The sequence below is a fragment of the Cupressus sempervirens genome, chromosome 10, assembly GCF_028749045.1.
Source record: "Cupressus sempervirens isolate cs-2001-9-10 chromosome 10, ASM2874904v1, whole genome shotgun sequence".
Lineage (NCBI taxonomy): Eukaryota > Viridiplantae > Streptophyta > Pinopsida > Cupressales > Cupressaceae > Cupressus > Cupressus sempervirens.
Window position 1 is genome coordinate 539,216,149 of NC_143127.1, and position 288,358 is coordinate 539,504,506.

Genomic DNA, 288,358 nt, shown 5'->3' on the forward strand with positions numbered 1-288,358 from the left:
AAATTTAGGACTTTTTGGAGCAAAGGACACGAGTGCCCTCTTTGTATGATTTTTAAAATATGACCTACAATTGTTGTGCACTAGCAATACATTGCCTATTACATGTTATTGTGTGCATGATAAGCGGCAAAGTCACCAATTTTCCTGATTTTCTATTGCCAGGGCATTAGATATATTATCTTAAATGAAACCATTCATCCCCAAACACACTACATATTAAAGATTATTGTCATAAGAAAGATAATTCAAGTTATTAACCATTCTTTAATCAAATTTAGAGTCTTCTTAATTGATTTTAACAAAGGTTCTAAAACAAAAAGGAACATGCCAACCATCCATATGAACAATTACGATAAAGTTTACAATTCTTACTCATCTTTCTTGCAAATTAATTCAATATGAGTCCTTCTGAACTAGGGGTTTGAGATCAACTCAGAAGTTGCATTGGAGCGTATGGCTAAACGTTCAAGGATCCAAGATTAGCACTCTGGGGCAAAAACTATGTTTTCTCCATTGTTAATATGGGATCCCACACTTTGTCTTTCTCTTGCTACTCCTTGAATACAAATTTTAGAAATACTTTCTTTGTCTATTTTAAAAAAGTAATACTCGAGTTTGCCAATAATTTGATGAAAGTGTCTTCTGTCAAAATTTTGACAAATGTAGGCAATTTTTTTGTGACACAAATTACCTTTTAAAATTAGACAAATAAAAAACATCCCATAGTTTGTTGAAATTTTTGTCAAAAAATGAACCCAAATGAGTTAGTGTAGCCAACTAGGCTTGGGTATATGAAATGTACAATAAACAATGACTTTATGTTATGCTTCCATAGTTGTTGTGAGAATTGAAGTTATTGCAAACTTATGGATTCACACCTTTATTCTTGTCATCTTTGCATTTATGACGTTGACACCTTGGTAAGGATTATATCAAACAATTTCCACACTAACTATTATGTATTTGATCACATATTTTTACATTTTAGGTTGCTTTGATTTTTCAATATAGAACTTACAATCATACCTTCTAATCATAACTTGAGTCCCTTAAAATCATATTTGAGCTTACAACACACTGAAATCATTGGTCCAAATTTTTTCATTACAACAAGGTGAATTTTCCATTTAGAGTATTTTGTCAAATTCCATGTCCCTATCACATTTAAAAAAAAGATATTTTAAGAATTTTCAAGGAAGTTTTCTTTGTACATATTGAGGAAACATCATTCAAGGGACAACATATAATCATACAAAATAAATTTCTCTTCCTCTTGTAATCTTTAGATTTTTAGATTCATGAGAAATCATCACCTCTTGGTGCTATGTTTACACACCTATTATTAGTACTCACGAATTCTCTTATTTCATTCTTTAACATTGATTGATTTCTATAGTTTTCTGCATTTTTTCATGAGCATGAGAAATACCTAACTTTTATTGAGGTTAATTAACCTCTTTCTTTTCAATCTCTCATATTTTTGGATAAGGTTAATGAATTAACACATTTTACATATTTTTGACTCTTTCATTAACCTCATTAGTTATGGTTTTACTAAGAATAAAAAATAAGGTTAATAAATACTTAGAAAGTATGCATTTTTGGATAATTTATTAACCTCATTTACTTTTGGGGTTAATGAATCAATTTAAAATATGTATTTTGAAGGCATTGATTAACCTTACATAACTTTTGACTATGATATCTGATTTTGGAAATTTAAAATGCAAGATGGAGCTGGAGGCAAACCAAATAAGTTTAACACATAAAAATAATGAAGTTTGGGCAAATGACCAAGAATTTTAAAGGTAAAACTTTAACGTTAAATCTCTTGTCGTAGACTAAAAATGATGATTTTGTTTTGACATTGGATGCATGGAGACCATTAAAAATGAAAGCAACTACATCGAGACATTAAACTCATGGAAAAATTATCCTTGTATAAATTTACTTTCAGTTTTTTTGGCCAAATTGAAAACTAGGGCAACAATAATGCATGGGTCATAAAATAAATGACAAGGAGAAGGAGGAGAGAAAGAGAAAGACAAAGGAGGGGGGTGACCAGAAGGAACTAATATTGGGTTGGGTGACCAACATGAATATAGGGGTGGAGGAAGCATATTACTTATGGATCCGATAATATTTATTTTAGGAGGAGGAGGGGAAGGGGGAGGAGGGAGAAGAAGGAGAGAGAGGAGGAGGAGGAGGAGCCAAAGCAGAGGAGGAAGAGAAAAAGAAAATGATTTCAAGGAGGAGAGAGATATAGAAAGAGAAGAACAAGATATATCTTCTATCGATGTAATCATTGCACCTTCATTAGATACAAATACCAGTATTATAAAAATAATACAATAGAAGATATAAAAAGAAACCCAAACTACTGATTTATATTTGATTATCAGATGTCTTTTAATACAAAGTCTTATTAGTTCCCATCAATAGGAAATAATTCTTATGCATCCATTAAGTGCATAAAAGCTAATTACTTCAACCAATAACATTTTCAAATTAATCCATTTGAGATGTGTGTTAGATATTTAATAACTTTTAAACATTTTTTAAATCAAAACATAACTAATTATCTAGACTTTTATTGGCTTCCACGGAAAAAGGAAAGGAAAAAAATGTAGTTTTCAAATAAACAATAGAAAATAATAGTAATAATTTAACAAAAATGGTAGGCTTTTGCTTTTGCAATTTAATGTCACATCAATGACAACTTTATTTGGATAATGTTCTCTAATTTTTTAAATCATTTTTTTAGCTACCACCATATTCATGACCTCTATGATCTCTCAATTCAAGCCCTTTCTATAACATTATGGAAATGAAATGCTGAATGTAGATTTTTTAGAAAGTTATTGCTATTTCTTCCCTCTAGCTTTTCATTGCACTAGGATGCATATAAAGGCTTGTATCAGATCTTTATTTGAATAGTCAATTTATAGTAGTGAAAAATTCAGGGCACAAGACATTAGCCCTTCCATAAACTGTTATTCCTCGCATAAATTATTATTTTGTGAAAGGGGAGGGTTCTGATATAGTTTTTTTTTGTGGCTAGTAATTTCGTTACAATATTTTTTCCAATATTTTTCCAGCGAGTGGATTTTGTAGTGCATCTCCTACCAAAATTCGTAACTAAAAACAATTGAAGAATGCAATTTTTAAAACATAGGGTTTCACTATTTTTCCCTAAAAACAAAATTTGTAATTCTTTGGAAACTTCAATTCTCCTTTCATAAGGATATTATATTTTTGCAATATTTTAGGGAAAAAATGACACAGAGAGAAGCAAAGTTGGGGTTTTAACGTGTGAAACAAGATGGACTGTATGCTAATTTGAATTTGCACATGTACAAGTTTGGAAAATTGTAGCATTTTTTTAAAATTAAACTTTTGTCAATAGGTATTGCCAAATCCACAATTTTGTAGTGATTGAAAACTTTGCATTCTACTTCATTTACAGATCTTAATAGAGTTTTCCCCCTAATTTCTTGTCTTTTAATTTTCTTTCTCTTAGGGTAAAGCATGATTGTTTCTCTTTTTTATCTGCCTTTGGTTCTTTGAAGACCATAATCAACAGTTATGAGGAATAGTCTACCAATTTCTTTTAAATTATACTAGTTTAATTAAACAACTTTTGCCTCATGTCAATTGTTCTAGTAATTGTTGAAGGTGGTGCCAAGGAATTTCTTTTGTTAAATAGGTTTACTCTAATAGAATTCATTGTCAAACATTGAAGATTGACACTCGAAGATTAATAAGGTACTTTATCTAGATATTATATTAGACCTTTGGAAAAACTCAAGAATCTTCAATTCTCCTTTGTTTCTATGTTTTTATTCAATTTGCAACCAATTCATGCAAAGTAGAAGTAAACTGAAAAATTCTCTAGAGAAGAAACCCTATGATTTTGTAGGCTTGGGATGGAAGTGCATTCTTATTAATGAAGGCATAATTTCCATCTTCCTGTCTTCTTTGTCTCTAAGAACTAAAGGATTGATTTCCTCTATTGCTATGTTCAGAATATTTCCTCCAATATTACCATTTTGTGTTTATATGTGACACTAACATACTCTCTCAGATTTCCATAACCATTTTTGGACATTTTTATTTATCTTTACTGAGAAAGCAACACTAGTGATGAAGAGACCCCAAGAGGTTTCTTGGAAGATGCATGCTTTATAATAGATTTCTTTACTTGTCTTTTAGTTGATAATAAACATTATTACTAAGAAAGCAATGCCAATGATGAAGAGACCCCTAGAGGTTTCCTGGAAGATGCATGCTTTATTATAGATTTATTTACTTGTCTAGAAAAAGAGAGCCTAGAATCTGTGATATCTACTTGAAGCATTATGTCAAACACATACCTGTTTGTCTAAGGAGGGCATGCAATAAGATGGGATCAATATATTATTGCAAAACCATTCTAATCTTGGCCATAGGTGAACCTTGTCTATAGAAGATATCAATGCCTTTGGCATAGGGATTCAAGGAAAGGAATTCAATTAGAGAAACATGACTATACTCCTAATTGAGGAATATCAAACCCAAGCTAGGAATAAGAGACTGACAACACTAAGAAAGGGGTAATGACATTTAAAGGAAGGGATTCACCATCATAAATTTATTGGAGTGCATGAAGTGAATGTTGGTGTGATAGATTGATATGGAAGTGTCGAATCTAAATCTAAATAAAGTTGTCACAAATATTACAGACCATTGGATGAGAATAGGAGTATGAGTGGAATAATGAAGATACAAAACAATAATCACAAAGTCTATCAACATCTATTTTCTCTTTTTTTTGATCGGTAAGAGGCCGAAGCCAAGATTAATTATTATTATGTGTTGTGATTAATTATTATCATTATTTATTTAGCTCAAGTAGATTCAAATTCAAGACCTCCTAGATAAGAGGCTCACAATTTACTATTGTGTTGTGGGCTCTCACCTACAAAGCCTGTCAACATCTTATGCAAGTAATAGACTCAACTATTTTCATACTATGTTCAAAATGAAATAATTGGATATTTTAGGTGTTCTACAAATGTTCCTTAAGCATTTAATGACAAAGATGTTAGTAAAATTATATTGACAGTGCACTAGTTATGGAAGCAACATTACAAATGGAAGCATGTTGCGTTACAATACCACTAGAGATGCCAACAATTCAATGGACAAAATAAAGAAAAGATCGAATTGGCCAAGGAAAAGAAAATGCTAGCAAGGAAAACTCCTTTGAAACAAGAGATGAGATAGAGTTTGGAAAATCCAGAAGTAGTTGAAATGGAAGGTAGTGTTGTGACACCAATGAATTATGGAATTGAGTCTATTGTGCACCCTTATAACACCAACAACAATCTCTAGAATCAAAACCAAATAGACCATTATTCTTTAATGCGCAGATGAAAAGATGTCTATAGTGGAAGAAGATATAAAAGGAATATGGATTGTACTACCAAAATTAAGGCACTTGCAATGGCTGCAATCGATTTAAAAGTAGAAGACACATAAGAATATGTTGCACTTAGAGGTTTAAAAGTGTATATTTTAATAAAAGAAAAATGAACGACGCACAATATGACAAACAAATAATATTATAAAATATAATTAGGCCCAAATTTTGTGAAAACTAGCACCAACATCAATTCATTTGGAAGATAAAAGGAGGACTATAACATGAATCTACGATAACTAGATTGACAAATTCTGAGACATTTCCTAAATAAAATATGATTGAAATGATACAAGAAATACTTTGGATGAATTCAAACGAAGAAAATTCAAAGACTGTCAATCATGAAACAAACTACATGAACTTCAAAAGATGCAAATCTTAGACTGAATGTAATTTTAGATCTATGAAAGATGAAACCTCCTCTTTTTCTTCCTTTGATAGGAAACTGTATGCCAAGAAAACTATTTCCAGATATAAAAAATTGATAAATAAAATGACTTGCAAGAAAATTTTAGGATAAGATATAACTCTACACATAAAAAATAAATTTGACTGAAATACAAATTAGTATTTTTCAATAAACTAAATAAATTCTATTATAAATCTTCAATACACTGAAATAAAACTTGCAAAAAAAAAGTTATAAAAATGAAATTAGAGCAATTTTTCTCCTTGTTTTGATGAGAAGCCTTCCAAAACAAGAGAGAATAAACAAGTATAGATGATAAAGAATGATTCTTTGATAGTAAACCTTCCAAAGAGGGTTAAAAAATAAATAATACTATACAACAAAAGAAAAAAATTCGGAATGAAGCTTTGCTTCTCTTCTCTCAACACAAAATCTCCAATGTGGTAACCATCACACAAACTCAAACAAGGATTAGCTCTAATACCATGAAAGAAGATTAATGAGAAAATTAAATGAAATAATCCAAGAGAGTTTGCTATGAAAACAGTTACCATAAACTTGAAGCCAAGGAGAGCATGAAATAAGCAAAATCCAAGGAACAACCACCAGTGAATCAACAAGAGGAGAAAAATATTTTGAAAGGGGAAAGCAAAGAAAACCCCTTGTGTATAAACGGATGAGGCAAAGCCTAAAGAATGAAAAAGAGAGCAAAAAAAGAGACGAAACTATTGGCTCATTAAAAAAAACTAAACAGTAAGTTTGTGGTGTAGAGAATGAGAGAGGAGCATCTCTTATATAGAAATGAGAAGATGAGTTATTTAGTAACTTCCATGTAAATGATTTCCACATTCATAAGTGTGTGTGTGTACTAAGTGTCATGATCCTCTTAAGGAGGAATAAACTATTTCCTTTAAGAAAAGAATTACATATCCTCACACGTGTAAGAGGACAAACAAGTGACATGTCCTCACACTTGTACTAGAGGACAAACATTACATAAGGGATACCTTGGTCTATCCCAATTAACAAATAAATACAACCAAGGAAAGATTACTAATTTTAACAATTATAATCTACACAAATTCTTTTTACAGTGTAAATCTTCCTCGTTTTCCATTATTGAGAAGGTTAGTTACTAATAAGATCTGGTGAGTTATCACTTCTAGCCTAATACCACCACAACTTAGTTTAGCACTAAGCATTGCACCAATCCATGGTAAATAATTTGGTTTTACCTTACAACTTGCCTCATTTCTTTATTGTTGTTTTGCACATGACTTGAAATTGCATTTCTTTATTGTTGTTCTTAGTAGGAGGAGTTGTAATTGCATTTATACAAATTCTACATTTCACTATGAATCAACAGTTCTCTATGAATCAATAGTTCTTTTCTGTTATGCATCATTAGACTACACTTACTTTTTTTGGATTAAATATTGATCTTCTATAATTTTATTTTTTTCTCTTACATTTATTGATAAAAGTTATTACTTTAATGCACCCATAATGCAAATTTACCTAATCCCATTATTTTCTAATAATTTCCTTCAACTAAAGGTCATATTTTTCTACTCCACCACACTTCTATAAAAGATCTTTTCGAAGGATCGAGACGCCTCAAGGGGGCCATCTTACTTATGCATATTCACAACAAAAAAGACAATGTGGAGAAATCACAACAGACTGACTAAGGGGTTTTATGTGGGTTCCTTAGACTTATAACCTCGTGAACCCCACTAAAAATCTTTGATTTCATTTCATAACCATTAAGCATCAGTGAGGAACTATAAAGCATCACTTGTTATTATCTAATTCTTAAAATAAATAACCAACATGGTTTTCTCCTTAGACATATTCCTTTTTCTATCCACTTGGTTGTACTGCACTCGAACAAACTAAAGTTTGATACGAATGGATAAACATTATTCAGGCTCTATATTGACAAGTTAGAAGAGTGGATAAGCAAGACTAATGGTGAGGGGGTGCAGCTAGCCCACTTCGTGATAAGATTGCTCTTATATGTAAATGATCTCATAATTCTTGCTAGAACAGCTAAAGGTTTGAAAGAGCACTTGAAAGCACTAGAAATTTTTTGTCATGAAGTAGGAATGCAAGTTAATATTAGCAAAACCAAAATTATGATCTTCTCACTAAAGAAGAATAAGGGCATACAAGACAAGTTTCTATTTTAAAATAGCCCCCTTGAGATTGTAGAAGAGTACAAATACTTGGGCATTGATTTTCATAACAAACTCAATTGGGATACTTGCAGATCGAAAAGGATCCAAGGGGGCTGGAAGGCGTTATACTCTTTACAAAACAAATGTAGGAATGTAGAATTATGGGATTGGACGACCATGAAACTCTTTTTGGTTTGTTAGTCACTCTGGTTATTTTATACGGATGTGAAGTGTGGGGCGGTAGTATGTCCGAATAGAAATGGCGGCAAGTAGAAAGAATTCAAAAACACTTCATCACATGCAATCTTAAAGTCAAGACCACAGTTCCGTATGAAATCCTTTTGGCGGAGGTGGGTTCTTTTCCATTAGAAGTCGTCGCATTGATCCGGATGCTAAGCTATTTAAAGAAAACCCAAGGTCTGAAAACACATCGTTGGTCCAAGTTGGTCATAGAGGAAAAACTTGTGAGGCAGAAAAGCACATGGATGAAGTAAAATGACAAATGGATGTGAAAATGGGATATCAACATCCAAATTTGCCCGGATAACATTAAAGAAATCAAAAAGTTTGTCAATGAAAAATTTCGCAATATTCTGTGGACAAGACACATAGGGCGGAATAAATCTTATTACATTAAAAAATTTAATCCCACTTCTAGTCATGATGAAAAGGCCTATATAAGGGTACCTATTAACTGGAAAGCAAAAATGTTGATGGCACAACTTAGAACTAGTTCACATCAGCTGCAATATGAAACTGGTAGATGACAAGTTCCAAAGGAAGAGTGCACAGACAGAACATGTTTATTCTGTAATATGAGAATAGTTGAGACAGAGCAACACTTTGTCAAGGAGTGCCTGGCTTACAACGACATCAGATCTGATTATACAAAAATACTGTAGAACAAGGACTTCAACTATTTATTCGAGGAAGATCAAGTGAAAAGAACAACGAATTTGATTATCAAACTTTAGAGAAAAAGAGACAAGTTAACCAAAACTTTGCAACTGACTAGTTTCACTCTTGACTCGGGAGGGTGATTGCATGGATCCCATAGACTACTTTAGTCTCGTGGACGTCATTAAAATCTATCATATGATATCATATCATATCAATGTCCAGGGACACTTTTCATGAAGGGATGGAGGATGGGTGATCCATAGCCCTTAGAAACAAAATCTGGGCGGCTTTTCCATATACAAAAACCAAATGGAAACAACTGGGGTACGGGATTTTTATATAGCCGATATTTTCGTCCTTAGTCCTTCGTACATTGACACGTGGACACTTAGTTTTAATCTGTCCGGTGTCGTAAAATCCGCTTCTCACTTGGCATCTGTTGGGCTTAGATAACCAACCTTTAATTCCCCCGCTGCCACTCTGCATTAAAACTTTGCCCTACGCCTAGGGTTTCGGAGGAGTTTTCCTAAATACTGCTCTGAATATCATATCCCTTTAATTTGCTTTTGTTGTGAAAACAAATATTGCAGGTTCGTTTTTTTGGACCTTCTTTCTCTAGGCATTTGAATTTGCCTTATTCTGTTGAGCACGCCAAATCAGGTTCATACACCTTTCTTTCACTGCTCCAAATTATTTCTTCTATTTTTAGGAAAGGTTATTTTAAGATCAGTTTCCATGAAGGCACAATGACTGCGGTTATTATGGACAAAGTCTATAATTAACAGGCAATCCATAAATGTCCAATCAAGATTAGTAAATATTGATTTTAATGTGATTTCTCGGTCTCCGTGTACCCTACTTTGGATCTACATCCATCCCACGCACTACTTATCTAAGTAATTTTGCAGATCCTTTACCATTTGTTTCTCCATTCTAATGATTGATGGATTACTCTCTCTCAATGAGTGTGATTCTATATGTTAGATGCAGAAATTCGAGATGGCTTTCTTTCAAAGCTTTAGTATTTAAGATTAGTAAAATTTGTACAACAATATCAGACAAAATTTTACACTTACAACTACTCTCCAAGAAAATGTCCATGATAGCGGTTAACATCATTTTGTCGAGAGTTTTATCACTATTGTTTGCTACAACGTACATGGAAATTGGAATCATCGGCTTCTGCTTCGTTACACGCTGCTTTTTTGCACGACCTGATGTTTGGATTTTGTTGTATGGCTTGAGTTCTTTTTTTTTTTTGCGCGAGTAAGCATCGAATAGTGTTAATTTCCCTCGATGGTGATGTAACCGAAAATAAGTTGACAAACCGCAATACATGACAACTTTAATTTCTTAATACTTTCAATTTACCAGGTGAGCCAGTAGATAATCATTTAAGAAGCTGCAGAATTCTATCACTTTTGACTGCTGCAAACTCTTGGCAGATTGCAGCTACAAAGTGGAATGGAACTACAAAATAGTCTTATGTTAATTTGAAAGATAAAGCGTTTGGCAAAACTACAACAACTTACTTAGCGTGCTGAATAACCCTTCAAATGTTGTAGCCTAGGAATTAACATATGTTAATTTAGTTGCCAATGATCGCATCGTTTGAATGACTGTGCTTTTGGTAAAGCTATGTTTATTTACTTACCGTGCTAAATAACCGTTCAAATGTTGTAGCATAGGAACTAACCGCATATCAATTTAATTGTCAATGATCTCATCATTTTTAAATCATAATTTTAGAAGACCTACTTGGATGCTTTTTCACAGGCTTTTTTAACCTGTTCTATTTGTGTTCACGCTGACTCTTAAATTGTCAAAACTGCTCTATGATTTTTAATGAGGATATTCACTTATTTAAAATTGATAACGTTATCTTTTGGTTTTACTTTTATTAATTTTGTATATTTCATTATAGGGGGAAGAAAGATTGTGCTGTTATTTGTGTCAGGGGCAGTGTTGAATTGCACCTGAGGTTAAAGATATCTCAATCTGACGTTATAACACATGCGAACATGACTGAGGGGTAACACTACGCATCTGTTGCCCTCCCCAAGTCAGTATCCTCACCTGCAAAATTCATATGGCAGCTGCTGATTCACGTGACTCAAGTGCACCCTTGTTGCACCCTCTAGCAGATAGAGATTCTTCAACAGTTGTGCAGAAATACGACTCTCACACAAAGATGGGTGGTTTCCTTGTTAGCCTGCTTGTTCCTCTGCTGTTCTCTTTTATATTCAGGAATAGGAAAAAAGGAAAGCTCCGTGGAGTGCCTGCTGAAGTTGATGGGGATGGTGCTATTGTAATGCGGAGCTATCAGTTTCCTTCCCCAGTGGAAATGCCTTTTGAAGGAGCTTCAACCCTTGCATACCTGTTTGAGAAATCATGTAAAAAACATGGCTATGGGCCTTTACTTGGAACCAGGAAGCTTATTAGCAGAGAAACAGAAGTCAGCCCAGAGGGTAGATCGTTTGAAAAACAGCATTTAGGAAAATATGATTGGATAAATTATGCTCGTGCATTTGAACGTGCATGTAACTTTGCGTCAGGCTTGGTAGAACTTGGCCATGAAAGAGGTGAGCGTGCTGCAATTTTTGCGGAGACTCGAGCAGAATGGCTAATTGCCTTGCATGTGAGTTGGGGATCTTTCCTGTTTAAGTTATAGTATTTCAACTGGGTTTTTCTTATCAAGGCCCATCTTCTCTAAAGAAGTGAATTTGATGTGAAATGCGGGGTTTTAAATCTCTCTCTCTCTCTGCTAGTTGCCATTATGATTTTTGATAGAGAAACTGGATGTCAACATGTTGTCCAGCTATTGATAAGTAATATGAAGCTGAATTCACTTGGAAATTGGTAGATGATTTATTTTTTACTTCCAAAATGATTGAAAGGCAGTGACAATGGAGCTATTGATTTTTAGAACATGAGCATGCTCCTCAGAATGAAATCACTTTTATGCCTGATAAAAACTAGAAATTTGTCTGTTATAAAATGCTTTTATCCTTGATGCCAAGTTTTTTTTCATTACTTATTATAACTTTTGGCAAATTTGGATGTGTGAAATAGGGTTGCTTCCGTCGTAACATTACAGTTGTAACAATCTATGCTTCTTTGGGGGAGGAAGCTCTTGCACACTCATTGAATGAGGTTGGTGAACATCCTTTCCTTTCTTGTTTGTTTTTTGTTCACAATGTTTGATTTGTTTAGTCCAAAAATGCAAATTTCCTAGGCAACTCTTCTGATAACTTTATCTTCTTCTGTAGAAAAATAACATTTGTTATGTCGTTGCCATCTTATTATATTTCAAAATTTAATTTCCCAAGAAGCATTTAAATTCTTATCACAATATTTCTGATAATTTGTCAAAAGCATATGAAGGAATGTGGATAGCTGGATTTCGACTTTGTGTATTAGGATGCATTCAGTTGGTGTTCACGTATATTTAGTAACTAGTTGTAATCCTTACATGTGCTATCAGCTTAAAACTGGTCTACATTTCTTTCAATGTATTGATTTAAGGTAGCAGCACATACCGATTCATCAACTTTCTAACATAATGTTATTAAAACTTCATTCTGTGTTTTACTCATAAACTGCTAACTTGATTTTAGAGGTCATATGATCTACATATAGAGCATAGTGCAAACAATATTGAGTAGACAATTCTTTTTGGTATAGCATGTTTATCTGCATCAAGATCATTTCGTCTTCATTGACTGTTTATTCTTAATATTGTTAGGATAAACCACGGACAGAAATGAAAACTACATGCAAATATAACCAATAACAGAAAAAATAATAGATCACACAGAAATGAACACAAGGCACCAAGATTTAACATGGTTCACCCAATCCCTGGGCTACGTCCACCAAACAGCAAGTCCGATCTTATTACAATCCAATGATTACAACCTGATTACAGTCCGTAATCCCTTACAGCTCAATACCGCCGCAAGAAGGAATTTCGCATCACAACATAATGAAAAATACCTAACCCTAAACCCTTTTATACAAGTATTTTATCCGTTTTAGGGTTACAACATGTCGGCCATATGTCAATATGTCAGCTACAACATCGGCCACAGCCCAAAAATTTTTTTTGGGGCGATGCCCCAAACCCCACTAATTATGAAGTATGTATAGTACTTTCCTGATCAGTCACCATAATCTAACAAATATAAATAAATATTAGTATCAATTGGAATTATTGAACCAAGAATTTATAAATAACTCCCGCAATTCATTGAGCTTTAAGTCATATTCTACCATAATAGGCCACTAACAAATTTAAGGTGTCACTTTATCCATGTATGACTTTATAGCACTAATATCTATAGTTAAATGTTAGTGAGCTATTTGACACCCAAACCTTGCTCTCAATGCTAGTAGCTTTGCAAAAAACATTGCAAATTTCTAACACTATTGCAAAGTGGATCAGACGTTGTGCACTGGGCCTTATGATCTTTGATCATGCTACATAATAATGTAATAATTGTGCGAAGTATATAAGACTGCTTCTCACTTTATACTGGAAGAAGCATATCCCCCAGTTAAGGTTCTAGATTTAATCAATTTATGTTAGACATAGTTCCAATATAATAAGTCTTAATTCAAAATTTTCATGTACTATAAGCATATATGTTTCACCAAGGCTTCTCTGAAAAATAATTGTTGCTAATCTTATGCTCTTATCTTTTGTTTTACTTCTTTAAGAGTCCAAATTAACATAACATGAGTCAAATATTTATGTCATAACATTGATAAAGCCTACATCATAGACATTTTAGAAGCTTAATACATATTGTTAGACTTGATTTGAAATCTCACCCGAAAGTTGTGAAACAAATTAACAAAATTTAAATGCTTTCATTCTCTTAGGTCTACGTGCATACATGTTATAGAAGTATTATAATTAATGTCCAAAGGCTCCAATTTTCAATTATAAAATGACAAAACATAGAAAGCTTGTGACTCTCTATAATCAGCAGATGCACTGACAGGTCTATTTTAAAACTGGCACTTGAGGCTGAGTCATGAGTTTGAGGATTGGGTAGGGATGTTTCCTAGGCATCCCTGAGTCCCATAAAGATCCCCTGCGGAAAGTGGGAGTGCGAAGGCAAGGGATCTGTCCCCAGCGAGCACTAGTCTAAACTAAAATTAAAACACTTGACTATTATAGCTAATGTCTTAATCTAGATTAATATTCAGCACATAGTTCTTTATCTTATTTTTTAGAAGCTTATAATGATTTACAGGATGTTGTTGGCCATGAAAGTGTGGCTGTCAATAAAGCTTTTCAAGGATGATCTTAATGAAGATTTAAGTGCATTGCTAAGTGATAGAAACCGAGGAAATTGTATCCTCCATTTTGACAAGTTTCCTATACACATGTTGGTTAACATGTCAATATATGGGTGAGCTATAGTGAGTGCTTTTGAAAGCAGACACAACGTCCCCTTTTTGGCTAATTCACTACACACACCCACACAGGTATAGATCACTGCTATATATGATATAATGATAATGATTTTGTAATGATCTTTATTTCTAATGCCAAAAGTATTAGGCTTCTCTGTTTTATCAATGTAGAGTATGCATGTGGACTTTGTCTATAATTGCTTCTAGGGTTCAGATTCCTATTTCTGATATGATCCTTGATTGTAAGCAATAATGAACTGAGGTATTGCTTTTAGTAATAATATTGCCATCTCTGATGTGATCTTTCAACACTTGCAATGTCAGATATATCAAAATTGGTTAACAGCGATATAGTTGCTGTCTCAATATTGAATTATAAACTTGCAATGATTACTAGGATGCGGCATCTTATATATACAATCTTTCCCCACAGTCAAAGGTGCCATCTTTGATATATATTCATGTGTTTGCAACCATATAATGCCTAAGAAAGCAATTGCTCAATATGAGCATATCCAAATGGATTGCATATAAAGGGTTATCAATAACTGAAATTGAAGTGAGAATGAGTGCCTTTTTATATCTCTCTTATGGATGGTAAGTTATCATCGATAGACATGTCTCATGTCTTTTTGTAATTGTCTTCTTTCATTATCTCAGCTTTTCATGATTGTAGATTTAACAAATGCTAAATGCTGCACATATATTAACGGCTGCCATTGATACTGCAATTGCATCTTGTTGTCTTTATTAGCAATTGTGGCCTTCTTCATTATCCGACAAGTCTTCTATTATGGCTGGTGACTAATATGTTATAAGTCAAGTCTCTAATTAACTTGTTAATAATGGTATTGATGCTATTGCTTATTATTTCTTGGTTATTGTTTTGTCTCCAAATGGTCGTCATTCTTAACCAGATCATTGTATCTCCAAACATACTTAATGATAATACGTTAAGTATTGATTGTCATTATTAATAATCTCTGCCAAGGAAGACTTGATTCCTTGATTGTTGCCTCTTAGTAACATTTAATAATCACTGCCAAGGAAGACTTGATTCCTTGATTGTATCTCATAGCAATATCAACCAATTGAATTATTATTGGTTTCTTTTTATGGATCAGTACTATACTTCTTCAGGATGTGTGATCCTCGTGCGTTATCTTTCATAAACCAATTATCACGTACTTGTACACGTGGATTCCATGCCATCTCATTTCTGTTGCCTATCTATTATCCTTACTAGTCATTGACTATCCTAATTTTATCAATGTTCCTTCCTTATTCTCAGTTGGTTCTTAGGCAATTCTCCTTTTCTTTTCTTGATTCCTTATAATTATTAATGTTTAGTCCTTAAATATTTCTTTATGACAGCAGTGGATGTCCAAAATGTTTTCAGGATCGCTGAATGACGCAGTTAATGCCCAGGGATAATAGTCTTTAGGTCTAGTAGGAATTTAGTCATGATTGTGTCTGATGTTTATAATATAATTGATAATAATTACCATAATTGTTATTATTCCTCAATCACTGATTGACTAACCGATTCTTTTTACTGCTTAATAGATTACGGTTTCGATAAACTCAGTCAATGCTGACTATAATATCCAGGGTGTTACATCCTTACACTGTTGTTGACTCTTTTGCATGTGATCTCCACGTCATTGTTATATATGAAGGCTATACATCGATGTGGGCCAATAGTATATCTTTGATATCATAGCGGTATTATTATTAATCTTATCCAGATATATTGATGGTTTGTCATGCGGAATGTGGAACAACAAGACAAAATAAGAGAAGTACAAAATTATTTATTTTTAATTAAGTTTAACTATGTATTTAAGTCCTAACAGGTTCCCTTATAGGATTAGCCCTTAAATCCATATTAACAGATTTCACAGAGCTTAAAGATTTAACATGAACTAAGAATAAGATTCACTCAACTTCATGAGAGAGAGAGTGTACTATAACAATTTTCCATTTCTTTTTCAACATGAAATAACTTTAACACATTTGAATTCATAATCTATCAACAATTACATTTTCTATAACATAACTGAAATTTTTTTGTTAACAATAATATCATATCTTGATTTCCTTTCCCATTATTTGCCTAGAGATACCCTTCCCAAATATGTGATTGCTTACAATATATCCTTTACAATACAAGGCCTTGTAGGCTTACATCAAGATGAATATTACCTCACATTTCAAGTATCTTTACGATTCTCTTTACATGATACAAAATACAAAATACAAGGAAAAAATATCTTCAACAGCTTCAGATGCTTCATGAATAGCCAAAATATGAATAGTACCTTGAATGTATTCACCACCCAACCACGTGGATCCACAAAGGTCCACTCCTCCATGCTAGGAGATAGAACCATCATTTAGATAGGGAAACTACTCTAAGGTGGACAACCATCCCAGCAAAACCCAAACTAGAAAACATCACTTTAGGAGCAACAAAGCAACACAAAACAGAAGCACAAGAGAGGAGTTCCCTAGGATGTTGACTAGGAGCATAGTCCTATGTGTTGGGATCCTTCCTACCAGTCATGTATCCTGGCGCCCTCATGCGATCTGCCCTAGTAGCTACAATGTCTTGAGTACTCCAATAGGACCTTTGTGGACCATTATCTAATCTTTTATCTTTTTGAAAGTTTAATTAATCCCTTACCCATGCCAACTAATCTTGAATTATATTAGGTTTTCTTTCCAAACTCACCCAAAGGTTTGTTGGAAGTAATTGCTGTTGCTCCAAAAGCTCGAACTTTTAATACCCCATACAAATGCCAAATTTAATCCAATCCACGACACAGATGTCAAAGGAGGTGCTGACCACCAAGTTAACAATCTCAATAATCTCCCCCTCAAGGCTGACTGAACCTTCAACACCCATTGAAGGGAGACTGGAACCCGTGACCCAAGGCTTTGATCCTTTGTTGGAAGCATTTGTCGTTGCACCAAAAGCTTGAACTGTTAATGCCCAATACAAATGCCATATTTAATCCTATCCATGACACAAATCTCCAAGGAGGTGCTGACCACCAAGTAAACAATCTCAACAAGGTTATACTTTGGACCTCCTTGGTTCAGACTCTGTGGTGAGCCACTCGCCTAGGGCACCTAGGAACCCAACTTAACAAAATGATTTCTTTTCTCTTCTAAGTTGGGATCTTGGATTGGAAAGTTAAAATTATCTATTTGGTGTTCTCTTTGGTCAATACTGCAAACAACATTTATATTAGTTGTCAAACCTTTTGAGTTTAGCTGCTTTTCTCTTGGTGTAGCATCTACCTTAGGTGTCTCATTCTATGCTGTTGGATTTTAGGACCTTATTCAATTCTTTTAACTGTTTTTAGATATTCAATGTGGAATCTGGATTCTTTGGAACATACACATGCACACACACATATGGAGGTACATGCACATTTCTATACACACATACATATTACTTATATATATATATATATATATATATATATATATAGTTTCTTATATATACATATATATACACATACATATATCCAGGCAAGTTAAACAACCTATTGAAACAATGGGGGATGCAGGCTAGAGAAGCAGGAAGGTCAAGGTGCCCGGAGAGAAAGAAGTTACTCAAGGGCTTGCTAACAGATTATAGGAATGCCTGAACCCTTGGTTGGATTGTTCGGCTACAGAGGTAAGGGATCAAGAAGGTAGGTCCTGTCCTCCACCCTTGCCCCTCCAACTTTCTGACCAAGCGGGATCAGGCATCGAGAAATATCTTTGGAATGGCAAGGCCAAAGGTCATGAAAACAAGCATTGCATCGATAGCATGGCACGGGAAGGGATCAGGCTCGAGGGATGGATGCCATGTGTTGCTGATCAGCACCCTACTATTCTATGGCGGAACACATCCATCACCAGAAAGTGACTCCATCCATCACTCACTAGAAATTATGTCTCCGCCCTTAGAATAGTAGGGCCCACTTTAACTAATCAGGGGATTGGGTGCCTTGCATAAGGGAACTATGTTGGGAAAGGTGAGGGGAGAGGTCTTGCGGGTGGGTGGGCACCACAGTTCGTCAATCAATTGCCTAACTCCTAGATCCGCCTCATAGCTGCTGATCCTTCTCTTATCCTTCTCTAATCCGGTGCCATCGCTGCTATAAAAATAGTGAAATGCCCTATAAAATTGTAGGCTGAAGGCCCTAATATTTGGATACCAGCCCCTATAGAATTGTAGGCGGATTAGTGCAAACGGGGTTTTGCCCCTACAATAATAGGCAGTCAATTAGACCTTTTTTCCTTAGAATAGTACGGAGTTGGAGAGATCCTTAAATAACTTCACTTCAATATTCGAAACAGGGAAATCTGCTGCGAGAATTATAGCTTGAATCTCCCGCCCCCTACTATTCTAAATACATAAATATATGTGTGTATATATAAGAAACTATATGTATATATTCATGTATATATATGTCTTTATAAAAACGATCCTGCACATATATATTATTTGCTTTCTTGTTTTGTTTGAGTATATGTGTGTACTTAATAGTTAGGTATTTATTTATGTGTTTTGTTTTGTTTAGTTATTTAAATGTGTGTTTCTTTTATATATATATTGCTTGCATGGATATTTTATAGACATATAGGTCTATATATAAATGAACCTGCATCTATCTATCTATTTATCTATCCATAAATAATTATTAATTCCTTTCTTGATTTGTTGGTGGTTATATGTGTGGTTTACATATTAGTTATTCATTTAATTGTGTGGTCTTTTCATTTATTATTTGTGTTTTTGCTTATATATTAATTTTTATATTTATTTGTGAGTTTTTAGATATGCATCTATTTTTGTGGTTGCTTATATTCCTATATTTAATTTTATATACATATTTGGTGCCATTTTTCTTTTTGTAGTGTGATTGTATATGGTAGTATGTTTCTTGTGTTCCCCAACCTTCTTGGGAATTTATTTATTATTTATTCTTCTTTTTCTCTTGTTCACCTTAGAAGCCTTATTATTTCTTGTTATTCTTTTCAGCATAGTTTTACGTGTTCTGTTCTTTTCTAAAAATCTCGAATCAGGCTTGGTCTACATCTTTCTATTTCAATTCTTGCACTCTCTCTACCTAGTGATGAATGATGGAGTGTGATTTGAAAAGTTGATTCTAAAAACAGAATCGAATCCATAAACAAACTTGCATTTTCTTTGGAACTATCTTTCAATAGAAGTGTCTGCAATAATGGTGAATATAGTTATTTCATAGAGGACACTGTTTCGTTCTTCTGATGTAAACCACTACTAGAAGTTAAAAGTAATGGGTTTTATTCCTTAGGATAGATCATATCTGATTATTAGCCCCGTTGGGAGAAATTATTTTTTTGTCCTTGGCTAGTGCAAAGTAGTATGAAAGAAAACATATCTTTGTTAAAAAATGAATGACGTGAGCCGTTTAAAAAATGCTGGGAGAAAAATGCAATATTGAATTTTGTGATGTAGAAAAGTCCACATGGGAAAAAATGACTATTGCATGAAGTGATGAGGCTAAAAAATGTCACAAAATTGTTATATAAAAATTTGCAAAACACCTCCAACATTTTTCTTAAAAAATTGATTAATTTTTTTTGGAAAAAATTCTATTTAGGAGGCCCTCGAATTTTTGTAAAATTTGTTAAACCTTAATACCCCATTAACTTGCTTTGATACCATGTTATTGTAAATTAATGTGAACAATAGAGATGAAAGGTTCTAAAGGTTCTATTCATAACAGATTACAAGATGATGTTTTTAAATGAAACAATCATAAACTAAAGCCAAAATTAGAAAGTTACGGAACTTTGATGGCCATTTTAGAAACATTAGAATATTTTAATAAATGTGCTGCTTCTTTTAGACACAAATGCAAACAGAAGACTTTGTAAAAAATGCCTCAAATACTTTTGATTTTTGTTGGAAAAAAAAATTTCTTAACAAAAAATACTCTCTTTTCTAACTAAAAACTTCAGTCAAGATAGTGATAGCTTGCTCTGATATCATTTTATTATAAATCAATATTACAAGATGATGTTTCTGAATGGAAAAATTGTGAACTAAAGGCAGAATTAGAAACTAAGGAAACTAAGATGACCATTATAGTAACATTACAATATTTTAATATATATGACAAATAAACTTTTTAATTTATATATATATTTTTTGGTAAGAATGGATGTATGAGTATCACTCTTCTTTATATAATTATAACTTAGAAGTTTAAATGTGTACACAAACACACATGTATGTATGTATTCGTATATCCATGTGTGTGTGTACAAACAAACCCAAATCCGTATCCAAGGGGAAAAGTGGCAGTACTTGTGTACTTGAATATGAATCGGCAACTTAGACTATTGCTTAAGTTTGCAGGTGCATAAACTATTTTGTGCTTGTGATTTTTTAATTGGTATGTGCTTGTCTTAACCTTCATGCGGTTGGGATTTGATTTGGTCTTTGTGATTGTTAATATCTTTTGTGCACAATTGGTCAAGATCTAAGCCTTTGGTCTATTTTCAATTTCAAGCCCTTGGTATCTGGTTTTATAGAGTGATTGTATGGTTGGATTTGTCATACAATATGGTAATGTGGCAGCTACTGTATCCATGGGTTGAATTGTCTAAGCTCAGTTTTATAGGTATTCTACAATAGGATATCTTAGCATCAATTTTTACAGGGCTGTTTTTTCGGTGTATGGTGCCCCTTTTTAAATAAATGACACAGCACATACTATTTGGGATGGCTCATCAAATATTGAAGGACGTAAGGTTGAGCTACCTGTCATTCCCTTAATCTATGTATCACCTTTTTATTGATATTTATACATCTGTAGGTTAGTTTGGTTGGCATTGGCATGGTTGGAATTCATATTTGGTCCATTGTAACAAATTTTGGAACCTTGGCTGGTGTGTGCAAACTAATTCAATCCTTAAGAATTAATATTGAGTTGTTGAATAAACTTAAAAGATGAGTAATAATTAATTATTTAATAAGGGAGACATGAAGTGACTTAAGAGCTCAATAAGTAAATTAATATAAAGTGACTTAAAGGAGCTAAAACGATTACTATTTAAAAATAATATTAAAATATAACCTGTAGAAAATTCCGTAGAGGGTTATAAAGTGGAGGTTGAGGAGACACATTTCATTCATTTTTGGCATTTGATAATTTCTTGAAATTGCAATGATGGAGGTTGAATAGCCATTTGATATTTTCTTGAAGAGATCCTACCCTATCTAATGAGTTAGAAATTTAAAGAATTCAATTTTCATGATGCTCCTAGATGATCCGTCTTCTTGATTACAATTTTTGGTTTCTTAAAAAGGCTTTACATCTAATTTTAGAAGAGTTGTTGGGTGATCAAGTGAAATGTGTCAAAGTTGGGATAGGATGCAGTTACCGTTTCTGTGGAACATGCTAAAGGGTTTGTAAGCATATACCACAAACTGGGGACAGATTTGGAACAATCAGTACAATACTTCTGGGACCAGGTGCTTTTGTAATGCTACTAGCTCTGGGGTTAAGTCTGCTTACCTCATGTTCATATGATTAGTTTTCTGACGTTCAGATGTAATTTTATTCTCAATATTTTCATATGAGATATTGTGCAACATCTGTGGTCTTGAAGAGATCCCACCCTATCTAATGTTTTATAAATTTATTGAATTTCAATGATTATGATGCTGCTAGACAGTCTTGACTTTTTTTGGTTTCTTAAAAAGGCTTTACATCTATTTTTATCCCCTTCCTTTAGTCTTGATTCTTTATGATATCCTACTCAGACATCCCTTTCAATTTTTCCTCAAATAAATTTCAGAATCATAAACACGATTTTATACAATAATAACCATAAAATAACCAGTAAATATTCAGCCACAATAACCAACGAATTCTCCAGAATTTGTTATTGCATTATAAATCAGCAATACAATAAAAATCCAATCGTAAAAACAGTGATAACAATCAAATTGGATAACCAGAAATGAACCTGAAATGCAACTCTGAACAACCACAAATAATGAATCGGGGCTACATCCAATCCACCAAGAACAACTAGAGGGTTTCCTCCAAGATAAATCTGAACCAAATCAATATCCAAGCATGACTGAATGAGCTCCTCGTCCCTCTTTTAAAGACCCAACATGTGACTCTTGAGCTTCCTTCCTCTCCTTTCGTCCTTTTCCTTCTTTGACACCTTTTAACTCCTTTTATAATTTTAAATTGACCCATTTTATAAATTTGCTTTAAACTCTCATAAGCCAAATTTAATATTTTATGAATTTAACTTTGGAATCCCTAATGTCCCAAAAATGGGAAATTACAAGTCCTCCTTCCTCGAGATTGCTTTTTGTAGAGCAATCATGAGTCCACAAACTAATACTAGGTTCCCATATCAATCTTATGGAAGCTGCCCCATCAAGTCATTGCACTACTATGCTACGAATAACATGTCTCTAATTGTGAAGCTGCTCAGTAATTTTCCACCACAATGCACCAGTCATACTAATATCACGATCTTGGATAACTCTGTGTGCATAATCTATCAGTTCAACATGCCCGATGGTGCTATAATATGTGAGAAAAACTGTAATCCAATTGAGAACCTCACTCCAATTAAGATCACAAGCATTGATAAGTAGGAGATAATTTCCACAGCTAGTCAAATTGTGATATGAATATCAGGATTTAACTGTGTGATTTTTGAGTCAAACTCGATGACCCATGTTTCATGAGTAGTGATTCAACATGAATCCATCTCTCATGAGAATAAATGGAACACTTAGCACTCATTGGATCTAGGTGATGCTCACAGGGGTGAAGCACCGGGACTTCCCGGGAGGTCACCCATCCCAGTACTACTCCAGCCTGAGCGCGCTTAACTACGGAGTTTCCTCCATAGTTAAACCCAAAGCTTGCAACCCCATTTGCAAAACCTTCACCAAGTGTTGTGCCTTATGAACCATTCATTAGAAAGCCCCTTAAGCTCATCAATTGATAAGTAGGAGATAATTTCCACAGCTAGTCAAATTGTGATATGAATATCAGGATTTAACTGTGTGATTTTTGAGTCAAACTCGATGACCCATGTTTCATGAGAGATGGATTCAACATGAATCCATCTCTCATGAAACATGGGTCATCGAGTTTGACTCAAAAATCACACAGTTAAATCCTGATATTCATATCACAATCACAAGCATTGTCAAAGTCAAATAGAGATGGGAACTCAACATTATGCCAATTAACTCCTAAAATAATACTGGCCATGTGACTAATCCTCTTGGGTCCCACAAACAAAAAGGCCACCCACCTTCCTAGCTGTTTGGAATATCCTGTCGCTCCATGCTAGAAAAAATTAGAATGCCCAAAATATCCAGCTGGCACAACATTGCTCCTCTAACATGTCTCCTGAAACTGTAATTGTATTGAAGAAGCAAGCTAGATATAGCTTCTGCCTTTATGAAGGGAAGTGTAACAACCAAAGTGCTATCATCTTGCTCAACATTTGTGACGGTAGAGTAACTGTAGTTGTAATCACTTAAAAATTGTCATCTAGAGTATTAGCCCCCTTCTCAGCATTGTGTCTAAATTATTTAAATATTTGCATAGGCCAAATTGCTAAAAATCAATTAATTTTACTTTAACCTATAGTTTTCCTATATTATCTTAGGTCCACATTTGATTAAAAGAACATGTCCCCTTTTATTAAAAAAAAGACCCCATTCTTCTAACCCACTCAGTGTGCACACATAAAGGCCTTTTTCTATTTACAAATTAAAAGAAAAGGCTTTTGTTTCACATGAAAAGTCAACTCCTTTTCATTGGTTGACTTGCTCTTACACATGGATCATGCCAAAAGTTAACCTCCACCCTTGATTGTCCACTTTCTTGATCTTGATCTCAATTGTCCGTCTACCTTTAAAAGAGAGAGCTCTCTCCTTCTCAAAGGATCCATCTTCTTGAGTATTGTTATGCTGCAAGTTTCTCAATAGATCTTCTTAAGAGCTTGTGGAGAACTTCTACTTGTCTAAATTCTCTCATCATCATCCTCATATTAGCTTAGATTTAGTTGCAAGTAGTTTAGTTCATTTTGCAATAGCTTAAATCACCTAGTTTAATTAGCATGGCTTGGTAACATTCTTATATTGTTAGCATAGTTGCATTGTGCATACCATTTTAGCATCAATCATACTTGCATTGCATATTTGAGAGTTCTTTTGGACACTTGCATTTTTGCTCGTCTCAAGAACCTCCCATTGCATGGTTTACTAGCAAGGGTTGTGTCTCTAAGGTGCAGTTGAGAGCTCTTCATAATGGTCAAAAACACACTTTTGCTCTCCATGGATAGGGAGCTCTAAGCCGACATTCAAGCATTCCAATTCATGGAATAACTTGGATAGAAGGGTTTAGAGGAGTGCACATTTCTAGTGTACAGTAGGCACTAGATAAATGAGAAGTGTTATGCCCCTCTGTCAAATGTAATAAATCAGTCACCTCTTGGCTGCAATCAGTTTCAGTCTGTGACTCTTGATCAATATCAAAAGGTGTTCCATCATCAACTCAAATAATGAATTCTCTAGTATCCAATCAGCCTCCATCTCAAAAAGTGAATTACTATTGTTACATCCCAAATTTTGACCTAATTTAAAATCTGGCCATTGAGGTTCACATGAAGTTAGTTGACAGTTTAATTTGTTATAATCTTGCAAAATGGTAAGATGGTTAGTCTTTATAATCTCAAGTGAAGATAACATGCTAGTTGATTATTGATCACGAATTCATGGAATTGAAAAGGCAGTTAGCCGTTATGATTATTTATATCTTGTTATGATAATAAGATTTAATTGTAGAGAATTTCTTTGCAGGAAACACATCGAAGGGGTGGAAGCATTGTCAGAAAAGAATTAGGCAGGAGCATCACCATCAGTGGGTAGATGGGTTGAGGACCTGGCGACTTGAAATAGGATACATCCGTAGAACCCACATGAGCTATTTAAATAAATAATTTGAGAAACATAATTAATTGGGTTAAAATATAAAACATACCTCAAGGGATTTTAATTGATCTTTCTTCATAATATTATAATAAATATTTATATACGTGCATATAAATATAAAAATGAAATGGCACTATTATAGTATAATAACTTAATATACTGATGACACCCCATTGATATATTTACATGAACGTATGCAAGTATATATTATAATAATAATATTCAAGATATAATAACATTTGAATTATAATAATATTCGAACTATAATCTTCTAACTCTATTCTTTCCATTTTAACATTCTTTTCTTTTAATCGATCAACTCTTGGCATGATAAATTGACAATAATTAAATTATAATCTTTCCAACTATTTCTTCCAACCTTTTATTTATCTTTTCCCCTTTTTGTTTTAATCGAATTTAACACTTGGAATTTGAATCGGCTTATAATCTTTTTAAACCGATGGGAGCCAAGAAGTCACGACTTGTTCTTTTTATGGAAGCTGTGAGAGGAGTCGGGGGGAGATAATCGGCATACTGGCTACGATTTTTAATTACCCTCTCTGCCAGTGGTTCTTAGCAACCAATATCCCAACAGTGTTTTACATAATAATGATGGCAGTAAATTCTTTTTCTACGATTTTCCTGTTATTCTAATGATCGGCTGGAAACCGTGAGCCATAATTATGTTGTGAACTGCGTTTTAAGATATCTCCTGTATGATGAGACGGAAGGCAGTGTTATTATTTCATGGCACCTGATTTATGTTGTCATGGCACCTGACCTTTACATTTTTTCTTTTACTTTTGATTTACTTCTGCTGATACCTTGCTAATCGATTGATAAGCTTATTTATGTAGTATGATTTCCATTCCTTGCTATGCAAGTATTTTGGCTGAGAAACAAAGATTTTATGCATTGGAAGTGATGTCTCAAACTGGAGGAAACTGATTTGTTCTGCAAGTTCTTCAAAACAATACGAAATTCTTATTAGGTCATGAGTTACCTTTCTAATGTTTTTAAATACAATTTCTATAGCAGCCGGCTAAGCACAGGAATCTCTTTTCTTTATGACTGTGTTCACATTATTTAACTTGCTGAATAACCCCTGTGAACTATAATGAATTTCCTTCTTATTTTCATGGTATTCGGGTTTATCATAAAAGAATCTGAATAGTATCTCTTTAGGAAGAGTTTCTAAGTGTAATAAGTTGGATGAATGTCGCTAATCTCAAGAACATGTTTTATTTTGCCACAATTTATGATAAAAGATATAAACAATGATAAAGGGCTGAATGCTCATAAACTTCCAAAACACCTGGGATTCACGGGCTATGTAGCCCTAAAAGATGAAGAGGTGGAATGAATATGCAAGAAAGCAGAAGAGAAAATTAGACATGATTAAATAAATTAAATTAAACATACTAAATAACTTATGCAGGATCCTGTTATTGTAAATCCTACTGTCAAGTCAAGTGGTATGGTTTGATACTAGGATGCTTAGTAGATGACAAGATGTTCCAAGTCCGATTCCAGGTAGGGAGGGTCTTTCTTGTTGGAGATTGTGTGGGGAATAAGTTACGGTTTGAGGTTGGGTGGTTAAGCCCCTGCCAATGTTTCACCTCTTTCCAAGTTGTCAGACATACAACAGACAAAGATAAGCTATACATTCAATTGGTTATCGAAAATAGGTATTTTTACTTTTATGATAAAAATGCAAGACTAAGGTAAGATTAATTGAGTTATTTCATTCTAATAGTTATTTTACACCTAGATGCGAGAGATAGATTTATGGATTGTTTTTCATTTATATGAATATCTAATATGGGCATAGCTTCTGATCTTGAGTTAGTGCCATAGTTAAACAATTAAAAGGAAAGGAATGATACAGTGGTATCTGAAGCCCTAATTGATTCAGTGGTATCCGAAGCCCTAAATGAAACAGTGGTATTTGAAACCCTAATTGATTCAGCGGTATCTAAAGCCCTAATTGATATAGTGGTATCTAATGCCCTAAATGATCCAGCGGTAATCGAAGCCCTAAGTGATACAGTGGTATCTGAAGCCCTAAATGATCCAATGGTAATTGATGCCATAATTGATATCGTGGTTTGTGATGCCCTAATTTTATATAATGGTATTTAATAGTAATCGTCATTTGATTTTGATATAGCGGTATTGAATGGTAGTCGTTATATGATTTTGTTATAGTGGTATTTGTGGACTAATTTGGGTGATTGCAAAAGCAAACGTACGATGATTTATTTGTTCAAATTCCATAGTATGTAGATTTAAACTTCCATAGAAAATTCATTTATGGTATTTCAATTCTTAGTTAAGAAATTTTGTTTAACTGATTTTAACCATCATTCTCATTCATATGAACGAAACTGACTTAACTGACTTCTTGTGAAATTGAAGTAATATTTTTACTACTTTGAATATGATAATTGTTAATTTAAGACCCGGAAAAATTGGTTGTTACAACAATGCTTTATCCAATCAGCATTATGCTGGCTGAAAGTATTAACATCATACGAATAATTATCCTTAGGTGTTGCTGCACAAATAGCTGATCCAAAAGATACATCGTCACCCCTATAGTCATCAACCAAGGGACATGGTGGTATAATGGAAGGATAATCTTGAATTCCCAGGTGGCTGCTCCACAATACCATCAGCTCCATCCCTGCTAAGCTGCCCATATGGCCGAGTTTTATCTTCCATTTCATCCCTCTTTGTAGGCTGAAACAATTCTTCTTTCCTTCCTTCCTCCATCTTGCCTCTTATTGCAATTTTATTCAATTATTGCTCACATTGTTTGATAACATTGTTAAGAGAACCACAAGCATCAAGAGAAGCAACGTGTTTAAAAAATAAAATCAGCCAATATGGTAGACATGAAGTTTAGTGAATCATCATCACTCTCTTCAATGATCAAGGACATAATGGATTTCATAAAGGATAACACATTTTGGTTATGGTCCCTTTTAATAGCAATCAAAAATTGATGAAACATATCAACAATTAAGTCTTCACAACGAAGATCCAACATAATCACGACAAGCTCTTAGTTTTGCATCCATTTTTAAAACACTAACTGTTTTACCAAAAGATGGAGTATGAACATCATTCAATCCTTGAAAGCTCTCTACAATAAATTGGAATACCTCTTTCTTCACTTTTTTGTTGTATGGATCATGTGGCACTGTTATCCTCATAGCATGAACAATACATTAACTGCAAGTTTATCTTTCTATCAGGATGTGTCAATAACTGTAGCACATAATATATAATTAGAATTGGTTAAGCTTTGTTGGCATAGGGTAGTTAGGAAGCAAGGGGATGCTCTGTTGGTTTTCCCAACCAATTGACCATTATATAAGATCTTTTGAATATGGATGATGTACTCATGTATTTGGTAATGAATAAAACAATAACATTTCCTCACCATTTTGGTATTATGGTACTAGTAATGAATGTCATGTTGGTACAATTGAATCCATGTTATATTGTTCCGTATATTGTGCATTGATAACCATTCTCCATTTTGGCGCTGTTGCCTAAGTTTGAACTTGGAGGTCGTCAACTAGGCAGGATGGAGTAATGGGAAGACCCTTCCTACCACGTATACAAGTAACAAGCAGTGACAAAAGAAGATCAGGTGACACGAGATTTAGTGGTGGCCTGGGAAGTTTTAGTCGACCAGTACGTGCAAAGGGAAGCTCGAGAGACAACGATTCCAGAGAGTATGGTATGGGACGAGCTTTCGGTACCACTAGCGTTGTACGATCTACTTGGACAAACCCCTTGACTATTGGCAAGAAATTTGGTATGCGTAGAGGAAGAAAGAGCCGAAATAGAAAGAGAATGAAGAAGACAACAAGTCCTCCAATAGTTTGCTGAAAGAAGGACATGAGAACTAGAGGAGCGTAAGAATCCAAGGAAGATAACTAGACACTAAAACATTTCATGCCCTTGCTTCCAAATAAATATCCTAGGCGAATGCCAGAAGAAGAAACCGAGGAGGAAGTTGCCTTGTGAACTGTGCGTTTCCACCAACAAGAGGAGAGATGTCACCACTTAATGGGACTAGTGAACGACTCTCAAATTGCAATTCAAATTGAAGAAAGGTTGATACATAATAGAAGGTATAGTCAACTTGGCTATTTCGGAAGCACTAGGAAGGAAGGGGGAAGAATCCTAAAAAATCCCTACATGAAGAGAGCATCAGGAGGAGGAGGGTCCATCTAAACAGAAGGATAATCACAAGGGGAAGGAGATATTACTAGACCAAGAACCCAAGAATCTAGCCTGACAGGAGGGAGGAGTGGAAGGAGAATGATGTTAGACAAACAAAAACTCGCTAGATTTATTGGGGAAGGATCCGAGGACCCTGCACGTCATTGTAAAATGTGTATAACCATATGGGAAGCCAATGGAGAAAATGATGCGGATAAATGGTTAAAAGTGTTCCTTGCCATGCCAAGAGGTATAGCTATTGATTGGTATACAAACTTAGAGGCTATGAAGAAGACCACATGGAAGGACCTCCGTACTGCCTTTGAAAAGGAATTTAGACTTTTACAGGATGATGACGAGATAGTCACAAAAAACTATAATACACAGCAAGGGAAAAAATGAATCTATCAGAGCATAGAGCAGGAGATTCAAGGAATTGATAGGGAAGCTGGACAACAAACCTATTGACGAACTAAAAAAGAGGCTGTTCATTGAAGGGTTAACTCTGTCTTTAAGAAGAAAAATGAAGATAGTACCACCATTATCATTTGCTGATGCTTACACCTGAGCAATGGATATAGAGAGTGAGAACAAAACTTCCAAAGCCAAGAGACGTGGAAGCGGGATTGAAAGTTCAAAAGTGAGCGGGGACAAATCTAAGACCATCCAAGCCCTGAGGAAAGACACGATGAGGCTAATGAAGGAAGTAATAGGAAGTAAGGAGGAGAAAAGAGGGGAGGGAATTGTGGGGCATAGATTGTGGAAGGACATACAAAATGGACATGCCCGTGCAAAGTGTTCTATGACATTTGTCAAGTCTTGGGCTACACAATTAAGGACTGTCCCTACAATCCGAGGGCACGAAATGCACAAGTATTCTTTACCCAAGGAGAACAATCCACAATGCCTTTCATCCCTCCACGAAATACAAATACGAAAGCCTCACCTGGAGGATATAGAAACAATAGGCGGGGAATCAATAACAATAGCAATAATAACACACCTAGGAGAGCAATTGAGTACAATTCTAAAGGAAGACCCATGATTCAATGTAGGCGATGCAATGAATGGGGGCTATTTGCACGAGACTTCAGAATGGTGGAGGACAAAAAGAAGGAATGTTGTGTAAATGGTGCAGACTGGGTAATTATGAGGATGCCAATTGCCCTAGACAAAAGGGGGCGAACATGCTGGACATTGTAGAACTAGGAAGTGAAGAATTCGCCATCAGGTGAATGCAGCCAGGAAACTCAAATATCTAGATGTAGCTACGGAGAAAGAAAGATTTGAAGAAGCTAGATAGGACATTTGAGGTAACATGACAGAGGAAGGGAAAGCAAGTATGACCAAACTTTCACCTACTCGACTTGTATCGAACATCATAAAACAAGTACTGGAGACCACCATTCTCATGAAAATTGCAAATCTATTAGAATGCTACCTCAACAATGAGGAGAAGAAAGAGGATGCACAAGTAGTAAATGATACTAACACCCTATTCATCATAGGAATGGGGAGGACACCTGCAGTGGTGGAAATGGAGATAATGGGATGTAAACTATCAAATACTTTTGATGTCGGAGGTTCGGGTGTAAACATCCTACTTGAGGAGACTTAGAAGGCACTAGGGAAACCTACACTCTGGCCACCCACATTCCAACTGGTGGGCGTAGACTAGCATGGAATTAAGCCGATAGGTACTCTAATGGGACAAAAGGTAGTAATTGGAACACAACAGTTCTTCTTGGACTTTGTGGTGATTGCCCTGGAGAAGAAGGGGTACGATGCATTATTGGGGAGAGGATGACTAACCTCAACAAAAGATAACCACAATTGGAAGAAAAATACCCTTTCCTTTGAAGTGGATGGTAGGAAGGACACCATTGAACTCAGGAATCAGTCAATAAGTCAAGAACTCGTCTCTAATTCAAAAGTCGAGGAAGAGGATGGTAATGGAATTGAGCCAGACAAAGAATGCATTTTAGGACTGGGAGGATGTTCAGAAGATGAGATGAGTTCCCTTAATGGCTTGTTTCACTGGCAAATGGGCGATTCTAAAGTGTTGCAACCAGAGTGCAATATGTTGCGGATTCAAGAGATGGAACATGACGTAGGTTATCTAGGGTGTTACAAGGATCACATAGAAGGCATGGCCTCAATTGATGATACCCCAACACATATATTCCATAAGGATAAAAGAATAGAGCATGAAGAGGCTAAGCTGGAGGGATGAAAAAGGTAGGAGTCTTCTATTTTTTCCATAGACATTAAAGAAAAAAGCTAGTCGGAAGAAATAAAAGAGGAAATAATCGAGAAGGTAAATGAGGGGAAGATGAAAGGAAGAACTAAAGGGAAAATAATAAAATCAAAATACAACCCTAAATAAAGAAGATATCTTCTACTATTTTTTCCATAAACATAAAAGAAAAAAGCTAGTCGGAAGAAATAAAGGAGGAAATAATAGAGAAGGTAAAGGAGGGGAAGATGAAAGGAAGAACTAAGGGGAAAATAATAAAATCAAAATACAACCCTAAATATAGAAGATGGAGAAATAAAACAATGCGGGGAAAAGAAAATCACGTTCCAAGAAACACCATACGCAGCTTTGGAGTATGAGTATGAAGCTTAGGAGTACACAATGGAATTGTAGTACGAAGGACATTCCTCATACGTAGGAGTGGATTATGGAGGTGCGCTAGAGTACAAAGAACTATTGTACAAAGGCCAATTTGCGTATGCATACAGATGATAAGGTAGTCATATATGGTTGGTCGTACTGGAGATGTCAGTATGAAGGAATGCTGGTACAAAGGAATGCTAGTATGGAGGAATGCTGGTTTAGAGGTTGTTAGTACGGGGGATGTTGGTACGAAGGATGTTAGTATAGAGGATGTTGGTATGAAGGATGTTAGTGCGAAGGATGTTGGTACGAAGGATGTTAGTACAAAGGATGTTGGTATAGAGGATGTTGATACGGGGGTTTTTGGTACAAATGATGGTACAGAGGATGTTGATATGGAGGATTTTGGTATGAAAGATGTTAGTATGAAGGATGCTAGTACAAAGGATGTTGGTAAGGAGGATGCCACGGAGGATGCTTGTACAAAGAATGTTGGTATGGGGGATGTTGGTATAGAGGATGGTACAAAGAATATTGGTGTAGAGGATGGTACAAAGAATATTGGTATAGAGGATGCTGGTACAAAGGATATTATGGATGTTGCAGAGGGAGTTTGTACAGGCAGGAAGGAAGTACGATGCAGATGAATGGGTTCAAGCTATAGGCAAGAAGGAAGTACAAGGTGGGAAGCCCATGGAGGGAGCAAGTAGAGGGATAAAAGTAGCACAAGATGAGGACACACTATTGGCAGAAGCAGATAAATTGTTTTGAAAATTTGAAATGATACTTCTCCCTTCACCAACTCCCTTGGAGATGGAGATAAAAGGCCAAATGGAAACTCATGAGAAGCACTTGGAACCATTAGAAGCAACACTAGTAACACTCTCAATTGAGGAAAAAGCTGAAAAATTCCTTAAAGAGTTACAAGAATGGAACGGGCTACTAAGGCGATCATAATACAGGCTTAGGGGGAAAAGTTGGATGCCACCATTAGAGCAGCAGAGTCACTAGTAACAACTATGAGGACCAATTGCTATACATATTGGAGTTTACTTATGCAAGTGGGGTTGCACATGAGTAGGCATTAGAGATATGGAAGGCTAGAGATATAGTACCCTCGACACTTGAGCAACCACCTCTCATGCACACACTTGCAGAAATGGAGGTATCATTTAGAAAGACATACTTGGAACTTCAGCAGGGAAAGGAATTGACAAGCCAAATGGAAAGAAAAAAAGTTGTTGTAGAGGTAAAATGGAAGATGGAAAAGCTGACCTAGAAGAGAAATTAACAGCAGGAGAAGAGAAGAAGATGGATGCGTTGCGTGTACTCCAAGGAGTTCGTGCCAAGCAGAAGGATGCTGAGTGGGATCTCCTACACCTTTGTGAATGAGCCCCGAGTCCAGTGATGTCTTCACAATCTTCTACTTGAAGTTTGTTTTTCTTTTCTTGGGGGGATAAATGTAGTACGTAATAAATAATTAGAATTGGTTAAGCTTTGTTGGGATAGGGTAGTTTGAAAGCGAGGGGATGCGTCTGTTGGTTTTCCCAACTAGTTATGAATGTCATGTTGGTAGAATTGAATCCATGCTATATTGTTCTATATATTATGCATTGATAACCATTCTACAACAACGCTGGTTTGACCAAGGGAATCACAGCAAGGAGAACGTTCACTTACCTTCAGTGCCTAGTTGTTCAATAGTGGATAAACAACTCTCTATTGAATCCAAATCACCAAGTAGTCTATGCTTTGATTGAGGCAAATCTGCAAGTTTCCTTTCTATATTGAAGAGCTTTTCTTCAAGGACTTGTCCTTGGTAGTGAATTTAGGTAGCTGTCCAAACATGTTTGCTTTACTGCAAGTTCCAAGCTGAAGGAGAAGATTATTGCAACGAGTGCAATAATTTGTTTGAGATACCAATGCCTTGTTGACTCAATTCAATTTTGAGTTCCCTTATCATGAGCACATTTGTTGTTTGTAATTTGCCTCGGATTTGCATGTGTTATTCAAAAGGAAAACTGTTCACAAACTTACTACCAGTGTGACAATAGTTTCTCCATGCTTTCAACACCAAATTTCTGCCTGACCAGGAATTTTTGAACCCCAGAAATGACCCATTCCTTTTTCCAACGAAGTTCTGACCCCCCCCATTCAACAGTTTACTTGCAACTTGTAAAGTGCTTTTTCTTTCAGACCGGATTGGAAATGCATATACAAGTGCAAAAGTTTCAGAGATATTGAATTTATTTACAGACAATGTCCTTGCAATTGGACAGTTTTATAATTGCCTGAACAGTTTATATTATCGAGGAATTACGCCAGTGTAAGTTTAATACCCAGACTGCACAGACCAGTGTTTTTGCTCAGCAGATTGTCTACCAACCATAATGAATTCCCAGCAATGTCTCTGCTGTCGAACGTTGAGAACTGCAACAATTACCTGCTCTGCAAATACCTTATATAGCTCGGCTCCTGATCTTCGAAAAATATGGTGCTAACAACTTACTTTCCTCACAGCAGTGCCTTTAAGTACCTGGAAGTGCTGGGATCTTCGATTATTATGTCCTTGCCAATTATATACCAGTAAAATGTCTTCTTTTCAATGCAGTCCATGCCTCCAACGTCGTGGCTTGATGACTTAGTTTCTATTTCCACAATTCTGGGCTGAAATTGCCATTACAGTCACACCTGTAACTTAGGTTGGTAAGCTTCATATATTGATTTCCATTGGAGATTCACGACACAAGATGTTTCCTATGGGTCAAATATTAATTTTTTTATATCAATGGTGCCTCAACGATCATTTGGAAGCATTCAATATGAACTCATAAATATACTCTAAAATTTGAACGTCTATGTATATCCGCTTCACTGCTCAAACCGGAACAAGTGCAACCTTTTGGAAAGCACGATGCCACAGTAAAGCCACCACACTTGCATTTAAAACTCCTTTCTTGAAAAAAGTCACAGACTGTAAGTGACGAAAATGGCTCTTTGCTTTATCTAACCTTTGAAGCTGACATCTTCCTGGAGCCACGTGGCTAGCATAAACATTGTGGTTACCTTTTCTTTAGAATTGTAAGTTACAGACCCTTCCAGCAATCATTCATATGATGCATTACTTGTTATTAGACAAAGTAATGTTATAATGGGAAGATTATACTACAACAGAAGTGGTGCCCGTTTAAACGTACATCTCCGAATCACTATTTCCCCACTGTAGACCAATTCCAGATTAAACTCCGTATTCCCAGTAGCGCTCCAACAATTGAGAATGGTTGGTATTTGAAGAACTCGGCAATGGAAATCTAAGACCGATATAAGAGTAAAATTCCAAAGGACTTAATCTTTATCTGCTCCGAACTTATTGTTCCATCTCAAATCATCGGTTTGCAGTGACATAAAAATGATTGCCACCTATGTTGTATTTGGCAAAATTCATTTCCTTCAAATGGAAGCTTGATGATCATAGTATTTCCCTTCAAATATTAAATGGCCTTTCTTATTATTTTTGTCGTGGAGGTTATGATAGCCCGTCAATTTATCCATTTCTCAAATACTCTAAAATACTGGCTATAGCATAGGAAATAAAATATAATATCTCTAATATATTTTATTCTTGGCCTCTGATAACAAGTATAGAGACCATGATGGTTAAAGTATTTGTGCGATTAATCCACCACTTAAATTTGTAATGGCAGCTTAAATTTGTATTCCACCACAGTGTTCTGACCTGCCAAAAAAATCTTCCGCTGGCAAATTATTTAATAGAATGAAACAGTCTCAACTTTATCCATGCATCTTGTAAAATTAAAATCCTCTGTAGCTCTTTATTTTTTCGTTTCGGGATTCCTTCAAATAAATTCAATTTTTTTCATGTATCAAGAAATGTCTGTCTGATAGTTTGTTTTCTTTTAGACTTCCTCCATTTCGAACGCCTTCCAAATAATAATGTCCAGGAATTGATAACATTTCTTGAGTATTAATCGGCCAATACTGAGAGAGAATTTAATAAAGGCTTAAGGTCCCATAAATTCATAGAGGTTGTTTTACCGCGTATGAAAGCTCCAAAAATTCATCCTTCAATCCACTGGAAATGAAGAATAAATATTTCATTCACCCGACTGTAGTTTTTCTTCCACAGTGCTAGACCCCCAAGCTAACAATTTGTCAATTATTTAAAAAATAGATCGCCAATAGTAAGAAAATCTTAGCTGGAGGGATATGCCCCTTTGATAGACTTTGACGACAACTCACAGAAATGCTTTAAATAATTTAATCACCCAGCTGAAGGAAAACTTATGCCTGGCCCACACCTTAATAAATCTTATTTGCAATAAGATAGTCGAGCCCAGAAAATTTTGAAATTCACACCTCTAAATATATTCATAGGCCTTCTTTCAATGCAGAAAATGTCTTGAAGATTACGAGTCTCATTACAAACTTCAACAATATAATTAATCTGTTTATATTAAATTCTCTGCCTGAATAAAATGTATCTGTTTCTCCAACCAGATGAAACTTTTTCAGAACTATAACCACACAGGCTGGCAGGATACACGACTCTAATACCACTGTGATATCCTACTCGGATATCCCTTTAAATTTTTCCTCAAATAAATTTCAGAATAATAAACAATATTTTATACAATAATAACCAGCAAATAACCAGTAAATATTCAGTAATAATAACCAGAAAATTCTTCAGAATTTGTTATTGCATTGTAAAACAGCAATGCAATAACAATCCAATCGTAAAAACAGTGATAACAGTCAGATTGGATAACTAGAAATGAACCTGAAATGCAACTGTGAACTCCGTCATGAATTCACCACAAATGATGAATTGGGACAACATCCAATCCACCTAGAACAATCAGAGGGTTTGCATTCGCGGATCCTGAATAGAAGCTGAAGCTTCCTTAATTCCTACAAGAAAAATCTGAACCAAATCAATATCCAAGCATGACTGAATGAGCTCCTCGTCCCTCTTTTAAAGACCCAGCATGTGACTCTTGTGCTTCCTTCCTCTCCTTTCATCCTTTTCCTTCTTTGACACCTTATAACTCCCTCTATAATATTAAATTGACCCTTTTTATAAATTTAATATTTTATGAATTTAACTTTGGAATCCCTAATGCCCCAAAAAGGGGCCATTACACTCTTTTTCCCATTCGAGTAGTTACTGGGCACAATAAGCTCAGTGGTAATACTTTCAATCATTTTATTCTTTGTAGTAAATTTTCATAAACTAACCTGCAACCTGTAAGCATAAGCTTATGAAAAGTAACTTATGCTAAATCTTCAGAGAGCTTCAGTTGTTTGTTATTTTGGACAAAGATTTATCTTCTAGGTACATTACAGGCTATAAAAGCTGTTGAAAATTGCAAATGAATTCATATATGGGTAAATTAATTTGGATTGCATCTTTGTCAGCTTTGGAAGTTGGTTTTGTTGTAAATTTTGCTGTCTAGATATCCTTGTTTAGCAAGACCAGTAATCTAGCACATTGAGTCATAAGTGACAAATTTAGGTTCATTCTTGTGCATAGGTTATAGCTAAGTCACGTGTCCTAGCTCCTGTATTTTTTCTTTGACCATTGAATTGAATCTCTGAGAATGCTGCCGCCTATTGCTTCCAGGGGGTCCAATGTGTAGTTTGATTGTGAATTTCACTTGAATGTCTTCAGGTAATTTTTCTAGAATTTGTAGATTGTAGCTTGGAGCACCTTTATAGTGTCCATATGCTAATGTTGGATTAAGCTGCTTTATGGAACCTTTATTTGCTTTTACCACTTTTAAACATCCCCACTTGAAAGAATAAAAATTCAAAAGATCGCTGTTGCATTTCCAAAAACATTCACTACAAACATTTCATTAGATTTTATTCTGATATTAGAAGGGATATGTTTTAGAAGACTGTCTCTGAAGTAAACTGAAAGTTTTGTCTTAGGGTAATTGCTAGTGCCTGCTATTAGGATGACATTTATTGCTGCTAAATTCTTCCAGCAGAAGATTCTCTATTGTGGCTATCAGATATTAGATGATGAATAACTGTCAGGAGACAAATGATCCTTAGTACAAGATAGTATGGTTTAAGGCTTAAGGTTCAACTTGTTCTTAATACATTGTCTTTCAATCATCATTTATTTACATAATTTTGTTAAACAGAAACTAATAATATTGTGAATTTGGTTAGATCTGGATGTTCTCTAGACCTGAAATTATGTATTGTGATGTTTCTGCTTTGGGAAGATTCTTTTCAAAATATTTCTTTTTTAAATAATTATAACTTTTTAAGGTTCAAATTGGAAATTGTCACACGATGAAAGAAATACTAGCAATGACAACCAGCACTCACTTATGACTCCTTTACTACTTTCTTTTTTCTCAGTTTGCTAAAGAATCAGAACCAACATACTTACCTTGTGAAGAATACTTTCTTTACCTTGTATTAAAAGTTTACATGGTTTTAATTTATTGCTATTCTTATATGACAGACGGAAGTTTCAACAGTGATTTGTGATCGCAAGCAACTAGGAAAGCTGATTGACATTAGCACACAATTGGATACTGTAAAGCGTGTAGTTTACATGGAAGATGAGGGCACTATGTTTGAGCCTTCTTTATCTGGAGGAAGTAGCAGCTGGACAGTATTATCCATGGCCAAAATTGAAAGACTTGGTCAGGAAAGGCCTGTTGATGCTGATTTGCCAGTAGCTGCTGATGTTGCTGTTATTATGTACACAAGTGGTAGCACAGGCTTGCCCAAGGTAGGTATATATTAAATGGGAGATGGTCAGAGTTCTGGAAAACTTTTGTTTTTAGCAAGACCATGGATGGTGAAGTACGGATATGTTTTTGCAAATATTTTGTTTTATGATGTGCAATTTTGTGATTAGAGACAAGAAATGAATCTATATTAGATGAATGAATATAAGAGAACACACTATATTTTGAAAGGAAATAAATGCTGATATTGTAATAGAACTCCCTGGAAAGGCATATAATTTACTTGATTTCAAACCTCTTCTTTTTGAAGTCTCCATGCTATCATGTCAAATGCATAATCATTGCAAGCAACACATAGATATTGATCATTTGCCCTTGAATTTGCAGGTAACATACATATGCAATTCCATATTTATAGGAATTCTGAGTTTTTGAGTTATTTTGTTCTTGGAGAAAAATCTCTATATGCATTGACCTCGTAGTTCTAATTATTCTAGGCAAGAAGAAACTTTGTAAATGTTGGTCCTATTCATTCCATGTGTAGCATTAAAAAAAATGATTCTCTTGACCTTCATTAATCATAATTATTCCTTATTGTAGCATGTATTTGAGGATCATTAGACGGTGTTTATCTATCAGTCGATACTACTAGTGATTTGGAGTCCATGAATATCTAATAGACAACAACCTAAGTTGCTGTGACTTACATGTGTTCAAAGTAGAAGGAATTCATAACAATGATTCTTGTGGAAGGATTATTGTGAAAGTGAGCAGAGGTTGAATGGAAAGAAGATAATTGTGATATATACAGTGGAATAGAAAGTAGACAATAAAAATGTATAGTATGTATTAAAATAAATTCTGCACACATGTAGGGTACATATAGTTACAACTGGGCACAAAGAGCTGTTAATTGTAGGGCAAATCCTCTTGGCCAATGCTCAGAGCTGTCAGTTTGGCTTTTACCATTTTCAGACAGGAAAGGTTTTGTCAAGCTTTGGAGGCCTCTTTTCTTGTATATGGTTGGAGAAATCCCCAGGTCAGTGGGACTGCATTGATTATATTTCATGGGTTGTGTCACTGCGGTAGCACACATGAGGTTGTCCATTATGGTGGCCGCTTAGGAAATTCAATCTGGTTGTTGAGTTTCATATTTGAACATACTCAGAAAAACAAAAGAAAAACAAGTGCATGCATTTCAGGTCTGAGAGTCAACAGCTGGAAATCATAATGTATTCTATCTTGGATGAATTTTGGGGGAGTGCACAATTTCAAAGTCTACAGGCCAAAGGGATGCAGCTGGGCTCCCTTAACTTGAACTCTGAGGTGTATTCTAGGAAAAGCAACCAAGACACAACCAAGAAGCGACCAAGAGACAATAATCATCAGTTACAACTAAAAACACGAGCTTTCATAAAATTCTCCTTATTGCTCATAGGAGGTACTTGCAGACAAATCATTGTGCTTTCTAAATATTTGAGAGTTGCAGATAAGAGATGCCTTTACTATGTAGTTGGTTACACAATTTCGGAGATATGGGAACTTGAAATGTGAGCACACTTGTGCATGCCTCATTAGAAGAGTCAGACCTTTGTGGATATTGTTTTTATATATATTGTTACTAAATCTACTTTGTGGAGTCAGTGGCACAAGTGTCATCCAATTTTGTTTTGGAAAATGCATCAAACAGTCTAGTAGTAAGAATCTGCTGGTTGGCCATTACTTTTCTACATAAACAGCCCAATATTTACGATCCGGTAGTTGGTCATTAATTTGTCCTTCCCCAATAAATAATATCTGCATGGGAACAACAGGTGTTGCATAAGATGCCATCTGCATGGAAAGCTTATGTGTGTGCTTTGTTTAGTATGGCAGTTTTAATTATCTAGTAGGGACTATATAAACAATTGTTATTCATTGTACTAATACTCTCATTTAAGCGAATATCCAATTTGTGGTCTAGAATGTATTGTGATCAGAAAGGGGCCATCTGCCAGCCTTATTTATAGATTTATACTTTGGACTCTGGACTCAAGAATATTCCAATATATATATATATATATATTTATACATGATACAGGTACCAGGAGTGACTGGGGGAGAGCACACTCAATCAAATCTAAATCTATTACAGATGAAAGAAATATTACACGGTATAAAATGTTTAATAAATGAGAGAATTTTTAACATAGAGAAGGTACTATGTAAGGACAAGAAATTGCAAGACTATATCATGCAAAAGTCTTGCTTAGAGTTTAGGAGACTGGATGTCTATTTGCCATCAGTTTTCATGATTCTGTGAAGAATATTCATAGTATATCAATGTGCTGTAATAGAGGAGGAAGGGATGTCTTGGCACTTAGAAGAAATGCAATCATTTGTCTTTAGTTGAGTCATAATTTTTATATTGTCATTTTCTGGAAACACTGCAAAACTGCATAGGACAAGGTTAATGTCATTGGAGTTGTGAGGCAAAAACAGAGATGGCTTAGGATGCCATATTATGTCATGTGTTCTAGGAGACATCCTGAAGGTGATGGAAAAGATGGGATATTGTGTGTAAAGTACACTGTTGCAGCACAAATCGATAACAAACACAAGGTCCTATATTTGTTACCATCCCCTGAGAAGAAATGGCCCCCATTGTCGCAAGTTGCAGAAGATGTGGAAAGCTGTAGCTTGAACATTTGCGAACTATTTGCCTTTAGAAGATGCTTGACATACCTCTGTGTTCTGATGGGGGGGGGGGGGGGGGGATGTCACCTTATTAACATTGTTTTAACTCTTGTTTCAATCATTTGATCATGTTCTGTTGGAGTGCTGCAATCAAGATCAGTTTCTGCTAGTTGAAGTTCTTCTGCAACATTTAGCATGTCCAACAAAAGTGAAGTATAGTTTTCTTAAAAAAAGCAGAAAATAAAAATAGGTTGGAAGGTTCAATAGTTAAACTCGAAAGACTTGTCTCCAACTTTCTTAGTTATAATGAATGGGACCATACAGAAGAGAGTGGCAGATCATATTACAAGGCCTTGCAAGTTTTTCCTTTTACAAAGTGTGGCGTTTGATGCTGGTCATGGTTTTGCTTGTATTTGGCATTATAATTCTGTAGACTGTTTTTCACCTATACTGAATATGCTCAATGAATTTGGCAGCTTAAACTTTCGTAAGAGTTGGAGTTGATGGAGCATGATGGTTTACACAAATGGATGCCAAATGTTGGAAACACAAGCTAACCAAAATATGGCTCTGTTGCTCTATAGTAGTCATTTTTAATGGATGAAAGACACTCATCTTAAGGGTGATTCAAGAGGATTTGGGCCATTCACATTGGGTGTTGCATGGCAGACTGTAGTTTTATCAACAAATTTCTCATCCTAGTCAGCAGTCTTGGTTCAATCTGTGTGTCACAACTCTGCATTAGCAGTGCCATATAGCTCAAGTTGTCCTGGCTATTACGAGTGGCTGTGGCAGGTTTAATGGGAATAAGTGTCACTATTCAATTAAATGCCCTATTTCCCTCTTGTTAGGATTCTTTGTAAGGCTAGGTGTAGAAAGATATATGGTTGTTTCTTGAACAAGGAGATAATCTGGTAAACACTATATTTGATCTCATAGATCAGTTACAAAACTAAGCACAAAACAATCTTGCTGTTACAGTTCTAATTGTCTTTTCTCTATTTTTGTTCAACCTTTGTTTGCATATTTTTAAAAATATATAAATTATCTTCACTTAAACCTGATTGAATCTCTTTGATTGGGCTGTCCACTAGGCTTTACACTTGGGCTCTTGATCTTTCCTATTTGGTGTTAGAGTACTCCAGCTTCATGTCAATTGGAAGTGACATTGGGTTGAATAACTTAATAAGCATCTCTGTTTGTATCTCCACTCACATGTGGTTTCAATATAGGAAGTTTGGGCTCCAATCACAAACCCATCTGTTCCTTCATGTTCTCAAATGGGAGAGAAACATCAGCATCATGGACCCCATAGAAAGATGATAGATGATTCTTTGCAAAGACATTGAGAAGAACTGAAAGAATGCCATGTCCATGAAAGAATGGGCATTGTTGATCAATTCACAACTTGTTAGAGGAGTTGAAAACTTTACCAATTTTCAACAACCATTTGGTGGTCATACACCAACAAGTCAATCTACACATTGCTATTTTTAAAGGATAGATTAATGCAAGTATCCTAGATAACTGTCTTTACTATCTTTTCTTGTATTCTACAAACCAATTTTCTGATCAAGAGAATCTCATTTTCTCTTCAAAAAGTGCCCCTTAATGAAAAAGTGGTGAATTAACCGTAGTTACCGATTCGGGATACGAATCCGATTCGGGCACGTGAATCAGATCTGTGGATTCGCGATTTTTTTTTCCCAATTAGGATTCTTGAAATATATATATATATATATATATATATATATATATATATATATATATATATTGTAAGAATTTGGCTTAGGCCAGAATTCACCCAAGAACAAAAGAACTCAACAATAGCACACAGTAGACCAAAATAGGCAGAGTATGATCAGAATGATGATATTCATTCAATAATGGATAAAATCAACATATTCTGAGTACACTAGGAGTGCCTGAATATAAAGGCCTCAGGAGAGCTTCTAGAATGCCTAGAAGTTAGCACCATGACATGTCATACAACCAGGCACATGTCCACCAGATATGGATTATCATCCATTAAGCACGGGATTAAGTGCGATGATGTGAGGATAAGACTACAATGGTGTAGCGCGAAAATCAGTGGAGTAGACAACATGTGCTAAATGAGGAGTGCGGAAAACTGTGTTGTCACCATGACAACAAGTGAATGATGCATACTCTTGTGTTGTAGACACCATGTGCCTAATTAGAGTTGCGTAACTCAATGAGAGTTCACAAACTCCTAAGTGTCTCACCTAAAATAATAATAAAATAATGCATTAACCTAAGTAAAACTTAAGTAAGTGTAATAAGTAAATACTTATTTACAGCAACACCCCCCCTTAAGTGCAAGTTAGGGAAATGCCCTTAAGCTTACGCAATCTAGGATGAAATGCAAGATGGGTCCCGACTACTAGGCCATGTTAGGTACCCATGTACATAATGATATGCAATCTCCCATAAAGCAGGGAAAGAGGGAAAACCTCATGGGAAAAACCCTCCCCCAAAAAGAGAGATAGATAGGATGCATGGATGGATGGAGTAATCAAAACCCCCCCATTATGACATACATCCAATATATACATAAGAGAATGATGAGAAGAGGTAGAGAGACAGAATGGGCTCCCCCCCCCCCAAAGAAGAATGCCGAACAGTGAATGCTCCAATGAAGAAGCTGATCCAAGACTGCAGAATGGTGTTCCTCCCCTTAGGAAGAAACAATGCCAAGGGTACAAATGAGACGCTTCCGCTGTGTGTGGAAAGAATCCCATGGATAAGTGATGTCTCTGAAACTTGATCATCTGGCTGAAGAACCTGTCCCAAAGAACTGTTTGTCCCTGCAACTGATGAAGAACCCTGCTGCAACTGCTGATCATAAGTATCCACATTCACTTCAACCTGTAAGGATCGATCATGTAGAGAATGAACAAGAGAGTTTGAAACTCTCATGACAACTGAAGAAGGTAATTCTGCATCAAGAAGAAGAGGCAGATCATGAATACTGTCCCCCAAATCTGTCACTGAACCTGTATTTGGAAGACTGAATGTACCCTGCTGTTTTGGACCTATCACTGTGGCGATGTATGCATGCGGACTGAACTGATGAAGTGACCGCTCACTGTATCTGTCGACAGAACTCCACGTTTCTGAAGCTGTTGAAGCACTATCGCTGGTGCCACTATCAGTATCCACACTGTATGATGTGCGAAGAGGAGTAGAGAACAAGCTCGAAGAACTTTCCTCAAAATGTACATCCTTCTCCACAAAAATCTGATGTGTCTCAGGATCAAGAAGTCTATATGCCTTCACACTGTCTTCATAACCAATGAAAGTACAAGGCCGAGATGTCTGTGCCTTGCGACCCCTGGAAGATCTGTTTGCCCAAGCAGGACAACCGAAGACTCTGAAGTGTGTCACAATAGGTTTTCTACCACACCATGCCTCAAAAGGAGTTTTGCCATCTAAGGCGGGATGAGGAGAACGATTAAGAATGTGAGTGGCACTTGAGATTGCTTCGACTTCTAATGATGGATCTAGAGACTTGGCATGAATCATGCAACTTGCCATAGACTTAAGAGTTCGGATCCTCAAAGCTGCAACATCTGTCTTATGCGAATTGAATGCTGAAGGAATCTGAAGATCAATGCCCTCATGTCTACAAAAATCCTTAAGTCTTCTGTTCACATCCATGTTTCCATTGTCCATGCGGAGTACTTTGATGGCCTTTTTGGATTGTCGTTCTACATGAGCCTTGAAGTCTAGAAATGTGTCCAAAACTTCACCCTTACTATGCAGAAAGTAGACCCAAGTGAACCTTGAAAAGTCATCAACTAAGGTAAGTATGTAGCGACCCTGGTTGAATGCAAAAGGACCTGCTAATACCATGTGAACCATTTGAAGAACACTTGTTGCTCTAGAAGACTTCCCTCTTTGTAACTTCCCCTCTGGATGCATATCCACTGAATCTGATGAACACTTACCCTTAGAAAAGTTGATTTGAGGTAGACCTTTGACCATTTGGTATGTGCAAAGTTGCTGAAGAGAGCGATAGTCAAGATGACCATACCGCTCATGCCATAATTGCATGTTTGAATGTGATTGTGATAACAAGGCCTTTGAAGGAGTCTTGGATACAAAATGCGAGAAAGAGTACAACCTCTTGTGATCATTCACTTTCCCTACTGCAACCAAGGAATTATCTTTAAGACTGTGCACTTGAACTGAGTCAGGAAGGAACTCAACTCTATGTCCATCTCCGAGGTGTGTAATTTGGTAGATTGAAAGGAGATTCGAACTTAGGTTTGGAACATAGAGAACCTCTTGAAACTCTCCATTTTCCATTTCCACATTTCCTCTTCCTTCAACTTCCATTTTGCTATCATCCCCATGAAGATATGTGGTACCCTTGAGCTATTCAATGAAGAAAAATCCCCCTTTGAAGAACCCATATGATATGAGGCACCTGAGTCAAATATCCATTCCCTTGAAGAGTTTGCATTTGCCATGAGTGCTTGCCCTTTGTTCTTTGATTCTGAAGAAGATCGCTTCTCCTTGTAAGCATTAGGCAATGGAACATTATGTTTCTTCATGATGTTGGTCAATTCATCAATCTTTTTAAGATAGCAATCATGCTCTTCATGACCCGTTTTCTTGCAATAAGCACACTTCTTCTTCTCCTTATTATTGTTGTCCCCTTTCTTGTTGGAATTCGAGGACTTGCCTTGTTGATTAGATTGAGGTGTTGTCTTTTCTGCATCCTCAGATTTGCTCTTCCATTTCTTCTTACCCTTTCCTTTGTTTGAAGATTGTCCAGCTGAATGTTGAGAACCCTCATTGGCCACCAATGCTTTGGTCTGAGGTGATTTGAGAATCCCCATTGTTTTCAACTTCTTTTCTTCATCATCCAACAGTTTAGCATATTCATCAAAAGTTACTTTCTTGTAGGCAGACCCTAAGGTAGTCTTTGAGGTGTTAAAAGAAGATACAAATGTGGAATATTCGGATGGCAGCTTGTTGTGAATAAGATAGATCAGTTTGTCATCTTTGATAGAATTCCCACAATCAGTAAACTTTGTCCTTAATTCATTCACCTTGATGATGAAGTCCCGTATTGAGTCATACGACTTAGGATCTAAGGAAACTAGCTCATCTTCTATTTTGAACACATCTTCTTCAAACACTTTACCATAAAGGTTTTCGAGGGTATCCCAAGCTTCCTTGGATGTAGTACATTTTATGATTTGATACATGATCTTATCATCTACCCCCAAACATATATCACCTAGGGCTTTCCTATCCATGGCTACCCATTCAGAAATTTCACTTGTTGATACATTATCACCTGCTGGTTTAGGAAGAGTACCATCTACATATTGTGAAACTCCATTATGCATTAAGTGATACAACATTTTGATAGACCACGTAGCATAGTTATGAGGAGTTAACTTAGGAAACTTAAAGTTGCCCATGATGCAGAAAAATGAAAGAAATTTGCAGAAAAGAGAGAACACAACACCAAGAATACCCCCCCTTTTCACTAAATCAAGAAACCCCCCCAAAATAGATGCTTTGGGCACTTTATCAGTAGTGCGATTACAATGGGCCACTTGCCAATTTTGGCCTTTGTGGACTTTTGATTTTGCTTGTTACAACTGCTCAATAGAGTATAAATCTGAAACTTTACAATGTGCTACAGAACTGAAGCAATACAAAGCAAAGAAAGGCCCTATTCTGAAAGTAACAAATTTGTCTACACAACACTACAATTTGATGCCAGATCTGAAAAGTAGACGAAAAAATACGCACTTTCAAAAAAAACGGAACACGTTTTCGACTCCAGATGTGCCCGTACGGAGCATTTGAAGTTGCAAAATGCAAGATTATTCAGGTACAGTCGCCAAAAAACGCAAATTCTGAAAAATCCGTGCACCAAAACCAAAAATTAGCTGCACCACTGAAAAATTTAGAAAATTTTACCCAATTTCAAAAAAAATGGCACCTGATTTGGAGTCCGGATGTGCGAGTTATGGCCTCTTGAAGTCAGACTGCCAAAACCAAAATCAATTTGGTGAGGGGTTGCACCAGCAGAAGACGGGGTTAAATTTGACGATCATACGGCCGTCGCAGCAGATAAAAAACGGCCTGCGATGACGTCCAAACGGGCGTCAATTTTCAGGTCATAAAATGATGACATCAGCAGAAATTTGGACCCACTGGCTGACGTGGCAGTCGCGGCACTGCTGGCGGAGCCTGCGCAGTGGAATTGTTGGTGACGTCTCGGACCCTGATTAGTTGGTGTGGGCGATTGTTTAAGCGCTGTGTGGCGCGGGCGGATTCGGCCGTGTGGCGGGGTCTACAGGCGTGACGAGGGCAGAAGCAGTGGCAACCGGATGTCACGTTGCGGCCAGAATATACGCCGCAGATGAATTACTGTCGCCGGAAGTTGCTTTGGCGATGCTGGAACCAGAAGTCTCTGCAAATAGTCCCACATGCATGGGTTGAATGCGCAATGCGTAGTTTAAAAAAAAACTCCCGCAGACTCAAACCAAACAGCGGGTCACCGGATGTTGGTGGCCGGGCTGGTTATAATGCGATGCAAATGCCGAAAAATTGAATTCGGCTGCCGGTGGGTACGGGCCGTAGATTATAGTAGCGCCTGTAGATTTAAATAAAGCCTGCGAAATAATAATTCCACCAAATAATAACAGAGCCGAGCTGGGGTGTCACTGCCCGGTTCGGCAAAAATTTCTTTTTCTCTGTTGGGCCAATTAAATCAAAAATAATTCCGAAAATTACAGAGAATTTAATAGATCCGAAAATGCAAATCAGATAAAAAAAAGATCATACCCAATTGCAAATCGGTGCCTTCGGGTGCCGGTTTGCAAAAAAAATTTTGCCTCACGATCAACTTTCACCCAATATAGGCGAGTTTATAGTCAATCTTCACCGATTCAGCGCTCCGGACGCAATGGAGAGGTCAGATCTGGCTCTAGACGCTCCCAATTTCTGCGGTTCCTCCGGAATTGATGTGCTGAAGCATGAAAGGTCTCAAACAGCTACGTGATGAGAATCCTCCTCAGCTCTGATACCATGTAAGAATTTGGCTTAGGCCAGAATTCACCCAAGAACAAAAGAACTCAACAATAGCACACAGTAGACCAAAATAGGCAGAGTATGATCAGAATGATGATATTCATTCAATAATGGATAAAACCAACATATTCTGAGTACACTAGGAGTGCCTGAATATAAAGGCCTCAGGAGAGCTTCTAGAATGCCTAGAAGTTAGCACCATGACATGTCATACAACCAGGCACATGTCCACCAGATATGGATTATCCTCCATTAAGCACGGGATTAAGTGCGATGATGTGAGGATAAGACTACAATGGTGTAGCGCGAAAATCAGTGGAGTAGACAACATGTGCTAAATGAGGAGTGCGGAAAACTGTGTTGTCACCATGACAACAAGTGAATGATGCATACTCCTGTGTTGTAGACACCATGTGCCTAATTAGAGTTGCGTAACTCAATGAGAGTTCACAAACTCCTAAGTGTCTCACCTAAAATAATAATAAAATAATGCATTAACCTAAGTAAAACTTAAGTAAGTGTAATAAGTAAATACTTATTTACACCAATATATATATATATATATATATATATTAGTAACTGATCTTGCCCAAGCCCCAACTAGGAACAGATGTTAATCTATATATATATATATTTCTCTCAGTTTTTAGTATGTATAATGCATAAAAGGGTCATTTTAGCACTAGAAAGCAAATTTTTTTTTAAAAAAAGGTCATATTAAATAACTTAGACTCACTTAAACCTGTCGATCCTTGAGGATTCACGCTGGATCCTTGAGGATTCGTGCCTGGATTCGTGCAGATCCGGGCAGGATCTGCATGAATCCAGGCACGAATCCGGATCCGGATCGGACCCGAATCCAGATCTGGCCTCTAGGGCACGAATCTGGTAACTAAGGAATTAACTGTTCCACAACTTACAGGGGTGATGTAGATGTATCTATAGACACATAGAATGGTTTCATTGCAGCCCTCAATGAAACTTGGAAGTGTCTACTAAGCCAACCAACACTTAAACCGTACCAAGGAGACACTTAGATTATACTTTTAAAACTTTCCTTTATGTTTTACATTTTAGTTAGTTGGAGAGCTGTGTTTATGAAAATTTGTACTCTATAGAAACATATGATGATTTGTATGTCAATTTGTTTGAGTTCAATCAAGGCTGCGATTAAACAATGCAAGAACGCAAATGTAATATCCCTCAAACTTCAATAAAAGTAACTTAATGAAATTAATTGGTTAAGTTGTCCAAAAGTTAACTTTATTTCCTAAGGATGATTTTTATTAATTAATTTAATCATTAAAGATAGTGAAAATAATAAAATAATAATTTCAGTCACTTTATTAAATAGAATTCTCTAATTATTAGAGTCAGTTTTATCTTCTAGATGTTTCTTCACCTTCTTTATAAAAAAATGTTGCAATGTATTTGTCATGTTCAAATGATTTAATGAAATAAATATATGATTTATTTCTTTTAAGGAGTGAATTGCTGAGGACAAAAAATCTTGGAGTTGATGGTGCAGACAAAAGCCCATTCCTTCCTTTTGAGTGTTAGCAAGGCAGCAGGTTCTATTGAGCAAATTTGTGAAGTCTCCTTTGGAAACAAATTTGGTGATCAAGTCAGAAATAAATATAAAGGTTTTAACTTTTACTAGGTTCGAGCAAGGGTTCATGAGACCTTGTATTTCAGGTCTGAAACTAGAAAATTAGAAATTAATTCCCAAAATGGGGAAGGTTTGTGTGTAACCAGATTCTGGAAGAGGTGGAAATTTATTGAAGGGTTTTAGCATTATATTGGAGCTGGCTTAATTATGCAGAGTTCGCATATGCAATTTGACAGCTAGGGTTTGGAACATCAAATTAAATGATTTGAATTAAATCTCAAATTTGGTTTGGAGGTCTTGATGAAAACTTTATGCAGGTTGCCTAAGATTTTATTGCTCATCATTTCTCATTATTTTGGCATCATTTTGTGAAAGAAAAAGAAAGATAAAGGTGGCTGATCAGTTTCAAGATTTTCTGTGTCTGTGTGAATAGTCTATATTTATCCTGCTAGATCCTAGTTGTGGCATCTGTAGAGGATTACCATTTTTGGAGAAGGATCACTGCACTTTCAGGAGGGTTATTAACTTATTATTACATCTTGACAAGCATTGACCTAGGAATTTACAGACATCATCAGTTAGAGCTGGATCACATTCTATTGGAGGCCTTTTGATTCCGTCTTGCATTAGGCATTGCCCTAATCGGAGTGTGCACCTAAGAGGAGCAATTTGGCAGTATTGTAGATGTTTTTTTTCAATGTCTAGGGTTTCTTTAAGACTAATTCATAACAGCGTTTGGAGTAGATCTGAGTGCCATATTTGGAACAGCATTCTTGGTGGTTTGTGTTCACTTTGCATTAGGGTTTCTGCCCTAAACTTGGCCCCACTCCTTGGAGGACGGGTTCACCATCTTTTGTTCAAAATGGCATGATTTGGCATGTATTAGCCAGTTTTCAAAATCTATGAACAACAATAACTGAGGAAGGCAAAATGAGCAGAAAACAAATGGTCAAAGTGAGCAATGAACAACTGGCCAAAATGAACAAGAAGGAAGTCAAACATCTAGGGTAGCAAGTAGAACAACTACTATGCCATTAATGCTACATTTTTGGCAGAATCACCTAGAGGAACAATGCAGCAGGAGGAAGGTGGTGAGACTTTTGAAGACTATCTGTGGGAGAATGAAGCACTTGGTAATGAATTTCACGGAAAATGCATTTAGCAGATTTGTACCATCAAATACAGGATCATGCCCAGGAATGAGAGAAGGCAAGGCAATAGAAAGGATTTGCAGTGTTAGATGGCCAAATTGTCTATTCCGAACATTGTTGGATTTGACCAATTCATAAGTTGGATACATACTTTCAGCTAAATCCTATGATGGAGATGGGAGCTATTAAGTATGAAACCCATTTTTTAGATGGTGAATTATGAGTGGTGTTACCATATGGATTTTTTACCATAGGACATGCTAGCATCACTTCATACTCTGGCTTCACATAATGGTTGAATGACGGGTTTTATAAGAAAGATCCCGAATTACATTTTTTTTGAGCTGGCTAATTTGAAGATAGCAGGTTCAGTAGATGCATGTCTTTCTGTCATGCTCTGCGATATTTCATCGCATAGTTTGTATTAGAGTAAAATCTCTCTAACTTTGTTTCTCTCTCTTTTGTAAACATGGTTCCACAACTTTCAGATACTCTTAAGTATCAGCCGTGTACAGTAAGAGGAGTGGCCAACACATAGTAAGTGACATGTTTGGTGAATAGTGGTGCAACTCACAATTTGATGAGTGATAGCTTGATAGGAAAGAGGAGAATCGCCATTGGAGGATTTTGTAGGATTTCATATTATGATGGATGATGATTTTAAAAGGAGATGCAAAAGGATGATATTGCCAATGAAAATTGAGTTTGAGGACTACACTAGCACCGATGATTTCTATGTGCCTGAGATTACTGATTTTGATATCATATTATGAATTCCATGGCCATATTCTCTTGGATGATACATTCTGGATTTCCGGTAGATAGAGATAGAGTTCATGGAGGATGAGAAAAAGATTATACTCAAGGCTTTGGTGGATGGAGCACCAATGTTAGCATCAGCCAGAATGATGACATCAATGAACAATCATGATGTGAATGAGTGGCAATCTCACTAGTTGATTTTTCAAGGAGTTGCTATGACATTCATGCAAGAGATTTTCCAGGCATGACATTTCTTGATGAGCTTCCTATGCCTTTTGCATCTATGGCAGGCAGTTTGGAGTTTGTAGAATGGATGAGTGTACAACACTCAGTATGCAATACATCACTGATCAAATTTTAATTTACATAATGAGTATGGAGTTGTGGGAAGGTGATGAAGCATTGTTGGTTGAAGAAAAGATAAGTCACAGTTACCATTTTCTCTCAAGGAATTGTGAGAGTTGCAAGTTTTGGGATCTCATAATCAACATCATGGAAAGAATACTTCAGCAAGAAAGAGTTGCAGGTTTTAATAATGATGATTGCATCAAAGTGGAGCAGCAGAATGATGTAGTGGTCTTCATACATGTAGTTTTGCATTCTGGTGGTGCAGCAGAGAACTGCTTGAGGGCATGTAATACTTGGATCAAGGATTGTAATGTACCCAATGTTTTATAAAAGTCAGTTAAATGTATTGATTAAGCTGTCCAAAAATTAATTTCATTTCTTAAGAATGACTTTAATTAACTAATTTAGTCATACAATTAAGTGAAAATAATAAAATAAGTCACCTCATCCATAAATTCTCCAATTATTGAAGTTGGCCTAATCGTTTTGCTCACTAGCTATTGCTTCATCTTGATGATGGATCATTTAGTGTGATCCAAAATGTTGATGATGAAAGATTACACACAGTTTAGTCCAGAAATGCTTGATTCTAATGCTAGATGTTTCTCGGGGTTCTTTGTAAGGAAGGGTTTGCGATGCATTTGCCATATTCAAATTGAAAACGCCTGGATATGAAGGAGTGAACTCTTGAGGAGTGTTTGCAAGGTACAATGTACTGTTGAGCAAGTTCGTCAAGTCCCTTAGAGACAGATATGATGATCAATTAAAAAATGAATATGGAGGCTTTACCAAGTTTGAGCAAGGGTTTGAGGGGCCTTTTATTGCAAGTCTGCAACTAGGTTTTTAATTTGCACCATTGGGAAGATTTGTGAGAAACCAGATTTTGGAAGAGGCTGAAATTTATTGCAGGTTTTTGGCACTATTTTGGAGCTGGCTTGAAGATCAATTTTGCAGGGTCCATGTCTGTACATGGACAGCTAGGGTTTGGAACATCAAATTAAAGGTTTTGAGTTAAATCACAATTTGGGTTTGGAGGTTTTGATGTAACTTTTGCAGGTCATGTAGGGTTTTATTGTTCATCATTTGTCATCATTTTGTGAAGGAAAATGAAAGATAAGGTGGCTGATCAGATTTATGATTTTCTGGGTCTGTGTGAAAAGTATATATTTATCTGGCTGTATCCTAACATTGCATTGGTGGAGGATTGCCATTTTTGGAGAATGATTGTTGCTTTTTTGGAAGGTTATTATCATATCTTGACAAGCATTGGCGTTTTTGCAGATGATTTCTTCATTGTCTAGGGCTTTTTTAACCCTAGTTTGTACCAACCTTTGGAGCAGATTTAGGTGCTACATCTTGAGCGGCATTCTTGGTGGTTTGTGTTCACTTTGCATTAGGATTTCATGCCCAAAACTCGGTGCCACTTGATGGAGCCCAAATTTTTGCAAAATTCAGGGCCTCCATTTATGATCTGATGCTGGAGATAATGGAAAGATTATTGTTTCTATCATTTATATTTGAGAACACTTGCAGAAGACCAATAAAAGACCGGTAAGGACCTGAAGTTGTAATATCAAACATAAACAAACATACATGAAAGGCTATGAAGGTCATTTATAAGTTCATTGACCCTACAGTTGTATGAGCATGTTAATGCCAAAACATTTGATGGAGTGGCATTATATGATAACACCTGGCGCTGCAATTTTCTTGAAAGGAAGGCTTTTTGTGATGCATATAGGATCCATGTTTGTGAGCATTGTGGCTCGATTGCTATCACAAATTTGAAGAAAAACTCTTATTGTAGAAGCTGCAAGAACAAAACAGACATTATTCAGTGGAGTTGCTGGTGGTATGTGGCATTCCCCTTGCCAAAAGAGTGTTCAGATCATGGAGTTGGGTGGCTAGACATTACTCCTATTGCTGTATTAAAGCATTAACCTGTAAAACGAAGGTGCTTAGTTTCTGCATATGGACTGTGTGGTATCAGACAATAGATGTTAACTGGGACAGAACATGAGGCGAATGATAGTGTTTCTGAGCACTGTAATACAACTTTCAGATTGTAACCGGCGCAAGGATTCAATAGAGACAACTAGTACATGGTAACCTTTATTAGAAACTTCATCAGATTTTACTATGTTGAAAATAAGTATCTCTGTAATGAACATATTACAATTGTTTTAAGTTTAAATGTTTGGGCTTCACATAACACATACAAAGTGCAGAATAAAAAATGGACAAGGAGATATAAAAAAGCAATCAGTAAAAGACTTGTTGTCAGCACTTTCACATTACCCGTGATAAAAGCTACTGAAGGAAACAATGAACCCTCTTGCAAAATAGGAGTACTGGGCAGATTCAATCATCATATCAGGTTCAGTGCTGTGTATAACGTCTGAGTTATTCTGGATTGATATTAAGGAGTGTATAAAATTCAAGTATCATTTTGAAGTGCCCAAGTGAAGAAGATGCCGGTATTTTGTAATCTTTGGTGTAACTATTTGTGCCCGTAAATATTATATTGATTTGGAAAATCCTTTCAAAGTATCATATATATTGGACATACACATATGTTCCAAGCCTTGTATTGATACAAGGCTCACACAGCAAACAGGTCTATTGCTAATTGTGTGAAAGATGCAACAACATGAAAGCATATAACAATATCATTATGGGCCAGCTTAGTGAGCATGAACTAACAACCATCACAAAATAAATCATATTGGTAAACATTTCAATGTTCACGGTGAAAGCCTGATGAGATGTCGCAAAAGTAAAACTATGATTGTGGTTGTTATTCCGGCATCCAATATTATCATCAATGTTGGTTCTTGGAGAATTGGTTTTCTAATTTATACAGGTCTGCAAATGATAGTCTACCAAACTGGAATGGTGATTGCACAAACCATTACCTGTGCATATTATGGTTATCGTGGCTGTAGGAAAGATTGAAGAGCGATGAAGAAAGCAATCCTGGGATTAAAAAAACTATCTGGAATAATTAGCGTTTCATGATGGTTGTCAACAATGAATCTGTGACCATGTTCCAGCAATACTCCATTCAGTACAAATCAGTGACAGAGGAAAGAAGTGATTACAATTTCATACTAAGTCAGTGAATGGCCTGTGAACTGAATTGATAAAATGATAGAGAAAAACAATGACCACGTATATGTGTGACTTTATAGGCAACAGTGATGGAAGGTCAAACTAAGACAAACACCTGCGATAGAACAGGGGTAACCTGTACAAGAAATCATCAGACACGTGACAACTGAAGAAGTCACCTCTCAGGTTCCATCAAGAATAAATCAATTTTCCCTAAATGTCAACACAGGAGTGTCGCCTGAAATAATACTCGTGAGAATGAAAATACGAAACTATATAAATGAAAGCCCAAATGGAAACAAATTTGGCACAAAGGGATATGTGATGATAATATTCAAAGGGAAATATTAATCTAAAGCTGTGATGAATTCATAGGAGACGATCATGGATAACAAAGCCTTTCACGGGAGCTTGTTGATTTTAATTTAATTAAAATAGTTTATAAGTTATATTACCGAAGGGGTGTTATTATCATAAGAAAGAGTATATATTATTATTGAAGTGACATAACATTCTCATTTTGAAATGTCACATTCTTTTATATTATTAAATTTAAAAGGAGATGAATCATTTGAGAAGATGAAAAAGAGAGATTCGATTATGAGACATTCAACATTCATATATTTACTTGTTTGGAGGAATAAGGAGCATAATATGACTTTGTACTATATTCTAATATTATATTTCAATGATTTATAAAGGCATGTTGCTTTTTGAATATTTAAATGGCAAGGAGAATTAAATTGCAGTTGATTGATCCTTTATAATCATTTTTCTAATTTTGTAAACAATTTATGTCAGATAAGTGGATGAGGTCATCTATGGCATTTTTAACTCGATCATTGCAGATATTGTGAAATATTTAATTGTTTCCAAATTTGTTTCTACTTTGACTCCCCGACCTTAGGAGTTAAAGTGCAATCTGGACTAGTTTAGAATTGCGTATATATATTTGTTCCATCGTGTCTTGATTATTAAACTGTTTATAGTTTATGTGCATAGAACATTATAAAGTTGTACGTTATAATTTTAATTGTAGTTGACTTTGTTGCTCGAATATGCTAGAGCATTGGTCTTTTTATCATTGAAGTATTTGATTTATATTTGAAGTCAGAAAATCTATAACTTCCTTCTTACAAACCTCAAATCCATTGTTAAAAAACCCTATACAAAACATTCAGTTCAAACTATCACATAACTCCATATTAATCGAGTTCAATGAACTTGTTAGCCGGAGAACTCCAAAGCTTAAATTCGCTATAAAAAAGCCTTGATCCAAGCAGTCAACATTTGAGGTGAAGGTCTACCCGCTTGGGTGTAGCGGAGCCTAAAGTGTAGGGAATCAAGGTGATTCTCATGCCTTGGCCAAAACTGATTGTGGAATCCTGTTGGAGAAGTGGCAAGCTCTTGGATTTCCAATCTGCGGTTTTGGGAACCAACACCACTTCTAGGTGGACACGTTCATTGTTTGTCATGGTTTGGTATGTGCAAACTTTATCTGATTTTGATTTGCAGCATTATTGACATGTTTCTGCCCTATGTTTGGATGCACTTTGACTTCTATATGCTGATTTGCAATAGCAGAGTTATCTCCGAAGTTTCAGTCTTTTTGTGTGCATTGTTCATATATTGTGTATCTCATGTTCGTTTCATCTCTAATATTGGGTGAACCTTTTGGCATATTAATTTTATGTGTTTTGATATTATATATTGGCTGTTAGAATTATCTGACCAGTCTGAAAATAATAAATCAGAAATAATGGTTTAAACAGAATTTGAAAATGAGAAGTCAAGGTATAAATCAGAATTTAAAAAAAAATCCTATTAGGAAATATTCCAACAGACATTTTATATTATAGGGATCAAATTGAATATGCAAGTTTCAGAATAGAATATTATTTAAGGTACCGGTCAGACTGAAAGCGCCTTTTTTCAATCTGATATGGGTTTCTGGCATATCTCTTCAGTGGAGACTTCTGTAAGTTTTCTTGCAAATTTGAAACGAAGGTAAAGTTTAAGAGCAGGGCAGAAGATTTGAGTTGCAATTGAAGCATTTAAAGAAAAATTTAACAAGCCATGGAATGGTCATCAATGTCATCCCTAGAAGAAGCAACCACTTGATCAGAGCACTAAGCAGTCCCAGACTGGCAAGTGATGCACAACTCACAATTCTAGCACTCTTTCCAATAGAAGACTGTTTTACTAGAAAGTCTCTACTTGCAGAGTATGAGACAATAGATACCAATACATAGGATAGAGGTAAATAAATTGGTGAGGCTTAGCCTAGTGCTATGGTAGTACCATTGTTGGAAAATTCTCAATCAGAAACAACTCACCATGGTCCAAAAAAAAATTGGGAAAAACTTGGTCAGTTTTCGAAAAAAACTCTGGAACCTAAAAAACAACTTAAATTTAATTAAAAATACATTTTTTTTACAAAATTCAATGAGAAGATGCATCTAATGAGTTAATTAAAGAGAACACAAAAGAAACAAGTAGAGTTTATATATATATGTATGTATGTATGTATAGTGGGTACAAAATTGCATTCTCTTGCGAAATGTTGATGGCGGGAAGCAAAATAGTAAATAGTTATATATATATATATAGTGGGTACAAAGTCGCATTCTCATGCGAAATGTTGATGGTGGGAAGCAAGATAGTAAATAGTTTTTCTCAGACTAGAAGTAAATACATTATTACAATCACATCTTCCTCTTCCCAACTCAACTAGTAGAAAAGGGAGAGGGTCTAGACCTAAAAGAAGAACCATGTTGGGCGTGACTCTTAATTCTGTCACTGTGCCTCCTCGCTCGACATCCCTATCGACTCGCTTTTTCTCCTTGATGTATCTCATCTTGCCTGTGGCATTGGTCGTGACTCCTCGTTTGATTCCTCCTCCTCCTCCTCCTCCTCCTCCTCCTCCTCAATGTCATCCAATTTGAAATCCAATCTAGCCCCCTCCATGGCATACCTCTCCAAATCAAGGATGTTATTTGCTGAAAATGATGGACCTAGTTCTTGTGCCCTCCAATCAGAGTAAGGATATATATCATCTAGATCAAGTGGACGAGGTTCTGAACATTGTTCCTTTTTCTTGCGCAACCTAAGATTATATTGCACATAGACAAGGTCATTGAGCCATTTTTTAGTCAATTTGCTTCTTTTCTTTGTGTGGAGGGACTTAAATAAGCTCCAATTGTGCTTGCAATGGGATGTGCTGTAAGGATGGCACAAGATTTTGAGAGCAACTCGCTTTAAATTGGGGGTATTGCCACCCCAAGTGTGCCATCAGGCATTTGCAAAATAAAATCTATTAAGTTATAAAGCAATGAAAATAGAGAAACATAACTTCTCAAATTGCAAATGTTTTAAACTTTTACGATTTACCTGGGTTTTGCGTGCCTCTTGCTCTCTTTGTTAGCTTTGAAGAGAACGAATTACCCTTTTATTCTACATAGACTTGTTCGGTCACAACAGGGTTTCTCTGCACAACATTCAATATCATCCTCCCAATGCATACAAAGACGCCCTCCATGACCTCTCCATTAGGATCTAAAAAGAAATCATCATGCCTAAAACAAATAGAAAGTAAAATCAAGCCTTAGTTCACAACCTAAAATAATAAAGTAAAATGAAGTCTTAAGAAAATCTCAAGAAGAATCATAGTACCTGAAATGGGGGTTAAGGAAGTAACTTGCTATAGGAATGGGTTGGTGGAGCATATTGCTTGACCTATCAATTATTTCCCAAATTGGATAAAATTTGAGCCTGTCCCCACGGTAGAAATTTCTAATAGACTCTTTGGGCCTATCCATGGCCTCATAAAGACATCCCATTGGGGATTCTTGCCCATCAACTAAGCATAGGACTCTAACCAGGGGCTTAGACATCTACAATTGAAATTTGAAAAATACAATTTGGTTTACAAAAAGACTATTTAATGAAGTTACTTACATAGTAAGTCACAAATTAATAATGAGACATATAAACTTCCAAGAACAATTCAAAATTTTTGTTTTGAAGTTACCTTCACAATCTTCATAACCTTTTCCAAAAAAAATTGGTCAAAGACTGTTTGTGCCACAATTCTCCTTCTACACTCTGAGTAAGGTGAAGGAACCCAATCGGGACACACAAACATTTGTTTCAAAGGCAACATTGCGGTGATAATACTTTGCAATGTTAAGAAAACTTTTGCAAACCTTGTGACATCGGGTCTCACCAAATCTTTGTCTCTAGTCGTGTATTGTTCATGTTTATGGAATATCATTCATTTTGATCATGTTTGTTATATACAATTCAAATGCAATAATTTATGAATAACATTTTAACAACCTTTATTATGAAATTTTGATGCAATGTTTAATTTGAAATGCTATCATATATGTCTAATTTGAAATAATCTTATGGTTCACCCGCCCAAAGCTTTCTCATCAAATTTAGAACCCATGGGTGATTATAGATAAATTTGGTGACTCGCTTTGCATCTTCCACAATTGGAGTCATCCAATCAAGTTTTCCTATGTCCTCCAAAAGAAGGTCAAGGACATGTGCTAAACAAGGTGACCAAAATAGTTTGGGTGCCTCTCTTCGAGGATTATACTTGGCATATTAGTAAAAAATCAATAATTAGTTGCCAAATTTCCATATTTTATTAGATATATTATTCATATGCAACATAAAAAATAAATTTTACCAGCTACCACATATGCTGCCACATTATCTATGATGATTTGCACCACATTCTCCATTCCCACCACCATGACAACATTCTCCAACATTAATGCCAATGTGTGTGCATTTTTCACTTTATTGGAGACATCAATAGATTTCCAAAACACCACATCATCTTTGCAAGCAACCAAAAAATTAATAATGGTTCTATTTTTTCCATTTATCCACCCATCAGACAAAATGCTGCAGCCATATTTCTTCCACGTTCTTTTGCTGTTTCCATATCAACCGGATTGTTAAGCAACCTACAATATTAAAGTGAAATCAAGTGTTAGTAATATAAGGAAATAACAGTGAAAATCTAAAATATAAAAATGAACTCAAGTGGATTTCAATTAGTTACTAACCTTCCACTCAAATCCTTGTGAGAAGGGGCCTTGTTACCTTTACTTGAAATTGTCAATGCGGTCACCAAATTCAGCCAATATGCAATATCAACCACACTCATTGAGATATTGTTGAAATGCCAAAAATCAGCACATGCGATATCAATTTGTTCATGCACCTCCTTGTTCCATCCGGTGCCCTCTGATGAGATATAAATACAATATCTACCATAGTTTCTAGATAGTTTCTAGTGACATTATTCTGAGTGACTTCGTGATGAGCACTTGTGCACATGTCCACACATGGGAGTAGCCATGGTGGATGTCATGTTGAGTGACTCCTTGAGGTTGTCATATTGAGAGATTCTGTGATAAACTCTTTCCCACAAGTGGTTGTTGCCATTTTGTGTCATGTTGAGAGAATCTATGGCACAAATATAAAGAAAAATACCTCCTTGACTTAGAGTGAGTGTTGATGTTGTAGCGTTAGGAAATCCCGTTCTCTCCTAAATTCGTATTATATTAATTATCTTGCATTATTGGGGTAGGATTACTTAATATCGTCATCTCCCTTTCTATTGTAGCAGTAGAAGTTTACATAAAGATATGGCAAAATTTCATTATGACGCTTCATCTTTTATTGAAGCGGAATCAACACTGAAAATTGCCTCACTTTGTAGTGTCAAGACAATCAAGGGTCAAGACAAGGTAATCTTTGTTAGAGAAAAAGGATAATTTAATTTCATTTATTAAATTACCTTTTCTCCCTTCTTAAGATTTCGCTTTATGCATTTTTTAGCTTTCTCTATTTAATAATTATTTAATAATTATTAAATAGCTTTCACTTTTAGGTTACCCTTTTTGGGTTTCGATCTCCTTTTATAAGGATTGATCTCTTTGTAATTATCATTTGTTGGATAATCTATTCTTCTTTTGAATATACAATTTTCGTGTTTTCAGATCAAACCCTTGCCTCTTCTTGTCTTTTTCTTCTCCGTGACAAGTTTTTTGCATGCAGTTATTGTTGGGCTTCATGGATTTGATTTGCATATTTGCTCAAATCGTACATGGTGTCAGAGCCAGATCTGCTGTAGCTTGTTCAGTATTTGGAGAAAAAGGGAGAACAAGGGTTTGGCGGATCAGATCTGGTGTTTTTGGGGTATTTCTTGAGAAAACAGGAGGTCATCAATTTTTATAGCAGTTTGAGGCCAAACGAACTTCATGGATGGATCTAGAAAGCGTCAAAATCCCCATTTCCGTATAAAATTTGTCCGGTTTGGACAATGTTGATCCGGGAGGCAAATTTTTTTGCTAGGCAGGGCCGTATGACCTCTGCATGCACTCCGAGGTGGCGAAAATAAAGAAAATCGCAAAAAAAGTTAAAAGAAGTAGTTTTTTTACTGCCATAGTTAGGAAAATCGCTGGCGGTCACAGAAACCGCTAGCGGCTGCGGCAAACCGCCGGTGGTCTTGCAGACCGCTACGGCTCCATCGCCGCCTCTCGCGAGCCGCTGCCGCTACGGTGCCAACCACTCGCCACCATCACCAGTGGCTTTGCCGCTCACCTCCACTCCGCCTTTGCCCCACGGGTGGCGCTTTTTTTGTGATTTTTAAAATTATTTAACAAAAAAAAATAATTTTTTTTAATGCATTTCTAGAGGCCCTGTTTGGTTTTTTGCCGTAATTGGAGCATATAGATGTATTTTTTCAATCCAAAAAATACGTCGTAAAGCTGGTTCCGAGACGGACACATTGGTGCAGGTGTTTTTTTGGTTTTGATGCAGTTTGGTTCCTGTTTTGGTAGTGAAAGCTAGATGTTCTGTTTTCACTCCGAAGGGCATATCTTAAGTGTCCCATCTCCGTTTTTCGAAAACATTATATTTTTGGAAAGCTGGTTCTGTCTACTTTTCGGATCTACTGTAATTTCTTCTAGATTCTGCTCCATGCTCTTTTTATCATGTTTTTGGCTTTTTCGCTCTATGGTGGATATCTTGGCTGTTTCAGGTCCGGGGATTGTTTTCATGGCATGGAATCTCTTCTTTTGGGCTGTACTATCTGTTGCATCAGCTCTTTGCCTTTTCTTGATCTTTGTTGATATCATTTGTAAGCATTCTTATGCAAATGCATTGAGATAAAGTGCCACTCCATGCGTTTTGGGATCCTTTTCATCATTGTGATTTATTGTACTCGCACTATATTATAAATTGCCATGTGGGGATAGTTGATTGCCATTTTGGGCCCTCTTCCTTTGTCAAGTGAGTGTCCCTTCCATGACGTTAGCCCCATGATGTGTCAGTGAGACGTGCATTTATAGGTGTCTATACCTCACTCTCGATGTGCCTGGTTCTTCCTGTGTTGCAGGAGTGTTTTGGCCGACTTTCTTAGCTGCCTGTCACCTCAACCCTGTTTGCATTAAAGGGGGGGGTGGGGGTTCTTCTGTTGTTTCTAATGCTTCCTTGGTTCGTTGGAGTGAGCTATGTATTTAGTATTTGATCCTATGTACTAGGCGATTGCAGTGGCTGGATACCTATGCATTTCGGTGAGATGGATCATCTACCATATAGACACTCTTCTTTTCATTCCTACTTTGAGGTTCTATAGATTAGCAGTTTCTTTTTGACAGAGTTTGCGGCTTCTTCATGCTTCAATGGTTTTCTTCATGATCACTCTTTGTTCCTATTTTCTGGAACATTCCTCTAGTTGGAGGCTTCTGCAGTCCTTCACTAGATTTTCTACTATCTCTTTTTGGAGTAGAGTTTTTCCTACTAGGTTTTCTCTATTTCTCTGTTTCACAGAGATTTTGTTGTGATTGGCATTCAAATGATATACATATAGACTAATATATATGTCTGCTTGATGGAGATTTGATTTATAGGAGAATTTGAGTATTTTGTCTATATGCTCACATTAAGAAAAGTGCTAATATCATTGCTTTAGTTTGGTCTAGTGTTGGACAAATTGTAAATCAGACTTCTTCCCTTTCATTATGTATATATAATATATATTATTTGTGGGTGGGTTTTTCACTCAAGTTGGAGGGTTTTCCCATGATAATTTGCTGTGTGTTAGTGTTCATTATTTTTCCTTTGCTTCTTATCTTCATTTCTGATATAAACATTAACACCTCCTGCATATTATGCACAATAAGGCAGTAAGCAAACTGGTTATAGATTTGTTTGAGTTGTCCAAATGCTTGTGGACATGTGAATGCATGGTCAAGATTGTATTCTTTTGACAAGGATTATTTTTCAAAAATCTGTTACAAATTTCTTTGCAATGAATGAGTTCAAGATCTGTACTTGGACGACATACTTCTCTACCACATTGACAACATGCATGTTCTACATGAGGTAGAAAGACACATTTTAATTTAGTAGGCTCAATTAGCAAGGTTGTAGGACACTTTAGTCTGGAGAATTTCTCGTTGGTCTTCTAAAAGTACTTTTGGCCACATCTTAGGTCAAATGTCAACTAGAATACTAGATCATGTATTCATGTGCAATTGCCAAGTTGTTATAGCTAACTCACCTGTATTTTCAAAATGTTTAGTTCCCATATGGAATTTAAAAATTTGTCATTTAAAATAGAGATACAAAGCTTTTAAGCAATTTTTGGAAAGCACTGAGCAAATCCATAATGTTTTATAATCGATGGATAATGGAGGATTGTTAAGATGATGATAATGCATCTTTGCAAGGTTTACAATTTGAAGATGTTGGCATGAACAAGGTGTTTTACCTAATTGGTTTACCATATAGGTCCTATTTACACATGTTCACATGTTTAGTTAGGGGTTTGAGAATCATTCTGAAGTATCTAGTACAATTAATGTGATGCCCCTTTCATGTTCATTCCAACATTCTTAACTCCAAAGTTTTCCTTAAAAGTGTCAACTTTTTTGAAATAAATTCTGCAAATTGCAATAAGTTGTTGGAGCCAAGACGTTTAATAGTACTTGTCCATGCAAATTTGAGATTCTAGGAGCAGTCATAATTTCTTGGAGAAATCTGTCGTTCCTGGGTAGTGCCAACTTTCCATGGGCTAAAGTCCTATTCACTTAAGGAGTTTTTTTTGGGATTATCATGGTAATTTAGTTGGTTTATTAATAATTATTCATAGGACCTTGGACTGATTTGAAAGACAATTAATTAAATATTAGAGGTGTTGAAAACAAGTAAAATAAAATGACAGCCTATATCTAATTATTTAAAAGGGCGTTATAAGCGTGTAGATAAAGTGTCATTAGGCTCAAGATGTTGAAAAGTGAACATAAGGACATGGTGTTCTTTTATTACGAGAGAAAAGATGCTTTTCCTAAAAGTAATGACAAAAACCCCCAAAGAACTCTTTTTTTGAAGAGCAACTAAAAAAGTAAAAAGTATTTTTGTTGAAAAAGCAACAAATAAGAATAAACACATTCTTCTAAAATAGCTCTAAAAAATTTAATAATTTATAAAAGCAGGATTTTCAGAAAAAGACTTTACATTCTCTTTGGAGTTGTTTCATTTCCTAACAATGAATGCACATTCATCTTTTCCATATCTCAAGGATAAAAATCATATGGAAATTTGAAAGCCTTGCGGTTGAAAACCATTCTAGTTTCTATGGTATTTCCATTTAGGGATTCCAACATGCAACAGAGATTGGGTTGGGTGCGAAAATCCTAATTCCATTTCAAGGTGTTTCCATCACTAATAATCACAGCGTTGAAAGTTGTAGATAGAGTTTTAGATTCAATGGGTATTTGGTTGTGGCTTGTGTTTTTTAGTATTTTTTGATTTGCAGAGATTTTTGGGGTTTTGTGTAAATTCACTGTTTGGTGTGGTTTATATATTGCAGAAAATAAAAAAATAATAGTGTAGTGTCCGAATTTGATTAGTGTAATGGTATTTTTTTGCAAGAATTAATGTTTCAGTTTTTTTCAGTTTGGGACTGATCACTAAAGGTGATAAAAAAGGTTGTTTTTGTCATCACTAGAGCAGCACAAACTTCAAAACTCTACATTTTGTTATGAAATTAACAAATGTAGAAAATTACGGTAAAGAGCAGACACACATAACACAAAATTCCACGAGGGAATTCTAGTAAAATCATACCAGTAAAAAATCACAGGCAAATATCTTTCAATATATCTCTCAGGAATTTTCATAGTTACAACAATGTTCAAATCGTAGGAACAAACGTTAGTTTGAGTTGCACATGTAACAACTGAGGTGCAGAATCATAATTACTGAACACTTACTAAATTCAGTAAGCAGGACTCGTACAAATACATGTATAACACTTATCAAAATTACTAATTTTTGTCAAGTCATCAAAATGACTTACTAGTTATAGTAAGTCAACTCATTACACCTTTCTATTTATGGTAAGTTCACAAAAAACTTTCCACCTTTGGCAGACAGCTTTGCCATGGTCAATTCAGGACTTAATTAAATGAGGTGGTTCTCAATGATGAATCAAGCAAAGCTAGTAGTTCTCCATGATAAATTTACCAAAGCTTGCCATGGTCAATTCAGGACTTAATTAAATGAGGTGGTTCTCCATGATGAATCAAGCAAAGCTAGTAGTTCTCCATGATAAATTTACCAAAGCTAGCAGTTCTCGATGATAACTTTACATTCCAAACACATTTTTAAGTGTGCCAATCAAACTTTTAGTACAAAGATTGTAAGTTTTCGAACCAGAATACTATCAGATATCTAAGATCACGAATACAGATTGACACAATTATTTACCTTAGGAAAACCGTCCTACTCAAGGGGAAGACCCGGCCACACCCAAAATATAGTTCCTTTATTAAGAACAGGAGATTCAATACAAAGCTTCGCAAGCTTATTTGGAAGAACGACTTCTTCAACAATCTGTTATCTCATAACAGATGCTAATAGAATGTCCTTATCAGATTTGATATCTACAGCATGTACGCTTCTCTTTTGAATCACAAATCACACACATAAAACTGATGATGTAGCAATGCTGAGAAATACACATCAAACTCTCTGAGACTCACATAGTCCTTTAACTTGCTCAACATAGCAATAACACACCAGATGTTAATAAATTAAATTACTGAACAAAGTTCCTTAAGCTGTCTTGGACTGTGAAGCATGAAGCGAACACAATAATCTCGCTCCCTCTGCCACTATAATGGTATATATGATGCACTCTTCAATCTCTTCCCATTATCTGATACCGCATGGAATGAAATATATATGAACAAAGTAGTCAAGGAGACTCCTGTATTAATCGCATGTCATGGTAATGAAAAACTAAATTGCGTCCCATGTTACCCCCATGGATTCTCCCACAAGCCGATACATCATAAAGTTTTGACTGCTGTTGCACATCATTTTGTATTCCTCGAATGATACAAACCATTCGTTCACTAAGGAACCACTGACTTCTGAATTTCCAGCGGCGATGATTATAAATGGGGATTGCACCATCTTCAATATCATGTTACCAACGAAAATGCCAGAATACTTGATATTAAATAGACATCAAAACGATCAATATATTAAAAAGGAGAATCGAATAGAATAGAAACATTCTATTCTAGACTACACCTAAATATTAGAAACATTCTAATATTTACAATAAGCTATAAGAGTGAGCATTAAAGATTATTCTAATACCCCCCCTTAATGGTCAATCTATTTACTACACCAATAGATCCCCTGAATTTAACAAACTTGTTAGGACCAAGGGGTTTTGTGAAAATATCTGCTGGTTGCTTTGAGGTAGGGACATAGAGTAACTGAATAGATCCATCTTCTACTAACTGTCGGATATAATGGCAATGAAGCTCGATCTGCTTGGTTCATTCATGAAACATTGGGTTTTTGGCAAGTTTGAGTACTGCTTGATTGTCTATAAACAAAGAAGTTGGTCCTGCTTGAGAAATATGCATATTTGCAAGCATCTGGCAGAGCCAAACTGCTTCACAAGCTGCCTTGACAGCTCCTCTATATTCTACTTCTGTAGAGGAGAGTGTATGTGCCTATTGCTTCTTACTGGTCCAGGTAACTGCTGCAAATCCGATACTGAACACAACCAGATGTAGATTTCCTGTCATCAACTGAGCCGGCCCAATCGGAATCGGTGAATCCACTGAGCTGAGGAGTAGTACTTCTTGTGTAAAGAAGACCATAATCTGGAGTACCATGTACATAGCGTAACACATTTCGCTGCAATCCAATGATTAGTCTTGGGGTTCGTCATGAATCGTGAGATGTAGCTGATTGCAAAACTGAGATTAGGTCTAGTAGTAGTGAGGTAGATGAGACTACCTACTAGCTGCCTGAAGAGTGTTTCATCTATAGGAGGAGAATCAGATTGTGCGGACAATTTCAGATCAGTCTCCATAGGAGTGGAGGCAAGTTTGCAATCCTGCATTCGAAACCTATCAAGCAAATTTCTGGCATACTTGGACTGAGAGAAAAAAATACTGTTGCCAATCTGCCAAACCTCAATACCTAAACAATAATGAAGCAATCCAAGATCGGTCATATCAAAAGTTCTGCATAGATCCTGTTTGATATCTGAAATCAAATGTGCTGAACTCCTAGTAATGATCAGATCATTCACATAGACAACAAGCAAAAGAATATCATTACCAGAGTCTTTAATATGCAGATTACTATTTGACGGGCTGCGCTGAAATCCCTGATTAACCAAGTACTGATCAATCTTTATGTACCAAGCCCTAGGAGCCTGTTTAAGACCATAGATGGCCTTCTGGAGTCTACATACTTTTGGTTTTGAACCGGCAACCTTAAAACTTGGGGGCTGTGTCATGTAGACTTCTTCCTGTAATTCACCATTGAGAAAGACACTCTTCACATCCATCTGATGAACTTTCCAACCATACTGAGCTGCAATGGCAAGAAGAATGCGAATAGTGCTCATCTTGGCTGTCGGAGCAAATGTCTCCTCATAGTCAATGCCTTCGCGTTGGATGAATCCTCGAGCAACAAGTCTGGCTTTGTATTTGTCCAAGGTACCATCTGCATGGTACTTGACCTTATAGACCCATTTACAGCTAATGGGTTTCTTCCCAGGAGGGAGATCTGAAAGAACCCAGGTGTGGTTCTTTTGAAGACTCTGAAGCTTAGCATCCATTGCTTGTTTCCATTCTGGAATTCCGTTGGCCTCTGCATATGTCTAGGGCTCAGGGATACTGTGGATGTTGGCCATAAGAGCTATATTAACTGTGTTGTGTTGAGTGCTCTTATTTTTGGAGGTTCTACCCTCAATGAGTTCATTAGGACGAAGATCACTAATCGTTTGAGCCCACCATTTTGGCCGAAGAGTTGAGGAGCCAATATCAGATGCAGTCGGAATAGCTGGATGAGGAGCAGGAGCAGGAGCTGTATTATCTGGAAGTGGCTGAGGTGGTGTATTAGTAGCATCAGATGACTCATATAAAATAAAAGAACCCAAGTCAGAGATTGCTGAAGATTGAATCTCAGAATGCGGTGGGTAGTCAAAGAGTAGAAATGGTCGGAGTTCCTCATCAAACACAACATCATGACTGAAGATTAAACGATCAGTATTTACATCAATCAGTCTGCAGGCCTTATGTGTGTGACTGTATCCTGTAAACATAAGTTTTTGGCTTTTGGAATCTAACTTAGTGTGTTTGGCATCAGGAATCCATACATATGCCAGAGAGCCAAAAACTTTCAAATGGTTGGTCCTAGGTTTGCGACCAGACCAGGCTTCCTCAGGAGTCTTATGATTAACTGCAAGGGTGGGTGACCGGTTAAGCAGGTAGACAGCTGTGGATACTGCTTCTATCCAATATTTTCTGGAAACATTTCTATGTTCTAGCATAGCCCTAGCCATTTCTGTGATGGTACGGGGACGCTCTACAACACTGTTTTGTTGAGGGGTGTGAGGTGTGGTGAACTGACGTCTAATGCCATGAGTAGTACAGAAGGCAGAGAAAGCAGAAGAACAGAATTCCCCCCCATTATTGGTCCTAAGAGTACGGATGGAGGAACCAGACTCTTTTTCTACTAGAGCTTTAAATTGCTGAAATATAGGAAAAGCATCTAATTTTTGCTTAAGAAAATATACCCACATTTTGTGACTGAAATCATCCACAAAGAGTAAAAAATACCTATTCCCAGTAATAGAAGGAGTATTCATAGGACCACATACATCAGCGTGGACCAGCTGGAGCACTCTAGGTGCTCGCCATGATTCACCATTCTTAAATGGTGTCCTATGTTGCTTCCCTGCTTGACAAGCTCCGCAAACGCTATGGTTCTGGGTTTGAATATTAGATATGCCATGGACTAAATTATCCCGAGCAAGTTGTGCTAGATACTGAATGTTCAGATGACTGTATTGCTGATGCCAGAGACTGCTGAGAGTGGATGATTCAACAATGAAAGCATGCTCAAGGGAATCACCTAAATCTACAAGTCTATAAATACCATGATCCTCAAGACCAACAGCAAGGGCAGTGCGAGAAGCACGATCAATAATCGAACACTTATTTCCACTGAAAATGACATCCAACTAAGGAGAGTGCTTCATAATTTGACTAACAGCCAAAAGATTATGTTTCATGCCAGGAACATAACATACATTGAGGAACATGAGTTTTCTTCCTCCAAACTGAATCTGAATATTTCCCTTGCGGACAATATTGTATTCTTCGCCGCCTCCAAAGATTACTGAGTCAGAATAGGGAGTGAATTCAACAAACCAATCACGCTTATGAGTGAAATGTCGGGAGGCACCATAATCGATGTACCAGGCAGAAGATTTCACATGATTTGCAGGTATGCTAACCATAAAGGCATGGTAGATAGATTCTTTCTGCTCTGAGTGTTGGGCAGCATGGGCTTGCTATTTAATTGAGTATGACTTTTGATGTTGCTGACACAAATGCTCAAATGGCACAAACTTCGAGGTGAGAAAATGAAAGACCCAGAAAAGAGCTCAAAAAACCTAGAAGTAAAATGTTGTCGGAATCAAGATCCGCTGGCTCAAAAATCGAAGCACAAAAAAGAGACACCTAGAAAAATTTGACAACCCATTTGAGATCTCGAAAAACCCATCAAGAATTTGCAATTAAAAAAAATTTCCGACCCCAAAAATTAGGGTTTCGGGCAAAACCCTTGCCGGCGGATTGGAGAGTCGATTTTGCAAAAAAATGGCAATTTCTTGGAAAGAAATGGCCGATTTTTGTCTCAGAGTTTTGGCACAGAGCGGGATTTGTAGGTAGAGATTAGTTTGGCCTTCGAAATCATCCAAAATCCGTTAAAAAAGACGTGCGAATGGGGGCAAAAATTGCTGTAAGAATAGACCCGCATGTAGACGTGTTTGGCTATTTTTATCAGATGAGCTGCACCAAATATTGCAGAGTGAGGACACGTATTTGACCAATCGAGAGTGTTAGCAGAAGACCAGTTTCTGGACACTATTTGCAACGGATTTGCCTAGAAATCGGGATGTTTCAAACGATTTGCAAAAGATTTTCGTCAACCCTAGGCAAAAAATGTGATTTTGAAGAAAACCCGCAATTTTACAAGGACCAGAGATGTGCTGCGGACTTCAAAGTCGAACCCGTGATTTGCAGAACCAGATGCAACAAAAGAAATCGTGATTTTTAGAGAGGAATTTTGGAAAAAACAAAACAGATAATTTCAATAAAAAAATTTCGAAAAATTACTCTAGCTCTGATACCAGGTTACAAACGAAAATGCCAGAATACTTGATATTAAACAGAGATCAAAACGATCAATATATACAAAAGGAGAATCGAATAGAATAGAAACATTCTATTCTAGACTACACCTAAATATTAGAAACATTCTAATATTTACAATAAGCTACAAGAGTGAGCATTAAAGATTATTCTAATATATCATTCACATTATTTAAGTCAAATACTAAATGCAGAGAATAGAAGATACGATGACATGGCAGTTGTGAACGGTTACTAATCACCATTGCACAACAAATATGTTCCTTAAAGAATAGCATACAGTCAGCATGTATCAAAGAGACATGAAGACAATATAATATGCACAAAAGATGAGCTGGAGACAATAATATAGCTCCAAAATAAAAAGCACAAATTCAACTATCGCAAGTAGTGATGATTTTTTCTGAAGCTATAAATAGTAACAAAGATAGGGGCGCATCATGCAGATCTGAGCATGTATTTAATTTTAATTATCATATCAAAGTCTAACAAGAAGAAGGAGCCAGTATATTATAATTAGACTATTCGACCCAACTACGAGATTTGATCATCACTTAACTCAATTTGGATAAATATTTTGTGTTTCAATTTGCTGGCTAAATTGTTTGAGGAAATGCTCTTAAATTTTGAATGATATGTAGATGTTCGAGAAAATGTCTGAATGTGATTGTTGAAGGAAAATATTTTTCTTACCTTTTCTCATTGTATTACTGGAAGGTAGTACCTGATGGAGCCCAGAATTTTGGCCTCCATTCTTGATTATGCAAAGAAACATATCCCATTATTGTGGAAATGTCCATGCAACTTAAACTCAATCAACCTATACAACATGCAATGAGAAAAGATGGAATCTGCAAGGAAGTACCTATAACAAAGGATGAGCTAATGTTGATTATCAGGAGTACATACTATTAGAACACAACCAGAGATCTGTAGAGAGTGTATACAGAGCAATAGAAAACTGTAGACCTCAGCCCTTAGGTGATCCCAGTGGAGGGAGTAACGGGAAAGAATAAATATCAATATACATCAATTCTTGTGACATGTTTAGTAAAGAATATGGCAGTAACAAAGAAGTTCCAAGACACACAGATAATTTCCAGTCTCATTTTGATATAAGCCTCATACAGTGAACAGGTCTATGTCTAATCATGTGAAAGTTGTGTATTCATCATATAGAAAAACAAGTATGAATGTTCATCATACATGTACAGAAACACATGAAGGCATCGAAAGAAGATTCTTTGAAACTTTGAATTAACCAGAACATAGCAAACAGAAAGAGGGCAGAATAATCATGTGCAATAATATATATGATAAAGATAATTAGCAGAAGATGGAGCAGAAAAATAAGATAGAATCTGACAATTACAAAGATGGTGTCTTCAGCAAATATAAATTCAAAATCTAGTTATCGTCAGAGAGTATGAAAGCAAATCCATCGAATATATGGAAGTCTTCGAGGGCAATATTTGATTGTGATAAAATACATATGGAAATAGTTATTTAATGTGTTCAGATTGGAGAATAAGTTTGTATCTAAGGGAAGGAAAGAAGATTGCTACGAAAGTATGAACGAGAGTAGCACTAGAAATTAAAAAGAGACATCAAAGAGGAGATTATATGCAAGATAGAAGTTCCTGCAAATCGCTATGATCTACCATGCCTTGATGGACCTCAGTTAGTGTGTGAGACAGTATCAACATTGGAAATTGAAGCTGTGAATGAAGAAAGGTGTGACGGGAGATTTGATGTCAAACACAAAGTGCCAGTGTAATTGTTAGACATCAGCGATAGCAAAAAACAGTCTTAAATAGTGATGAGAGAAAATCATCAGCACATTAAGGAATTTCCAGATTCTCATTCCGCTTCAAAAAGATTTCTTCCAAAAACCATACCGAGCATTACTGGCATAGTTAAAGACAATACAGTGGTGATTATTAGACATCACTTAGAGCACATACACCATCACAAGTTACAGGAATATTAAAGTATCAAAGGCCAAAGGATTTGAAGATTCTGTACACGCAAAGTTTCTCTAGTCGTAGGGCAAATAAATGCTAAAGTGAAAGAGCCCGATAACTTTAGTAAAAGATAATAATATTTTCAAAACCATTGATAGAATTAAAATTACAATTATCGGGTGCTATATGCTTTGGAAAAGGAAAATACTTGAACAAACCTTATATTATACACCAAGGCATTGTGAGTTTTATTTATCGGGTGGGGCATGTATGCCGCCGATAAGCTCCATGGAGAGATGATATTTTGATTATTCACATATGAGTTTTGACCACCGATAGGACAATCAAAAGGTGTGATTAATATGTGAAAGGCTATAAGTTTTAAATTGAAAAGTCATGTCTATGAATAAGAGATGCTATATAGGTCAAAAAAAAGAAACAAGACATATTCGACAAAAGCATTTGAATAAGAAATATTTTATTTTTACTTTTAAGGAGGAATAAGGAGTGAAAAAATGATTTTTTAATGTTATTATATTTTATTAATTTTAATGATAAATAAAAGCCTTTTTTGCTTTTTGTTTATTTCAAAGGCATGGAGATTTAAATTGCAGTTGATTTGTCCTTTATAATCATCTTTAAATTTTGTAAGAAGTTTAAATGTCAGATAAGTGGACACAGTTATTTAGCATCTTAAATGCGATCATCATAGATATAGTGAAATGAATTGTTTCCATATTTGTGTCCAATTTGTCTCCCTACAATAGGAGTTAAAGCTCAATTTGGACTAATTTAAGATTGCATATATATTTGATCTGTCACATCTTGATTATTAAATTGTTGATAGTATAAGAGCATAGAACTTAATAAAATTGTACGTGAAAATCTTCATTGTAGTTGACTCTTTTGCCCAAATAAGCAAAGGCACTGGTTTTTTGAATCATTGAATTATTATTATTGGGTTTATATTTGAAGTCATAAAATCTTTATCTTCCTTCTTACAAGCATCAAACCAATTGTTAAGAACACCATATACAAAACATTCAATTATCTCAAGCAAGCATTCAACTTTATTTTGATCAAGTTCAAGGATCCTGCTAGCTGAAGAACTCACAAAGCTTAAATTCACTATAGAAAAACCTTGAACCAAGCAGTTAGTGTTTGAGGTGAAGGTTTACCCGCCTAGGTGTAGCAAAGCCTAAAGTGCAGGGGAATCAAGGTGATTCTCGTTCGCTGGCTGGAACTGATTGTGGAATCCTGTTGGAGAATTGGAAGCTCTTGGATTTCCAATCTCTGGTTTTGCTAACCAATAGGATAACCAGTAATTGTTTTTTCATTGTAATAGATCCCTGTGGTTGTACTGTATGATCCCATTATAATTGTAGACTGAAAGCATAACACTGTTGTTTGTTACTATAGATACTCCTCATCCTCATTGCAAATCTAGAATTCTGTTGTGTGAAATTGATTAGATTTGAGAAGGCGATCACTCTCTAAAATGACGGGGGCTCTGTTTGAAAGTTTAAACAATATTTTCAGTGCTTTCATTTGAAGAGTGCCAAATTATGCTTTACAATTTTTAATGATGACTATTAGTATCGAATCAAAGTCAGACAGCACATAGATAGCAGCCTATGAGAGTCAATTATATTTTGATTAGAGATAGTCTATTATACCAATATAGTCATATTTTGTAGTTTTTGATGAGTGATACAATTTATGAAATGTGAACCATAATCTTATCTGGAAGTGTTTATTTCCCTTGTTCAACTTATAAATTCTACTAGTAGACTCTTCACTGAGTAATTTTATTCCAAGAAAAATTGTTTAACAGGCCATATATATCATTGATTTTCAAATACATAAATAAAATATATAACCCTATAAGGCTATAAGTAGGCATGGTATAAAATTAAATAATAAATGCCTGAGAAATAAAGACTGTTGCACTGGTCAATTTCTTATTGTCTGTTTGTGCTGGAGTGTTGAAGTTACATTGCATCTGAATAATATGTGTTTGTTGTTGGCTTTTTTAATGCTAGATTCAATACTTGATAATTAATTATTAAGTATTTTGCTAGAATTTTGTTTTGCTTTAGCCATGTCAAAATTCCCCCAGTGACTAAAATCTAGAAGTCGTTCATGTTTGTTTAAACAAAGGTCTTACAAAGCTTGACTAGATAATTCATGTCAGTTGTTTCATTGTTAACTTTTTCTAATCCAATGTTGTTTATGGATTTCAAATATTACATATTGCCTTATTTTTTGTTGAAATAATTTAAAAGAGAAATTCCAGCAACTGTGTTCTGTTTTTTATGTTTTTCTTTAGGCAAGAAGATATTCCTTGCCATTGTAGCTTCATTCTTTAGTAACTTTTTGTTCTTTTGTATTTGGATATTTCTCCTTGCAGTGAAATAATTATAAAGTGATTTCAACTTTGCAGGGAGTCATGATGACTCATGGAAATGTTGTTGCAACAGTTGCCGCTGTAATAAAAATTGTTCCAGGTCTTGGCAATAAAGACATTTATCTGGCTTACTTGCCATTAGCTCATATTCTTGAACTTGCAGCTGAGGTAGAGTACCCGATCATATTCAGTTTGTACTGAATGAGAATGTATGCAAATGTGAAATCTTATGTTGTCCATGTTTTTGGTGGTGCATTTGTCCCAGTTATTAAACAAGTATTTACTTGTTGCAGGCTGTAATGGTTGCTGTAGGATGTGCCATCGGTTATGGCTCCCCTTTGACACTAACTGATACATCACCCAAGATTAAGAAGGGAACGAAAGGTGATGCTTCTATGCTGGGTCCTACTTTAATGACTGCTGTTCCAGCTATTTTAGATCGTGTTCGTGATGGTGTGCGGAAAAAGGCATGCATTATGTATTTCTTATTGCATGGATTTGATTTGATAATTTCTTCTTGTTTAGGCTTGGTGAATAATGTTTTTGGTCATAAAACAATGACCTTTTCTACCTTAACATTGAGGATTTTGCTAATGCAGGTTGATGCAACAGGTGGGATATCAAAAAGATTGTTTGATATTGCATATAACCGCAGATTAGCTGCTATAGAAGGAAGCTGGCTTGGAGCCTGGGGTCTAGAAAAGGTTCTTTGGGATGTACTAGTTTTTAGGAAGATACGTGCAGTTCTTGGAGGTCATATCCGTGGCTTGCTTTCGGGTGGAGCTCCTCTCTCTGGAGATACACAAAGATTCATTAATATATGCCTTGGGTGCGAATTTACTGCTATACTGTTTTCATCACTTCCGAGTTTTTCAATTTTATGATATACATATTGTGTCTATGGTGTACATGCTTAAAATCCTTTGACAATGGAGATGTATATGAGAGTGTGATGGTTGATGATACATCTCAACAAAGTACCTCAAACCTTCCACCTTGATCTCAATAAATGTGTGAGGATATGTTAGAGAGAGAGAGAGAGAGAGAGAGAGAGAGAGAGAGAGAGAGATGTATATGAGAGTGTGAAGGCTGATAATACATGTCAATAAAGCTTACCTCAAACCTTCCACCTTGATCTCAAAAAATTTGTGAGCGTATGCTTAAGGACATTAATGGATGGGCAAGCATTGCATTGGAAAAGTGTTCATAAATCAAGACTAAGGTGTATGTTCATATAGAGATTCTATATGTGTGTGTTTAGAAGAGTGTGTGTATATATATATCTATGACTACGCATAGTTACATATACTTTTTAATAGGTTTTCAAAAACTTTAACATCAACCCAGACTTGCATTTTTGAAAATCTTACCAAACTCCATTTATTATTTTACTCTATGTTACTCGGGGACGCGTTTCCGGCAAAAATTGACCCCGTCCCCACGTTCCCTTGTCCTGGAAACTCGGAAACTCCAGAAACCTTTCCCTTGGCTGTCCCATAAAATTAATGTTTCAGTTTTGATAATTTGTTTGATTTCCACTCTCATGTTAACTCTAAAGTTAAATTATTTAACACAAACATTATATGTTAAGTTTCTATAATTTATATAAGCATGTGTTATCCATGTTTTAATATGAATATTTAAAATTTCCCTGTATATTTTAAATTTTCCCTACTTTTTATATAGCTGTTCCCACTGCCGTCCCTTGCCGTTCCCTGCTCTGAAAAAAAAAAAATCCATCCCAGAAACCTGTTTCCCCGTCCCCACGTTCCACTGTCCCAGAAACCTGGGGTAACATAGATTTTACTAGAAAACTGAGAATGAAACAAGCCAATGACAGGGAAGCTGTTAAAGGCAAACTTGGGTACAAACATGGTAAGCTAAAAAGCCTAGACACAGGAAAAACAAACCATTAGACAGATGTATCTAACTACTTGTACCAGAAATATACAGATCATAAAAGCCGGATAGAGCAGAGAAATCGTAAGATCCCCAAATACATGGAAATGCCAAGCTTTTACCTAGAGAAATCAATCCTATGGTGCAACAGTCACAAATGGAAGCATTTAGAAACATTAATAGGAAATAGATATTGAAGAGATTAAAAAGTGAATTTTGAGAAGAATCAATATGCAACTGTAAGCTTGGATGTAGGATACAGTAAATCCAATCTACAAAAGTATCCCCATAACACCACACAAAGCTCTCTCCATTTGAAATCCTAGCAACTTCTTTGTTTCCCTTATTTCTCTTATCATTAAAAGCTAAGTTGTCGATTCAGATGCGGATTGGAAGCAGATTCAGGAAGTGGATATGGGAGGAAGCATATATATATATATATATATATATATATATATATATATATATATATATATATATATATATATATATATATATATATATATATGTATGCAAAGAAATGCAAGAATATACAAAAGCAAATGATTTGATAGTATGACTATGATACTTCACCCTTTATCAAATTTCAAGATATTTCAAAACTCATATCAATATGTGCTTGTTCAACATCAGAGTTTGCTTGTTCAACATCAGAGTTTAGACAATAAGTTATAACCAATTGGTGACCAAATGAGAAGTAGCTGCAAACAAAGTTACAAAATGACTCGTGAATGCTTCAACATTCACCTTTAGAGTTGTTTTAGGGTTTCCTTCCAAAAAAAGATTAAAAAATCTTGTTAAGCACATGCAAATTAATAATTTAAGTTGTTTGATGCTTTTTTTTTTACTTTTCTGGGCGTTGGCTCCGCGAGTGCCATGAAATGCGACTGAAGCACTATGGAGGCTTTTCGGAAGCCATCCACATGCTCCCAGATGCACTAGGCATCCACGCGTACCAGCTTCCACATCCAAAGTGGGCGATGAATCAATATCTGAGATTAAAAGTTGTGGTAGGATAAAAGTGAATGATGACCAAACCCCACATAATTATTAATATTTATATTATTCTTCTCATTTTGATTTTTTTTTGCTAAATTGATAACTGGATAGGGCTAGCCCCCCATTATATTAATAATGGAAAAAGTGCAAAGTAGATACCAAAAAAAGGCTGTCAAAGACAACTGGCAAAAAACTATCACCATTTACTGTTTAGATTCCTAGCTAACCAAAACAATACAAGATGCATCCCTATCATGCAGACATTATACTGATTAACTACCAAAGATTGTTGGTAAAGTATACATATACCAACGAAAGCTACCAACAATACAAACAATATATACACCATTAGTTAACTAGACACAGAATACTATACATAAGTTTGTTATTGCTTAATTCTAGTATTTCTTTTGTAAGTATTACACATCCCAAGCTATCTCTAGTTGTTATTGTTTAATTGTAACATTTCTTTTGTAGGTATCACTCATCCCAAGCTATTTCTAGTTATAGGGACATTACTAAAAACTATAAACCTAAACTAATTTTATTAAAGGGAAAAAATCATTAAAAGTTAAATCCCAGTAATTCTTTTTTAAAGGGAAAAACTGGGATTTAAGGAGAACATTTTTAATAAAATTAAAAGTTAAAGGATGAAAGAAAGGCCCAACATTAAGAAATCTAGTTGAAGGAAGAACACAAACAACATGAGAGATCTAGTTCAAGGTGTTCAAATTCCAGAATTCTAGTTCTAGTTGAACTGTCTCAAGGCATTCAAGGTTCAAGATCTCAAAGATTAAAGTTCAATTACAAATGTAGAAGGAAGAATGTAACATCTTGAATTTCTTTTGGAAATATAAGACCATAGTCAGGCATTTTTGTGGCAGTCCAACCCACTTCAATAACGTAATATCCCCAACAACTATATGGAAGGAAGAAAATGATCAAGGAGAGCTAGTTTCAGAAAAGTTGGAACCTTGGTCACAAAATGTTCCAGTTAAATTTTTTTTTCCTGTGATGAGTTACAAATTTATATGGCAGTCAACATACTGACATGGATCCCAATCATCTTTACTAATCAATCTAAGGTATTCAAGTTAACATGCCTATATCTGCTGCATTTAGAGGAAGGAATCAAGCATAGGCTATTTTGAGCAAAAGAATGCTGAGGTATCTGTACTTACAGAAGGCACTCTATAAAAGGCTATCTATGTACTTGGGAAAATAAAATATTGGTTTCATTGAAGATACAATGGATTTGTGTTTATTTCAACATGTTGTATGGTGCTCTTCCAATTTCTCAATTGTTAGATAAAATGCTTTGATTTCAATAGAAAATGTTATAGTGTTTGATGAATTTCTATTACTTTTTGCATCTTGTTGATGATAAGTTGTGTTGGCTAAATGTTTTGTAAGTCAAGACTGTAACTTTAGGCAACCTCAAGTGAGATTACTCTCTCCTCTTAGCAATTGGGAAGGCTCCCTTCTTACCGTAGGTGGCTCCAACTTGGACTTAACTGGATCTTAAAAATAGGGTGGTTCTCTTATTCTATTCCTTTTTATTTGGGGAATGATAAGGCAAACAACATTTGAATAACGCTATAACTTCAACAAAAAGTACCTATTGCTATGATAATATCAATGACTTCTAAGTTGACATAAAAACAGCACATAATACACCAATCTACTTCTATATAGGTGGAATAGTCGCAAAAACCCAAAGTCTTCTACACTTATCACGAATGATGATTTAATAACTTGATTAAATGGTAAGGCATAAAGTCTCTTATCAAATACTCGCTAAATTCAATGGAATTTAACTATATCAGTTTGCCCTTATGCAGCACAAAGTCTCCAATAACTCGAATCTAATTATAACTTTGAATGCAATATGCAACTCAAAGTTTGCAAGATTAAATTCAAATCCCTCTTGAACAAAGCATAAAACTCATGATTAGTATTCAAAAAATTTCATCACATAACACCTTGAATCAACTCAAAGTTTGAAAACAAGTTGCCTCTTTTATTGAAAGCAATTTAATCTACATTCAAGCACAAAGTCTTAGAGTGCATATACAAATTGGTAGAGTTTTCTTGTGTTGCCAAAAGATGAAAATTACAATGAGCCCCCTCTATTGATAGGTGAGGGGCTAAGAGAGAGGTGGGAGAAACCCAACAAACTTTGACTTATTCAAATTGCAAGTCCTAATGTACTTGACTTGTAATTAGATAACATTCAATGATTTACATGTGAAAAGATCACTTGCAATTACAAGTTATTTCACAATTATATGGAATATGTCAATTACAAAATGCAAAATGATAATAAGCTAAGTGCCTGAATATATACGACTCCTATTGCATCATCCTTTGTTGGTCTTCATATTGATTTGTGATTGAAGTGTTTAAATTTGGTGGGAGCATCTTGAATTGGAATAGGAACCTACATATTTGATTATTCTGCATCATAATGGTTGTTACTGGAAAAACATCCTTTCAACGTATCTTTCCATCTGTCTTGAAAGTATTCTACACCCACAATTATTCCATCGCTCATCTTTTCCTTGTATCCATCATGTGATTGTTCTCGTCTTGCGTCTCCCTCTAATCTTGGAATTTGTTTGCAATAATAAGACCAATGCCATGTTGATTGGGTAGATCATACAGGCAAATAGGAGAAGCCTTGGATCTTTCTTCCAAGCTTGAACTTTGCAAATCTGGAGCTATGCATGTCGGACAATCAAACCTTGAGGAAAAATGGAAGGATTCAGCTTTCAAAATTGGAGGAAAAATGAAATATTGGGTTTTTCTAGAAGACTGCAGGTGGATAAAATGCAAGCATTTTATGTCAAAATGATGCACAAATGCATATATTTACAAGTGGGGCTACTTATTTATTATTGGGTTTTAAAAATCCAATTACAAGTCATTTGAGAAGGTTTTCTGCCTGCAAACGGGTTTTCAAAACCCATTTGCAGGTTGGAAAGAGACTTCATCTTGTGCTTGGAAGACACTTGCAAGTGGTGCTTGGATGTCCACTTTCAGGTAAGGGAAAAACTAAGCTCTTTTTGGCAAAATAAAATCACAAACGGGTTTTCTAATTCCATTTGAAAGTGGGATAAATATGCATTTTTGAAGCTCTTTCTTTGGGGGAAAATCGTGCATTTCAACCTGCATCATTTTGGGGAAGAACTTGTATTGCTATAAGAACAATACACAAACTTTCGAAGCCAAAAATCCTTTTTTGAATCAATAACAAAACAAAAACAACTTGCACAAACTTAAAAGAAAACAACAAAATTGCTTCTCCAAAACTGGGAAAAGATCTTCAAAACATGGTTATATGAAGGTATTCACACTTGTGATCCTAGGCTACATGCGCTTATGTTTATTTTGACTAAAGGGCCACCGCTAGCTTCTTGTCACCTCCTTAAGTAAATATTAAGTCTAGCCTGTTATGATCCCCTATCTGGCCATGCATTTTTGAATGCAAAGGTGCATGTGCAAAAGGAAAACATTTCAGAGCCATGAGATTACTCCAAACAAATTTGGGTTAAGTCTGTTTTATACAGGATATAGCATTGGACTATGAGTTGCAGAAGGTAGGAGGTTCTTAACTTTGCAGCTTGTAGAAAATTACATAACAAGACGAAATACCACATAAAGTGCCTCTAGGTTAGTACAAACCAAGACCCTAAGCATGGCATTGTCCCTATTCTGCATACATTTTTTGATTTGGAGCTATGAGTGCAAACTAAATTACTCCAAAAAGTTGCAAATCACATGATCATAGCTTTTTTCCTACCTTCCAGATAAGCAATGCTTTAACTTTGCAGTAGCTCTTTTACCAAGGAATTGGATATTATGCTCCTGTGGTTTCTTTCCTTTTCCTACCTTTGGGATAATCTGCGGTTCATCTAGGCATTGCCTCCTTTGCCATTGAATTGAATATGAGCCTCTTGTGGCATTTTTCCTACCTCTGTGGATAGGCTATGGTATAATTATCCATGCATTGTCTCTCTTAAAATTGAAATATGATACAATCTTCTTTTAAACTTCACAAATAATAATTAATGAGTTCTACAGATAAAATTCATGAAAATGGAAACAAACAGAAAAGATACCAAGCTTGAAATTGGGTGTACTGGTGACAATTGATCTTCTTGGCAATGACATCTAATCTTGAACCATCAACTATAATAATGATTAATTAACTGTGAGGCTTTCATCATTTGATTTTTTTCCTAATCTGGTGGTCTTTTATGTTATCCTTTCAAAGCTCTTCTCTTAGTCAAGAATGTCCTAGCTTTTACTTCTTTGGTTATGTTATGCATCCTGCTTCGATCCTTCCTGTCATTTATATTTACAGTGCTTCTTTGTGTTTATTTGATTTGAATTGTTCATCAATTTATAAGGTATCTATTAATATGCATTCTATCATCTGAAGTCAAGCATGCCCATCCTCAACATTATCTATGTGAAGGTGTTCACTACACTCCCAAACATTAACATCAGTTTTTTTTTTGATATTAGGAATGTTATTTAGAAATTATAATAAACTCATTGATCCATTGCACTCAAGAGTGGTGTTTAGCGTAGTTGTACTATCCCGAATACATATTTTCCACAATTTTTCCCTTAGAGAAATTTTCAGAGCATAAACAGAGATTTAATGCAAAATAAGTCAGCAAATGAACCAGTAGATGCTTGATAACGTATGCAGTTTAAAACAACTTTAGATTTTCTATTGTATTATAATAACCAGCAATACAATATCATGACCAGCACCATATAAATGCTTCAGAAATATGTTATTGCATTATACGTCAGCAATACAATAACAAACACCAAATATCCAATCTTAAGAACAGTATTACAGTCAGTTTGTAAACACAGAGAAAAGAACTTATAACTCCAATGTGAACTCTCATGTGAATTCACCACCAACACTGAACTGGGTTGGCATCAGATCCGGCAAGAAGACCCAGAAGATTTCTATCCTCAGATTGTAGAACTGAAAGGCAAAGCTTCCCTTGTCTTCAAGAGAAATCTGAAACAACTCCAAAATCCAAGCATATCCTAATGAGTGGAGCTCATTTACTGCTCAAAGTTGTGACCCTTCAACTCCTTTCTCTTGTCTTTTCTTCTTCTTCCCCTTTCGTGACCTAGTGACCTCCTTTATAACATTTAAATGACTTAAAATGATCAGCCTTAAGCTCCATTTAATTCACTTCAAAAAAGCGATTTATGCATTTGGCTTAAATTCTTTAATGTCCAAGAAGGGGACATATACAACAGTTTTAATATCTCAGGAAAACTTGGAAAGAGCGAGTTTCTCAGCTTTCATGTGGGAGTACTGGGAAGTTTCAATTGATGGTGGTGTTTTTGGAAGCCTCCTCTACTAACATGTCTTCTCTAATGCTGCTATACTAGATTTTGTGTTATGTGTATCTCTGCAAAAATAGTCACTGAAAAGCTCTTTTCCAGTTTGTTTTTCAATCTATGGTGGTGACTGGTGAGAATGGCTTGTTAAGAACTTAAAATTTATGGAGACTTCCTCCTCTACAACCATGGCCACTAGAGCGCTCCCATACTGAATTTTTGTCTATGTTTATATAATTATATTTACTGAGTTTCTTAAAGGTTTTGTCCACATTTCTTTTGGAAGGTCCACCTTGATCTGCAAACTGTCCATTTTACTGCTGAAAATCGAATATTTATAACTATATATGCTCAAAGATGCATACTTAAAAGGTTTTCTTATTTGTCTACAAGCTTTGCTTGTTTGGTGAAATTAAAGATCATTTTTCTGTGGCAAGCTTTATAGAGAAGTTTTGTTCACATGGTTTATGAATATATGGACAGAATATAGTATATATAAAAAGGTAGACATTCAGAAAAATTGTCTTGACATACTTTATTTTTTGATTCAGGGCACCAATTGGGCAAGGGTATGGTCTTACTGAAACTTGTGCTGGAGGCACGTTTTCAGAATGGGATGATACAACTGTTGGTCGTGTTGGTCCTCCACTTCCATGTTCATATGTGAAGGTAAAACAATTGAAAAGATGACACGGTTATATCAAAAATTCTAACAATTTTTAGGCACATGGATATGCTCACCCTTTATTGCAGTGGTATAATTAATGTAAGGTATAATTTAGTTACCTTTTATATAAGGTGATATTAGTTATAAACTTATATATCTTGCATTCTATTTGACAAAAATCTCTCTGTAAAAATTTTAAATGTTGGGATAGAATGCTATAACTGATAAGTAGTAGTTCTAAATGCTACGACTGATAATTAGTAGTTCTAACTGCAACGAAGACAGACTTGATATGAACATATCAATTTGACCATTAGGCTGGTAATGATTACTTTACTCATCATGATGGATTCAACAGATGTCAACCATTACACAGATTATGGAGATAAAATCTGAAGATCTGTCCGTTGAAAAATACAAAATATATACAAAAAATGATTGCAGAGTAAAGTCATTCAACACAAGATATCTCAGTGTGAACAGATTGTTTTGGTCAGCAATTTGAAAAAGAACAACATTGAATGAAACTCATTCTGTATGCCTGACATGAGAAGAGGAAACTGCTACAATAACTCCCAGTCTAATAACTTGTGTATTTAAAATGCCAACTGTGTATGAATATGTTTGTTCGGTCTGCAACTTTTTGACATCAATGATAAGTTTGCGAACAACTGCAGCCAGCAAAAAAGAAATAACTGTTTTCTGTTTTGTAAAATTAAAAAGAATAAATACCCATCCACCACATGTAGAAGTCATGCTGCAACTATCAAAATAAGTGTATTATGCTCATTCGAATGATCTGTCATATGCTTATATACATAATAAATAAAGTCTCCAGCTACAAAGTAAAAATGACTGTTCTTGAGGTGGAACATATTGTATCACAACAGAAACCTGCCAGAGTAAAATAAAAATGGATGGGTATATGAAAAAATACGTAAAATAATATGAAAATTAGATCTACATGTGGAAATATGAAAAATTGTTAATCAGGCTTCTCAATGCTTGTATACCATTGCATTTGATTCTACGCATGAGCTGGTTACCAATCTAACGAGTATAGAAGAGAGGTTTATTCCACAGCCTATGAAGACATTTAGGAGTATTCATGGATTCAATTGTGTATGTTTTCTGTATCAATGTTTTGGTTCACACTCTTGAGTACTGTTCATCATCATTAAGGCGAGTGAGAATATTATGGATCCTCTAGTGTGATCTGAAACATTGATGGAAAAAACATATATCATTGAATTAAAAAACTCTGGTAAAAGTTAATGACATTGAATTGAGGTTGGCAAGGGATAATGACGATGTAAGTGAGCCAAGATTTGGGAATAAAGTTTTATTTCTTCCATGCACTTATTGCAGGTGAGCCTTTCCTCATTGAAAATACTATCTTTAATGATTCTTGCAGGCAGTTGATAAAATCTTCAGTTGCTGGGGACCTTTTCCCTTAAAACTAGATGATCCAAAAGTCAACCTTGGATGCAAGACTTTTGATTGTTAGAACAGTTATTTCTGCCGACTGCATGGAATTCAGGATTTTGGGAGCTCAATGTGTAATGGACACCCTAGAGATGCCCACAAACTAAACAACTGCTGATAGGAATTTTGTCAAACAGTTTGCATCCAACTCCTTATTCCTCCGTTTACTAATTTAAGCCCTTATGACTTTGGAAATGAGACATTTATATTGTTTGCTTGCATGGAATTGAAAGTCACTCAACATGAACAAAAAGGAAGTACAATAATATGCAGATTGGAAATTGTATTACTGCTGATATGATGCTATTTGCAGAATTTAATAAAATTAAATACGGGCAGATTATCAACTCACTAATTGCTCCAATATTCTTGACACAATGTGCCAGCAAATGTTATTTAAAGCTGCTTCAATGACATGAATAGTGCTGTGTGAATAGTGCCACAGGAATAGTGCCACATGAACAGTGTTGCTACAGTATTTTGTCTTTCAAACTGTCCAATATCTTCATAAAATCATTCCCTCAAAGTAGCATAAGCGTCAGATGAGAAATGAAGAAGACATGAGCAAAACATCAAATCTACCTATAGCTAGAAATGCACCCAATCTGCCTGATAATGAAGCTGATAACAATGGATTCCAAAGGCCAAACTCCAAGGGAATGATGTTTAGAATGTCACAAGAGAGGATAGACGTCTTCTAATGCCAAGAACGGATCTGCAACTCACACATCAATTTTCTTCACATATTCAACCTGCTGAATGAAGCCACTAATGCTCCCTTTTATTCTTTCTCCAAGGGTCGATTCCACTCTCATGAGCAATGTGGGATAAAAGATGTGCAATATAAAACATATTAAAATAATCACTTATGTCTCCCTTAGGCGCCCCTTTTGATTTGCACACATTCCCATAAAATTTAATATTAAAGTAACACTTTAATATTTTACAACCAAATTAAATGTTACTTTACTAATATTTCAAGCATAAAAACATATTAGCTATCGGATTTTGAACAACACAAGTGATAGCATGTCGGAAAGCTTTCACCGAAGAGTATCAAATCCAATCACCAAAACTAGCTTCCCCTTTGTCCTACTGACTTACTAAAAATAGTAAGTATGCCTGAGACTGAGTAAATCCACTCTGTTTTGGCCCAACTGGAGATGACTAGGCCAAAACACTCTAAGATCCCTTCAAACCCTTTGTTAGTCCTCAGGACCATGTAGAACTAGGCTAATGCACACACACTTGGTCAACTACTAAAGTGGGGACATTACACAATGTTGGAGCATTAGCTGATTTTGTGGTAGCCAACTTTTGGTTTTTGGCAGAGCTAAAAGGCTTTAATTGGCATGTTGGAGGCTTCCATTTCTGGGAGATGGAGCTTGACAAATCACTTTTTAGGCAGCAGGTTATGTTGCAGATGTTTAACTTCTTATGGTCCAATCACAATTTGTTTTTGCTATGTTATCACCCTTGCATGATGAAATTAGATTGACATCCAAAAAAGAGGTGAATCTTGCAAAGGGTTTATGGGTTTCCCTTTGATAGCTGTGCTGGCCTTAGAAGATCTGTTATTTAATTATCTTTTGGGAGTAAATGAAATAAATCGTTTAGAATTAATGCTATGAAATCCCGTTTCATTTCTTTTATTGTTATTTAATTTCTTCTCATGAATCAGCTACATTGAAAACCTCTGCATAATTTAATTGGAAGATTTTACTTGATCTGCATAAATTTTGATGTTTTTTGCCTTCACATTCCCAAAAGTTCCTTAATTGGATTGGGGGTTGATGTTGGCAAGGAAGTGGTGTTACAGGTCTTAAATAAGCTCCTGTAATTTGTATGAACTCATCCAATGACATTTAAAGAAAAATGTTTTGATTGCTATCTAGTAAACAACATTGAAAAGAAAAATAGGGAATTAATCAGTAAATGCCACGCAAAACAAATTTTTTTTTTTTCCTTTTCACCATCTAAGGACATGAACCTAGTTGTAGAAGACGAGACAGAATACAATGAAAACAGTTCGAAATTTGCTCTCTCTCTCTCTCTCTCTCTCTCTCTCTCTCGGTTAAGCAATACTTAACAATTGGATTGTGTGTTCCATATATGACAGAAGATAGACTTGTGAATTCCTTTATTCACAAAACCTTTGATGCTGCAGAATTAGTCAAAGGAAGTATTTAGTTCTTGGCCAAGCTTATGCATGACAGTCCATTGGCTAAGCAGCAAACATAAATGCTGTTGTCTAAGAAAATTATAATCTAGCAAACATGCTGTTTAAGAAAATTATAATCTGTATGTGAATTGAAATAAGAGATCACATTCTGGTGTAAAAATCAGTCATTATGGAGTGAGCTTGTTGAGATGCTGGGATGAATGATATTGAATGATACAGAAGATCGCACCTTTTAGACCTGTAAATTACAACACCTTTGATATGAATGATTAATGTTTGTAAGATATAATCTCTCACTGAATTGTATCCTTCTCAGAGCTTGATTTAGTAGCCTCTTTGTGCTTATTGGAGACCTAGCCATCCAAAAATGGATTGATTTGGAATCACCTGATTTTATATAATAAGCAAGAGTTTACAAGAACAATGCCAGTACAGATACATTGACAAATCATCGTCATTCTGTGTGGTTCCTGGGTATAAATATACTGGGTTGCTGTGAAGTTGTTCTGTCAAAAGAATAATATTCTATTCCCACGCAAGAACAGAATACTAATGTGATTCATATCTCATGGCTAAAGCTTGATTTAATAACAATTTATTGCACTTCTGGTATATTTGGCCTATGTTTTTAACTACTTTGTTTCTCATGGGCCTAGCTACATGTTTGGTTCCCTATGATCCTGCATATATTGACAATGTAGATGGAAAGACATTTGGTTCCTTACATATTCAAATTGAATTTCTCCCAAGGATTTTAATGTTGTTATAAAATATCATCTAAGTATCTGGTTCAGATTCTAGTATGGATGTGGGTTCAAGATTTGGGTTCAGAATTTGTCCAATTTTTTCTTGGGTTCAAATTTGTTGTGGGTTCGTCCATACAAGATTTAAAAAAATAAAATGTATATATAGGCAGCAGCAAACAAGTTCATACACCACTATGCTAATATTGAAGCAACATAGCAAAATACACCATATACGTTAATGTTTTAGTCCAAATGACGTGAAGAAATACCAAAATACACCACCATATCAATGTGTTAGTTCAAAATTTAAAAACAATAAGAGGATTAAGGAGTTTGTCTCTGACTGTCTAATGACAAGAATAAAAGAAATGGTCAGAGTTACATTTGGATTATGATCATGACATAGATACATGCATTGATGATGAATAATGCATAATTTAATGGACGAACCAACTAAGTCACAAGTTCGAGTTCAAGTTGGAGTTTGACAACAATAAAATTCAGAAGTTCGGCAAGGGTAAAAAATTTGGAAAAAAAATTTCAACATTAAATTTACCTTTATTAATTTAAATTTGAAATTAAATATGTAAATTTTAAATCCATTAAGTTGTTCAAATACTTTTAATGATACTAAATAATTTTTTTTTAGTATTATAGATTGTTTACAAACCTTGTACTTATTTGAGCAATTACAAGCTTATTCGAGCTCCTTATAAGCAACCACACTAAAAGCAACAATTGGAAGATCAAGAGTCACAACGTAGAATCCAACTGTTACCATGAGACAAATACAACCAATGGAAGATCAAGAATCCCAACTTAGAATTCCACAAAGATATCCCTCTTGGTATTTGAGCCAGGGTTCCACAATGAGAACTTATTCTTCCACCAAGCTAAACCCCTTGGACAATTCTAAATAAATTTGAAATTAAGTTATATTTAAAATAAAATCTAAGTTACCATGGTTTCTCCCTACACCCCCTAGACTTGCAGAAGTTCAAACTGGTTCAAGGTTCGGGTTTAGTTCGGGTAGGGTTCCAGTTTTTGCCTGATGATTCGATTTGGTTCGAACCTAGGTGAACTAGGCCAAAAAAATTGAACCAAGTTCGAACCACATGCTTTCTAGGCCCCATGAACAGCAATAAAGTGCTTCTTTTGCAAAATTAATTGAGTTTTTGGCGTCCACAATCCTAAAAGGTTGTTATGAAATGCTTTTGGTGGCCTCTCATTATCACTTTTTGAAGAATTTGATGCCAATAGCTTTGTTGTTGCTGCTGATCTCATTGGCCTTAGCTCTATTGCTGAGTCAACTAATGGTAGAGAAGAAGAAAATGAAGAAGTAGAAGAAGATGAATGTGAAGAAGAAGATAAAGATTGAAGAACTTAGAATATTAGCAGATTCTTATTCCATTAGCTGAACCATAGTTCAAAATCTCGTTCTCTGCCAGTTATCGGTGAGGCAAAAAATAAAGTTCTTGGCAAATATCGGAGATAAATCAGCAACTTCTCGAGAAAATATAGGGAATTTAAAAAATGACTTCAATTTAATTAGTAATGCATTTTTTTGCAAAATTCAACAAGGATATGCATTTAATGATTTAGTAATGAGCAAACAAACCAAACGAGCTGATCTATATATATATATATATATATATATATATGCAATATGTAACAAAATTGCATCCTCATGTGGAATGTCGATGGTTGACAACCATATTCAAAGACTCTAAACTCTAAGGCCTTGTTTGGTTGCAAGAATTGCTGAACGCCGAATTCAATTATGCTGGAATAAGCACTCTTTAGGAATTCGTGCATTCTTAAAACAAGTTCTGGAATATCATTTTGACCTGTTTGGTTGTCCTGGAAGAGGAGTCGGCAGATGCATATTCTGTGTTTGGTTGCAACAACTGAAATATTAATTGGAATAAGTTTTTTTTAATCTTAATAATTTAAACTTAGTCTGATAATATTTTAATAATTTTTAAAATAGAAAAATTATTTTAAGTTTCTTCTTTCTTGTTTAATTAACTTTATCACAACCTCGTAATTGTAATTAAACATTAAATACAATTATAAATTTGATTACGAACAAGAGCTAAGAGCTAAGGACTTTAGAATATCCCTCCGAAAACATGATCCCCAAGCACATTCCTTTTAATATCAAAGTCTTACACTTAACCGAACTTATTTATTAGAAACAAATTTCACCATTTCAAGATTATTGCTTACAACTTTATTTTATCCAAACAATTACAAATTCTGCTACACCAATTAAAACGTCCGTGCAATCTACTATCCCAAAAGTATCATAAAAATAGATTTACTATTGCAATGTTGAGTTGAAAGGCAAGAGAACTGGTGGTCACCGTGGGACAAATCTATGTAATTATGCTTCTATCCTCTTGTTGTCTGGACCACCTTTGCAGTGGTAGAGTCTGCGATTCATTTTGGCACTCACTTAGTTTCCCCAACTTCTCCACAGTTAAAATCTGCCTAAATCAAAATGTTATCTACTAGCTTTCTACCCAAAAACTAGTTGGGCTTTGTCGACGCAGATGATGATTTAGCATGAATGACAAAAAAAAACAAAAACCATCAGATTTAACAATGAATGGCCCCTCATTTGCCGCAGCTAATCGTGAGAGTCAATTAATAATGTTTACGTTTAGTTAATAATAGTGAGTTGAGAGAAGTAATATAAGTACAGATATATCAGCACAGAGATGCCCGCATTTCAATGATGTTGCTTAAGAAACTACCCCTCTTCTAACCCCAATTGTTTTAGTCCAAAAAATTAATGTTCAGGAATTTTGTCAAACAGATTGCGTGCATGAATAAAACTCCTACGACTCCGGTTGGCAACATGCAAATACCTCCATGAGAAGAAACCTCTGCAAATGTTTGACAGTGATGAATGTTAAAAACTCCAAAGTGCATCAAATGGCAAAAGAAGGAAAAATCTGGCTCTGCCTTTCTTTTTCATGGACCCGACAAGACATTCAATTGACTTATTCAAAATTTGGAATAAGCATAGGTTATTCTTATTCCATGTTTTTTAAGGAATCCTGCTCTTCCCAATTTGAGGTCAAATGAGGAGAGTCGAATTCTAATTCTAATTTGGTGGATTGAAAACAAACGTGATATTGGTGAATGCATGAATTGGGAATTTCTTATTCCACCCCAATTCCGGCAACCAAACGGGGCCTAAAGTACAAAGACAGCAAATACAAATGTCAAATAAAATATGAAACTAATCTACATCTTCCTTTTCCCCTTCCCACTAAATAAAATGAATTTAGAAAACTTACTTATGAATCCGGATTTTCTTTAAAAATCTCTTTGAATCTTTTTCAGATCCACTTCAAATCTACTTGTGATCGATATACAAGGCTGCCAAAAACTATTTCTCTCCGGCAAAACCCTTCTCTTCTCTAAAAACTCAAAATTGCAAAATAAACAATGAATGAGAAAGTCGCTTGGTGTCCCAATTTTATTGGTGCCGCCCAAGAGAAGTAGTTATCACAAGAAGTTCACGATTTATTACAGAGAAGTGGCCAACTTATTGGCGAGAATTTGAGGCTGCCTCGGCGTCAATTTCTCGCTAGAATACCTTAAGTTTTCTTGATTTGCAAAAGTTCTTGTGAGAAGTAGAGATATCTACCACTTCTCGGAGAGATTTTAATCTATGAGATGAACAATGAATGTGAAACAATGATACTTGAACTTGATGCTACGATTTGTTTTTAATGTTTTGAATCTTTGATGTTGAACTATATGATGGTATGAGCACTATGACTATATGATGGTAAGATCACTATGATTACAAGTTTATGGTATTTTTGTTATTTAAATGTGTTTATGCCACTATGCTACATTCTAATTTTAACTCATGCTTCATAAATATGTATATATACATATATATTTTTTATAATTTTAAAATGTTTTTGTACTAACAAACCCAAACCCTGTTCCAAAATTTCGACAGACTTGTGAACTGGTTTTGAAACTTCAAACTTGGAACCAAACTCAAACCAACAACTTAGAATAAAATAGTTAAATATGCTGTTTATTAAAATCAGTATAACACCGGGGCTTGGGTATGTTGGGGTGCCGAGACGGGGGGACAAAGGGCCTCAATTTTGGGATGACAAAGGGACAATAGGGGAATGGCGGTGGGGTATAGAGGGGTATGCTGTATATTATACATATAGAACTTGAAATGCTAGTTATGAGATGATTTTTAAGTAACACATACTAAATTAAAATACTTGAACATATCAAAATTGCAATAGGAAGCAAAACCATTGAACATTTAACATAGCAACATAATACATACCCTAAAGTAACATTCAAAAATCAAAATTCAAATAAAAACCCAAGTACCCGTCTTGTCGGGGGCATGGTTGTGGAATTGTGGAGGTGGGGGTAACTCAGGTACTCCAAGTACATGGTGCAGTGATGTCTAGGGGGCAGGTGCTTTGAAGCAGTGTTATGGGACTTGGACTCGCCTCTGATTCGGATAGTCAAAATCCGACTCGGACTCGAACTCGAACTCAGCAAGGACTCGAAAAATCATACAAGTATAATAACGAACTTTTGAAAGAAAAAATTGAATAACATCATATACAGTTGAAGATTTAAGATTTAAGATCAATCCTTAATAGATTCTTGACATGCCACATCATTTTCAGAATTCATATGCATTGTAAAAAAACATCTTCCGGAAATCTCTATCTTTTTAAATTAAAAATAAAAAAAATAAAAAAAATAAAAATAAATTAGAGTCCTAGGCTTTGGACTCGCCCAAGACTCGGTAGAGTCCTTGGACTCGGCGAGTCCATGTGGACTCTGCCAGGACTCGGCCGAGTCCGAGTCCAGAGGCAGATTGCCTCGGAAACATGGACTCTGCCTCGGACTCGCAGAGTCCTGGCATGACTCGGCGAGTCCCGTAACACTGCTTTGAAGTTTTCTTCACTGATTAAAATAGAACAATATTATATAAATAATAAAATTTAAAATTAATATAATCATTTTACACGTAAAATTGAAATTATTCAAAACACAACAATGTTATTAGATTCAATACATTATAAAATTTTTAAATATTTTTTAATAAATATATCAAATTTTTTAATTTTAATTAGTCAAGATATAAATAACATGTTAAGGTTTATAATAGCTCTCAACTATTTTTTAGACTGATTTCATTTCTGTTGCAGAGCATGATGAACTTCTGCAGGGCGGTTATGGACATTTAAGCATGATGGTCATGGCACGATGGACATCATTTCCATTGATATTTATAACACAGTCAGGTCTCTTCTATAAAGAAACAATATACAGTGATCCATATAGATAGACGGGGCAATCACAACAGAACATTCTTGTCCACATAAGGAGTCAAACTTGACTTGTCTATCTTCAGGACATGTTTGAATGGCAAATAATTTAAGTCTATTATTTCTTGGAGATTCAGTTCCAATTTGTATATTCGTCCCAAATTCTGTAAAAATTCATTCCAGGCTTGTGCAGCTGTTTGCAAATTCTAACAATTCACTTTAAATTATTGCTGGGTCCCTCTGGGCGAATGTTAAGTGAATTTCTCAGATTGGTAGCAACTTTTGAGCGAATGTGGTAGTGTAGATTATAATCTAAAAGTCTCTTTCCTTACCATACATAGAGACCCGTAGATAATCATCTACTGTATAATGCAAAATTTCTGGAGATAATATTCGTATGATATTCTCTGCTGCTCTTTTTTTGTTTCCATATGTTAACTAGTTTCTTACATCCATCTCATAGATAATGCAAAATTTTATGAGCTTGAAGCTTGTAGAAATTATCTGTGGTTTGTTTACATTTCCCAAGATAATTAGATTCCGTCATCATTTCTGTATTTTTTTCTTTGATTCATATAATTTTATTTCATTCCCTCGGAAACAGCTATTTTGATTTTATAGTTTTAAATTTTTAATAGTGTTTATTGCTTCTCCAGCTGGTTGATTGGGAGGAAGGTGGATACTTAACGAGAGATTCACCAATGCCTCGAGGAGAGATTGCTATTGGCGGTCCCAATGTTACGCTAGGATATTTCAAGAACAAAGCAAAAACTGAAGAGGTGTACAAGGTGATTGAATGCTGGAACTCAACTTATTCATTTTGATGACAAGTTGATTGCCACTTTAGATTTAATTCTAATATGGTGCTCTTTGGAGAAGGTGGATGAACGAGGAATGCGATGGTTTTATACTGGAGATGTTGGCAGATTTCATCCTGATGGCTGCCTTGAGATTATTGACCGTAAAAAGGACATAGTTAAACTACAGCATGGAGAATATGTGTCCTTGGGCAAGGTATAAGGAATAATTTTTCTGAATATAAATTCTTCAATTTCTTTACCTTTTGATCAACTTTTCTTCTTGTGGTATGGTTTATATTTTATGCAGGTGGAGGCAACTTTGTCCACAAGTAATTATGTGGACAATATCATGGTTCATGCTGATCCATTCCACAGTCATTGTGTGGCTTTGATCACTCCATCTTCCCAAGCTCTTGAAAGTTGGGCTGAAAAGCAAGGAGTTGTTTATAAGGATTTTGCAGATTTGTGTGAGAAAGCTGAAGCAATTAAAGAAGTTCAGAGCTCAATTTTAAAGGTTTGTATATTAAATATATGTCAATATTGTGATTGTCAGTTTCAATTTTTGACTATAATGTAACTATTAGATCCTAGAATTTCCACTGGTTGTTGTGGCATTATGCTTTATTTTGGTTTACTTCATTTGGCTATGATCCATGATAGGGACCTTGACCTGAAAAATATTCTGTGTTCAACTATAAATCTGCCATAACTATTGCAAGTCCTACAGAAAAACCTGGGAACTGAAATATTGCCACATGGCCCCAATTTAGAATTATGTGGATTACATAGAATAGAAGAGTACTTTATCTAGTGATGTCTGTTGATGTTATAATTCAGTCAGATAAATTAAACTATAGCTTAAACATTTGATATCTATTATCATGGAGAACTGTTACTGTTGATAATTAATTATTAAGTGTATATATATCTCTGTATGTATGTATGTATGTGTGTGTGTGTGTGTGTGTGTGTGTGTATGTATGAGATTATATATAATTATGGTAATACATTGAGAAAATATTATTTCTGATATATGTTAAAACAAAAACTAATGTGAGTTAATATATTAACAAGAGCTCTGAGGAGCTAGAGTCCCTACCTTTTGTGGGGAGTAGAATATGGATTTACATTTTATAGAAGATAAAATATGTTCTTTTCTTATCAGAACATTTTGATCTTGAGGCAATTTTTCTTTGTTTGTATCATTTGTATCTTGCTATTATGATTTGTAGGCCACATCTAGCTATTTTGATTTAAAGTGATCCTTTTTTGTTGTTTGTAGCATCTGCATATCTTGTTATTTTCAAGATGGTTGTGTAGATTTAGATATAGATTTTGAAACTTATGAGAGGCAGGTGATAATGATTTCAAAGAATATTAAAAACATGAGAAAATTATAAAGATATGAATGTTGAAAGATTTTTAAAAATTATTTAAAGAATGAACTTTTTATTAGTTCTAAATTTTCTTATCTGTTTAATAACAAAGAAATAAAAGAATATAATTATCATTTTTTCATTTTTAAATTTTGAAATTGGATAAAATGTAGATTTAGAAATAGATTTATAAGGTATGGAAGGTAGCTGGTAAAGAATTGTTTGTAGCATCTGCATATCTTGTTATTTTCAAGATTGTTGTGTAGATTTAGAAATAGATTTTGAAACTTATGAGAGGCAGGTGATAAAGATTTCAAAGAATATTAAAAACATGAGAAAATTATAAAGATATGAATGTTGAAGGATTTTTTAAAATTATTTAAAGAACAAACTTTTTATTAGTTTTAAAAAAAAATCTATTTATTTAATAACAAAGAAATAATAATTATTTTTTCAATTTAAAATTTGAAATTGAATAAAATGTAGATTTATAAGGTATGGAAGGTAGTTGGTAAAGATTTTAAAAAATATTAAAAATGGAAAAAGTGTAAAGATATGAATGAACGTTTAAAGATTTTTTTAAATTAGAGTGAACTTTTTATTAGTATTTTTTCAACACGTATTTATTTAATAATAAAGAAATAAAAGAATACTGTTATTATTATTTTTTCAATTAAAATTTTAAAATTGAATGATATGATATTATTTTAATATTCTATAATAAGATAAAGAATTATTTAATTTATTTATAGCTTAATGATAAAATGACACATGTGAATAATTATTTTTTTCTACTGTGATATAAAAATGGTTAAGTCTTTGCCCGTTAGTCCATAGTTTATTAAATTTTGTATAAGAAATTACATATTTAATCATTGAAAACATACAACTTCAAAACAGCTCAAAAAATAATTTTTATTCTGATCTGCACATAATAGAAGAGCAACGATCAAAATCCTCAGGGATGAAAAAATTGATAAAAAATGTATTAACCTTCGGCTCTCTGAATTCAACTTAATGCTTGACTTTTCCATATTATTAGATAACAGAACCAAAGTTAAGGAAGTTAAAATCTCTAGAAAGTGAGGTTGATCGGGCCCTGCCATTGTTGAGTCAGATGTAATTGTTCCCCATCTGCCAGACTTCTTACTTTCTGTTTCTTGTTTAGGATAATCTGGGTTGTGTGAGAGTTGAATTCTACTAAATTGTTGAGCTTGAGGACAGGGAAGCAAAGTAACAGAGTCGTCTGGCTTTCAAAAAGAGGTAGCAATATATCCAGAGCAAAAGCAAAAAGGACAGAGTGCATAGCATACCTGTTTCCGTCATCATGAAAGGGTATTTTTTTGCCTGTAGCAGACTGCCTTTGTAACAACCCACGCTGCCCATGTGTCTCTCGCTTATCCCGCTCTGTATGGACCTCCACAGCAGAGAGTAGTGACAGAAAGAACTGTGTAGGAAAACCCCACAAGGTTACAGATGTTGTAGAATACAAACTGATGTTTACATTCTCAGATATTTGAAAGCAGACTTACAAAAAATATGTATAAACCCTGCAAATTTCTAGAGAACACATCACAAAAACTTTGAAAGGAGAGATGCAAAAAAATATGTATAAGCCCTTGAAATTTCATGGAGTCCTATAGATCCTTATTGCAGGAGCGCATAACAGAAATTGTTTTTGAAGGGAAGCCCCATTTTACTAAGGGCTTTGTCAGCAGAATGCTCAATGACTTTTATACCACAGATTTGAGCTTTGTCAGCGGATTCAGTGGCCTACCCAAGCCGTTTGCCATGTCAGATGGAGTTCACATACAACTATGGAGATTAAATGAAATCTCATATCCAAGTCGCCCAGGAGAAGAAGCAACCTCGGATTCCAATCTTAAGGCATGATAAAATGGTATAACTAACTAAAATCTGACATTCGACTACATAGGCGCCTCTTGAACAGAAAATGAACAGCATTTATTCTTTAAAATAATGACAACTTATTTTGGGGATTATTGTGCACAGGATCCATGAAAGATGTGGAATTTTGGGAACAGAAATGCCCAGATTTCGAATTAGATTCATTTGCAGAATTGGGCTTGTCTAGTAAAAAACCATTGCACACAGAACCAATGAGCAATTGCTTACGGGAAAAATAATCAATTATTCTAAAATAGAAATGCAGAGTTATTTCCATGAATGGCAAACATAAAAGTGGTAATCTTTTATCTTTCTGAAACTTAGGGTTTTGAAAAGGGGAAAAAACTTTGGTTTGTGATCACGGACTCTCAGCCTGTGTTCAAGCATTCAACATAATCAGATTATTCCATGTGGGAAGGAATAAGATTGAATGAAGGTCACTGGGTTGAACTCTTCTCCTTTCCCGAACAAAGAAGGCTTGCCCTATAAATTCTATGGAGAATGGAGGGATTGATGGGAGAGGGGATGGGAGAGATAAATTGATGTGCCAGGTAGCCACCGACTATTGCTATGTGCATTTAACTTGTTCTTATCTTTTCGCTGTCTGCCTGCCAAAAGTTTTTAGGCATCTACAGTTGTCTTGGATGATATTTTTCCTTTTTTTAATTTCAATTATTAATGCCTAAAACCCTAGGGAAATTCCCATCAACCAATAAAAAATTAAGAAAAAAGCAAGAAAAATAATTATTAAATAATTCCAGCTCAAACTTTAAGATTTGAGAATTAGATCAATTCAAAAAATTAATGGAAGTGGGAATCCGGGAACATTAGTTCCCTGCCTTATAGATAAGGCAGGGACTAACAAGAGACATGCCTTTTTATATCACATATATCTTCATTGGAATAGTAACTTAAAACATACAAAGTATAATAGTGCTATTACAAGTTACAACAAATGACATAACGATCCTACCTTAACAATGTTGATGCAGACTTGAGTGAAATACATATCAAGAGCATTATGGTTGTTGCAGTTGGCCCATATGTTCAGTAAACCTGTGCACAAAAAAATTTACCAAACGGGACCTGCTTCTATGGTCAATGGGAATATTAAGAAAGATTACCTTAGGAGACCATGGTTAAAGCCCTTTGGAAAAGATAATTCGCTCTTAATGTAAACCTCCATTAACCTAGATTGTTGACCCTAAGTTACTGATCCTGGTATGAGAACAGACATGCGTATGGGATTTGAGTACCAACTAGATTTAGACACAGCCATCACTTGGCAGATTGAAAAACCATGAAATATAGAGATTTTAAGGATTTAAAAGTTGTATTGTGTAACCTTCAATATATGGAGTTTAACAACTCATTAAACTATAGAAGTAGAAGCTACTTTGAGCTTATACACAACTATACATTGATTATATGAGTATAAGAGTTAAAACAGATTTTAACTAAATGTAAAATCATTTTCAGATATGAATATTTAATGCCGTCAAATGTATGCTAAATTCATGGATTATGAAATCCATTGCATTGAAACTATAATTATAGGTCTACGGGTCAGAGGGCCTTGCATCGATCTTTACATCCATAGCTTTATGTAAAGTCCTACACGGGCATTTGAGATAGGTAAGTGATGACACACCACACTATCGTCCTATGTATTAATGACACTAACATGCAAGGTTTCTGCTCATGCTTAATCCTCATTCACCATGGCCACTACCTTTGTCTCTATATTTAACTGATCAACCCATGGAAGTTTCTTGATGATCCAATTGGATTGTGGATCAATTTTCTCTGGAGTGTTGGGAGATAAGTCCATACTATATCATTCAATCTTTGCATTAACAACTTGTTGCGCTTTTTGGAGTTTACGTGTATAAACGTACTCTAATTACATTTGCTTCCTAAAATGTTGTGTGGTCTGGTCAAGCCATGAAATGCCATCCGTTGAAGATTTGAGAGTTTAACACTGAACCTTTTCCACCATGCACAACTGAAATGAGGGGAAAAAAATCTTAATGTCATTGTCTTACAGATTTTTTATTTTATTTTTTTATTTTAAAATATGCCCTACTTGACTACAATATAATTTGAGTTACTTTGCATATGTTTCATGTGAAGAGGCTCCCTTATGGAAGTTTGTAGATCTCAATCTTTAGATACTACCTTTGTTTGAATTTGAGGATCAGTTATCATCTCTATACAACTGTGTAGAGCCCACTTAGAGCCAACTCATCTGCCATGAATTTATGCAAAGTTTTAATGTTGCATTTAAGACATAGGGAGTTGCATATGGGCTTGTGAAGCTGAAGGTGCCATGGTTGATCGATGATGTGCCATATGGGACAATACTTTTCCTTAATCCTACATAATTTGATTTAGTGGCATCCTTAGCCATATATATATATACCTTCATATATAAATTAACAACTTTAAGGAGAATAACTGAATTTGATGTTAATTGCAGTTATTATTAAACACTAAGTGTGAAAAAAATGGATAAATAGAAAGGAATTATGAACAACAGTGTATTGTAAATATTATTTTATTTAACTTCGATCTCCTTCGTTGAAAGTTAAAAGCTACACCCATCAATAAAATAAAAAAACATCAACTCTTGCATTAGTCTTAGTGTATGATGATGCAGATCATTCTTCAATAACAACTATATGCCTCAAAGTTTCCTTTCAATGAAGCAAAGATTGCAAGGTGATAAAGATTGTTGCAAGGTGCACTATTCGAGAATGAGCTAACTTCTTCTTTGTATGTGTATTTTTAAATGTTCTGCTATGCTCCACACATGCTTTGATCCTTGGGATTTTGTCAAGATGCTCTAAGTAATGTCAAGACAATGACCAGCAAAAGGAGTCAAGAATAAGGATGAGTGCCCAACCATGAGAGGCATATCTACAACATAGTTTGCTGCAGTATCTATATTTATTTGCACAATATTTGCCAAGACTCCTTCCATAATCTCTCAAAGGAATTTATTGATTTTTGTGTTTCCTAAAGAATCAATGGATTCCAGGAAACTATGCCACAAGAAAGAAAATATGAAATTTGAAATGCTAATATTAATTATCAAAGTATAAATTATAAATTTATATTATTAAATCAATGGGTTTCAAATTTTAGGGAGAACAACCACTTGAGCAATAAACAAGGAAATCCAACAATTTACTATTTCTCCTCTTCTGCAACCATTGGTATGATCATACATCCTTTTCTCTTTTTTCTTAGTCTCAGGTTCATCAATTGTGACACTGATGTCAACCACCTTTTGAGTCATAAGGAGCCCTTTATCTTTACATCATCAGGGGCTCAAACATGAATGACATCTATCACTTTCTGCCAATAAGGCAACTTAAAACATATAAAACAAACAAAATAAGGATTATAAAATTTTGAACATAAATTCTTATAACCCTAAATTTGAAAAGTCAAGAGACAAAAATCACACAATAAAGCAGAACTAATAATCAAGCTGGTGGCAATTGACACCATAATCACCTTGTAAACCTGTATCCGCATGACACCTCCGTGACATATAAGTAAGCAACCCATTCGGATACAGATCACTATAGTGAAAAACCAACTGCCCCTCCTATAAGTAATCTCTTATCACCACCTGATTCAAATACTTGTAGTCTCTAATACAATCTTCCGAATATGGCAGACCTTCATCCCAAAATGGATGATACAATCTCTAAGTTAACCCACACCCACGCCTTGTCAAATCCTCCACATGTGGATCAAATAAAAAGTGACGAGCACTCCTAATTGTATAGTCACACACTGCATAACCTCAACGTCAATCAATGGCTCATCATACATTACAATCTACTAGCTACAAGTGGACGAATCCGACTCAACCTGATCAGCCTTCACACTATCATCATAGACAACCTAACCTGATCAACCCTTGCACTATCGTCATAGACAACCTCCTCAACAGTCATATCTGAATGTTGGGCCAAAATAGAGCATGCTAAATCTAATTTCTGATTTAACTCAATCTGATTTTCTGCTTCATGAAATGCCACTAAAGTAGCCTCAAGGGTGTCCTTGGCATTCATGAGCTGATATGTACATGCATCTACTTATGCCAACTTCTTCATTAGTGCATTTGAGTAAATTTGTGCAAGGTCAAAGAGATGATCATGATCTGCAAGGTGTAGGTAATCTGGTTTAATAGTTTCCAGCCCTTCTTGTATTATTAATTGCTGTGGAAATTCCTCTTTAACTTCCCTTTGTCTTCCCTCCATCTGTTCTTTACAAAAGTGTTTTTCAAACATCCCATGAATGTCATCAAAGTGTGATAAAGCTGCAATAATCTTATGTTCCGTTACTTTCATTTGACTCTCCAAATGTGGTGAATTAGTAGGTGTATGAGATAAATCAAATGCATATGAGGTGGGAGAAAGTGTTTCATTAGATACATTCACATCATCCATGTCATCCTTCACACCCAGCTACAAAAATGAATTAGGGACGACATTATTATTACAATTAAATTCATCATAAGAAGAATCCATACCATATGTGGAGACCCTTAGTCTGAACCAAAATCCACAGCAGCACTCTCAAAAGATGCTGAGTCCTATCATGGGCTGCTTGATTAGTCTCCTCCAATTTACTATCAATATGCACATCAAGAGCATTAGTGTTGGCAGCCCTGCACAAAACCTCTACCTCAATATAACCCATTACCAGATCTGTACCATGTTTAATGTATTCTACGTGATCACTAGAAGGCTGAAAATTAGTGGTAGTTGGCTGCTCATCTTTTTGCAGACCACCTGTAAGCCGATTTGGTCTGCTGAAAACTTCTTATACAAATTTTTGTACCTGTCTTTTGCAACAAGATCCGGAGCCAGTTCATAATACTTTTTTGCCATATCAGTCGTGCTCTGTAGCTTTGTATGAAAGTCCACATAATCAATGAAAGGTAGATCATTTTGAACCTGTGGAGGACATTTGTTATACTCATCATACATATGTAGTGTTTCTGCTCTTATATCAGATTGGAAATTCAGAGCTATCTGCTGCTGTAGCTTAACAATATCTTTCCTGATTTTTTCCAAGCCATGTACTTTCCCCATGACAGCACTCTCTTCCTTTCAAGAAGTCTCTACAAGTCCTTCCCCACCAAGATAACTTTGTAAACAGTCTGTTAATTGTTTGCAGATGGCATTTGTCAAAACCTTCTGCTAATCTGAGTTTCTTTATGACAGACAGATCACCACAGTAATGGCTCAGTCCTTTTTTCCTGCAGCTCTACTCTCAATTGAATTGCAATGTCTGACTATGGTTCCTTGTTGAGCTTCCTTTTACTAATTTTTCTTTTTTTGCAAATATCACTAGGTATGCTTTCTTTCTGTCTGTCGAGGTTATTGTAAGTTCTCGTTCACTATAGTTGCAGAATCCTGGTTCCAGAATGTAATTAAAATGGTTGGGTTGTTAATTGATGAGATTCTTGTAGCTGGAATAATCAGCTACTATCTTTTGGCTAGACGTCTCATGCTATAGGAAACTCTTACCTCTGTTGAAGTATTGCTGTTAGAGTTTGCCAGGGGAAAATGGTAACATTGCTCTACCTACTGTCCTTGATCAGATGTCTTTTACACTTCCGTGAATGATTATCTTCACAACACAAGAACATTTTAACAATATTCAGATGTCTGCAACTATTGAAGTCCTGTCACAGTTTAAACTGCAAAAATATTTAACTTCTCCAACTCCAACTATAGAGATGATTAATAATATTATCGCTGTCTGTTAACTCCCATAGCTTCTTTGCACTGTATTCTCATGGTCACAAGGATCATATATGGCACCAGCAAGAAGCACAAAGGCACCTACTGAATTATATTTGCCAAAATAAATGCTCCAGCACCAAAATTTATTGTTCATGCGATAATATTAACTTCAGCAATTCCTGTCATAGCAAGAAATGTCATTACAGGCTTCTGCAGTAATTTTGTTGGCAGCTTGAAACGAACAATCCTCTAATCACTTCTGTCAGGTGGGATCACAACAGCAGTTTCCAGTCGGGACTCTCAGAGAAAATGACTTTCCCTTTTGGTCAACATTCCTGCATTTTTCTGTCACATTCTGCCAAGGCAATCATTGTCTTTGCCCAAAAATGAACGCCTGTGCTGACAGCACAGTAATCTCAAAAAAATCAAACAAATTTCTAAACTGCCCTAATTATTGTGACTTGTCCCACAATTTTAATCTTCAACAAATATTTTATATTCTACGGCAATATTATGGTTCAAATTCCACATTAAACGACAGTCCGCAATGCAATAAAGTGGAATAAAATATTACTCCAAACTTCCAACTGGGATATTAATCTTTGCTGAAGCTTGAGAAATATTAATACTCAACAAAATGTTTTGGCAAAATATTTGTTGTCTTATATACCAACTGAAATAATATTATCATAAAATAAAGGTTGCCTGCTCCTGCTTGAAGAAATATGGTTTGTGCAATGAGATACAAAAAACATTTCAATTTGAATACTTAAGTTTCTACCAACATTATATCTCTCCATTTCTTTATAAAACTTCTAAAGTAGAAGAATGGATTGTCATCTATGTTCCCCCGAATTTTTGGGACAGGGACAGTGGGATGGGTTTCCAAGATGGCAATTTTTTTTTGGCGATTTTAAGGATGGGGTGGGGGAGGTGGAGGGAAGAAAACAAGCATGGCTATATATAGGGAAAATTTTAAAATATATACTGAAATTTGCAAATATACATGTCATTCATATGAAACTAAGCACAAAGCATGCCATTTAAATATTATAGAACTTTAACATACACCATTTGAATGCCATCTAGGAAATGATAACCGATTTTAGTACCCAATTGTCAATATGTATATCAATATGTGAACAAAAATATTTAAATATAAGTTTAGCAGTGAACAATATTATAAAAATCTGAAAATCTAAATATGCCCAAACTTCAAAGGCTAGAGGGCTGCCATAAAGTATCATCATAATATTCAAGTTCAACATAGAAAAAAAATATAGAAAAATGAAGTAGACTACTGCTCCTATTCTGCCTTTGCCACCATGGCATCAAAATCAAAGTCCTGCTCACTATCATCCTCCACAGGAAGCGTAGTCTCATCTAATGGAATCCCAACCAATCCTGGTGCTGTCTCATCCTCATCTATCTAGGCCACATCCTCAAGCTCAACATCCCACCGCAAAGTTGGTGTCTGCCTATACTTTGGAGTCTGACATTTCACAAGTCAAAGAGCATGGTGCATTGTCACTAGCTTCTCCGTTCATTTAGAGGTAAGTCTATTCCTTTTGACAGAGTGGATAAATGAATATGTGGACCAATTCCTCGCTGCAATTGAGGAACCAACAACCTGTGCAAGGAGGCAAGTGACAAATGCTTTTAACTCAGGTGTATCTCTCCCTTGCCATGTCCACCATCCAATAGGATCTCTTTGCCCACCATCCAATAAGATCTCTCTGTGCCAAAACTACTCCATCCAACCTTGCTTGTGCTTACCCAAGTTTGGGCCACGAAGGTTGGTGAAGTCAAGGAACTGTGCACGAAGACTAGACGCCTCTTGAACTGAATACATCTTATCAATGGCTTTTGTGAAGCCATCTACTACCTTGGGATCATCACATGGGAGGCTCCTTCCACCCAACTGTGCATACCATTTGAGATTTAGAGAAAAGGCTGCTATATGAAGTAGGGTATTCATTATGTTCCACCTCCATGTCACAATAGGCCTAACATGCTTCTCATATAACCCCAACGTAGGATCCTTTGCTGCAAAAAATTCATCTTCCCCAACATGCTGTCAATAGTCTCATATATCTTTCTTAAAATAGGAGTGTTAGAGACATCTAGAATGGGTGCTATTGCAGAGCAAATATATTTACAAGGTGCAAACAAAAATTAAAATAAGAATTAGAAATGTAAATTTTATAAGACTATTAGTATTAAAATCAGTAAGTGAAAGACTAACATTAAATTTAGAAATCAACAGCTTACCTCATTGTGGACCACCAACTCTCATCGAGGATCTTTTGCTTCACTGTTTTTCCTTCAAAGGACTTAGAATTGGACCATTGTCCCCACTTTGGATTCACCACCATCAATTAGAGGGCCTCATACACCTCAATCATCCTCTCCATCAATGAAGTATGTGCAATACCTATAGAGACAATTATAAATTAAAATAAAGTTAAACATTAATGATTAAAAACATCACATGTAAGTTTGTAACAACTATAAATAAAAATAAACTTAAAGAAAACTAAAATTAAATTATACTTAAAATTAACACACCTTGTCTTAGTTGGCTTGAGGAGCTCTTTTATGGAGGACCTGAATAGAGCAACTGAAGTGTGGTGGTTGCATATAAACATTTGCACTTCCATAGATTCTAACACCTCCCGTTTCACCCATTCAATCTTCCCTATGTTCTTCAATGCATTGTTCAAGGCATGAACAAAACAAGGGGTACAAAAGCTATGCCTATAAGCACCCTCTATCATCAAATTGACTGATTTGCATACAGGTGTAGAATCTATGATAACCTATACTATACTAGCCGACCCAACCTCCTCTATGGCATCTCTCAAAATGGTGAACTGGAATTCTACATCCTTGTTCTTTCCTGAGAAATCTATGGCTTTAAAAAAATAAGAGTCGGCGGGGGATGTGACAATGATATTGATGAGTGGCTGATGTCTAGCCTTGGTCCACCCATCCATCATAATAGAGCAAGCCATCTCAACCCAAGTACGTTTCATATCCTCAAACAACAAAGAAACACTAGAGTACTCTTTCTCTAGGATAGTGGTTCGTATCTTATGCTCACTTCGGGGTACAAATGAGGGATTCATATTCAATATATCTTTGACCATTTGTTTAAAATAAGTGGAACGGGCTGCATGCTATGGGATACCATTAGCAACAAAGAATCTACCAATGAATGCCTCACACTTTTCCTTTGTCTGTGTATTAAACATACTTTCCAACGTGCCCTTTTCACCACAACTTATCTTCCTCTTCCCTCTAGACTTAGTAGGGCTATCACTTGTAACAATGGCAGATCACATGCCTAAATGATTGTGACTGAATAGATGGTGATGTCGCTATCAAATCTTTGACATTCTAATCTCTATTCATCTGTCAAGTTAGGACAAGCTTTGACTCCATGGCACGCAATCCCACATCCTAAAAACATGGCAATCCCACATCCTAGTTCCTCCTGCATTTTTTTGTATCTTTTGGCCTAGGTGTGACAAGTTGGAGAAGAGGTTTTTTCCTATTGAAAGGACGTTTTGGAAAATCCTTCATGATGGTGGAAGGGCATTTAAACAAGTCAGATTTAGGATCAGCTCTTTTCCTAGTCCCACTACTAGCAATATCACCTCCAATCACATTTTCTTCCTCATCACCACTACTTCTAGTACTCCCACTACTACTCATTGTGCTTTGTTTTGAAATTTAAATATGCAATGGAAAAATGAGTTGAAACAATAAACAAAATATCAGACTTTTCAAGCTGCAAATCTATATAAAAAATGGAAAATGGAAGCATAAAGAGTTTCATACTTGGTGTACAATAGAGGAAGCTCAAACTCTTGCTCAAGCTCTTGGAAGCAAAAAAATCACCTCTTCTTCTTGCAAAATGAAAACCCCAACCAATTGCAACACACTCCAACTTCACAAGCAAATATGGGGATGACAGGGGGATGGGTATGGGGGACGTTCCCATCTCGAAAACTTGGGCTTTTTAGGTGGGGACGCGTCTGTGCGGTTTTTTGACCCTAATAGGCTAATAGCGCAACAAAACTCACTAGCTAGAAAAGGGGACATGACAAACTCAGCCACACACAGTTCCACTTTCAATGACATGGAAGGAGTGCCATCACACATTGACACATCACACATCTGATGTAGGCTCATATGACAATACAAACATATTTTAAAAATGAAATACCATGCTTGGCATCCTGAGAAAGAACAACCATTAGCAAGTAGAAATTTCTTTTGAAGCTACCTACTTCAACATTTTGAACCTTCCAAGCAAATCTTGCAACACTAGTATGTATATAATACTCTCAATTTGTAAAAAAACAAAATACTTTGCCTAACATAGAAATTAAAGGAAAGCATCTCATTAATAGCATTAGAATTTAATATCTCTTCTACAAAAAAATAATATAGGGCCTTTTGCGCTCTTCCCAACATTGACACCGTTGCCTAAATTTGACAAACTTGTTCAACTTAAATCTATATCATTCTTTGCAGAAAATGCAAGATAACGAAGCTTCACTTTATGCTAACAATGGCATCTCTCCCCTCCACTCAAATCAGGCTATCATTGTCCTCACAAGAATATTTTTAGCAGCCACGAAAGAAGCACTTGCCATTATCATTTCTTTTTCAGCCCATTAAATTATGAAATTTTCTTTCCCTACCCCAAAACCTCCTTTCTTCCTATATTGGTAAGCTGCTAATGATTGTCGAGTTATATTGTTTTGCTTCTGATTTTCATACTGGAGATAGTAATTTTGACAAAGGTTCCTTGTGGGTTTGGTTGGGTATGACCTCGAGAAACTCAAAGAGAACTGTAATATCCCCAATTTTTACCTCTATTGTTTGCATTCCAATATTGCATCCATCCACTGCATAAACTTACACTACACTGTAGTATATCTCATATCCATCTCTTGGGCATCAGTCATAATTACATATCCATATTTGTATATCTGTATCTATGTACCATAATGCAAATATCCATATTAGCATAATTATGCTGTATTGTATACATAGTGCAGATCTCTTAACAATTCCATTGTCATTACATATTTCATTGAACAGTCATAATTTACATTATAGTTATCAGAATAATTAACAATCACCACAGTTGGTACTGTACTCATTTTTGGCATGAATATGTCCATCGACTAAGTCCAGTCAAGTGGCTAAGTCATTTGGATTATCAATTGAAAGGATTTTGTTACAAAAAACAGATGATTAAGAAATTAACAAATCATAATTGAAAAGACACCATCGAACAAATATTATGAAAGGACGTGTCTCATTCTTATATCACGCCATTGGCAAACCCAAGCATATAGATGTGATTAGTTCATTCTCTCAATCATCATTGAAGACATCTTATTTTTATATCTTATATTCTTCATTGGAATTGGCTCCTATTGAGCAACAACCGTATAGGTTTCTCACAAGTTTCAAGAGTAAATTGCCCAATCATAGATGATACCATTTGTAGGATTATATAGGGAATATCAGACACAACATCTCATGTCTTATTGCATAGGTGAAAATTAATATTCAGATTCGACAATTGTACACTGGGGGTAATAACTGCATATTATTAAGATATATATTGTACACACCGTCTTCAGCATTGTAAGCGATCAAATCGCTTACCAAGGGACTGTAGAGTTTCTACCTTATCATTAGATTGACAGATTGCAGGGATTACTTGTACTAACAACTGTCATTATTGCATAATAATATTGTTAGATCAGATACAGCTGTATTCACTACATTGCAGTACAACAGCATATCTAGATTTTGTTTATAATACAATTTTATAAATATATCAGATTGCAGACTTATCTTCCATTACTCGCTTACAAATTCATATCTCGTTATTAGAAAACATTATTAGATAGATCAGAATTCATAGTTATCTTCCATTACTTGGTTAATAAACATCTAATAGACATAGTAAGTGAAGGACTGCGAAATAAGTTTCATAGCGTTCCAGAAGAGAGAAAAACGGGACATTATGAGAACCTAGGATGCTTGGGATGAACCCAAGGTGACTGTCCTAGAACTGAATCCAATCCAGTACTGAATTTATGCAAGATGGGTTACTAAGCAGGAGAACCTAGTAACATAGCTATTAACTAATCCCAAGAAGATATTTGGCTAACATGAAACTTTTTTAATTAACAATGTGAGAAGAAGTCCATTTTACTGCCTTTCGTAACAATGATTGCTCTAAAAGGTATATTTGCTTGTAATTCCAGCCTTTCACCCTCCTGTTCATGGAGCCATAGTGTAATAGTAAAGAAAATCAGGGCCTGTTTCATCCCTGCAATGGTCTCTCATAGTTGCAAAACCCAGTGAGTACTTTTGAGCTAGAACCAGTGTTAAGTATCTTGCTAAAAAACTTGCACTGATTTATGCATAAAAATAGTTGTTGGAAACTTCCCGAAATTAGTATAAAAACTTGTTTTTCTGCCAAACATTAAAAAGTTAAATGCCAATTCAAGCATTCATAGGACAAGATTGAGGATGACTGCAGCGATTCAGGGCATGTCACTGGCAGTACAATAACAGAGTTTTTTGGCTTTTTCTCTGCTTGATCCTTGGATGAATTTGGTAAGCTTATTTATAAGCACTAACAATTGCTTTGTTAATGCTTGCAGATCAACTTACCATCATATATTTGATAAGACTAATTTTTATTATTCTTGTTATTAGATTAATGGATATACACTGCTTGTGGTAGACTGATAGTTGATATTTGTTAGAAGGATAACAAGGATGGTTATTATAACATTTATTATGATACTCTGAATTTGATGGTTGATATTTTTTGGAAATTCAGAAGGCTGAGCAATATTTCTCATGTGGCATTTATTATTATATTTTGCATCTGATAGTTGATATTCATTCAAAATTTGGAAAAGTGAACAAAATATTTCTCAAATTGCATTTATTATGATATTATCACTATGCATTTAATAACTTATATTCATTGGAAGGATGAACATCAATATTTTGCAATGACATTTAATAAGAGTCTAGGATGATAGCTGTTAAGATTCCTGACAATGGTGATGGGAGCTCTTAATGGAGAATGCCATATTGTTGACAAAACTGGTCAAACTCCATTGAGTGTTGGGCTCTATGTTTTAGCAAATAAAATTTTATTTGCTTGAACTGCAGGAAGTGGTGTTCTTCCAATTCTCTATAAATCAGAAGAGCTGCAACACATGTAGATGGAAAACCTCTCAAAAAGACAATTTGGCTACTTGAGAGGCTGACTAGTCTGCCGCTATAGCATAGAAATGAGCAAACTTAGTGAATCTGTCCACTATCACAAAAATGAAATCTCTGCCCCGAACTCTCGGCAATCCTGTAATGAAGTCCATAGAGATACCCTCCCATTGCTGTGCTGGAATAGGAAGAGGCTGTAATAATCCGGCTGGAAACTCATGCTCCGACTTGTTTTGTTGACAAGTTTGGCATTCTCTAACATGCAAAAGGACATCGTCCTTGAGGCCTTTCTATGAAAACCTTTCTCTGACTTGCCTATAAGTTTTGAAGAAACCTGGGTGTCCGGCTGATGGCACATGATGAAGGGCATTCATAATTTTTACCTTGAGCTTAGACTCGGGCACGAGGTAGATTCTATCCTTATAAAAAATCATATTATCGATTACCTTGTACCTGCTGTCCTGGAGTTGCCCATCCATGATTTGACAAGCTTGAGTATTCTTAGAATACTCAATCAATAACTGGGACTTCCAATTTGCTGATATCTCTGAAATGACATGATATCTCTGAAATGACACAACACTCTACTCCTGAAGGTCTCTTGGAAAGAGCATCAACAACTATATTGTTCTTACCCTTAACATACTCGATATCAAAATCATAGGCTCGAATCTTGCTGATCCACTTTTGCTGTCTTTCATTCAAATCTTTCTGCTCTAAGAAATATCATAGGCTGTTGTGGTCTGTCTTAACCGTGAATTTGTCACCCACCAAGTACTATCTAAACTTGGTTAAACCGTGCATGATGGTTAGCATTTCCTTGTCATAGGTGGAGCACAATCTCTCATTGTCCTTGAGCTTCCGACTCTCATAAGCTATCTGATGCCTATCTTGCATTAGAACTATGCCAATTCCGTTCCTTGAAGCATCACACTCTAAGACAAAAGTGTGATTGGATAGGGGCAAAACCGGGCATGTGCTCATGACTTTCTTGAGCTTATCAAAGACTACCTCTGCATAATCCGTCCACCTGAATGCCCCTTTCCATGTGAGATCGGTGAGGGGAGCTGCTGTCCGAGAGAAGCCTCTAGCAAACCTCTTGTAATAAGAATAAAGACCGAGGAAGCCTCTCAAATTTGATACGTTCCTTAGAGGAGGCCAATCTAGGATTACTTGTATCTAGTCCTGGTGTACCTTACCCCCGTCTGCACCAATCATGTGTCCGAGCTAAAGAATCTCAGTCAATCCGATCTCAACCTTCGATTCCTTCGCAAACAATGAATGCTCCTCCATAATGCTAAGTACCTCATCTAGGTGTTGCAAATGTTCTTCCCAAGCCCTGCTAAAAACCAAGATATCATCAAAGAACACCAACACGCTCTTGCACAATTGTTTTTTAAAAATATGGTTCATACATGATTGAAACGTGGCTGACGCATTAGTGTGCCCAATTGGCATAACCAAAAACTCAGTGTCTATAATGGCATTTGAAGGCTGTCTTATGCATGTCCTCACGAACACGTATTTGATGGTATCCAGATTAAAGATCTATTTTCGAGAAATATAATGCCCCATGTAGTTCGTTTAATAACTCATCAATGCAAGGAATAGGGTACCTATTCTTAATGGTACTCTTGTTGAGAGCACCGTAATCAATACACATGCAAAGAGTACCATCCTTCTTCTTTTACCAAACTACCAAAGAAGCAAAGGGGTTGGCACTGGGTCTGACGTGTCACATAACTAAGAGCTCCTTAATCGTCCTTTCTATTTCCTTTTTAGAGTGCTTAGGGTGGCGATAAGGAGCAGTGATGACGGGCTTGGCATGCTCCTCTAACTCGATGATATGCTCAAACCCTCTATTTGGGGGAATACCTAGGGGCATGTCTTCAAAAACTCTCTTGTGCTTATCAAGCACTGACTAAATATCACAATGAAATTGCTGTCTTGAGCCTAATGTAGCCTTAGAGGAGATGAAACAATGTGTCACCCACTCAATGTCAGCATGCCTCATAATAGCCTCCATCTTGTGAGCTGAAATCACTTTGGGTTCACCCTTTGGCATGACTGTGAGAATCACCCGTTGACCATCTTGGAAGAATTCCAGCTACATCTTACCATGATCAATTGTATACATGCCGATAGTTTGTAACCACTGCCTACCCAACATGGTGTCTAATCCATCCAAATCAAGAACATAAAAATCTACCTCTAAAAGATAGTCATCCAAGTGAATCGAAAGCCCTGACACTTTCCTCGTACACCTTATTCTATCACCTCTTGCTACCCTAACTTCGAACTCGGGTATGTCATTAACCTGTAACCTTCTCTTTGATACCGAGTGTGTGCTTATGAAATTATGTGATGCACCTGTATCTAAAAGGCACACAATACGCTGCCCTTCAAACAAAAGGGATGACTAGCGGGATCACTAGAAAGGGAAGCAATGATAGGGGATTGTCCAGGAGTGGATTCCTTCTTCCTCTCTTTAGGAGGTTGCTTGTCACTTCCTGTAATGTCCCCACTATTAGGGTTAGTTAGGGACAAGTAATGCTTGCAAAAATAAATGTTAGAATCACAATAATAATAAAACTAATTATATCATTCTACCCTTTAAGTTAACCCCAATCTTAAGGACGTCTCCAGATTGGGCTTCATAGCTCATAGCTATGTCGCCAACATCCCAGGAGCGCACCCCTTAAGATTCTTCTTGGACAGGCATCCTCTATCCAAGGGCAACGAGATATGGATATGTTTGACAACATCAAAATATTCTGGCAACACAAAGAATTCTCGGCCATGGTGGTCGGTTCAAGGTGTTAATACCTTGTTACCCCCATGCTTCGAGTTTTATAATTCTCCTAATAGATTAATGTATTATTACAAACAATTTTACCTATAGAAAGTATAGACTATCAAATTCAATTCTAGTGATTGATAACTAAGGATTCCAACCTTTCTCTACATCTTTGAGGATCCTCAATCTGGCTTCCTAACCCTTTGGGAGGATCCCCTGTGTTAATGAGGAACGACCTTCGATTATTTGGCCTTCTTCCTTGAAACTACCTTTCAAGTTGGGCTTCATAATCCTCTGGGTTCCTCAAAACGATCCTCGATTAGTTAGCCTTTATCCTTAAAAGGCCTACAGGACTACATTTACTACTTCAATAGATTCATATTAAATGTTTAATGTAAATCAATACTCTCCCTACATTGAAAATGATTTATATTTATTATTATATCTATTCACTTCTATTGTGAATCCTAGTCATAATTCAATGATCTTAAGAATTCTCACATTAAATGGTATAAAATGATAATACTATTACTATATACTAGTAATAATACTATTATAAAATAACTAAATATACCTTACATCTAAATTATATAATCGAATTTGATAATAATAATACTAATACATACATAGTAATAGTACTATTATAATATTACATCCTATAATGTCCCCTATTTAGCATTCATAGCATGATGTTGTTGTTAGCCTATTTCCCTACGGTCTCGTAGGCTAACCAGGACATTAAAGTGACTTAGAGGCCATTTGGCCTAGATAGTTTCAGTTGCAGGTCTTTCTGAGGGGTTTTGAGGCAACTTTGGGCATATTTACTATTTATAGTAAGTCATCTTGGATATGGTCGGACATTCAATGGCAGCGACATGTCGATGGTAATTGTTTATAATCGGCAAGAAGACTTGTTTATCATTGATAAAATTTGTTATGCATTGATAAAGCTATTTTATAAAGTTAAATTTAAATATTTAACTTTATTAATGCATAGACTATAGTTTGTGGGAAATATTTAAATTAAAAGAGTCCCCTTTATTTTATAACACATTGGAGACATAAGTTACATAAAAGGGAGTGATGTTTTATCCCACATTGAGAAAACGAAGGATTGAGCCCTTGTGAGAACACTATAAAAGAAATGGAAGAGCTTCTTTTAGGCATGTTTGGGAAAATTCAAAGAAATTGGGAAATTTTCTAGAGATCATGTCTCAATAGTTTGAAGGACGAAATCCCTTCAAGTTGAAAATCTTGACGCCATTGAAAGATATGGTCTTGAGATTCAACAGGGTAGTAGTCTGAAAAAAGCAGATATGAAAAAGCAACCCGAAAAAGCGGAACCGAAAAAGCAGGCCGAAAAAGCAGTCCGAAAAAACGGAACCGAAAAAGCAGTCCGAAAAAGCAGTTCGAAAAAGAAAATTGGAAAGGCAAAACAGAAGGGGCAGCATTGAAGAAAATTATTACAGCCATCTACAACTAGGTTTCTTTATTAGTATTGTTTTTTTTAGGGTGTTACAAGTTTCAGTTGTAAGTGTGCATTATACCAGCATTATCATTTTGTAATCCATGTAAATGCCAAAAGTCTTGGCCATATTTCATGAGCATTGTATTAGAAATTTCATTGCAAATTAAGAAGATAATAGTTGCTGGTGTTATTTAAGCAATTCAATATTATTATTTATCAGCTAGTTAGTTTGCACACCAACTATTTGTTAAAATGCCAGTTGGCTGTAGGTGTTCATTTCTCATGCTTAGATCATATATATGCACTGAATATTGTCAAAAATTAGTAGCACACTCATGTTAGGCTATTGTGTAATCCATTTGGAGTCTTCCAGCACAAGATTCTCATTGATGCAAATTGAAAAAGAGTCATTTAAAGCCAGCTGAAAAACTATATCAGTCATACGTCCCTTGCATGTGAATTGTTTGATGAAATTCCTTGAGCTTTCATCAGCATTTTTTGAGGGCAGATTTGAGGAGGGTTATTACACATCCACATATTCCTAATCCTAAGTATTACTAAAGAACATTACTTCCCATAACTAATTATTCTTACTCTACCCTTATACATACTTACCTAGCCAATGGTGGTAGAATTGCTCGTACCCTGATGTGGCTAGTGTTTCATTTATTCTCTATGCACTATGATTGGGAACCCGCTTAAGTAAAAGTTTGAATTCGTGCATGATCAGTTGAATGGAACCCTTTGTATATCGTCACTGCAGCCCGAACTCGTGAGCTCTGCGTATGATGTGTTCATACCTCTATCCTCTTTGCCAACTTTGTTTTCCCACCAACGTGGATGGTTTTACGTATAATTTCAAAGTATGTGGATCTGTGCAGGCAAATAATCTCATCTTCGATGTCCTTCGCCATGTGACGTGGATTACTTAGTTTGCAATTGTCAAATCTCTTTTCCCTCCTTGCAATATACGTGTGTACTTGAATGCTCGGTGATTGGGGTGTAGTTGCTTCCACGACCTTATGCTAATGCTGTCCTTCCTTGCCCCCTTTCATATGCACGGGTATGAACATTTATATGTGTTCCCCCATCAATGAATGGTCATGTATATCCGAGCGAATGGTTTGTGACCCCTTAATAATAATTTTTGTGATTATTTAAATTGTAATTAATAAGATAATGCTTGTTAATATTCTTAGATAACAATAGAGTATATCTTAATTATTATTATGAAATGTTACAATGCGAATAATTGATATTACCATTATATTAGCTTTATAATTTTTTGATAAACATATAATTGTCTTTGATTATATATATAGTAAAAAATGTTATAGACATTGATTTAGTTATATCAATATTGTAAACTTGTAATTTTCCCTCACAAATTATTATTATGATGATTAACCAGCTATTATATATATTAGATTTCTCTATTAGAGGGATATTATAGTCCTACCCTCCCAAAATTGCTTGTCCTCAAGCAATTACAATTTCCCATTTCATTGACTAGATCAAAAATCCATCCATGACTTGTTAAATTTTGAATTTAAAATAATCAATGATTTGAAATGTGCACTTACGTATGAATGTTATGAGTGATTGTGATATATAGTTTCAATGTCTTATTGGTGTAGTTGATTTCTTTATTGGTCTTTTTAGGATCATTTTTCTTAGTCATTTTTGCTTCTCACATGACATCTTAGAGGATGGAAATTTCATTGTCTTAGGGTGTTAGATACTCATATACCAGTAGGCTCCCACAAGGTATTTGGATTGCATGTTCGTACCTTTCTCGAAATATATATTTCCTCAAGGATTTTGGCATCATTTTCTTACCCATCTTGGACCCTTTCCTCAGGGCATTCAAACCCATGTCCTAACCTATCTTGGAATCTTTCCTCAAGGCATTGGAACTCAAGTCCTTACCCATCGTGGAATCTACCTATCTCGTGTGGATTTACTCTGCCTCTTCCATTTGGACAATAATTCATTTATATAGTGATAACTTGTTTAATCATTTTTCCAAACTTCTTTATCAATTGTATTCAATAATTTGATTTGTTTATAACTATATTAACCCTACAGGATGGCAAGATCATGCTTTGATACCACTATTAGGGTTGGTTAGGGACAAGTAATACCTACAAAAATAAATGTTAGAATCACAATAATAATAAAACTAACTCTATTATTCTACTTTCTAAGTTAACCCCATATTTAAAGACGTCTCTAGATCGGGCTTCATAGCTCATAGCTACGTCGCCGTCATCTCGAGAGCGCACCCCGTAAGATTCTTCTTGGATGGGCATCCTCTATCCAAGGTCAACGACATATGCATATGTTTGACAACATCAGAATATTCTGGCAACATGGAGAATTCTCGGCCATGATGGTCAATTCAAGGTGTTAATACCTTGCTACTCCCATGCTTCGAGTTTTATAATTCTCCTAATAGATTAATGTATATTATTACAAACAATTTTACCTATAAAAAGTATAGACTATTAAATGCAATTCGAGTGATTGATAACTAGGGATTCCAACCTTTATCTACATGTTTGAGGATCCTTAATCTAGCTTCCTAACCCTTTGGGAGGATCCCTTGTGTTCATGAGGAACGACCTTCGATTATTTGGCCTTCTTCCCTGAAACTACCTTTCAAGTCGGGCTTCATAATCCTCTGGGTTCCTCGGAACGATTCTCGATTAGTTAGCCTTTATCCTTCAAAGACCTACGGGACTACATGTACTACTTCAATAGATTCATATTAAATGTTTAATGTAAATCAATACTCTTCCTACATTTAAAATGATTTCCATTTATTATTATATCTATTCACTTCTATTGTGAATCCTAGTTATAATTCAATGATCTTTAGAATTCTCACATTAAATGGTATAAAATGATAATACTATTACTATATACTAGTAATAGTACTATTATAAAATAACTAAATATACCTTAGATCTAAATTATATAATCTAATTTGATAATAATAATACTAATACATACATAGTAATAGTACTATTATAATATTACATCCACATATTCCTAATCCTGAGTAATACTAATGAACATTACTTCCCATAACTAATTATTCTTACTCTAACCTTATACATACTTAGCTAGCCAGCAGTGGTAGAACTGCTCGTACCTTGATGTGGCCAGTCTTTTATTTATTCTCTATGCACTATAATTGCTTAACTAAAAGTTTGAATTCACGCATGATTAGTTGAATGGAACCCTTTGTATATCGTCCATGCAGTTTGAACTTGTGAGCTATGCGTATGATGTGTTCGTACCTCCGTCCTCTTTGCCAACTCTGTTTTCCCGCCAACGTGGATGGTTTTACGTATAATAAGAATAGAGTATATCTTTATTATTATTATGAAATGTTATAATGCTAATAATTGATATTACCATTATATTAGCTTTATAATTTATTGATAAACATATAATTGTCTTTGATTATATATATAGACAAATATCTTCTAGACATTGATTTAGTTATATCAATATTGTGAACTTGTAATTTTCCCTCACAAATATTTATTATATAATGATGATTAACCAGCTATTATATAGGTTAGATTTCTTTATTAGAGGGATAGTGCACTTCCACATCGCTGCCATCCTCATCGCTACCTCCCTTATGCTCATCCTCCTTTTCCGCAAGAGCCTCGACATAATGTATTTTACCCTTGACAAGGCATCTGTGATCCAGTGTCCACGACTCCCTACAAGTATGTAACATTCCGTTTTCCCGGGTCTAAATTAACAATTAATATACTCATAGAAAATCAGTTATTATTTCGTTTCATAGGAAGACAGTTATATCATTCATGTTCATGTGAATAAGATTTACCGTTAAAATCAATTAGACAGAATTTCTTAACTAAAACTTGAAACACCATCAAATGAAATTACTACAGAAATTGAAAACCACATACCTTGGAACTGAGATCAAAATCAAAACTAGGGATGCTTCTGCAACCACTTAGGTTATTCCACAAATAGCACTATAACATTATCACAAAATGACTTCCATCCAATATTGCTAATTCAAAATCAAATGATGATTATCATTAAATACCACTATATAAATTAGGGCATCACTTACTATTGTAATCATTAGGGCATTGATTACCATTGGATCTTTTAGGGCTTTTGATATAGTTGTATCACTTAGGGCTTCTGATACCACTGATTCAAATACGGCTTTTGATACCACGGATTCAAATAGGGCTTCCAATATCATGGATTCAATTAGGGCTCCTGATATGACTATCATTTAGGGTTCTAGTTATCACTCAATCAATTAGGGCTTCAGATTTCTTTCCTTCCAGTTACTTTACTGTGACAGTAACTCAAGACTAGAAAATATACTTATATTCGATTTTCATATAAATGAAAAACAACCCATAAATCTATCTCTTGCATCTAGTTGAAATGATGAAATAACTCAATTAATCTTACCTTCTTGCATATTAATCATAAAAGTGATAATACCTGTTCCTGACAACCAATTGAATGTATGACTTCTCTTTGTCCGATGCACATCCGATAACTTATGGAGAGGTGAAACATTGTTAGGGGCTTAACCGCCCAACCTCGGACCAAATCTTATTCCCACACAATCTCTAATGGGAAAGGCCCTCCCTATTCGGAATAGACAGGGGTCATTTGCCATCCAATGAGCATCCTAGTATTATAACATACAACTTGGCAGCAGGAGATCACAATTCATGCATGAGCTTATTAATTAATTTATATTAAAATGATAAACATTGAAATGTCATAATTGATTACTGTTTCATGTTATTACAGATCCATTTCTTTCATCTCATCACCCATTTTCTTGGCTACACAGTCGGGTGAGTCTCAGGTGTTAGAAATTCTCAGAACAACCGGTTCTGTCAAATATACATGCATCCAACATTTCACAATCTGTGATTTCATGATCATGTTCTTTTAAGATTCCCAATTTTTTAACTATCTGATTCTAATATCCATCGGTAAATGATTATGGATCCATACTATGTTTATCTTGGCTTCAACAAAAGATTCATAATACTTGTCTTTCATAAGAGTATAGAAACATTTTATATTCACAGCCAATGCAGTGTGCCTGATCTAGGTCTACGGCTTAGCAAAGATTAAAATTGCTTTGTAAATTATTTATTGGTTCTTCTTGAGAGTACTATCCCTTAACTCAGAGGCATATGTAAATACTTTTGTATAAGCTTGCTCTGATATAACCACCTTTTAAACAAAGTTCTGATTTAAAATCTATAATCTATTATGGAATCAACATTCTGATTTATAACTTGCTATTTAATACTTATGTGCAGCCATCACGGGGAACAAAAGATACTTTAACAGAATGCATGGAGTGAATCAAGTAATGTAGTTAATGGTGATAACTCAGGCATGATTATTGATTCATGAAAAATCAGTTAAGTTTCCATCTTTTGAATCCATAATTAAAACAATCTCAAGGTTATAAAATCAGAAGGTAGGATATCAAGCTGTATGTAACTCCGACCATGTATGGACATTATGTATTCGAAAAATACACTCTCTAATTGGTTTACCGTTCACAATATACAGCAGCAACAAGGTAAAATAAAGGTAAACGTACCAAAAATGTAATAAAAGCCAACTGATTTTGTTTTAAAAATTTAACATGTGACTTGAATACAAGTTCGGAATCCTCTTTCAGCGACCGGAATTCTTGATCTTCCGCTTATGTATTTCATTGCTCTAAACTCCTATCACTGGTAGAAATTTAAAGGGAGTCAGATGGAAATCGGAAACTTAGAGCTAATGATTAGTATATTTTTGATAACGTTTTTCACTCGGCCCCATAATAAGATGCAGCAGATTGGAAGAAAAATTAGGTGAGTGCTGAAGGGGAGAAGGAATTGTTTTCAAATTGAAATATTCTATTAATGGTTAGCCACGACCCTCTGGCTTCCATCGGTTTTCAAGAAGACTCTTCAGATACAACATAAATTCGAATTGAAAAAAGAGAGAAATAAAAATGGAAAAGAAAATAAAAAGGTTGGGAAGAGAAGTTGGAAAGATTATAGGACCATTTGAATTCTAAGAAGTCTATACGAATTCAGAAACATAAATTTGATTAAACATGTCAAATATTAATCAATTAAAAGCAAGAAAAATAAAAAGAAGAGAATAGAATTGGAAGATTATAATTGGAAAATTATAATAATTCAATTATTATAATTCAAACATTATTATAATCTTATATGTACATGAAACATCACTTTATTAATTATTAAATTATAATGGTGCCAAATCATTCTTATATTCTATGCACATTTGTAAATATTTATTAAAATAATATGATGAAAGATAAATTAAAATCTTTTGAGATATGTTTTATATTTTAACTCAATTATTTTTATTAAATTAATTATTTAAATAACTCATGCGGTTCCACAAATGTATCCTATTTCAAGTCTCTAGATTCTCTACCCATCTGCCCAGTGATGGTGATGCTCTTGCCTAATTCTTTTCTGACAATGCTTCCACCCCCTTGGACATGTTTCCTGTAAAGAAATTCCCCGCAGTTAAATTATATTATCATAATGAATTATTCAATCATAATTAACCATAATGGTTAACCATCTTCTCGAATCCATGAATTCGTGATTAACGATCAACTAGTATGTTACCTTCACTTGAAACCATAACAACAAACTATATTACCATTTTGCTAGATTATAACAAATTAAACTGCCAACTGACTTCATGTGAACCTCAACGGCTATATTTCAAATTAGGTCAAAAATTGGGATGTAACATACCATTCCCTTTGTGGTTCATCATTCTTGATGAACTTGAAATTGTAATGAATATTATAAAGGAGGTTTTTTTTAAAAATTGGAATGTAACGTACCATTCCCCTTTGTGTTTCATTGTCCTCGATGATTTCTACAATTAGACACTAAAAGAATATTCCAAATACAAGATATATATATATATATATATATATATATATATATATATATATATATATATATATATATATATATATATATATATATATATATATATATATATATATATATATATATATATATATAGAGCATCATGATATCTTTTTTTTAATTATATATATTGTTTTCAAAATCAAGATCATAATCAAAACTCAAGATCCATTTTTACTTCAAAGTTTTCGAAAAGATACTTGCATGGTAACAATTAAACATGTACTCACTTGAGTTCACTTTAACATACTTGTGGTCATCTTAGCATCAATTGAGTTGATTCTATTTCATATTCGTGTCATACTCATGTAGACACTCAACATATCATTAGTTCGATTCCATATTGATATCTTCATTTAAGAGGAATTTCAAGGTTCAATAACTGAGAGTAAGATAGGTATTCAAAATTGAAATTCTTTGGCTAGCAAGTTCTAGATCATAACTTGATCATAATTTAAATCACTTATATGTACCATCTGGCATATGGCACTCATTAATGGATAGATTTGAAAGATCCCTGATGGATCTCTGCTTCAAATATGCTGTAGATTTATTTATTTTTTGTTTTTTTTTCCTGTTTATTAATGTTTTCTTGTAGAACTAGACGGAAATGCAGCAGAGTTTGTTTGTTTTTGTGTTTTTGATGATTATTCCACATAGAAATGAGAAGTAACAAATGGCAAGAAAAGAGTCTGAAAATAAATAACAATATGCAATAAAGTCAGAGTTGATACAAATCGTACTAGGCAGATCTTTGAATTATAGAGCCAAATAAAAGATCCAGTACATTTCCTCTAACAATGACGCCACAACTGGCGGATGAAAACGGGCTGATAAGATGCAAGATTCTGCTGCTGAGTAACCGATTTTTCTATGCATCCAAGTGCTGCAAATGACAGAGTACGGCTGCAAGAAATGGCAGTGTACGGCTGCTAGAATTCACCTCCCATACGCCAAAGAACATGCCCAACAAAACAAACTATAGGCCCAAGCTGAAGTGGCGTCTACCTTCCTCCTGAATACTGTTGAAACTACTGACAAACCAATACCCAATGCTGCTGAGGGTTACGTCACGACCAGCAATTACCCTGGGGTTTGCGTCCCAGAATGCAAATCGCTCAAGCAGAGCAAATCTGAAAATAAGTGTGAAAAATATGCATCATCATGAGAAATGGCGCCCATCTCCTTATAACCCCTTGCAAAGCAATTCGAACCCTAAAGTGACCCCCAATTGGCGTTGGCTATAAAAAATGAATTAAATCTTATTTTAAAGTGACCATGTCACTAGAAAATGACCTTTTCCACCATAGTAATAAATCCGCTCACCGAATTGCCTTGAGACCAAAGAGGAAGATTTAGAGAATTTCAAGACCTTTCCAACGAGCTATCATAACATGGGATACACATCCAGATGAGGCCAAAATTCCCTTATTACTCCAAAATGGCTATTAACTTAGCCTTATTTAAATATTAAACGCTAACTTAGGAAATATTAAAAATATAACCCAAATAGCCACAAACTGCCCAACTGACATCACAAACCATAAAATCATCCTGTCACCTGTCTGTGACTGAAGTCGAAAATCAAGTATCCACTGACAGTCTCATCCCTAAAATCTAGGGATGCTCCTAAAATTTAGGAAACAAGCCCTATCCCTCTGAAATTGAACCCAAAGGGTCATCTCATGGAAACCCAGCTCTGGGCATGATCATACCTCCTAAAAAGTAGGATTGAACCCCATAAATGTAGGAATTGCCTCCTAAAAACAAGGAACGTCACCCAACTGATCAATACCCACCAGAAAACCAAGTCCCCAACATTGAATAACCATACTGGGTCTCTATCCAACCCTGTCAGCCTACAAGACCCCATAATAAGCTGACTCACATGTCTCTGTTAGACTGAGCTAGAGTGGGGACATGACAGTCCTCCCCTCTTGGAGATGCTTGCCCACAAGCAACTGTAATGCAGGATGTTGTAAAATGCTCTCACCCTCCCAGGTGGCATCCTCTATGGGAAGATCTCTCCATCGAACCAAATACTCTCGAATCACCCGGCTTCTCAGCCGCCATTCCCTCACCTCAAGAATCTCATCAGGGACCAAAATCAATTTACCTTCCTCATCCATAGGAGGTAATTCGGGTGAAACTATAATATGCTGTTCAAGGGCCTTTTTCAGGCAAGATACATGAAATACATTATGAACTTTTCTGCCATGTGGTAACTCAACCTCATATGCAACCTCTCCCACTCGCCTGAGTATCTTGTATGGACCATAAAAACGTGGTTTGAGCTTCTCAGCTCCCCCCCTTTTTAGGGTGCTCTGCCGATATGGTTGTAAACGCAGAAAGACCATATCATCCACCTCAAATGCCCTCTCAATCCTGTGCCTATCAGCGTACATCTTTTGCTGATTTTGGGCCTGCTGCAAATTCTCCCTAAGAGATCTCATGACATCCTGGTTCTCTTGTAACCAATCCTGAGCCAAGGGAACTCTACTGTCACCAAATGGCAAATCAGTGAAAGATAATGCCTCATATCCATAGAGAGCTTTGAAAGGCGTCATGCCAATGGACATATGATGCGTAGTATTATAACAATACTTGCCCAAATGCAGCCAACGCACCCATGCTTTTTGCTGCCTTGACACATAGTTATGCAAATATCCCTCAACCCATTTGTTAACTATTTCTGTTTGCCCATCCGTTTGAGGGTGGTAACTAGTACTAGGTGTTAACAAAGTACCAGCTACTGTAAAAAGTTCCTGCCAGAAGGAACTCATAAATCTGCTGTCCCTATCACTCACAATGGTCTTGGGAAGACCATGAAGTCTAAACACCTCCCTGAAGAACAACTCAGCCACCTGCGATGCTGTAAAATCTAATGCAATGGGAAAGAAGTGGGCATACTTCGTTAGCCTATCCACAACAACATAGATGCAATCTTTCCCCTGAACCCGAGGAAGACCTGTAATGAAATCCATGGAGATCCCTGTCCACTTTTGTTCCGGTATAGGCAAGGGCTGCAATAATCCGGTAGGGTAGGTATGCTCCGACTTGTTCTGCTGACAAGTTATACACTCACGGACATGGCGTAAAACATTATCTTTGAGACCCTTCCAAGAGAATCTCTCACGTACTGCCCTGTAAGTCTTACCATATCTTGGGTGTTCGGCTGTAGGAATATCATGGAGAGCATGCAAAATTTGTTCCTTCAACTGAGAACCCGAAACAAGGTAAACCCTGTCTTTATAGTAGATAATATCATCTACCACACTGTATCTTTCATCCACTATCAATCCCTCCATAATCTCACAAGCATGCTGATCTTTGGAGTATTCAACTAAAAGTTGAGCCTTCCAATCTGCTGAAATCTTGCTCAATGAACATAGGGCAGTCAATGAAGGTTTCCTAGAGAGTGCATCAGCCACAGTATTATTCTTCCCCTTTATGAATTCGATATCAAAGTCATAAGCCTGAATTTTGCTAACCCATTTTTGTTGTCGATCATTGAGCTCTATTTGATTTAGGAAATACTTCAGACTGTTATGGTCTGTTCTCACCACAAATTTACTGCCAACAAGATACTGTTTGAACTTGGCTAACGCATGCATGATAGCCAACATTTCTTTATCATAGGTAGAGTACAACTTTTCATTGTTTTGCAACTTCCTGCTCTCATAGGCAATGGGGTGTCTATTCTGCATCAACACCGCTCCTATACGCAAGCCCGACGCATCACACTCCAGGACAAATGGCTGCAAGAAATCAGGTAGTGCCAAAACGGGGCAAGTACTCATAACCTCCTTGAGTCTATCAAAGACCACCTGTGCTTGTTCTGTCCATTTGAACGATCCTTTCTTTGTGAGATCTGTCAAAGGTGCTGCCAACTGTGAGAAACCCTTCACAAATCTTCTATAATAAGCACACAATCCAAGGAACCCTCGTAACTCAGTAATGTTCCGAGGAACAAGCCAATTCTGAATCGTCTGAATCTTCTCTTCATGCACCTTCACCCCCTCAGCACTGATCACATGACCCAAATATAACACCTCCCCCAATCTAAACTCACATTTGGAAAGCTTAGCAAATAGAGATTGACTCTCCATTATGCTAAGTACCTCCTCGAGATGTCTGAGATGGTCCTCCCAAGTACTGCTGTAAATCAATATGTCGTCAAAAAACACTAGAACCGATTTCCTCAACTGCTTGTTGAAGATATGATTCATATAGGATTGGAAAGTAGCTGGTGCATTGGTAAGGCCAAAAGGCATTACCAGAAACTCATAGTGCCCATAATGACAACGGAAGGCGGTCTTGTGTACATCCTCTGCTCGTACACTTATCTGATGATAACCTGAACGAAGATCAATCTTAGAGAAGTAGACAGCCCCATGTAACTCATCTAACAACTCATCAATGCACGGAATGGGATATCTGTTTTTTATTGTCTTCTTGTTCAAAGCTCTATAATCTACACACATCCGTAGAGTCCCATCCTTCTTCTTAACAAGCACTATAGAAGAAGCAAAGGGATTGGAACTAGGTCGAATGAAACCCATGTCCAATAGCTCATGAATAGTCTTCTTAATTTCATCCTTGTAGGCTCTAGGATGACGGTATGGGGTAGTAATCACTGGCTTCGCTCCATCCTCCAACTCTATACCATGCTCAAACCCTCTATCTGGTGGCACTCCAGGAGGTATATCACCAAACACTCTACTATGACGATCCATCACTGACTGAATGTCCACATGAAATACACGACCATCCTGAGATAAGGGTGTTTTGGATTTAACCAAACAGTGTGTAGCCCAAAGCACATCATTATGCCTAAGGATGGTCTCCATCCTGTGAGAAGTCACCTCCTTGGGTCCACCATCTGACGCTGCCCTCAAAATCACCTTCTGCCCGCCATAAAGAAACTCTAACTGCATACGGCGGTGATCAATAATGTAATGCCCAATACCCTGTAACCACTGCATGCTCAAAACCACATCATAATCTTCTATGGGAAGCACATAGAAGTCATCAGTCAAAGTATAATCTCCCATCTGAATACTAAGCTGTGGAATCCGCTTGGTACAACCCAAAATGGCACCATCAGCCACCTTCACTCCAAAACCACCAAACTCCTCGTACTGTAAGCCATGCCTCTCAACTAATTTTTGATCAATAAAGTTAAGCATAGCACCTGTGTCTACCAAACTGGTGATCCGCTTACCCTTAAGTGTACCTTTCAACCGGAAGGCATGAAACTTAGGATAACTGGAGAGGGTAGCCATAGCTACTTTAGCTGATGCCACAGGCTCAGCGGTGTCTAACTCCAACTGTGTCGGAAACTGCTCAACATCCTCTGTATTATCCTCAATATCAGTATCAGGAACCTCCTCATCCCCTAATTCAGAAGTCACCTCAATCAAATGAACCTTTCTTTTACCCATGCAACGGTGTCCTGGTTCCCATGGTTCTTTGCAGGAAAAACACAACTTTTTCCTCCTCAATTCATTCCTCGTCTCCTGATTCATCCAAGGAGTTTTAGATGAGGTCCCTCCTTTGTTCTATGTCGTATTGGCCTTCTGTGCAGGCCGTGAATCTCTAAATGGTTTCTTATCTGCCTGATAAGAAGTGGGAACAGTATCTAATCTCAATGTCACATCAATAGCCTCCTTAAGAGTAGCTGGTTGGAAAGCACGTACCAATCCTTTTAGTCTATCTTGCAAACCCTCAATGAACAACATCACACTACGTTTCTGGGGCATATCCGGTACCATAACTGCAATATGCTGGAACTCATTAATATAGGCTTCTGCATGACTAGTTTGTTTAAGGTGAGCCAACTCCCTGTAATAAAGTTCTGTATCCTTACGGTCAAATCGTGCAATGAGTCGCTCGGTGAACTCAACATAGGAGTGAACTAAGGCGTGATCCTGGGTGACCAATCCATGGTGCCACCAATCATAGGCAATCCCCTCTAAATGCAACACAGCAAATTGAATAGCCTCACGCTCAGTTACCATGCAAATGTAACGTAACTTATGTTTAGATTATTAAGTAACACATTGGGTTGCTATGGAGTGAGAGGTTTTTCTTTCAAAAGAGTTCTCCTTGCATACAACTATGTTATGATATGATTTGATATATGTCTTATATGTGTTTCCTTTTTTGTAATTGTAAATATCATAAAAACTTGCAGAATACTCTCCTTTAAGATTAGTTTAGGGAGAGTTTCTATATACCTTTCTTCCTTTCAATTGGTATTACAGCCTGATCAACTCAAGTTCTAAGTGTTGGGTAGAGATTTTTTTGAACTAATCTTCAATTGACTGGAATTTGGTACAAAAGGGATTGATCTTATTAAAGAGGAGGGAAACCGGTATCGATTAAAAATTGAGTTCTCAAGCACAAAGTTTGAGCTTTGGAAGCCTTAGATGAAGGTCCCCTCAATGAAAGGTATATGTCCAGCTTGTGGACCCAAGCTCGTGCACTAGTGTCTCCTGAGCCATTAAAGGGGGCCAATGTAATCATGCCATTAGCTCTATTGAGGTCATAATTCTGCTGCTGTTGTGGTAGTCTATTACCACGATCTCCCCTGAACCTGGTTGTATTTCTACGTTGTGCACAATACTGGGGAAGAGGGAAGAAGTCCCTAACCTCAGGAGGTAGAGCTCTCCACTCAACTGTGGCCGCCAAAACTGACTCCTGAAACCCCACTTCTTGTGGTTCCACCTGCGCTGGCTGTTCACCTGGTATGAATTGGGGAAGCAATGGCCTATTCGTAGTAGGTGTACGATGGCGATGCCTCCTACTGGAATGAAGGGAGCTCCCAACTGAAGAATGGGACTGATGGCTGCGCTGACTACCAGCCACTGAAACTGATCTACTTTGCTTGCCTCTGTGTCCACCCATCTCTAAACGCTCCAAGGTATCCTGTAACCTGTCTAGAGCCTGAGCGATTCTGGGCTGAGTAGTGAATAGGGTTTGCACCATCTCTCTTTCTTTAGCCTCTATAGGCATGCCGTCGCCAGCAACACCCTGTGCCTCACCCATAGCTAGTATTTGTGCGTCTCTAGCGGCTTCTGCTTGCTACTGGTTTCTCCTGCACTCGTAGAATCTGTGTATTTCTCCACCAGGATGCATAGATTTGTATTCAATCCACCAACTAGTGACTTCCCAGATGCTGAAATGATTTATCAAAAACTTTTATCCAATACCCAGATGCCAAAATCTGTTGTGACAATTTCTCACAAACCCTACAGTCTGGCAGGATGTAAGCTCTGATAACACTAAAAGATCCCTGATGGATCTCTACTGCAACTCTGCTGTAGATTTATTTTATTTTAGTTTTTTTTTCTGTTTATTAATGTTTTCTTGTAGAACTAGACGGAAATGTAGAAGAGTTTGTTTGTTTTTGTGTTTTTGATGATTATTCCACATAGAAATGAGAAGTAACAAATGGCAAGAAAAGAGTCTGAAAATAAATAACAATATGCAGTAAAGTCAGAGTTGATACAAATCGTACCAGGCAGATCTCTGAATTATAGAGCCAAATAAAACATCCAGTACATTTCCTCTAACAACGAGGCCACAACTGGCTGATGAAAACGGGCTGATAAGATGCAAGATTCTGCTGCTGAGTAACCGATTTGTCTATGTATCCAAGTGCTGCAAATGATAGAGTACGACTGCAAGTACGGTTGCAAGAAATGGCAGTGTACGACTGCTAGAATTCACCTCCCATACGCCAAAGAACATGCCCAACAAAACAAACTGTAGGCCCAAGCTGAAGTGGCGTCTACCTTCCTCCTGAATACTGTTGAAACTACTGACAAACCAAAATACCCAATGCTGCTGAGGGTTACATCCCAGCCAGCAATTACCTTGGGGTTTGCGTCTCAGAATGCAAATCGCTCAAGCAGAGCAAATCTGAAAAGAAGTGTTTGAAAAATATGCATCATCATGAGAAATGGCGCCCATCTCCTTACAACCCCTTGCAAAGCAATTCAAACCCTAAAGTGACCCCCAATTGGCGTTGGCTATAAAAAATGAATTAAATCTTATTTTAAAGTGACCATGTCACTAGAAAATGACCTTTTCCACCATAGTAATAAATCCGCTCACCGAATTGCCCTGAGACCAAAGAGGAAGATTTAGAGAATTTCAAGACCTTTCCAACGAGCTATCATAACATGGGATACGCATCCAGATGAGGCCAAAATTCCCTTATTACTCCAAAATGGCTATTAACTTAGCCTTATTTAAATATTAAACGCTAACTTAGGAAATATTAAAAATATAACCCAAATAGCCACAAACTGCCCAACTGACATCACAAACCATAAAATCATCTTGTCACCTATTTGTGATTGAAGTCGGAAATCAAGGATCCACTGGCAGTCTCATCCCTAAAATCTAGGGATGCTCCTAAAATTTAGGAAACAAGTCCTATCCCTCTGAAACTGAACCCAAAGGGTCATCTCATGGAAACCCAGCCTTGGGCATGATCATACCTCCTAAAAAGTAGGAATGAACCCCATAAATGTAGGAACTGCCTCCTAAAAACAAGGAACGTCACCCAACTGATCAATACCCACCAGAAAACCAAGTCCCCAACACTGAATAACCATACTGGGTCTCTATCCAACCCTGTCAGCCTACAAGACCCCATATTAAGCTGACTCACATGTCTCTGTTAGACTGAGCTAGAGTGGGGACATGACAATCATCCTTGCAAACTTACAAATCACCTGAAATAGGTTAGTAAATCCATGTTTTTCCATTGTAACCTTGGCCTTCATGTCCAACTTTTCATTAGAATAATCATCTCATGATAGGATATCTCCAAAACATTATACAACAGCTCAATATGTAAAGTCAACATCGCATGTGTATTATACATGTATAGCAACGTGTCAAAGGGTAAAAAACATGATATACTATGCAAGATCATCATATATTTGGGTGTGTCTATATATATATATATATATATATATATATATATATATATAAAGAGAAGAGAGCCCAGCTACAAACAAAATGAGAAGAATGGCCTATTTTAGGGCCGTTTTAGTGCTCTTGGAAGCATCCCAAGCACACCCACAGTGGCCGGGCATGCTTCCTGGGCGCACCAGTACAGCACCAATGCACCCAAACAAACCAGCACCCACACCTACTGAGTTTCCAGACGCACCGATTATCTTAGTCTAATATTAATCTAATGTATATAATTGTTAATGGAGAATTCCATCGCTATCTATACCTACAATAGGTTATATAAAAACACAGAAAACTGACACTAGATATTCATAAATGATAAACACATGCTCCTGTTTAATTCTCTCTGTGAGCAAATGACAGATGTCATGGATGTTTTTCCTATACAAGGGCTGTGAACAAAAGTTGGTTATTGTAAATTTTAAATGGTGGATAGATTGAGTAATTTACAGTACTGCAAGATCAGTGTTAAAGCAGGAAATTATTTAGAAAATCAGCTTGTGATGGAAGCCATGGAATTGTGTTGTCAAAATCCATACAGGAACACAACACTAATATTCATCCCGATTCAAATGCTAGAGTAATAACATGTGATCATAATTAATTAAATAATAATCAAAACAAGCATGAAATGAACATTAAATATGTAGAAAATCATTATAAAATAGACTAATATTATACGAAATAAGTTAAGATGATCTGACTGATATGGCTAGAGACATAGTCTATATTTATATGCCACCCAAGCGTATGATTTAGGATATGCTTACTGAGGCCTTGGTTTAATATTTAAATATCAAAATATAATAATAAGGGCAAACTATACATGCAAGCCGTGACGTAAAATCAGTAACATATGATTGTGTTACAGTGTCCACAGAACCCAATGGCATAGCACAAACATGGTAAAATGGACCCAGCAAGTTGGGATTTCCACTCACTATCCTCACCTAAAAGTCAACATGGTGGGGGCATAACCGTTGCAAGATCTTTGCATAAGTCAAATAAATATTTGAAATTTAAATTTATGCTTGGACACCTTTTCACGAAGTTGTGAAAAAGATATGTTGGCAATCATTTTGTAGATATCCGGTGACAAACCTTAAGGCGTTAATATTGTTCTAATTATTTCCTCAATGCCCTTTCCTCTGGTTCCACTTTAGTAATTTTAGTATATTCTGTAACATTCTGTAGGTGCTAGTGCAGAAGACTCAATGTTATTTTAATTTTTTTATACATTGTGAATGTGACCTGCCTATCATATCTCTAGTGGTGGGCAGCTCTACAATATCTTCTTTATAACCTTTAAAACCATTAACCAAGCAAATTTGGCCATTACTTTAGTATATTATCAGTCCTTTTATAGGCAAACATGTTATTTTTCATTTTTCTTCTATATAGAGAAATGTATGGTGTGTTGTATACTGCCTCTTGAATGGCCTCTTGTGAAGAAAATTCTATGGTCACTATTCTTATTGCATGTAAATACTCTGATTGACATTCAAGGAGATTAGGCTGATTCAGCAAGGTTCTGAGCATTTATCCAGAAAGTTACGTGTATTATTTGCATGATAGGAATTTTTTTTCTCTGTTTAATACTTTTTGGTTGATATTTCAAACAGGTTGGTAAGAGTACAAAACTTGACAAGTTTGAAATTCCTGCAAAAATCAAGCTACTTCCAGATCCATGGACACCTGAAAGTGGCCTGGTCACAGCAGCGCTCAAGTTGAAGCGAGAAGTTATAAAGAAGACTTTTGCAGAGGAACTGAACAAGTTGTATGGTTAATGAAATGCCATGAACATGGATAGTATTGATACACTATATTCCTTGGTAAATCATATTATTTAAATGTTCACTTGCCATTTTTAAATAACTGTTCATTGAAGAAATCTGGGACTGATTTTCTCCCAGTTTGTTTCATACTAATTTAAAGGCTAAAATGGCTTGGCATTGTCATCAATTCCGTTCATATTCCTTTTTCTGTAACTGCTCACTTTGAGTAACAGGTGTGAGCATTTATTTTGTGATTTGTGCTGCTGATTGTTTGATTTCCTTTTGCTATCAGAATGGAAAATGGCCAAACCTAAGTATTTAATGCAGGTTTATAAGATCCATTTGTCCATTGTAGGTGCTGCAGTTCGTACAATTGTAGTCACAAATGTTTTTTAGTTTACATGGTGAACTTTTGAGCTTTACTGTAAAATATGTTAAAGCATCATATATAATTTAGCAACTTTCTGTTCTATTGTCTGAACATTCTCGAGCTATTTGCCTCTAGTGTGGATTCAAAGTGTAAGGAAAGTTAACTTGCATGTTAAATTCTAGAACTCTGGATTGTAAAGTAAAATATTATATCCTGCATCCTCGAGTCAATATCCCATCATGTTGTTTGGCCTGCTTTGGCACATACAGCTTTATTGTACTTTTGTACCTTATTAATTATAAATGCTCCAATGATGTTAGACCTGTTGCACAACGAAACTCTTTAAAAGAGGATAGCACATATTTAATTGGTAGGTGAGATGATGCTGTATTGTTAAGAGTAGCCGATGACAAACTAGAGGAGGCAATTAAAGTGTCCATGATATTGTTGCATATATATTTAGCTTGCTAGCGTGGCATTAGAAAGGAGGTAAATGATAAGTACTTGTAGCCTTGTCACATCCATGTGCTAACTATAATATCCGGCCACATCTTGGAGTTTCGGAAAGGGACTTGGGGACGGCTGGAAACGGTCCTCATTTCTGATGGCAGCAATAATTGCCCAAAAATAAATTGTTGTAGCTGATTACTGCCCAAACAAGATGGCTGCTACCCTTCTAGGAAGATTTGGCACAAAAAATTCGGTTTTCCTCCAAAACCCACAAGAAAGGGCTCTAAAGTCTAATCTGTGGCAGATTGATTCTCTCATATGATGTCAACCTATGTTCCAATTCTTAGACGATGATTCGATTTGATGCTATGTTCTATGCTGATTTGATGAATGAAATTGATAATTTTAAACAATGTTGTTATGATAAATGTGACAATGTTATGTAATTCTGAAATTCATGAATATATCAATATCAAAGCCTTTAGTACTGGATGGTCCTTTTCCCTTTTTCTTGCATCTGATTTGCACCTATTCAGGCTTCCTTTGTTACTTCTCCTGGCATTGGTAAATTTACAATGGTAAAACACCATTAAAAACATATAACAAGGCACCAGTGGGAACGATATGGTCCTCATGGACGGAACAAATGGGGAAATCACAAAAACATCTGCAGAGAAGATACTTGTAAAAGTATCATTGACTGATCAACCTAAGATAAGAGAGGAACAGTCAGAACTTGATGGGTCTACCTTGCATAACACAGGATCTAATAGTAACAGGGTGGCAGAGAATCAGATAGTCAGGGCACCCGTAATAGCAGAACAACAAACTAGTCTGGAAGAAGCTACGAAACACAATGACATCTCTGGCAATAGTGGCTTGGTCCTGACATATGGGGATAGTTTAATGCACAGCAGCATCATCAAGTGGAATCAAGGGAGCTTCCTCATTCTTCCAGGACCCTCAGCCGGACACATGAGTTCATTCAATCTTGGAGGGACAAATGGTAATTTACCCACAAACACTCTGAGCTTATCACAAGCCAGTGGACCACCCACAGGAGGAAACTACATCTATGTGAATGCCAAACAATATAAAAGAATAATTAGGCGGAGAAAGATATGAAAGTTTAAAAATGCAAAAAGAGGGAAGTTAGCAGCTTTACTTTTGAAACCGATTCCACAAACCCCAGACAGTGCAAGGGAGGGAGAACAAAGTCTGAGGCCGACTGAAATCTCTAAAACAATTAAGCAATTTGATAATATCAGAGATATTAATAGTAAAGGGAAGCCAGATAATTCTCAGGTGATAGACACAGTGGAGGATGGGCTACCAAATAATTACAGCCCCACAAGGACACCTATGACGTGGTATCCAGACATCTTTGTGAACAATTTAGTTGCTATGAAGGAAAGGGTGTGGGCACTTGAAGAGAGGAGCCAAATAGAAAGTATCACAATCATGGTTACCAGGAGACCCGTCTCCCCCCTAAAAGTGGCGTCTCGGAGACCGAGACGCGTCTCGGAGACTTTTCGCGTCTCCGGAGACCTCAAAAAAGGTTAGAGACTTCATGACGAAGTCTCCTGAAGTCTCCCCGTCTCCTAATCCAAAAAGTGAAGTCTCCCTGAAGTCTCCTGATAAAATATAAATGTAAAATATAATATTAAATAATTTTATATATTTTAGCCCTCATTTAAATGTTTTTAATGCAAAAATCTAAGGTACTATATGAATTGCGTAACAACTGCTTGGTGATGTACGTCACCTACAGGAACACGATACAAGTCTAAGACAACATATTGGAAGCTGTACAGGATTGCAGTAAAGATCCCAAATCACATAAATTTATGCGGCTGAGGAATTAGGGTGCAAAAACTGTTGTTAGTGCATTAGAAGATAGTATTACGTATGTTACAGAAATCTGATATGCAAATGCTTGATAATAGTATTATTCCTCATGAAAACCAAGCATCTATTTGCTGATAAAGACTCAGCGATAACAGTGATAGACTAGAGGTTTTATGTATGTTAACATGAATGTATTTGGTCCCATATTTCTGTTTTTTCAAGAGGATATCATGTTTCAGTTTGATGTATAAGTCATATTTGTTATTCGTACCTGTTTATCTGCTGTTGGCAATATCCTAGTACCAATATAGGAATCTTTGTTAGTTGAATCTGTGTAACTGGAATAAAAACACTATTACAAAATGATTTACTCCCTTTTAAACTAAGCAATCCTAACTCTTAGTTAGAAAATAGAAATCCTAAGTGTGTCTCTATGCATGCATCAATGTTGAATAATTCAATAATTTTCACAAATTTTTTGCAGCAATGCCAATTTGTCAGGTTTTAAAATCAATTTCAGTAATGTACTTCTGTATCTGACCGCTTATTATTATTATAATCTTTGACAGTTTGACTCTATGAATCTATTTTAATTTTTAATGTGACAACACTAGTATTATTAATTTATTATTTACTTTAGTCTTTTAGTCTTACGGTATTACTATTTTAAAATTTTGTATTTACTTTTAGTATTAGACTCTTTAAGTTTAAACTATTAAAAATTTATTTTAAAAAAAAAAAAAAAAAAAAATTGCCGTCTCCAAGTACCCCCGTCTCCTATTTGAAAAATTGCCGTACCGGTACCAGTACCAGTACCGGAGACCTCAAAGTCTCCTCGTCTCCCGGTGACCTTGATCACAATGAAAAGAGTTACTGAGGATAACTAGAAGCTGGCAGCGGAGGTCAAGTCACTTAGAGAACAAATTCAAAAATTGCAATTTAATATGGAAAAAGGAGAGTATGAATTAATATTGTTAAAGAAAGAAGTAGGGGAAAAGAGGACAGCAACAAGTACTACGGGAGAAGGAGAGGCTATGGAAGCAGACAAAAACTCGCAAATGAAAAATATACAAGATGCCATGGCCAATATGAAAATAAAAGAGAATCAACTCAGAGAACAGATCGAAGAAGTTAGATCATGGGCTAACATAGTAAAGGGGCCAGCAAACACTCCTATTAACAATATAGAAAAACAAGTTCGGAGACAGATTAGAGAGGAAAAAGAAAGAAATGAGAAAGCAACAAATATCATTGTCAAAGGGCTACGAGACTATGGAGAATAGGAGAAAACAACGGATTTAGTTAAAGACTTCTTTAAAGACCGATTAGACTGGCATGGAACAACCATACAAGCTCAAAGAATCGGAAAATGGATTAGAGGAGGCAAAGACAGACATGTTAGAGTGACAATGAGGAATATAGGGGATAAAAACAACATTTTCAGCAAGAGGAAGTTTCTAAGAGGCGCACACATATATCTTGATGATGACCTCACCGTAACTCAGCAAGAAGAAAGGAGGAAGGAATGGGAAAAAGTGAAAGCAGCAAGAGAAAACGGCAAGTGGGCGTGGCTACAAAATGACAAAGCCCAAATCAGCGACAAAATCACACGCAATAAATAGGAACTCGGGCCCACCCAAGAACATTTAACTATAGTTAGCTGGAACTGTAGAGGTTATCCTTGGAGAAGAGGACCTGGGTTAGGGCCGATAGCTAAAGATAATGACATCATTATGCTTACCGAGACTCATGAACATGATGGATGTAGGGTTCCAAATTTTGAAGGGTATAAGAAGGTATCACTGTGGAATGAAAAGATAAATAATGGTAAGGGGAATGGAGGCATCACCGTTCTAATAAAAAAAACTTGGAGCAGATTTGTAAACTTAGAGAAAGAAGATGTAAACAAGTAGTATATTTGGATAAAAATAACAGAGAATCAGATTTCTACAAGGGTGGCTATATGTTACTTTGCTCCAAAAGGCTAAAAAATATATAAAAAACGTAGATTAGATTGAGAAGACCCGTTCGTTGCACTAAAAAAAGACATAGCAGCCTTTAGCTCTTTAGGGGAAATAATGATAATAGGGGATTTCAATGCTAGAACAACAAACAACCAAACTCTCAATCTTAAGGAGAGTTACAATGAAAGCAGAGATCCAGTTTGGCTCGAAGAAGAAGGGACACAAAAATGGGAAAGATCTTCACAGGATAGTATGGGAAAGATTAATCATTTTGGTGTTGAATTACTAGGCTTATGCTGCCTATACAACATGGTTATATGCAATGGTATGGAAAAGTGACCTAAATCAGTTGGAATCACATGCAAAAGATACAATGGACAAAGTGTTGTTGATTATGTTATATGCTCGCAAGACTATGTCGCAAAGATAATTAACTTTGAGATAGAAGATTGCCCCATAGAGTTAAAAACTGATCATAACCCCATCTTGATAAGGGTGGCCACTCACTTTAAAAATCAACATATTGTCTCAAAACCTTTACAGAAGAGGAAGATGATTCCGACTAGCAAAGTTTTAATGACACAAGAAAACCATGATACTTTTCAAGACTCTTTTGCGGCTGTCTAGGGTTTCGAGAAACCATCTTGAGTCTGAAAAACAACATTTCATGGACAAGGATAATCTTGTTCTTACTATCATTAAAGCATTGAAGGAGTGTAAAAGATCTAGGGCCACAAAAGAAGCCAAGAACACTTTTCTGACCAATCCTTGATTTGATGAGGAGTGCAAAATGGCAAAAAGGAATTGGAAAAAGAACATGAACAGAGAAAGTAGAAAGGAGTATGATCAACTGATTAAAAAGAAGAAAGAAGAGTATGTGAACAAGAGAAGAATAGAGTTGATTAATCTTAGTAAAAACAACCCCAAAAAATTTTGGAAAGAGCTTCAGCAGAGAAAAACTCAGATAGAGAATAACATAACAGGAACCAAATGGTTGGAATATGCCAAGACTCTCTATAAATGTGATATAGGAGAATGTAGTACCATGGAAACAGAGACTACAGGGGAGTTATTCAGCGAAAATGATATTATTCAAGGCATAAGTAGGTTAGCTGCTGGTAAAGCGCAAGATATAGATGGGCTACAAGAGGAATACTTAAATGGGGTGTTGAAATCGTCACACCACACATCACTAAGATTTTCAACAGTGTCAATAGAGAAGGTTTCCCTATAAAATGGACTACAAGTGTGGTGATTCCACTCCAAAAAGTGGAGATATAAACAATCCTTCTAATTACCGAACCATCATGATCAATCCACTATTTGGCAAGTTATTTGGTAGCTTGGTAGAACAAAAAATCAGCAACTGGGCTGAAACAGAAGGCAAACGTGCAAAAGGGCAAGCAAGCTTTAGATCGAAACACTCTACTATAGATCACGACATCACTCTCATACATTTGATAGAGAAAGTTTGGGACACTTCGGGGAACGAGGCTTTTTGTTGTTTCGTGGACTTTAAAAAAACTTTCGACACAGTGCCACGTAATAAACTATGGGATAGAATGGTAGAGCTGGAAGTCCCTAAAGAGCTTAGGTCAGCGATTTACAGATTATATGAGCAGGTCAAAGCTAAAATCAGAATGACAGAAGGGATATCAGAAGATTTTGATAGCAATATCGGGGTTAAGCAAGGGTGTCCGCTTTCTCCAATATTATTCGGGCTCTATATTGACAAGTTAGAAGAGTGGATAAACAAGACCAATGGTGAGGGGGTGCAGCTGGCCCACTTCGTGATAAGATTGCTCTTATATGCAGATGATCTCATAATTCTTGCTAGAACAGCTAAAGGTTTGAAAGAGCACTTGAAAGCACTAGAAGTTTTTTGTCATGATGTAGGAATGCATGTTAACACTAGCAAAACCAAAATTATGATCTTCTCACTAGAGAAGAATAGGGGCATACAAGACAAGTTTCTGTTTGAAAATAGCCCCCTTGAGATTGTGGAAGAGTACAAATGGTTGGGCATCAATTTTCATAACAAACTCAACTGGAATACTTGCAGATCGAAAAGGATCCAAGGGGGTTGGAAGGCGTTATACTCTTTACAAAACAAGTGCAGGAACGCAGAATTATGGGATTGGACGACCATGAAAACTCTGTTTGGTTTGCTGGTCACTCCGGTTATTCTATACGGATGTGAAGTGTGGGGCGGTAGTATGTCCAAATATAAATGGCGGCAAGTAGAAAGAATTCAAAAACACCTCATCACATGCAATCTTAAAGTCAAGACCACAGTTCCGTATGAAATCTTTTTGGTGGAGGTGGGTTCCTTTCCATTAGAAGCCGTCGCATTGATCCAAATGCTAAGTTATTTAAAGAAAACCCAAGGTCTGGAAACACATCGTTGGCCCAAGTTGGTAATAGAGGAAAAACTTGTGAGGTGGAAAAGCACATGGATGAAACAAAATGACAAATGGATGCAAAAATGGGATATCAACATCCAAACTTGCCTGGATAACATTAAAGAAATAAAGAAGTTTGTCAATGAAAAGTTCCGCAATATTCTGTGGACAAGACACATAGGGCGGAAAAAATCTTATTACATTAAAGAATTTAATCCCACTTCTAGTCATGATGAAAAGGCCTATATAAGGGCACCTATTAACTGGAAAGCAAAAATGTTGATGGCACAAATTAGAACTAGTTCACATCAGCTGCGATGTGAAACTGGTAGATGGCAAGTTCCAAAGGAAGAGTGGGCAGACAGAACATGTTTATTCTACAATATGGGAACAGTTGAGACAGAGCAACACTTTGTCAAGGAATGCCTGGCTTACAACGACATCAGATCTGATTATACAAAAATTCTGCAGAACAAGTACTTCAACTATTTATTCGAGAAAGATCAAGTGAAGAGAACAACGGATTTGATTATCAAAATTCAGAGAAGAAGAGACAAGTTAACCAAAACTTTGCAACTGACTAGTTTGGCTCCTCACTCGGGAGGGTGATTGCATGGGTCCCATAGACTACTTTAGTCTCATGGATGTCATTAAAATCTATTATATCATATCATATATATATTTGGTGGTAATAATAATTTCCATGATTTTTTTTTAATCACCAGTTGTCTTGATATTCTCACATCTAACGTATGGCCAAGTGTCATTATAATAGATGGTAGTGGCTTCTGGAACTGAGATATGCTCTCCAAAATATGGAAGTAATTATCATGGCCACCTATGAGGCTTATGAATCTTCTCGTAGGGAAAGAGATCCAAACAATGCCAATGAAGAGTGATGCATCAATAGAAATTTCGTCCTTATCATTACTGAGCTCACTAAAACAATCGTTAAAAATCCTCACTATTGCATTTTCTTTGCATACACAAGGGTTACATAGATATAATGAAGGTTATATTTTACTAGCCACAGTTGTCTACAAATAATTTTCATTATAAGGTTTATGATGTATTAAGATAATTTAGCATAGGGTACATTAACTGAAGACTTGAAGTCATGAATGATTAAGAAATAGATGTATATACCACAAGAGTGTTTGGTTGCAAGTACCAATGGTCATCTTCTTGTGTTCGGTTGACGAGTTTAACAGTCTCTTTGGTCAAGACTGGTAAAAAATCTATTCATCTTCACTGCTCCGACTCTCAGTCTATTGTAGACTATATCTATATATTCAAAGATGGAACACTGTATTGATTGGCAATGATAGAAGATGAATATCTTCGCGGGGATGTAATCATATAATGGTAAAACACGTGAATCTGTATGTACATTTATAACTGTTGTGTCAATTTTTATATTTCTAATCGTTGGTTGGTGTTGAAATAAACTTAAATTTGCTTTCATTTTCTTAACTGGTATTAGTAGATAAATGGAGGATGAAACAATTTTCAGGCTAAAACTTCAGGATGTGGAAACTAAAAATATAAGCTTTTATTGAGGTAGAGAGGTCTCTTAATCATGTTGGAAGGTAAAATGAAGTAGTCATTTGTGATATTCAATTAAGACAGAGAAATCAAACAAGCGGGCAGTGGCCATAATTATTCTATCCCTATCTGGTAATGTTTCGTGTAAAGATTTTATGGGATTACTCGTCAGATTTGTATGAAATGACATCAACATTTAACAATGTTCAGCAACAAACGAAGTTTTCTTGATGAAGAAATTATACAATCTTAACATGAAGTATGCTGGTAATACATCAAATCGTTTGAATGAATTTAATACATTGGTCAGTCCATGAAATCAAGGCCATCTTGGCATTGTGTTATTTAGTCAATAATTGGGAAGTATCTATTGTTGCTGTTAGCAACTTGATATTTGGTAAAATGAACAGGATAAAATTCGATGATGTTGGGATTTTTCAAGAAGGAAAAAATGCAGAGGGAAATCACAAAGACGAGGCAGAAATGGTCATAAAAAATGTAGTCATAAGATCAAAGTCAAAAGCTAGAAATATTGGTAGTCGGTGTTGTAAAAGTCACATAAGAGAAATTGGCGGTCTTTCAATAAGGTTGAATGAAAAAGTAGCAAATGTAGTATACGGAGAGATGCAAGTGCTCTTCTTCTATCTATAAAAGAAGGTACAACAAATGTTTGGGTGTTTGGTTTTAGAGCATCATTTCATGCCTCGTGTGACGCACCTAGAAATTAGAAGGAACGAACATGCAAAATTATGCTGCTTGCCAAAACTAATGTGAGGAGAAACCATGCAGCCTCCCATTAGAACGATGGCTATATTGTTGGTAGATGCTTGACACCGAATGCTGAAGATTCTACGAATGTTAAGCATTGTTTTTATCTTAGAGAAGAAATAAGACCACAGGAAGGTGTTGGGAGTACTACGAATGTCTCTTAATACTGCACATGGTTCAAAGTCTGAAATGATCCAATGATTTTTGAACCATGTTGTGAGGTAGCAAATGCTGATATGATGAATTAGGTATCATAGAAATTCAAAAATGGGGATCATGAATATATGTTGAAAGCTAGATCAATTTGAATTTGATACTACTGCATGTGATGATGATGATTGAGTTAGATTGGATTGATGAAGATTCATAGAGTATGTTACTATAGAATTGATGTAGGTGGGGCAAGAGTAGTGATGGAGCCCTAATTTAAAAAAAAATCAGGGCCTCCATTTGAGATGTAGTGTGGAATATATATGATAAAACCATTAGATATAAATCATTTGGGAAGAAGTTTACGTGATTAAAAGAAAATGGGCAAATATGATGTATATGAAGGATAGATCTTTCAATGCTATGAACATCATGATAGAAGAAGGACGATATGAGGATTCAGGACAGGTAGATAAAGACCTATGTGATCACAGATCACATATCGAGATAAAGGTGATCATGTTTCCTATGACGCCTATGTTAGACATATCAAGCTCTCTTTCCAGAAGGAGCAGCTGTAGATTTCCAGAGGACTCTTGATATCAAGGGCTTAAAAGAAGTTGGGCAATAGAATAATGCATTATCATGAAATTCCGTATCTCTGTTTATATCTTACATACCAATAGACAAAATTTGCCTGCATCCCCACATATCAGTTGATTTATAACTTACATCAACAGATTGATCTGATTGATATCAATGACCAAACTTCATATCCACTACAAACACAGTCGTAGTTCAGGACTGCCCGTGTGCTATATTGGAGGTTTATCAAGATCATCTTATCGCAAAATTTATGTTTGGGCAATTTGCTAATATATGTCTTTAACTCTGATTGGCAAACCTCTAAAACCTAACCACATGAACTTATACATTGCCTAAGTCTTCATTTTGTTTTCAGCAAGTACTATGAAATATATCAAAACTTCATCGAGTGTTTGGATTTCTTTGGTAGGCCCCTACAATTATCATATATCTGATTTCTAGAAATGGTTATGTCATCCCTTCTCTTTCGAAGTGATTAGTTTAGAGTAAAATTGTACAAATTTTGATGAAACATTGTATTGATAAAACCAATTAACACCATTCTCATAGATAGTTTCAATACTCTTTTTTTTTTTTTTCACCTCTTTTTTTCTTAGAAATTGGGAAAAATAATTAGCGTCCTTGTACAATCTTAAATTGGAAGAACTACAATTTAATGATGGTTTAACACCTATTTAATGTGAGATCATCATATTCTTGTATCTCTCCTCCTTTCTTCCCCTTTCTTCTCATTTCTCCTAGGTGGAATTAGGGTAAGACCTAATTGACCCTCTTTAATGCTCTTATTTACATGGCTTAAAGATCAAGGTAGGATCTACCTTTCCTTCATCCAATAAGTCAAAATCTATTTCCACATTACAACTGTCATATCTTACATTATGTACCTAAGTTTTGTGATATCTAATTTTTGGGATATTTTAGGAACCCAAAGGAGTCCCTAGGGTTTTGGGCCCCAGTTAGTAGGGACGTAGGTGGCATTCCTTCCCTATCAGGGACATAATACATCCCTCGTAGGCCAATCAAGGATGTAGTGCATCCCTACTTGGGCCCTATCGTGGGTTCCGTTTTCGAGTCTTTGAGTCCGAATTTATCTACAATACATAATTTGAGGTAAGTCGGCCTTTGAGAGGAATTTAATTCGAAGATCTTTATAAACCTGCCCATTTTGCTTCCATCAAGTATTCATAAGCGTCCATAAGTTATCAAACATTCACATGCACTAGCATTCAAGCATTCAAGTCTTCAAGTATTCCTTAAGCAATTCCTCCATTGAAGATCAAGGATTCAAGCATTTAAGAAACTGAAGGAGTTTATCTTTAAGATCTCCCTCAATCCATCTTACATCCTTTGTTGCATCTTCTACATCCATTCATCCACATTCTTGATCCAATGCAATTGGTAAAGAGAGCTCATTGCATCCAATTTGAGAAATCCAACTATTATTATGTGAATTTGGACATTTATTTTACATTTATGCAATTCAATTAGTTCAATTCAAGGTTAATTCCTGCAATGAGATTTAACCGAGGAAAACCCCCCATCAACAAATAAAAAACATTTTTTATTGCAATTATTTGGATCTTGGAATGACAAACATGTTGTCGATACCCTTTCTGCCATTAGTTAGAATTGGGAAATTGGAATCGGGGTCAGACATAGTTCATCAAGGACACAATGTTCCCTTGGTTTAGGAGAAAGTTGACATTGCACAGAAGTTGACCTTGCTAGATTGTTGAATGAGTTTTGTGTTTTACATATTTGGTAGTATTAGACCCATCGAATGCTATTTGTCCATTTTGAGTAGCATAGCAAGCAAAAAATCATATCCAAAGGCGAGTCTTCTAATTACCTACTTTTATATCTTGTGCCTTATTTTATTTCTTATCTTTTATTACAACTAGTTTTTTCAAATGCTTTTGCATCTTTTCCCTTATTCTAATCACTAGATTTTAACTTGTATTAGTGTTCCTTTATCACTTGGGTAGCACTAATCTTTCTAGATCCAATTATTTAGAATTGGGATTGAAAGGATCAATTTCCTTGACTCCCTCTTTGATTTGTGTGTGTGTGTTTACGTGATGAACTTAGTTTACCTTCCTTAATTCACATTTCCCCCTTAACATCTTTAGCGAGCCTGACTTTTGATATTTCTTCTTTTGATTATTGCATTTTGTTGTGTGTTCACCATCTTTGACGAACCTAACTTTTGACATTTCCTCTTTTGATTTTGGAGTTATATTATTGCATTTTTTTGTGCGTTCACCATCTTTGGTGAACCCTACTTTAGACATTTCCTCTTTTGATTTTGGAATTAGATTATTGCATTTCATTGTGTGTTCACCATCTTTGGTAAACCCAACTTGTGCCCTCTTTCTTTTTCGAGTTTGATTGTGTTATATTCTTCATATCTTGTGATCTATCTAAGTATTCTATATACATATACTTGCATAAGATTATATTGCGTGCTTTGTGATTTAGTTCATATCATAAGGTTAGAATTCTTTTCTGCCTTCTTTTCTTCTTTATTATATGAGCTTTATTACCTTAAGCCCTACTTATAGTGTGCCCATTAGGAGAAGTTGTAGACTCATGGCTCCCTTTGATCCAAAATCCTCCTCTCCTCTCTTTAGGAACCTTAGTGATCCTGTCATTTCTAATTATCCCAATCATTCCATGCTACTGAGATTGATAAAATGCACAATTGGCTTCTTCAAGAGAATCACAAGTGTTACTATTGATTCCTTTTATAGTCTTGAGAAAGTGATTCATAATTATGAACATGCTGTTAATCTTTTTTGTGGTCTTACTCACCTTGTCCATTCTCATGTTAAAACTTTGGATCAAGTCACAACTCAAATAGGAATGGCTACATGTCACTACTATTGAACTCGCCTTGCCTATTTCCACTCCTATCTCTAGCATTCCTAGCTATGTTGATCCTATTGTGACTACTTATATTACACCATCTAATCCTCCTATTAGTAGTCTTTCTACTCCATTACCTATGAGTGTTCCACCTATGCCATTTCCTACCTCACAACCTTCATACAATAGTGTTCCTTACACGTATCCTAATCCTCCTAATGTGGTTCCTAGAGTCCCACTTGTAGCACCTTCTATTCTAGCTAATTCATACACTATTTCTAGTGTGTTGAATGTGTCATTACCACCTATTTCCTCTACTGATTCCACTATCATTATCCTTGCTTAAACTATTTCTTCCTTGCAACAACTACTTGCATCCCTTACTCGATCCAAGTTTAATGTGACTACATGTGATATGGGCAGTCCTTTGTCCTATGATATTACCCGTATTGTTTCTCCTCAACAAGTTGATATGCCTCACCTTGATACTTATAATGGTAAGGGTGGCCCTATGACTCATCTTAAGACTCTCCAAGTTCTATGTAGTTATTATGCTCATGATCATAGTAGGTTTTTATCTAAGTTGTTTGCTCACATCTTTCGTGAAAAATATTTGTAATGGCATTTCTCTTTACCACCTTATTCTATTGATTCCTTTCATAAACTTGCTAATGCTTTCACGTAATAATTTCAAAATAACATTGGTCCTCAAGTGTCTGTGATTGATTTGATGCATTGTAAACAAGGTCTTAAAGAAAGAGTGACTGATTTTATTGGTAGATTTAAGCATTTGCATGCTAAGATTTTTTATCAATTGTTTGATATTGATATTCAACATATGTTTATTGCAAATTTATATAAATACATTAGAGATAAGATTCTATTTACCAACTTTACTTCTTTTTCACAACTTTGTGTAGCTCTAGCTAACTAAATGGCTAATGAGGTGGTCAAAAAGGTACACATCATACTGGTGAATTAATGGTGATGGGAGTTCGACGACAACTAAAAGCATGATTGAGATCGAAAGAATCCAGGGGACGACAGGAAGTATTAAGAGTAATGATGAAAGGTAATGTTGTTAGTTCCACATTTAAGCTAATGAAAGCTAAGCACAAGCCGAACATGAGTAATTATAATTGGGAGGCTTTTTGGCACGCTTTCTAGGTATTTGGTAATCTTAATTGCTATTGCATTCTTGAGGACAAAAGAAAGTTTTGTTTCAATGAGATTTACTACAATTTAGTTCCTCGCTCTCAGAGTTTGCAGAGAAATTGTTCTACTCAGCAACAATATGGTGGGTGAAAGGCATTGCAAAGAGCTGGAGGATAAAGCGGTGAAATGGAAAAGGAGGTCAAAGGTTTGGGAGAAGCTGAAGGAAGGTGGCATTTCAAATTTCATTGAGAAATTGCATGGCTAGAACCCTAAGGTTATTGAACTTATGGTCACGTCTTGGAAAGAAGGGAAAGTTAAGATTGATGGTATTAATTTCTAGGTTAATGAAGGTGATATTGTGGAGGTCACTAAAAACCCCTTCCAAGGGCATGAAATTCTTTAGGGATAAGAAAGTTTCCCTCAATGTTATTAAAGACTTTGCCAAGAATGCCAAGGAGATGAAAGATTTGGTGAAGATGGTAGCGTAGTATGAACCGAATTCAATTAAAAAACTATGGAGGTTCGTTTTTAAGGCAATTTTCTCTTACATTACGTTGGACACTAGGTATGATAGAGTCCGTACCCATCACTTTGTTATCCTTAACCACTTTAGGTATGGCACTAAAATCTCCATCCCCTAGTACCTCTTCTTTGTTAATAAGAATATCATGGGATATAAGAAGAAATCATATGCTAATCCGGCTTTCCATAAGGGCCTATTGTTACTGATTTATGAACACTTTAAAGCTCAAACTCGTGGCAGATCCATAGCCCATAAAGTGGAGTCCTCGGAGGACACATAAAGCTCCTATCTCCCATTTGACACTGAGGATAGTGTTGGGCTTCATTTGAATGGTAAAGAGGAGGTGGCCAATATTATAAAGGATTTGGGCAAAAACAAGAAGAAAAAGGTTGGGAAAGGCTTGACGGGTAAAATTATAAAGTCTGAGGTGAATTCTATTGAGGACTATAATGAAGAGGATGAGGGTATAGATACAGAGGAGGAGAATAATGTGAAAGACGAGGGTACTAGCAAGGTTCCAGTTTGCAGGAAGGTGGAAAGCCCTTCCAAGAGAAGAAGGGGAATTGAAATGGATGTTGATCAAGATTCTGGAAAGGGATAGGAGACCCCTCTCAACACCCAGGAAGAGAGAAATGAGGATTATGGCATGGAAAAACCACTTGTACTTTCAGCTCTAAGGGTAGGAAAATAGTCTGGAGGAACTTTGAAACTCAAATTGTGAAAATGGGCATTGTGAGAGAAACTATCCAGCCCAAGGTCTTGGAGGGAAATGATGGTAGAATTTATTTGGAGGAACTTATTGATTTGGCCATGGTGACTCTCAGTGACAATGCTACGGAGGTGGGGATGAATCTCATCAACAATGCCTAGAACAACATGGTGGACAACTTCCGGTCTACCAAGTGGATTTTCCATGTAACGAAAGAGATCAAGAATAGGTTGCAAGGTTTGGAAAGGAAGGGGAAGACATGATTGACATAATAAGCAATCTGGATACTAGGGTAACTGAGATGGAAAAAATAATAGATAGGATGGAGAGCTATTTCCACAGCTTTGGTAACAGGAGCCTCAATATTATCAAAGGCTTAAATGATAATATCAAACAACTGCATACTATGATGGAGGTTAGCACATGGGTGAATGATGACATAGACAATGAGGCTAATAGGGAAATTAAAAAGGATGTCAGCCCCCTGGTCGAGAGCTTGAGCAATAAAACGAGATCAAACAATAGGAAGAGGGACATGGAGGATTCCCCAGATGACATACAATAGATGAGTGATGTGGCAGAGACCATGGAAAAGTTGGAGCTCAAGGCAATAGAGTTGGTCAAAGATACGGTGCCCTGATTGGTTCTCCTAGTTTTTCTATTTTTCCTTTGTTTTTTTTGGTTTGCTATTTTTGCCTCCTTCTTAAGAGGCTGTGTTTTCTTTTGACTTGTTCTAGTGGCCTTTTATGGCCTGTCTTTTTTGTTGATTTTCTTCATGCTCTGGACTTAAGTTGGTTTTATTTTGTTTACTATTGGATTTCAGGCACCCATTAAAACCTATTTTACTTAATCAAAAACTTTGTGTAGCTCTTTATCATTATTAATTACAATTGAGTCATTTTGAGAGCACCACTCCAATGAGTTCTGTACCCATTGATAACAATGATGTTGCACCTATTCACAAAAAATTCTAGAAACCTAACAACTATATCAAGGTAGACAAAGACATGAATATAGTAGATGAACAAGTAGTTGTTGCATCCAAAGGAGTCACTTCATCTTCCTCTATTTTTTGGATGAATCTTAAGTTTAATCCTCTTTCTAAGTCTTTTCATTATATCATGGGAGGCTAGTTCGTGCTAATATTCTTAATTTCCCTCACGTTAAATCACTTCTTCCTTCTACTACATCAAGTCCTAACTTTGATCCTAAAGCCTTTTGTCTATCTCATTGTGAATCTGGCCATGATACCAAGACGTGTTATACTTTGAAACATAAAATTGAAGACTTGATTAATTACAATGCTTTATTTGTTGATAGTCATGATAATGAAAAGAAATTTGTGGCGCCTTCTAATCAAAGCCTTCAAACCTATACCAATCCTTTACCTCAACACACTACTAATAGAATTATTCAAATTTCTTCTTCTTCTTCTTCTTCTCCTAATCTAAATTTTTCTTATGATACCTTATGGGAAGAGAATGACCATACCATTAATACTATAGAACATGTACCTAAACCTCCACCTCCACCTCCACCTAAGAAGAAAGTGTCAGCTAAATCTGATGATCAACGTAAGCCTAAACCTAATCTCAAGTGTGATAGAGACCTTACTATTTCATTTAATGAATTTGATATATTTAAGGATCCTGATGGTCCTCTTTGTATTGCTACTTGAATTTCTCCTTATCCTTCTTGTGGGTTTCTTGTTGATCCTACTTCCATGGTTAAAGTTATCATTGAGGAACATTTGTTTGCTAGGAAAACACATCAATATTTGTATGATATAACTAATACTTGGATTTAGAATTGTAATGGTTTCTTGTATTCCCCTCATGGTTCCATTTCCTTACCTATTGAGCTATGTGGTAACGTGGTAAATAGTACCTTGGTTGACTGCCATGCAACCCATTGGTTCTCCTATTCATCAATGCATTAAATTTCCTCATGTAGGTGATATTAAGATGATCTATCATAGTCTTTATCATCCTTCTAGGCCTAGACATTGCTCGACCCTTGATTTATTTTCCCCTTATATTCCTACTACACATCCTAAACATCCTGATAATCTCTTTCAATCCTATCAAGCTTATAAATGTTGAATTTTTGTTGAGTTGGTTATGCCTAGGGTTATTACTTCTTGTCTTTTTCCTAAACCTTATACACCTATTTCGTCTAATTCTTTCATTTCTAATGGTCAACCATCTTCTGCATCTAATGATCCTTCTAGTGCCGTTCCTGCTTCTAGTGCTGTTCCTCCTTCTAGGTCTCAACCTATTGTTGTTCCTCCTGCTAACCCATCTAATAATATTAAAGAACATATAGTTGTTGACCCTTCTTCTTCTCAACAAATTTTTGGTAAGACTAAGCATAACTAATATACTCGTGAATGTCAAAAGAATCATTAAGTTCGTGGTAAAGCTCATATTCATGCTTGTCATCAACCCATGTCTTTAGAGGAAGTTAATCATACTAATGAGATAGATAAATGTGATATTCATATTTTGGATTCTATTGATATTAATCTTGATGAAGAAGATACATTAGATGATGATGAGCACGAGATTATTGATCTTGATGTTGAATTTCCTAACATGGGTTCTATGCAGCTTAGAATTACATCTAGTCTTGAGAATAATGACTCTCAAGAAGGTCCTTCTTTAGACTTAGCTATTATTCTTTCTATGTTGGAAATTGCTCCTCTTGCAAGTTGTCCACCTTTTCTTCATACTACCAACTGAGATAGGGGAGGGAAATGCGTTTGAGTGGGTGCTTTAACATAGTATCTTTTTGTGTGTTTTCCTATTGTGATATGCTTCCCCTGTATTATGTTTTCTATATGTTTGTTTTTATTTCTTTAGATGACCTTTATTACTCTGTTGATGCAAGGTGATAGGGGAATCAAAATGTCATATCATTCTTGTATTTATATCTTACTTCTTATATATGTTGTTCTATGTTATGTTGTACACATGCTAATGTTTGTAATTATATCCTTTTGTTGTCTACTTTCATTTATGACATGATATCACCAATTATTTTTGGTCTCCATGATGGTAGTCCAAAAAGACTCTTCTTCATTACTCGTACATGTCTTTCTTCCATTGTATTTTTACTTCCTTTTTAAAATGATGTTGGTTTATACTTGATATAATATTTACATGTTAGTATATGATCACACTGACCTTGAATTGAGTAGATCCCTTTGTACTCTTTATATATATTATGTGATCATTTCCCTTGGGGGAATCTCATAGTGGAAATGTCTCTCAGTAGATGAATGTATACTCCATTGAAGCCATTTCTCCTATTAAAGTGTTAACAATGACTTTAGTGTGGGGGTATACACTATTCTCATTCTGCTTTCAATCACATTTTAGTAAATATGGATTCTAAGTATGGCTTAGGGCAGTTTTGAAGATTTGGTAGTTTTAGGCCTATATCTGATGCTAGTTGTCCATTTTGAGTAGCATAACAAGAAAAAAGTCAGATCCAAAGGTGAGTATTCTAATTACCTTTTTAAATTTTAGCATATCTACTTGTTATACCTTGTGCCTTAATTTTATTTCTTTACCTTTATTGTAACTAGAATTTTCAAGAACTTTTGCATCTTTCCCCTTGTTCTATACACTAGATTCTATCTTGTATTAGTGTTGCTTTATTACTTGACTAACACTAATCTTTCTAGATCTAGTAATTTAGAATTGTGATTGAAATGATCAATTTATTTGACTCCCTCTTTGAGTTGTGTAAGCGTGGTTATGTGATGAACTTAGGTTTATCTTCCTTGATTCACATTTCCCCTTAAACAGGATTCTAGCTCGGATTTTATCTCCTTAAATTCTTTTATTTTGGATTATTTTTAGGGAGTTGTTGACATAGGTAAAAGGAAATATGATTATTAAGGTTATTTTGAATATAGTATTCTATAACAATTAATTATTCATGAAGCACAAATTCTTGTTGTCTATAGTCTTTAGTAAATCTCTTGCTCACTATTGGTGCACAAAATTGTTGGTTGACTTCCTACGAGTTTTCCTACTCAATGTTGGGAAACTCAACACAATTTCAGCCAATGAAGAAGATCGAATCTCAACTTTGTTCAATCTTTACACATTAGGCTTTGCAAGAACTATGTGGTTGTACCTTAACTAGAAATGGTGGATGGTTATGATTTTAGATTTAATGATACTCTTGAGTTGGCAAGTATGTTCTTAAGGAGAAATTAGAATTATAAGGTTGAATGCCTTTTAGAATGCTTTGAAATATGAAATATGGATGAGAATGAATGAATGATATGCAAAATTAATGTAAAGAACCACACCAACATGCAATTGTATATTAACTCAAATGAATCAACCGACTGATCCATTTATCTAATTTGAGCAAATGGAGTCAACCTTGCACATACTTATTATCAAACTCTTATGGCGATGGCTAGCCACACCATCAATTACTGGACAAAGAAATTTGTTGAACATGAAACCCTAGTCTAATGAATTTAACCCTAATTAAAGGAGACCAATTAGATAGATACACTATGGAAATATCTGATAATCGAGAGTGTTCATGAAGTTCAATCTATTTAATAGTAGTTCTAGATCCAAGAGGACAATATAGTATACAACTATTTAAATTCCATCTAACCACATTGAGACAGAAAAATCATCTTTTACCTCTAAAACATTTCACCATACATCCATCTCATAACTTAACATGTAAACTGAAACAAGTAACCATGCATCACATCCAAAGTATGAAATAAATTAGCACATAACACAAGATTTTGGTTGCCCAGGAACCCTCCAAGGAGAAGGTAAAATTGAGGTGGGGATGACACCCACAAATCTTCACTATTGCAGTTGTAAAGTGTGGCCTATTAATCTCTTGATCCTCTTGATAAGATCTATCTTCTTTATCCTTTCACTGTCCATCTCTATTCTTCTTAGACTGATTCTGTGTTGTAGTTTTATAACTTAGCCATCATTTTCACTTTGAAATTCTCTCTATGCTCTTAACATTCCTCTCCTTGCACATGTGATGCTTCTCTTTGCAACTTCTTCACATGCATACTCATACTTAGGGTTTACCACTTTTTGTAGGCATTATGGAGATGGGCTCGGTTAAAACTGACGACTATGGTTGATCCTTATTGCCGCCTAACTCTTCCCTTTATTTGATTGGCTGCATGTATTGGCAGAGGGATTCATAATATGATTGGATCCTTATTTTTTAATATAAAAAATTCATTTTCATGTTGGCCAAAAATGGTTTACATAGAAGTTTGTGCCATAACAAAAAACTATGTCAAAGACTGGTAACTTGACATCAATAGGCTCTAATGCTCAACCTTATTGTGCTCTTTATACTAATACTCGACTTCTAAATGGCTCAACACTTACTCTTGCTTGGCACATGAATCACTCGGCATACACTGTTTTCTCAGCTCCCTTTTGCTTGACACCTAAGTGACTTGGCACACACTGACTACTCGACACATACTAGTTCTCGACACTAATTGTCATATTACTCAACATGTATTGTCTGGAGGCTTATGCTCAACATACACTATGCACTCAACTTGCACTGTTCTCTGCTGATAGTGACTAAGTGTTTTGTCACTACTTTGTCAAAACCACAATGAGATTAACAATCTCCCCCTTTTACATGAGTGGAAAAAACACTTTATCATGGCATATACAATCTTTCTTCATGCATAATTCAGGGAATATATCATCTCTATTTGACTTCTATACAAAATTTCACAATCTCAAAATTTGCAAAAATGTTGTTGCCTCCCATACCTTATTGCTCCCTTGAGTAAATACTTCATTTCATTATTGTAACTCCTTAGGAGTAAATATCTTCTTTGGCAAAATTCATCAAAATTTACAAAATCTTCAAGATTCCCCTTTCTTGACACTTATGTCATTTGGGTGGTACACTTATAGTGTATTTGTCCAAAAATGGCTTATAGAGTTCCATTATGATTCCCAAAGAAAAATCCCAATTGTTATTGGCTACATCTAGAGATTGAATTTGTATTTCGAGATTCATTGGCATATTTACAAGACCTTGTGTAGAAAGATGAGAATATTTCTTCAACAATGTTTCTACAAAGGCTAGTTCCTTATGTAAAACTTTCATGTGTGGAGTCAACATGGGCTGAATGTTGATCAATGTTGATATGATATTTGCATCCTTTGCTTGCAACTTAGCAAGCCTACTTTGTGTCAATAGTAATCTCTGAAAATGAACTTAACTAGTGCTAGGAGATTGGCTCAATGTACTACCTGTTAATTGTGAATCTCCTTGCAGCTAGTCAATTGACTATTTAGTCTCTTTGGTAAAGATATCAACATCACATCATTTTCTATATAGAAGGAAAATGTTATCCAACACTTTCTTCACACTTTCCATCTTAGTTGATAAATCAACTTGTCTTAGTGCAATGGTGCTAGATATCTTGTCCATAACCTTAGTGTGAAACTTCTTGTCAGACCATTCCAATAGCTTTACATTTGACTCTATATCTTCATCCTTAATCTTATCAATTATATGTACAAGTTTCTCTAAGATAGGCTTATTGGAAAATGAATCTGGAATATCAAAAGCATCTACAAAAACATCTCTAATATCATGTAGAACTTATTTTTGCTTATGCTCTCTTCTCAAGATTTCTTGTCTTGATCTCCTTTGGAAAGCCTCTTGAAGAACAACCATTTCTTCAAGCGTGATTGTTATTGAATCAAACTAGGGTAGAACAATCACCTCATCTAAACTCACATCCTCAAATGATGTAGTCTCATCACTCTTAAGTGTATAGGTACTCGACCTTGATATCTACAATGGTGTAGCTTGAGTACTCAACCTTTGAAGAGTCTAGCTATTGGGAGGAGGTGTAATGATTGGTAAAGTGACCAGTGTCTGTATGGATACCTATTACTCTATCTCAACAATTGTCTTATCATCTTCTTTTTGTTCAACCTTTGTTTGATCTTCAATGAGTTTCAGTGTTGGACTCTCTTCCTTATCCTCTTTCTCTTTATGACCTTCTTTGTCAATTATGACAAGTGCTTGCAACCCTGAACCTTGTAGACTTGACAGTAATGTAGCTGTGGTATCTGCCTCCGCTTTCATTTCAATGGCAATAGTAGGCATTGAAAATGGTGCTTGGTTATGTTCATCTTTCTATTTCAGGGTTACACTTTGATTTTTTTTTTGTTCATGGGTTTCCTTCTCCTTAACTTCCACAACATGTGGGGGCACAATAGATGTATCTTGCTATGTCTTAGTGGATGCTATCTCAGCCTTTTGAGATTCATCAATCCTTACCAATACAGGATTTGTGCATGGTATAACAATATTGGTTGATTCCTTTTGCAGTTTCTTCAAATCCTCCTCACTCAATGGATTTACATTCTGTGTGGAGTTATTAGGTATGTCCTCAATAGTCACTGAGTTCTATTGACTCTCTTTCTTTGCATGTGTAGCACTGGTGCTCGACACATTGACATCCTGTGCATCTTCCTCAACTATGTCATCCCGAGCAGTCTCAACCTATTCTGTTTCATTTTTCTCTACCTTTGCTCCTTTCTTCTCCTCCATTGTTCCCACTGATTGTGTGGTCAACCCATATATATTTTTTTCCAAAGTAATTTTCTTTGGGTTACCACCTCTTCTGCTCTACTTCTCAAAATATGAAAGGTTATATATTTAGGAGAATATCTCCCTTTTTGTTTCTCTACAACCTTTCATGTGATCTGCTTCTTATCAAATTCAGGCATAACTTGAGCTAAAGTAGCCTCCCTGATTTGTTTTTCAGTCTCCATGCTAAACTTCCATTTTTGCTCAACTCTTTCATATAAGCTTTTGGGTAATGAGTTATCAATCTCTAATGGAGTGGTTTTAAAAATAGTCATCATATCATTAATAGCTTCTTCAATATTATGCTTATCTCCATTATCTAACTTATCAAAATCAATATGCTGAAAACCTAACAAATATGCATTACTCTTTATATTGTCACATAGATTTTCAATATCAGATGAAGGATTGTGTCTTACCACTTTTAATTGACTATTGTCATATGATTCTGTCCTCTCCTCATTTGATTCATCCTGAAGTTTCAAACTTCTTTTCAATCTCTTAGTAGGCACGCTTGACTTTGCTATACCATCCTTCTTTTTACCTTTTGTAGATTGAGATTCCTTAGCTTGTACAGTGTCGACCCTTATGCTTGACCTTGTCAAAGGTGCATCTGACTTCCGTTGTTACTTCTTTGCCACTATCTCTTGCTAAGCCTTCCTCTTCCTTTTAGTTTTGTTTGGTTCTAGCGTGGCTTCCTCTTCATCCTCGGAAGCTTGATCTTCTCCTTGTCCTTGTGTAAGCTACAAAGGTCCTTGACCTTATTCTTGTTCTCCTTCACCAAACTTTTCTTTCAATTTCTTCACCATCTTGTTCTTTTTGATGATAGTGGTAGTTTGCAAGTTTATAGTTATTCTTGATTTGGCTTCATTATAATTCCCAAAGGATATAGCATCCTTGTCGATCTCTTCTACCAACAATGTAGTGATGATTGCTGATGCCTCATCAATATTTATCTCATATGGTAATGGTCTCAACCATCTAACTATAGGAATAACAACCAGAACATAGGTATAATAGGAATCTACTAGGAAACAAACATCATTATAATGTTGCTCCACTAGAGAGACATGAATTCTTGACCTCTCCTTCATTGATTTCTTGAAATCTTCAAAATATTTAGTCATAATTGAATCAAAATTCTCTCCCAATTGCTCAATGAATTCATCTATTTGTTGGGTAATAGACTGACTAGACTTCCATACTACCTTTCCAAATGTAGGAAATGTGTTTTGCACATAAAAGAATGTAAAAATCAGGAGTGAACTAAACTTACATGAAGAACTCTTTTCCTTTTTGATAGCTTCTAGGTTTTTTGATAGTTGTTGAAGCTATAGCTCGACTAAGTCATATAAATGATCTTTCTTGATGATCTTGTAATCTAGGTCAATGGTAATGCATGGAACACTGTTGAGTCAGCTTGACTGGTAGAATATGTATGCTATTAATCTCACCATGAATGCAATAATAGGGTCTTCAATTGTATCAATTGACATTCCCCTCTTGTTCCATACTGCTCTAGTATCTTTCTCAAAAACGTCTTTTGCATTGCTCCTCGATGTCTTCAGCTTTTCTAGGGTAGGATATCCTGTCACTTTGTGAATGATCCTCTTTGATATTCTAATAGGTCCATTTTCTAACCATAGATGATTGTCATGTATTTGGCTCACTACAATCTTTATCCATTTAGTTTTGAAAAGTTGCAAAAAATCTAGGGATGTATTAACCATTTTCACTTTATGATTTTGTTTTCTTTCTTTTAAAACACCATTCTCATACAACTTCTGATAAGTCTCTCTAATTTCTAAATCACCAACTTCTCCAACCTTTCATCTGTAACATCTAACATCCTAAATTATTAAAACCTTGGACGAAATAGTCGATAATGCACCAGATGGATCTCCTTTGTATTCTATTTTTGGAATAGCACAAAATGGTGGTTGTTGAACATCATTACTAATCAATTGTACTTTCTTACTCTCTTTACGATGAACTTGCTACCATATTTCACTTGCTAGGATTTGCAAAATGCAAAATAGTATAACTTGGCATTAGTGAAATACCTTTCAAATCGATGTAAAATGTCATGTAGCAGTTGAATCCAGTATGGAGTTGCTTGAATCTCTTTCTCAATTTCCTTTGTGCTCTTTGATCTCTGGTAAATGAAAATGACTCAAAAAATTGAGTATATAGCCTTCAAAACCTTGCAATTAGTGCTTACTTGTAATCTTGGTCACTATAAGATTTTGAATTCACTCAGCTATCATAGCTAGCTCGATAGTCTCTATAGTACCTCATTACTTGACACTTACTGCAATACTTCCAATACCTGACAACAATAAAGAAAATAACATAATGATAGATTATCTCTTTATTCTAATCACTTCATTACATCTTAATATATGCTGATAGATCCTTTTCATTACTTGAATTCTTAGAACTAATGCAAAATCTAAAATGTAAGATGCTAGCTCCACACATATTGTTGATTGCCTAGTTGGGGGTGATGTGATCACTTGATCCATTGGATAAAGTGACCCCATCTAAACTTGATGTGCTGCAATCTTCTTTATTTCTCCATGACTTGTTCATCTGCATCTTTGTCTTTTCAACATCTGCCTTTGCTTTGCCTTTGTTGAATCCATTTCTCAATGCAAGCGATCAAGTTGGACAATTTCTTCTTACATGATCTATCTTAAGACAACTAAATCATACAACCTCATTCAACCATCTGTTGTAATTACCTCTAAAATGTGTCCTAATGCAATTGACAACAATGTGATCATACTCACCACAATAATGACAAGTGTGCCTTTTATTTTAATCCTAATCATAAGTATTCCCATGATGATGTACCTTGGTTTTCTTGTTTGATGTCCACTTGAGTTTGGATCTGCATTCATGTGCCTCGTGTCCATGCTTCCAACAGTTGTAAAAATATCCTTCAAATCTCTGAGTGTTGGTGGTCTTTGTCATACATTCATGTTCTTGATGTCCTTGCTTCTTGTAGTTATGGCAATGCCCATTGAATTTCTACTTAGGGCTTTGATTTCTAGTGTTGCTCTTGCAGATATTTTCCATGTGACCCAATTTTCCACATTGATGAAAAGTGGGCTTGTTGTTCTTTCCCTTATTGTTCCCTTGTTCACCACTTCTAGATGTTTCTCCTTTCTCAGTGGTAGAATAACCCAATCCAGTAATGTCATTGTTTGATCTTGGTGCATTCATCAGTTTCTCAAAGTACTTTATGGCTTCACTAGGCTTGTTGAGCTTTTCCTTTTGTCTTCAATTCATTCTACAAAAGGGCATTCTGTGTTTCCAAAGTTGTAATCTCAATGTCTTTCCTATTCAGTTCTTGATTTGCAATCATCAACTAATTCATCAAATCCAATTGAATGCTTGATATCACATGAATAATATTTTTCCTATAAGATACTTAGAAATGAGAATTTATAAATGCTTGAAATAAAATTCACAATGTAAAATTTTAGGGTACTATACTCAACATACTAATAAGCATCCTCAACTGAAGAAATATTCAGCATACCAACCTCATCCTGAATATTGAATCTCAAACCATTAATGTATCGAGCTATCTTCTCCTTCGACAATTCTTTATGCCTAGACCGAGTAGTCAACTTGTAGAATTCCTCGATATAATCATTCATAGTCATATTCATTCAAATTCTGTAACCTCTTAAACAACTCAAGTTCATAATTAGCAAGAATGGACTTAGCCTTCAGCTTAGTCACCATCAATCTCCATCTAGTGATCTTCATTTCACCTTCCTCCTCTCTGTCTCTTTGTAGTTCTTTCCACCAAAGAGCAGGATGCCCTTTTAGCTTAGTTTCTAGCTCTGATACCACTTGATGCAATGAGAATTAGAGGGTACCCCTATTGAAGGTAAACTAGATACCTACAAATAACCACACAATAGAAACAATAAAAAAAAAAAACAACAATTAAAGATCTGATACCAAACCACAACTCTTTATTCATACATAACTGATTACATGCAATATGCCTGACTATAAGGCCTTCCAGTTTGGGGCCAAATACAATAGAAATTACAATAATAGTTCTATAAGATCCCACAAGATCCAACACACAATCCTAATCCCAACTAGTCTAGATCCACACTCTAGTAGAAACCTCCAAGGAAATCTTACTTGTGCTTGTAAGCCCACCAAGCAATCCCTTAGTTTCAAGCCGTAGGTACTAGCTCTTCAAAGTTTGCATCCTCTTCTCCAAGATGAATCACTTATGACCAAAAGACTTCATAAGACCCCCTACTTATACCCAACTAAGTTACAGGTTGGCCCAGTTCATTAAAAATTAAATTAAATCTCTTACATTAAATATATATTGAGCCATAAGTTGGATACAACACAAATTAAATATCCGAGTCAGTTCGTAGACAACTTAGCAACATATGAACTAAGACCAAGCCAAGTGTTAGAGTAATCAAGCTGAGCATCAGCAAAATCCCAAGCATTGTTGAGAAACCAACACATGCTGAGCACACAGAGAGTGTTGAGCAACCAACACATGCCGAGCACATAGAGAATGCCGAGCAACCAAAAAAAGCCGAGCACCATAGAACGCGCTAAGCTCCAAAAAAAACCTCAAACCTCAGCCACAAATAGACCCTTTACCAACCAAGCACCACTATTTGGTGACCAAGTCCACAATACTTACCCAAAATACCTCCAATCATCAAGGATTGCAAGCAAGCCTAGGATGCTCTTGCATCAAAGATACAATTAACAAAATGTGAAAAATAGTTTATCTAGTGCTAGATTCAATGAATGTGAGTTGTTTTTTGATCGTATGGATGAGAGGAAATCATGGAAATCCTAATGAAGGATATTAAGTGAAAAAATCTCTCTCTCTCTCTCTATAAGGATTGGACAAGAAGGAAAAGTTGCTGGTTTATTTGATAGTCAAGTATTTGTCAAGTTGCTAGATGAATTGATCATACTAAGTAGATATGAAGTGCGAAGTAAAGTGGATTGATGATGTAATTGTGAAGACCAATAAATGAAGGAAAATAGTTGAGAAAAATGGAGGTCTAAAAAAGAAAATGTAGTTACAAAGTTCTTAGATCATTTCACTTTGACTTTCTAACCATTGTAGCAAAAAATCTCTTAACCGAGTAGACTTAACCATTCTATTTGTAAATCCTTTTGTAAGGTGACATTCTTGAGAATGTTATTAAGTCCTTTAGATAATATACTCATTGAAGGGTGATAATTTCTAGATGATCTTTGGTTTAAATACCCTAATAGGGTCACACATAGAAAATGTGTATACAACCTTTGATAGGGTTGGCTCTTAACTGAGCTCACTGCAAAAGAGTGAATTATTTTGTGTGACTAGTCCAAGTGCTTTTTACCTATACTAAATTTCCATGTTAAAAATATTGGTGTTCATGTGTGAATGAATGTTTGCAAATTATTTCATGCTTATTGTATGCACACTATTGTTAATTGTTGATCCTCGGGAGGAATTACAAATGTATTTTCAAGCTTAAGGTTGAATGAGTTAATCTATTTCTTGAGTGAATTTATGTAAAGTTTAAGTCGTGAAAAGTGTGGTGAATTGTTTAAGGAACTAGGAATAAATGATTCACCCACCTCTCTATTATCTAAAAATTGGTGTCAAAGAGCAAGTTCTTGGAGGAATAAGTTTGAAAGACTCAAGCTAAATATTCAAAGATGTATAAGAGAGGTACCCGAGTTGAACAAGGAGATCATCCCTTTACAAAAAAGAATAATGAGGCTGTACTTATCTGGTATTGGAGACTACACATTGTACTACCTAGAAAATTAGTACACATAACCACCCCTTGGACTTATGTCAGTGAAGAAGGTGAGAGAAAAGAAAGAACATAACACCCTAATGATAGAGATAGCTTTTTAATTGACTAATGCTAAATTTGATGATGTTAAAGAATCTTCCATTTCAAAGAAAATGTGGGAAAAAATTACACTTGTTCATGGAGGAGATGAGAATGTATTGAGAGTAAAGGTTAGATGTCTTAGAGGAAATTTTGATGATATAAAAATGAAATAAGGAGAGAACATTGTGCAATATAGTAACCAAATCAAGGAAGCGGTTAATGCTATCAAAGGAGATGGTAAAGACATACATGAAGAAGTTTTGGTATGTGAATTACTTAGAACTCTATTACCTATCTATGCTATTAGAATTTCTTCTATTCAAGAGTTGAGATCTATACCTTGTAATGCCATTACTCTTAATGCTATGGTTAGTAGATTGACTGCTTTTGAGATTAATACTTTTGATAATTGTTAACCAAAGATAGAAATTTCTTTCAAGTTATCTCTAACCATCGGTAGTTCAAGAAAAGAAAAGACTTATCATTACAATAAATATAGAAGTGACTATGAATTAGAGGAGAAAAAACAAGAAGAGCTAGATGCATTACTAGTTAAGAGGCTACCAAGAGGAAAAGAAAAGTATAAAGGTAAAAAACCTTTGAATTGATTTAAATGTAACAAGGCTGATCATATTGTATCTAGATTTCCTAACATAAACATAAATGATAAGAATGATAAAAGGTAGAATAGATACCAAGAAAAGAGAGATTACAAGAAAAAAGAAAATAAGTCTTGTTACCTAGTTGAGGAAGATGACATTGAGTATGAAATTGTTGATCAAGATGATGGCGAGGAATTTGTTTATGTTACCATGAAAGATGACTTAGAAGAAGATGAGAGGTATGAAGATGAAAGAGCTCCTATTTCTCAATTTAGTAAGAATGATACATAGATTATTAATAGTTGTTGTTTGCATCATATGAATAGTGATATTGATAAGTTTGATAATATTGAGCATTATGATGGTGGATTTGTTAAGCTTAAAAATGATGCCCCATGTCATATAAGAGGGAAAGGTTCCATTATGTTGAATGAGAATATTAGATGTAAAAATTCTTATTGGGTGCAAGGACTAAAGTACAATTTGTTGAGTGTGGCTCACTTGAACAACATAGGTCATTGATTGGAGTTTAAAAGAAAAAAGATGAAGTATAATGATGATGCTAGAAATTTGATTGGTACTGGAGGAAAAACAAGAGGTAACTTATTCTATCTAAATTCTATTGAGGATACATGGTTAATTGAAAGGATCAAAGATGTTTGGCTATTCCATAAAAGATTTTTCCACATGAATTTTGACAACATAATCAAGGTTTGTAGAAAAAGAAAAGAGTGAGAGGTTTACTAAGCTTATAAAAACCTGATAAAGTGATCTGGAAGAAATGTCAGAATGGTAAAATGAATAAGTCACATTTCAAAAGAAAGTGTTATTCATCTAAGAATGTCATGTCTAGATAATGGGTGTTGCATACATTGCATAATATTGTTATATTTTATTATTTTATTTTATTATGTAATGTTGCATCTAGATGGATGTACACCATGTAAAGATTTCCAAAGAATATTCTTGATGAGTTGTATTGTAACATTATGATAATATTTTATGTAATTATTTAATATTGGAGAAAAGAATTAAATGCCCAATATTAAATGTGGGGTTAGTGGGTTAGGTAGCATATGATTTTAGCACATAGTTTATGTAATAACCACTTGGTGGTTTTGTGGGATTTGCTACTATATAAGTAGCCACACAGGTAGTTGTTGGAGTGACAAGGGTAAGAGTGAAAAAGGAAAGAGTCGAGCGGGACAAGGCTTGACAGGTTAGCCAAGGGAACATTTGTGAAGGTTGAAAGCATGACATGGGATGTGTGGATTCATGCTTGTTCACATAGTTTGCTCAGTTGTGGCTATGACCATGAAGACTTCCATGGTTGTATTGCAACGGTAATTTTTGCTGAATAATACATGGTGATGGATGCTCTTGGAGGCTAGGTTTTTCTCTCAACGAGTGTTTCCCAAGGTATATTTTGTGTCACAATTTTGTGGGTATGTTGTCTATTCTCTTGCATGCAGATTTTAATTCTGATTTATTTTAGATCTATTATGGGTTATGTGGAAATAGTTATATTCTTTATTGCAAGTTTCCTTACAAGTGGTATCAGAGCTATGGTTTTATTATTGTAACCCTAGATTGAACCCATGGGAATGCATGAGAGGATAAAAGAAAAGGGCAAGATATATGAGTAATTTATTGCAGATCTAAGGGTTTTAGATTTGTTGTTATGATGGAATGTTAAAATATTTGGGCATGTGAAATTGTTGAACAAAAGAGTTTTTCAGATGTTTCATTTAAATGAGAGTTTTGAGGGGTAGCTTACAGAAACGACCTCTTGGGTAAAAACATACCTCACCATTGGATTTGGGTCGACATTTCCATAAATCTTGATATATAATATGCCCTAGTTTGGCCATGTTTAGAGGAAATAAAAGAGTTTTTTGATTTCAGCCCATGATGGCCATCAAATTTAATCCCATCAAAATTTTCGTCACAAAAAAGAGAGAGTGAAAAATCGTAGTGAAAATGGTAAAAAGACTGTATTAGTAAAACGACCATAACTTTCTCTCAGAAAATTAGATTTTAGAGTTCTTATAGGTGTTGGAAAGCTAATTTAGAGCACTAAAATATGGTATAGGTTTGGTTCTATGATTTTGATATTTTGTTAGGTTTTAAGAGCCCTAAAGGAAGATGTTATTTATTTTGAGCACTGATTAGGGCATAACTTGGGCATACGGAGTCAGATTTTAGACTTCGAGTAGTCAACGGAAAGTTCTTGGAGAGATCTACATAGTGGTTCAGATTTGGTGCAGGTTTGGCATGATTTATTTTTTGATATATTTATCTGAACAGTTTATGGTATATTTTGACTATAGTAATATTGTGAGTTTATGGCATTGGAGATTTAAGATTTGATGTCATTGTATACTCGGTTCATTATTCAGATTGGTCTCATAATGATATGGTTATCAGTGTTTGGTTTGGATATGTATGATGACTTATTGGATCTACAAGTTGTGCAGTGTTGTAAGTGGTCTATACTTATAGGTTGCATTTATAGCTTGGTTATGGGTTGTCTTTGCCCTTTGATCTTTCATTATTGATGCATATTCAGATTGGTGGCTTGGATTTGAGTTGTCTATGCCCTAAGTCACATGATTTGCTAATTTTTTCTTCATGTAGAAGGGATGAGATTTTGTTACCAGGTACAGTCATGGTGGAGGATTGTGGTTGACTATTTTATGCTGATAGGTTGGACACTTTGAGAGACAGATGCTCGGTTCATGGATGTGATCATGGTGTCATGAATTTTGGCATGACATGATTGGATATATAGGTACATCCTTGATGTTCATTAGTTTGAATTTTTTGATTCAGTTATGGTGGTATATCTTCTTGGTTGAGGATCATGGTTATTTAGTTTCTTTTGAGGAGCTCATGATGTGCACTTTGAGTTCTTTGATAGTTTGATGCCTTGGTTGATTCTCATGGTTAGAGGATGGTTTTTTATCATTATGTCATGGATAGCTTGGATACATGGTTTAGTGGGAGCTTGTGATAGTGATGGGGTGACAATGCAAAATTAGTTCTTGGTTTGGTTTGGATCTTCATGTAGGAGATGGATTTTATGATGCCATTGGTGACTTGGTACCATAGTTGAGTCAGAGTTTTTGACATTGATATATTTATTGAGTGTTTGTAGATGTTGGAGGTTTGTCTTAGATCCTGTTGCTGCAGAAGCGTCTTTGACATTTGCATGGTGCACTTGTTATCTTCATGGTGTGTGAAGATGGTTAGATCTCGAGGACTCATGGAGATTTTGGTTATCTTCATGGTGTGTGGAGATGGTTCTTCTTGGTATGTGGAGATGGTTTTCTTCATGGTGTGTGGAGATGGTTGCATCTTGAGGACTCATAGGGTTCTTGGAAAAGGTGTGGTTTATGCTTTTATTTGGCATGTTATCCTTAGTATGAGGATGGTTTCATTATTATGTCATGGTATACTCTTGATACGCGTTTAGAGTTGTGACATGTTATAGTATGTTCATGTGGAGCATGTTATCTCTTTGGTTGAGATGGTTAGATCATGTTGTCATGTTTATGTTCCTGAGGCCATGGTTGGAACTTTGACATTGATCTTGGTTTAGTTTCTTGGTATTGAGTACACTGATCATAAGCTGGATACTTCATGATATTGCTATGTGGCATTTGGAGTTGGCATGGATCAATTGGTTACAGGTGCTCATGGATACTTAGAGACGGTGGTGATGCTAATTTCTCTTGGATTAGAGAAGTATTTGTTGGGACAGTTGATGATTTCAGTAGGAAGTTCGAGGGGCAGTCACCTGATATGGACTTGAGAGGAGATTGTTCTTAGATGAGTCTTGGTTGAAGACTTGGGTATCTTGATGAGCATTCTCATTCCCCACTCTTGGTCTACTCGACGGTTTGCTACTTGAGAGATATAGCCCATTGTTTCTCTCAGTTGCATTACATTTATACTTGTCTTTCATGGATATGGATCTTGAGCTATGGTACATGAGTTAGTTCTGGAGGGTTCATTTGAGAGATGGTTTAGCATTGGTTATCTCAATGTGCATATGTTATTATGTTGGTTGAGTTTAGGAGATGGTTTTATATTGGGCATATTCCTTGGATTAGGAATGGTTTTATTGAGTTTGATCTTTTTGTGAGAGGCTTACATCCATGATTAGTTATATGGTATGGTTTGGGTGTTGTTGAGGCTTCTTGTTGGAGTTTTATGGAGGAGATCATACTTTCACAATTTACATCTAGAGGTGTGTGTAGAAGGACATGATACAGGTTATGATTTGCATGATTTCTCTGGTCTTGGTTATCTTCCTAGATGTTCGGTTTCACTTACATTGGATTTGAGATTGGTTAGAGATTGTGATCACTGGTTTGTGTTCATGTATGTCATTTGAGAGATGACATGATTATTACTTTATCTCTTTCCTCTATTGGTTGTGGAGAACTTGAGAAAGCATTGGAGACTTTTTATGAGAGTTGTTCTTGCAGAATATTAGTTTATGTATTGTGGATGTCCTTGATACTACATGGATTCACTTCTTTGAGATGTTGTGAGTGGATTGGTTATAGATTTGACATTATCTTTTGCAGTGGGAGCTTCTTGGTATATATGTGGCAGGTATTGCTCTTGAGGCTTGTGATTACAGGTTATAGATTGGATATGTCAGTGATATGAGATTCACTTGTTATACCTTTGAGGTATGGATAGTTGGATGGGTTTGGCACTTGCTATGGGTGCTATTTCAGCTATGGATGTTTTGACAACTATAGATAAATGTGATTATCATTGGATCAAGTTTTTTTTTGTGCTTGGAATCTTAGTTGGCATAGGATTTTATGATCTTCTAATGTGATAAATTGGGTGGCTTTCTCTTTGGATGGCTTCTATGTATGTCCAGTGGCAGTGGCATAATAGAAGGTGAGATCATTTATGTTTGAGATGCTGGATACTTTGATTTTGTTGTGGGTACCAGGATGGAGCACTTAGTGTAGTTTGATCCATGATGGTGGATGTGCTAGGAGGGATTGTTCCCTTGTTCATTTATGTGGCTACAGATTGACCCTATGCAATGTATACAACAAGTGGGAGATTGTTGTGATAATGGGTGTTGCACACATTGCATAATATTGTTATATTTTATTATTTTATTTTATTATGTAATGTTGCATCTAGATGGATGTGCAACATGTAAAGATTCTCATAGAATATTTTTGATGAGTTGTATTGTAACATTGTGATAATATTTCATGTAATTTTTAATATTGGAGAAAGGAATTAAATGCCCAATATTAAATGTGGGGTCAGTGGGTTAGGTAGCACATGGTTTTAGCACATGGTTTATGTAATACCACTTGGTGGTTTTTTGGAACTTGCTACTATATAAGTAGCCACAAAGGTAGTTGTTGGAGTGACAAGGGTAAGAGTGAAAAAGGCAAGAGTCGAGCAGGACAAGGCTTGACAGGTTAGCCAAGGGAGCATTTGTGAAGGTTGAAAACATGGCATGGGATGTGTGGATTCATGCTTGTTCACATAGTTTGCTCAGTTGTGGCTATGGCCATGAAGGCTTCTATGGTTGTATTGCAATGGTATTTTTTGCTAAATAATACATGGTGATGGATGCTTTTGGAGGCTGGGTTTTTCCCTCAATGAGGGTTTCCCAAGGTAAATCTTGTGTCACAATTTTGTGGGTATGTTGTCTATTCTCTTGCATGTGGATTTTAATTTTGATTTATTTTAGATCTATTATGGGTTATGTGGAAACAATTATATTCTTTATTGCAAGTTTCCTTACATGTCATAGAGTTGGTTCATACTTATCTTTTTGGTCCTATGAAAGTGTAAAGTTATTGTGGTGATAGATATTTCATTCTATTTGTTGATGATTACTTAAGAACGATGTCTGTAATGTTTCTAAAAGGAAAATATGATGAATTTAAAATGTTCAAATGGTATAGGGGAAGAGTTAAGAAATAAATAGGTAAGAGAATGGAGTGTTTGAGATCTGATAGAGGAGGTGAATTCATGTTTGACGAGTTTACTATCTTTTACAATGAGAATATAATTAAAAGACAACTCTATGTAGTGAGAACTCCACAATAGAATGACATAGTTGAAGGAAGGAATAGATCATGATGCAAGAGCATCTTGGGTCAATAGGAAAATCTTACATCAATAAAAAATATTGCTTTGTTTTTTTTTAATATCTTTCTATTCATGGAGTAGTCATTGTTGCTTTTGGTTTGAAGTGGAGTGTGGTTGATATCTTGTCGAGGACCAATTTTGGATCCTTATCTTATGAGTGCTTAAGTTTATGTGTTGTATCTTTGAGTTATAGATTTTTTCTTCAGTTGTTGTTTCTTATGATCTGATCTAGTGTGGCATGTTATTTCTGTTAGTGTGGTTTCCTATGATGACATGTAATTTTCACAATTGGGAACTGAATCCTTGATTGTGTTTAAAGATATCCTTAAGAGTGCACAATTTTTTTTTCCCATTTCTTGAGTTATTATTTACACCTCCAAGATAGGACATATAATGTAATTAATTCTTGATTGGATGACTTATGGTCTATCTACCTATATAAGAACTTGTATTTGATGTGGGAAAAGGAGCATGAGGTTAGAAGATAGAAGATAGATAGAAGAAAGAGTAAATATTGTGATCTTCAAGCTTTGATGTTATAAATCCATTGTTATGGCTGCAACTCAAAAGGCCTTATAGATGGACATGTTTGTTCCTAGTTGATGGCATATTTTATCATTACTAAATCTATGAATTCTACTATCTCTTTTCTATAAGTATTTGTTTGCTTTTGTATGTACTCTTTGAAAGCAGTTAGGCAATCAGATTTGATTTCATAGTGGCCTCCTTTCCCTCCCTGCCATCCGTGCATCAGGTGGTATCAGAGAAAGGTTTAATTTCCTTATGAGTTTTGGGATTGTGGAGAACCATAATTTGGATTGGTTGTAGGGTGGAAGAACTATAATCTAACCTATAACTTGCAGAAGGTTATGATCTTGCAAGAACTATTTTCAAGATGGTTTGAGGTAGAGGAAGTGTAGATAATTCTATAATAGATATGTTGAGACAAATTACAGTGGGAATTAAAACCATTAAGACAACCCAAAGATGAGGTGTACATCTTGAGGTTATTAGGGATGATGAAGAAATAGTATGAAATCATAATTCTGAGCTTGAGGTAGAGAAAGATGAGGGAAAGCATCTAAGATTTTTGTCTAGGGCTAACTCTAAACCTACTATTGAAGATGGTTTCTATGATGGAAGACTTTGGACTAATGCTATGCTAGATTGGATCTCTAAGATGGATAAGTACTTTGAGTGTGAAAGCACTACTAATAATAAGAAGGTTATGATAGAAGTCACCAAGTTGAAGGGTCATGCTTCACTATGGTTGGATCATTTGAAGATTGAAAGACAAAAAATAGGAAAATAAAATATCAAGACGTGGGAAAATATGATTAGAAAAATGAGGAAGAAGTTCCTTCTTGTAGATTACCAAGTTAATATGTTGAGAAGAATGCAAAATTTGAAACAAAAGGACATGACTGTAAACGAATAGACTGAGGAATTCTACAAATTGGATATCAGATCTAGACATGTGGTTGATGAAGTTGAGAAGGTGGCTAGATAGTTGAATGACTCGAGGACATCAATTCAAGATGAGACTAGTTATGTTAAGATGGATAGTGTGGAAGAAGCATATCAATATTCCTTAAAGGATAAAGAAAGATTGGAAAAGAAACATGATCAAAGAAAAAGATGAAGAGGTGGAAGATTTCAAAGAAGAAGAGATAGAACCTATGGAGAAATTAGTAGATCTGATAATGAAATGCAAGATAAGGGGAAGACCAAATGGAAAGAAGAACCCACTAGTAAAAGAGGAAATTACACTAGAGGTAGGTATACTGGTTACTCTAGGAATAATAGTGGTGGTAAAAGAGAAGAAAGGTCTTGGTTTAAAGACACTTGTTTCAAGTATGGAGAAGAAGGACATAAGGCCTTGAATGTATTAATTTCGAAAAGAAAATTGGTAGAAAAAATACCTTGGCCTGTGAAGAATTTTTTGAACTGCCTAATGAGCTTGAGCATGGTGAGAAATTGACGTTGAGAAGAATCTAGTGGAATGAGGAAACTAATGAAAAGACTATCTCGAGAAGGAGTTTATTCAAGACTAAGTGTAAGGTCACTAAAAAATGATCCAAAGTAATCATAGATAGTAGAAGTTAGGATAATTTGGCATAAGAGGATATGTTTAACAAATTTAAGTTACAGAGATTGAGATATCCTAAGCCTTATAATGTTGCTTGGACCCAAAGGGAATATAAATTACTAGTAAGTGAACAATGTCTTGTTAAATTCAAAATTGGAAATTTTTAGGATAAATTCTTGTGTGATATTATGCCTATGAATTGTTATCACAGTCTATTGGGTAGACCTTGGCAGTATGATTGACATGATTTTTATGATGGTAGATTAAATCAATATACTATTTTGATTAATGGGAAGAAACAAGTTTTGTTTCCTTTGATAGATTTACCTGATGAGAATCATTGTACCATAGTAAGAGTATGTTTGGTTAAAAGGAATCAAATTTTTAAGGATGTAAAGGAGTAGAATGTTTATTTTTCTTTGATTCCTAGAAAGGTTCATAAAAAAGATGGACATGAGCATGCAACTGAGATTGAATCTTTGTTGATTGAATTTCAAGACATTGTTTCTGATAATTTATCTAATGGTTTACCTCTTATGAGAAGTCTTAGTCATTATATGGATTTGATACTTGGAGCTAGTTTTCTTAGTAAATCACCAAATAGGCTAACACCTATTGAAAATGTTGATTTGAATAGGAATGTGCAAGAATTTCTTGATATGGATTTGATTAGAGAAAGTTTGAGTCCTTGTGTTGTACCTGCTATGTTGGAGCCTAAGAAAAATGGAGAATGGAGAATGTACACTAATTCTAGAACTATAAATAAGATAACAATGAAGTATATGTTTCCTTTCTCTAGGATGGATGACATAATGGATTGTTTGAGTCTAGAAAAATATTTTACCAAGATTGATTTGAAAAGTGACTATCATCAAATCAGAATTAGAGAAGGAGATGAATGAAAAACTACTTTTAAGACTAATGAAGGTTTGTATGAGTGGTTGGTTATGCCTTTTGGTTTAACTAATGCACCTGGTACATTTATGAGATTGATGAATGAGTAACTGAAGAAATTATTGGGTAAATTTGTGATTGTTTATATTGATGACATCCTAATATTCATTGAGACTAAGAAAGAACACCTCTAGAATATTAGACAAGTATTATAGAGATTGAAATAAGAAAAGATGTTGATTAACTTGAAGAAATGTTCATTCTTAAAGGAGGAAATTATGTACCTTTTTTTTGTGATTTCATTTGATGGTTTGAAGATGGATCCTAAAAAGGTGAAATTTATTCTTGATTGGCCTACACCTTATAATGTTGGAGAAGTTATATTATTTCATGGATTGACATGTTTCTATAGGAAGTTCATCAATTTTTTTTGTTCAATATGTAATTCCATGATTGAGGCTATGAGAAGAGATAAAGATGATTTCAAGTAGACACATGGAGCACATAAGAGTTTTAAAACATTGAAACAAAAGATTGCAGAACCACCCATTCTTTCTTTACCCAATTTCAATAAGGTTTTTAATGTTGATTGCTATGCTAGTGGAAGTGCCATTGGAGTTGTTTTGAGTAAAGAAGGAATACTTGTAGCTTTATTTAGTGAGAAGTTGAATGGCAAAAAGAATTTTTTTTCAAATTATAATAAAAAAATTCTATGCTATTGTTCAAGCTTTGAAGAAATAGAGATTTGATGCCTAAATGTTTTGTGTTGTACACTAATTATAAATATTTATAGTATTTGGGGAATCAGTATAGGTTGAATCACACACATGAAGTGGGTAAAGTATTTGAAGAAATTTTCCTTTGTATTGAAACATCAGAGTGGACTATAAAATAAAGTTATTGATGCTTTGCGAAGAAGAATGAATTTTTTGACATAAATGACAGTTGAGGTACTTGGTTTTAATGATTTAAAATATTTGTATGAAACTGATCCTATTTTTGCAGAACCTTGGAAAGCTTGTAAGAAATAATTAATTTAGGAAGACATTTCAAAGGAATTCAATCATGCATACTTATAGGATCTATGAGAGATAATATCATGAAGGAGAAACATAGTTGATGACTCACTAGACACTTTGGGATTGACAGAATAGTAAAGTTAATTTCTTATAGGTATTTCCTTTGTGTTGAAACATAAGAATGAACAATCTAACAAGGTTGTTGATGCTTTGAGCATAAGATGGAATTTGCTGACAAAAATGAGAGTTGAGGTACTTGGTTTTGATGATTTGAAACATTTGTATAAAACTAATCCAAATTTTGCAAAACCTTGGAAATCTTGTTAGAATCAAATGATAAAAGAGAAAGATATTTGGACTGATTATTTCCTTCAAGAAGACATGTTATTCAAAGGAATTCAATTGGGCATTACCTAAAGGATCTATAAGGGATAGCATCATGAAGGATAAATGTAGTGGAGGACTTATTGGACACTTTGTGATTGACAAAACAATAAAATTGATTTCTGATAAGTATTATTGGCCTTAGATTTATAGGGATGTGCATAAGATGGTTTGATGTTTCAAAAATTCTCAAACAAAAAAAAGAAATAATTAGAATTTGGGATTGTATTCACCATTGCTTGTACCAAATAAGTCTTGGAAAGATATTAGTATAGACTTTGTTCTTGGTTTTCCTAGAACTAAGAGAGGTAAAAATTCTATTTTGGTAGTGTTTGACAAATGTTCAAAAATGATTCATTTCATACCTTTCAAGAAGACATTTGATGCTGTACACGTGGCTGAATTATTCTTTAAGGAAGTGGTGAGAATGCATGGATTGCATAAAACTATTCTTTCACATAGAGATACTAAGTTTAGTGGTTATTTTTGGAGAACACTTTGGAAGAAATTGGATATAGAAATAAAGTTTATTTCTACATTTGATCCACAAATAGATGAAAAAACAAAGGTTGTGAATAGGAGTTTGGGTAATTTGATGAGATGTTTGGTTGGAGACAAGTCTGATAATTGCGATTTGATTTTGGCACAAGAAGATTCCACATATAAAATTTTGTAAATAGAAGCCTGAAGAAGACACCTTTTGAGATTGTTAATGGATTGGATCCTAAAGGGTATATTGAGTTAAGAGTTTTGAACATGGAAATTAAGAGAAGTGTTGAAGTAGAAGAATTTGTAGATTTCATGAAGACTCTACATTAAAAAGTAAGGAAGAATTTGAAGGATAGTAATCTTGAATACAAACAAAGAGTAGATAAAGGAATAGGACACAATATTTTGAGGTTGGTGATGATTTAATTGTTCATTTGAAGTAGTGCAAATTTTTAGTTGATGCCTACAGTAAGATAAAGACGACATTTTTTGGTACTTGTAAGATCCTAAGGAAGCTTGATGGTGGAAACTCTCTTGAACTTATATTACTAGAAGATATAGATATTTTACCAATGTTCAATATTGTAGACATCTTTCAATACTTTGAATCAAATAAGGAATTAAAAGATAACCTAGATTATGTCAAAAGGAAGACAGTAAACATTGAGAAGGTTTTAGGCAACATAGTGAGTATGAGTACTAGATAAAAATACCACATGGCATATCTAGTTTAGTAGAAGGATAAACCAGTTCAAGATAGTTCATGGATAGCACAAGTTGAGTTGGGTATTCATGGTTTAGGTTAGACTATCAAGGTTTCTTGATGTGGACATCAGTTCTTTACTTACACTAGGTGTTTGATGCAAGAGCATCTTGGGTCAATAAGCAACATTGCATTAACCAAAAATATTACTTTGTTTTATGTACCACCCTTATGTTCATGGAGTATCCATTGCTACCTTTTGTTTTTGAGTTGAAAATGATTAAAATCATGTTGAGGACCTATTTTGAATCCTTATCCTATGAGCACATAAGTCACTACAACATTTGGGGTCAAATTATGATGATAATTTGTGATGGTGGTGTGATTTAGAGAGAAAGAAGCCTTAACCCAATTAAATTGGTCTAGTTTCTGATCAGGTGGGTTGATTACAAATTTCTATAGAACTTTCATCAGATTAGGTACAATAAAATGAACAATCAACTATTCCCAACTAGTAGGATCAAATAATTTTTTTTTAAGTTGATAAAATTGCATATACAGATGCATCACTTGCATGCTAGGTATGAAGCACATTCCCTAACTTATAACAAATGGTTGGATATAAAGACTCCATATGATTTTTGGTCTAGCTACCTATATAAAAACTTGGATTCGATGTGGGAAAAGGAGCACGAGTTTAGAAGATAGAAGATAGATAGCATAAAGACTAAATATTATGATCTTCAAGCTTTGATGTTATAAATCCATTGTTATGGCTGCAACTCAAAAGGCCTTATCGATGGACATGTTGGTTTCTAGTTGATGGCATATTTTATCATTAGTAAATCTATTAATTCTACTATTTGTTTGCTATAATTTTGTGTTTTCTTTTGTATGTACTCTTGAAAGCTAAAGGAAGGCTTCTAAGGTTTTTGTCTAAGGATAACTCTAAACCTGCAATTGAAGATGCTTTCTATGATGGAAGACTTGAGACTAATGTTGTGTTGGATTGGATCTCTGAGATGAATAAGTACTTTTAGTATGAAAGCACTACTAAAAATAAGAAGGTTATGATAGAAGTCACCAAGTTGAAGGATCATGCTTCACTTTGGTTGGATCATTTGAAGATTGAAAGATAGAAAAGAGGAAAATAAAATATAAGGACATGGGAAAAGATGATTGGAAAGATGACTTAGAATTTCCTTCTTGTAGATTAACAACTTAATATGTTGAGAAGAATGAAAAATTTGAAACAAAAGGACATGACTACGAAAGAATAGACTGAGGAATTCTACAAATTGGATATTAAATATGGACATGTTGATGATGAAGTTGAGAAGGTGGCTATATAGTTGAATGACTTGAAGACATCAATTCAAGATGAGATTAATTATGTTAAGATGGGTAGTGTGAAAGAAGCATGCTAGTATGCCTTAAAGGATAAAGAAAGATTGGAAAAGAAACATGATCAAAGAAAAATATGAAGAGGTCGAAGATTTCAAAGAAGAAGAGGTCTATGGAGAAATTAGTAGATCTGATAATGAATTACAAGATAATGACAAGACTAAATGGAAAGAAGAACCTATTGGTAGAAGAGGAAATTACACTAGACATAACTATATTGGTTACTCTAGGAATAATAGTGGTCATAAAAGAGAAGAAAAGTCTTGGTTTAAAGGAACTTGTTTTATGTATGGAGAAGAAGGAAATAAGGCCTTTGAATGTACTAATTTTGGAAAGAAAATTGGTAGCAAAAATAAATTGGCTTGTGAAGAATTTTTTGAATCACCTAATGAACCTGAGCATGGTGAGAAATTTATGTTGAGAAGAATCTAGTGGAATGAGGAAACTGATGAAGAGCCTATCTTGAGAAGGAGTTTATTCAAGACTATGTGTAAGGTCATTGGAAAATGATGCAAAGTAATCATTGATAGTGGAAGTTAGGATAATTTGGCATAAAAGTATATGGTTAACAAATTGAAGTTACAGAGGTTGAGACATCCTAAGCCTTATCATGTTGCTTGGACCCAGAGGGAGTATAAGTTACTAGCAAGTGAATAATTCCTTGTTAAATTCAAAATTAGAATTTTTAGTGATAAAGTCTTGTGTGATATTATGCCTATGAATTGTTGTCACAGTCTATTGGGTAAACATTAGAATAATGATAGTTAAATTTTTTATGATGGTAGATTGATTCAATATACTATTCTGGTTGATGGGAAGAAACAAGTTTTGTTGCCTTTGATATAGAAACTTGATGAGAATCATTGTACCACAGTAAGAGTATGATTGGTTGAAAGGACTTAGTTTGTTAAGGATGTAAAGGGGTAGAATGTTTATTTTTCTTTGATTCCTAGAAAGGTTGAGAAACAAGATGGACTTGAGAATGCACCTAAGATTGAATCATTTTTGACTAAATTTCAAGATATTATTTCTGATAATGTATCTAATGGTTTACCTCCTATGAGAAGTATTAGTCATTGTATGGATTTGATACTTGGAGCTATTTTTCCTAGTAAATCACCACATAGGCTAACACTTGTTGAAAAAGTTGATTTGAATAGGAAAATGCAAGAATTGATCAATAAGGATTTGATTAGAGAAAGTTTGAGTCCTTGTATTGTACCTATTATGTTGGCACCTAAAGAAAATGGAGAATGGGCAATGTGCATTGATTCTAGAGCTATAAATAAAATAACAATGAAGTATATATTTCCTTTTTCTAGGATGGATGACATGATAGATTGTTTGAGTCTAGAAATATATTTTACCAAGATTGATTTGAAAAGTGACTATCATCAGATCATAATTAGAGAAGGAGATGAATGGAAAAATACTTTTAAGACTGATGAAGGTTTGTATGAGTGGTTGTTTATGCCTTTTGGTTTAACTAATTCACCTATTACTTTTATGAGGTTGATGAATGAGTGATTGAAAAAATTATTGGGTAGATTTTTGATTGTGTATCTTGACGATATCGTAATATTTAGTAAGACTAAGAGAGAAAAACTTGAGTATATTAGACAAGTATTATGGAGATTGAAAGAAGAAAAGATGTTGATTAATTTGAATAAATGTTCATTCTTAAAGGAGGAAATTATGTACCTTGGTTTTGTGATTTCATTTGATGGTTTGAAGATGGACCTTAAAAAGGTGAAAGTTATTCTTGATTGGCCTACACCTTATAATGTTGGAGAAGTTAGATTATTTCATGGATTGACAAGTTTCTATAGGAAGTTCGTCAATTTTTTTAGTTCAATATGTAATTCCATGATTGCAACTATGAGAAGAGATAAAGATGATTTCAAGTAAACACATGGAGCACACGAGAGTTTTGAAATATTGAAACAAAAGATTGCAGAACTACCCATGCTTTCTTTACCTAATTTCAATAAGTTTTTTTAAAATTGATTGCAATGCTATTGGAAGTGCCATTGGAGTTGTTTTGAGTCAAGAAGGAAGGCCTATAGCTTTATTTAGTGAGAGGTTGAATGATGACAAGAAAAAATATTCAAATTATAATAAAAAAAATTCTATGCTATTTTTCAAGCTTTGAAGAAATGGAGATTTGATGCCTAAATGTTTTGTGTTGTACACTGACCATAAATATTTATAACATTTGAGAAATTAGAATAGGTTGAATTAGAGACACATGACATTTTTAGATTATTTGAAGAAGTTCTCCTTTGAATTGAAACATCAGAGTGGACAATAAAATAAAGTTATTGATGCTTTGAGAAGAAGAATGAATTTGCTAACATAAATGAGAGTTGAGATACTTGGTTTTGATGATTTGAAATATTTGTATGAAATTGATCATATTTTTGTAGAATCTTGGAAGGCTTGTAAGAATCAATTAATTTAGGAAGACGTTGCTCAAAGGAATTCAATCATGCATTCTTAGAGAATCTACGAGAGATAATATCATGAAGGAGAAACATAGTCGAGGAGTTACTAGACACTTTGGGATTGATAGAATAGTAAAGTCGATTTCTTATAGATATTTCCTTTGTGTTGAACCATAAGAATGGACAATATGACAAGGTTGTTGATGTTTTGAGTATAAGAAGGAATTTTTTGATAGAAATGAGAGTTGAGGTACTTGGTTTTGATGATTTGAAAGATTTGTATGAAATTGATGCCAATTTTGTAGAACCTTGGAAATCTTGTAAGAATAAATTGATAAAAGAGAAATATAATTGGATTGATTATTTCCTTCAAGAAGACATGTTATTCAAAGTAATTCAATGGGCATACCTAGAGGATATATGATGGATAAAATCATGAAGGATAAACATAGTTGAGGACTTATTGGACACTTTGGGTTTGACAAAATAATAAAATTGATTTATAGGGATGTGCATAAGATGGTTAGAAGTTTCAAAAATTGTCAAACAAAAAAAGTAAATAGTTAGAATTTGGGATTTTATTCACCATTTCTTGTACCAAATAAGCATTGGGAAGATATTAGTATAGACTTTGTTCTTGGCTTGCCTAGAACTAAGAGAGGTAATAATTCTATTCTGGTAGCAGTTGAATTTTTTTTAAAAATGACTCATTTCATACCTTGTAAGAAGACATTTGATGTTGTACATGTGGCTGAATTATTCTTTAAGTGGTGAGATTGCATGGATTGCATAAAACTATTTTTTCAGATAGAGATACTAAGTTTAGTGGTTATTTTTGGAGAACACTTTGGGAGGAATTAGATACATAGATAAAGTTTACTTCTACTTTTGATCCACAAACAGATGAAAAAATGAAGGTTGTGAATATGAGTTTGGGTAATTCTTTGAGATGTTTGGTTGAAGATAATTCTGATAATTGGGATTTGATTTTGGCACAAGCAGAGTCTACATATAACAATTTTGTAAATAGAAGCCTGAAGAAGACACCTTTTGAGATTGTTAATGGATTGGATTCTAAAGGGGACACTGAGTCAAGAGTTTTGAACATTGAAATTAAGAGAAGTGTCAAAAAGATTTTTTTTAGATTTCATGAAGACTCTACATGAGGAATTAAAGAGGAATCTGGAGGATAGTAATCTTGAATACAAAAAAAGAGTAGATAAAGAAGTACAAGACATAATATTTTAAGGCTAGTGATTAAGTAATGGTTCATTTGAAGAGGTGCAAATTTCTAGTTGATACCTATAGTAAGCTAAAGATGAAGAAATTTGGTACTTGTAAGATCTTAAGGAAGCTTGATGGTGGAAACTCTTTTAAAGTTATATTACAAGAAGATATGAATATTTTACCAATATTCAATATTGTAGACATCTTTGAGTACTTTGAATCAGATAAGGAATTAAAAGATAACCTAGATTATCCCAAAAGGAAGACATACAACATTGAGAAGGTTTTAAGCAATATCGTAAGAGTACTAGATGAAAATACTACATGGCATATCTAGTTTAGAAGGATAAACTAGTTGAAGATAATTCATGGATAGCACGAGATGAATTGGATATTCATGATTCAAGTTAGACTATCAAGGTTTCTTGATGTGTACATTATTTCTTTACTTACTCTAGGTGTTTGATGCAAGAGCATCTTGGGTCAATAAGCAATATTGCATTAACAAAAAATATTGCTATTTTTGGTGCACCACCCTTTTGGTGATGGAGTATCTATTTATTCTTTTGGTTTCAAGCTAAGAAAGATTGACATCATGTTGAGGACCTATTTTGGATCCTTATTCTATGAGCACATAAGTCTTTACAACATTTTTGGGTTAAATTGCAATGGCAGTGTGAGTTTTTGTGATTTTTATGTTTTTTATTGCAAGTGTGCTAAATGCCATCGTTATACCAAAGTTGGCATTGTAATTGTGACATCGACATGATTATAAAAAGAAAAGAAAAAGGAAGGACAAAATTAATCATTCCCAGCTTGTTTTGATTGATTGTAGAGAGCTAGATGAGAAAGAGGGTAGAGAGCTCCAAAAGAGGGTGGAGAGTTGTGCGTGAAAGAGGGTAGAGAGCTACAACTGAGGGTGGAGAGTTCTGAACATTGGTGGAGATTAGTGGAGATCTAGGATTTCATTGCCATGCCCTTATGATCTCTACATTTTTTTTTTCCATTTTTGCCATACCCTTGGTGGAGATCAGTGAAGATCTAGGATTTTTTTTCCCTTGTGATCGTTGTGTTTCATTATTGTGCCCTTATGATCTCTAAATTTTATTGTCATGCCCTTATTGTGCAATTATTTTCCATGTCATGCCCTTGTGATCTCTGTGCCCTTTCTCTACGATTTTATTCAAGTGGAGAAGAGATACCTATGTAAATGTTCTTTTCTTTTCCTTTTAAACATGTATCTCTTTATATATTGCCTAACAGTTGATTAAAGAAGCTTTTCTTTATGTATATATATATGTATATATACGTACATACACACACATGTGCGTGTCTATGTATGTATACACAATCTTTTTTAAGGTTCTTATTACATTGTAACACAACAAAAAAAATGATCCAATTGCATACATGTTCTAGAATCCAAATATTAAAACAATAAAAATCCCTCAACCCATGCTAAGTGACTTACCTGAAGATCTTGCATAAAAATAATGCAAACCAAAAAAAATGGGCAGAGTTCATAATTTTTTTACAAAAACATATCATAGTAGACATTTTTAGAAATAAACAAGCCATAGCCTAGTTAGATTGGTCTAGTTGCTGATTAGCTAGGTTGATTACAAATTCCTATAGAATTGTCATCACATTAGGTATAGTAAAATGAACAATCAACTGGTCCTATCTAGCAGGATAAAATACAATTTTCCAAGGTGATAAAATTGCATATGCAGATGCATCACTTGCATGCCAATCATGGAATACATTCCCCAACTTATAACGAATGGTTGGATAAAGAGTATCCATACATTGGACCAACAATGGAAGCTAAGGATGTAATAATGCATGTATTGGCACAGTCTCCCTATGAGGATCCCAAGTATCTACTGCTGCTATTAATTTGGGCATCAATATATGATCTAAAATGTTATGAAGTATTGAAGCCGATAGTAACTTCTCCCATGTCTCTAGAAAATGAAGCATAGGTTCAGGGTTCCTTGGCTCCTAGGAATTTGTAGGAGCTATTCTCACTTTTGGAAGAATAGCTTTAGTGAAGAGTTGAGTGTAATGAGTTGGTGAAGCAAGTTCTAGTTCTGTGTAAATTCCATAATCATGAGGATCATTCCATTGCAAAAGCCTCAATCACAATGACATCACCTCAAAACCATGCAAAGGATGTTCAAGTGGTTCCCAACCTTGAAAAACTCTTATAAGAAATGGAAAAGAAAATGCAAATGCAATACATGAAAAATTGCACAACTTGTAGTCCTCTTGATGTTTGGATTGTAAATTCTCAAAGACACTTGCAAAATTCCTAGATTCTATCAAGTGCTCCCATAATATCCTCTATGTTGTCTAGCTATTGTTTTTCTCATGCAGTATCTTTCTAAAGCTGCTCCTTCTCCTTCTAGAATATTTCCATAAACTCTCTCTCATGCCTTAAATTTTGATCAAACTTCTAAATACCTGCCTCTACCATATCTAAAATCAACTTCACATTGTGTTTTAGCTTTGGTATAGGTGTTTGATATCCTCTATAGCTTTCATTTCAACATTCAACTTTTTAAGATTTTTTGACACACTCACTTATAGACCTCTCGCGTGAAGTACTTTCTATATTGTTTCAACATCATGTTATTTCTTTTGAGCTAATAGTTCTTCAAGTGCAATTTCTTGTAAAACATCAATTCTATTGACCAATTGTAAACTCTTAGAAAGTGCATTGTTATTTTCTATTAGTTTTTTTATAGTGTCCTGATTTCCTGCAAAAATTATCAAGAATACCTCTTAGTATGGCCCTTTCATAAATCATAGTACAACACACTTATCAACACTATTCACAAGAAGATGCCTCATAAATAACTTAAATCCAAGATAAAAAATAACCAATTAAAGGAGAAGAAAAACAAGTGTGGCCACAATGGTAAATCTTCAATTTAAAACAAGGCTTGTCCCTGAGGCAATGGGACCATAATAAGAATCAATGAAATAAATAATCCACATAGTTGAAAAAATGTACAGAAATCAAGAACAACAATAATTCACATCAAACTAAAATTTCAAGGATGTTGCACCCATACCAAGGTTTTCCTAATGGAAAGAAAAGGAAAATTTCTCTTAAAGTCACAATAGAAACTTCCTTATACCTTTAGTCTTTCTTGGCAATGGAAAAGAGTGTGATCCAAACTCTTATTGTTGATGGGATTTTTTGAGTCTAGGAGCTCATTCTTTAATTGACTATGGTTTCTTACCTTTTTGCCTATTATTATCAAGAACTACCAAAAGTTTTTGGAGGTAGAGATTCTACCCCAATTATACTAACAAACCTTTGGCAATACAAAACGGATCAAGGTTGTGTCACACACCATGGAATATGATACTAAAGGGTCATGACTTGAAGGACCCACAAGATACCTCTATATTATTCTAGAACACTTTCCTAACAAGCACCATTTGATGAATTCTCTAAGGAATGGGTTTGCACTAAGAATTTGATAAATGATATTACCTAAGGGGTACTTATGGGCCTAGCATCCTTTAAAATATCTCATTCTAAGTGGAATTTTCTACTCCCTATCTTCATGTGTGGCTTCCATCAATAAATATAGAGTCATTGCCACGATAGTCAAATCATAAACATTACCATTAATGTATAATATTCGATCATTATTTCACTAGAAAATTCATAGTAGGGTAGCTATACACCACCTTATGATTCTCTTCTATTTGTTATCCTTTTCCATTTTAATTAAGAATATTTTGTCAATCCAAAGGAACAAAAAAAAGTTCATGAAGATTTCTTAATTTTACTTAAGGATAGACTATCATTGAAGTAAGTCACAAATTCACCCGATCCTTTCAAATATTGGTATCTCCTAAAAATTAGTTTATGTGTGACATGATCATGGTCCCTTAGATGTTATAGCTATCTGATGTAGTGCAAGGCAGGAGTATCCCCAAAGGGGATTTCCTAGCCCCTATCAAATAAACACACAATGGAAACACAACAATGCAAGATCTGATAGAAAATCACAACTCTTTATTCATATAATAACTTTTTACATCCAATATTCCTAGCTGTAAGGCCTTCCAGGTTACAGCCAAATACAATAGAAATTACAATAATAGTTCTGCAAGATCCCTCAAGACCCAATCCAAACCCTAGCTAGTCTAGATTTGTAAGACAATAACAATCTAGTAGAAACATCGAAGATCTCAACTTGTGCTCACAAGACACCAATAAACCTCCTTGTTTCTAAACCACAACTACTAGTTCTTCTCATAAACTCACAACTCCATCATAATACTATTGTATACTGCCTCACATTCGGTGCTCTGTCCACAGACTCAAGAAAACTCACCCTTTAGTGATGCATAAAATTAAATTATTAGCAAAAAAAAAAGGAAAGAGAAAAAAAAAGGGAAAAAAAAAGTGGAGGAGAGAGAAAGTAATGAAAATGGAAGGAAAATAATAAAAAATAGAAAAATATGAAAAAAGGAGAAAAGAGGAATTTCTATTTTCAAGGTGCATGGGTAGCATAAATAGAAAATAATAAAAATAGTTGTCATTACATTAATCGAGGTGTGTAGGTGGCATCTTAGAAGTTTGTGGAAAGATCCTTAAATCATGTATTTAATATTTGTTGGGTGCTTAGTTGTATTTGGGTGGGAATTTAATATTTATTTAAAGGTAGTTGTATTTACCTTTTATCCCACATTGGTTGTGTCTGTAATGTCTTGGGTTAGAAGTGCCTATTTAAGCTAGGCTTATTATCATTTGTAATCAAGTTCGAAAATAGAAGCTCTTCAAATGTAATATCTTCTAATGAATTTTCAAGTATTAATGGATGCTTTATGAAACATTTTGTCATCTCTCTATCTCCATATTGTTGCATTTTTGGTTGTGAGTTGGTACGGGTGGTGTGGCCCGTCATCGGTGGTATAAGAGCATACATTTGTCAGTGGTAGTAGAGTAGTACTACATCAGTGGTATCAGAGCAGAAGTTCTTGAGCGTGCAAACAGATCGCTGAACGTGAGGCAATTTGCACTAGGACCTTGAGTTGGGTGAACTTTGTGAAGAAGTTCTTGATTGTGTAGATAGAGCACCGACTATGAGGCAGTTTGCACGAGGTTCTTGTTTTGGATGAGATTTGTCTTCTGAAGACTTGATTATGGAGAAGGGAAAGAAGAAGATGACCTTTGTGATTGGATGGATTTTGAGGATTCCTGGACTTGAGAAATTTAGAGCAAGAAATCAACAATCATTGCTAGTTGATTTGCATAAGCAAGTGAATGAATTAGAAGCTGAGTTGCAGAAATGAAGAGCATGTCACCAGAAAAGAGATGTTGATAATTCCTTGGATGTGGAAAAGGAAGATGATCCAGTGGAAGAGCAAGCAGATGAAGAGAAAATTATTTGCAAACCAAAAGTTGAAGAAGATGAAAGAGAAGAGGAAGAGCATGAAGATAACCAGATTTGTATGCCAAAAGTAGATGAAGGCAATTGGAAGACCAAAAAAATGGAGGAAGAGTATAGTGCCTTAGTTGGAGATCAAGCAAGTGGAGTAGTTACGTGCATTGTTGACGACATAAAAGAGGCAAGTGAAGATGAAGATGTTAAACAGGTAAATTCTTATGAATCATGGGATGTTGTCTTTGATATGAGTTTAAAAGATATTAATGATGGTTTGCATGAGGATCTTGTTCGTGATGTATGGTATGCAAAGGAAGATTGGTCTGGTGTTGCTGGATTTATTACAGGTGTGATTAATTCAACAAGATTGGATGAGAATGAGATTTATAATTGGATAGAGTTCATTGAAAAGGAGAAATTTCAGCATCGAATACTTGTTCTAGCTATGTGTTGGAGGAAGAGGAAAAAAATCTGTCAACAGTGGCTACTTCATTTTGTGAATCCATATTCACAAAATTTTTCCTACCATGGGAGTTGGATGCAGGAGCATCATGCATCAGCAAAAAAAAATGTGGAAGATTTGCATGTTGGTTTTCTTGTCCCTATTGAGGTGGAAGCTTGTGATGAAGATGAAGATGGTTCTATATCTCTCTTTTGACATCAAAGTGTGGGACACACTTTTCTATCTACCAAGGGAGTTTGATGCAGGAGCATCTTGCATGGGAAAATTAAATTATTAGCAAAACAAAAAAGAAAGAGGAAAAAAAAGGGAAAAAAAAAAAAAGTGGAGGAGAGAGAAAGTGATGAAAATGGAAGGAAAATAATAAAAAATAGAAAAATAGGAAAAAAGGAGAAAAGAGGAATTTCTATTTTCAAGGTGCATGGGTGGCATAAATAGAAAATAATAAAAATAGTTGTCATTACATTAATCGAGGTGTGTAGGTGGCATCTTAGAAGTTTGTGGAAAGATCCTTAAATCATGTATTTAATATTTGTTGGGTGCTTAGTTGTATTTGGGTGGGAATTTAATATTTATTTAAAGGTAGTTGTATTTACCTTTTATCCCACATTGGTTGTATTTGTAATGTCTTGGGTTAGAAGTGTCTATTTAAGCAAGGCTTATTATCATTTGTAATCAAGTTCAAAAATAGAAGCTCTTCAAATGTAATCTCTTCTAATGAATTTTCAAGTATTAATGGATGCTTTATGAAGCATTTTGTCATCTCTCTATCTCCATATTGTTGCATTTTTGGTTGTGAGTTGGTACGGGTGGTGTGGCTCGTCATCAGTGGTATCAGAGCATACATTTGTTAGTGGTAGCAGAGCAGTACTACATCATTTAGCTACTCTCCAAGCTCACTCCACCAAAATGAATGAATCACTCCATGAATGAATGCCTAAAAGCTCCACAAAACCCCTTACTTATACCCAACTAAGCTATAAGTCAACCTAGCAATTATAAATTAAATAAACCCCTTGCATTAAAGGCATATTTAAACTAAAATTTGACTTATGACAAACATTAAATACAAATTTTTTAACCCTCACATTAACCCATAGTTAACATGCGATAACCACACAAAATACTTAGGACAAGCTCCAAGTTTAAAATAAAAATTTAAAAGCACATAGGAGAGGTAACCAAGACCATAAATAGGTCCACACAAACTCCCAAATCGATCCACAAAACAATCACATGCTACATGCACTTAGAACTCCAGTCGGAACCAACACACTGTCAAGTGATAGAAAAATCCAAAGCATCACTGAGCTCCCACAAGCATTGCCAAGTTCCAACACACATCGAGCATAATAGACCATGCCAAGCTCCAAGACCATGTTGTGCTCCCAAACCATGCCAAGCTCCAAAGACCATACCAAGCTCCATAGACCATGATGAGCTCCTAGAGCATGCCAAGCATGAGTCCTTCTTTGATTGAGTAGTAGTCCAAGTACCCTCCAAAGAAAATATCAAGCCTCCTCCCATGAAATCCAAAGTAGTCACCAAGAAAACTCAAGATGCTCCTACATCAGACTCCCTAGGTAAATAGAAAAGTATGTCCCACGCTTTGATACCCAAAGAAAGATCAAAACCATCTTTATCTTCACCAAAGGCTTCCACTCCAATAGGGAAAAGAAAACCAATCTACACATCATCCACATCTACATCATTATTTCAAACACTAGAATCTCAATCATCTAATTAGCATGCTCACTCCCAAGAACAAACTGAACATAATTCTTCAACATCAAATCCTCATCCATAGGAGCAACTAGTGAATCCATTCCAGCAACAAAAAACTCCACATTACCATCAATATGAAAATCTCCTTCAATACATGCCAAACTCACAACACCAACAATATCATTTCTCACAACAAGATGCTCTACAACATACAACTCATCACCAACAACAACTAGATCATCCACAATCGAGTGCTCTACAATTTCCATGTCAGACTCAGCCAACTGATCATGAAAACCAACCTCCCTCCCAGCATCAACAAGGTTAGGAATATCCTTAGTAGCAACCTCGAACTACTCTGTAGGTTATGTATTTGGCTTGACAAATTGATCAACAAAACCGACATCTTCCACCTCGACCTTGCCATGCCATCTTCTCTCATGATCAAGTCTCTTAACTAACCATAGAACTCTCTTCTTGATCGGTAGACTCCAACTCCACAAACATCCATGGAATGCCTTCCTCACCCTATCCTTAACTTGATCAGGCAAGCTAGCTTTAAATTGAGTAGAAATCTTAGAAAACTCCCTCTCCACCACATCATGGAGATTCACAATAATCTCAGGGTCCAATCCTCTTGGAGCCATCTCCCAAGATCTTTGTAAACCCTTTGAAAAAATCCTTCACATGCTTCTTGTAATAAAACCAAATTGTTTGCAAGTCAGATCGCAACATGCCACCTTGCACGAACAATCAAGAACCAAATCACAAGTCTAGGAACATGGATTTGTAATACACAAACTCTTTGTGATCATACCTCAATAAGATCATTCTTCCATCTTTGCATCCATTGATCCATCTACAAGCCCCCTATAATTAAAAGTTAGAACTATGATCTACCACCTTGCAACCAAGAGATCTAGGACTCCAGAAAGAAAATCCACCATCAAATCAAGATCAACTCAAATCAACATCTCTCAACCAAAGTCTTGATGCAAACTACCTCAGCTTTGGCAATCTATCTACACACTTAGGAAAACCTTTTCTTTGATGCCACCTAACATAGTGCAAGGCAAGAGAATCCCTAAAGGAAAGGAGATGTCCTAGCCCCCAACAAATAAACACACAATGGAAACATAACACAAGATAAAAACAATGCAAGATCTGATACCAAATCACAACTCTTTATTCATATAATAACTATTTACATGAAATATGCCTAGTTGTAAGGCCTTCTAGGTTACAACCAAATACAACAACAATTACAATAATTTTTCTACAAGATCCCTCAAGATCTAATCCAAACCCTAGCTAGTCTAGACCTATAACACAACAACAATTTGGTAGAAACCTCCAAGATCTCAACTTGTGCTTGCAAGCCACCAAGCAACCTCCTTGTTTCTAAATAGCATCCATGATATCTTCTCACAAAGTTGCAACTCCACCATAATCCTACTGTAAACTTTCTCGCATTTGGTACTCTATCCACAGACTTAGGAAAACTTGCCCTTTAGCTACTCTCAAGACTCACTCCATCGAAATGAATGAATCACTCCATGAATGAATGCCTAAAATCTCCACAAGAACCCTTACTTATACCTAACTAAGCCACGAGTTGGACTAGCAATTGAAAATTAAATAAAACCCTTGCATTAAGTGCATATTTAAGCCACAAGTTAGTTCACAACAAACATTAAATACAAAAATGTTAACCATTGCGTTAACTTGCAGTTAACACATGATAATCATACAAAATACTTAGGACAAGCCCCAAGTTTATAATATAGATTTAAATGCACATAGGAGAGATAACCAAAACCACAAATAGGTCCACACAAACTCCCAAATTGATCCATGACATGATCCCATGCTACTTGCACTTAGAACTCTAGTCAAAACCAACACACTACCAAATGACAATAAACTCCAAAGCATCATAGAGCTCCCAAAAGCATTGTTAAGCTCCAACACATGCCAAGAACAATAGATTATGTTGAGCTCCAAGACCATGCTAAGCTCCCAGACCATGTCAAGCTCAAAGAACATGCCAAGCTCCATAGACCATGCCGAGCTCCTAGAGCATGCTGAGCACCAATCCTTCTTTGATTGAGTACTAGTCCAAGTACCCTCGAAAGAAACTACTGAGCCTCCTCCCATGAACTCCAAAGTAGTCACTGAGAAAACTCAAGATGCTCTTGCTTCACTATCAAGGGGTGTTATGCAGGTTTCCTCATTCTCATGTTATTTAAGGATTGTAGTTTTACATACTCTACTCTAATACCTCTCTTGCTCCATACTTTAACCCTATGAAGTTTCAAATATTAGTATTATGATAGAATAATATTAACCATTTAGGGTGTACAACTTAATTCTCTTTTCAATAAAATAATACTTATTATGGCTAAATTTTCTTAGGAGAACATACTTTCTTTTGTCATAAGATATTATTTTTCTTTACTATACTATTATATCTTTGTGTCATTAATACAAGATCATTTTCTATCATTAATCATTTAGGATAATTTATCCATGAATTGTTTACCTAAGGATGTTAGGTTTTACTTGACTCACTCATAGAGGTCACCAACTTGAAAGATTGGTTCATCAAAGTTTTTCTTTTCTTATGGTAACTCACCAATTGTACTTTTAGCATGGACCCATTAGCACCCACTATTGCAAAAGTTGGCTGTAATACCAAAATGTCATGCCCAAAATCTCAGGGAAAGAACATAACTATTTTTATTTGAAAGGTAATGATTAAGATATAACATAAGAAATTGAACATTGCTATATTGGGTTTTAGAAGAATAAAAGTTTGGGATACCTATCGCTGATGATTATAGGGTTTCCACATACTTTTAATTCTTTAATCAAACTAATCCTATTAGTGTGGTGGAGGTTTCATCTCATTTCTTTATCATTGGAATTAGGAAGGTAGCTTTTTTGATTTGACATCACCATTATCTAAAAAACAAAATCGACCATAAGCCCTCTATGCTAATATATATTAGGGTTACTAGTTGTCATAACATGGCATTTAACTTGTATTAAGGTAGGGTTACTTATTGTAGATGAAATGTACTTGTGTTATGTATTATGATTATGGTTCATGGATATAACATCAAACATTTTCTCATAAAGAGTATTATTACATAGTAATTCCTGATCATGAATCATTCATTTATCATAACCTACACCTAGCTAGTTTTCCTATTGTCCTCAGAACATATCTCATTTTAATTATTACCCATAATTATGTAAACATTAAAAGTTATCTCTCAATTACACATAATCAAATGTGTTATTATTTTACACAATAACATCAACATTGAATTCAACCTACTAATTGTTAACTTCCATTTACATCCAATTAACAAATTTTTTTACAATACTTAACTCTTTCCTACTTAAGCTCTAATAATTGTGCTATTATGTACCTAAATGTCTATTATAAAGGAATCCCTTCAAGAAAATATGGATTAAGTATCATCTTCCCTATAAATGTTTTCCTAATAGAAATTTTCTAGTTTAAATCTCCCTCTTACCAAATTTCCAAACACATTCATTAAAATTATAACTATCTAATCTTCAAATTCCCTCACAATATTTACTTTCCTCAATAACTATGTTTAATAATTAGAGTATGAACTAATTAATTGAACTACCAACTAATATCATTACTAGCTACTCTAACTATCTATCATGTTCTTTTACTAAATAACATTATCTACTAATAACATAATAATCTAACCAACACCCTACTTTACTAACTCACTCCTCAAATATTTTCTAAGCACAATAAAAAACATTATAATTCAATACCAAAACCTTGTAACTCCTATCCACTATCCTAATCCCTCGTGGACCCTTACCTTGGCCCCACCTTACTAAATCCCCATTATCCTCTTAACTTCTAAACTTCCTCCTTTCCCCAATACAGAACCAACCCCACCCCAACTTGAATCCCTCTACCCTCTACAAGACCATGTGTTCTCTTCTCTTATTTTAGGTTTAACACCTCCCCTTTCTTGGCCACTTCCCCACACCCTTTCCCCTTACTACACATGTGAGATTTATGAATGACAGTCTTGGACAATGAACAAGGGAATGTGGCTCGAGGTCCATGCACCAACCTTGGGCATAGTGATATACATGAAGATGATTAGGGGATAGATGGTACACACAATGGAGAAGGAGTGAGAGGTGGTGTGGAGGCTAGGAAGTGATGGGATTAAGTCCCTTCTTCATTTTCACACGTATGCCATTGATAGTATATATGTATATTATGCTTTGAATTCTTTTCTCCATTTATATAGAGGTTGATTTCCTAAAAATGGGGAAGGGTGACTTATTTCACAAGCATAGTCTTGGGATACAGATGATTTATCCTCCTCTCTTCCTTTTTGAACTTGGTAATGTTATTTCCTAATATATCTTATGAATATTATTATTTTTATTGACTTATCTAGGTGAGAAGATGCTAGATTACATTCTATTTGAATATTATATTGGACTATAATAGACAGTGGAATATTTTCCACTTCTCATACAAAATCCAGAGAGTTAAAAGTGCATGTATAGGCTTATTTTCTCTTTGAAGTTTATGCTATGAGATATATAGAGCTCATATTTTCTATTCAACTATGATGTTGTAAATCTTGGGTTGGTAGTGATTTGATGTTACTTCCATATTCTCATGTAATTACCTAGTTTAATGTATCTATTAGAAATCACTTGAACAATTTCTTAACTCAACTAATGAATTGAAACATGATCAAACATGGAACCAATATATTACTCTTTCTATGAATAATGGAATTTAATGATAATCTAATGCTTAGTGGAATTTATCTAGATGGAAAATCTTATTGAAATACAATCTCTTGTATTGCTTCATGATTTAATTGAGCATGATACTAACAATGCATATTTGTTACATGAGTAGAAAAAAAAATGAACTATCCTTTGATAAGAGTTTATTTTACATTCCATCTAAGACTATTTGATGCATCAATCCTTCCATCTCAATAGACCTAAATGAATGTGTTTGAACTTATAATTAAATAAACTATAATTATCTCCTAAGATTATCATCTCTTTCATGAAATTATGATGTATAAAATGAAGATCTCGTTCATACCCAACTATGTATATTATGATACAAAAAGGAAATATTTCCTTCTCTATTACATCTATATGCATACTATTGAATCTTACAATGAAATATCATATAATCATGTTCTCATATTCTTCATTTTATTCATGAATCCATTTTTCTCACAATAATGTACAAAATGAAGAACTTCTTTTGCACAATAGAATACTTCAAGCAACAGTGGGATTTGGACTTTACAAAACCAATATTCAATACAAAATTGGAGACATCATCTTACAAATACATTACATCAAGACATGAAGGAAATTTTCTCCCTTTCAACACATTACTCAAGGGGAATTTCATTTTCCTCCATCATTGCAAGGAATAGACCTAGCTTCTTCTTGGATCCAAGAGCATCAAAGAAACCTGCAAAAACATTGAAAATAGGAACCATGGAGACTTACCTCCCATCTTAGGATTTTATGAAGCTACCCATTGAGCTAGGGGAAACAAGGCTCAAATGGGTTACACTCAAGCACAAAAAATACATACAACATAGCATTACAACACATATAAACTCCCTCCCAAAGCTTAACACAATTGATTCTCCATTGGAATCATGAGACATGGGTGAAGGTGGGCTCTCCAAAGAGGAGAGTTCCATATCCATACAAGTATACATATTTTAAATTGCATCATTCCCTTTAGAGGCTATCAAATTCATCCTCCTTAATACACCAATATACTTATACCTCCCATATCACAAAACATGGCATATGGCTTCAGTGGAGCCTATACTCCATGAACAACTGAACCCTCTCCAAGAGGATAATTTCTCAACTTTGTTGTTGAGCCTAGCTAACCCCTTAACCCAAGGCTTCTCTTCCCTCCCAAGGGTGAGTGAAGCCTTCACACCCATTAACATTCATACACACAAAAACAAAGAAAATTTTCAAGAGAAAGCCATCACAATAATAACACATAACAATCTACTCAACACCACACACATTACATATTTCCACCACTATATAAACAAGAAATCAAGACCATTAAGAATGTTCAATGAAGGCCATGGAAAGGGTACCAAAATTTATCCAAGATAAAGGAAAATGATAGTTTATGGAGATCTCCCTTCTCCTTAGTCTTTCTCCTTCCAAAACCCTAGTTGTCTCTAAACATAGAGAGTGGGTGAACACCTCACTAGTTTTTCACAAATCCTTTAAAAAAACTCTCTAGTATCCCATTTTTGGTAGAAACATGAAGCTCACTATTTCTTACATTGTTGTCCCTTATAAAAAATAAACTTTTACCAAGTGGGAGTGTGAGGGTACACTCATGGGAAAACCCCAAATTTCGAATTGGTTTAAGAGTGCATTGTTTAACTGGTCCCCTAAGGTAGCTAAGCACTAAAATGGTTAAATTTAGGCCCCTAACATGTTATACCACCATATGGGTAGCTTATTTTTTTAAAAATGGCATTTAGGACCCCATTTAGGCCCCCTAAAATCCTTGGCTAGTTTGAATTGGAAATTCAATATGATGGTGACCGATCCTAACACTCTCTCCCAAGTGTGTGTACTTAAACATTTAATAGAAATTAGACTAAGATTTAGTGGCCTCATATTAACACATAAAAAATTACAAGTGTCAAGTGACACATTAAAACATATTACACATCACCATGACATGTCCTTATAGGACCAAAACATGGGTTAATCATCTTGTCTACCATGAAAGCCAACTAAAACAAAGAAAGCAACACAAAGTAAAAACTGCCTCTTTAGTTGTAGCTCCAATTGCCTATAATGCACCCAATTGAAAGAAAAAGCCTATGTTGGGATGATGCTATTGAGAGTATAAGAATAGTGATTTGAAGCCTAACAGATTTTAAAAGATTAAGGATTAAGGACCAAGGACTTAAGAGTTGGGACTAGAAAAGTGAGTAAGAAGTCTCAATTTATAGCCAATGTGCAAGAGGATAGGATTGAATGAGAGGATTAACACTTTTCAATGAAAATGCGCAACTTGACACAATATTCCTTACGATATCCATGATGCATATGACACAAGATTCAAAATGTGAGATTCTATGACACACAAAAGTTAACATGCCAAAAAGTGGAAGAGAATCTATGACATGCATATGACACCTTAAAGCCACTTGTAGGATTCTATGACATGTGGAAGTCAACATGGCTAAAAGTGGAGGAGGATCTATGATGCATCATGTGACACCTCAAATCCAATTATAACCAAGAATCTATGATGATGGAGGCTTAACATAGATATGCATAAGGAATAAAAATATATGGATAATGACATATCTTAGGCAAGTGTAAGGATAGAATCTATGACATAATATGTCCATGTGGAAAGATTATGTGGAATATTTGAAATAAAAATCCATATATCCACACAAATGGAAATTAGAGGTGGAAAATAGAATTTAAGGAAATTGTGAATTCCTATAGATTGTGAAGATGAATCAATTAACTAATGAATATCAATTAAATGAGAATGTAAGTTAGGAAGAAAGATTAATAATGCGAGATGAAATTGATTAAATTTACATAGGATTAGATTATTGTTTATCTAATCATATAGGACAAATTAGTAAATGATTGTCCAATTTGATCTAATAAAATGTGACAATATCCTTTGATGAATTGTGATGATTATGCAGATTGACTAGGATGATGATGGGTAAACCAAAGCCATCATCAAATTGAATGACTAATTAGGATTGATAACATGCCAAGGGCACATGACATGGATCAAGAATATGTAACATTTAATAGACATTGTAAATACTACAAGATCAAAATTGATTAATAAGGCTAATCATAATAACATCGGTGAAAATTGTCAATATTATCAAAATGGTTTGCTAATATCACAATCTAACACTAAGGGACTCAAAAATGTCAAATGATTAGATGATAAGAATAAAATTTTGACTTAGCATTGAGAGACATGATAGTACTAAGGTCAGATTTGATAGGTTTGATAAGATTTGATAGGTTTCTGAGGCACTGAGAGACACAACAATGCCTAGGGTTTGATAGATGATGATTGATTTAAGACATTTGACATGTTTTAGATTGATTATGGTTGATTTCGAATGGTTTTGGGTTGATTAGGGATGATTCTCAATTGATTTAGATGATTCTAGGTTGATTGGGATAATTTTGGGTTGATTCTAGAAAGTTTGGATAAAATAGGAATTGGTTTCGTAGCGAATTGCAATTAATTTGAAAGGAAATATGAATGATGAAGGATATTGTTAAGATATAATCAAATGAAAATAAAGTTGGCCAAAATATCAAAATTAGTAAAATGAGAAAATAGGATGAGTTAGTGCAAAACAATGATGAAACCATAGATGCAAACCATTTTTGAGAATCTACATTTTGCCCCTCATTTATACAATGTGATTTAGAGCATTGTGTCAAAGAACCCTAATAAAAAAGCCATAAAGGCATGCCCCGGTAAGGGTGGTATATATGGGTTCCCCTTGAGAAATTGAATGGGATAGGAATATGATAGGTCACTTTGTCAAAAATGAGAAGACAAAGCCATTGCAATTGACATATCATAAATCAAATCTCAAATGCGAAAATTATGGGGTCCAAAGTGCAAAATAGGGGTTAATCAGGGGCTTGGAAGTAGTTTCATGTGTTCTCACTCCATAAAGTGAAAAAATAATGAAAATTATAGGTAAATTTCTTAACAACAAAGATATGAATCCAGTGCAACTGATGGATCAAAAATATGAGTTCAAACGCAGAAGTTATAGGCTCCAAAGTGCAAAATAGGGGTCAAACAGGGCTCTAGGAGTAGTTCTGGGTATTCAACTACCCCAGGTGCACCCAAAATGTACCCAAGTATGCTGAGGGTGCACTTGGTCATTCCAAGTGCACTCTAAGATGACCAAGTGTTCCTTGAGTGCACTTGGGAAGCCCAACTATGCTTTGGTAGTGCAGACTGCACCCCAGAAGGCTTTGAGGACCAAAAATAGCCCGACTAGACTCGGAATAACCTAAAACTTTGTGTGCATGCCCAAAACCATGGAAAGTGGTCAAAACATGGTTAAAATCAGTCAAAATTGGTCAAATTGGATAGAGAGTGTATGATGATGCAAGAATTCCAAAATGAAAGATGAAGATGATTTTGGTGTATCGAAGTATGAGACCATGGTGGTGGATGATGATGAGAAAAATTAGTGTCTCAAATTTGATATAGTTTTTATATAGTCTAAAATTACTCTTTGAGCCATGAGAAAACCATTTCCAAATACTTTTTTTAAATGTCTTATGCAAAATGCAATCAGAACCTATTAAACCTATGGATAGTGGATATGACGTACCTTGCTTAATATTATATATAAAGTGCAGTATTTCATATAAATGTTTTAAGCTATATTTTAATATTTGAATGAGAGTAGAATTTTTTTTGTATATGTTCAAATGTTTCTAATTTGCAAGAAAAGAGGAAGTGGCAAAAAGAGTGGCAAACACTACATTAAAGAAAGAGTAATGAAGACCGGTCATGGCATAAGAAGTGCAGATCAATTCTAGGTGATAAGTCGCATATGTGAAAGGAGTTATTTCAGGGAGCTGACTTGATTACATTATCTGTGGGCCATTATTTTGTTACTCAATCAATGTTCTAAAGTCATGGTTGACATCTCGTCTTTTTTCTACTAATGATTTTTTGCTTACAAGTTTTATGTTATGTTTTTGTAATAAGTTCCAATCCTCTATATATATGGAAAGTTAGAGTTAATGAGGGGATTCAAAGATTCTAAAGTTGTTTTCTCTGTTCCATACAAATTGTTTAGTCATGTAACAAAAGAATAATTCTAATGAGAAATTGATTTTGGGTTACTTGTTGAATTCTTAGTTAGTTGAAGTCAACCGGGGGGGCCCACTTGGGAGGTGGAATAGATTTAGGTAGAGTAGATTTGTTTCTTGTAATTTTCTATTTAAGATAGATTTACTATATTAGTCTTGCAACATAGTTACTATGAAAGTTCCTACAACACTTGTGGAAAACTGTCATAATGAATATTTGAACTATTAACTAGTTTAGAATTCCCTGTTCTATAGTTTCTATAGTTCTCTATTGATAATCCAAGTATGCTTACTATTCTGTATCAGTAGTAGAGATTCCTTTCATGCATTTTACTTTCCTGCAACATAGGTGTTAAGATTCTTGAAGGAACTTGGTGCACATACTGTGCTAACCCATTTCAAGTCCTACATCCCTGGGTTGACAATTCAAATGTATTTTCATAGTAGAATAGATAGTTCCCAAGATGGATAGAGTACCCCTTATTAGAGGAATAGTAGTGTGATTATCTTGGTCTATTATGGAAACCTACATTTTTAGTGCCATTTCTAGGGATGGTGTCAAACTAGGAACCTTCATGAGTCCTTTGATTCTAGATTGGTATGTTAGTTAGAAACTATAAGATTGTGTGCTTCATCCACAAGTAGCCAATTCAATTGCATGCATCGAAGAGGAAGACCATGAGATGAATATGGAAGATTTCTTCCATTGGAGCATGTTAATTTGAATGAAGAAATTGAAGAAGAAGTTGAGTTGCCTTTTTCAGATGCAAGCCCTATTTTTCCTACAGAATCATCCTCAAGGGCAGAACCTTTGGATACAAGTGGTCTTCAACCTTTTGCTAAAAGTTTGGCCAATATTCTTGATAGTACTACTCCAAATCTACCAGTTGTTAACAATCCAGTGCCCAATATCCCTTTCCAATAGCAACCTCATAATCAAGTACCTCTAGTAATGACACAACCTTCTTTTCCATTTCCTCTCCCAAGCCTTGTAACCAATGCTAATATAAAAAATATACCTCCAAATGCCCTTCCAAAGTTTTATGGCCTTGCAATTGAAGATCTTGATACTTTCTTGTTTGTGTTTGACATACTTTGTCATGGCTTTGACTACAACATTGATGCCCACAAGCCCAAATTATTTCCAGCAACACTAAAAGAGTTAGCTTTACAATGGTTCATGGGTTTAGGAGCTAATGCAACAGGTACTTGGGATGAAATTTAAACTTTGTTTCTGGACAAGTACAATGAGTATTGCAAAGAAAATGATTCAAGAGGAGATGATATTTTTAGAATATCACAAAAGGAAGAAGAAACATTGGAAGACTATGTTGCACGTTTCTTGTATACATTGTAGAAGAACCCTCAATATGTGTTGTTTGAGGATTCCCAAAAGCTAGTCTTTTTGAGAGGTGTGAATGATAGTTGTCTATAAGCATTAGACTTGATGGCTGGAGGAGATGTGTATCAATCTTCTTGGGATGACCTCAAGAAAATTTGTCTTAATTACTCAAGATCAACCATGAAGAAAGGAAAAGGACACTGGACTACAACTATTAAAGGAATTAGTCAGGGTATTTCAAAGCTCAATATATCTAATCTGCTCTCAGATTTCAAGCAGGACATTATAAATGATGTTGCTACACATCTTGACACAATGACTACAAAGAAGAAACATGTAGAAGCTGAAGTACAACTAGCTGAGTACTGCACCCATTGTTAGAAGCAGAAGAAAGATTGCCAATGTAAACTAGTCACTAGCCTCAAAAACTAGCATCTTTCAACTGAGTATATCAAAATAGATGGAGATGATGAGCAAGTATTCTTTGTTTCTCAATGCCGGCCATGGGCCCAACATCAAGGTATGCCACATGACCCTTTGAAAAATTCAATCTATATGGTAATCAATGGAAAAAATGTAATACCCAAGGTCCTCCACAATATAGTTAACTTAATTTGAATAATGCTTGGCAAAATAATCCACAATAGCCCCAATGGCTTAAGAATTCCCAACCTTCCTAGCCAAACCAACATAATAATCAATGCCAGAACCAACAGAACCAATGGCAACCACCCCAGGGGAATCAACAGTCTACAAATCAATGGAGAGGACCTCAATAGTGGCCTAACCAAAATACTAGTACTCCACAATTACCACCCCTAGTCCAACAACCTGCACTAATGCCACCACCTGTGAGTCTTAAACCTCAAAAGAAAACCCAATTACCTACACAACCTTAGCCAAATACAAATAGCTAGCAATCACAACAACCCATGTACTCTGCTGATGCTCAACAATATCCTACTTATGCTCTAAATGTTACAAATATACATTTGAGATCTGGTACAACCATACTAGTGCCTAAACTACCCTTTATAATAGAAATACTAGATACTCCTATAGCATCAAAACCCCCAATTTCTAAAGAAGTTGACCCAACTAATGTTACTATTTCAGCTCAAGCCCAGCTAGTGGTTGAACCTCCTTTTCCAGAGAAACTTGTATAGAGTAAACTTATCCAAACAGAAGAACAATCTTTTGATATTGTTGATCAGCTAAAGAACATGCATTTCCAAATACCCCTATTTCAAGCTATTAAAGATGTTCCCATCTATGGAAAAGCCATTAGCGAAACCTACTCAAGGAAGCCTAAGAGGAAGAGAAAGGACCCAACTATAGTCTGTTAAAAATGCTTTAATTGATCTTGGTGTTGCTATAAATGTGATGACCAAGGATATTATGAAGAAGTTGAAAATTGAAGGATTAAGGGCTACTCCAACAATTCTGCAACTTGTAGATAGTTCTACTGTCACTCCTAATGGGATGATAGAAAACATAGTTGTAACCCTAAACTCTCTAGAGTACCCTACAAATTTCATGATTTTGTCCCCCAAAGTTAATTTATTTGGTTACCCTATCATTCTAGGATGACCATGGTTAGCTACAACTAATGCAAATATAAGTTGTAGGTCAACAAATATGACCATATGTAATGGTCAAGCAACAAAGAAATTTGATTTATATTCTCCAGCCCAACCATAACTAGATTTAAGCACATCTATCTAGCTAGATTTAGGGGATGAAGAAGAAGAGTTAAACTCTATAGCACAACTTATGATGTTACATAGACAATCTTTCCAAAAGCTATAGGAAGAGGATTTAGTAATTTAGATTATCCTTACTAACGCTTGTGTGGTAGAAAAAGATGTATCTAATAGTTTTGTGTTAGAGTTAACCACATATGAGGAATGTAATGAGAATTGTATTCTGCTCAAAGAACCAGACATTATTCATCAACTCTTACCATGTGAATTAGATACAAGTCCAATCTCTGAAGCTACTATAATTGAGTCTACCGCTATTGTTGAGTTGTCAAAAGGTCATAATCTTTGTGTCAATCCTAAATTATCTTCCATATAGATGAACCAGCTAACAGAGCTACTTCAAAAACATGTAAAGGCTTTTGCATGGCACTATGGGGATATGAAAGGATTGAGTCCTACATTATGTACCCATCAAATATACATCAATGAAGGGTCTCTTCTTCTCTATCAACCCTAGAGAAGGATTAATCCATCCCTTAGAGAAATAGTTAAAACTGAATTGCAAAAATTGCTTGATGCTGGTTTTATTTATCCTATATTTGATAGTAGATGGGTGTCACCCCTAGTCATAGTGCCTAAAAAGGGAGGAAAATGAAGAATTTGTGTAGATTATAGAGAATTGAATAAAGAAACAAAAAAGGATAATTTTCCTTTACCGTTCATAGATCAAGTTTTGGACACTTTGGCTGGAAAGAAGTATTTCTCTTTTTTAGATGGGTACAGTGGTTATAATCAAATAAGTATTTCTCCTGAAGACCAAGACAAAGCCACATTTACATGCCCATGGGGTACTTTTGCATATTATATTTTTCCATTTGCCCATTGTAATGCTCCATCAACATTCCAACGAGTTGTCATCAACATTTTTGTTGATATACCACATGATTGTATGGAAATGTATATGGATGGTTTCACAACATTTGGAGTCACCTCTGAAGAATCCATGATGAATCTTGAAAAGGTTCTTATCTAATGTAAAGAGTATAATCTGGCACTTAATAGTGAAAAATATTTCATGCTCATGTAGGAAGGAGTGGTACTTGATCATTTCATATCAGCTATAGGAATACAAGTGGATCCAACTAAGATAGAGGTAATTCTAACATTGCCCATACCTACAAAACCAAAATATGTAAGATCTTTTTTAGGTCATGTTGGATATTATAGACGTTTCATAAAAGATTTTAGCAAAATAGCTAGCCCCTTGTACACATTATTGACTAAGGAAGCTAAATTTATTTGGACCCCTGAATGCAATGAAACCTTCCTATAGCTTAAGAAAATTCTCACCATGGCACCAGTTTTACAAGGACCAAATTGGTCAATTCCATTTCATATTCATATTGATGCATTAGACTATGCTATAGGAGCTATATTATGACAAAAACCTACTAATCTTGAGAATGCCATCTACTACATTAGTAAAAGCCGTCATGGACCTAAGCTAAATTACATAGTAATAGAAATTTTTTTTTAGCCGTAGTCTATGCATTGAACAAATTTAGACATTATGTGACTGGATATCCTATTTTTGTTCGTACTGATCACTTAGCTATAAGGTATTTAATGAACAAACTAGCTATCATTGGTAGATTGGAAAGATGCTCTGGTTATTACAACAATTCGATATTACCATTATTGATAATCTAGGGAAATCCAACATAGTTGCAGATTATTTGTCCAGATTGACCATTGTTGATGAAGATCCAACTCTAATTGAAGACACTTTTCCAGATGAGCACTTGTTCTATATAACAACTCATACACCATGGTATGCAAACATTGCAAATTATCTTGCTGCAAATAGACTACCCCCACACTTCTCTTATAAAGAAAAGAGAAAGTTAGTAGAGAAATTTTTTTAATACTTTTGTATAGATAGCAATCTCTTCTATGTAGGACTAGATCAAGTCATGAGAAGGTGTGTTAGGGAAGATGAGACATATGATATATTGCATGCTTGTCATGATGAACCATGTGGAGGCAATTTTGTAGGAAAAAGAATAGCATTGAAGATACTTACAATAGGGTACTATTGGCCAACCCTACATAAGGATGCAATGACATATATAGCTAATTGTGACAAATGCTAAAGGATGGGCCGACCAACCAAAACTGATGAGATGCCACTCACTCCACAAGTTGTCATCACCCCTTTTGACAAATGGGGCATGGACTTCATAGGTCCAATTGACCCACCATCAAGTGGCAAGTCCTACATTGTAGTATGTACAGATTATGTAACTAAATGGGTGGAAGCTAGAGCAATGAAAAATGCTAGAGATGAGAATGTAGCTAAGTTTCTATATGAATAAATATTTACCCATTATGGAGTGCCAAGAGAAATTGTCACAGATCAAGGACCTCAATTTACATCAAATTTGATCACTAAAGTTATGAAGGAGTACAACATAAGGCATCATAAATCTAGTCCTTATCACCCTCAAGAAAATGGGCAAGCAGAGGTTACCAATAGAGAACTTGGAGCCATTTTGACCAAAATAGTACACATACATAAGAAGGATTGGACAAGTAGATTAACTAAAGCTGTTTGGGCATATTGAACAACATGGAAGACAACCACTGGATTCACTCCATTTGAGCTTGTCTATGGTAAAGCAATAATGTTACCCATTGAATTTGAACACAAGGCACTGCACATTACTTTAGAATTGAACATCAATCTTCCTATAGCACAACAAGAGTGGCTCCTCCATTTAAATTCACTAGATGAAATACAAAAGAGAGATCTAGAAAGAACATAAATTATTTAACACTAGTGAAAGCAATGACATGATGCACATATCAGGAATAAAATATTTCAAGTAGGAGATTGGGCCCTCCTTTATGATTGTTGTTTCATAGAGAATCCAAGGAAATTGTAGACTCAATGGTTAGGGCTTTATGAAATTTAGCATGTATTTGATAATGGTGCAATACAACTCATAACCATTGATCTTGTTTAATTTAAGTTACTTGTGAATGGCCATAGGTTGTGTCTCTATCATAAGCCATAGACTAAAGCATAGTTCCTCCAACAATTTCAACCAACCGATGCACCACCTCTTCCAAACATAGTTCTCATAGTAGAAGATGCAAATCTTCTTCCTGCAGCCATGCAATGATAGAATTCCAGGAACCTTCATAATAAAACCTCATTTAAATATGAGGTCCTATTTTTCCATTCACTTTTCTCTTTCTTTATAATCAACCCATCTCATTTCTTTATCTACCGTCCACCCACATTCCACCTTCCTTGTCACCCACACTCTATTTCTTTTGCTTTTAATAAACAAGACCATCATCACTTTCTATGATCATCAACCTTTGCTACTTCATCAACTTGCATGTGGATGTACAATCACAAATTTATAGGTACAAAAATTTCTTTTCCTCTTTATTCATTTTTAAAATATAGGTTTTGATATTTATATCTAATACTACAATATATATATCGTATAAGACTTAAACTAGATTCTCCTTCCTATACCAAAATTTTTAAAGTGAGGAAACTTGGAAAATTTTAGTGGGGGGCCAAGAAAGTGTAGTAATTTCTAAATATCACCTCCATGATTATCCTAGTCATGTCTACATCAAAGAATGTACTTTGGTGGCAGTCTAATAGTTTTCATTTCATTAATTTTAAAATTTTTTATTTATCTGCTGTACCTTTTATTACAATATTTGGTAAAAAATTTCTTGTACTTGGCATGATTGAAAGGACTAAGAACTATTATGGGAAAATTTGTAGTTAAAGCCTCAATGTACTCCATCATTAATGCATAATTATTCTACATGCTGGAAACAAAGGGGCCTTGATTATGAGAAGTGGTAACAACATATGACATTTTTTTAAAATAAGTTTTGAAGCTTAGAGAAAAAGAAATTTTTGTTGCAGTAGCAATACTGGAAGTGAAACATTTTGAAGATGGGAGGATAGCTAAAGAGGTATTAGCTAGTCATGCATAATATTTTACTAGTAGATATTGAAGCAGTGCAGCGATTCCATGCTTGTGGATGGCTTGATTATTTCTTACAATTAATAGAATTCAGTGAGGAAGTGGCAATGGAGTTCATGACAACATTTGATGGAGAAGCCTCAATTTGGGGATTAAGAGTGGTTACTACCAAGGAAATAATAACAAAGGTTACCAAGTTACTAGCCATTGGGGAACTTTATCCAAATTAGCATGATGGTAGATCTACAAGGGAACAATTTACTAAGCAAGGTGACCCTCAACTGGACATCACAAAATAAGGATGTAAGAGACTTTCTCTTCCACCTCCATATCTAGAGCTAGCAACCCACATTATCAGATATTTAACCTATGAAGGTAGGTTTCAAACTTACATACTCATCATTTTAAATTGCTTAGTTGCATAAGGCATAACATGCAAGTTAATGTTCCCAATTTTCTTTACAATATGTTATGTATCAGTATTGAGAAAACCCAAAAAGGAAATCAAGATTTTGTTTCCCATCATGCCCTCATTAAGCTTCTAGTCAAACAATCTCTTAGGGATTCTTCCCCTATTTCATGGGTAGAATTTGTTGAATCCAAAACCTTATAGCTACAAGTTAACCTTGTTCCTCCAAACTTAGAAAATGAGGAAGAAGCCATAGAGCTAATTCAAAATCCAGTTGAGAAGGAAAAAGAATCCTCTCCTGATAAGTTTTCTAAGCCTAATTTAGAGGAAGATATGTTGAGATATTCTAAGGGTAAAGGCAAGAGTAAGGTTAGCCCTAACCTTCAAATTGAAGTGAAAAATACCTCTATTAAAGTAACAAAAGGAAAGAGGTTTGTTCCTAAAGTAACTGATCATGTAGCATCTACTCTAGTCACACCTAAACCTAAACAGACCCATAATGTAGTCGAAGCTGAAGAAGGTCCTGTACATAGAAGCCCTCACATGCAAGGATGGGTATCTCCAACTTTTATTGAAAAACCAAATGCCCTAGTTTCAAAACCTCAAATAGAGTCAGTAGTTGAAAATGTTTCGAATGATTCTCTTGTTCAAGTAGAGCCCCAAAACATAGAAACACGTGAAGCTAAGTCTATCAAGGAGACATCACAAGAGAATTTGAAAAAGTGTAATCCAATTTTTACTATTGTTCCAAAAGAAGCACCTAGCAGTGAGGAACCTGCCATACCATCAGTTTCTAAATATTCCAATGTCTCCCTTATACCTTATAAATCTTCTTGGTACACACAGTATTTCCAACAAGTTGCCAAAAAACAAAAGATGAAATTTTGAAACTCAAGAATGCTCATCATCAACAATACAGTCAATATTGTTTGTTCTATATAATCATTTTATTTTTCAAAAAGTCTTGTGGAAGCAAGAGAGAGACTAGATGCAAAAGGAAATATTTGACAGAGACAAAGAAATTGAATCATTAAAAGAGAAACTAGAAAAACAAAAGCAACAAATGAATAAGGCTTTGAAGCTAGCTGATTAGGCTATAGATTGTAGACCACCCCCAAGGGTGTATGCTATGTGTTTGAAAGAATAGTTTCTATTGTTCCAATTGATGATGACAATAATAAATATTGATTGTGAGTTTAAAAATGCTTGAGATTTTTATAATGTGTATTAAACTTTTCCCTCATGGCAAAAAAACTTGTTATGTGAGCTCTATTTACATAATTTCATAATTCCACAAAAAATAGAGTGGAATCCCTTGCTCTACATAGGGGATGTTCATTTAAGAGCTCTAATGTCATGGATACACAATGAAACCAATTATGATAAAAAATTGGATGCTTATAGAGACCTCAAAAAATTTGAGCCACTACCACTCTAGGTTGAATCCCATAAGCCTTATGACCTCCTAAGGGATTGGTTCAAATTAACTTGTGGAATGCCAAAACTAGAAATCAGAGACAAAGTGTTTGAAGAAAGGGAAATTTTTTATAGAGAGTATCAAATGCTTCCTAATTTTACACAATAGAGAGAAATTATAGGGCTTAGAAATAGGTGGATTTGACTACCAGAATCTTTCAGGAAGGCTGAACCACACAACCCTATTAATTTTGAGGCAGCAGTGAATAGAGTGCCTAAATACATGCAATTGGGAAGACAAGTGAGGAAAGAGTTATGGATGCTACTAACCTTCCAACCTCCTACCCTTCTCTGGCCCATGTATGAAAGCAATGCTACCAAGTTAGATCCATTAGTTGAAGAACATTTGGGTGAGCATTGGAGATGATCAAGAGGATACTTCTACACCTTTAGAAGTGGGAAACAGGGGAAGACAATAGTGGGAGATTTTAGAACAATGGAAAAGAAGTACAATTCTTGAGAACAAGTATTGGCATAGTGGGGGGCAGATGACGAGACAAATAAATGTCTCAAATTTGATATAGTTTTTATATAGTCTGAACTTTCTCTTTGAGCCATGAGATTTTTTTTTCCAAATACTTGTTTTAAATGTCTTATGCTGAATGCAACTAGAACCTATTAAACCTATGGATAGTGGATATGACATAACTTTCTTAATATTATATATAAAGTATAGTATTTCATATAAATTTTTTAAGCTATGTTTTAATATTTGAATGAGAGTAGAAATGTTGTTGTATATGTTTGAATGTTTCAAATTTGTAGGAAAAGAGGAAGTAGCATGAAGAGTGGCAAACATAACATTAAAAGGAGTAATGAAGACTGGTCATGGCATAAGAAGTGTGGATTAGTTTTGGATGATAAGCTATGTCTGCAAAAGGAGTTATTTCAGGGAGCTAACTTGATTACATTATCTACGGACCATTATTCTATTACTCAATCAATGTTCTAAAGTCATGGTTGACATCATGCCTTTTTTCTACTGATGATGTTTTTCTTACGAGTTTTATGTTATGTTTTTTTAATAAGTTCCAATCCTCTATATATATGGAAATTTAGAGTTAGTGAGGGGATTTGAAGATTTTGAAGTTGTTTTCTCTATTCCTCATGAATTGTTCAGTCATGTAACAAAAGAAAAATTCTAATGAGAAAGTGATTTTGGATTACCTATTGTGTTCTTATTTAGTTGAAGCCAACCAAGGGGGCTCACTTGGGAGGTGGAACAGATTTAGTTAGAGTAGATTTGTTTCTTGTAATTTCCTATTTAAGATAGATTTACTGTATTAGTTTTGCAACATAGTTATTGTGAGAGTTCTTGTAGCACTTGTGGAAAACTGTCATAGTGAATATTTGAACTATTAACTAGTTTAGAATTCCCTCTTCTATAATTTCTAGAATCCTCTATTGATAATCCAAGTATGCTTACTATTATGTATCAGTAGTATAGGTTCCTTTCATGCATTTTACTTTCCTACAACATAGGTGTTAAGACTCTTTAAGGAACTTGGTGCACATACCATGCTGACCCATTTCAAGTCCTGCATCCCTAATTGACAATTCAAATGTGCTTTCATAGTAGAATAGATAGTTCTCAAGATGGATAGAGTACCCCTTGTTAGAGGAATAGTAGTGTGATTATCTTGATCTATTGTGGAAACCTGCAGATGAGATGGATGTTAGAAGATAGAGGAGATAAGATGAGGACCAGTTAGTATGATGTGATGACCTTTTCTTTCATTAAGTGCACTATATGTCTATGGAGCTTCATTTTAATATGGTAGATGGAATGCAATGCATCATGGCATAAAGGGCCAGAGTGCAAATGCAAACATTTTGTATAAGCAAGCAAGATGCAAAAGGAAAATGGTATTATCCTTCCTGAGGCATATAGACATGCCCTAGACTTTCAAAAGTACCACTCTCATAGATCAGTTTATATCATCAAGTGGCATAGGAATGTGATCGAAGTAAAACAAATAAAAAATAAATCACTCACTAAACAATGCAAGCCAATAGCTATTTTTTTTCATTATTACTTTCCTTTTAGTGTTTTAGGTCTTTAGAGAGTGTGTAACAAGTTGACAATGTGATAGGTTTGTTTTTTAGTTTAGTTAATAGTTTCAAAGTGACACATTAGATTGATTATTGGTTCACATTGTTCAAATACTGTGATTGTCATGGAACTGTAGTGCTTTGAATTTCACTCTATAAAAGTGTGGGTGCTTAAGAAAAAGGTGTGATTATCCACAATGACTATTTACAAGGTTTATTGCCAGTTTGTGGTGGATTTTATGATTTTTAGGTTTTTTGAGGATATTTGATGTTTTTGTATTACTTGTTTCTTTAGGACATTTTATGATTTTTAAGGTTTATTCCAAGACATTTTATGATTTTAATTATTTTTTTTAGGACATTTTACATTGTTTAATGGATTTGTTCAAGACATTTTATGATTTTTATGGGGTTGTTTAGGATGTTTTATGATTTTTAGGGACTTTTTAAGGATGTTTTATGATTTTTAGGTTTTTTTTCTCAGGATCATATGTGAATTTTAAAGATTTTTTTAGGATTGTAAAGGATTTAAAACTGTTACTCCAATCTAATATGTGATAGATCCAATGGTTAATGATGTGCTTAAGGACATGCCCCTAGTTCAATTTCAAACTCACGCACTATGTAGGTGACATGCCCCGGTCCCAGACAAGACAAAAACTATGTACAAAGGCCAAAGACATAGTATGTATAGATTGGTGATGGTTGGATAAGATAACAGTGAATATTAACCAATTCATGGGCCATGATCAAGAACAAGGGATGTCTTGCAATATGAAGGATGTGATCAAGGAATGACAAGGGCGAAAACTAGATGGAATCTCAATAGATGGAGGAGCAACAAAAGATTACACATGGCACTCGTTTGCTAGATTTTCACCATGGTACTTGCCCAAAGCATCTGTTTGCTAGATTTTCACTTTGGGATGCAAATTTTCTCTTGACTCAAATTTTTGTGCCAAGATGCCTATTTGCTAAGTTTTCATCAAGGCATCCATTTTTTCATGACTTTTTTCAGATATTTTTCTTTTCTTTTTTCATGACTTTTTGCTATTTGTTTGATATTTTTTAGTACTTTTTTTTCCATTTCTTTGATATTTTTTTCAGGACTTTTAGACAAAATCATGAATGTTGCTAATGATTTCTGAGAAGAAATCTATTTTTGGCACTGCTAATTGGTAATATTTGAACCCATAAGTGATTATAACTATGGAAGATTCATTCACAGTTTGTAGCTAAAATCAAACAACTAGAATGGCCTCAAAATATACCATCGTGTACCATATGCAAGACAATGTCTTCTTCTCACAAATCAAGGCATCTAAGGATAGTTGGTTCAACATATATCCTTGGTATTAGATGTTACTGATGATGATGTACTCAAAGACTTGTTGGGTAGAGGTTTTATTGTGGGTGTTAAATACATTAGGTAGCTGGATTTGGGGATAAACAACTAGATATAAGGAAGGATTGGGAGGATTGAGACCAATAACTTCCCAGTTGAAGGCTAATCTTCATGGAATGTTGACCAGTAGAACACTTATATTCATGACATCAACTTGTTCATCTTGTATCCTTGGGAGATGCTTATCTTTTGATTTTTTATAGTCTAATGATGCCATCTATTTTTCACCAAGAGATCTATGCTTGTTATTTTTTTGTAATTAGAAGATGGAGTTGACTCCCCAAGATATGCCAGTGTGTTGAATTTAGGAGGAATTTCTTCTTTATGACCATCAATTGCAATGCCTTCATAGATTTCCAATACATTTATAATAGCATCATCTTTGTCAAATTGATCAAAGATCGGTGGTCCACACTAGTCCTAATCTAATAGTTTAGGATAACTTGAGGGGATGTCATCATTAGTGTAGAATGGGCTTTGGTTGAAGGTATACATATGGATATTAGATTCAATTATATTATTAGGGTCAACAAAGATATGGTCAAGTTCATAGGGATTATCAATTTTAGGTTGGGTATCCTCATATGCCTTTTCATCATTAAAAACATTCACAGTCTTACACGAGGGTACCTTAGTACTAAGAGGACCTATTCACAATGGTTTGAATCCAAGCCCAAACTAGGAGGTTTTTCTTTTGTAGTGATAGGTTCAATTATTCCTTGTGTTGATGTTTCAAAATGTCATGTTTTAAAGCCTAGTGATAGGACCAAAATACATCTAGGGGCAGCTAATTTTGATATTCAACATACTTATTCAGACACTAGGGCCAATTATAAGGCTAAACCCTTCTTCTGCTTTAGGCTCTACAAAACTTAGGTGGGTATACCTCAAATTTATTCATATGGTATCAATGCTAAAGCATACACTTGAATCTTAAAAAGCAGATAATACCCTTAATCTTCTAACACTTATAAAAACAAAATAGATATGAAATAACTAATGACATAACCTATGAACCTAATAAGTTAAGTGTGGGTAACTCTTTTCAACTCTTCAATAGAAAGGGAAAAGGGTTTTGATTATAAATTTGATTTTAGCATAACCAAGACATGAACAACACAACATATCAACCCTATAGTTGATCAATGCCTTATCTATTGGGAAATTCAACAAATCACTAACATAAATCCTTGGAAATCATTAACACATCTCATATATCAGGACTTCCTGATCTATCCATTCACCTTGTGAATTAGACATCTAAATCTTTCCAAATCTTATACTCAACCTATCCCTTCATAAAATCTGCAACCCCAGTATGGTAATTAAGAATTTACATGACTCCTTGAATCAAAAGAAAAAAATACCATAATATACAACCTAAAAAAATTTGCAAATGGACTTGTGCTCTTTGTTTACAAATCACAAAAGATTACTAACAACATGAATAAGAGACAAGAAATTAGACTAAAGACAAACTTGCTGCTTCACTTTTATTCATTTCCTTGAAAAAAATACATAAAAGATGCATGCAATTGAATCATAAAAATGCTAAATAGACTAGAACTATCTATATTCTCATTACTTATTGTTCATTACAAGAGAAATGCTAAAGAATGGTGGAATCACAGTCATGGCAAAAATTTCAACCTAATTGGAACCCTCCTTGTGGTATTACAGGAGTGAAAAAGTCCAAGAACTGGAACCAACCCTAAAGAAAGAGAAGAGAAGAGAATATAATGATAGGAAGGATTCCTAGATCAGATCAAATGCTGCCACTTGTCCACTTGAAAAGCTTTCATTTGTTGATGAAGAAAATATCTCTACCTTCTTTCTGTAATAAAAAATTAGATCTTTTTCTTGTTGATGAAGAATGCCTTGAAAATATCTTCAAAATGATGGAGAAATGCAACTAAAAAAGATGCTAGATTTGATAATAAACTAGGGCCAAAAACAATTGAAAAAATGAATCTTAGAGGCAAAATATAACTTTCAAAAATATTTTCCTCCAAATATGGAGTCAACAAACTTTGTGTCTACTCTTCTAACTGAATTTGATGATTCATCATGAAAACTGCTCATTCTGCTGAGAAAAACCCCCATTTTACAAATCTTCTTACAACCTATATCAGTGAATACTTGTGCATTTTATGATTCCATATCTAGATAGATAGTCTTCTCCTAGTTCCAATGGTATACTACACTATGCATTTTGGATAAAAAGTGTCCCTCTGGCATGCATTTGAAAATTCCAGGCCCAACTCAAGTTCAGAACATTAAAATGAAAAATTTAAAATAGTCTATAGTTTAAACTATAGAAGATATTTAAACCATAAAAATTTCAAAATCATTTATTGTATGTGATAATTTGAAGGAAAAATTAATAAAAACTAATTTTTTGAATTTTATACTTTTCCCTTTTTTCTAACTCTAGGTCAACCCTCCTATTGATCCCCAATTGGGCACCACATGTTAATCTTTGATCGGCTGACCTATCCTATCATCACCACATGTCACCTCCTACACTGTCACAAGCTTAAATCCTAACTCTACCTTAACCCCTATGAATTGGCAATTAACATACTTTCGTGGTTTCAGAACTTGATCGCCTTAACTGTAGTTAATTTTGGCGACCATGTGAAATCAATCTTTTCGCATGGTCGTAACAACTTTCTTGGGAAGGCATTTATTGTTGCAACCATGAGCTTGATGGTTAGCAAGAATTTTTACGCCATTTTGCGATCTCCACTACGAACTCATGATTTGGCACCATGTGTCCTCGATGGCATCATCCTTCCTCTGCTTGGTCGAATATGGTTTCCTTCAAAATATGTTTTGATGTCATGCCAGCTATGCACCATCCATGGTGGAGCCCTTTACATGAGGCTATGTATTCGAAAGCCATGTGTCTTGCTAGACACTTAGACTTTGAGTGGTGGGATACTTATAACAAAAATTACCCTATATGAGCAATGTGGGATCAACTAGTTTCATTGTTTTCCATGCAAATTTCTTCATAATGTAGATTTTTATGCTGATTAGTGGGGGGAACCAATGATTTAAAAATGAACTCAAGGTAGGAATACACTCTATGAATGAAGGGGGCTAGACTAATGTGATCCTTCCTACATCAATTTGGGTCCCTACCAATGGTAGCACTAAACACAACATAGATAAACAAATCAGTCTCTCTCCTCTTAAACGCGAGCATCAAGATTCTAAATACTTAGTAAATATAGGTTATAGCAATAAATTTGTGGATTGACCATGTTCAAATCTACTCCATATTTCTCCATATAGTTGACCCCTTTGAACTGCAGATAAACTCACACATTCTTCTGATTCAATTCCTTCTCGCAAACTTGGGCACAATAGAAAATCATGATAGGAAAAACAAAAGATTAAGAAAGCTTATGGCATCTGCTCCTCTCTATATTGTGCCCTGTTTTGTAGTTGACATGCCCCTACTCTTGCCATGGATTTATTTGTATTATTTATTGAGAGCACTATATTCTCAATAAAGACAAAGCACAAAACTAAGTGATACTTGAGACCATATAAATTTTACAAGACAATGTACAAACATTCCACATTTCTCCCTAGTAGACAATGCACTTTCAAAAATATTAAGGAATGAAGGGGTGAGCTATAATTCATGTAGTTTACTTTGTAATACTTGTAGCAAACTTGTTGCAGTCTTTTTAATAGTTTTTGATGGAGATGACATAACATGAATGATAGGAAAAATTAAGAGCACTTCCACTGGAAAATCTGCCACAGTTGTTTTAGGTAATCACAAACCACTTTCTCATTTCCATTCAAGGGAAGTAATGGCCAAGTTGAGTAGTAGAAGTTTCTTGTGTTCATATTTCATGGTAGCCAACATATGTGCCAAGCTAATCAATATAGAATCAAAATCACAAAAAAATTCATGCTCTAAATCCATTTGCACCTCTAATAAATGTTTTAAGAGAACAAGTACAGATGAACAACCAAGACCATGTTTGATGAGATCATTAAAAAGTGAAACAAGATACTTTGAGAGCTCTAAGACACATAATCTTTCTTCCTTTTCCTGCATACTTACCCCAAGCATAGGTTTTTTTTAAGGAAAACAACTTCATTAGATGACTACTATAAAGTGGACATCATCAAGTGAAACTTAGGTATACTCAAATATCCCTTTTGAACTATGTTTATGATCCCCATGCATCCATTTGATTTGAAAAGATTTTGCAAACATGATAAAATTATCAAATTGTTACCTTTGGATTTGTAGCACTTTCTACCTCAACACCTTGTCAATTTGAAGGAATTCACCTAGGCCCCCAAAGTGGGTCCGGCTAAATTTTTTTTTGAACTAAAATACTAGGCCTTCCAAATTGATCCAATTAACTTACCTCATTGACTAAAATCAATTTGCATCATTAATTCAACCGTTAAAAATCACTTTTTCCTTGTTGCAAACTGTAATTTTCTACCAACAGGTTCTCTGACTGGCCTTAAAAACTGACCAAAACTGACAACCAGACCCTAAGATTTGACATATTGATTCTCTATTCAACATTATTGTAACTACCTTATTTCATGTCATGATTATACCTAGGTCAAAATACATTGACTATCAAAGTTTCCTCCATGAAACTACTTGCAAGCAAACATGTCAGAAAATAATAAATCACATTTGGTTTTGGCTTCAAAAATAGATCAAACTGACACTTGAGGGCATGAAAACTAGGGCATTAGTTCAATGTCACAATAAGAGTATAAATCTATGGTATGGGCCTATGATGAATAATTTGAAACATTTGAAAAGCATGTGAAGTGGGGTACTCAAATTCGCAGAACTGGGAACAGTGGTAGAAGAGCAATTTTCACAAATAGAATGGACCTGAGAAAGTGTGTAGATGGATTTTTCAAGACTTGAAAATTGGAACACTTAAAGAATTTTTAGAGTAGAACACATTGGTATAATATATATTTGGTTTATTCAATCATGAATTCAAAGATATGACATCCTGAATAGGGCTACTGACCAATCTGTAGTTCTTGACACTAGTAAGAATTCACAAATTGCATTTGGAACCACATTTGAAAACTAATAAAATAGATTTTATATAGGCTCAAAACTGAAGCATAACAAGTGTTTGACCTCTAAAATGCAATGAAAGAGGAAATTTCTCATTTTGGTCAACTGGGTCAAAGTTACAACTGGTCAAACAGGGCCTCCTAGAATTCTGAACAATTTACATTAGCATGACAACAGTAAACAACTAACTTTGAGGGATTCAAAACCTAGTCAAAACATATTTAAATGACTTGAAAATAGAAACATAGGTTCTCTAATATGCATACTAAATAATTCCAAAGTAGTGAGTCATGAAACATAACCAGATGCAAGATATTCAAATGCAAACTAGGCTTCCTGTCACTGTTTAACACTTGGGCAAAAATGCATATCTGAACATTGCTCAAAACAAAACTTCACAAAATGACTCAAAATGACAATTTATCTTCATGGGACACATGGATATACTGAATACAAAGTGTTAGAAGCATTAAACACTTCATGGGCCTTAAAAGGATAGCTAGGTACACATGCATTAAATGAATTTATAGGGCCTCAAAATGACTCAAAAGCTCAAAATGGTACTCAAATCAGGGACACAATTTTGAGTGCTGACACCTTTTTTCTGATATCCAAGACTACTACATCTATCATAGCCTTTTTTTTACATGACAATAAACCCAGGTTCATAATTGTTAGGAGATATAAAAGTGTGTTCTTGTTCTGCTTTTTCTTTCACAATACAAATAGATGTATTCTCATCGACATACTCTTTATGTAGGTCACCTCCACTAATAAAATTGATAGAAGTGGCATTTTGTTTACTAATCTTCCAATTTTGTTCTTGCATTAGTTTTAATTTACCATAAAATTGGGGAAAAACTAGTGACTCCCTAATGTGGGATACTTGAGACATAAAGAATTCTCCACACCCTTTATCTTCAATCTTCAACTTTTCCTTGGCCTTACTGAGGAGTATATTAGGATCCACATATTTAAAGGAAATTGTGGGTTGTGCTTCATTTTTTGTTGAGACTTGGTAAGTAGTAGAATCTCTCAGATTAGAACAAAACTAGAAAGGATTTAGATCACGAGGGATGGTAACCTCCACATTGTTGTAGGTGAACTTCAGACATTAATGATATGTAGATGGCACCACTTTCATAGCATGAATCCAAGGGCATCCTAGTATCATGTTACAATTAATTTTGATATCTAGGACCCGAAATAATGTATTCTTAGTATCTGGATCAACTCTGATGGGTAATATGATGACACCCTTCGAGAAGTGTTCACTATCATCATAGGCCTTTATTGTGATTTTGCGAGAGGGATCTACATCTTCTTCAAAGTAACCCAAACCCTTGACAACTTTAAGGGTATAGATGTTCAGTCCCACTCCTCCATCTATCAAGACACATTTGACCTTAGTGTTATGGATAAAGACTTTGAGATGAAGGGGGTCATTGTGGTTGGGTTTTTCTTTAGGAATAGGTGAGAACGTGATATTTTGTGATGCAGATAGGTTCCTAACCATGGCTTGGAATTGGGAAACATCAATATGATCTGGTACTATGAAATACTTTAAAGCTTGGTCCAGGATCTTTTGATGATGGGGGTACACACTCAATAAATCTAGGATGGATATTTGTGTAGGGGTTTTTCTAAGATGGTTGAAGAATCTAGTCTACATAACTGAGATAAACAAGCTTACTACGGGCCGTAGGTCTAGTAGAGGTAGTAGGTCTAATTGGGGTCATATTTCTAGTTGGGGCTCTAGGTAAGGTAATCCAAGTGCGATGGGTTGTGACACCATAACAATGGTCTTCAAAATTTTAAGGTGAATGTGGATATGTGAGAGTTAGACCCATTGACACAATTGATTGTGTAGTCATATCCATTTGATGTGTAATTAGCCTGCAAGTCAAAGTTTGAACTAGAGGATTTCCCTTTGTCATGATTACCTAGAGGATCTTTAAAAACAATATGATCATAATTGGATACTAGTAGTGATGGATCAACTATGATTACACCATCATTGATAAGATCTTGTATTTCATGTTTCAACTAAAAACATGATGAGGTCTTGTGACCCTTGGTGCATGTTTGTTGGTTTTCTTTATCTTGATTAATGTGATATGTCGGGTTCACCTTCAACTAGAGCCCATTCCACACTGGTTTCACACAAAATTGTTCCAATTTCTCATCTAACTAATTCTGATCTTTTGGCAAACTTCATTTTCATTTGACCATATTTCAACAATATTCGTCATCATTCATCCCTCCTCTCAAATCAATTGCAGATTTCTTTGAAATTGATTACCATTTTTATCCAAACTTTCTGGAATCAACCCGCAATCAACCCAATCAACTCAAAACCATCCCAATCAACCCAAAATCATCCCAAACAACCCAAAATCATCCAAATCAACCCAAAATAATCCCTAATAAACCCAAAACCATTAAAAATTATCTATAATTAATCCAAAACATGTCAAGTATTTTAAATCAATCATCTATCAAACCCTAGGCATTGTCATGTCTCAGTGTCTCAGAAACCTATTAAATCTTATCAAACCCATCAAATCTAACCTTAGTACTATCAAATCTCTTAGTTCTAGGTCAAAAATTCATTCTTATCATTTGATCATTGACATTTTTGAGGCCCTCAATCTCAAATCATGACATCATTAAACCATTTTAATAACATTGACAATGTCAGTCGATGTTACTATGATCAACCTTATCAATCAATTTGGATCCCATAGAACTTACAATATCCATTAACTATTATGTATTTTTAATCCATGTCATGTGTCCTTGGCATGTTATCAATTCTAATAAGTCATTCAATTTGATCATGGCTTTGATCTTCCCATCATCATCCTAGTCGATCTGCATAATCATCACATTTCATCAAAATATATTATCACATTTATCAAATCAAATTGGCCAATCATTTACTAATTTATCTTATAGGATTAGATAACCCAAACCCTAATCCTATGTCAGTCTAATCATCTTCATCATGCTTTACTAATCATTCTTCCTAACTAATATTCTCAATTAATTGATATTCATTAAATTGATTCATCTTCAAACTATGGGAATTCACAATTTCCTAAGTTCTATTTTCCACCTCTAATTTCCATTTGTGTGGATATATGAATTTTTAATTCAAATATTCCACATAATCTTGCCACATGGACATCTTATGTCATAGATTCTATCCTCACACTTGGCTAAAACATGTCATAATCCATATATTTTTATTCCTTATGCATATCTATATTAAGCCTCCATCATCATAGATTCTTGGCTATAAGTGGCTTTGAGGTGTCACATGACACATCATAGACCCTCCTCCACTTTTAGCCATGTTAACTTCAATGAATCATAGAATCATACAAGTGGCTTTGAGGTGTCATATGCATGTCATAGATTCTCTTCTACTTTTAGGCATGTTGACTTTCGTCCATGATAGAATCTCACATTTTACATCTAATTTTTTCATATGCATCATGGATATCCTAAGGAATATCATACTAAGTTGCACATTTCCATTTACAAGTGTCCATCCTCTTATTCAATCCTATCCTCTTGGACATTGGCTATAAATTGAGCCTTCTAGCTCCCTTTTTTGATCCCAACTCTTAAGTACTAAGTCCTTGGGCCTTGGTCCTTAATCTTTTAGAATTTCTTAGGCTTCAAATCACTCTTATAGCACTCTCAATAGAATCATCCCATCATATGATTTTTCTTTCAATTGTGTGCATTATAGGCAATTGGAGCTACATCAAATGGAGAAGAAATAAGGACATAGGAGATAAAACTAAAGAGGAGTTCTTACTTTGTGTTAATTTCTTTATTTTAGTTGGCCTTCATGGTAGACTTGATGGTTTTTAGTGTATGTTTATTGTCAACCATCATAAAGGTAAGATAAGAAGTTGGTAACTAGAAGGTATGTAGTTGGTAAAAAGATGTGTTATGGCAATCAATATGTAGAGTGTGAATGATTTGGGTGTTTTTAGGTGTTTTCTAGGCTTTAGGGATGCAATGCAAGCTATGAGAATGTAGTTTAGGGTTCTAGAACCTAAAATGAAATCCCAAATTACCAAGTGCACTTTGAAACTACTAAATGCACACTGAAACTACCAACAGTGCACTTGAAGTGTGCAGTTCGTAAAACAAAATTGTAGTTGATAAAATAGGGAAAAACTTGATAAGTTGGAAATGGGTATGCAAGATATGAGTATTTTTTGGATTTTAGGTGTTTAGGGATGTTGTGAAATCTAAGGAAGTTCCAAATGAACTAGGGTTTTGATATGAAAGATGAAAATGTCCTAAGAAAATGATGCAAATGCAAATGTGAATGATGTTTTGGATTTTGATTAAAGGGGATGAAAATGACTCTATGGTATGAAAAATGAAGATTAGGGTTGGATTTTTGACTTGGGAATCATGTTATATGTTGATATATGCAAGTTGGATTATGAAAAGGGAGGTATGCTAAGGTTGATAATGATGTTTAAGACATGCAAGATGGGGATATGAGATCAAGAGGATGAGTTCATTGATAGATAAGTTGATGGGGTTTGATATTGAAAGAGATGCTAGATTTTTGGACAATGCAAGATGGAATTATTATGCAAATATGGTTAAGAATAATGACATTTAGGAAGACTATGAATAAGATAATTCTATGACAAGGGTGTATGCAAGGTTTTGAGCATAGGGTCAAATCTTTGGAAAGCATTAGTCTAAGAGTCTAACCTTGTGAAGATGGACTTTGGATCTTGACCAAAAAGAGACAAAACATGAAAAATATCAAGTTGATGAAAATGGCAAGGTCAAATCCATCAAGACATAGATAGAGTTTGACAAAAGACAATGATAAAAATGACTAAAGGACTAGTCAAGATCCATCATCCATCAACATTAGGAGATACTCTAGGACTCATACTTCGTTTTGATTTTTGACTAAGTTTAAAAGTTTTGGGTTTAAAATGAGTATTATGCTAATTGGATATGTAGTATACAAAGGACCTAGGATGAAAAATGATTTTTGGGGTGCAAGATGATGTTCTGGATCATGTGCAAAATCAGGACCTATAGAGGCTTCTGGATGTAGTTTTAGGGTCCCAAAATACAATCTAGAGGCCCAAAATGGTCATGTAGGTAACCAAGTACACTATGAAAGTACCATGTGTGCTCCAATAGTACCAAAAGTACCTATAGTTCACTTGGGGCCAGTTTGAGCATAGTTGGGAGACTAGGTTTTAAGATTATTGATCTTGGATTGGGTGATGGTTAGGTTGCTATACCAGAGAGCTAGGTTGTTGGGGATGATTTTAGGATCATATTGGAAATGCAAAATGAGGGTTATGACCTAAGGAATGAAGCCTTAAGTGTATACAATGAAGGTTAGGACACGCATAATGTTGTTCAAGTTATGTTGAGTAAGGAGGACATATCTAGGCACCTATTGAAACTCCTAAAGTCCCAAAATTCTATTTGGAAGTCTAAACTAGGTTTTTTGGCATCTAAGTGTGCTCAGACAAAGCCACTATGCCCATGGTGTAGTTGGGCCCAATTAGAGCATAGTTGGTAGTTCTAGAGTGTAGTTGGTAAAGTAGTATGGAACTAAGGTGTTTTTTGGGTTTGGTGACTTCCAAATTGATGTTCCAGAGAGACAAATGATAGAGGACAATGCTAAGATCAGAATGAAGGTATAAAATGATGGTTAGGAAACATAGAATGAGGGTTAGAGTGTGAAAATGAAGGTTTTATATGCAATAATGCAAGTGGGGATATGCAAGATGCATATGTAGGGCTAAAATGCGAAGACTCAGGGATGCAAAATGAGGACTAGTAGGATGTAAAGTGAGACCTAGAGGATACAAGCATGAAGCTCAAAGAATGATAAGTGCAATGGTATGTTATGCAAGGATGGAATCTAAGTCATGCCAAACACTCCTAAGGTTACAAGTTGTCATGTTTTCCAAGTTTCAAGTGTTTGGACAAAGTTTGTAATGTTTTGACAAGAGGTGTAACATTTTGATAGTGTTTGATAGTATCCAAGGTTCATATGTATGTTTTGGTGTAAATTTGTAAGCTTGGCTTTATCTTGACTAATGTTATCCACACATGCAAAACACAATAAACAAGAATAATTGTTGTTAAAGTTAAAACACACACCACAACCTAGGCTTTAAGACTATATCCACTAAGTTTCCACTTGAACCAAACTTTAGTCGTGCCTATCTAGAGTGAACAACCTAGGATATTGGCACCACAAGATCCCCCTTACAATGCAGTCACTTCTTGGGGCTACCAAGATCTAAATTTCAAGGGTCATCACTTCCCAAGGGACTATTTCCTCTACTAAGGATTGTGAGTATGTGGAATGTCTTCACAGGCATGGGTGACCCCCTGAGCTAGTGGATAGAAATGGATTTTGCCTGTAAAATAAGGTGTTCAGTGTAGGCATTCCATTTGGCAAGTGAATGATAAACTTCCTCAGAAGGTCTCCTAAACTCGAGAACTGGGTTTTGACACTCCACAAGGGCCATTAACATGACATTAACCATATCAAGTTTTTTATAGTAGCTGGAATGTTGACTTGGCTTTGGCCCATTATCACTTCGAGGTTGTCCTTTGGGGCTCACCAATTGGTGAGTCTTGGGTCTAAAGCAAGCCTCTCTAAAGAAGTCACACAGATTTCTCTTACACCCAAGATCCATGAATGGAAAGGGGAGGAGGATATATCCATGTAACTCCTAGGGTTCTAAACAATGGATGGACACCCAATGTTTGGGCAAGCACATGAGTCTTTAACAATTTCCTACAAACAAGAATTACTAGTTTGTAATTGATATTACTTCTCCCAACAATTGCCACATGCTACAAATAGATTATCAGTAAAACAAAAACATCTATTCTAGGTCCTAGAATGAAATTGAAACCCTAGATGCAAATTTTGATCAAAATAGGTGCTTTTTGTGAACCAAGTGTGCTCTGAAAAAGCAGATTGCACCCCAAAAGGCCAAAAAGACTCAGGAAGCCCCAAGTGCACTCAGATAGTGTAGAGTGCACCCATGGTGCACTTGGGGCCCATAAGGGTGTATTTGGTAGTTTCTAGGCATAGTTGGGAGGGTGGAAGTAGACTATGGGAAAATGGGGTCAAAATAATACCCAAAATTTGAAAATTTGAAACGTACTCAACCAAGTGTTCTTAGACAGTGTAGAGTGCACCCATGGTGCACTTGGAGCCCAAAAGGGTGTAGTTGGTTTTTTTGGAGTGCAATTGGTCAAACATGAACAATAGATAGGGGTTATGGTGACTTCTAGGCCCCTAAAACAACTTCCTAAAGATCCCAAGTGCACCCTAATAGAGAAGAGTGCACCCTAGTAAAGAAAGCTACCAAAATGCATAAATGAAAGCTTAAAATCATGTTATTGGGCCCCCTAATTAGACTAGGTGTGATGAATGAGAGAGAGAGAGAGAGAGAGAGAGAGAGAGAGAGAGAGAGAGAGAGAGAGAGAGAGAGAGAGAGAGAGAGAGAGAGAGAGAGAGAGAGAGAGAGAGAGAGCATTATACTCCAAATGAGCTCCTTCCTTGCACCTATAAGCACAAAACAAGAAACCCAAGTTAATTTAGCATGATATTCATGTTGGATTCACCAATTTTAGGTGTGTTGACTTAAATCCACTTAAAAATAGGTGCACTAGGGGTAGTTGGATGCTTGGAACTACTCTCGGAGCCCTAATTGACCCCTATTTTGCACTCCAAAGCCCATAACTTTTGTGTTTGAGCTCCAATTTTTGATCCGTCAGTTGCATTGGATTCATATCGTTGTTGTGAAAAAATTGACTTATAATTTTAATTATTTCATCACTTTCTTGAGGGGAACCCATGAAACTACACTTGGGGCCTTGTTTGACCCTTGTTTTGTACTTTAGACCCCATAACTTTTGCATTTGATATCTAATTTGTGATCTATTAGTTGCTATGGCTTTATATTCTCACTATTGACAAATTGACCTATCATATGCCTATCTTAGTCAATTTTTTAAGGGGGCACCAATATATACCACCCTTACTAAAGGATGCTTTTATGACTTTTTCATCAGGTTTCTTTGACACAACACTCTAAATCACATTGTATCAAAGAGGGGCAAAATATAGATGCTAAAAAATGGTTTGCATCTACAATTTCATCACTTTTTCACACTAATTCATCCCATTTTATCATTTTAATAATTATGATATTTTGGCCAACTTGATTGTCATTTGATTATATCTCAACAATATCCTTCATCATTTGTATCCCCTTTCAAATTAATTTTAGATCACTTTGAAACTAATTCCTATTTTATCCAAACTTTCTAGAATCATCCCAATCAACCTAGAATCATCTAAATTCAACCTTGAATCATCCCTAATCAACCCAAAACCATTCCAAGTCAACCATAATCAATCTAAAACATGTTAGATATCTTAAATCAATCATCATCTCTCAAACCCTAGGCATTGTTGTGTCTCTTAGTACCTTAGAAACCTATCAAATCTTATCAAACCCTTCAAATTTGACCCTAGTACTATCATGAATCTCAGTGCTAGGTCAAAATTTCATTCTTATCATCTGATCATTGACATTTTCAAGTCCCTTAGTGTCAGATCGTAACATTATCAAACCATTTGAATAATATTCACAATGTTCATTGATGTTATTATGATCAGCCTTCTCAATTAGTTTCAATCCTGTAGCATTTACAATGTCTGTTAAATGTTACATATTCTTGATCCATATCATGTGTCCTTGGCATATTATCAATGCTAAGTAGTCATTCAATTTGATCATGAATTTGGTCTACCCATCATCATCCTTGTCAATTTGTATAATCATTGCATTTCATTAAAGGATATTATCATATTTATCAAATCAAATTGGCCAATAATTTACTAATTTATCTTATAGGATTAGATAACCTAGATGCTAATCTTATATCAGTCTAATCATCTTCATCACACATTACTAATCATTCTTCCTAACTAACATTTTCAATTAATTGATATTCATTAATTGATTGATTTGTCTTTGCAAACTATGGGAATTCAAAATTTCTTAAATTCTATTTTTCACCTCTATTTTCCATTTTACTAATTTCAACTTGTGTGGATATCTGAATTTTTAATTCAAATATTCCTCATAATCTTGCCACATGGACATCTTATGTCATAGATTCTATCCTTACACTTGGCTAAGACATGTCATAATCCATATATTTTTATTCCTTCTGCGTATCTATGTTAAGCTTCCATCATCATAGATTCTTGGCTATAAGTGGCTTTGAGGTGTCACATGACACATCATAAATCCTCCTCCACTTTTAGCCATGTTAACTTCCATGCATCATGGAATCCTATGAGTGGCTTTCAGGTGTCATATACACATCATAGATTCTCTTCCACTTTTAGGTGTGTTGACTTTTGTGCATCATAGAAGATCACATTTGGTATCTTGTGTCATATGCATCATGGATATCCTAAGGACTATCATGCCATATTGTGCATTCCCATTGACAAGTGTCCATACTCTCATTCAATCCTATCCTCTTGCATGTTGGCTATAAACTGAGCCTTCTTGCTCCCTTTTTTGGTCCCAATGTTTAAGTCCTAAGTCCTTGGGCCTTGGTCCTTAATCTTTTAGAATTCCTTAGGCTTCAAATAACTCTTCTATTACTCTCAATAACATCATCCCATCATAGGATTTTTCTTTTAATTGTGTGCATTATAGGAAATTGGAGCTATATCAAATGGAGAAGAAAGAAGGACATGGGAGCTACAAATAAAGAGGGAGTTCTTACTTTGTGTTGCTTTCTTTGTTTTAGTTGGCTTTCATGGTAGACTAAATGGTTTTTAGTGTATGTTTATTGAGTTTGATGATTTATCATAGTATGCTAGATGTTTAACCCATTTTCTAGTCCTACAATTGGATTGACATAGGATTAGATTATGGGTTATCTAATCTTATAGGAAAAATTAGTAAATAATTGGCCAAATTTGATCTTATAAAATGTGATAATATCCTTTGATGAAATACTGTGATTATGCAGATTGATTAGGATGATGATGGGCAGACCAAATCCATGATGATATTGAATGACTAGTTAGGATTGATAAAATGCTATGGACACATGACATGGATCAAGAATATGTAACATTTAATGAGCATTGTAAATGCTATATGATAAAATATGATTGATAAGGTTGATCATAATAACATTGATGAACATTGTCAATGTTATCAAATTAGTTTGATAATGTCACCATATAACACTGAGGGATGCAAAAATATCAATTATTGGATGATAAGAATGATAGTTTGACCTAGCATTGAGAGACATGATAGTACTAAGGTTAGATTTGATAGGTTTTTGAGGTAGTGAGAGACATGAAAATTCCTAGGGTTTGATAGATGATGATTGATTTAAGATATATGCCATGTTTTAGGTTGATTATGGTTGATTTGGAATGGTTTTTGGTTGATTAGGGATGATACTAGGTTGATTTGGATGATTCTGGGTTGATTGGGATGATTCTGAAAAGTTTGGATAAAATAGGAATTGATTTTGAAGCCATCTACAATTGATTTGAAAGGGGATATGAATGATGAAGGATATTGTTGAGATATAATTAAATGAAAATCAAGTTGGCCAAAAGATCAAAATTAGTAAAATGAGAAAATGAGATTAGTTAGTGTGAAAAAGTGATGAAACCATAGACACGAACCATTTTTGAGCATCTACAATCCCTCATATTTTTATGAATTTAAATTTACTACACACATGAAAAATTACATTTATGAAATAAACACATCACATTGAGGCTTTAAATCTTCCAAAGATTCACCTTGGTTAAATTGTGTCCACATGAGTTTGGACCTTTTTTCCTCGATTAAATTCCATGGTTCAATTTCCTACACACTAATCTCAAGCAATAGTATTCCAATGAAAATAATATAGAAATACATGTATACATGTGCATGATGATTTGATATTGCATAATTCACATTGGTTTGCATAATCACTTATCAAAATTAACTTTCCTTTTTAATAATTTTCATATGAAGTATTCAAAACATTAAAATATGCATATCAATATTAATCCCTACTTAACATAACTCAATTTACATTCTAAATTTCATCATAATCCAATTTCTATCATAGAAATAAAATATTGAATCCATAGCTATTAAATCGTTAGGGATGTGAATAAGGTCCTAGTACATATCATAAGTGAAATTCTCCAAAATGTTAACATCACAACTAGTATCCTTTGATTCAATTAAACATAGTGTGGTTACTAACAGTATCCCATTATTATTATGAGATAACACATCATAACATGTATCAATTATGTTAGGTAATTAGGATATTTTCTTAGTCATGACACATAGTTTCAAAATCAATCTTTGAATAAATCCATTATATTTTATTGGGCCATAAATCTATCCTCATGAACATCAACATATCCACCTAATACTACTTGCACAATAATTGACTTGTTACATTACATCATAATAAGTTCTACCATATAGACCCTTATCTAATTTTGATAACAATTTTTATTTGACTATTAGTAATATTCACAAGGGTGGGTGTTGATTCATCTTTCCATAATAACCATCTAATTCACTTATCCTAATATGAATCCATCAATATTTTTTCTAAGTTATGACATCTCAAGCCTTTATTCCATAGGATCTTAGCTTATCAACCTTATGAAATGTTGAATAGGATACTTAGCACAACAATAACTAAAATATATAGCAGTCTCAATAAGATCATAGGTTCATTATTGCTAAGGAAAATTCCAATCATGACATGCTTAGATCCTAAAACCTTCCTACCATCATTATATAATAAGGTTTATGACAAAATTCTATAATTCACATTCTATACACAAGAGATAGAAACATGACATCTCATCTCCTTACTTGTCCTAACTCTAATCTTATTCATGTTATTAAGATATATAATAGGGTGCTAGGGAAGGGGCCTTACAATTATCAACGATCAAATACTTATGTAAAAGTTAAAAAAAAATGTGAAGTGATTTTAGATATGGTAGGAAGTTTGATCAAGATTGAAGGTGCTAGAGAGAGTCTGTGGCACTGATGGCTTCCCTTGAACAAATCAAAATGAAGATATAAATGTATGTATGTATGTATATATGTATGTATATAGGTATGCACATAGGTATGTATGTATGTATGTATGTATGTATGTATGTATGTATGTATATGCATATGTATATGTGTATACATACACACACACACATATATGTGTGTCTATGTATGCATGTATGTATATATACAAAGAGATCTTGTGGATTGTGGATTATGGATTAAAAAACAAAAAAAACAACAAAAAATGACATTAATCATTCCCCATTTGTTTTTATTGATTGTGGAGAGTTGTGCGCAAAAGAGGGTGGAGAGCTCTAAATGATGGTGGAGAGCTCTGAACATTGGTAGAGATCAATGGAGATCTAGGATTTCATTTTTGTGCCCTTATGATCACTATATTTTGTTGTCATGTCCTTGTGATCTCTACATTTCATTATTGTGCCCTTGTAATCTCTATATATGTATGTATGTATATATATACATATGTATATGTATATATATGTGCATATATATACATACACACACGTGTGTATGTATGTATGTATATATATAGAGTGATATTTTTTAAGGTGCTTATTACATCTTAGCACAATAGAAAAATTGATCCAGCTACATACATATTCTAGAATCCAAATAATAAAATAATAAAACTCACTAAATACATAGCATGGCCACAGATACAATAGCAACACCTATTGGTAAGTATATTCCTCTTTTTCTCTCACATTTTTCATGTGTTTATTTCACTTGAAATATTATTTATTAAGGGGTATTTTGTAATATTGGATTCATTTTATGTAGGAAGTGATGAGGACATTCTTGGATGTACCCATGTTAAATGTACAGGAACACTAAAGAATTGTAATGAATTATTCGTGAGCAATGAAGATGGAATTCCCCTAAGAGTATCCCAACTTCCAAGTACTTTAAAGATTGATCATTTCTTAAAGATTATAGATGTTAATGGGTAATTTATATGTTGGGGGGCGGGGAGAGTGGGAGAGGTCAAGGTGTTGAAGAAGATGTGGAAGACAAAGGTGCTAGTGAGGATAACAAGGAAGCAAGTCCTATGAGGCTTGATTATGATGAGTTAGTGGTGTTTGGAATAATGATGATTCCTTTGAGTGAGGAGAAGGGTACAATGGAAGAGAGCACCCCTTTGACAGAGAGCATGGAGGCTAATGATGTAACCTTGATGGTGAATGAAGACTTAGAATGCCAAAAGGAATGTCATGATGTAAGTGACAATTTGGTAGAAGAAATGATCTCAATGAAAATGATGCAATGGTGTTGGTGATGGGTCATGAGAAGATCATGGAGGTTTTTTATGCTCCAAGAGTGGAGTTTGGATATGTTGTTGGTACCAAGACAGAAGAGTGTCTTTGGGTGGAATAATTGGTGATTTTATAGATGCATGAAGTTGGGATGATGAAAATGAAGATATCTAACTAGATGAAGAGTAGTGAGTAGGATGGAGTGTTCATAATGCCAAGGAAGAATCTTCCCAAGTCATCTTCCCCCTAAAATTCCTTTGCATGTGTACAATCTCACAATAGAGTATTATCTTCAGGTAGTGAGATTGGCTATTTTTATAAAGTTGAGAAAAGTGTGCTAGGTGGAGTTTGGTGATGACCAAAGGAGTCAATTAGCCACATCAACATGATGCATTGAAGAAATTATAGTCATTAGTGACTATGGTGAACTTCTTTAGCCACTCAATGATGGGACAATATATTGGTGTTTAGTTTTGATAGGTTTAGTTTGAGCTTCACTTAGTTTCGAGAATCCTTTCATAATTTCTACTTAAAAAGGCCAACCACGTGAAGGTGGAATCTCATTTGGCCTCCCCCCCCCCCCCCCCCATAATCACTCTAAATTCCCTATTAACAACTAAAAAAATATTTCATTCATTTAGTTAAGTATACCATTGAATCATTATAATCACATAACATTCATTAACACGACACATAATTCATTAATATATATAAACTTTCATCAATAATTTGTGAACATGTAAATCATTATAATCATATAAAAATATTCAATAACATGAATTAAAATTCATTAATAAGCAACATTCATAAAAAAATCATCAATGCATTCACCATGAAACAAGGTTTTTAACATTCATTTCTTCTTTTTTTGAAGATAAAGGCTAATGGGAACATTGTGACTATCTTTGGCATTCTCTTGTGGCTCTTGTGGTTTTGGTCTTATGACATGAGGCTTCCTCTTCTTTTTTTGAAGTCAAGGCTAATGCACCCCTACAATAAGAAATAAATGGGTTTAATACTAAACATTTTTAAAAATGTTGTAAGTATTTAATTAACCTAAAGACCATAACAAGGATTTTTCTTTACCTGATAGTGCCACATCATCTACTATCACATTTTGTTCAGCCTCAACCTCAACATGCTCAATGCTAACATTATGCTCAACTCTATCACCATGATGTTCTACATACTCAAAAATTATTACATAAAGGTTACACCAATTGAAATTTAAGCTGTTAACTTTTATTAATAATTACATAATAATTAATTTTCAATAGAAATTGAATATGTACCTCTTGTTTGTTTACCTGATCCAATCAGATTACCTTTGTCATCCAACAGTCTTGCGTTGCCATGCAGGAATTCCACCTTGAATCCAATGTTAATTAGTTGTGCCACACTCAATAGATTATGTTTTAGTCCTTCAACCCAATAGGCATCATCACATACAAGTTCTTTAGTTAATGAGATTTGGCCTTTTTCTTTTACACAAAAAGGTTCATTGTTTCCAAACCTTACACTACCTCCTTCATAGTCTTCAAAGTGTTCAAACTTTGTTTTGTCTCCAGTCATATGATGTGAACATCCATTGTCTATAATCCATGTGTCATTTTTATTGACATGAGAGATAAGTGTCATCTTTTCTTTTTCTTCATTAAATTCATCTTTCACAACAATGTATACTATTTCATCTTCACTATTATAAGAATCTTTAGCCATGAAACAAGTCTTCTTACCTTTGTCCTTGAATGATTTAAGATTTTTGAAATCCTTCTTGCCATTGAACTTGTGACTTTTCTTTTCATCCTTGCTTTCTTTGTTTGGGCATCTAGCAGCAATGTGACCAATTTCTTCACATGAAAAATAGATTAGGGGAATTTTACCTTTGTATTTTCCTCTGCTTCTAGAATATTTCCTTGCAAGTAAAGCTTCAACAACTTCAAGATCACTATCAAAACTTTCCTCTGATTCTTCTTCACTTTCTGACTGAATGTCCTTTATTTTCTTGCCTTTCTCTTTGAGTGAAAGTTTGGCTTCAAATGTAGATTCAATATTTTTGGAAGTTGGAACATAATTTTCAAAGTTGTTTAGCTCAAAAGTTGTCAATCTTCCTACTAAGGTATCCAAACTTATCTTATGATTTGGGTCACATTTCTTTTCTTGAATAGAAGATACTCTAATTGCATAGATAAGAAGCAATGTTCTGAGAACTTTACTTACAATATTTTCATCCTTAATTTCTTCTCTAGAAGCTCTAATTTCACTAACACTAGCTTTGATTCTTTCCACATATTTGGCAATATTTTCATCTTCTCTCATTCTCGTTTGATCAAATTATCCTCTAAGGCTTTCTACTTTTTCTCTTCTCACATTGTCATCACTACCATAGATTTCCTTTAGCTTGTTCCACATATCATAAGTAGTTTTGTAGTCCTTGATATCATCAAATTCATCATAGCTAAGAACAGATGCAATATCAATCATCATGGTGTTACGGTTCTTTTTCTTAGCAATATCTCCAACAAATAATGTACTAGTAGGAGTTCTGTCTTTTTCATCAAGGTATTTCAAGCTTGAACCACTAATGGAGGTCAAATGAAGTCTCATAAGTCCCTGCCATGCTAAAAAGTTGTCTTTGTTTAGCTTTAGAATTTCTCTCTTGTAAGACATCCTAATCTTTAGCTTAGGTCCTTGAAACCTTTTCTACAAGCACCAAAAATGTCGATACCAATTTTTGGAAATATAGGAGTAACTGAGAGGGGGGATGAATCAGTTATCACTAAAATAAATCTCAAATCCCTTAGATGTCAATAATAAAATTAAGAAATTTGATTGCTATTGTTATTCGATAAACACACAGAGAATGTTGTAACTTAGTAAATGCAAAAAGTGATTTAGTTTTATCTAATCTTAGACATTCATAGTGATTAATTTACAAGCATAAAAGAAATAACATGAATGCATGAGACAGCAAGATTTAACGTGGAAACCCAATATGAGAAAAACCACCAATGTAACTAGATACTATTTTTCACTTTTCTAAAGTGAGCCCTATTAGGAGCCAACCTGGTTAAAGGTTACAAAACACACTATTAGGTGTGACCTTGTTAGAGAATTTAATCATCCTATAAGGAGTGGCCTTGCAAGAGGTCTTAACATAATTCAATGGAATTGTCACCTTGTTAGAGGATTTACAACTGGTTGTTAAACCAACTTTGTTAAGAGATTTTAGATCACTGTTACAATGGTAAGAGAGTAACAATGAAATGATTTGATTGTGATGCAACTAAATTACTGATTACATATCTCTATTCTGCTCCATATTTAATCCTTCCTGATTGAATAATACTATTCTACTCCACAAGGATACCTACTTGTCCTTCAATTTTGCTCTTACTCATTTCCTCTCAATTCAATCAACACACTTGCACACACACTACAAATCTCAACTTGACCTTTCATCTATACCATATATATTGTCAAGTCAGCTCAATTTCAAATTAAAATAACCAATAATCATCACCATATTTGGCTAGAAAAAATACTTGAAATAATTAAGCTTCTTATGCCAAAACAACAAAATCCTTCATTGGTCGACCCTACTCGGTAAACACTAGTTCTGAGATGATTTCTTGTGTTAACCAATAGAAGCTTGGTTAATGTTGCAAACTTAAAAAAATATCCTTTGGAAATTGAGTGAACTTAGTGAATACTAACTCTGTCCAACTTTCCTTTGCTAACCATGTGAAGTAAATTAACACTGTTTCTTGCCTGAATTCCTTCGATGCCTAAGTGAGCTTGGTAGACACTATCTTTGTAGAGTAATATTTAGGAACGCTCAGTAGACAAGGAAAACTATCTTGCTAACCAAGTGATCTTGGTAAGCATTGACTAACAATTGATATGACATTTGTGTAACATCAAAGACAACACACAATTAGACAATTGTATCCAATATTTGGTGGTACTTTTAGCCCATCAAATGAGACATATAGTTAAAGGAGAAAAATATATTTCTATAAAATGAGGCTAAAATTGATGAAGTTTTATAAAGTTAATGTTGAAGGTAAAGAGAAAGAAAGCATGTAATAAACTTATACCTCTTGATCCATGTCACTTTGTATGATCCTCGTCAAAGGAGTATAGTTTCCTACATATATAAATCATTTGTCTTAATTTAGTCATAAATTACATGATACTTATGCTACAAATTACGTAGAACATAACATGAACAATATACATACATCATAATTATTGTATACTTTTTAATTCGTTACCTCTACAAAAAACATATTATAAGTAATTAGTAGCAAGAATTGAGTATCATAACAAATATTTCAACCTAATCAGCACTGAATACATTTCCATTAATCATTCCATTGATTGTCTTCTCCATCCATCTCACTATCATGAGCATCATCAATATTGGCATCATCATCATCATCCAAATCATCAAAATAACCATCAGCATCATCATGATCGTCACTATGACCATCATCATCATTGTCATCATCATCATCATCACCATCACCATCACCACCACCATCATCATTGCCACCACCACCACCAACATCATCATCATCATCATTATCATCATCATCATCAATGTCATCACCATCATCATGAACATTTTTTCCATCATCATCATCATTATCTCCTTTTTCATCTTTGCCATCATCATTACTACTTTGTCTTCCACTTCTTTGGTATCTTCTTTTTTTAATCACATTATTATTTACCACTCTTCCTCTTGGATCATGTCTAACAAAAAATGACCAACCCAATTTATGTGGAATGCCAAAGTAAAACAATTGAAAATTAGCTTGGAAGAACTTAAGGCTCATTTTCAATTGGTTCAAATGACCTTGTATTAATCATTGTAAATCCATTATCATGTTTAATAATAATTCTATCAAGATCATTTTGATTTAGTCATAGCTTGTACCATTTGACAATGAATAGAAATAGTAAAAGGAATTAAAGTCACACTTAATTATATCATCCAAAATGTCATAGTATCTATTTTTAGATTTTTGAGGATGCATCTTGTTTCTAGATGAAATATTGGTGACCTCAAAGACTGCAATTATCCTAGAATAACAAGTTCTCTTAGTATCATCCACCTTTTTTATGTAAAATTTATAACCATTATAGTACATAGCTTTGTGGTGCTTGATTTGTTATTTTGAAAATATGTCAAAATTCTGCATCCATCTTTGAGTTGATATTAAAAAAATGGGTCATGATAGATTAACTTATACATACCTTTCCAACTCTTAAACCATTTGCTATATCAATTACCATTGGCATAACATTGGGATCTCCATTACAATGATCTTCTTTAACCAGTGAAGCAACACCTTCTCATGTTAATGAGTGACCATTTTGTTGAGATCATTCAATCCATACCATCATCTAATTAAGATTGTTTGCAATGTACAAATTAAGTGCATCACACTTATGAGTAACTATATAAAATAAATAGACCCATTAGAAAATATTTATATTTACGATGGATAAGAATTAATTAACTACAATAACATCTTATAATTACCTCTCACTTTCCTCAATCTATCTTTCCCCATCAAGTACTCTCATTTAAATCAATTAATGGAGTTGGGATCCCAAATGTGATCTACATGGATCTTTGATGCAAAATTGGAAAGATAGTCACTAATGTACACCAAGGTTTGGTATACCATATATTCCTCAAACATGGAACCCTCAGAATGTGCTCTTTGTTGAACCAAGCCCTTCAAAAATTTTAAGTTCCTCTCAACCATCCACATTGACCTAGTTAGTATAGGTCCAGACAATTCAATCTCCTCAACTAGATGTATGAGGTAGTGTTCTTGTGTATTGAAAAAAGTTGAAGGTAGACACTTTTACATCTTACACAAAAGATGAGGAATTTTTCTCTTCCAATGCTTTATGTATTTTTTTAAAATTTCTTTAAATGAAAACTGTTACCTATTTTTGCCTCTCACCAAAAATTTGAAATTTAAACAATTGAGCCCACCCAACGGACACTTCCCATCTTTAATATTATTTAAATGCCCTGGAAATACAAAAAATAAAATGATTAAAAATTTATGGTATTTATTTTATTTCCTAATTTGTTTCCACTGGCTTGCAACTTTCTGTGTCGTCAGATCTTTCATGATCTACAGTGGGCACTTTCCCTCATTCTCAAAATGCACTACCTTTGCATAATGCAGGGAAGCCCTTTTGTGATGTGTGGTAGGTGAGAAAAATGTTCCTGTGAGGTCTGCAAAAAGGAAGAAATGTCAGTCCATCTGGCATTTTGATTATGCCCGCTTTCTTGCATTCTATCTTTTGTCAGACTTCCTAACAATGTGGGCAAGCACCTTGATGATGACATCACAGCGGATATTCACATAGGTTCAAAGGGTATGAGTTATGTACACCATCCAATGCAACGAGATTGAGGGTTGGCACTTCCCCACATTATGAATATGCAAGGAGATTAAGGAATGTAGGAAAGTGCCTTGTTGCCGTGTGTCCTTGTGGGGTCAGGTTATTATGAAGCTATAGGGTGATGCCAAGGTGGTGCAAGGTCATGCTAAAGTGTATGCTAAATGGTTCATGGGCCCAGAAGTATTAAGGGAAAGCATAATGTAATGAGGATCTTTCACAATCATTGATCTTATGGAGATCAAAAATTAACACTTTCCCACATTATGAAGATGTGAGGAAAGTAAACAATGTAGGAAAGTGCCTGAAGGACATGTGTCCCAGTAGGCTTGGCTAAGGAAAATAATAGAAAAGTAGTACAATTAAGGCTAGCAGTTATGCGACTGCCATAGTTAGGGTTTTGAGGAAGTGGTGTGGTTAGTTGGTTTGGTGGTCAAACTCAGGAAGGCCTTGTGGGGTGGCAAAATGAAATAAGACTATTGGCCCACGTGGCCCATTTTGGTTGCAAGATTCAGTTGGCCTACTAACTTTGCTGATTCATAAGCTAAAAATGAAGGAAGTCAAGTTTTCTTGCACGATTTGATCCTCGTGATCAATTCCAATTACTCTCAAATGAATGTTGAACCCAGTAAATAGTAGGAGAACACTCCAACACCCCAGTTTATCCATCTACTAGGTTAGGATGGTTTAATGGCATCATTTTTGTCAGGGCCTTGTTTCAACAAAATATCAAATTTTATTGTATCTGAATCTATGCCCATATCAAATTTTCTCCAAATCTCTAAAGAGTCTTAATGGTAGTGGTTGTGGAGTAACTTTAGTTAGATAACATCTTAGTTATGCCTAAGCTATAAAGGTGATTTTTGTAGAATTTGTCTTCTCTGGTCGACCCTTCTCTATTTTCTCCGATATTGCTCTACAATTTCACTATAAATATCCTTTGCCTATGAATTGTATGACATTCTTATCTCCTTCAGCCATTGATGTAAAGTGTAAGAGCTATTTTCCTCTCATTGGTGTATTGTAGATATCTACAATCTTGCATGACTATATCTCTTTTGGCCTATGAATGGTATATATGTGAATCCTCTCTTTCCTTGTGTCATTCATTTGGGTTTTCTGGTCTGCATGTGATTGTTAGATTAAAACAAGTCAAGATGTGTATATCTCTTGGTGTCATGATGGTTCAATAGTGCATGTATGGGAAGATATTGGGTTGAACACTTTATTTTTGGTGCATCACCCCCTTTAGGTTAGAATAGGTAGATTTTCTTCTATGCATTCCTTCTCCCTTTTGCTCTCCAAGAGTAGTTAGGTGCACCCTGATAGTAAAGGAAGTCAGCCTTCTCTGGAGACTCAACCTCACATTTCAAGTCCCATAGCTTGGAGGTTGTTTCTATGTTTCATAAGGTTGTCCTTAGGTAAAAACTTTGGATAAGGGTGCAAACTTTTGCGACAACATTTTTTGGCACTCCCGGTGGGACTATATTCAAAAAATTTCAAGTCTACTACTGTCAAAAGGAAGATTTCAAGATTAATACCAAGGAGATAGTATTGGCTTTGATGTTCAAGCCTTCAAGGGATTCATTCTTCAATTACTTGGCAACCCTAAGCTTCAAATACATCTGGTTTCAGACCAAAGTTGTTGTAATTCATGCCCAAAGTTGAAACAAGGGCATCTTCTAGAGGTAAATTTCAGTACCAAGAGCTTTCATTTTCAAATCCTAGAAGAAGGAAGACTAGAGTATCTTTATCACAAATTAGGAGTGCAATAGTAACAAATACACCTGCAAGATCCATCTCTACTCCTGCTATTAGATCTCAACCTAGATTACCATCAACACATATCAATATATCACTTGTCTGTATGGCGCAGCCTAGAGCTCATACTTTTGCCACCTTTAATGGTAGAAGTCCTCTTTTATTGGCCCAAAGACATGACCTACCAATAGCTGCACTCAAAAGTATACCATAATTTATTGGTGAAACTTCTATCTCTCCATTAGAACACATTCAGGAAGTTGCAAATGTCTGGAATATCCATGGTATTACAGAAGATGATGTTGTAGTTAGGCTTCTAGCCTCATCCTTGAAAGGAAAAGCACTACAATGGTATAGAGGTTTGGCTCATGGTTCTATAGTAGATTGGGATGGATTAGGAGTAGTATTGTGCAAACACTTTGAGGACAAAAGTGACCATTTTTCACATTTAGAACAGTTGACTACTATAAAAAGAGCCCCCCATGAATGTATGATTGATTTCAACTATAGATTTCAAAAGACATGGGATAGAATACCTACTTCAGTAAAGCCTACCCTTGGTAATGCCTTCTTGCATTACCTTAGAGCTTTTAACAGTGACATTGCCACTACAATCCAAGCTATGGGAGGAGATACCTGCCCTAAAGCTTCTGAAATAGCAATAAAGTCAGAAAACGTCCTAATACAAGGAGGTAAGCTAGCTCCAAGGCCTCCTATGCCTTTCTTCCCTGATGTTCCAAATCACCAACCAAAAATGGCTCCTCTTCCAACAACTTTTACACCATAATCCCTTGCTCGAGTCCCTCAAGCTTCCACATCTTCAAATGGAATAGATGAAATCAAGGAGATGATGCAATCTATGATGTTGAACATAGATAAAAGATTGCAGGGCCAAGAGAAGAAGTTGGAGGATAGCTTCTCTATGATGCAAAAAGTGAGCAACAAGGTGGTGGCTTTAGAGAGATAGCAAGCTCAAGGTAGTAAGGCTCATCAATTGCAATATCAAATTTTGAACAGTGGTAGACCTCCAAATCATAATCATGGGAACAATTCTTTTGATCAGAATAGGTAGAATAGCCATGCTTCAACCTCAAATGTAAACCAAAGTAGGGCCATAGTTCATCAAAATAACATGGCCCAAGATCAAGATTTTTGTCCCTTTTGTGACTACTCTTATGCCCGTTGCATGTGTTAAAAGGCTGAATCTTATTTGGCTTTGACCATCCAAGAGCCTACAACAAGACAATCATACAAGGAGGACCAATTTTTTGATGCCTCGCATATGCAAGGACAAGGTGATTGCTCCTTTATGAATCATCAAGTCGAAGAACATTGTAATGTAAACTAGAATTCCATTGCTCACAACACTAGGAGCAAAAGAAGAGCTATTGAAGATGCTACCCCTCCTCCTCCCAATCATGCTTCAACTTCAAATGCAATACCTCATGAACAAGTAGTAAATGATCAATCAAATACTTTTCAGCAGCAAAGGCAAAATAATGGCAAAAAGGATGTAAGTGATCCTCAGGTTATTCCATCTCAACCTCCTATAAATGCAGCTCCCAAGGCTTCTACCAAAGTACCTACTATGCCATTCAAATGTGAATATTTCCATTTGGGATGTTGTTGCTACTATACCCATGCAAAAGAGGTTGCTGCAGCAAGAATTGGAAAGTATTGAACCAAAGGGTAGAAACAAGTAAAAAGGTTATAACCCCCCCATTTTATGTTTCTCTAATTATAGGGGGTAAACTAGTCCACAATTGCATGATTGATTCAGGGGCTAGTAGTTCAGTAATGCCTATGTGTGTTGCTGATGTTTTGGAAATGAAATATCAGCCCATTGTTAGAGATGTATTACAGTTGGATGGTAGTACTATCAAGACTATAGGGATCCTTAGGAATGTGGAAATGGCCCTACATGCATGCCCTAGTTGTACTGTAACTCAAGATATATCCATTGCTGAAATCAAGCCACATTTTTCCATCTATCTATCAAGAGACTTCACTGCCCAAATAGGTGGCTACATATCATCTAATCATATATGTCTTTTAGAACAAGATAACAGACTAAAGCTTCAATCAGAGTAGAGCCTCTAGCCCTCCATCATACTGAACCCTACACCCCTCATCTCATCAACATGAATTGCACTATCCTAGAAATGGATGAGAATGACATAGTGAATGAGCCTACTACTTCCCTAATAGAGATACTTGATTTTCTCTTAGATGAATGGGCTAATGTATATCAATTTGATCCTATGTTAGAAACCCTTGAGATAGGCCTCAGTACATATTGTATATTAGAGAAGGATGATCTAGTTCCCAATCTTGTAGAGACTAAAGAAGATGTGAGTGAAATATGGAGTATGTAATTTGATGGATCAAGGAATAAGAATGGATCAGGGGCTGGTGTGATGTTGATTTATCCTGCACAAGTAAGGTACTACTTCTCCTTTAGGCTCCAGTTTAGTTGCACTATTAATATGGCTAAGTATGAATCCTTGATTCAGGGTCTCCTACTTGCTTAGAAAAGAGGAATTCAAGCCTTAAGTGTATATGGAGATAGTGAGTTGGTGGTTAATCAAGTGAGAAATCAAAAAATCACCAAGAATGATTTTCTCAAGTCTTATAAACATAGGGTATGGGATTTTCTTGAGGGTTTTGATGCATTTACTATTCAAAGCATCCCTAGAAAAGAAAATAGATATGTTGATAGACTTGCAGCAATAGGTGCATCTCATGATTTGCTAGAGAATCTTGAGGAGAAGAAGAAGAAACAAATAAAAATGGTAGTAAGGCCTACCATCCCTGACAACAACATCCATTGGCAAGTGTTTGAATCTAATGAACAAATTGTAAGCTTCTTGCAGAATGAAGCAACATTTTTAGATAGAAACCATTCGAGACTATAGGATTAGTATGGTGATCAAATCATTAATCTTAGTTCCAAAAAATTGCCTAAGGGTCTCATTACCTTAGAGAGTGTTTTCAATCCTAATGACCAAGCAAGAGGTAGAGTCATGAACATAGCTGCAGATGAAGACGATCACACCCCAGTCACGGTTGCTAATGGAAAATCCTTAAACATGGGGAAGGTATGTTCTGAGATTGAGCAAGAAAGTTTTATTCATCTATGTCAAGAATTTAATGATGTATTTGCCTAGACATATGATGATTTGAAGGGTTTTGACCCAAGGTTGTTTCAGCATACCATAGATTTAATTGATAATGTCAAACCGGTAAGACAAAAAAAGAGGCCAGTGAATTCCAAAATTGAACCCTTAATGAGAAAAGAGCTATCCAAATTGATTGAGGCCAATATAATTTTTCCCATCAAGCACTCATCATGGGTAGTAAACCTTGTCTCTATTAGGAAGAAGAATGGAGAAATTAGATTGTGTGTGGACTTTAGGGACCTTAACCAAGCTTCCCTTAAAGATTACCATCCTCTCCCTTCCATGGAGAAGATTTTGTCCATGGTCAGTGGTTCAAAGAGTTTTCATTTCTTGATGGATTTTTTGGCTACAATCAAGTGCTAGTCAAAGAGTCTGATAGGTATAAGACTGCATTTACCATCAAATGGGGTACCTATGCTTATTGTAAGATGCCATTTGGACTAACCAATGCAGTGCTACATTTCAAAAGGCAATGGAGATGGCCTTCAAAAATGTGATTGAAAAGTTTGTATTAGTCTACCTTGATGATATCATAGTGTATTTAAAGAATGTAGAAGATCATTTTGATCATTTGAGATAGGTGTTCTTAAGGTGTAGAGAGTTTGGGGTATCCCTTAACCCAAGTAAGTGTGTCTTTGCTACCAATCAAAGAAAATTATTAAGACACATTGTATCTAAGGATGGTTTAACCATTGATCCAGAAAGAAAAAAAGCAATACTTGCTCTCCCTCTTCCTAAACATAAGAAAGGGTTTCAAAGTTTCCTTGGTAGGATAAATTTTGTGAGAAGATTTATCCCTAATCTTCCTACCATGGTAAAACCCATTACAACTATGTTCAAGAAAAGTATGGTCTTTGCATGGACCAAGGAAGGGAAGGAAAGTTTTGAAGGGATCAAGATAGCCATAGCCTCAGCCCCTACTCTCATTAATCCAAATTTTGAAAAGGATTTCATCCTTTATGCCCTAGGTGGTGAGTCAAGGACTTTTTCTATCTTGACTCAAACAAATGATAAAGATGAAGAGCATCCCATGCCCTTTTTTAGTGAAGGGCTTAAAGAGTATGAAAACAAATACAACTATGTAGAGAAGCAAGCCCTTGCAATCATCAGAGCTTTAAAGAAATTTATACACCTCTTGTCTCATAATAAAATTCAATTGTTAGTACCCCATGCGAGTGTGAAGGATTTCCTTTTGAGCAAAGATATTAGTGAGAAGAGAGCTAGTTGGATTACTAGAGTAATGGAATATGATGTTGACATCCAAATCACCAAGCTGGTAAGAGGGAGGGGGTTGTGTAAACAAATAATATCATATCAGGAATTGGATGAGGAAGTCACTATGATACTAATAGAACAACAAGAGACAAGAAATGATGACCTAGGGAATTGGATGGATGATATGAGGAATTTCTTATTAGGCAACAATTATCCTCAAGGATTAGATAGAACTAAAAGGAGATAGTATAGATTATAGTCAATTCCTTATGTCATAGTTGATGGTATCATTTTCAAGAAAGATTTTAATGGAGCCCTATTAAGATGCATTGACATAGACCAAGCTAAAAGAATGATCAAACAACTTCATGATGGTCCTGATGGTGGTCACTTCTCAGCAAGGAAAATTGCAATGAAGATCATGAGGGCTGATTACTAATAGCCATCCCTATTCTATGATTGTCATAGGTATGTGAGGAAGTGTGAAAAATGTGCCTTCTTCTCTAGTAAGGAAAAGCTTGCAACTCTTCCTCTTCATCCCATTTAGATGGACCAGCCTTTTTCTCAATGGGGATTGGATTTCATAGGCCCTATCAATCCTTCTTCTAGTTCTGGTCACAAATAGATATTAGCTGCTACAAATTACTTCACCAGATGGATAGATGCAATTGAATTGAAGGACACCACAAAATCCTCAGTTGTTGAGTTCCTTGATAGAATTGTGACTAAGTTTGGTGCCCCTTCAACCATTATTTCAGATGATGCAAAATCTTTTGTAGGAGCTCAAATTTGTGCATGGGCAGTTGACCATAATACCTACTTGAGTATATCCTCAAACTACTATCCTCAAGGCAATGGTTTAGCTGAGTCACTCAACAAAAACTTGATTAAGATTATGAAAAGAACTATAGAGGATAACCAAAGGTGTTGACATCAAAAGTTGAGAACTGCACTGTGGGCTGACAGAATAACACCTAAGAGATCAATAGGAAATTCACCATTTATGTTGGTATATGGCAAGGAAGCAAGGCTTTCAATTTCATTAGAATTCCCATCCCTAGAACTAGCTCATCAGCTAGAGCTGATTATAGATGATGCCATGACAGTGAGAATGGCAGAGCTGATGGAGCTGGAAGAGAAAAGAAGTCAGGCCATGCAGACCCTAGAAACACATTAGCAGCGGGTGAAAGGGAGCTTTGACAAGAAGGCTAGGATCAGAATCTTCAGAGAGGGTGATTTGGTTTTGAAATGGGATGCAGATAGGGAAAATCTAGGGAAACACTCAAAATTTGATGCACTATGGAGTGGTCCCTATGTGATTGTCAGTTGCAAGTAGGCTAATGCTTTTCAATTAAGCAAGCCTAGTGGTGAAATTTTTCCTATCCCAGTCAATGGGATCTATCTCAAACCATGTTTTTGAAAAGGGTTGAGGTTTCATGTACATAGGTAGCTTAGTTTTTTACCTGTTGGTTTTTGGCTTTCCAAGAAGTGCACGAGCACATGTGTTTTGCTGAGTTTGTAGAGGAGCAGAGACAAAGATTTTAGTGTTTTACTATTGTAGAGGTAGGGTTAGGGTTCACAATGCACTAATCCACAATTTTTATGACTCTATGGCCCAATGGATGCATAAGGTCACTGGTCATATGCATAGCTGGCTTGCATCCCCTCTGAGTCGCTAGAAATGTTTCCTATTTTTGCCTCCTGCCAAAAATTTGAAATTCAAACACTTGAGCCCACCCAATGGCTGCTTCCCATCTTTAATATTATTTAAATGCCCTAGAAATACAAAAACTAAAATGATTAAAACTTTATGGCATTTGTTTTATTTCCTAATTTATTTCCACTGGCCCTCAACTTTCCATGCCGTCAGATCTTTCATGATCTACGATGGGTGCTTTCTCGCATTCTCAAAATACACTACCTTTACATAATGCGGGGAAGCCCTTTTGTGACATGTGGCAGGTGAGGCAAATGTTCTTGTGTGGGTTGCAGAAAGGAAGAAATGTTAGTCCAACTAGCATTTTGATTGGCACCCACTTTCTCACATTCTATCTTTTGTCAGACTTCTTGACAATGTGGGCAAGCACCCTGGTGACACATGTCATGTTGACATCATGAAGGATATTCATGTAGGTTCAAAGGGTACAGGTTATGTACACCGTCTGATGCAATGAGATCAAGGGCTAGCGCTTCCCTGCATTATGAATATGCAAGGAGATTAAGGAATGTGGGCAAGCACCTTGTTGCCACGTGTCCTTGTGGGGTCAGGTTATTATGAAGCCACAAGGTGATGCCAGGCCATGCTAAAGTGTATGTTGAATGGTTCGTGGGCCCAAAAGTATTAAGGGTAGGCACAATGTAATGAGGATCTTTCGTGATCATTGATCTTACAGAGATCAATGATTGGCACTTTCCCACATTATGAAGATGTGAGGAAATTAAACAATGTGGGGAAGCACCTAAAGGACACGTGTCCTAGTAGGCCCAACTAAGAAAATTAACAAAAAGGTAGCACAATTAAGGCTAGCAGTTATGTGATCGCCACAGTCAAGGTTTTGAGGAGGTGGCATGGTTACTTGGTTTGGTGGTCAAACTCATGAAGGCCTTGTGGGTTGGCAAAATAAAATGAGACTATTGGCCCATGTTGCCATTTTGATTGCAGGATTTAGTTGACCTACTGATTTTGCTTATTCATAAGCCAAAAATGAAGGAAGTCAAGTTTTCTTGCACGATTTGATCCTCATGATCAATTTCAACTACTCTTGAATGAATGCTAAACCTAGTAAATAGTAGGAGAACACTCCACCACCCTAGTTTATCCATCTACTTGGTCAGGATGGTTTAATGGCATCATTTCTGTCAGGGCCTTGTTTCAACAAAATATTAGATTTCAATCTGAATCTATGCCTAGATCAAATTTTCTCCAAATCTCTAAAGAGAATTAATGGTAGTGGTTGTGGAGTAACTTTAGTTAGAGAACATCTCAGTTATGCCTAAGTTATAAAGGCAATTTTGGTAGATTTGGTCTTCTCTGGTTGACCCTTCTCTATTTTCTCTAATATTGCTCTGCAATTTCACTGTAAATCCCCTTTGCCTCTGAATTGTATGACATTCTTATCTCCTTCAGCCATTGATGTAAAGTGCAAGAACTATTTGCCTCTCATTGGTATATTATAGATATCTGCAATCTTGCATGATTATATCTCTTTTGGCCTATGAATGGTATATAAGTGAATCCTCTCTTTCCTTGTGTCATTCATTTGGATTTTTTGATCTGCATGTGATTATTAGATTAAAGCAAGTCTAGATGTGTATATCTCTTGGTGTCATGATGGTTAAATAGTGCATGTATGGGTAGAGATTGGTTTGAACACTCTATTTTTGGTGCATCACTCCCCTTAGGTTAGAATAGGTAGATTTTCTTCTATGCATTTCTTCTCCCTTTTCATCTCCAAGAGTAGTTAGGTGCACCTTGATAGTAAAGGAGGCTGGCCTTCTCTGGAGACTCAACCTCACAGTTCAAGTCCCACATCTTGGAAGTTGTTTCCATGTTTCACAAGGTTGTCCTTAGGTAAGGACTTTGGACAAGGGTGCAAACTTTTGTGACAACAACAACCAACTAGAAGATATTCATCACACAAAAATATGTTAACGAGACTCTAGAAAAAAATTATACAATAAATTATAGAAAAAGAAGAGCAAGACACAAAAATAATATCTATATAAAAAATCTAACAAATAACACTTCTAACCTCATGTATTTTCCAAGATCATATAAAACTTGTTTGACACTCATGTTGTTGAAGTTGTGTGGGAGAGATAGAGGTAGAACATAGTGAAATAATAATAAAAAGATATTTTCAATATATTATGAATAAAATAATAAAAAGTACATGATGTTTTACAAATTTATTGTAAATAGAGAAGAAAATGACTTACTTTGACAAAGGTATGCCAATTATGGATTTTTAACCCTGACCCAAAATCACCTTTATTTGATATGAGATTGCTTATGTTTGCACCAAATCCTATGGGAAATTTAGTTTTTTTTTTTTATGGCTTCAAATATGGCATCAATTTGTTGTTGCATTATTAACCAAGGAATAACACTCATATTAATCCAGTTTCCATTACTATTTGATTCAAGAAAAAAAACTTCAATGCATGATTGAATTCATCAATGTCATTAAAAATTTTGACCAAATTTTCTTTTTCACACCTTCCATTCAATATTTTTCATAGTGTCTCTATTACATTCTTTCTAATATGCATAGCATCAAACAAATGCATGATTGGGAAGTGCTCATAGTATGACAACCTATTAAATTGTCTAGGATAGCTTTTAAGTCCTTTTGGAAGTTTCTCATCAATGTCTTGATGACATTCACAAACATTAATTACATCATTACTAAACAAAAGACAATATTCAAATTTTAATTTCATACAAAAACCTGCATCAGATGGAATGACATTACCTTTATGACTCATTCTATTGTATTCCAACTTCCACATGTGAGGTGTCATTCTTCGTGGCTTTGATTTTGTCTCTTCTTTCCCATTGAAAAGATGTTTTTCAATAATTCAATACTTATACTTTCGTGAACTTTTTTAATGACAAGATTTCATCTTTGGACCACAAATTGAACATGCAAATTTTTCCTTTGTTTGAAGACCTACGAGATCGTGTATAATTGGATGACATGTGTACTAGAAAATTCATATTTACAACTATCACACAAAACTTAAACATACAAAAAAAATGAGTTAGCACTATTACATACCAAAAATATGTGTTAACATTTTTACATACCGCATCATGTATAGTCCATACAAGCATTGTACAAAATTGGAATTGTCTTTCACCAATTGATCTAGAGATATTGTACATAGTTCTCCCATTCCAAAACTCCAAAAACTCATCAATCAAGGACTCAATATATACATTCATATCTTTTACTTGGTACTTACCTAGTTGAATGAACATAAAAAATTTATTATTATTATTATGGACATTTTGATAGTGTGTTTATAAATTAATTTAAATAACTATTAAATAGAAAAATACCTAGTACAATCATTGACAACATTATGTGCTCCCTCTTTATGGACATCTAAGGAGGAATGCTATTGTTAATAACAAAAATAGGTCAGACTGAGTAAAAAGATCTCATCTCTCCAAATGGTTTGACATTATTTGCTGCCAATGAAAGCTTCAAATTATGAGGTTCTTCTTTAAATATTGGACACCTATCTTTTATGTCATTAAATGTAGAACCATCCGCAAGAATTTGCATAATTTCATCATGACTTCTATTTTGTGCATGGTAATCCATAAATCGTACCAATCTAGTACACCTGAATAATCATTGTAAATGTGGAATAATGGGAATGTACCGAAGAACCTTGTGAGGCACCTTTTTGGTTATTTGATTTGATCAATATTTACTAATGTGAAAATTAGGGAATTGTGTTGCAAATTCATATTGTTTAAGATATATAATATGATCACTGGGATATGCATGTATTATTTGATACTCCATTCCAAAAAAATTCATAATGGTCGATAATTCTCAATAAGAGCAAGGTAAAATGTTTGATGGTGGTAACAAACACTCACCTATCAACCTATGGAATTTTTTTTTTAATATAGAGAACATTAATGGTATGCTAACATAGAAGATGAAAAAATGACACTATAACTTAGCATATGTGATATTGCTATATTGGATATACCATTCATAACCCTGAAGTTTACCACCAACAATACAACATCTAAAGAAGCGTTGTTTGGGAGCCTTCGTATAGGGGCTCGTATGCCTTTTCAATTATAGGTATATCAAGGTTCTCATCATCATCATTAGATTCTCTACTATCATCATCTTCATCATCTTCATTAGTTACGACAGTAACATCTTCTTCAATCCTGTTCTCTAGCACATTATTGGTTGTGCCAATATTGAAATGTCTTCAATTGTTTCTCTACCTTAGGATCATCTTCTTCCATGAGAGCATTACCTTCTACCAATTGGAAATCCATATTCACCAAAGGACAACAATCCTTTCCCCTTTCAATGTGATCATGTTGCCTACAATGTCTTTGAGCTGTTGTGATTAAAATTATTTGATTCTTTAAGCCCTTACATTTTTTGCAAGGACAATAACACTTTCCATCAACTTTTCTTTTGAATTGAGATCATAATCTAGAAATTGTCTCCTTATTTTTTTCTAGGTTCATATTGTTGAGCATGGAATCATAGGCAAATATCTAGGCTATAAAATTATATCAAATGTAAACATACAAACATTAGTAGTATCTTGTATATAATCAAAAAATAATTAAATAATTAAATACTACTATCTTTGAAGTCTTCTAACTTGGAGTGGCATATGTAACATGAAAAAATTATGCAAAAGAAATAAAGGTTTTAAATGCAACAAGCATCATAGTTTTTGGGCACATGTAATGGGGTGAAAATACCATAGGAAAGACATTTTACTAGTGCTAAAGATATGGAAGTGGAGGCTTCTATTTTCTAGTTGTCTGAAAATGTGGCTTCCCTTAAAACTATTCAACCCTAGAGTAGTAGAACATATTTAACCAAGGTAATATGAGAATATGATAGGTTGTGGCACTATAGGTATAAAATAGATACAAAAAATAGAAAGGAAAGAAGTGACATAAAATATGTATGAGACTCATAGTCTAACCTTTCATCCACACTCCATACTGCCATCATACCTTGATTATATTATGTGGATAGAAGGAAAATAATAAATCCAAGAAAAGGAGAAGGATTAAAATGCCCTGAGGATCACCTCAAATTTGAAGCAAATTTTGCATGTTTTGAAGTAGAAAAATGTGTTAGGTTGTCCAAACTCATGAATTTCAAAACCCACTACAAGGTATCATAGGAATAAAGAGAAGAAAAAATATCTTCCAAGTGACAAGGATAAAACTAATGATAAAAAGAAGTTCAAAAGAAAACATGTTCCTCCTATAGATGGATATAGTGTATGTGGTTATTGGCCCAAGTTGAAGAATCAATTTTATGAAGGAAAACTTCCACATGCATGACAAGAGGTGGTGGATTGATTAGTATGCTTCAGTGCAATTAGGGCTCTCAAAGTTGGGATGGTATATGATGGTATCAATTCAGGTTGTTGTATTCATAAAGAAACATATCAAAATATTGATATTGTATATTTGGCCAAATCAACTACAAAAACATGGATTACAAGGGAGGTGGAAGCCCTTCTAGCAGATGGCTAACCTAGAGTTTGCATAGCCATATGTGATACTCTTGATAAATACAGAACATTATTTGGGTGCATATGTATGGAGTTACAAGTCTTTAATAGAAGATATTGAATATTCACAAATTGAGTATGAAGAATGAGTACTTGAATTAAGGGAAAATTCCATGAAATGTGGGATGCTAGAGGACAATATAAATCTAGAGCCCTTTAATGCTCTCAAAAGACTTAAATGAATGTTGTAAGAGTGTGAAAGAAGCCAAATAAGGAAAGGTTTCCTATGAAAATTTCTTAATGCTTTTAGCAATTTCTGTAAGCTATATGACGTTGGCCACTTATCCCATAGATTGCAATGTCTATGGAGTAGAAAAAATAATTTTTTGAGTACATCATGATGACATGGGATGTGTTGCACTTGATTGTACATCATTCTCAACTCAATAAAGTATTTAAATTTACAAAAGGCATTATTTCATAAAATAGAAATAAACCACTATGCTTAATAAAGTACATAAATTTATAGAGAATAAATTGAAGTTGGCATGAAGGAGAATTTACATGACAATTTTTCAAAAATGAGAAGGTCATCTTAACTTGAAAAGGTGTCCAAGTCATTCTCCAACATAATTAAGTCGCCACAAAGGATTCTAGTATCCCAACTAAGTTCCAACTATCAAAAATAATTATAGGTTCATAAGATAGATGATTATAAGTTTGTTATGGATATCAATCATGTCTAGAACTGATTTAACCTTTCTCAAAAATGAAAACATTTCAAACAGGTATACCAAACTATATATCAACATCACACATTAACTCGACAACTATAAAACCTTTCTATATTCTAGTATAGTCATTAAATTACTAACTGGAGATTTATTATAGACCTTGGTAACAACCAATCTAGATTCTTTCCACTTTGATTATTATCAAGAGTTCTAGAGCTATTGAGTTAATGTATAGCATGAATATATTTGTTTACCATCAATAAATATAATAATCAAGCATTTTTTTCCTCAAAAGAATGTCAAAACTAATTTTCATAATTTAGGTGTTCAAAGGATTTATAGACTACAATGTTCACTTCTCTGGAAATTATTGTCCTTTCTCAATAACAGGTTATTAAAATAACACTTTATCTAAAAGAAATGATATATTCATGTTGTACATAAGCTTTAGTAGGGAATACAGTAAATGATTGTGATCCTAAAAACTGTGAAATTAATCCAACAACATAAATGTGTATAAAGATTCAGTCATTGAGATAGGGTAAGTAATAGCAATTTTAAATGATAGGTTTAAGAATATGGTACTACCTCCAAATAATTATTTTCTTTTGGCGAAGACTATTTGATTTTCCCATTTTATATGTCAAAGGATTTGCAAGCTGAGAGTCCCAAAAGGAGGAGGAAATTCATTTGGATTCTTCAAAAAATGTTTCAATTTCTCAACTTGAATCTAAGAAGTCAACAAAAATTATGCACTCAATTATACATCATTGAAGAATGTTAGAAGATGATAGATTACATTTGAAATCCATGAATATTGCTGAGGAAAGTCTGTAGTGGAAAATGGAGACCCTTCTTTCCCAAATGGTTAGAAAAGATTTTGTGGCAAAATAGTGATTTCTCATGTAATTTTATTTACTATTCTCGAAAAGAAAGATGTAAAAATGCACTTACAAAAAAAGGTACATAAACATTGAATGGATCATAATTTCATAAATAACCATATGTGCATTAAAAAAACATAAGCTAATATTGGTTTTACAAGTGACAATGCTCATTATATGTTCCAAGTCTGCAAAAAATAACCCAGTAACACTTTTTAAGTTATAAATAGAAACTTATTAATAAACATCAAGTGAACTAATATGATTCAAAGAGTTTTAAATTATCTCACACATAAGAAAAACATAAAATTACTTGTTTAATAGTTGGTGATGCATGAAACTCATCATGAGTATCAAGTAGCATAGATACAATGGCACTAAAAGTAATTGAATGCAATCATTAAAATATAATTTGCAACAATATAGAATGTATGGCTTTTAAAAAATCTAGTTTCCTAGAGAGTGGTCTCTGTATACACCATCTTAATATTATATACATTAGTGATAGATGATAACGAGTTGTAAACATTATAACAAGAGAAAATTATTTATATTTTGGGCAAACAATATATTTTTCTCATAAATAGAATTTAAATAAAAAATTTGCATATTACTTTTATTTAAATTCTATTAATGAGGAAAATATATTATTTGTCTAAAATATAAATAATTTTCTCTTGTTATAGTGTTTACAACTTGTTATCATCTATCACTAATATATATGTATGTATATATGTATGTATGTATGTGTGTGTGTATATACATATATGTATATATATACATATATATATATACATACATATATGTATGTATATGTATATATATATATGTATGTATATATACATACATATATGTATATATATATATATATACATATATTATCTATACATACATACATACATACACACACACACACACACACACACACACACACACACACACACACACACACACACACACACACATATATATATATGCCTAAAATATAAATTATTTTCTCTTGTTATAATGTTTACAACTTGTTATCATCTATCACTTGTGTGTGTGTGTGTGTGTATTATATACATTAGTGACAAATGATAACAAGTTTTAAACATTATGTATGTATGTATCTATATTAGTGACACATGATAACAAGTTGTAAACATTATAACAAGAGAAAATTATTTATATTTTGGGAAAATAATATATTTTTCTCATTTACAAAATTTAAATAAAAATAATATGCAAAAATTTATCTAGTGAATAATATATCGTCTAGCAGAAATAATAGAAACCTTCCATAAAATTAAAAAAAAAAGTAAATGGAAAAGCACCCTCTCAAAATAATTTTGAGTTTGGACAATGAAACTTGACACTAATAAAAGCACATTCTCCCTCAATCTAATATAGAATTGGCCCTACTCTATATTTTGTCTACCCAGCAACAAAATGGCTACAATTGTTTATAGCTCTAAACATTATAGATTAACAAGATTGATAGGGCACTTCAAGATTGAGGGCCCATAATGAAACTCCTCTTAAGAAATGTCACTTACACTTTTTGTTTGATATATGTTTCATCCAAAGTCAAGCTTCTTCAATTTCCCTACAAAGAAGTTCTCTACTCTTTGTTGGTAATCTAACTAGTTGAAGTATTATTTGTCCAAAATATAAATAATTCTCTACTCTCTGTTAGTAATCTAACCAGCTGATATATTGTTTGTCCAAAATATAAATAATTTTCTCTTGTTATAGTGTTTATAACTTGTTATCATCTATCACTAATATATATGTATGTATGTATGTATGTGTGTGTGTGTGTAGATATATATATATATATGTACATATGTATATGTATATGTACATATATATATATATATATATATATATATATATATATATATGTACATGTATATATATATATATATGTACATATATATATATGTACATGTACATGTACATATACATATGTATATATATATATATATATATATATATATATATATATATATATATATATATATATATATATATATATATATATATATATATATATATATATATATGTCTAAAATATAAATAATTTTCTCTTGTTATAATGTTTACAACTTGTTATCATCTATCACTAATGTGTGTGTGTGTGTGTGCGTGTGTGTATTATATACATTAGTGACAATTGCTAACAAGTTGTAAACATTATGTATGTATGTATGTATATTAGTGACACATGATAACAAGTTGTAAACACTATAACAAGAGAAAATTATTTATATTTTGGACAAATAATATATCAGCTGGTTAGATTACCAATAGAGAGTAGAGAACTATTTATATTTTGGACAAATAATACTTCAGTTGGTTAGATTACCAACATAGAGTAGAGAACTTCTTTGTAGGAAAGTTGAAGAAGCTTGACTTTGGATGAAACATATATCAAACACAAAGTGTAAGTGACACTTCTTAAGAGGAGTTTCATTGTGAGCCCTATATATATATATATATATATATATATATATATATATATATATATGCCTAAAATATAAATAATTTTCTCTTGTTATAATGTTTACAACCTATTATCATCTATCACTAATGTGTGTGTGTGTGTGTGTGTATTATATACATTAGTGACAAATGATAACAAGTTGTAAATATTATGTATGTATGTATGTATATTAGTGACACATGATAACAAGTTGTAAACATTATAACAAGAGAAAATTATTTATATTTTGAGCAAGTAATATATTTTTCTCATTTACAAAATTTAAATAAAAATAATATGCAAAAATTTATCTAGTGAATAATATATCGTCTGGTAGAAATAATAGAAACCTTCCATAAAGAAAAAAAAAGTAAGTGGAAAAGCACACTCTCAAAAGAATTTTGAGTTTGGACAATGAAACTTGACATTGATAAAAACACATTATCCCTCAATCTAAATATTATAACAAGAGAAAATTATTTATATTTTAGACATATATATACATATCTATATGTATATATGTGTGTGTGTGTGTGTGTGTGTGTGTGTGTGTGTGTGTGTGTATGTGTGTGTGTGTGTGTGTGTATATATATGTATATGTATATCTATATATACATAAATGTGTGTGTGTGTGTATGTATATGTATATATATACATATACATATATATATGTGTGTGTGTGTGTGTGTGTATATAGATATAGATATACATATATATACATATACATATTTATATATGTATGTATATACATACACACACACACACACACACACACACACATATAGAGGGCTCACAATGAAACTCCTCATAAGAAGTATCACATACAGTTTGTGTTTGATATATGTTTCATCCAAAGTCAAGCTTCTTCAACTTCCCTACAAAAAAGTTCTCTACTCTCTGTTGGTAATCTAACTAGCTGAAGTATTATTTGTCCAAAATATAAATAGTTCTCTACTCTCTGTTGGTAATCTAACCAGCTGATATATTATTTGTCCAAAATATAAATAATTTTCTCTTCTTATAGTGTTTACAACTTGTTATCATGTGTCACTAATATACATACATACATACATAATGCTTACAACTTGTTATCATTTGTCACTAATGTATATAATACACACACACACACACACACACACACACACACACACACACATTAGTGATAGATGATAACAAGTTGTAAACATTATAACAGGAGAAAATTATATATATATATATATAATTTTCTCCTGTTATAATGTTTACAACTTGTTATCATCTATCACTAATGTACACACACACATTAGTGATAGATGATAACAAGTTGTAAACATTATAACAGGAGAAAATTATATATATATATATATATATATAATTTTCTCCTGTTATAATGTTTACAACTTGTTATCATCTATCACTAATGTGTGTGTGTGTGTGTGTGTGTGTGTGTGTATTATATACATTAGTGACAAATGATAACAAGTTGTAAAAATTATCTATGTATGTATGTATATTAGTGACACATGATATATATATGTACATTTTTATATATGTACATATACGTACATATATGTACATGTATATATATGTACATATATATATATACATATATACATACATATATGTGTGTGTGTGTGCATGCGCGCGTTTAAAATATAAATAATTTTTTCTTGTTATAATATTTACAACTTGTTATCATCTATCACTAATGTGTGTGTGTGTGTGTGTGTGTTATATGAATTAGTGACAAATGATAACAAGTTGTAAACACTATAAAAAGAGAAAATTATTTATATTTTGGACAAATAATATATTAGCTAGTTAGGTTACTAGTAGAGAGTAGAGAACTATTTATATTTTGGACAAATAATACTTCAGCTGGTTAGATTACCAACAGAGATTAGAGAACTTCTTTGTAGGGAAGTTGAAGAAGCTTGACTTTGGATGAAACATATGTCAAACACAAAGTGTAAGTGACACTTCTTAAGAGGAGTTTCATTGTGAGCCCTATATATATATATATATATATATATGCCTAAAATATAAACAATTTTCTCTTGTTATAATGTTTACAACTTGTTATCATCTATCACGTGTGTGTGTGTGTGTGTGTGTGTGTGTGTGTTATATACATTAGTGACAAATGATAACAAGTTGTAAACATTATGTATGTATGTATATCAGTGACACATGATAACTAGTTGTAAATATTATAACAAGAGAAAATTATTTATATTTTGGGAAAATAATATATTTTTCTCATTTACAAAATTTAAATAAAAATAATATGCAAAACTTTATCTAGTGAATAATATATCGTGTAGTAGAAATAATAGAAACCTTCCATTTAAAAAAAATTAGTAAATGGAAAAGCACACTCTCAAATTTTCTCTTGTTATAGTGTTTACAACTTGTTATCATATGTCACTAATATACATACATACATACATAATGTTTACAACTTGTTATCATTTGTCACTAATGTATATACGACACACACACACACACACACACACATTAGTGATAGATGATAACAAGTTGTAAACATTATAACAAGAAAAAAATATTTATATTTTAGGCATGTGTGTGTGTGTGTGTGTGTGTGTGTGTGTGTGTATATATATATATATATACACATATATATATATGTACATATATATATATGTATATATATATGTACATATATATATATATATGTACATATATATGTACATATATATATACATATATATATGTACATATATATATACATATATTTATGTACATATATATATGTATATATATATATATGTACATATATATATACATATATTTATGTACATATATATATGTACATAAATATATGTATATATATATGTACATATATATATATACATATATATATGTACATAAATATATGTATATATATATGTACATATATATATGTACATATATATATATATATATATATATATATATATATATATATATATATATATATATATATATATATATATATATATATGTACATATATATGTACATATATATAGATATATATATACATATGATGCAAGAGCATCCAGAGGTATAAGGGCAATCCTGTGTCACTCAAAAAATGTACTTAAACTTAGTTTCTGTTTCATGTGTTTTCATTTTTGGATATCCATTTGGGTCAAATAAAGGTTCCAACTCTCACAGTTTCACTATCAGTGTTCATGTAAATCTCAAAAAAATAGGCGTATGTAATTGGGTCATCATTTTGTAAACTAGGAGGTGTGAATTGGCCAGATGAATGTAATTGTGATTTAGAGCATTCCAAAAAAAGAATCAGGTCAAAAGGTCCCACCGTTTGAAAGTTATTGCAGTTTTTTAAGTTTTGGAGACCTCCTAAGAATGCTTCAAAGTTAGGTTAGGGGCATTAAATGACCTTGAAAAGGGCTAAAAAATGGGGGATGAGTAAAGCTCATCCATAGAGCTATAGATAACTTCGAGAGCTTTCTGAAAATGTAAACGGTTCATCAATCGGAGCTACGGTTCAAAAGTTATGCCTCCCGGAAGTTCGGTTACCATTTCTAGATTCTTCTAGATTTGCGCCGACTTCTAACACAGCTTCTGGAACCTTTTATTTGGTCGGTGGATGCCTACTAGCACTTTCTAGAATGTACTCCTAGTCCTTAACCCTCCAGGGTCTATTTAAGGAGATTTTTGGCATTGTAAAAGGCAGTTCAAAGTGGAGTTTGAGAGGAGGCACTGAAAGGAGAAATTATCTCCAGATTTATGCTATTGTAAGCCCTTAGGGCATGTTTTGAAGTTTATTTTCCTATACTATTTTTACTAGCTTATTTTCTTAGTTAATACAATTTCCCTTTTTTATTGTGTCCATTTTGTTCTTGGGTTGTGTCCCCATCAAGTGGTATCAGACCCGGTTTTCCTAAGTGTGTAGACAGAGCACCGACTGTGAGGCAGTTTGCACCAGGACTGTGTGGTTGTGGGTTTGAGTTAAGAAGATGCCTCCATGAAGAGAGCATGGCGAAAGGGCTAGAGCTATTAATCTTGAGGAGGTTAGAGCCCTCCAAAGGTAGGTACAAGCATTGCAGGAGGAGCTTCATAGAGGAGCAACTGTGGCCACAGGTGATGAAAGTGAAGATGACAACGAAGAAGATGAAGTTGGACCAGAAGGGGAATTTGACAGGGAATTTCTGAATCATGCAGAGGAAAGGCTTTTTAGGGCCATTACTAAGTTTGGGAAAAGACCTACAATTGAAGTGGGTGTATTTTCAAGAAATCTGAAACTAGATGAGTTGATCGATTGGATCAATGAACTGGAAGAATACTTTGAGTATGAGGATATCAGGGACCCAGATAGGGTTAAGTTTGCAAAGGCCAAACTGAAAGGCCATGCAAAAATCTGGTGGCAAGAGGTTCAATTGGAAAGAAACAGAAGAGGAAAGGAGAAGATCACAAGATGGGATCACATGGTGGACAAATTGAAGAAGCAGTTCATTCATGTGGACTACGAGCTTGATTTGTTTAAGAAGATGCATGGGTTAAAGCAAGCAGGAAGATCAATCCAAGAATATACAGAGGAATTTTATTGACTCTTGATTAGAGCAGGGCATGCAGAAGCAAATAAGGAGAAGGTTGCTCATTATATCAGTGGGTTGCGACCTAGCATCCAGGAGCAATTAAGTCTGGTAAGAATGACCAGTGTTGAAGAGGCATACCAGTTTTCCCTACGAGTTGAAGAGAAGTTGAATAAAAGGTTTGATGGAAGACAAAGAGGGCATAGTCAAGGAGGAACGAGAAGCGGTAGATCATCTGGAGGTTGCAATGAAACCTAAAAGAAAAATGAAGATGTGGGTACTAGCAAGAACCAGAGGAATGAGGGTTTCAATCGCTCCCATGATCAAGACTTTGGAAATCAGAGTGGAAGAGGTAGAGGACATGGACAAGGAAGATGCGGCTTTTGTGGTACCTATTTCCATTGCAATGAAGAAGGTCATTATGCCTTTGAATGCCCTCAATGACAAGGAAGGATAGATATGAGAGTTGAGGGCCAAGCTAGGGTTGCTCATGTGGATGAGGATGCACAATCGTCACATTCAGAGGATACAGAAAGAGGAGAGACCTTGGTAAATGAAAGAGTCCTACTAAGTGGTGAGATTGAACTAGGACAACGGAGGAGTTTTTTTCGTACCAGATGCAAGAAAGTGTGAGAATAAATGTTGTGACGTGATCATTGATGGTGGTAGCACTAATAACTTGGTATCAGAAGAGATGGTCTCTAAGTTGAAGCTCAAGAGGGAGAAACATCCCCAGCCCTATCGGATTGCTTGGGAAAAAGATGATCATAAGGTCCTGGTAAGTGAAAAATGTTTAATAAAATTCAAAATTGGGAGTTACCATGATGAAGTTCTCTGTGATGTTATTTTGATGGATGTTTGCCATCTATTGTTGGGTAGACATGGTAGTTTGATAGACATGCAGTACATGATGGACATGCAAACACATACTCTCTGACAAAGGATGGAGTTTGCCACAAATTGAAGCCCATGAAAAAGGAAGGTGAAAAGGTATGTAGCAGTGCTAGGATTTGTCTTGTTGATGTAAGGAAGTTTTTAAATGGCATGAAACATCAGCATATGTGCTAGGCTTTGATTCCTAGGAAAGATAAAGAAGGTAGTAGTGAAATACCACTTGAAGTTTCAGATTTACTAGGGGAATTTGGAGATATTATCTCTAATAATGTTCCAGATGGATTGCCACCAGTAAGGCAAATCAGTCATTAGTTAGATCTAATTCCAGGAGCTAGTTTTCCTAACAAGGCTACTCACAGGATGACTCCTACTAAAACAAATGAGCTAAATAGACAGGTTTAGGAGTTGTTGAGGAAGGGCTTGATTCGAGAGAGCCTGAGTCCATGTGCAGTACCTGCAGTACTTGCACCAAAGAAGGATGGAGAGTGGAGGATGTGTACAGATTCTCGAGCTATAAATAGGATAACCATCAAGTATTGGTTTCCTTTGCCAAGGATGGATGATCTTATGGACTGCTTGAGTGGAGCTCAGTACTTCACAAAGATAGATCTGAAGAGTGGTTATCACCAGATGTGGATTTGAGAAGGAGATGAGTGGAAAACAGCCTTCAAGACCAAGGATGGTCTTTATGAGTGGTTAGTCATGCCCTTTGGATTGACAAACACCCCAAGCACCTTCATGCGGCTCATGAATGAGGTACTTAAGAAGTTCTTGGGAAAATTTGTTATTGTTTATTTGGATGATATTTTAATTTTTAGCAAGATTTTCAAAGAACATTTACTGCATATTCGTAGTGTCCTTGAAAGGCTAAGGGAAGAGAAACTATTAATTAATATGAAGAAGTGTATCTTTGCAAAAAGGGAGTTAGTCTATTTGGGGTTTGTTATATCACCTGAAGGTCTCAAAATGGATCCAAAAAAGGTAAAAGCCATCTTGGAATGGCCTACTCCGAGGTCTGCTACTGAGGTAAGATCATTTCATGGTCTGGTTAGTTTTTACAGGAAGTTTATTAAGAATTTTAGTGGCATATGTGCACCCCTAACTGATACAATAAGAGGGGATAGAAAAGAGTTCAAATGGACTACAGCAGCTGCGAGAAGTTTTAAATTGTTGAAGAAGAAGGTGACAGAACAGCCTATGTTGGCACTTCCAGATTTTAAAAAGGTTTTCCAGGTGGATTGTGATGCCAATGGAAGCACTATCGGGGTTTTATTAAGCCAAGAAGGTAAGCCTATTGCTTATTTTAGTGAAAAATTGAATGATGCAAAGAAGAAGTATTCTGTTTATGATCAAGAGTTCTATGCAATAGTTCAGGCCTTAAAGAAATGGAGGCATTATTTATTGCCAAAATAATTTGTTTTGTATACTAATCATCAGGCATTATAGTACCTAAATAGCCAAGGTAAATTAAATCAGAGGCATATGAAGTGGGTAGAGTTCTTGCAGAGTTATACATTTGTGTTGAAGCATAGAAGTGGAAAATCTAACAGGGTTGCAGATGCACTAAGTAGGAGACAGTTGTTGCTTACAATAATGCAGGTTGAAGTAGTTAGGTTTGATGAACTCAAGAATTTGTACCCTGAGGATCTTGATTTTGCTGAAGCATGAAAAGCTTGTAAAGAGCCTGTTGCTGTAGATAGAACCAAGTGGTTAGACTATTTGATTCAGGATGGCATGTTGTTCAAGGGTAGTCAATTGTGCATTCCAAGGAGTTCCATGAGGGAAAATTTGATTAAGGAGAAACAAAGTGGAGGGATGGCAGGAAATTTTGGTCGAGATAAGACCATTTCCATTCTTAGAGAACATTATTTTTGGCCTTAAATTTCACAAGATGTGAAGAAGTTTGTACAGAGTTGCTAGGTTTGTCAAGTTGCTAAGGGGTCTAGTCACAATAGTGGCCTATATCAGCCATTCCCTATTCCATCAAGGCCATGGGAGGACATAAGTATGGATTTTGTTCTTGGATTGCCAAGGACACAAAGGGGTAATGACTCAATATTCGTGGTGGTTGATAGGTTCTCCAAAATGGCACATTTCATTCCATGCCACAAAACTCATGATGTTGTCCATATTGCAGACTTGTTTTTCAAAGAAGTGGTAATATTACATGGTCTTCCAAGGAGTATAGTTTCTGACAGAGATACTAAATTTGCGGGGTATTTTTGGAGGACATTGTGGAAAAAGTTGAGAACAAACCTAAAATTCAGTTCCACACATCACCCACAAATTGACAGTCAAACAGAAGTGGTAAATAGAAGTTTGGGCAATTTGTTGAGATGTTTAGTTGGGGATAAGCCCAAAGGATGGGATTTGATTCTACCACAAGTAGAGCTGGCTTACAATAACTCTATAAATAGAAGTACTGGAAAATCACCATTCCAAATTGTATATGGGAATAGCCTAAGGAATGCACCAGAATTGAGGAAGATAGAACAAGGGGAGAGGACAAGTGCTGAAGCTGAGGAATTTGCTAAACATATCAAGAGTCTACATGAGGAGGTTCAAGCACACATTACCGGGATGAATCAAGAGTATAAAGCTAGGGCTAATCAAAGGAGAAGACATAAGGAATTCCAAGTAGGAGATCTAGTCATGGTGCACTTATGAAAAGAAATATTTCCAGCCGGTACTTACAACAAGCTGAAAATGAAGAAATTTGGCCCTTGCAAAATTTTGAAGAAACATGACTCAAGAAATGCATATGAAGTGGAACTGCCAGATGGTATTCACATTTCTCCCATTTTCAACATTGCAGATTTAACAGAGTATCATGATGATGGTGCAGATGAGGAGCTGGTGTTAGAGCCATGTCCAATTCCTGGTTCTAAGAAGGAGGAGATTGAAGACATTCTAGATGATCATGTGGGTAGGAGTACCAGGAACAGGCAGTATGAAAAGTATTTGGTCAAATGGAAAGGACGACCAATCGAGGACTCAACTTTGATTTTAGTAGCTGAGGTTTCCCATTTGGGATTTCCTCTACCATTCATAAAGTGACAAGGTCACTTTTCAATCTACCCTGGGTGTCTGATGCAGGAGCATCCAGAGGTATAAGGGCAATCCTGTGTCACCCAAAAAATGTACTTAGACTTAGTTTTTGTTTCATGTGTTTTCATTTTTGGATACCCCTTTGGGTCAAATAAAGGTTCCAACTCTCACAGTTCCACTATCAGTGTTTGTATAAATCTCAAAAAAATAGGAGTATGTAATTGGGCCATCATTTTGGTGAACTAGGAGGTGTGAATGGGTCAGATGAATGTAATTGTGATTTAGAGCATTCCAGAAAAAGAATTAGGTCAAAAGGCCCAACGGCTCGAAAGTTATTGCAATTTTTTGGGTTTTGGAGACCTCCTAAGAATGCTTCAAAGTTAGGTTAGGGGCATTAAATGACCTTGAAAAGGGCCAAAAAATGGAGGATGAGTGAAGCTCATCCATAGGGCTATAGAGCACTTCGAGAGCTTTTCAAAAATGTAAACGGTTCGTCAATCGGAGCTACGGTTCAAAAGTTATGCCTCCCGGAAGTTCAGTTACCATTTCTAGATTCTTCTAGATTTGCGTTGACTTCTAATGCAGCTTTTGGAACCTTCTATTTGGTCGATGGATGCCTACTAGCACTTTCTAGAATGTACTCCTAGTCCTTAACCCTCCAGGGTCTATTTAAGGAGATTTCTGGCATTGTAAAAGGCAGTTCGGAGTGGAGTTTGAGAGGAGGTACTGAAAGGAGAAATTATCTCCAGATTTATACTATTGTAAGCCCTTAGGGCATGTTTTAAAGTTTATTTTCCTGTAATATTTGTACTAGCTTATTTTCTCAGTTAATATATCAAACACAAAGTGTAAGTGACACTTCTTAAGAGGAGTTTCATTGTGAGCCCTCTATATATATATATAATTTTCTTTTGTTATAATGTTTACAACTTGTTATCATCTATCACTAATGTGTGTGTGTGTGTGTGTGTGTGTGTGTGTGTGTGTGTGTGTGTGTGTGTGTGTGTGTGTATTATATACATTAGTGACAAATGATAACAAGTTGTAAACATTATGTATGTATGTATGTATCTATGTATATTAGTGACACATGATAACAAGTTGTAAACATTATAACAAGAGAAAATTATTTATATTTTGGGCAAATAATATATTTTTCTCATTTAAAAAATTTAAATAAAACTAATATGCAAAAATTTATCTAGTGAATAATATATCGTCTAGCAGAAATAATAGAAACCTTCCATAAAAAAAAACAAGTAAATGGAAAAGCACACTCTCAAAAGAATTTTGAGTTTGGACAATGAAACTTGACACTGATAAAAGCACATTCTCCCTCAATCTAATATATAATTGGCCCTACTCTATATCTTGTCTACCAAGCAACAAAATGGCTACAATTGTTTATAGCTCTAGATATTATAGATTCACAAGATTGACAGGGCTCACAATGAAACTCCTCTTAAGAAGTATGACTTACACTTTGTGTTTGATAAATGTTTCATCCAAAGTCAAGCTTCTTCAACTTCCCTAAAAAGAAGTTCTCTACTCTTTGTTGGTAATCTAACTAGCTAAAGTATGTGTACTACCTCTGCCACATGAACTAACCTATTTTAAGGTACTTGGGGGATGAGAATATCAGCCCAAGTTTAATGATAGGAATAACCTTATCTTTAGGATATTCAAACAAAGTTGGTTTGATGCAATATAAAAGCTTTCCTTCATTGAGAAATGATCACACATTATCATACAGAATCACAACATCATCCTTCATGTATTCAACATGCCTCCTATCTGTAACAAGTATTAGAAGCAACACCCCTATCATGGCCCTGACAATTCTACATCTAACACCGTGGATCATGAGATTAGTTTTAATTTTGTATAGTTGGTACTTGTTGAAGTTATTTTAATTTTGGCATCATTATGTTAAACTCTATGAGAATTCAGACGTTACTAAAATCTAATTCTCAGAATAGATGTTTCAATACTTTCAGTATTGTGTTTTATTCAGAATCTTATTATCTGAATCAATTTAGATTTAGGAATCAAACTTTAAATAATAAAGCAATGATAGTATGGTTTCAGTTTTACTATTCATCTAGTTTGTACTTTCAGACTTATATTTGAGGTGGCATTAAATTTTAGTAGCACCTTGAATCTGTTATTTGCCGGATTTAAGTATGTATATATATGTATATATGTATGTATGTATGTATGTATAGCATTGTATAAATATATATATATATATATATATATATATATATATATATATAAATATAAGTGCATTTATTATGATATAAATATATATATATATATTAGTTCATATATATAAATATTTATATATATATATATATACTTATCTATTAACAACATTTATATGATAATGGGATTAATATTAACTAGTATTAATATTAATGTTAATATTGATATTAATATTAATATTAATATTAAGTATAAATATGTATATTCTCATGCATATCTATCTAAGTTAGTGTCTAACCTATCGCATGGAATTAAAACTTAATCTAAACCTAAACTGGAAGCATAGCCTAGGCTTATCAATGCATAATTTAAACTTGGCATTGTTTTGGACTAGGCATTGGCGACCATGTTAATGGGAATTAAAGGCTGGCAGGTTCTTCAAACGTCGAGCTAGTACCATTGTTTCCAAGTGTTGAAGAAGGCTAAGATAGTGGAGATTAAGGGATAAGCTCGCAGTTATGAGCATTTCTTCGCATGTCTAGTCATTCTGTTTGCTAGGCGTTAGTTGTAACTTGTTTCTAGTTTGTCATTATGAACTCCAATTGGAAAAATATGAAGCCTCTGTTGAACAGGTTTCTCGGCGCTAATCTTAGGGAATTGTTAGCCATGAAGGAGATTTTTGACTCACTCCAGCTCTTTATATGTTCGCAATTTTGTACTTTTCTTGGTTTTTGTCATTTCATGGTTGCATTTTCTTAGTTTCGCTTTCTTAAGGGTTTCATTGTTATCTCTGTGACAAGGTTTAAAAGGGTTTGGAGGCTTGGGCTGCTAGTATGAAGTAAAGGGCTCTCCAAGAAATTTTTCTTGTGTATCACTCTACACTTTTATAGGAAAGGGGCTTTTCTTTAACTTTATCCTCTATTTTTTTTTAATGTTCCTTTAGATATCGTGATTGATATCAACATCCAAGCATGGATATAAGCAGGGTTCGACATTGTATGTTGCTGAAGCTTTGTTTATACTCATTCTTGAGTGTGGGTATGGGGATTTCAATTTGGTAATGTTGTTTGTTTTTGGGTTTTGTTGTATTTTATGAATGACTCATGGCTGTAGTTCATTATGAGAATGTGGTTATCGACTTCTATTGAGCCGAGCTTTGTGTGTACCATGCCTCTGTGTTTATTCTTTTGGATGTATGCAACTCAACCATGGTCACAAGTTCACAGTGATCTATGAACTCATCACTATGAACCGAGGCACAAACATGAGACTGGGGTTGGACAAAATACATTAAATTATTATCACGAACTAGAACATGATTATTTTTATCTAACAGTTTGCTTGAAATCAAGGCGTAGATATTGTGTTAAACTTTTAGAAGGATTTTTTTTGGGTTGTTGGAAATTTCATCAGTGGTTTTCCATCGAGTCACTTGTATGAATTTAGGTGCAGGCATTATGTCAAACAGTTAGAAGTAAACCTAAAACAAGGTTGGATTTTCATTTTGTCAGCATTATTTTTTTTTACAATTATCACCATGCTAGAGGTTACATGTAGAACAATCAAAATCTTGTTGATTGTGCATGATGTTTTGGATTCATATAACTACATACAGTTGTATTCAATGTTTATAACTTTAGTTATGCTATTGCTTTGGATTGGGAAGAGGCATTTTATCAAACGATTTATGTAAATGAGTAAATTGGTATTTGGAGTTCTGTGTGTGTCACAGAATTAAACAGTTAATGTGTTGTTTTTGAATACGAAAACATAATTATCTGGTAACAACACGTAATTAGATTTACGAAGGAAAAGATTAACTATCTATTTTAGTTCTGACTTTAAAATTTATAGGCTATTTTATATATATATATATATATATATGTATGTATGTATGTATGTATGTATGTATGTATGTATGTATGTATGTATGTATGTATGTATGTATGTATGTATTAAATTATATGTATCAACATATATGTATTCTTCCTTATGAATAGATTGTTAGAATTGAAATATATTCTTATGTTGATACCCATGGACTACTGGATCATTACCTTGTCATATTCTGTGTGAGTTTATTTCTACATATCTGTGTGTAAGAAATTTATGTACTTTCTGTATAATTTGATTGTGAAAAGAAAATGGTATTTTCAGTATATCTGTTATTTGGATTAAATGAATATAATATTGTTATGAAATCCAACATGCAGGTTTACTAGAGATCTTATCAATTTGATTAGTGTTATTAAGCCATGTTGTTGTTTTGTGATTGTGTTGTTTTGAATTTAGGTTCGAGATAAGGTTGATTATGGACTTAGAAGAAAATGGTTGTTTAACTTTTAGATCCAATATTAATTTGAATGTATTTAAAAGATTTTGTAATTGAAAAAGAGTATAGATATATAATATACTCTGAAGCATTAATGTAAATTGTTCATTGCTATTATGAGTACTTTACTGTACCTAATTTATAAAGGTTTATATGTATTGGATTTTTGTTGTTAACAAAAAAATTTGTTTGGGTTTTAATCTTATTGTTATATATATATATATATATATTTATTTATTTATATATATATATATATATGGATTCTTTTGTTAGTATTGTTATCTTTTGGTTTTGGTAATGTTTTAGGTTGTTACAACCCCAAAGCCATACACATCACATTGTTCATTTATCTTGAGGCTTTAACAAGAAAAATCAGGGGCCATATATCCTAATATTCTCTATATCTTGCTAGTGTTCTATATATTAGTATATATCTTTCCAAATCACCTAACATGGAGCAGTCAAAATACCTAACCTAGAACATCCAAACAAATTTACTCAAGGTGTCATGACATAATAGAGTTTAACCCATTGATTTTTTCAGTACTCATCATTTTGAGTTCTTGGTTCAAATTATATCTGTGCTATACAAGTATTGAAGTCTCAATGTAAAGATAAGGAGAAGAAATGAGTTTGGAAGTCATCTCAAGAATATTGATGCCACAATTTGTGTTGCTTGAATGTGATAATGGTTATAGTGAATTCACATTCAGACTAGGTAAATCAAATAAGGAATGTACCTAGCATAAAATCAACCCTCAAATTTGATAAGGGCATTACCTCTTGTTGTGGTTTCTCCTTGCCCAAATTTTAGTCTGCATGAAAATAAAATGAACTATTTTAACTTTTAAAAAAATTAATATGGTCCTGGCAATGTTGAAATTTTGATCATAAACTTAACTTTCATCGTAATTTGGACATTTTTGAAATCATATTTAAAAATAAATAAATTTAACTAGCCAAATTGGCTTGTCAACGAAAATGTTCATCAAAAATAGAGGCCTAATGTACTAGTGAATGTTTTCATTTCTTCCCTCCATAGACATTGCTACTAGTTTTGATTTAGGGAACCAATTTCAGATTATTTTCCTTAGTTTTGTTTTCACCCCTCAAAGCTATGTAAGCTTAGCCAGTTTGTGAGGTCTCACCAGTGACCAATGAGTCCTTTACCTCAACTATATTTTTCTCATCCACTTCTCTCTTCTTAGTCCACTTAGTGGTGATGTCTTTCTCCAACTATTCTATGATCATAGTTTGCTCTTTTCTAACTAGAGACTTATTGCCTCATCTTCTACTGCACTTACAATCTCTTGAAAGATGTCCAATTATATGGCAAATATAAAAGGTCATTCTAGTACCTTTTCATGGTCTAATTCTTTTTGTTGGATTTCTCCCCATATTACAATGAGTGTTTGGTGTCCCTCATTTCCATAGATCATTCAAACTAGTATGGGAAACTTGTCTCTTCCAACTAGACTTGTTGTCATATGAGACCTTTGATTGGCTCAAGCTCTAGTTCTACAACCTTCTACCTTGTGTCCATACATATTGCAGTATTAGAAACATACATTGATTAATGAGATATACATTATCATGTAGCATGACCATAAAGATGGAAGTTGTTACAATCCTTTGTAGGTACACTGTTGAACTGGTGCTATCTTCTTAAACCAACATACACTAGATGTGTGCCCTATGTTACCAAAAAATATACAAGCGAGTTTACCAACACCCCTACAATTTGGAGACTTGTTTCTTGGTCTTTTTTTGTTTAGGCTCTTTCCTTTAGAAGTCTCTCCTCCTTCATTCTTGATATCACCTTGGTAGCCAAGGCTAACCATGCTTTTAGTTATCCTTTGAGCCTTTATTTGCTCATCAATCTTTTCAAATATCTTGTTGAATCTCCTCAACTTTTGATTTATCTCATTCGTGCTTCTTAACTCCTCAGTGATCTTGAGTACTTGTTTAGTTAGTTTCATAAACTGTTCCATACTCGATCGAGTGACTACACTCTTCATTGTTTGGTTCGCCGACTCTCCTTGCTGCCATAATGGCTTCATCTCTTGTTAGAATAGTGACATCTCATTTGACCTGAGCTTTAGCAACTTCTTTGATTAGATTGTCTTTCTCCTTGCTTAGTTGAGAAGAGGTCTATTTCAGTTGTTGTATTTTAGCCATTAAATTAGATATGGCTTCTTCTAACTCTTCAGACCCACTGTGTCGTTGTTCAATGAATTCTTGACTTTCATTAATTTTTTGCACTAGCTTCTTCCTTTTAGCTAGGGACTTTCTTAACTTCTCTTTTAAGTCCTCAATTATATCCAAGGCTTCTTCTAGTTTTCTTTGCATCAATGCCATTTGATCTTCCCTGAAGTTGTTAGACTTGTTATGTCAAGGACCTGCATTCTGATACCAATTATTAGTCCCAACTAGTACTGGGGGGGTTAAATCATTAATTAGTACCATTTGTAAAACTAATTATTCTTTTTATTCTTCCTCCTATGCTTGTTGTAACCCACTTTACACTTAGGAAAATGATAAAGGAAGTAAGATAAAAATAGATTAACTCACACATGAAAGCATTCATCAAGTTGACACAAATATTTTGTATGTGGAAACCCTTGATGAGAGGATGAAAACCATGGTGGGGATAATCTATCCATGGTGGAGACACCTTGTTAGAGAATTTTATAATAAGTTTCCTGATTAAGCTAACCCTACTAGGAGCTTACAAATAGATGTAATGGTAAGAAAGCATACTAAATGTTTGACCTAAGTGGTGTACTAATTTTTTGTATAGATCTTTTTTATGTTTGCTATAAAGATACACAAATCTTCTTGTTTATTAGGTGAGTATCTTAACTTCACCTTTTCCTTTGTTTCCTAATTCAATCTTTCTCTTATTTCTCTCTACTACTCTTAGTACAACTCCTCCTATGATGATATCTTTTTGTTGACACACCTTCTCTCTATATTCTTATTTTTTACAACCACACATACTCACTCCAATCCAATTAAATGTATCCCTCTTTCAATGTATGGGTGTAGTTACCCATGACCATAATATCCTGCTTGATTTTGATTTCAAAATTTGAATTCCAAATTTGCTTTGTTTAGGGAAGTCTCATGAACCCTATACCTAGAGTCTAGATTGTTATATGCCAATGGTAGCTTGTCATCCATGTCTACTTTCACCTCTTAGCTTTTCATTTTCTATCACATTAGTGGTGACTCATTGCGTTAATGGCCTAGGTTGGCTGATAACCATTTATGTCCTCTTTCCATGTATGCCAAAGTATATGACCATTCATCTTGACAAGTAACTCTAAACTCCTTCCTTTTGACCACTTGACACACATTTTTTCCAACACTCAATACTTCTTCTCATTTGGCCATCAATGAAAACACTCAATGCTTCTTCTTGTTCTTCATGCCAATGATGCATGTGGGATCAACATTTTTATTTAACCCTAATACTTATAAAAGGTATACAATATACATTATTACTTTATGCATTTTTAAGTTCAAAGCTCATATTCTCATAATTAATGCATTTAGTATTTATTTTAATAAGAAAACTCAATATTTATTTTGAAGTATTTAATTGCCTTATATTTTAAAAAAAAAGATGTAAGAGTGCCCAATTCCCAAATATAAGATGGAATCCACTGAATTAAATTGCATGCTTTGATTGTGAAAGTTAAATAAGAAAGTTTCAATTCATGATTTTATCTTTTTTCTCGAATTTATGATAAATATGGAAAAATTGTAATGCATATATGAGGCTTTTTTAATCTTTTATCTGGACTATGGTATTTGATGTGTCAACATGCAACATCCCTATTTTGTGAAAGACTCCAAATCAAGCTCATGATATAATGAATTTGGTTAAGAGAGAAGGAAAATTATGAATGTTGTAGTATTATCTAAAGTGGGGATTGAGGATCAGTATAATTAGGCGATAAGAGTCATACCCTCGTCATTGCATATTGGATCTACAAAGAGGAAAACTAGACTAATGAAAGAATGGGCTTCATTAAGAAAGTTTAATGGTATGTGATCATCATCTAGAAGCATGTCATCTACCATCAATTTCCATCATTCAATACAATGGCATTGACAATATAATTGAGAAAGCATTGGATTGTGTTCTTGTGTCACTATTGAGACACTAGCCTGCACCAAATATGAGTTGTCAAAAACAAAATGAAGCTTGATGCTTGGAATCTTAACCCTAATATCATTGGCAAACCAAAGAACCTATGCAGAAAGTTTCCCAAAAATAAGAATGATAAGTTTGATGCCCTTTTGAATAAGTATGAGGCAAGTAATACTTTAATATTATTTTTACATATATTTTTCAAAATAAATATTTAAAAGACGTGGATAAATTACCTTCAAAATTAATTTTATTTGAAGAAGATATTAAAATGTTTTGATTTATTTCTTAGAAAAATGAATAAATATTTATTAATTATTTCTATCTTTCTAATAAATATAAATTTTACATTGGTAATAAGATTTATTTATATATTTTATTATTATGAATGTAAAATGTAGAGTGAGGAGATACATATTATTTTGAAGGTAGAATATTTTATTAGAATATTAGAATATTTTATTAAAACATTAAATTATATATGAATATATCTTCAAATTGAATTTCTTATTATTATCTTCAAATAGGTGTTAAAAGGAGTGAATCTTTCAAGTTTAAAAGGAAAATAATGAGAATTAAATATCTTGAAATAATATTTTTTTTAATATGATTAAGGCAAAATTGAATTAATGTTATCATTTACTTTTTGCCTAACATTATTAGAAGTGCTAATGAGAATGTTTTAAATTATTTTTATTTCCCTAATGTAGTGTCAAGAAAAATTCTTTCAAATAAAGTCATTAATTCCTTAAAATAAAAATAGTGAAATATTTTCCTACCATAAGGATACTATATTCTTACCCTAAATTAAAAGACCAAAAGTAGGGTAAAAAATTTCTTTAATTTATGAAAATATTTTTCAAATAATATTTGAAGATTATATATTCTGACAAAGTGCTTATGTGCATAAAATAGATTTGTACTATTTTGGGCAAACCCAAATTAAAGGTAAAGACTTTAATTTATTTTAAAAATTTTAAGTATCTCACTAAATTTTGTGTGCAAAGTTTGTTCATCAAATAATTAATAATGAAGAATCATTCAAAAAAATTCCAACTAGAGAAAAAGGAAGATTATAAAGCAATTTGATTATCAAAAAGTTTAATTAAACAAAAGGATGTGACTTTTACATAGAGCTTTTGGATTAAGTATTTGCATTATAATAATATGTGTTTAGTTGCATTTAGTTTTTAGTTACAAATAGATGTGATGATTCAAATCTTGTATGTATCCTTTGATTTGTATAAAGGATACCAAGATCATTCACAATAGGAAATAGTGATCAAAATAAAACATTATATAAATCATGAAATACTGGTTAGATGATTTTGTAATTTGATTAGGTAATGCAACTGAACATCTTTCTTTTTTGAATCAATAAAAGATACTATTTTTGTCTCAATTTGGAAATTGGGCATACTATATTTTCCTCTTGGATTCTAAACTACTATCAGATAGATCGAACTTGATATGCACTCTTAATTATCAAATATTGCAGGTAATGTGATGTTTGTGTAATTGGTCTCTTTTAGCTAGAGTTAAATTCATTTATACTATGATTCATGTTTTAAGTTCTCTTCCTGTAGTTGATTGTGTACAGATCCATCTTTATAAGAGTTTCATGATAAATTCTTGCAAGGTTGATTGCATTTTCCCAATTGAACTAATGATTGGTCTTGCGTGTTTTATTTGAGTTGATATACAATTTTAGTTTGTGTGGTTCTTTGCCTAATTCATCTATATGTCATTTATCCACTCTCATTCATATTTTCTCACCCTTTAAAGCATTCCAAAGCATTCAGTTCTATACTTGTGATTTCTCCTTAAGAATTTTTTATTGTCTCAAGAGCATCATCCAGAAAGCTTATATTTAAAAGCATTGAATCATTATAAATAGTTATTGTAAAGGTGTACCTTCCTAGGTATTGTAGTGCTTGAAGAGTAGGGGTATTTTATACTCAAAGGATCAAACCCACTCATTGGACAAATTGTAACAAATTTCCTAGCATTGAGTGGGCATGACTCATAGGAATCTGACCAACAATTTGAGGAACCAACACATTTCTAGTTGATGGAATATTTTATCATCAATAAATCTATGAATTTTACGATCTCTTGTTTCAATTATGTCTTTTCTTATGTATGTACTCTTAGCAAGTTGTTCAATGATCAAATTTTATCTTAGATTGGCTTCCTTTTCCCATACTATCTTTGTGTCAAATCAATAGTGGATTATGCTAGAACATTGTTGATTGAGAAGGAGGTTGCACAAATATTTTGGAGAGAAGTAATTAGCACTATTTTATATGCCCTCAACTAAGTACAACTAAAGAAAGGCACAAACAAGACACCTTATGAACTTTGGTATGGGCATACACCAAATGTTAGCTACTTAAAAATCCTTGGAAGTAGGTGCTATATTTTGAAAGATGCTAGGAATGGAAAGTTTGATTCTAAATATAATGAAGTTAAATTCCTTGGATACTCCACAAGAATCAAATCTTATAAATATTTGAACAAGGTTACTAACAAAATTGTAGAAAGTACAAATGTGAGAATTGATGAGTTTGTAGATAAGAATGATGAAGAAAGAAAGAGAGGACCAAAAGATTATCAAAGATTTGTAGATGTATAGGAAGGTAAATTAAGTACCCTACCCAATAAACAATAAGAAGTATGTGAACTTGCCAGCATGCAATAATTGAGCAACAACAAGCTTCTAGCGAGAAACCAATTGGACCCCTGTCGAGTAAAGAAAATGCAAAATAACAAAGAACTAAGATTTTTTTAGCAAAGTATATTAGAAGGAACCATTCACTAGACCAAGTCATTAGAGAAAAGAATTTAGGAATCATGGCAAGAAGTAAGTTGAGAGAAAATACATATTTGATTTCTGAATTTATGCCTAGACAAGTTAGAGATGCACTAGAAAATGAAGATTAGTTAAAGCAATGAATGAAGAAATTGATCAGATTGAGAAGAACAATACTCGGTCACTATTACCAAGACCCAAGGATAATAATTTTATTGACACAAAGTGGATTTGTTAGAAATGGGATGAACAAAAATAGAGAAGAAACAAGGAATAAAGAAAATTTGGTATGCAAGAGGAATGCTCAAGAAGAAGAAATTGATTATGGTGAGACATTTTCTCCTATTTCTAGATTAGAAAGTGTGAGAACTTTACTTGTGTATGCTTCTTATAAAGGATTAAAGGTTTATCAAATGGATGTAAAGTCTTCATTTATGAATAAAATTTTAGAAGAAGTCTACATTGAGGAATCATAAATATTTGTGGATCCAAATCAGAGAAACATGTTATAAACTACACAAGGATTTATATGGATTGAAGCAAGCACCCCAAGCATAATATGAAAAAATAAAATCTTATCCAATGAGAATCCATTTTGTAAGAACTAGTGAGAACAATAGTCTATACTTAAAAAGTGAATTTGATGATAAGATCTTGATAGCTGAAATATTTCTTGATGATATCATGTAAATGGAGTACATGAACTGATGTTTAGATAATTTTATGATGAAATGAGAAAGGAATTTGAGATGTCTATGTTTGGAGAGATGGAATTCTTTTTTGGATTGTAAGTTCAACAAGTCAAGGATGGGATACACAACACAATCTAGATATATCAAGGAAATTTTGAAAACCTTTGGCATGGAAGAATCAAGAGTCGTTGGTATAGTGATGATCACATGATGTATATTATCAAAGAATGATGACTCTATTGAGGTGAATGTGAGACTTCATAGATCAATGATTGGTAAACTATAGTATATTTTTCATAGAAGACCTGATATCACTCATGTTGTGAGGATTATGGAAATATTTTCTTCTAATCCTACGGAAACACATATAAATAATGTGAAGAGAATCTTTAGATATCTAAAGGAATTAAGCATTATGATTTCTAGTACAAGAAAATAGAGATGTTGAGCCTAAGTATATACTGATGCTGATTGGGAAAGGAATGTGAATGACACAAAAAGTACAAGTGGAGGAGCTTTCTTCTTAGAAGAAATATTGGTGACATGGTTAAGCAAGAAGAAGAGTTATATTTCATAATATACTACTGAGGAAGAATATGTGGCAGCTACAATCAATTGCTCTAGCACTGTGTGGATCAAACAATTACTAGAAGTTATGTAAGAGGAAGTGAAAGATCCTATAAAAATTTATTGTGACAACATAAGTGCTATAAAAATTTCAAAGAATCTAGCGATGCATGAAAAAATAAAGCATATATCAATCAAGTATCACTATTTTAGAGAGCAAGTTTAGGAGAAACAAGTGAGGCTTGAGTATGTTAAGTCAAAAAGAGAAAATTGCTGATATATTTACAAATTCATTACTTAAGGATACCTTTGAATATATAAGAAGTAAACTAGGGCTCATTCTCCTATCTAATGTCCACTAGAAGAAGATACATAATGCATCAATTTATGTTTTATCAAAAAATCTACCTATAAATTGATGCAAGAGTTCACTTATTAGGAGCAACCTAAAGTTGTGAAGAAGGTTAAAATGATGTGAAGAAATAAAAGTTCTTAGTACATGAAAGGTACAAGGTAAAACTACATGGAAAATGAGTTTACAATAAGGTTAATAGAGATACCTTTGGCATTATTTTTGAAGGGGTAGAAGATTAAAAAAGATGAAATATACGACTATGGAGAGCTTTAGTAATGATTGAAATAAAAAGGGGGAGGATATGAAGTGTTAGGATGATGATAAGTAAAGAGATGATAACATAGATAAATGTGATGAGAAAATAAAGGAAGAATTATTACATGAAGCATAATCAAAGGGGGAGAGATTTGTGATGTTGAATTGTTATCATTAGATGATCTAAGATGTTGAGATAGAAGGAGAAAAACATGAATCTTGATAATGAGTTGATGAAGGTTGGTATTGGATGGTATATTTCATATGTCTATTGACATCAATACCAAAGGGGGAGATTGTTAGACACAACTAATGTCGATGAATGAAGTGATGCTAATGAAGAATAATTTTAGATAACTAAGATATGAACTGTATGTAGAAGAATTAAATTAGTTGCTATATTGTCATTGATGTCAAATTGATTGAAAATAAATATTCATGTAAGTTTCAATCATCTGAAGGATGTGGTGTTGAATAGAAAAATAGATGGTGAAGTTAGAAGTTGAGATAATGGAGTGATACTAAGTATGTGAACCTAATTAGCTAACTTATGAATTTTGGTCTATGGAAAGATAATTTTGATTTGATTATTTTACATTATTTAATGGAAATTTAAGATGATGTTCAAGAAAGTTAGTTTGGTTGGTAAGAAAGGAATAAAGTTGTAAAGTGAATTTAGATATGAAATTAGTAAGTTACAAAATTGTGTTCAACAAAAGAAGAATATGAAGAAGGTTAAGTAAAGAAAAAAATGTTAACCAAGTAGATGATGTCAAGTCAAGTGAGCTTAGTTGTTACCGAGAGAGAATAGTGTTAACCAATTGATGGAAGTATTTGATGAAACAAGAACACATTTTGGTATAGAACAACAATTTGTTAAAGACTGATTAAGGGACAGCATTGAGCAAAGATCTGAACTATTATAGAAGATTCAAAGATAAGGACAAAGTTAGTTAGCAAAATAAATAGATGAAATTGGCAACGCAATATTAGATGGTGAAGATTTAAGACATGTTTTGAGATCTAAGAAAAGTTCAAATCCAAGTTGAGGATATAGTTGGTCCAATATCCAAAAAATAGTTTTCTTATTGCTAGATTAAATGAATGTGAGTTGGTATTTGATTGCATGGATGAGAGGAAATTATGGAAACCCTAATGAAGAAAATTAAGAAGAAAAATTCTATCTATATAAGGATTGGACAATAAGGAAAAAAAATTAGTCTATTTGGTTGTCAAGTATTTATCAATTTGTTGAACAAATTTATCATACTGAGAAAATCTTAAGTGTGAAGTGAAGTGGATTGATGATGTTAATGAGAAGACCAGTTAATAAAAGAAAAGAATTGAGAAAAATGGAGATCTAAACAAAAAAAATTAGTTGCAAATTTATCAAACCATTTCATTGTCACTCTCTAACCATTATAGTAGAAAAATTCTTAACTGAGTGAACTTAATATTTCTATTTGTAAATCCTTTTGTAAGGTGACATTCTTGATTTTTTCTTAAGTCCTTTAGATAGGCCACTCATGTAAGGGTGATAAGGTCTAGATGATCTTTGGTGTAAATCCCCTAATAGGGTCACATCTAGAAAATGTGTATGTAACCTTCGATAGGGTTGGCTCTTAACTAAGCTCACTTTAGAAGAGTGAATTATTTTGGATGACTAGTCATAGGTGGTTTTTACCTAACTAATTTTCCATGTTAAAAATACCACTCTTTATGCATGAATTAATGTTTGCAATTTATTTCATGTCATATTTGATTTTTGGGCATAATTGTGTGAGTTTTTTTGTCATCAACGTTTCAGATCATACTACATGATCCATCATTAGGATGCAAGAGAATCAAGGAGAAGAAAAAAATTGTTCTCCTTGATTCTCTTGCATCCTGATGATGGATCATGTAGTATGATCTGAAACGTTGATGACAAAAAAAACTCACACAATCATGCCCAGAAATCAAATATGACATTATTTATGGATTATGGAAATATGATAGCTCTAATTTATTTCATGTCTATCATATGTAGACTACTATTTATTGTTGATATTTTATAGGAATTACAAAATTGTTTTCAAGCTTAAGGTTGAATGGGTCAATCTATTTATCAAGTCAATTGTTGTGAATTTTAAATTGTTAAAAATGTGATGAATTATTCAAAGGACATAAGGATAACTGATTCAACCCCTACCCCAATCTAACATAAGGGGTTGAATTTAATAAGGGAACCCCCATCTTGATTTTTGAAGTTGAATAAGTATTTATTTGTATGTGACATAAGATGATGTAGGAGCATTGTGGGTTTTCTCGATGAATAATTTGGAGTTCATGGAAGGAGGCTCAATAGTTTCTTTGGAGAGTGCTTGGACTAGTACTCTATTGAAGAAGAGGTGCTCAGTAGAGGGTACTTGGTCTCCTCTTGGAAGTTCTTGGTTGAGAACTCGATGGATGAATGGACTTAGTGATCCTAGAGGTGCTCAATTGTCAAAGGATCTCGACATAGCTTAGGGCACTTGGTCATCTAAAGCACTTGGTGATTCTTGTGGGAACTTGGCACACATTGGGAGCTCGATAAAGTTTGGTTACAGTATTTTCTAAGTTTCTTATTCTTTGAAGGAGTTTGGTTGCTAGAGGAACTTGTTTCTCAACATATACTGCCAGAGCTTAGTTATGCTTGGTGAAATCCTGATACTTGGTGTGTTTTCTTTGATGCTTAGTTTGGTCTTGGTTTTGTGTTATGGAGTTTTTTGTTGATTAACTTGAGCATTGAATTTGGGTTGTAGGCATTTAATATGTGTTCCAGCCAACTTGTGGCTTGCATGGACATTTAATGTAAGGGTTTATTTTAATTTTTATTGGGCTAGGCCAAGTTGTGGCTTAGTTGGGTATAAGTGGAGGGCTTGGGTAGCATCTTATATAGAGGGGGTAAAATTCAATTCAAAGTGGGAACTAGAGAGTAGCTCAAGGGTGAGTTTTCCTTGAGTATGTGAACTAACCACTAAATGTGAGACTGTTTACAATAGGATTATGATGGAGTTGCTAGTTTGAGAAGAGTTAGTAGTTGAGGCTTAGAAAACAAGGAGATTGCTTGGTGGGCTTGCGAGTAGAAGTTTAGATTTTCCTTGGAGGTTTCTACTAGAGTTGGATTTAGACTAGCTAGTATTATGGGTTGGATCTTGAGGGATCTTGCAAAACTATTATTTTAATTTCTATTATATTAGACCACAATCCAGAAAGCCTTACAGCTAGGCACATTGCATGTAAATAGTTATTTTATGAATAAAGTGTTGTAATTGGTATTAGATCTTCCATTTTTTGTAGTATTTCTATCATGTGGTTAATTGCTAGGGGCTAGGACATCTCCTTTGGAGATTCTTTGACCTTGCACTATGTTAGATGGTATAAGAGAACAATTGTTACTGAGTATGTAGATAGATCGCCAAAGTTGAGCAAGTTTGTACCGAGACCTTGGATTGAGAGGAGTTGATCTGAGAAGATCTTGATTTGGTTGATCTTGTGGTGGATTTTTCTTTTTGGAGTCCTAGATAACTTGGTTATGAGGTGGTTTTGACTTAGGATTTGCACATGGATCAATGGATGCAAAGATGCAAAGATGGGCATGATTGTAGAGATTATATGTGATGTGTATTTTAGATTTGTGTTCCTAGAATTGTGATTTGTTCCTAGTTAAAGAGATTAAATTTCCACAATCCATAGCAATTAAACTGATAGATTTCTGGATTTGATTGTGTAAAGATTTTTACCATCAACGTTTTGAATCACACCAAGTGATCCATCATCAGGATGAAGAGAGCAAGAGATGTCAAACAGAATGATTTTTTGACATCTCTTGCTCTCTTCATCCTGATGATGGATCACTTGGTGTGATTCGAAACGTTGATGGTAAAAATCTTTACACAATCAAATCCAGAAATCTATCAATTTAATTGTTCCTAGTTGTTTGTACGAGGTGGCAAGTTGCAATCTAACTTGCAAGAAATTTGGGCTAGTCACAAGGTTTGTGGGAAGGATTTTTTGTAGAGGTTTTATGAAGATCTTGGAAGATGTCTTAGAGAATATTAGTCCCTGGGATGATTGTGAATCTCCATGATGTGGTGGAGAAGAGGCTTTCAAAGATGTCTACTTAGTTTGAAGCTAGACCAACTAATCAAGTTAACGAAGGGATGGTTGATTTTCATAGATGTTTTCAGAGTTGGTGCCTATTGATCTAGAAGAGAGATATATTTCTAGTTAAAAGAAATTTTCAAGAGAGAAGAGGACATGGAAAATTCAAGGTGGAAGAGGTTTTTTTTTTTTGAAGAGTTTAATGCAAAACCTATAGAGAAACTTGAGGTTGTTGCTGAGGATATTCCTAACATTGTTAATGTTGGGATGGAGATTGGTTTTCATGATCAGTTGGATAGATATGACATGGAAATTGCATAGTGCTTGGTCGTGGATGATTAGGCTACTATTGGTGATGAGTTATGTGTTGTAAAGCATCTTGTTGTGATAAATGAGATTGTTGGTGTTGAGAGTTTGGCATTTGTTGGTGATGTTACTGATGTGGATTTGGTTTTGGATCCACATGGTACAACAGATCTATATGTTCTTGATTTGTTGATGGTTGACATGGATGAGGTTTTATATGTGAAGCATTATGTTAAATATGTTCCTAGGAGTGAGCATCTTGATTGGGTTGTTGAGATTTAGGAGATTCTGTTGTTTGACAAAATGGTGTAGATGTGGGTGATTTATAAATTGAGTTTGTCATCCCTAATGAAGTGGAAGCCTTTGGTAAAGATGAAGAAGGTTTTTTATCTTTCTTTGGTCATCAAAGTGTGGGATGCACTCTTCTATTTACCTGGGGAGTCTAATGCAAGAGCATTGTGGGTTTACTCAATGACTACTTTGGAGTTCATGGAAGGAGGTTCAATAGTTAAAATTGTGATAAATTATTCAAAGGACTTCCATATGTGAGATAGTTTACAACATGATTGTGGTGGAGTTGTGATTGAGAAGAGTTAGTATCTAAGGATTGGAAAATAAGGAGATTTCTTGTTGGGCTTGCAAGAATAGGTTCATATTTTCCTTGAAGGTTTCTACTAGAGTGTGGATCTAGACTAGCTAGTGTTGTGGGTTGGATCTTGAGGGATCTTGCAGAACTATTATTGTAATTTCTGTTGTATTGGTCCACAACCCGGAAGGCCTTACAATCGGGCACATTACATGTAAACATTTATTTTATGAATCAAGTGGTTTAATTGATATCAAATCTTACATTTATTGTATTTTTTCCATTGTGTGGTTATTTTTTTGGGGGCTAGGACATCTCCTTTGGGGATTCTACTACCTTGCACTATGTCATAAGAGCATCTCGAGTTCAAATAAATCTTGCATCAACAAAAATTATTATGTTCAGACCAATTTGCTAATTTATTTTAGTATGTTGACCAATTTAGTGATCCTTAATTTTTTTATTCAACACCAATAATATTTGGTGTATGATCTAGACACATTATTTCTCTTGTTCCTAAGCTCACTAGTTATTTGGATCTATGTTGCTTAGGGTGTGATTCATTTTCTCTTTGGTAGTATGTTGTCAATTTTCATGATTATTGGTGGATTTTGTTCTTGCAATGGGAATCTACAATCATGGATCTTTGGTGACACTCAAGATGTTCTCTTGGATCATCTAATGATCTAAATATGGAGATCCAAGCATTTAAAAGGTTTATATCTTGTGTTCCTTATGATTTGGTATAATACCTATTTGTTGTAATACATTTCTTGTTATTAGAGAATGCTCTAGATCTTGACATTGACATGTGTATCACAATGCCTATATATTATAGTGTAATGTAACCCTTGAAGGAAACCCAATTAGTATCAAGGAGCTTGTAATATCCCACTTGAATATTCTCCCCAAATATTTTCTCAATAAATTTTAGAAATATAAATAGATAATTTTCTTACATAGTTTTCATATTTATCCAATGAATTCCAGAATATTTCCTAATTAAATATACTAAATTTTTTTATTGCATTATAATATTTAGTAATACAATAATAATCCAATCACAAATAGTGATAAAATTTAAATTGGATAACCAGAAAAGAACTTGAAATGTGACTATGAACTCTATTTTAAATTCACCATAACAAAAGAATTGAGGTTACATCCAGTCCACCAAGAAAATCTTGAAGGTTTCCATCATCAAGTTCTAAAATTGGCAGTTACAAGCTTCCAATATTATCTAAGATAAATCGAAAACCAAACTCAATCCCAAACATACTCAAATGAGATCTTCTTCCCTCTTTTAAGCATAACCCAATGACATTTCTCTTTTCCTTTTAATTTTTCCTTTTTCCACTTAAGAGAATGAGATAACCATATAATAAAAAAGTGACTTAGTAAGATTCTTTTAATTTAAAGGTCACTTTATTAAAATTATGTAATCTTTAGGCATTAAAATAAATAAATAGTTAGAATTTCAATATCATGTGTGATTGTTCATTAGAAAGAGATTTGAGGAGCACTCCAAGTCCAACACTAATAATAAATAATAAGTATTTAAAAATATCATTATATTGACTCTAATCTTCTTGAATCTAAAGACACCAATGTCAAATATCATGATGATCCCTATAAAATTTTGGTTAGCCCACATTACCATGGTGAAAAGGGATAATGACACCTCTATAAATAATGGCTAGAAAAGAGAACATTACAATCATCCTTTTGTTGGAAATGATTGAAAAGATCTTTGAATGAAGAATGATGGAATTGGTAAAGAATGCTTTCAATCATTGTTTTTTCATTGATGACAAACTTGCTAACTACATGAATGAAAATTTCTTAAGTGATCCAAATACTATCGCTTAGTTGATTGACAAGATGTAACTAGAACACCTAGAGAAAGGTTAAAGTTATGATGTTGTAATGAATTATAAGGATCAGCTAATACAATGATGAAATCATGTATTAATGACATACTTTAAGACATAGGGAATGGACACTACAAAATGAAAGGTTTAACTAAGCCATTTGCAAAGATTGACTAAGTTCATCTGTGAGTGCCAAGCAATCCTTCAGGTGCCGAGCATCAAAAAAAGGTAGTGGATGCCAAGAAAATTTCTTCAGATGCCAAGCAATCCTTCAGGTGCCAAGCATTAGAAAAAGGTAGTGGATGCCGAGACAATCTCGTAGGGTTCCAAGCATCAGTAAACAACAATAGAAGTCGAGTAACCTAGTTAATGTCAAGCATCAGTATACCAATGATGTCGAGTTGTTGCATTATTTGTTAAGTCAAAAGAATTGCCAAATCAGTAATGATAAGTTTTTTACATTGAATTTTGTGAATCAGTTGGATGATAAGGATGATGAGTAGATGTCACAGAATTTTATGTAAAGCATGCAAACCAATTCAAGGTGAATATTGATGGATTTTCTAGAAGAAATAGTTTGGAGGGAAAACAATTTCTAAAATCAATTCAAATTGATAACTGGGAAGACTTGAGTGGAAAATGAAGAACATAACATTTTTATAAGGAGTTAGAGATCAAAGATGAGAGAGTGAGTTGGTCATAAGTGTGGTCATGTGAAGAAGCCAAGAGAAGGCTAGTGTGAAGTGTCAAGAAGAGGACACAATGAGGAGTAAGCACAGAGCATCAAGACTTTGAGTTGATCAAGTGACCATAGAGTGCATTGGCATAAGAAGTGGAAGAACTCAAGGGGACAGATCTTGAAGGGTGGACAAGCTGTCAGCATTGCAAGGAAGAAAAGCCAGGCAAAGAAAAGACCTGAAGAGTGATATGAAATCTGCAAGGTTAGAGTTGCAATCTTTATCAGGTCAAAACCTTTCTAATACTTTCTTAACATTGTATTAGACATTGAAATCCTACATTGCTAGGTTAGCTTAACAACTAGCTGGATAAGCCTCAAGAAAAGGATAGAAGATCCCCAGGAGAAGTATAAGAGATCCTCAGGAGAAGGATAGGAGATCCTTAGAGAGGGATAAAAGATTCTTTTGAGAAGGTGACTATAAATCCCAAGGGCTTGGGTGGGCCTAACAGCTCTGTGTAAATCCTTTAACAAGGTGGCATTCTAAGTTGAATGTTCTTAAGTCCTCTAATAGGGCACACTCCTAACAGGGTGTAGAAATCCTTTAACAGGGTCACATCTAACAGTGTGTAAAGCCTTTAACAGGGCATGCCTTTAATAGGGAAAACCATCAGAAGTGGTTGAAATCAATTACACAGTAATTTTGTGGGTGTCATCCCCACCCTAGTTTTACCTTCTTATTCTTGGAGGGTTTATAGGTCACCAAAATCCTTTGTGTTATGTGGTGATGCATGTTTACTTTTGATGATTGTTTAATGCTTAATTGCATGCATGATAATTTCATTTATATGCCATTAAGGATTTGACAAGAAAGTAAAAAGGCCAGTACTTCTGATTCACCCCCATTTTATTAAAAAAATTTGTATTGGACATTATTGGACCTTGAATAACTGATTCACTGCCCCTCTCAGTTATTATAAAAGAATTCTAACAATTGGCAGTAGGAAGATCAAGATGTCCAAGAGAGAAGTTTCCAAGCTAAACAAAGATAACTTTTTTGTATGGAAAAGTCTGATGAAGTTGCACCTTGGATCAATAGGTGACTATGCACAAAGCTCAATCATAATTGATCATGTAGAGCCTTTAGGAGCCCTCACTATAGAAGACATGAATAAGAAGAAGAAGCACAATCAAGCGATGTTAGAGATTGCTTCAGCACTAAGCTATGCCAAGTATGATGACATCAAAGAATGTGGTACTATACATCAGATGTGGAAAACAATATCAAACATCTATGGAGGAGATGATAATGTCAAGAGAGCCAAAAGAGAGAGCCTAAGAGGAAAGTTTGATGACATGAAAATGGAAGGAGGAGAGAATGCTACTCAATACGGTGCAAGAATGAAAGAAGTGGTAAGTACCATAAGAAGCCTAGGAGTACACTTATCAGAAGAAAAAATATGTAGCAAATACTTGAGAACTTTGCTTCCTATCTATGCTATAAGAGTATTAGCCATCCAAGAGCTAAGGTGTGTACTAGGAAACACATTGTCATTTGAAGGAATAATTGGAAGACTCACTACCTTTGAGCTATCCAACTTTGACAACTACAAGCCAGAAAACTTTGAATCTACATTCAAAGACAAGACAACAATAAAAGATAATGAGGAGGTGCAAAGAAAGAAAAAGAGTGGAAAAGGAAAGTATGTATCTAGTGACAATAGCACTGATGAAGATGATGTAGACCAATTGGAGGCATTACTAGCAAGAAGATTTCGTAGAGGAAGAGACAAATTCAAAGGTAGGCTGCCAATCATTTGTTTCAATTGTAATGAAGTTGGTCAAATTGCAGCCAAATGCACACAAAATAAAAATTACAAGGATGGAGGCAACCTCAAGAACAAGAAAGAGGACAGCAAGGACTACAAAGGTAAAGGCAAAAGATTCTACATTGTTGAAGAAGACTCTGACGAGAATGATGATGAAGTAGTCTATGTGGCTATGAAAAATGAATCAAATGAAGATGAAGCAACTGCCCTGGTAACCTGAATGAAAAAGAATAAAAAATGGATCATAGATAGTGGATGCTCTCATCACATGACTGGAGATAAAATTAAGTTCATTACCTTTATTCAATATGAAAGAAATAGTGTTAGATTCGGTAACAATGCACCATGTCAAATCAAAGGGAAAGGTAGTATCAAGCTTATTGACAAGATATAATGTGATAATGCATACTATGTTGAAGGCCTAAATTATAACTTGTTAAGTGTCTCATAGTTAGGCAACATAGGATGCAAGGTTGAATTTGAAAATGGAGTTGCCAAGATCTATGATTCTCAAGGAAGTCTAATAGGAAAAGGTGACTAGACTAGGAGTAATGTGTTCTACCTAGACATGGAAGATGCTTCTTGTCTCATTGTTCAAACTAATGATGTATGGTTATGGCACAAGAGGCTATGTCATGTACATTTTGACAATTTGATAAGCATCAACAAAATGAAGAAAGTCAGAGGTCTACCAAAGTTGAAGAAGCCTGATAACACCATGTGAAAACAATGCCAACTAGGGAAGATGACCAAGTCAACTTTCAAAAGCAAGGCTTATACTTCTAATGAAGTATTAGAGCTAGTTCATAACTGACTTGTGTGGTCCTATTGAAGTGCAAAGCTATAAAGGTGATAGATATATAATGCTATTTTTGAATGACTATTCAAGGATGATGATAGTCATGTTCTTGAAACAAAAATTATATGTGTTCCAAATGTTTAAATGGTACTTGGCTAAAGTTGAGAAAGATACTGGGAAGAGCCTAAAATGTCTCAAATCTAATAGAGGAGGTGAATTCACATCAAGACAATTTGAAGAATTTTGCAATAAAAGAGGGATCAAAAGGTAGACATCAGCACCTAGGACTCCACCTCAGAATGGTATAGTAGAAAGAAGGAATAGATTAGTTATTGACTGTGTTAGAACCTTAATGATGGAGAAAAATGTTGCACTCAAGTACTGGAGAGAAGTTGTAAGTACTGCAGTCTACACACTCAACAGAGTTCAAGTCAAGAAAGGTACAAATGCAACACCTTTTGAATTATGGTATGGGTATTCTCCTAATGTAAAAAATTTCAAAATATTTGGATGCAAATTCTATATATGTAAAGAGTCTAGAAATGGAAAGTTTGATGCAAAGAGTGAGGAAGGCACATTTCTTGGTTATTTTACTAGAAGCAAAGCTTATAAGTGCTTGAATGTTAACACTAACAAAGTAGTAGAAAGCACAAATGTGAAATTTGATGAGCTTGCAGAAGTTCAAAGTGTTGAGAACACCAAGAAAGTAGAAGAATACAATACCTTTGTATAATTTTATGAAGGTATACCTAATAATGGTGAAGTTGCAACTTAGAATGACAATTAGAAACAAAATCTAGGATCTGTCGAGTCACAGACAGTGAATGCTGAGTAGTAGATACATTCAAAAGTCAAGCTGCAGAATACAGAGAGTGTTTATTCAGATTTTGAGAACTGTCAACATGAAGGAAATGAAGAAATATTCGATAAAATACACATGAAGATTTAGAGTCTGAAAGAGACAACATGCAAACAAGGAAAGAACTAGTATTGGCAAAGTATGTAAGAAGACATCATCTTGCAGATCAAATTATTGGAAACAAAGAGGCAGGACCAATGACAAGGAATGGACTCTGAAGTGAGACATGTCTACTCAACAAAATAGAACCAAAAATAGTAAGTGAAGCCATAAAAGATGGACTGGTACAATGCTATGAAAGAAGAAATAGAACAAATTGAAAAGAACAAGACATGGACCTTAGTCTCAAGACCAGCTAACAAGAATGTAATTGGAACCAAGTGGGTGTTTAGAAACAAGTTAGATGAGAATGGTGAAATCACAAGGAATAAGGCAAGACTAGTCTGTAAAGGGTATGCATAAGAAGAAGGACTAGACTATGGAGAAACTTTTGCTCCAGTTGCCAGAATGGAAGGAGTAAGGACCTTACTAGCATATGCAACCTTCAAATGATTTAAAGTCTATCAAATGGATGTTAAGTCCACATTTCTAAATGGTATACTTAAAGAGGAAGTCTACATAGAGCAACCAAAAGGATTTTTTGATGAAAATAATAGAAAAAAGGTATGCAAATTGCATAAGACTCTATATGGATTAAAGCAATCCGCTAGAGCTTGGTATGAGAGACTTCACAAGTATCTAGTGCAAATAGGATTTGAAAGAACTGATGATAATAGAAAAATGTACATCAAATCAAAAGAATGTAAGGATATCCTTGTATTTGAAATCTTTGTGGATGACATAATTTTTGGAGGAAAGGAAGCGCTTTGCAAAAGTTTTGCTAACAAAATGAAACATGAGTTTGAGATGTCTATGTTTGGAGAAATCAAGGTCTTTGTTGGATTGCAAGAACATCAACTAAAACATGGTATATTTGTGACACAATTAAATTACATCAAAGAGATACTCAAGATGTTTGGATTGGAGGACTCCAAACTTGTCAGCACACCAATGACAACAGGACATAAGCTATCTAAAAATGGTCAATCAGCTGAAGTCAATCAAACAATGTATAGATCCATGATTGGAAAACTACAATATGTTGTACATAGTAGACCAAACATAGCATTAGCAATTGGAATAGTGGCTAGATTCTCTGCTAATCATAGAGAAAATCATCTAATGGCAATAAAAAGGATAATGAGGTATCTCAAAGGAACTGATGATTTTGGCCTATACTACAAAAAGAATGAGAGGTTTGAGCTCAATGCATACATAGAAGTAGATTGGGGAGGCAACATTGATGATAGGAAAAACACAAGTGGAGGAGCATTATTCTTAGGTAAAAGGCTAGTTACTTGGATTAGCAAGAAACAAACATGCACATCTCAGTCCACTGCAAAAGCAGAATATGTGGCAGCAGCAGTCAATTGCACAAACATTGTGTGGCTCAAACATCTATTGAAAGGAATGAAAGAAGAGGTAACCAAACCTGTGATACTATATTGTGATAATAAAAGTGCTATAAACATATCCAAGAATCTAGTAATGCATGCAAAAACCAAGCATATTGCAATCAAGTATCATTATGTCAGAGAATTGGTGGAAGACAAACAAGTGAAGATGGAGTACATTCACACAAAGGAACAAATTGCAGATATCTTCACCAAACCTTTGCCCAAGGATACTTATGAATATCTTAGAGGCAAGTTGGGGGTAAAGCCCCTAACTCAAGTAGTCTAAAGCAACAAAGAAGATGCCCTACATCAATAAGAGTAGATCATTGAAATATTAGAAGAATGATTCAGAGGATGACAACAGGAACAAAAATTCTAGATCAGTCACAAGCATGGTGACAGAGGAAAAAGAAATAAGATGCAAAGCTTACACCAAGCATGTTGAAGATGCTACACCTTTGGCATTTATGTTAAATAGGGAGATTTATGAGAAACTGATCAATACAAGGTAAGAGGGAGATGTATGAGAATGTATGAGATCAGTAGTAGACCAAAAAAAAAAAAAAGATGAAAGAGGGAGATTTAGAAGAGATAAGAAACTGATCAGCTAGTAGCTATGAAGGATTAGGAATACAGAGTAAGGATGAAATAGTTAAGAGGGAGAAGCAGAACAAAGGATTTAGTTTGTATCAACAAAAGAGGGAGACATGATACAAAAAGGAAGATATGTAATGACAACAAGTTTTTTGTTTGGTATATAATTTTGGTGGTAACTAAGTTGATCAGCTCAATCAATTAATCAGTTTGGTTTTTCATCAATGCCAAAGAGGGAGATTGTTGGAAATGATTGAAAAGATCTTTGAATGAAGAATGATTTCAATCATTGTTTTTTCATTGATGTCAAACTTGCTAACTATAGGAATGACAATTGCTTAAGTGATCCAAAAACTATCACTTAGTTGATTGACAAGATGTAACTAGAACAACTAGAGAAAGGTTGAAGTTATGATATTGTAATGAAGTATAAGGATCAGCTAAGACAATGATGAAATCATGTATTGATGACATGCTTTAAGACACAGGGAATGGACACTACAAAATGCAAGGTTTGACTAAACCATTTGCAAAGGCTGACTAAGTTCATCTATGAGTGCTAAGCAATCCTTTAGGTGTCAAGCATCAGAAAAAGGTAGTGGATGCCGAGCAAATTTTTTCAGATGCCGAGAAATCCTTCAGGTGTCGAGCATCAAAAAAAGGTAGTGGATGCTGAGAAAATTTCTTCAGATGTCGAGCAAATCTCTTAGGGTTCTGAGCATCAGTAAACAACAGTAGAAGTCAAGTAACCCAATTAATGTCGAGCATCAGTAAACCAATGATGTCGAGTTGCTGCATTATTTGTTAAGTCAAAAGAATTGCCAGATCAATAATGATAAGTTTATTACATTGAATTT

The 288,358-nt window shown here is 34.7% G+C and overlaps 1 protein-coding gene across 2 annotated transcripts; it reads left to right on the forward strand.

Moving 5' to 3' along the window:
- Positions 1-9,394: 9,394 nt before the first annotated feature.
- LOC149535030 (long chain acyl-CoA synthetase 9, chloroplastic-like) lies at positions 9,395-133,964 on the forward strand. 2 transcript variants are annotated; one of them, XM_089806526.1, is made up of 12 exons: positions 9,395-9,613; positions 10,878-11,591; positions 12,026-12,106; positions 38,771-39,043; positions 75,938-76,069; positions 76,195-76,368; positions 76,501-76,730; positions 84,730-84,847; positions 95,254-95,385; positions 95,477-95,611; positions 95,705-95,911; positions 133,625-133,964. In XM_089806526.1, exons 2-12 carry the CDS (start codon positions 11,043-11,045, stop codon positions 133,787-133,789), a joined length of 2,196 nt encoding a protein of 731 aa, XP_089662652.1. In that variant the 5' UTR covers positions 9,395-9,613; positions 10,878-11,042; the 3' UTR covers positions 133,790-133,964. The 2 variants fall into 2 exon arrangements, with proteins under 2 accessions (XP_089662652.1, XP_089662653.1); XM_089806527.1 differs by having other exon boundaries at positions 9,395-9,543.
- Positions 133,965-288,358: the final 154,394 nt, after the last annotated feature.

Excerpts from the sequence above, each read along its gene's own strand:
- LOC149535030 (XM_089806526.1), top strand. The coding sequence starts at position 11,043 with ATGGCAGCTGCTGATTCACGTGACTCAAGTGCACCCTTGTTGCACCCT. Across the intron at positions 76,070-76,194 it reads TTCTTGAACTTGCAGCTGAG|GCTGTAATGGTTGCTGTAGG; the intron begins GTAGAGTACCCG and ends TACTTGTTGCAG. Across the intron at positions 95,612-95,704 it reads AATATGTGTCCTTGGGCAAG|GTGGAGGCAACTTTGTCCAC; the intron begins GTATAAGGAATA and ends TATTTTATGCAG.